The following is a 288,358-nucleotide window of genomic DNA, read 5'->3' on the forward strand; positions in this document are numbered from 1 at the left end:
CTCTAGCAAGTCCAATCTTTACACTTTGGGGGGCCCAAAATTTTGGAGTCATCCGTGATTTCTGTCTTTTTCTCACATCCATGACAATGTTCCAGGAAATCTGATGACTCCAGAATCTGACTACTTCTCATCACCTGCACTCCTGTCGTCTTGATCTGAACAACCACTGTGCTATTTTTGCCTGTTATCCCATGGTCTGTTCTGAACACATAAGAAAGAATCGTTTTCTAAAATAAAGTTAAATTTCATGTTAATTCAGTGTTATGGTTATGGTTATGGTTAGGGGTTAGGGGTTAGGGTTAAGTTTAAGGGTTACGGTTAAGTTTACGTGTTAGGTGTTAGGGTTAGGGTCAGGATTTATGGAAGGTTTATGGGAATGCTATTAATATCTAGTGGATATAAACCAAGGATGTTGCTAAATATCTTAATATTGCAATGTAGGCTCTGGCTATTCGTGTATAAAGAAATAATGGGTCTAGGATGAGCATTTGAGAAATGTAGATGTAGATCCTCATTTCCAAGTGTTCTTCTCTTTTTTAAATCCAACCCTGGCATTTAGCTAACTTCTGGAGACATAAGTTTTGGAAAACCTCACAGCCCTTTCACTTTCTGGAACATCTACCTCCTAGAAATTTGCATGGATTGTTCCTATGCTCCACCTTATTTCTGTTCAAATGTTGTACCTCACTGAGACTCTCTCTGATCACCCAGTACAAACTCCAATGCCCAGATACTTCTTCTTCCCTAAGCAATTTGTATAGGACTGATTACCATCTGACGTTGTCTAAATTATATTTTTGTCTACTGTGTGTTTCTCCTCACTAGAATGTAAACTCCAATTGGGTAGGTATTTTGTCTGTTTTGTTTGCTGCTTTTCCCTTTAGAGGAGTGACTGGCACAGAGAAGAAAACTTAATAAATATTTGTAGAAATATAAGATAGCACATGAAAGCCGATGACGTCAGCAGGGTCTTCTGATAATGAAAGATGAGCACTAAATCCAGTCATTGTCTGAAGCAATCTGAGAACAGAAGAATCAGTCTGAGCTGTCTGGTGAAAAGGGTTGTGCTTTTCTCTTGTGTATTTCAGACAGCACAACATGCTCAGAGGCCATGGAGTTAGAAGAAATGTGTTCCCTTGGAGAAATCACAGGAATAAATCCTCAGAGGGCATACTGTGAAATAATGACAAAGACATAATGACTGTGAAAGAAATCAAGTGGGAGAGTTAAGTAGGAAAAGGAACATGCCGGGCATCCAAGCTACTGAAGTCTGGGCATTCATTGCATGCAGTGGGAATAAGGGAATCAGCCAAGCAAACATTTTAAGCCAAGGAGTAGCCTTATCACATATAAAGTTTTGAGTGACCAGAAATGCTGTGCAATCAAAGATGATGTGGAGGAGAGGCAGGTTTGAAAGGAAGATCTTCTAGGGACCAGCTCTTGTACTTAGGAGAAGGGATGATCATGTTTTTAAATATTTTATTTCTATACAAATTCACGTTTTTAAAAGTTTTCTTAAATAGACCTATATAACTTGTGATAAGAAAATAGAATGCTTTATGGGGCAACTGGGTGGCTCAGTCAGTTAAGCATCCAACTCTTGATCTTGGCTCAGGTCATGATCTCATGGGTCGTGAGCTCTGTGCTGGGCTCACATGGGGCTCTGTGCTGACAGCACAGATCCTGTTTGGGATTCTCTCTCGCTGCCTCTTCCCCGATCATGCTCTCTCTTTCTCTCTCTCAAAATAAATAAATAAACATTTAAAAAAAAGAAAATAGATACTTTAGTTTTAAATAATGCACAGGTTTAAATTTTAAAAAAATTCCTAGAAATAAGGAAAACATGAAAATGGTGCTATATAAGTAAATATCTTGGAGGGATAATACTAAAATAGTAAAACATTTTCTTGAAATGAGATATTCTCATTAGTCTCAGATTAATGACAATAAAGGCTTCTTATAGCATTTCTTGTGGGTTGAGTTTCTTCACGTTACATTTACTTCCCTTTACTTGTTTGCTGATTGATGTGTGTGTGCAAGAGACAAGAGAGACAGAAAGGGAGAGTAAGCAAGAGGGAATGTTCTGCTTTAAGTTAAGGTTATTTTTCTCCTGTTCTTATTTCATTGGCTCCTATGCTGCTGGTAACACTTTGGTGCTTAAAAAAATGAACTCACCAATCTGTGCTACCAGGGAAGAGTCCATAAATTGTTGTCCTGAATTCCCGTGGTAACTTACAGGAAAATTTTTCATGTCCAGTGCCCTTGATGTCCTGCAAATGATGGAAAAGAATATTTTCAAATCACCTGCATCAGGAATCCATTTAGATGGTACCTACTCTACAAAAGGAAAATTGATAGCATCTACATGACAAATCTGAAGAGAACCTGGGAGAAGCTTCTGCGGGGAGGCAACATTGTTGCCATTGAAACCCCAGCTGATGTCAGGGTCATATGCTTTAGGGATACTGGTTGGTGAGCTGTGCTGCATTTGGCTGCTGCCCTGTGGCCGCTCCTATTGCTGGAACCTTCTCTAGCTCGATCTAGGCAGTTCACTTCTGGAACCTTCAGTACCCTCATCCAGGGAGCCTTCAGAGAGCCGAGACTTCCGGTGGTTACTGATCCCAGGGCTGACCACTAGCCTCTCCTAAATTAACCAGCCTGTCATTGCTCTGTGTGATACAAACTCTCCTCTGCGCTGCGTGGTCATTGCCATTGCCACCCCCTGCAACTTGTTAGCAAAGGAAGCTCACTCAGTGGCCTTGATGAGGGGCAGCCGGGCAGGGAGTTTCTGCACCTGCGTGCTCCAGATCTCGCGGGAACACCGACGGGAGATCACACCTGATCCCTATTTCTGCAGACGTCTTGGGGAGATTGAGAAGCAAGAACCAGCTGCTGCTGCAAAGACTGTGACCGAGGAGGAAGGTCGGGTGGGTGGACTGCTCCAGTTCCCGAGGTTCCTGCTGCTCAACCTTAGGTTGCAGACTGGCCTGAAGGTAGGCGGTTCCCGTCTGTGCCCAGGAAGCAGTGCCCTGCTCCGGCCCGGGGCCGGTGAGGGGCGGGGGGGATGTTTGCAGCTCCCCCTGCGGGGGCCTCTGCACGGGTAGGGACGGCCGGCTAGTATCTTATGCTGTTTTTCCACTGACTCTTAAAACAGAAAATAGAAATGAGGTTGAAGAAAAGTACACGATTTCTAAAACAAACAAACAAACAAAAAACAATGACAAAACACCCCACAAAACACAACATACACACACACACACACACACACACAGTCTCTCTCTCTCTCTCTCTCTCTCTCAAACCATATGGCCCCTCTAGCAATTTTCAGTGGTCAGTATGAATTGTTAGAGAAATCCCCCTTCCCCAAACTCCCTGTTTATCGGGCCACTTCTCAGCGAAGCGTTTTATAGCTGTGAAATCATTCCGATTAGAAAAAAGTCTCCCTCAACATTTGGGTTTAGAATTTTAGGCCCAGCATGTATGAGTACTTGAAATGATTGTGTGTATTTATTCGCTCTGTTGCTTGGCGGTTAGGTTTCAGGTCATCCCGTCTCCCTTTTCTAGAATAGGGGATGCTTTCAGGCTTTGTTTTACCCTTGTCCATAGAAGAGCGCCTGGTATGAAGTACCTGTTCCCGTGAGTAGGTTTTGGCTGCCTGCATTACTATTTTGATATTGGAAAATGGCCTTTGAAAATAGTTGTTTTGAAACAAAGCTATGAGTTTATTATGTGGGCCTCAAAGTGTAGAAAAGTAATAGTAACTGCCAGAAAAGAGAATCCTCAAGGAATACAGATTAAGGCAGTGCTTTCTCCTTACGTGTGGAAGCTTAGAAAGCATTTCCAGGGTTTCAGCTCTTCTATTTGACAAACTTCGTGAATAACCTTCCCCCATTAAGCAAACCTGGTAACCATTGTAATCCCGTTGTGCTCATCTATACAATAAAGGGATTGAATTAAATCATCTTTCTGTGCTTGTAGGACCAGCTGGACAATAATGTGAGCTTGCAGTCATGTATTTATATTCTGGTTAAAATTTTCTTTTTGGGTCTATAACTTGGGGCCCAGTCTTTACCTTTTGGGGGTCTTTAGTTCCCTCATGGAGAAAGTGAGGGTATTTAAATACATGATGCAGTTCAGATATCTATGAAATTCTGTAACATTTATACTTCTTGAGTTATAGCAGTGTTTAAAGCCTTGAAAATGAATTAGTTGCACTGTCTTGCGTTTCAGTTTTTGTGGGATGAAAAAGGGAGCTAAACAATTTTGCAGTGCACATGTTCTCAGATCGTTGTAAATTTGGTTCATAATTCAAGAAACAGGGTGGTTTATGAGGTAAGAGGATGGTTTGAGGACAGTGAAAATTCAGAAGCCCTAAGAGGTTGGAAACTAAAAATTAGTACTGTTAAACCTTGGGTTCTTGTGTTTCTAATCCAGATACCCTGGTTTTCTCATTTTGAGACTATTAACAAAAGCACCTGTATTGATTTTTACTTGTCATTTAAATTGCAGGAGTCAAGACTTGAGAAGTTTTGCTGTGAAAGTCAGGAATTTAATCCATTGTAAAACCCCACTGATAAACTGTTTAGAAAAGAAGGTGATAGACACCAGGACTACTTTATTATAAGTCACAGATGGTTAATTTGATCTTGATTAACATTATAGTACAACCAAAACCCACAACTTTTTATTAGAGAACCTCTGGGATTATGAGAAGCTATGAGTCACAAATGCTTGTGAAAATTCCTAAACCCAAGGTTAGCAGGTATTTATTTCCCAGTTACAACAAATTATCTCCCCGTAGTATTGAAGAAAAATTTATACTTCTGTCTTTTTAAAGGTGAGTTTCTGGTTAAATCTCTTCACCAAAATGGACAGTGTACCTTTCTCTTACATTCAAAGGTTTGTTTAGTGATGACTGTGGAATTATAAACTGGATGATGTGAACATTTATTATTGGAAACAGCATTTTAAAATAATGGTTTTTATAGGAAACTTTGTTTACATATTTTTGTATATCATGCCTGCCATTGAGACTTTTTATAATCACAAAAATTTGAGGTAACTCACTGTCATTTTGCTATCATAGTTCTAATAATTTAGTATTGGACTGTGCAGAGTCCTTAAAATTAGGAATAAATAAAGGTATCTCTCTTTATATAAAGCTATCATAGAAGTAAGACAAGTAGTTCTTGATTAAATTTAAAATACAATGCAGAATTTTGATTATATCTGTAACAACCAGTTTTAGGAACAGATTTTTGCATCAAAACACAGTGAATGTAGATATAAAAACTTGAAAGAAAAAGTTGAACATTTGAAAAAAAGAGAAACTTAAATCTGAATATGGTGTCAAGACATTTTTTTGCTCGTTAGGGTCCCCCAATTTCTTTCTAAGAGTTGGAATAGTATTTATTTCTTTAGAAATATTTCAAAATTTATTGGAATTAGAAATTCATTTTATTACTTTCATTTTACCAGTGCTAAATAATATTTTCTTACATTATAACAATTATAATCAGCTAATCGTTTATTAATGGATGTCTCTATAGCATAATGGCAAAATACTATGGTAACTAAAACATTGATCCAAATAATTCATTCCAGATATATAAGGGTTACATGTTGACATCAATAGTTTAACTGAACTATATTATTTAAGTTTATAAATGGTGTATTTGTAATGCCTTCCTCAGGTCAACATGTTCTTGGCTCCCAAAAAATCTTCTGTGGTGTCTGTAAAGAATAGAGGTGCTTTATGTGAAGAAAACAAGTAACGATTACAGTAAATTCTTGTTTTATTGCCCTCACCAGAGGCCATTAGAAAAATTACCAGCTATAGCTGCCCCCCTTTGCTCAGAGGGTTCTTCCAGCCTGTACCTCTCACCTTCAAATTTACAAATTTATTTTTCATTCCTCACTCCTTTTCAATACCTTTGTTGGCTGATGTTCTATTCTCTTTAACCCCTTTAGATTGCCTTGGGTATTGGATTTTCTGCCTGGCTTTGATTTCTTCATAGGATGCTGTTCCTCAAATTAGTCCTTTGCACAAATGCTCTGATAGGTGACACCTAAGTCTGCCCCACACTCTCTGGATACTTCACCCCTGTTGATGACATTCATTTTTCTGGGAGTGAGCACCATGCATTATTATGAATTAGGCTTGCCATCGGTGATAAATTTAACCCTGAGTAACATTTAATAGAAAGAAAGCTCTTAGGCAAAAGAATATATTTTAAAGAAAGGGTGAATTTTGTGCATTATTTTCTCCTTAAATAAATGTATCAGAAAAAGAAGGTAAAGTCAGTATATTTTTAATGGTCGATGAAATATTAAACCATTACTTGCTACATACAGCTTGTTTTATTTTCTTCATTTCATAATCACAAAGTTAAATCAAAAGAGTAGAGTCTTTTGAGTGATATGTATAGAAAATATTTATTTAAGAAATTGACCTTATGCATTTGTGGCAGCTGGTTAAACAGTCTTTATGAAGCTGTTTTGTGTCTGGTATAAGGCCAACAGGGCTGGCAGTCAGAAAGAGAAGATGATAGTAAATAGGGTAGAGAACGGACAAACCGGGACCCATGAGGACAAAGTAAAACCTTACTCTGTTTCTAGGCCTACAACTTTGGTGATGAGAAGATCTTCTAGGAGCCCATGGTGTTCTTCACAGGACTAAAAACCACACGGCCCAGTGAGGATCCTACAGGACCTGGAGAAAGCCACAGGAGCTGTGGACTCGCTGGTGCCTCACAGTACCCTGGTGAGTCGGCAGATAGTGACAGTGTGTGCAAACTGCATCAGTGCTGGGTATTCTGAACTTTCAAGCATGAAGAACATAGCTACTGCTTTACCTCTGTCCACTGGTCTTGCATAAATTAGCTCTCGTGGCCTGCGTTAACTTGCAACCGTGCGTGGAGGCAATGTTGCGAAACATAATCCAGTTTAGCTAAGTTGACAGTCCACATCCACCCACTGTATGCACAGTTTGCTGTATAAATTTACATGGCCACAGACTGTGTGTGATCGTTTCTAGTGCGCTCCCCATTCTTGCCAATATTTGGTATTGTTCATTGGTTTTATCTATTTAGTGTAAAATTGTATCTCATTATTCATTGTGGTTTTAACTTGTATTTCCCCGATTAATGAGAAGTGAACATACATGCATACGCTTACTGACCACTTGTGTTTCCTCTTCTGTGGAAATGCCCATTCTTATCTCTTGGCTCATCTTTTATTAGATAATCTTCTGTTCACTGATAGGGTAAAAAACTTCATGTAATCCTATTATTAACTCTTTGTTGATATTTTATTTGCGAGTATCTTTTCCTAATTTGTGGTTTGTCTTTTCATTTTTAAAAGGTGTCCTTTAATGGATGTATGTCTTTCTTGATTTTGCAGTGGTGAATTTTTTGAGTTATTAATATCATTATTTTCTGTGTTTTGTTTAGGGAATCCTTCCCTATACCAAGGCTATAAAACATTCTAAAAGTTTCACACATTTATGTCATATTTCTTGTTTAACTACTTGCTGAGAGAATTCAATTACCATTGCCGTTGTTTCTCCTGTATGGATAACCAGTTGTCCTAACACTAAATATTGAAAAGTTGTTCCCTTCTCACTAATCTACAAATGTTATATATTAAGTTTCCATATAGGTTAGATCTGTTTGGAGAGCTTTATGTAAATTACTCTTAGCTTTATAGTAAGCCTTGATAATACTTCTTTGGGAGTACTTTGGTTATTAGTGGATGTGAGGTCTTTCAAATAAATTTTCAAGTTATGAGTAACTAAAGGATTGTATTATATTGTTTTATTCAAGTTACAGTAAATGTGTAAGTCGGTTTGAGTTGAACAAATATATTTTTTACAGTGTCTGATTTTCACACATGAAATTTCTTCTCCAGTTTTAATCTTCTAATATCTTATGCAAAATTTTATAATCTGTTGGTAGAAAGTTCTTGTCTAATTTTCTTAGGGTTATTTCTAGGTAGCAAATAGACTTTTTTTATTAAAGACGACTGCATCAAATAATTAAAGAATTTATCAAGTATTTTTTTAATATTTTTTCTCTAGATTATGTTTGGTTTATAACAGAATTATGTATCTCAAATAATGATAGATATTTTTTTATTTCCATTTATTATGTCTTTTTTTCTGGCCTAATTATACTGTCTCGGGCCTTTACTACAATTTTTAAAATTATTTTTTTGTGGTAAAACACATAAAATTTATCATCTTAACCATTTTTAAGTATAAAGTACACTAGTGTTAATTATGCCCATTGTTGTGTAGCAAATCTCTATAAATTTGTCATCTTGTAAAACTGAAATTCTATATGTATATAGCAACTTTCTGTTTTTTTTCTTTCCCCTACAGTCCCTGGCAAACACCGTTCTACTTTTCTGTTTCTAAGGGTTTGACTCCTTTAAATATTTCATATAAGTGGAATCATGTAGTGTTAGTCTTCTTGGAATTGGTTGCTTTTACTCGGCAAGTGTCCTCAAGGTTTATCCATGTTGTAACATATAAGATTTCCTTCTGTTTAAAGGCTGAATAATATTTCATTGGATGTACGTACTACATCTTATTATTCATTTGTTGATGGACATTTGGTTTGGTTCTACGTCTTGGCTGTTGTGGATAAGGTTGCAATAAACGTGGGTGTGCAAATATCTCAGATCCTGTTTTTAATTGAGGAATGGAGTTGCTAGATCATATGATAGTTCCATTTTTAATATTTTGGGGATCCTCCGTACTATTTTCCATAAGAGTTGCACAGTATTACACCCCCATCAACAGTAATTCTAAATTCCCCACTACCTTGCCAATGGTTGTTAATTAATTAATTAATTTATTTATTTATTGACAGCAGCCATCCTATTGGGTGTTAGGTGATACGTAATTGTGGTTGTGTTTTCCTGGTGATCAGGGATACCAAACATCTTTTCATATGCGTGGTGGTCATTTTGATACCTTCTTTGGAAAAATGTCTGTTCAAGTCCTTTGCCTATTTTCAAATTGGATAATTTGTGGGTTTATGTTAATTGATATGAATTTTTTATATATTCTAGATATAAAACAGCATATGAACATATGATTGCAAATATTTTCTATAGTTCCACAGGTTATTTTTCATTCTGCTGATTATTTCTTTTGTTGCACAGAAGTTAAGTTTGATCTATTCCATTTATGTATTTTTCTTTTGTGGCCTGTGTTTTTGGTGTCGTTTACAAGAAATTGTTGCCAAATTCAGTGTCCTGCAGGTGTTTCTCTGTTTTCTTATAGAAGTTTTGTAGTGTCAGGTCTTATGTTTAAGTCTATAAATGATTTTGAGTTAATTTTTTTATATGGTGTAAGACAAGGGTCCAATTTCATTCTTTTGCATGTAGATATCTAAGTTCTCCATCACCATTTGTAGAATAGACTATCCTTTTTCCATGTATAGTTTGTCACACTTCTCAATGATCGTTTAACCATAAATGTGAGAATTTATTTGTGGACTTTCTATTCTGTTCTATTGATCAATGTGGGTTTTTTTAATGCTAGTACCGTTCTGTTTGGATAACCATAGCTGTATAGTACATTTTGAAATTAGGATGTGTGAGGTTTCCAGTTTTGTTTTTCTTAAGAGTTTTTTTTTTAATTTTCTTGGCTATTCATGGTCTTTTGTGGTTCCATATGAATTTTAGAATTTTTTCAGTTTCTGCAAAAAGATGCCATAAAGTTTTGATAGTTGCATTGAATGTGTAGATCATTTTAGGTAGTGTGGATAATTTAACAATATTAAGTGTTCTGATCCATAATATGGAATATCTTTCCATTTATTTGTGTATTTAATGACTTTCAGTAATGTTTTTTTTTAGTTTTCAACATACTGGTCTTTCATCTTCTTGGTTAAGTTCATTCTTAAGTATTGTATTGGCACTACTAATGGAATTTAAACAAAAAATTCTTCCATAAATTGTTTGTTGTTAGTGTGTAGAAATGCCATTAATTTTTGCTTGAGTTAATTAGTTTTAACTGTGTGTGTGTGTGTGTGTGTGTGTGTAATCTTTAGGATATTCTACATACACAATATCATGTCCTCTGTGAACACAAATAATTTTACTTCTTCCTTTCTGTTTTAGATCCATTTATTCGTTTTATTGCCTAATTATTTGGGCTAGGACTTCCATCACTATGTTGAAGAGAAGTGGTAATTTATTCAAGAAATAAATTCCTCTTGTTTACGGTGATTAATACTTTCGATGTGTGGTTGATTGAGTTTTCTAGTATTTTATTGAAGATTTTTGTGTCATTATTCATCAGGGATATTGTAGTTATCTTTTTCTTATAATATCTTTGTTTGACTTTGGTATCAGGGTAATGTTGGCCTAGTAAAATGATTTTTGAAGTGTTATATTCCCTTTAAGTTTTTCAAGGATTGATGTTAATTCCTTTTTAAATGTTTTGTAGAATTCTCTAGGGAAGCCATCTGGTCCTGGGCTTTTCATTAATTTTTCCTCTCCCATTTGATTTATATGGACATCCATAACTGGAAAAAAAAAGTGCCTCTGTACGGCCTCCCGAGACACCTGAGAGATTCATCCATCTGTGCACTTACTAGAGAGTGGACTGGACTGTGGAGGAGGTGGTGGAATTAGGAGCAGCAGAGGCAGTGATGACAGAAAAGGCAGTGAACCAACGCAACTACACAAGGAGGTGTAGAGGAAAGGCACTGAGTAGGGGTCTGCCTGACTGTAGGTGCTGCAGTTGCAGCTGGAGACCATAGTGAGGAGGGGGAAGGAAAGGAAAGGGAAGTAGACAGACAGAGAAGACTGCAGAAGGGCATCTCCTGCTGTCTGCTCTGGGAGGCAAAAGGATGAGCCATAGTTCTTAGGGACCCCCTTTCCCACCTGAGGGTACCCGCTAATGGGCCTTGGGAACAGCCAATGCCTCAAGCCATTGGTACACATACCTCCCCCACTCTGCCATCATGTCCCCCCCCTTTTTTTTCTTTTAAATGTGTGTATGTACTCAGTAAGAGGAAGCAGAGACTTCTGTGACAGGTCACCTTCTGGAAAACAAAAGGAAGGCTCTTCACTACCAACTTGTTGAACTGTTAGAATCAAAGTAAACAAAAAGTTGACTAAGTAAGAAAGGTGTTTGCTTCTTGAAATGCAGTGGCAGAGGCACTTCTCATCAAATACCATGAAAAATCATAATACGGATCACAAAAATAAAATTTCCAGCAGTTGAACCCAAAGGCGCAGAATATTATGCTCTAACATAAAAAAATTTTAAATTGTTGTTAAGAAAAAAATTAACGAGACACAAGGAAAGTCCTAAAGGCAATACAGTGATCTCAGGAATAAAACTGATGAACAGAAGGAGTATTTTACCAGAGAGATTAAAATCCTAAGAAAGAACTAAACAAACTTGACAGCTGAAGAACTTGATAAATGAGGTAAAGAATGTGTTAGAATGCATTGGAAATAGAGCAGATCATATGGAAGAAAGATAGCAAGCTCAAGCATAGAAACAGAAAAATAGTTGAAGTGAAAAAGGAGAGAACTAAGATTTAAAAAAAATATTTTTAAATGTTTCTTTTTCAGAGAGAGACAGAATACAAGTGGGGGAGGGGCAGAGAGAGAGGGGGACACAGAATCTGAAACAGGCTCCAGGCTATGAGCTGTCAGCACAGAGCCTGACGTGGGGCTCAAACTCACAGGCGATGAGACCATGACTTGAGCTGAAGTTGGACACTCAACCGACTGAGCCACCCAGGCACCCTGAGAACTAAGATTTTTTAAAAGTGAAGGAACATTAGAATTGTCTGGCTCCATTAGAAAAGCCAATATAGGAGTAATGGGTATCCCAGAAGAAGATGGGAGGGCAAAGGGAGCAGAGATCATATTTAAAGAAATAATGGTTGAGAACTTCCCAAACCTGGAGAAGATATGTAAGTCCATGAGGCTAATGGAACACCTTATTGTCTCAATGTAAAAAGACTTTTACACTATAACTGCCAAAATTCAAAGATAAATAATTTTAAAATCAGCCTAGGAAAAAAAGACAGTAACCTACAAAGGTGTGCCTATTAGCAGGTTTCTCGACCAAAACTCTAGAGGCCAGGAGGGAATAGAATGATATCTTAAAAGTATTAAAAGTATTAAAAGATCAAAACTGCTAGCCAAGAATATTCTATTTGGCAAAGTTATCCTTCATATATGAAGGAGAAATAAAGGCTTTACCAGACAAAAAAACAAAAACAAAAACAAAAACAAGCTGAGGAGTTCACCATTACTAGACCTGCCTTTGAACAAATGTTGAAAGGAGCTCTGTAAGCTGAAATATGACGGAAGTACACAAAACTTTGATTAAAGTGATTAGTAGTCAGAATTAGAATATTTTGACTCTTTAACTCTTTTTTAAAAATAGTATATTAGCGGCGGGGCACCTGAGTGGCTCAGTTGGTTAAGCCTCTGGTTTGGGCTCAGGTCATGATCTTGTGGTTGGTGGATTAGAACCCTACATGGGGCTCTGTGTTGACAGCTCAGAGCCTGGAGCCTGCTTTGGATTCTGTATCTCTCTCTCTGCCCCTCCCCCGCTCGCAATCTGTCTCTTGGTCTCCCTCTCTCTCAAAAATAAATAATAAACATTACAAATATTTAAAAAAAATTAAAAATAAAGGAGGGGCACCTGGGTGGCTCAGTCGTTGAGTATCTGACTCTTGATTTTAGCTTAGATCATGATCTCACAGTGCCATCTGACTGAGCCCTGTGTCAGGATCCACACTTGCATGGAGCCTGCTTGGTGTTGTCTCTGTCCCTCTACCCCCTCCCCCTCCCCCTCCCCCTCCCCCTCCCCCTCCCCCTCCCCCTCCCCCTCCCCCTCCCCCCTCCCCCCTCCCCCCTCCCCCTCCCCCTCCCCCCTCCCCCTCCCCCTCCCCTCCCCTCCCCCTCCCCCTCCCCCTCCCCCCCCCCCCCCTCTGCCTCTTCTCCACTCATGCACACACACACACACACATACACACTGTCTCACAAAATAAATAAACATAAATACATAAATATTAAAAAATAAAAGACATCAGAAATAACTACAACTTCCTTACAGAATCACAGCATAAAAGAGGTAACTTGTGACATCAAAAATATGAAAAGAGAAGAGTAGAAGGATAGGATCTTTATAGGTGAGTGAAGATTAAATTTCTATCAGAATAAAAAAGACTTTTATCTATAAGATGTTTTATGTAAAATTCAGGGTAACCATGAAGCAAAAATCTAGAGGAGAGACAGGAGACTTTTTTTTTTTTTTGGTGCAAAAGTGATATTATTGAAGCACAGGGACAGGACCTGTGGGTAAAAAGAGCTGTATTGGAGTTGTGAAGATTGTTTATATACTGTGGGGTAGGGGGAGGTGAAGGCCAAAGGGAGGCCTCTGAAAGGACTTTCATATGCTAAGGAAGATTCATAAAATACTGGAGGCCTTATTATTCTCAAGGTAAGGTTGTTTTCTCTCTAGAGAGCTTTAACAGTAAGACCTTAAAAAAAAAAAAAAGCCTGAGCAAATCACCACGGAAAACCTCCAACGTACACAAGCTAGGCTAAGATAGAGGGGAAATGACAATGGAACAAAATAGCCAAAGGAAAAAGATAAAATGGCACTAGTAAACCCTTACATATTAATAATCACTATAAATGTAAAAAGATTGAACTCACCAATCAAAAGGCACAGAGAGCCTGGATGGATTAAAACAACAACAACAAAACAACCCTAAACAACCAAAAAACAAACAAAAAAAAACAAGACCCAAATATATGCTGCCTACAGGAGACTCATTTCATTTCTAAAGACTCACATATGCTGAAAGTAAAAGGATGGACGATGAATTTCCAAGCAAACAGAAATGGAAAGAACGCGGCCAAAGCTACTTACATTAGACAAAAGAGACTTCAAGCCAAGAAGTGTAAAAAGAGACAAAGAAGGTCATTATATAAAGATGAAAGGAGTCAGTATATCAGGAAAATATAACAATTATAAATACTCCCAACACCCAAGTACCAAAATGTATTAAGCAGTTAATAACAGGTCTTAAGGGAGAAGTGGACAACAATACAAGAGATTTCAATACCCTACTATCAGTAATGGATAGATTGTCCAGACCAAAAATCAACAAGTAAAGTTTGGAATTGAGCCACATTTTAGAAAATGGACACACACTTCTAAACCACCATTGACTCAATAATTCAAAAGGGAAATAAAAAAAGTATCTCAAATGAAAATGAAAGTGCAATATATCAAATACTGTGGTGCAGCAGAAGCAGTTCTGAGAGGAAAGTTTATGGCAATAAACATATGTTAGGAAATTAGAAAGATCTCAAAGAATTTAACTTTACCTTTCAAGGAACTAGAAAAAGCAGAATAAGTACAAAGTTAGCAGAAGGAAGGAAATAATAAGGCCAAGAACAGGAATAAATAAGACAGAGACCAGAAAACCAATATAAAGGATCAAAAAACTAAACTCTGGTTCTTTGAACAAATAAACAAAATGGGTAAACCTTTAATTAGAAAAAGAAAAACGAAGACTTAAATAAAATTAGAAATGAAAAAGGAGACATTACAACTGATACTGTAGAAATACATAAAGCCATAAGAGATTACTATGAACATTTACATGCCAACAAATTACATAACTTAGAAGAAATGGATACGTTCTAGAAACATACAACCTACCAAGACTGAATCAGGAAGAAATAGAAAAACCAAACAGACCAGTAATGGTTGAACCAGTGATCAGTAAAAGATTGAATCAGTGTTTAAAAAAAAAACCTCCCAACACAGACACTCTGAGACCAGCTTCACTGAAGAATTCTACCAAATACATTTGAAGGATTAACACCAGTTCATTCTCAAACTCTTCCAAAATACTGAGGAGGAAAGAATACTCTCAAACTCATTTTGTGAAGCTAGGATTGCTTTGCTCCCCAAACCAGATAAGAGCACCACAAGAAAAGAAAACTGTAGATTAATATCCCTGGTGAATATAGATGCAAACTGAACTCAGGAACATGTTAAAAGGATTATATACCATGACCAAGTGGGTTTTATCCCTGGGATGCAAACATTGTTCAACATATGCAAATCAATGAATTTAATACACCACATCAATAAAATGAAAGATCAAAATCACATGATCATTTCAATAGTTACAGGAAAAGCATTTCACAAAATACCTTTCCCTGATAGAAACCCTTAATAGAGTGGTTATAGGGGGAATGCCCCTCAACATAATAAAGTACATTTGTGACAAAGCCATAGATAACATTAAACTTAACAGAGAGAAATTGAAAGTATTTTCTCTCAGATCAGTAACAAAGCAAGAATGCCCACTCTCACTATTCCTATTCAACATAGTGCTGAAAGTCCTAGCTAGAGCAGTTTGGCAAGATAAAGATATAAAAGGCATCCAAATCAGAAAGAAGCAAAATTGTCCTTATTTGCTGATATGATCCAATATTCAGAAAATCTCAAAAGAATCAGGCAAAAAACTATTGTAATTAATCAATTTCTGTAAAGTGTCAGGATACAAAACCAATATACAGAAATCGATTGCATTCCTTTACACCAATAATGAAGCATCTGTAAAAGAAAGAAAACCACCCCATTCATGATAGCATCAAAAACAATAAAATACATATGAATGAATTTAACAAAATAAGTGAAAGATTAGTACAAGGAAAAGTATAAAACTTTGCTGAAAGAAATTGAAGACCTAAATAAATGGAAAAACATCCCATGTTTATGGATCATAAGAATGCATATAATTAAAGTGGCTATATTACTCAAAACTGTCTACATATTTAGTTCAGTCCCCATCAAAATACCAAAGATATTCTTCACCAAACTGGAAGCAATCCAAAGATTTGTATGGAACCACAAAAGACCCCAAATAGCCCAAGCAATTCTGAGAAAAAAGAACAAAGCTAGAGGTATTACACTTCCAGATTTCAAACTGTACTATAAAGCCATAGTACCAAACACAGTGTGATGCTGGCACAAAAGTAGACACATTTACCAGTGGAACAGAAGAGGGAACCTAGGATTAAAGCCCAGCATATACAGTCAGCTATTTGACAAGGGAGTCAAGAGCATCCAATGGGGAAAGCATAGTCTCTTCAGTAAATGCATTGAGAAAACTGGAGAAACACATGTAGAACGTGAAATTGGACCCTTATCTCATACCACTCACAAAAATTAAAATGGATCAAAGATTTAAACTTACGACCCGATACCATAAAACTAAAAAATATAAGAAAGAAGTTCATTCATATACTGATTTTGGCAATAATTTTTTGGGGCATGATGCTAAAAGCACAAACAACAAAAGAAAAAATCAATAAATGGGACTACAGTAAATTTAAAACTTTTGCACAGCAAATTAAACACCACCATGAAAAGACAACCTATAGAATAGGAGAAAATGTTTGCAAATCTTGTATTAGAAAAGGGACTAACATCCAAAATATATAAAGGATTCATGTAACTCAAAAACAATAAACAATCGAAATAAAAATTGGGCAGAAGAACTAAATAGACATTTCTCCAAAGAGGACATCAAAATGGCCAACTTAAGGAGTGAGATAGTGCTTAGTGATCAGGACTAAGCCTTCTGTTGGCATAGATTGAATGTGTGGAATTAATTTAACAGACGACTTTGAAGAGTTTCTTTGTAGCAGACTGTGCTGAGAGTTGGAAATACCGCAGTAGCTGCAATTGACAAAAACCTGCCTGATAACTCAGAGATCTGGCCCACTCAGTGCTGGGTTTGGGGATTGTCAAGGATTAGCTTTCTAATCAGAAAGAAAACACGTTTTCACATTGTACTTCCTTTTAAATATCATCTTGGCAATGTTATGGACATCATGTAGAACATAATATTCTAAAAGTTTATTCTGATTGTAAAAACAATGCATACTGGCTGAAGAAGTATGGTCAAAAGAAAGTAAATATGACCAAATAATGTAACTTTCTAATATTAACTTTTATAGGCTAACATTTTGCCCCCCAAATTAACATAATTTTGAACATGTTGTCTTGCTGTCTGCTTTTTCTATTTTATATTTGAATAAATACAAAATTATTAGAACACCTACTGTGGAAATACTTAAAATATCCACAAGTATAAAAGATCCATTGGTTACAAGGTTACCATTCAAAGTTTAGCACTATTAATGTCTTATATATATTTTTTTGGTAACATTTATACACATAGTGTTTTAAAATTTGCCATATCTAGAAGTTAATGTCTTTATTTTCTCATTTAAGTTTCCATCCTTTGGTTATTCACTTATGCATTTCCCTAATTGAGGCTGGTATAATTTATAAAGTTGATTGTATAGATCTTGCTCTATAGTTCTGTTTTTCAAATGATAGATTTGTTGAACTGGAATATATTTGGGTGAATGAATCTGAGTTTTCGGTGCGTAAGTACACAATGTCTAACGGCTTTTCATAATATTCTTAAATTCTCAAAAGTAGTTTCTTGAGAAATTTGCATGCCTATGTTGTGCTAATAGTGGGTTGTAAAATCTTTTAGAATAATATTTCAGGCAAAATGGTTCTCTTTTTCTTATACTGAATGTCCTGTTTCTATTCGTAGTCTAAGTTTTTTCCAGTCTCTTAAGTAGCTATTAGAATTCTTCACTAGGATGAGGCTTTAAGGGAGCATTCTTTTCCCAGTATAAATGTCTAGCTTTGGGGTTGGCCAGTGCAGGTTATGGAATCAAAGCAAACCTGATAGTAGACTCTGATGTGCACTCAGGTTGACGGGATGGGTAGACCATGAGTTCTACCCACATTCGAATTTTGGCGTTACGTCCTACCAGATGTGTAACCTTGGCTCTCTGTGTATCAGTTTTCTCATAGGATATTACACTTATTGTACTTTTCACCTATAAAATTTCTATTTGATTCTTTTTTATATTTTTTTCTTTCTTCAGATTGTCTATTTTTTGAGACGTCGTTCTCCTGGTTTCCTTCAGTTGTTTGTCTATGGTGTCCTTTGGCTCTTTGAGCATCTTCATAGGTCATGAGGAGATGTTTTACAGATGATGTTAAGAGAAAAAAATGATAATATATGTGAAGCATTTACAGTAATTCTTGGCTCATCTATAGTAAGCTCTCAGTAAATACCAGCTTATTATTATGTAGGTTGCTCTGACCCACTCTTGGCTTCGGTAACATAAAAATTTTTTAAGTAATAACCTGAGGAATGTTCTTGCAAAATTCCTGTCAATGAGGTTACCATTGTTATGTTTAGTTTTATGTTTTTCTGTCACTGATGCTTATAAAATGAATCAGTAGCATATAAAACTCCTTACAGAAACCAGTAAAAACTCTTCTCATAATGGTGCGGCAAGGCTAGTCTTTTTACAATGCCATGGTAAAGGAAATTGATACTGGCACAAGATGAGAGATGGAACAACAAAAACAAACTTAGAATCACTCAAAGAGTCATAAATCAATGGAGAAGAGAATCCTTCTTCTGTCATTCTCTGGAATACTTGTTAACCAAATGACAAAGCTTCCTACCCAGTCAAAACAATTTAAATTCTTACCTTGAAGGGGAGGGAGTTAAGATGACAGAGAAGTAGTGGGACCCTGGGCTCTCCTCACCCCTCAAACACAGCTGTATTGAGGTCAGATCACTTGAAATTCCCAGGAAACTGATGGGAGGACTGGCAGAATGATCTTCATGTTGTCAGGTGACCGCATAACAGGTATGAGAGGTTCTATTCTGGAGGAATGGAGCAAGTCCAAGTGGTGCTAGATGATTTAAAATTTTGAGTTTTAAATCCTAGTCATGTGCCAAAGATAAAATGCAGGAGGACTGTGGCATAGGGCATGCTGACTGCTCTCACCATTCTTTGAGGGCTTCCTGAAGAGTAGGGGGTAAGAGATGCCCTGTCTGGGGGGGGGCGGTGCCTTTTCCCCCCAGTACCAATATGGTGGGACTTCAGAGAGCAACACAGTGGCCCCCAGTGGAGGCAGGACCCGCCTACACCAAACCCACCCCACTGTGCCTGGCAACTGCATGTTTACTGGGCCGGGTCTGACTGACGATGAGTCAGTGCAGTGGGCCTGTCCTCCAGAAGACCAGCCCAGGCAGCACCCCACGTGCACCAAGTGTACTGGTAATCGAGTTCTTCAGAACAACATCTGCAGTTCTGATGGAAATAGGACCAGGCTTACTTGTTCTTTTTTTCCTCCTTTGGAATCAAGCTTATGGTTTTTTGTTGGTTTGATAATTTGCTTTTTCATTTCCTTTTCTCTTGTTTTTTGGATCAGGCTTCTTCTTTTCCTTTTTAGATTTTATCTTTTCTTTTTCTTTGGATTCAGGCTTACAGTTTTTTTATTGTTTTGGTTTTTTTTTTTTTGTTGTTCCTTTTCCGTTTCTCTCTCTTTTTTTTTTCTTTTGATCAGGCTTTTTTGTCTCTTTTTCTTTCCTCCCCCCACCCACCTTTATTTCCAGGCTTATTTTAACAAATAAATCAAAGCACACCTAATTAAAGATCCAAACGCTCCCCACTGAAAGCAAGGAGGAGCTCTGCAGAAGACTGACCAGTGGAAAAGAGTAGCCAAAATGCAACAGCAGAGGGCACACAACATATACTAGAAACATTTATGGAAATACCAGACCCTGGACAGTGTATGATCCCTTTTTACTGTAGCAGTACTCTCAAGTGCAGGAAACATGACAAGCTTTCAAAACATGCAAAAGAAAGAAACTTAGCCAAAATGACAAGATGAAGGATTTCTCCACCAAAAGAAAGGTCAGGAAGAAATCACTGCCAGGGACTAATTCAAAACAGATAGAAGCAATATATCTGAACAAGAATTTAGAACAACAGTCATAAGACTACTAGCTGAGCTTGAAAAGAGCATAGAAGACACCAGATAAATCCTTTCTGCAGAGATCAAAGGCCTAAAAACTAGTCAGGCTGAAATAAAAAATGCTACAAATGAGATGTAAAACCACCCGGATATAGTTACAACAAGGATTGAAGAAACAGAGAGAATAGGTGATACAGAAAATAAAATTCCATAAAATAATGAAGCTGAAAACAAGAGAGAAAGAAAACTATCAGATCATGAAGGTAGACTTAGGGAACTCAGTGATTCTATAAAACAAAACAATATCCATATATAGGAATCCCAGGAGAAAAAGGCTGGGGAAAAGGGGCAGAGGGTTTATTTGCACAAATTATAGCTGAGAACTTTCCTAATGTAGGGAAAGGAACAGGCATTCAAGTCCAAGAGGCACAAAGAACTCCCCTCAAAATCAACAAAAACAGGTCAACACCACAACATATCGTATTGAAACTTGCAAAATACAAAGATAAAGAATTCTGAAAGCAGCTAGGGACAAATGGGGCTTAACCTACAAGGGTACACACATAAGGTTAGCAGCAGATCTGTCCACTGAAACCTAGCAGGCCAGAAGGGAGTTGCAGAAAATATTTCACGTGCTAAATGGGAAAAATATGCAGCTAAGAATTCTTTATCCAGCAAGACCGTCATTCAGAATAGAAGGAGAGATAAAGAGTTTCCCAGACAAAAACGAAAGGAGTTCATGAGCACTAAACCACTAAAGAAATTTTAATCAGCGCTCTTTGAGTGGAGGAAACAAAGAAGTAAAAGCAACAAAGACTAGAAGGGACCAGAGAACATCCCCAGAAATACCAATTCTACAGGTAACGTTAATTTTCAGATCACAAGGCTATGATACTTGAAGTCAACCACAAGAAAAAATTTGGAAAGATCTCAAATGTTAAAGAACATCCTACCAAAGAGTGAATGAGTTAACCAGGAAATTAAAGAAGATATTTACAAAATACATGGAAATGAAAACACGACAGTCCAAAACCTTTGGGATGCAGCAAAGGCAGTCCTAAGGGGGAAGTTTATTGTAATTCAGGCCTATTTCAAGAAGTAAGAAAGCTCCCAAATACATAACTTAACCTTACACCTAAAGGACCTAGAAAAGGAACAGCAAGTAAAGCCTAATGCTAGCAGAAGAAGGGATATAATAAAGATGAGAGAAGAAATAAATGATATAGAAACAAAAAAACCCAAGAGAACAGATCAATAAAACTAAGAACTGGTTCTTTGAAAGAATTAACAAATTGATAACCCCTAGCCATACTTAGCAAAAAGAAAAGAAAAGAGAAAGGACCCAAATAGATAAATTAACAAAGGAAAGAGGAGAGATCACAACCAGCACCATAGAGATACAAACAATTACAAGAGAATACTATGAAAAATTATATGCCAACAAACTGGGTAATGTGGAAGAAATGGACAAATTCAAAGATACTCATGAAACAGGAAGAAATAGAAAATTTGAACAGACCCATAACCAGGAAAGAAATTGAATGAATAATCAAATATCTCCCAACAAATAGGAGTCCTGGGCCAGATAGCTTCCCAGGGGAATTCTACCAGACATTTGAAGAAGAGTTAGTACCTATTGTGTTGAAGCTGTTCCAAAAAATAGATATGGAAGGAAAACTTCCAGGCCAATATCCCTAATGAACATGGATGCAGAAATTCTCAGCAAGGCACTAGTAAATCGAATTCAACAGTACATTGAAAGAATTATTCACCATGATCAAGTGTGACTTATTCCTGGGCTGCAGGGCCCATTCAGTATTTACAAACCATTGTGACACAGTACTTTAATAAAAGAAAGCATAAGAATCATAGGGTCTTGTCAATAGATGCAGAACAAGCATTTGACAAAATACAGCATCCATTCTTGATAAAAACCTTTAATGAAGTAGGGATAGATGGGACATACCTCAATTTTGTAAAGGCCATATATGAAAGACCCACAGCTAATATCATCCTCAGGAAAAACTGAGAGCCTTTCCCCTACAGTCAGGGACAAGACAAGGATGTCCATTCTCACAATTACTATTTACCATAGTATTGGAAGTCTTAGCCTTAGGAATCCGAAAACAAAAAATAAAGAGCATACAAATTGGCAAGGGAAAAGTGAAACTTTCACTATTTGCAGATGATGTGATACTCTATGTAGAGAACCCAAAAAACTCCATCAAAAATTTGCTAGAACTAATACATGAATTCATCAAAGTCACAGGATAGAAATGTGCAGAAATCTGTTGCATTTGTATACACCAGTCATGAAGAAGCAGACAAAGAAATCAAAGAATCAATATTATTTGCAGTGGCACCAAAAAGAATAAGATACCTAGGAATAAACCTAACTAAAGAGCTAAAAGATCTGTACCCTGAAAACTATAGAATGTCTATGAAAGAAAGTGAACACAGAGAAATGGAAAAATATTCCATGCTCATGGATTAGAAGAACGGACATTGTTAAAATGTCTGTACTACCCAAAGCAATCTACACATTTAATGTAATCCCTCTCAAAATACCACTTCACTTTTCTCAGAGCTATGACAAACAATCCTAAAATCTGTACTGAACCACAAAAGACCCTGGATAGCCAAAGCAATCCTGGAAAAGAAAACGAAACTGGAGGCATCACGATTCCACATTTCAAGATATATTACCAAGCTGTAGTCATCAAGACAGTATGGTATTAGCACAGCAATAGATACATATATCAATGGAACAGAATAGAAAACCCAGAAATGGACCCACGGTCAAATGGTCAACTAATCTTTGACAAAGCAGGAAAGAATATCGAATGGAAAAAAGACAGTCTCTTAAACAAATGGCATTGGGAAAACTGAAGAGTGACATGAAGAAGAATGAAACTGGACCGCTTTTTTACACTATACACAAAAATAAACTCACAATGGATGAAAGACCTAAATGTGAGATAGGAAACCATCAAAATCCTACAAGAGAAAACTGGCAGCAACCTCTTTGACCTTTTTGAGAAGGTGACTTCTTGACATGTTGCTGAAGGCAAGGGAAACAAAAACAAACATGAACTGTTGGGACTTCAAGACCACAAGCTTCTGCATAGTGAAGGAAACAGTCAACAGAACTAAAAGGAAGGCTAAGGAATGGGAGAAGATATTTGCAAACAGCATATCTGATAAAGGGATAGTATCCAAAATCTTTGAAGAACTTATCAAGCTCAACTTCCAAAAAACAAAGAACCTAGTTAAGAAACAGGCAGAAGACATGAATAGAGGCTTTTCTAAAGAAGACATCCAAATGGCTAACAGACACATGAAAAGATGTTCAACATCACTTATCATCAGGGAAGTACAAATCAGAACCACATTGAGATGTTTCCTCATCCCTGTCAGAATGGCTAAAATTAATAACATGAGAAACAGGTTTCTTGTGGCGAGGATGCAAAAAACAGGGGAACCCCCTTGCACTGTTGATGGGAATGCAAACTAGTATAGCCACTCTGGAGAACATTATGGAGGTTCCTCAAAAAAACTAAAAATAGAACTACTCTATGACCCTGCAATTGCACTATTAGGTATTTACCCAAAGGATACAAAGATAGAGATTTGAAGGGGTACATGCACCCCAGTGTTTATAGCAGCATTATCAACAATAGCCAAACTATGGAGAGAGCCCGAATGTCCATTGACTGATGAATGGATAAAGAAGAGGTCGTGTGTGTGTAGATACACACACACACACACACACACACACACACACACAGGAATATTACTCAGCCATCAAGAAGAATGAAATCTTGCCAGTTTCAGTGACATGGATGGAGCTAGAATGTATTATGCTAAGTGAAAAAGTCAATCAGAGAAAGAAAAATATTGTATAAGCTCATTAATAAGTAGAGTTTAATAAACAGAACAGATCAGGGTGCCTGGGTGGCTCTGTCGGTTAAACATCTGACTTTGGCTCAGGTCATGATCTCACGGTTCGTGAGTTTGAGACCCACATAGGGCTCTGTGCTGTAAGCTCAGAGCCTGGAGCCTGCTTTGGAGTCTGTGTTTCCCTTTGTCTCTGCCCCTCCCCTGCTTGCTCTCTGTCTCTCAAAAAGAAAGAAAGGGAGAGAGAGAAAGAAGGAGAAAGAGAAAGAAAGAAACAAACAAACAGATGAATATATGGGAAGGGGTGGTGTAAAAAAGAGGAGAGAGGGAAACAGACCACAAGAGATTCTTCACAATAGAAAACAAATTGATGGGTGATAGAGGCAGTGGAAGATGCGTTAGATGGTTGATGGGTATTAAGGAAGGTACTTGTGATGACTACTGGGTTTTGAATGTAAGTGATGAATCACTGAATTCTGCTCTTGAAACCAATATTGTACTGTATGTTAACTTACTAAAATTTAAATAAAAAAAATAATTTTTTACTTGAATTTATAAAGTTATTTAAATTTCTTAATGATCAAAGGGTTATATTTTTAAGTCTGCCAACATTTAGAATAAAGTTAAGCAAATTTTATCAAAATTTTCAAATGGATATTTTCTCAAGGTATAAAAAAATGTATTTTAAACTGTTTACATTTAACATAAACATAAAAAGTTTAACATTGAAAAACATTCGCTACAGATAAGACCATAATTAATGTCATTATTATATGCAAAACTCATAGAAATACATAAAGTATTTCTCTGTGATCAGCCAATTCTCAAAGAGAACTCACTCTAAATGGAAATAGTAGGTTAAACAGGAGATGAATTAGTTTCCAGATGTTGGGGTTTGCACATAGTCTAATTTAAGCTTCACAAAAACCATGCGAAGTACAAATAGGTTTCCATCGAATTGGTGAAGAGACTGAAACTAAGAGAGGTTCAGTACCTTGCCCACATCTACACTTTGGTAATAATAGCTAAGGCCACAGCCCTTCCCTATAAACGTATGTCAAATTCAGTCTCATTAATAATCTTATTAACACAAAGTTAAATAATTGTATGATACTTCTGTCTATTATAGAGTGTCAGCTTAAAAATATCAAAACTTGTATAGGTATGATAATGTCATTTATGAGTTAAAAAAGGAATACAAATATACATAAACATGAGATATACTTTTGAGTCCTTTTGTGCTATTAATGATTGTGAAGTTGACAACATGAAAAATTCTTCGATATAAATGTTAAGTTAAAAATAAGATATTAGGGGTTCCTGGGTGGCTCAGTTGGTTAAACGCCTTCCTCTTGATTTCATTTCAGGTCATGATCTCATGGTTTGTGGGTTCAAGCCCTTTTTTGGGCTTTGCTTGGGATTCTCTGTGTCTCTGTCTCTGCTCTTCCCCCACTTTCTTGCTGTCTGAAAACTAAATAAACATTAAAAAATAAGATATATAGAATTTATCCTGTAATCCCATCTAGCTTCAAAAAGAGTAGTGAACAAAAAATATTATAAAACAAACCATGTAGACGGTTATTCTTCATTCGTCTAATTCTCCAATTTCCCTGTCAGGCATTTGTTTTTTCCAAAGTGAAACTCTAAGTGTCAGTTTGAAAAAAGAATGTAAAAGCATGGGATGTATTTCTTAGATTAAAAAATAAATCTGTTAGTATTAATTTCTTTCCATCCCTTCCTTACCAAGGCAACGGGCTCTCTTTTCCAACTTGAAGTGTAATAAAGGCCACCTGGGTTATTTTCATATTCTCTGCCAACTGGCACAACAAGAATGTAGATTCGTATTTTCACTGGGGAATTGGGGGCAAGTGGTGACAATACTCCTTTATACCAGAGACAGTTTGCTGCTGTAACTCATGATTGTTTAAATTACTTCAACAGTGTAAATGTTGAAGTTACAAATTTTGACAACTCAGAATCCTTTGATATATAATTTGAATGTCATCAAGACTTACTAGCCAGTGAGTATAAATGACATATTAATAAGATCCTCAGTTTTATTGGTTTACTCACACCTATATTAAGCGGAAACTTAGTCTTCAGATGATTCTGAACGTGTCCAAGGAGTGCTCAGTAGTAACATGTGTGACCCAATTAAAGTGCTCTTGGAAAATTATATGGGAATTAAATATTTGCAGATTCATATAGAATACTAATGTTATTCTTTATAGGGTCCTAAATATGACTGCCTCATCCTTTTCATCCCTCATTTATTAAAACAGCCAGTATGGAAATATAAATTCTTCTTAGACAATTCTGTAATGTATAATTATCTTCTCTTTTTTTGCTAGCTATTTTTTCTTGGAGGAATTGCCCTTTTTAAAAGGTGTTTTCATCTACAGTGTTATGTTGTCAGATTGCCAGTTGTCATCTTTTATGAATGCTGTTCTATGACAACATACTTGTTTTTAAAAATGAATATGTCTTTCTGGACGCATACTTTGCCATTGAATTTTGATTATCTAAGTTTATAACACAACGGTGAAATTTGCTGCTAAGAGAAGTCCAAAGATTTATATAAAGAAAAAGTTGAGACTCATTTTATTGCAAAAAAGATTTAGACCATAATCAACTCTACATATTGAATACGTGAAAATAAGTGCCAATCCAAAGAAAAGAAATGCAATTATTTTAAAAGAACAGACAAAAATAGTGCCTTAGTATTTAAAAAAAAAAAAAAAAAAAAACTTGACCCTCCAGTTATACCCTACTCACCAAAAATGTGACCACTTATAGGTGGATTTTGATGCTCTTATCATTTTTTCTAAAAAAGAGATATTCAACCATATAGGAATGGGGACCATTTTAGAGTCTATTTATCATGGTTTTTATTGTAAGAACTACCATATGGATAATAAACAGCTGTATTTATGTAATTATACAAGTGAAAAGGACACATGATTAATTATCTTTTTTAAAATTGCTTTTTGGTTACCTGCTATTTATTCAATGGGAAATGTGGGGATTTTAATTAATAATTACAGTAATAACTAAGTATTGAAGGTATATCATAGGACAGACTTTTTAAGATAGAGTACTTCTAATTTTAATGAAAATATTATGAATAAGGAAATTGAAGCTTAGGATTAAAAAAAATTGACCGTGGAAAAAACGCAAATACTGTATTTCATCCAACTTAAGATGCATTGATTAGAAGACCTACCATTTTCTCACATACCACTAAAAATGTTGATAGTAGTTATTTTGTGACATAATACTCTTTTCTGACTTGAAATTTCATACATACTGAAGGATCTCCTTTACGCCTAATTTGGCATATATATCTTCATATAAATATGTTTTACATATTTAAAAGGAAAATATAGGTCAATGGATTAGGTAAGATATTCTTAATATTTGTTCATATTCAGAGCCTGATTTTTCTGAATCAACATTTTGATGCTAATAAACCACGTTTTTTGCACACATAGTCCTCTGCGACTCTGTCATACCAGAAAGAAAGTTAGTGGAACAGCATTTTTTGAAGGAATCCATAAAATAATTTAAATCTTTTTGCATCAAAATTAAATCCGGCTTTGCAAGTAGGTAGAACTGTTCTACTCCATTATCACCACTAACTCACAATCACTTGCTTCTAGAATTAAAATGTATTTTACTACTGTGTCCAAGTTTGTTTTCCCAGTCACAGACACACGTTTTGCTACTTTGCCCCAAACCTCTGGTGTTTACTCATATACAGGCAATGACAACTGCATCATGACTGGCTGAATGTTTCTTGTCTTCAAGAATTGTGAAATGTGAAAAACAAATGTGCTTCACAGAAAAATGAAGTGCAGTAATGGTTAGACCCACAATTTAGACTCTGATCCATATTATTTCAAAGCATATTTTTCCTTCATCTTACTGACTCTTTAAAAATGGCAGTCTACATAATTAAAGACTGCTAGATTAGACTGTGGGCCTCTTTAGATATGTTTAGCTATTTTTTTCCCCTTGTGACAGCAAAAACAACTGAAAATATGTTATTTCTTGTATTTTGCAAATGGTCTAAGGGACGTGTTCTTTCTCAAAACAAACTTATTTTTATAGGTTATATTTAGGAGACTGTACAGGTATTCTGAACTCAATACTATCTTCTCTCCAAAGTGGCTTTGATTGCAGATTTCTGTCAAGATATAGGATTTAATAAAAAACAACCAAAACAAATACAAAGCTGCTATTTATGAGAAAATCAGTTCAGAATATTAAAGCTATTTGTTTTTAAGACCTCTCCTAAATTTGAGTTTCTAACTTAAAAACAAGTCTTACTCTTGTTACTTTGTATTTTATTCATAGATTATAAATGATGGATTGCTACCATAAAAAGTTCTGGACTTAATATAATAAAATTAATATATTGCAATAAATTAACACTTGGAGTCATTTAATATTTACATGGTTATCTGCTGTAAAAAATAAGCTGAAGTACCTGTGTTATCTTAAAAGAGAATGTAGATAGTGGAAGAAAAATGTGGACTTTTCAAAATGAAATATTTCACTTACACAGGGAAATATGCTGGTATGGAATATACAAGCTGGTTTTCATGACTCTATAACATGAAGTTACCTTTTTTTCTGGATATTCCTTTTCTGGAACTTTGTGACTAGTAATCACACTTCTCTGGGTCCATTAGTAGCTAGACTTAGAGTACATACTGGCTAACTTGGCCTTATATTGGCTCCCAATGACTATAGATACTGAGACTGTGTGTCTTCTGTCGTGTGATAGTCTAGTGACTCAAGTCCAGGTTGCTGCTAGGGAACCACTCAAGTTGCTTTGACAGAGCCCACGGGTGGCCTACTGGCTCATCAAATAATTCATTGCATCACAGGACACTGAACAGCTAACCTCCAGTGCCTGACTCACTGCACATGACCACACTGGGTTACCTAGTTTATTTGATGTAGGCATGCTTCTTAGTGGTAACACAGTAAAATCTGTCCTTGTTGCTGTCCTCAGTTTATTTAATGTACTCCCTTGCTGTATGAGCTCAACTGTAAAAAAGAGAAGTAGGGAGTTACATGTATAGATAGCTCTCGTACTTTGATATCATGTTTCTGTGATCACATTTATCTGAAAATATAAAAAGTTCCCTACCTCATATTAAATTTTTCTCCTTCTTTCCAACTCTAATATCTGTTTAAGCCTTACTGGAAAAAAAAAAAAGACCTACTGTAATTAAACAATAAATGAAGCTATGAGCTATCAAACTCCATTATGATAGAATTTGGAAGTATTTTTTCAGTAGAGTAACTTGGCTTATAAAGCTATATAATCCTATTTTTGTGAATGACTGAATCTGAATTTACACTTTTGTTTATCTTGGTCTACTGAATTCCTTTCTCCTGTGCCTATGGTTGTCAAGGATTTTGTAACCACATCACCAGATACAAAGAAACCACGTTACAAAAGCTTATGTTTCCTTTTATGGAGATATGATTAAATGCTAACAGCATTCATAGTACCCATGTACTCTGGCAAAGCATTGAGCTGGAGTAGGTCTTTTCCCAATGAAATTTTAAGCTCTTGATAGTCCTGCCTTCAGAGAGGTATAAGAATAGGAGTAAACATCTGCTTCTGGGCATGGTGGTACAAAGCAAGGAACATCTAAGGTCTATCAGTATACTTGCTGGTTCTAATAATAGAGCAGCAGTATTTTGTTCCCTGTTAGTATGGATCAATCACTTCTAACACCAAAATATCTTTTTCTGTATACTTACTTGGTTTCAATCTAAGTGTTCACGCTGCTGGAAACATTTATTGTGTTGCTTGGTAGAGATTGTTTTCTTGAATACCAAAATATCTAAACAATATGATCCAGGGTCATGGGAATTAGAAGCAAATAATGGAGAACAAACTGAGGCTTACTGGAAGGGTTTTGGGAGGGGGGAATGGGCTAAATGGGTAAGGGGCACTAAGGAATCTACTCCTGAAATCATTGTTGCACTACATGCTAACTAATTTGGATATAAATTTTAAAAAATAAAAAAATAAAATTAAAAAACAAATATTTTGCTACTGAGTCATGAACTGCCCTTCCATTGAGTTCTAGACTATGAGAGAAACAATAACACATCTGGGATGCTTATCCTGCAACCAGGACCTGCCAGGAATCTTTATTGTTTTAGATCCCACTAATGCTTTTTTCTGGCCATCTTGGTATGTCAGTAGAAGCACAAAAAAGAAATTGGTATAGGTTGCTTTAAAAATGGAAACGATTCACTAAATATGGTACTTCTCTCTCAAGAGTATAAGGTGCAGCAAGTCTCTTCTTACTTTATCAGTTGAAACTTGATTGATGAGGCCGTCTTCTATTTTCAGATAATGTATATATGTACATTGTATATATGGACCATATTTATTCATTCATCAGTGGGCACTTAGGTGGTATCCATGTCTTGGTGGTTGTCATTAGTGCTGCAGTGAAAATGGAGGTGCAGATATCTCTAGTAGTGGGAATGCTGGATTGTATGGTATTGATTGCTCTTTTTAATTTTTTGAGGAATTTCTATACTGTTTTCCACACTGGCTACAGCAGTTTACATTCCCACCAACATTACATAAGGACTTCCTTTTCTCCACATTCATGGCAGCATTTGTAATCTTTTTTTTTCTTTTTGAGTATGACCATTCTCACAGGTGTGAGGTGAAGTCTCATTGTGATTTTTGATTTGTGTTTCCCTGATGATCAGTGATGTTGAACATCTTCTCATACACCACTTGGCCATTTGTATGTCTTCTTATGAAAAAAAATGTTGCATTAGTTTTTTATGTGTTTTGGAAATTAATCTCTTATCAGATAAATGACTTGCAAACATTTTTCCTATTCTGTAGGTTTTCCCTTTCATTTTATTGATTATTTGTTTTGACAGGCAGATGGTTTTTAGTTTAATATGGTCCCGCTTGTTTATTTTGTTTTCAATGCCTGTGCTTTTGTTTAAGCCTTACTGAAATATTTTGGTGTCATATGCAAAAAAAATATTGCCAAGACCAATGTCTAGGAGCTTCTTCCATACATTTTTTCCTAGGTGTTTTATTGTTTCAGGTCTTGCATCTAAGTCTTTAATTCATTTTGTGTTAATTTTTGTGAGTACTGTAATATAGGGGTCCAATTTCTTTTACATACGAACATCCATTTCCCTAGCAACATTTCTTAAAGACTATCCTTTCCCCTTTAAGTATTCACGGCACCCTTCTTGAAAATTACTTGACCATATATGTGTAGGTATATTTCTGGGTTGTCAATTCTGTTTCTTTTGCCTATATGTTTATTTTTATGCCAGTACTTTACGATTTGGATTATTACAGCTTTGTAACATAGTTGGAAATTCAGAAGTGTGGTGCTTCCAATTTGGTTTTCTTTTGCAAGATTGCTTTGGCTATTCAGGGTTAAGTGCCATATAAATTTTCGGATTATTCTATTTCTGTGAGAAATGTCATTGGAATTTTGATTGGAATTGCATTAAATCTATAGATGGCTTTGAATCGTATGGACATTTTAGCAATAATGATTCTCTGATCCATGAACACTGGATATCTTTGCATTTATTTGTTTCTTCTTCTGTTTGTCTCATCAGCGTCTTACATTTTTCATTGTACAAGCCTTCCACATCCTGGTTAAATTTAATCCTAAATATTTGATTGTTTTTGATGCTATTGTAAATGGGATTGTTTATTTTGTTTTTAGATAGTTTTTTGTTAGTTTATAGAAATGCAACTGAAGTTTGTATGTTGATTTTGTATTCTGCAACTTTACTGAATTTATTAGTTGTAACAATTTTTGGTGGAGTATTTGTGAGTTTCTATATATAAGATCATATCATCTGCAAACAGATAATTTTACGTTTTTCTTTCTGATTTGGATGCCTTTTGTTTCTTTTTCTTGCCTAATTGCTTGCTAGGACTTCCACTTTCACGTTGAACAGGAGTGAACAGTAGGCACCATTGCCTTATTCCAGGTCTTACAAGAAAATCTTTCACCCCTTTACCAATGAGTATAATGTTAACTGTGGACCTGTCCTATATTGCCTCTGTTCTGTTGATATATGTTCCTTATATAATTACTTTTTTGAGAGTTAACATAAAAGGATGCTAAATTTTGTAAAAGAGTTTTTCGTTTTTAGTGTTTATTTTGAGAGAGAGAGAGAGAGAGAGAGAGAGAGAGAGAGAGAGAGAACAAGTGCACATGAGTGGAGGAGGTGCAGAGAGAGAGGGGGATGGAGAGAGAATCCCAAGAGGCTCTGCTGTCAGAACTGACAGCACAGAGCCTGATGCGGGGCTTGATCTCACGAACCATGAGATCATGACCTGAGCAGAAATCAAGAGTTGGATGCTCAGATGACTGGGCCACCCAGATGCCCCTGTCAAACACCTTTTCTGCATGTATTGACATAATCATATGATTTTTATCCTTTATTCTACTAATGTGGTGTGTCACATTCATTCATTTGTGTCTGTTGAACCATTCAGCATCTCAGGAATAAACCCCACTTTACCATGCTGTATGATTTTTTTTAATTATCTGTTGAGTTTAGTTGGCTAGTATTTTGTTGAGAATTTTTTCGTCTCTATTCATCAGGGATATTGGCCAGTAGTATCAGGAAACACTGGTATCATAAAATGATTTTGAAAGTGCTTCTTTCTTCGTAATTCTTTGGAAGAGTCTAAGAAGTATTGGTGTTCATTCTTTAAATATTTAATAGAATTCACCTATAAAACCATCTGGTCCTGGGCTTTTCTTTGTTGGGAGCTTTTTGATTAATAGTTTAATTTCATTCTTTATTGGTCTGTTCAGATTTCCTATTTCTTCATGCTTCACTCTTTAGTACCTTATATATGTGGAAAACTTTATACATTTCTTCTAAGTTATCCATTTTTCGCATATAATTGTTCATAGTGGTCTCTTATCATCCTTTGATTTTTTTTTGATTTAATAAAGTTTTATTTTCCAAAACGTACAGTTGGTGGGATCTGTTCATGCATATTCACCAGCAACTGGGGCATCTCCATCCTTGGTGTTTCTGGTATAACTTACTTGAATTCTCTGCTTTGAAACCAGTTTAGTAAGTCTTTTACTGAGGTGTTCCTGAAGGGCTGCCCTGGCCAGGGAACCTCAAATCTTCAGTCTCTCAGAGACAATAGCTGTAGTTATAAGCTTACAGTTCGAAGTTTCCTTACAGAGTTTGTCATGTGTTACTTTGTCAAACAAGATCAAGTTGTTGAGCCTGTCTCGAAATTTGCCTTTGGATCACTTCTTTTTGGCCTTGTCCCAAGATTTGTTCACTGGGTCTTTATCTTCTTTAGCCGACCATCCAGCATCTTTCTTCTTCTTGTAGTCCTTGGGTGGCATGTAAAACTTGGAGATTAGCAGCTACCTCTGCAGCCTTGCTAAAATGTTGGATGAAAAACCATCCTTTGAATTTTTGTAATATCAATTGTAATATCTTCTCTTTTAGGTCTCATTTTATATATTTGAAACTTCTCCTTTTTTTTCTAACTAAAGGTTTGCCAGTATTTAAGTTTTTAAAAAAATCAGGTTGTAGTTTGATATTTTCTGTTGGTTTTCTGGTCTCTGTTTCATTTATTTCTGCTTTAATCATTTAAAGCATTTTATCATTTATCATTTATCATTTAATCAATCCTTCCTTTTGCTAAATTTGACTTAGTTCTGTTTCTCTTGTCCTTGATGTGTAAAGTTAGGTTGTCTTTGTTTTTTTTTAATTCCCTCTTAAACTACTTTTTGCTGCATTCCATAGGCATGTTATGTTACACTTTGTTTCAAGATGTTTTTCCCTTTTCATTTCTTCTTTGACCTGTTGGTCAGAATGTATCGTTTAATTTGTATATATTTGTGCATTTTTCAATTTTCCTCCAGTTACTGATGTCTAGTCATACTTTGTGGTCAGTAAAGATACTTGTTCTTAAAGTTGCTATGACTCGTTTTGTGACATAATGTATCATCTATTTTGGACAGTATTTCATGTACACGTAAGAGGAATGTATATTCTGTTGCTATTGGGTGGAATTTCTTTATATATCTCTTAGGTCCATTTGATTTAATTATAATTTAAGTCCACTGTTTCCTTATTTATTTTATGTCTGGGTTACTTACCTTTTGTTGAAAGTGCTGTATTGACATTGTCCGCTATTATTGTGTTGTCTATTTCTCCCTTTAGATTTCTCAGTATTTGCTTTTAAAATATTTAGGTGCTTCAAAGTTGTGTGCATGTGTATTTGTGATTGTATATCCTCTTGATGAATTGTTCCCTTTATCTTACATAATGACCTTCTTTCTCTCATTACAGCTTTGTATTGAAGTCTCTTTTGTCTAATATAAATGTAGCTTCCTCTGCTCTCTTGGTTTTTCCTTGCACAGAGTATCTTTTCTAACCCATTCCTTTTAGTCCTTATGTATCCTTAAAGCTGAAGTGAGTCTTTTGTAGGCAACATATAGTTGGTCTTTTTTTTTTTCATACACTAACCCACTGCATGACTTTAAATGGAGAATTTAGTCTATTTACATTCTAAGTAATTACTTATAGGTAAGGACTTACTAACGATATCTTACTGGTTTTTTTTTTTTTTTTGCTGTTTTAAAGTTTCATTGTTCTGTCTTCCTCTCCTAGTGCCTTGCTTTGTGAATTAATAATTTCCCACAATGATATTGATTCTCTTCTTTTTATCTTTTGCATATCTACTGTAGGTTTTTGCTTTGTGGTTGCTATGAGTCTTACATAAAACATCCTACAGATATAACAGTCTATTTTATGCTACTTTCAATTGCATACAAAACCTTTAATCCTTCACATTTTATATTTTTGATGTCACAATTTACTACTACTTACATTAGGTATCCTTTAACAAATTATTATAGCTCTTTTTAATACTTTTGCTTTTTAACTTTTATACTTGAGTTAAGTGGTTAACACACCACCTTATTACAATATTAGAGTCTTCTGAATGTGACTACATGCTTACCTTTACCAGTGTATTGTGTATCTTCATATGCTTTAATGTTACGAATTAACATCCTTTGGTTTCTTCTTGAAGAATTCCTTATAGCTTTTCTTGTAAGGCAGGTTACTGATGCCAGTCCCTGTGCTTTAAATTTTTTGGGATTATCTTTATCTCACCTTAATTTCTAAGGGACTTTACCAGGTAAAGTACTGTTAGGCAGTTTTTCTTTCCAGAACTTTGATTATATTATCCATATCCACTGATAGCCTTCTAGGGATTCCCTTGTATGTGAGAATTTCTTTTTTCTTTTGTTACTTTTAAAATTCTTGATTTTAGACAGTCTTATTATAAATTTGGAAAAGATACTTTTCTGTTTTAGTTTTTGTGTGACCTGTTAGTTTTATGAACTTGTGTCCAAATCTCTCCACTAATTTTAGGAAATTCTCAGCCTTTTTTTTTTTTTCTTTAAATAGGCTTTCTGTTCCCTTCTCTCTCTCTCCTGATTCTGAGACTACAGTAATACATAGATTGTTTCTCTAAATGATACAATTCATGTAGGCTTTCCTTTGTTCTCCTATGACTGGATGATTTCACAACTCCTGCCTTCCACTTGATGTTCTTTCTTCTGTTTGATGCATCTGTTGTCGATGCTGTCTTACATTTCATTTCATTCATTGTATCCTTCAGCTCTAGAATTTCTGTTGGGCTCTTTTACATGATTTATGTCTCTGGTAAACTCATTTTGTTATGTATTGTGTCTCTAATTTAATGAAATTGGCTTTGTGTGTTTTTCTGTAGCTCACTGAGCTTCTTTGAAACAGTTACTTTGAATTCTTAATCAGGCAAATTGTAGATTTCCGTATCTTTGAGTTCAGTTACTGGGAAATTATGGTGGTCCTGTGAGTACCCATTAGCTCCCTGTCACCGTTCACTCCCCCTGCCATGAAGAGTTCACACAGGGAGCTGGCCGCAGGGTGGGGTAAGTGTATAAGGTGCCCGAAGCACTAGTGGTGCATGTGGCCATTTGGGGGCTCTCTATGTGAGGCATTCCTAGGGGCTTGTGAGTGGGCTTTTTAACGGAGTCTGCAGGAGAGCTGATAGGATCCATGTCTCTTTAATGGCACTCCCCCAGATGTTTCACATTCCGCAATCTTGCAGCATACCTCAGTATTCTAGATGAGGCAAGAAAGAAGTGGGTGTCTTTGCCAGAATCCCACAGAACTGGCAAGGCCTGGAGCTCATTCACGTGCTCTCAGCTCTCTTCCCTGTGGAAAAAATAACTGGCCAGAAAAGTCTCTTTAGGCACGGAGTTGTGCCGCATTGGGGAGGGATGATGTGAGTAACATGAAACTGTTCCACTTACCCTCTTTATTATGTCAAATTTCAGACTTTCTTTGCTCCAGCAGTGTGCTAGAACTTCTCCACTGGATTCCTGGACTTCCATAAAGGATCTCTTATCCATGGATAATTGTTTAAACTGGAGTTCTTTTAAGGGAGAACAGTAGAAAATTCTTATTCTCTCGTGATGATGCCATCCCCATTCATTCATTCATTTTATTCATTCATTCGTATTGTGTATCTGTATGTATAGGTATGTGTGTGTGTATGTGTTTGTGTGTTTTTTTTCTTACTACATAAATCATTTTTGCAAACAAGGAATTGTTTGGGAATTATCTTTGAGATGATCTCCCTCACAATCCAAATACATATTTCTACTGAGTCCAATAAATTTTACCTCTCAAATATTGCTTTACTCTATCACTACCCTGGTCAAATTCTATATTCCATCTTGCCTGTGGTAGAGCATCATTTGTCTCCTGGACTACAGCAGGTGTCTTTGCAATGTCTAGTATTATTGAATTTGTCATATCCTGTTATCTCTAGACAGATTAACCATTTCAAAATAAAAATAACATGCCATTTTCTCTGCTCCAAACTCTGTAGTTGACCTTAAATAAATATCTTTACCTAACTTACAAGGAGCCACAAGGATTGGTCTCTTCCTGCTTTTTTAGCTTTATCTCCTATAATATTCTCCTTCATTCTTTCCAACTTGCCTTATAAAAACTTGCACTCCCTGTCACCCCAGTGCTTTGCACGGGATCATCTCTCTGCTTTTAATGTTCTTCTGACACATATTCACTTGATTTTCTCTCATTTCTTCTTCAATTTTGAGCTCAAACATACTCTTCCCTCTTACTGGATCATAGATTATAACACAAGTATTGTTTTCTTTATAACACTTATTATAGCAACAATTGTAATTTTACAACTGTGAAATTATTATTTGTCTGCAAGATTGTTGTATGTTTGTACAGTTTACTCAACTGTATGTTCCATGTGGGCTGAAATTGTATCTGGCTTATTCATAATTGTATCCATTGCGGTTAATGCTGTGCTAAGTAGCATCTCTAATTTCAGAATTTTTCTTATCTTGGAACCAATTAGAATTTTCTCTTTGCCAAATATCTGAGTTCAAAATTTAGTCAGTAGCTCCCTTTGAGATGGTATAATAAATTCTTTTTTAATTGAAGGATATGCATAAACTATAAGATGATCTTCCAGGGGCACGTGGGTGACTCAGTAGATTAAGTGCCCAACTTTGGCCCAGGTTATGGTCCTGCAGTTTAGAGTTTGAGCCCAGCGTGGAGCTGTGTGCTGACAGCTCAGAGCCTAGAGCCTGCTTGGGATTCCATCTCTCTCTCTCTCTCTCTCTCTCTCTCTCTCTCTCTCTCTCTCTCTCAGTCTCTCTCAACTAAATAAACATAAAACAACATGACTTGCAAAGAGTGTTCTGCTGAACATCAGTTCATCCACATACCTGAGACCAAATGGTTAAATAATTTTGATAACATCACATAATAGAGCACCTCCTAAAGAATTTTGCCATGTTCATCCATAAGGTCTTGTCCTGCATACTTCATTGAAAAAGACTATTTAACTTCATTTATTTAACTGCAGAATTCTGTCTGCTAAACTCACATGTGAATATTACAGGTAATATTTGATGCACATCTGGGAAAGGTGCCAATAAGAATTAAATCAAAATTGGGGCTCTTGGGTGCCTGGGTAGGTTGAGTGTCTGACTCTTGATCTTGGCTCAGGTCATGATCTCATGGTTCATAAGCTCGAGCCCTGCATCAGACTCTGTGCTCACTGTCCACAGATTCTCTCTTGGGATTCTCTCTCTTCCTCTCTCTATGCCCTTCTCTTTCTCTCTCTCAAAATAAACAAACTTAAAAATAATTAAATCAAAATCTGTCTGGAGAAAGTGAATACCAGAAGATCAGTTAGGAAGATTTTCGAGTCTGGTCAGGCAGTCTGGATTTAAGACTTACCAATGATAACCGCTTTCCGTGTGAACTCAGGCAAATTGTCCATGGGCCACTTCTGTCCACTATCATAAGACCCTTGAAGATCTCCTTACAAATCTAGGAGCTGTGAAAACTGCCGAAACTACCTGAGATTTTCCTTTTATCATGGGCAAAGATATAGTACATTATTCTTATATATAGGGGGTAGGAGTTTGTTGAAGAAAAACATTGTCTTATTGCAGAATGATAATAGGGTCAGTAATCATGTGGGAATTGATTTTTTCCTAGTTCAAGTTCAATTAAAAAACTCTATTTCTGTCTTATATAAATCTATTTCAGTGAACTATATTAAAGCTACAAAAATTAATTATTTTTTGTTATCAAAACTATTATTATCTATCTCTACTTGTTCTTTTATCCTTTTTGCTTAATTTACAGAATATGAATGGTGTTACTTGAAGATCTTTCTAAAACAGTAACTTGAATCCTCTGTATTTCTTCCTCCCCTCCTGTTCACTATATTCTTTGCTTTTTTTTTTTTTCTCCCTAAGAATTAATGAGCTCATTTTTACATCCTGGTAGAATTTTCTCGTGATCTAAAGTACTCTTCTAATTTTTAATCTCTCTCATTATTTCAGTGCCATACTGAAAAGCCTCCATTTTAACATTTCCATGTAATGTGAGAGGAAAGAGGTAGAAGAAATACATTTTACATGACCTTTCTCAAGTACTATAGAAATAGCCATAGGAATTTATTTTATTTTTTAATATGAAATGTATTGTCAAATTGGTTTCCATACAACACCCAGTGCTCATCTCAATACGTGCCCTCCTCAGTGCCCATCACCCACTTGCCCCTCCCACCCCCCATCAACAGGAATTTAAACATCAGGATAATCTTGGGGCATGTATATCAGCTTAAAGGCTATCCAAAGGGGAGCATTGAAAAAAATTTCTGTTAGGTATAATGCTATGATGTGAATATTTATGTCCCCCCAAATTCATAAGGGTGATGGTAATAGGAGGTGGCACTTTTAGGAGCTGCTAGGTAATGAGGATGGAACCCTTATGAATGGGATTAGTGCTCCAGAGATCCCTTATCACTCCTGCGAGGATACAACTAGAAGTCTGATACCTGAAACATGGTTCTCATCTGATCATGCTGGCACCCTTATCTTAAACCTCCAGCCACCAGAACTGAGGGCAATATGTATCTGTTCTTTATGAACTACCCAGTGTTTATACGTACTTAGAAGTTGATTTTCTTTGCAATGGCAGAAGTGCTAGATTCCAAGGGAAAAGTAGGAATTCCAAATTAGAAGGTATGGCAGAAACCCTTTAATTCGTCAAAATCTGGAAGAATGAGAGCTATATAGAACAGGCTTTGGAAAAATTGGGAACCCACCAGATAGACTGTGTTTGTCATCGTAGAAGAGTATTTAAGAGCAACAGCACTGAGGGCCCAGGAGAGGTGCAGCAGCTATACTTAGGGATCTGGTGATGGAGTGACATTGCTCTTTGACACAAAACAGCAGATTTTGGAGGGGGACAGAGTTACGCTTAGAATGGAGGTTAAACTTTTGATGGAATAAAAACTTAAATGAAACATATCCCCCTCTTCCCAAGCACACCTGATAACTACAAGTAAACATACAAATTTACTTGTATATAAGTATACAACTGTAAATATAAAACTGTATATTTACATTTTAACAAATTGGGAAGATTTTTTAAAGTCAGAGAATAAAATCACGTGTCATAACTAAATTTATGTATTCATTTAACTACGTAACTATGTATCATAACTACGTAACTACATAACTACGTAACTACGTAACCATGTATCACGCAAGTAAACATACAGATAACTATATATTTACATTTTAGCAAACTGAGAACATTTTGTTAAAGTCAGTTAACAAAATCAAAAATTATAACTAAAATTATACATTTATGCAAAATTAAGTATTTAAGTACCTCACAAATATAAATAAATATCTATTTAGATGGAAGATAAATGGAAAGTCAGCAAACATTTACAACCTATATAAAAATATAATATTCTTCAAATATTAAAGATTAAAAAAGATGAATAACAAAAGGAAATGGGTAAAGGGTTTGAGAAGATCATTCACAAAATACAGATAACAAAATAAAACAGTTCAACTGCTTTAGTAATGAAAGAACTGGCTCATTTCAATAGTTTTCTCTGATATATACATACATTGAATCCTGTGATGTCATGAGTATTATAGACTAGTAGTTCTAATAAGGAAAGATAAAAATAGATGTTCTAACAATATTTTCATTTTATTTTATTTTTGAGAGACAAAATACATGGGTAGGAAAAAGTCTGTAAGTATATGTAGCAATGTGTTTCTTGAGGAATTTAGAGGGTGTTAACTCCAGATGGGATGGTTATGGCTGGTTTCTTTTTTTTTTTTTTTTGCTTAATATTTAAGTTTTCAAAATATGATGTATGTGAACCAGTGTACTATACAAATTTATAAATTTGAAACTAATATATACTTTTAGATGGATTTAGTAAGAAATATAAATCAGAGTAGACATATGAGAATACATTGCCTTAACAAAAGTCATCTGAGATTATATCACAAAAAATGATCGAGACTAGATAGCTTTCCAAATTTATCTTCTTCAAAGATGAAGAAAAAACCACCCAAATGGCAATTGGCAAGCAACTGAATAAATATATTTCAGTATGCTCACACAATTGAATATTATACAGCAGTCAAATTGAATGAAGAGGACTATAGTAAAGAATAAAGATAAATATTTTCATTATACTACTGACTGAAGAAAGTAAATTATAGAAAGAGCCAAATCAAACATGAAACTTCTTGTAACGAGAAAATTAAAGCTAAGCAGTCAGTTTTTAGAAATACAATGACATGATTTTAAAAACTAATATAGAAGAAGCACATCACGAATAATGCAGAAGAGTGGGTATCTTGTGTGTGGGGGTATGTGTTTCTAGGTTGAGGGAGGAACAATGAAATGGATGTAATTTCTTGCTAACTCTGACCTCAGGTGGTGGGTACAAGGAAGTTTGTCAATTGTTGGTCATCAAACAAAAAGGAGACCTATATTTTATCAATTTGAGATTGTGTCATGAAACAGTTATCTCATAAGTTTAAGTTTGTGCATAAGAAGACCACTTAAAGTAAAAATTTAAATAAAGAATAATTTCCAAAATGAATATTTATTCATTATAGTATATATTATTGGATATTTGTTGGACATTAGAAAAATGAGAAAATATTTTTACTTCATTTTACAAAGGTATCATCATTCTATCAATATAGGTTAAAATAGAAAAGGAAAAACACAATAATTATTGTCACTTAATCTAGCTGTATATGGAATGACTATGGCAGATTTACCAAGAATTTAAACATAATGATTTGAGGATAGTCAAATTTTAGGAAGTCTAAAATATAGTTAAAAGACAAAGAAAGGGACTAAATCATCATCTTGTTGGCTACCAGAGACATTTGATACACTTTACTGTACATTTTAGGAAAACAAATTATTTTTAAGCCAAAAAAATTAAATGTTTGTACTTAAGGAAAAATACCAATGTACTCACTGATTTAAAAATTAGAAATATTTACTTTTATTTTATATATACGTATAAAAATATATATGTTAAATATGTACCTATATATATATTATATATACCTTATATATGTAATATATACCTTATATATATAATATATATACGTTATATATAATATACAGATACCTTATCTATATAATATATATACACCTTATGTATATAATATATATATACTTTATGTAAAGTATTCTATGATATATAAAAATACAAAAGAGAAAGACTAGCATAACTTGTACAATGTCTATACCCACTGTATAATTCAAGAAATAACATGTTACCAGCATTCTGGAGGCCCAGGTACCACCCCCCAGATTGCATTGCTCCCTCTGTCATGAATTTGATGTTCAGTATTTCCATGTATTTATTTACTCTTTTATTACATAGATATATACCTGAATCATAATAGTGTCTGTTTGAATCTTATATTTCAATCTTATGTAAATGATGGACATGACACCAAAAGTATCTTAAATGATTAGAAAAACAACACATGTATTTCTATAAATATTTCTCTCCATGTATCTGTCTCTCTATATTTCAGCAACTTGATTTTTTTCTACTCAACATTATTTTTCTGGCAGTAATTCATGCTGATAACTAAATGTTCATTATTTTTCACTGTCCAGTGGAACTTCATTACATATTCAGTTAATTTTCCTTTTGTTGAACTATTACAAATAAAGCTGCTATTCTTGAAAATGTTTTTGGAGTATAGTATATGTGTTTAACGTATAGTTTTATAACACATGTATCTCAGTACAAGTCCTAGGTTATACGATAAATACAACTTCAACTCTATATGTTTTTTTCTTCCAAGTGGTTAGTATAATTTACACGTAAATCATTACTTTGTAAGAGTTCCTGTTCTGGATTTTTTTTGTCAGTACTTACTGTGAGAATTTATATCTTTTAATAGTTTGATAAGGTTAAATTGTATCTCAATATGGTTGTAATCGACATTGAGTGATTAAACAAAAGTTTGTGTTCATACACTTTTGAAAACTATAAATCTTCCTCTAAACTCTGTTTCAGCTGCACTCCACAAGTTATGTGTTATGTATTCATTCAGCTTAAATTATATCTAATTTCCATTTAACATAAGACTTATTTAGAGGTACATGGCTTACTTTCAAAATAATTTCTTGAAGATCTAGTTACCTTCCTATTTATGATTTCTTATTTAATTCCACTGTGGTCACACTAAATAACCTGTATGATTTTAGTTCTTTGAAATTTGTTGAAACTTTGTTTATGGCATAGCATATTATATGTACTGATGAATGGTTAATTTCGTAAATGGTCTATTTTGTCAAATGTTCCATGTGCACTTATAAAGAATGTTCATTGTGTGAAGGTTGGGCCGAGGGTTCTATAGGTGTATATCTGGCCAAGTTGATTAATTGTATTTTTAAGTCTCCTGTACCCTTACTTCTCATTACTTGTTTTATTAGTTACCAACAGTGAGGTATTAAAATACACAGGTATAGCCCTGAACTTACCTATTTCTCCTTTTAGTTTTGTAAACTTCATACAACTTGAGGTTATGGTGTTAGGTGTATACAGTGTTAGTATGGATGGTCTTCAATTTACGATGGTTTCACTTAACAGTTTTTCAACTTTACACTGGTGTGAAAGTGATGCACATTCACTAGAAACTGTACTTCACACTGTATTTTGATCTTTCCCCCGGGATAGTGACATGTGGCACAGTACTCTGTCTTGATGCTGGCCAGCGACACAAGCCTCCACTCCGTGTAGAACTGTTCCTTCCCCATACACCCAGTCCATTTTTTACTTTGAGTACGGTATTTAGTGAATTACATGAGATGTTCAATACTTTATTATGAAATAGGCTTTGTGTTAGATAGTTTTGCCCAAATGTAGGTTAATCTAAGTGTTCCGAGGACATTTAAGGTAGGCTAGGTTAAGCTATGATGTTTGGTAGGTTAGATGTATTAAATGCATTTTCTTTTTTTTAAGATTTTTATTTATTTATTTATTTATTTATTTTAAATATATGAAATTTATTGTCAAATTGGTTTCCATACAACACCTAGTGCTCGTCCCAGAAGATGCCCTCTTCAAAACCCATCATCCACCCTCCCACCCCCCATCAACCCTCAGTTTGTTCTCAGTTTTTAAGAGTCTCTCAGGCTTTGGCTCTCTCCAACTCTAACCTCTATTTTTTTTCCTTCCCCTCCCCCGTGGGTTCCTGTTAAGTTTCTTAGGACCCACATAAGAGTGAAAACATATGGTATCTGTCTTTCTCTGTGTGGCTTATTTTGCTTAGCATCACACTCTCCAGTTCCCTCCACGTTGCTACAAAGGGCCATATTTCATTCTTTCTCGTTGCCACATAGTACTCCATTGTGTATATAAACCACAATTTCTTTATCCATTCATCATCTGATGGACATTTAGGCTCTTTCCGTAATTTGGCTATTGTTCAGAGTGCTGCTATAAGCATTGGGGTACAGGTGCCCCTATGCATCAGTACTCCTGTATCCCTTGGGTAAATTCCTAGCAGTGCTACTGCTGGGTCATAGGGTAGGTCTATTTTTAATTTTTTGAGGACCCTCCACACTGTTTTCCAGAGCGGCTGCACCAGTTTGCATTCCCACCAACAGTGCAAGAGGGTTCCCGTTTCTCCACATCCACTCCAGCATCTATAGTCTCCTGATTTGTTCATTTTGGCCACTCTGACTGGCGTGAGGTGATACCTGAGTGTGGTTTTGATTTGTTATTTCCCTGATGAGGCGCGACGTTGAGCATCTTTTCATGTGCCTGTTGGCCATCTGGATGTCTTCTTTAGAGAAGTGTCTATTCATGTTTTCTGCCCATTTCTTCACTGGATTATTTGTTTTTTGGGTGTGGAGTTTGGTGAGCTCTTTATAGATTTTGGATACTAGCCCTTTGTTCGATATGTCATTTGCAAATATCTTTTCCCATTCCGCTGGTTGCTTTTTAGTTTTGTTGATTGTTTCCTTTGCTGTGCAGAAGCTTTTTATCTTTATGAGGTCCTAATAGTTCATTTTTGCTTTTAATTCCCTTGCCTTTTAAGATTTTTAAATTTTAAGAAATCTCTCCACCCATCGTGGGGCTCGAACTCATGATCCTCTACTGACTGAGCCAGCCAGGCACCCCTTAAATGCATTTTAATTGACAACATTTCAATTTAAGATGGGATTATAGGGATATAATGCTGTTAATAATACGTATTAATTAATACGTGAACATGCCTATTTAATCACCATCAAATACCAAGAGAAAACATCACCAGCCCTTCAGAAACATTCTTCGTTCCCTCCCAGTTATTAATCCTAAACGTAACCATATTAAATTTCTATCACTATTGATTACCTATGCCTGTTTTGAATTTTTTACAAATGGAATGAAACTATGTGTTTTGCTTCTTTCACTCAACATCTTGTTTGTGAAATTCATCCGTTTTGTTGCTTTGAGCAATAGTTGTATTTTTTTTTCATTTTCATAGAATGTTTCACAGTATGAGTAACGCAATTTATTCTGTTCTTTAAAGACTTTGGGGTAGTTTGCTTTTTTTGCCAATAATAAATAGTACTGCTCTGAAATTCTTGCATTTATCTTTTTATGACTTCTCTTTGCACTTCATTCTGTTATATACTTAGGAAATGCTAGTTCATTGGCTATGTATGTGTTTAGATTAGTAGATATTTGAAAATAATTTCCCAAAGTGGTTTGGGAACTAATAAATATTTACTCTTATTAACAAAGATAAAATTTCCATCTCTTCCTTTTTTTAAAAAAAAAATTCTGCATGCTACAATGAAATTTTATTCCTGGAATTTCCCACCAAATGAAAAACTAGATAAGTCCTAGTCACTGTAACAACCAAAAGTTGTTCCACACATTTCTAAACTCACTTTTGGAGAAAGTAAGTTTAACTTTGATAACTGCCTGACTATGTTTATGTTGGAAGGTCAAGTAAAACGAAGTAGGTATCCAGGAAATTTGCCAGAGTTTAAGGCAGTAGTGTAGGGGCTCCTAATATATGCCAGCCTTTTTTGCTATTTGATTGTACTCATCATAATGTTTTGTTATTATTTGTTTAGGTCTGTCTCCACATTTGACTCTAAGCTTCTTGAGTTGGCTTTATTTGCCTCTGTGGCTTGAACAAAGTGACACTCAATAAATATTTGTGGACTGAAAGAATTTTTGAATGCTTAATGCTATAATTAATCAGAACCCTGGCCTGGTTGAGAAAGGGAGAGATTGACAATAGGTATCCTGATGGGAAAATGAGGAGGTTAAAACTTTTGGGATCAGGAAAATATATGAAAGTTTGCATGGAAAGAGAAACCAACCTCAGAAATAGAAGTTTAGTTCAGAGGCCCCAAGTAACCAAAATGTTATGTCTTGAATAGAATGTACTGAATGGAAAGGTCTCTTTTACTTTCCTTGAAGCCAGTCTTGTGATGCTGTTTCCAAGATTAACGTGTTTTCAAAAAGAGTTCATATTGGTTTCCACATTACCAATTTTGAACAGCAATGACACAATAAACAATGAAACAATCTTATAGATTCTGATAGGTAATTATTCTTCTCAGCACCCCTATGTGATAAGTTATATAATTCCCATTTTATGGATGATGAAAATCATTTCTTGAGCTAGCACATTTTTGTGGATGTTTTGAAAACGTACTTATTTATTTATCTCTATTTTTTGTAATTCTTTTTTGTTTATTTCAAGTTTTTATTTAAATTCCAGCTAGTTAACATATAGTGTAATATTAGTTTCAGGAGTAAAATTCAGTGGTTCATCACTTACAAATAAAGCCCAGTGCTCATCACAAGTGCCCTCCTTAATCCCCACTAGCCATTTAACCCATCTCCCAGTCCACCTCCCCTCCAGCAACCCTCATTTTGTTCTCTGTGGGTAAGAGTCTGTCTTTTGGTTTGTCTCTTTCCCTTTTTTCCCCCTGTGTAAATCTTTTTCGTTTGTTAAATTCCACATATGAGTGAAAGCATATGGTATTTGTCTTTCTCTGGCTGACTTATTTCGCTTCGCATAATACACTCTAACTCCATCCACTCAGTCGTGTGACAACCTAATATATCCCCATGACACTATATCCCCATGAAATTTATGTTTCATTGTTCTATCTTTACCTATGAGTTAACCAGTCACTGAGGTTACTTGACCCCGACAGGACCCTAAATCAGGTTCACTAAACGGTTTGACCTTTATTCTGGTGGGGAAGAAAATAGTTTATCTACCCCCGCTGCCAAAAGCATCTTGGTACATCAGTGTTTTGTGATAGCAATTTTAGAAAAGTAAAATGCCAAGTCATTTGGAAATAACCATATGCCAAAATATAGCAGTCTTTATTTATTACTATAGAGGCAGCTAAAGTTTTGATTAAGTTTGTTTTGATCTATTATACTGCACTTCTCTACTAAATCAAGAAATTTGTATAAAACCTCAAGCTTCGCTCTTCAGATAACTTTGATACCTGACTAGTGGTGTTAATCTCATTCGTACGCTTGATGGTCCTTTTGCACAGTTCTCACTTGGATTATTTTAGTTGTGTTTAGCGTACCAAATTTACTTCTTCTATTTTCTTCTTTTTTTTTGAAACATTTCTAACATTAATATCTTAAATGGCTATAGGACTTCGTGATGTTGAAAATTTATATATCATTGTTATCTTGTTATACTAGTTGATGGACTTGGTGTAATTATTTTATGATAAAACACATCGTGAGTTTTGAAATCATTGTATTTGGAACACAATTATGTAATTACAAGACATTCACACAAAGCCTTGGTCACATACCATATATTTTATTTTAATTTATTAAATTTTTATAATGTTTATTTTTGAGCGAGCAAGAGAGTGGCAGGGAGGAGCAGAGAGAGAGGGAGACACAGAATCTGAAGCAGGCTCCAGGCTCTGAGCTGTCAGCACCAGAGCCTGGCGCAAGGCTTGAACTCAAGAGCCATGAGATCATGACCTGAACCGAAGTTGGATGCTTAACTGACTGAGCCACCCAGGCACCCCGATATTTTATATGAAAAGTACAGTAGTTTGTATTTTAAAGCTCTACTCAAACAGGAAAAGTCAAATTTAGGATCTCATTGATAGGGGATATGGCACAATTATTTCTCATCCATCATATACTGGCTGTGTTTTGCAAGGATTTGGCTACCTTAGAGACAGTTTTGAAATCAGGAAAAAAAAAAAAGTCCTGTAACTGTAACATATGACGTCCCCAAAATTCCAAGGAAATAGAGTATTGTCTGCACATAATTTTTTAGAGTGAATCTTGGATTTTGAAATTGCTACGTCCAGATATAATGCTGTGTGGAGGTAGGCTTGTATGGACTCCTCTGGACACTTATTTAATGAACTGTGTAAATGGACTGTATACTTGTGACATAAAAACATATGAACAATCAAGAAAAAGTCAACAAATACTATAGTGACTCATTTGCTTTCAATATTATATTACAAACCTCTTGAAAATGCATATAAGTATTTCATAGTTTTAATCATAGTGTAGATAGAGTTTAGCGTGATGGCCTTTTCAATTAACATGTAATCAGCATCATAATACTGTTTATGTTTTAAGTGAAACGTGATATTGTCAACTCTTTCTCCTATATTTCTTCTCCAAGAAGAAATGTATACGGTATACACATTTTTCAAGTAGGAACTTTTGTTTTAATTTTATTCTGTATTACTCAGTCATTTGTACACTTTATATTATCCTCATTAATGTGGATGGAAAAAGAAATATAGTAATGAGAATCCAGCAGACCATCATTGTATGAACCACGTGTAACACGGAATGATAAATGTAGGAGACAGAAAAAAGTTGGCCCTGATGTATTGAAATATGCAATTTAATGGCAAAGAAATATAAACCATATTGCAAAGAAAAAATCAATATGCTAAAAAAGAAGCTCAGTTAAAAAAAATTAAGTGTATAGTGGGTGGAGCCTCTAAAATCAGGGAAAATGGAGGAAGAAATAAAGAGGTAGTATTTGAGTTGAATCTTGAAAAAAAAATTGATAGAATTTCCAACAGGAGAGATGAGAAAATGGGCTATCCAGAATGGCTGAAGAAAACATTCTTTTTTTCATTTTCTTAGATTACGTTTATTACTATATATAAATAAAATTAAGTAGTCAGATTCCCCAGGTTCATTGCATTGTCTTAGATAGTCATATCTCTGGATAGGACGATATTTGAATACTTAAAGCAAAAAAGGAATTAGGATTTTGAAGCACACTATACATAAAAAACAAGAAAATACATTATTACTCTGTAATTAATACTATTTATTTCCCATAATTTAAAATCATCTATGAATTACATTGCCAGAAAAGTAATTAAGCATGAAAAATTTGCTTTTTACTGACACAGTAAAAACTAAATGGAAAATTTTTCTTAATATTCCATCTAGCTATAGTTTTTATTACTTTCAAAATACATTAACTATGCATTTAATCTGCATTTTACTTTGTCCTTTAGAGAGTTTCATAAGTTTTAAGTTTTCCTTCTAATATTATTTCCACATTTATTGTTTAGAAGTAATGTATGCATGAACTACATAATGCATAATTCTGTTACATATATTTATAAATATAGTTAGACTTATATGTAAAATTAAAAGTTTCATATTTGCTTTATGACATTATAATGAGACTCATTAATAATTACTCTAGGAACAAATTACTGGAATAAGAAATTATGCCTTGAGCAAAGAAATGCAGTGGGAGAAGAAGGAGAAAATACTCTTTGTTCACACCAATAAGGAAATGCCATATGGTAAAAAAATATACTAAATTATGGAAGTATATATTTGAATAATTCATACACAGTGTATCTTAAACACTGACAAATGACTCCATTGAAGATTCTTCGATAATTAGGAACACTCTTCCTGAAACTTTAAAAATAGTTCTATATATCTGTAAATTTTGAGATTCCTTATACCTGCAGCTTACTTTTATTTAATTATATTTGTGTTTATTTATTCATTTTTAGGCCTGAAAACAATATTCTCAAATTGATCAGGTTTAGATTAACCCTAATTTTTTTTATTAAAACAATTTTTTTTACATTTATTTATTTTTGGTAAAGACAGAGCACAATCGGGGTAGGGGCAGAGAGAGAAAGAGGCACAGAATCCAAAGCAGGCTCCAGGCTCCGAGCTGTCAGCATAGAGCCCAACGCAGGGCTCAAACTCACAAACCGTGAGATCATGACCTGAGCCAAAGTCGGACGCTTAACTGACTGAGCCACCCAGGCGCCCCAACCCTAGTTTTGTTAGTAGATGATTTGTGAATCTTTTAAATTCTACATGTGACTGTGATTTGATGGCATAGAGTTGCAATTAAGCAACAATGCAAAAACTTTGTTATCACAGTCATATTTATGTAATCCCAATGTGGAAATATTTAATAGTTACAGGATCTCTCTCCTTCAGTTATATATATTTGCATTGATTATATTAGATCTAAATCTAAATGTTTATTTTGAAAATAACGTTAGCAGATAGAAGAATATTACCAATTATGGAAAGGATAATATGTATAAAGAGTATAAATTTACAAATAAATACTTATCTATAAATGTTATTTGTGCCTGTATTCTAAGGCATTTATTTATGCATTCATTTAGCAGAAATGTTGGGTGTCTGTATATGGAAGTGATCAGCTGTCAGCAATAGAAGAATAAATGAGATACAATCTGTACCTGAGAGTTTGCAGTCTCTTACCTGAGATAAACATATACACAAATATTTAGGGTAAAAATGTACCAGTATTATTATAGAGATGTAACTAAAACATTGAGCATACAGAGAAGGAACATTCAAAATGTGTGCTATTAAAACACTACTACTGGAGGAGTGTTTTTTGTGTGGATGAAATGCAAGTCGCTTCTCTAGTGTGGGATCAACAGTCTAAACCTGGAGGGGAATCCTAGGGTTTCTTGAATCCCATAAAGGGAAACCAATGGGTTGTTTTCATTGCTGCATGGTCTCTGTCAGAGTTTTGTGGTCTTACTGCTGAGAATCCCCAGGCTGGGCCTATTCTCCTGCAGAAACTAAGCCGCCTTTACCTTAGAATCCTAATGTACTACCTGTTTCCAAGCAAGGCCAATGCAATGCATTTGACTCACCAGGGGACTAGGGGTTTCCTCTCGAGATGGAGATCCAAGCAGAGTATTTGTCCTTTCTCTCCCACACTCGTCTGTTGCTCATCCTCATGCTTTCCATGCCAGCTCTGCCTTCCCTGGAAGTTGGAGAGGGTTCACCTGCAGGGATGCTATTCAGGAACAGACCTCGAGTCCAGCAGGCACATTGCCTTTACCTCAGACGTAGCTGAATAAATTCATTTTCAAGCCACTTTGAAGGACAGGGACAAATGCGTATCTTTCCTACTTGAACTGCACACACATACATATATTTTTGTGAGTGTGTGAGAGAGTTCATAATCCTTTTTGTCAAATAGTTTATTCAAGAATGTAAGATCCTCACTTAATCTTGGTAAATGATATTTCAAGTAACATTAGAGGAGTATGCAATGCAAGGTGCTTATTAATTAATTGTTTCGTTGCTGCCCCGTGTACTCTTTCCTATTTGCCTTAATGTCAATTTCAGTATTCCCTATTGAGAATGAAATTGTTGTAAATTGTAAGATTCATGATTTAATTTTTATAACCTAATTGCTGAATTGGAAGGCACTTGGCATTTATAATGTGCCAATTTTAAAAATAGGCAGAACATGGTTTTTTTGTCATATCAATTATTCTTAGTAAAAATGTATATGCTTACACTACTTAACCCTTCATTTGTGAAGAACACGTTGTTGCTCTGAGATACAATGCAGAAAGAGTGGGAGGAGGCACACACTCTTGTGCAAGGTAATTTTTGGAAATGTGCAGGTTCAGTGCCTGTGGGAAGCTAGGAATCAAAATCGCTACGTAGTAATAAGGACAGTCAGCTGGTCTTGAGGAGTGGCTAAGCAGGTAAAGGCAACGTTTCTCAGGACAGCCGTGGGCCAGTAATAACAAGATTGGGTACGGTGGTTAGACAATCTGTGCAGCTGATAGAAAAGATACAAGGCATTGGTTAATCTATAGGCCCAGGCATTTGGGATAGTGAAGGATCACAGATGGCCCAGACTGTATACGAAATGGCTTCCAATTATGTGCAGAGAAAATACAAGTTGATGTCTCTAAAAGAAGGCTCGGTGAGAGAGTAAATGTTTTTGCCAGGAATCACATAGTTGTTTAAAAAGAAAACAGGAATAGAAAATGAAGACAGAAGAAGTACATGCAGTGTCAGAGTAAAGGGAGAAATAAATTTAAAGGATTGATCAGAAGGAACTCTGCAAATGGACCTATGTACAGTAAAATGATTCAGGAATTGTGTGTGTCGTCAAGAATTTATAAGTTAATGAATGATACACATAAATACAGATAGAAGTATCGTAGTCTCTTTGGGCTGTTGTAACAAAAGTATTATAGACTAAATGGCTTCAACTACAGAAATTTATTTCCCACAGTTCTGGAGGCTGGGAAGTCCAGGGTCAGGGTGCTAACAGATTGGCTTTCTGGTAAGGGCTTGTTTCCTGGTTTACAGACACCTGTCTTCTCATTGTATCCTCATAGGGTGGAGAGACAGGAGGGAGGAAGCAAGATCTCTCGTGTATCTTTTTATAAGGGCACCAATTCCATTGTGAGTGCTCCAGCCTCATCACCTAATTACCCCTCACAGGGTGCTTCACACACACATCACACTGGAGATGAAGCTTTCACCATAGGAATTTTGGGAGAAAACAAACATTGAGTCCATAGCAATAAGTATCCACAAAACAAAAATGTTAGGAATGGTACAATAGAGTTTAGAAATGTGTGTGAGTACTGAGAAATGATCGCTTTTTGTGTGTGTGCAGGGGTGGGGAGGTTAAAAAAAGTTCTATAAAGCGTGTAACATTTGTCTACATCTTGAAAATTGAGAAGGATTTGGAGACAGAATACAGGCATAAAGTTGGAAACCGTGAAACTGGTTGCCCAGAACTGATCAGAGGGGGACAAGACGTGAGAATGACTCAGTGTGAAGACTGAAGGCAAAGAACAGGATTCAAAACAGCTTGCTTTCCTGGGGTCAGGTCTGATGCCACATAGAGTCTTATGTAGGAAAAAGTGTGTATGTTGGTCATTTAAAGCCTTGTTGCTAAAAGTACTAAGGGGATGATGATAAGAGCCAGGCAGACCATTGCAGTTTTGGTGATTGACAAAGCAGCACACTTCACAGCAAATACACATCCTTGGGGGACAGGAAAGTACCTCTGAAAGGACCTGAGCTTCTCTGACTCATTTTTTATGGACTAGAATAGCCAGCCACCCAATATGGTAATTAACATTCATCTTTATTTTTTCTATATTTTTTCATCATTTTTGATCAAATGATTAGGAAAAGAAAGCCAAGATAGAAGTTCTTAACTTATTTTCCAGGTATGTATTTCATATATCCAATTATGAGAAACCACACCAATTCTCAAAAAAAAAAGCCTCTCTCTGCATATTTATAACAAATTAGCCCAAGACATTATTGATAGGATACAAAAATAAGATTGCTGTAAAATTGAGTAGCTAAACTCTCAGTTAAAGCAAATGAGCCAAGACTTACAAAGAAAAAGAAAGAAAGAAAGAGAAAGAAGAAAGTAATCAGCTTTAAATGCCACGTTCTCTCTGTCTCTTACGTACGAAAATAGACATTGGCATTTGATATCATCACCTAGAAACCTCATATCTTATGCAAGTGATTTAATGAGAACAAAGGCATATTATTTATCTGTTGCTGTGTTATAAATTACTACCAATCTTAGCAACTTAAAAAAATAAACACTTTTTTTTTCACAATTTCTGTGGGTGAGAACCTGTATATTGCTTAGTTGTGCGCCTCCAGCTCAGTTTCTGTCACAAGGCTGGGTATGTCCTTTTCTCCCCGTAAGACTATGATCTGTGTATTTAAGTTGTGGAGGTTTTGCGATGTGCTGTATTAGTTTAAATTGCAATTTCAAACACACATTTGTCACATTCCTAATTTTCTTCTATCCTATTATTTCATATAAATGCATTTTCTTGCATATGTATTTGAATTTATTATGAGTAAACAAACTTGAAAAATTACATCACTAGTAAATTATTGAAAGTGCTGAGAACAAAGTTATTCTATATTCAGTAAATTTTTTAAAAAGCACCATTACAACTTATCTAAAATCCATTTCTGGAGATAATTCTGATTATTATGCTCATAAGTAATGATTCCATCATTTAAAGTGAAATACTATAAAAGTTTTAAATGGTATATTAAAGCAGTATGTCATCTACTATGGTTCTAGAATTCTTAATAAATGCTACAGGATTAAAATGCAGTTATAATATAGTTTGTATCTAGAACAGCATTATATCTAACATTTCAATAACACAGTGTTTGCTTTATAATATCATAGCTATATAGGCAGTTTATCTACAATATTTTCTGTAATAAAAATACAGTTATATAATAGCATTTTGACAGTTTGTTTATATTACAGATTTTTACAGGAGGGTATTATTCTCAGTAGTTTTTCTTAAATGGGAAAGAGCAAGGAGTTAAGATAAAGACATTATGTTCAGGAACTGGAGGTCGAGGATGCTTTCTTCTTCCCTACGTAAGCAGTTTCTCATTCTGTCATTTCTTTAAATGCATGCATATATGTATATTTCTGTATTCTGTTATGATTTCTTTTAAGGGATATTATCCCCTGACATTAAGGAAAGAGAAAATGGGGTGAAAATCCTGAAAGCTCTTGATACAGATTCATTTTTGCATTTCTTAATTAAAGATTATGTATTGACTTCCAGAAATGAGAGGGGTGAAAAAAAAGGAGACATGAGTAAGGACAATGCTTTAGATAAGTTTGAGCTTGATGGGGCAGTGGGTTGGAGAAAGCAATTTTTTAAATTTTTTATGAAGGAAGAATAGATATGAATAGAAATGAGAAATAGCCACTAAAGACAAATAGATTGATGGTAGAGGGCAAGAAGTCCATCCACAGTGAGTGATATTTCTAAAAAGTCAGGGGCAGATGGGACCCAAAGGCAGCCGGGCAGAGGATGTGTGGGATGCAGGTACATTAATAGGAAGTTAAAGGAATTACCATCTGGTGAAAGATCTTATTTTAATATAAAGGAAAAATAAAGTCGTCAACTGAGTTAGCCGGCTGGTAGGAAGGTCGGAGTTTGGGAGTTCAGAAAAGAGTTTATTGAAGACATTTAAAAGAGATGCCAGCTGAACTCAGAGGTGTTGTGTAAGGCTTCAGTGGGACCGTGGGTGTATTGCTCAGTAAACTAAAACATACTGAAATGGTACTTCCATCTACCATGTTTCTGTAATTCTTAGAGGAAAACAAATGATGCAGAGTTAAAATGCAGTTATAAACTGTCATGAAATCTTTTATGAAGTTTTCCAAAAGTTAACGTTGTATGTTTAACCGGTAGATTTGATCAGTTTGTAAAATAATCAAAAGAAGCTAGCCTTTTTGAAGTTTAATTTTTACATGAACGAAAGGAGTTAGACAAAATCTCTTGTTCAGATTCCTAGCTGGCACATAATAAAAATGGAACTTAGAAATTTTTAGTTTCCAGCCCGCTGATTCAGTTACACTGATGAGGAAAAAACAATTCTGTCTGGTAAACCTACTTTAAACAGGGCAATAAATCAATCCAAAAGCAACTTAATGGTTCCTTTATTTCTTTTTCTGACAGATTCAGCTATTGGCCTGATAACATTTCTGAGTAACGAGAAACTATTTTGTACGTTCTGTCATGTCAGCCTTGCTCGAAAATTTTAAATTGTTCCCAAGTCCAAATTCTTAAGTAAAGCTTTAAATGAAGGAAGAACGTAGTGAAGTAAACTAGATCCTTCAAAGTGATTTTGTTTCAATTTCCCATTTCACTTTTATTTCCTGTTACCCTACGTCAAACATACAACTTCCTCCACCCCCAAATTCTACCACTAGCCATTTCACAAACCCCATTCCATGAAGACTTAGCAAACATGTGTCCTCTAACTGGTATACATTTTTCCAAAAACCTTGTGTCTATGAAACTTCTAACCATTCTAGGGCCAACTCAATTGCTGGCTCTTCCAAGAAACATTTCTGATTATTTTTATGAACTGTTCTTTTTATGATGGGTGTACATATTTGCATACATATATGTATGTATATAATATAGTGTAATATACAAATATATAATATAATATATACAATATAGTATAAAATAAGCATTCCATCCACTTCTGGGAAATCTCCTACCTGCTTTAGTGATTTGAATGTGATATTCTATATTTTATAAAACTTTCTCAATAGTGATGAGATTAGTAGTTGGCATTTTATGGAAATTGAGCCAAAACAGTAACCTCTACCTTCCGCTGCAGTTGACTGGGTTGGGTATTAGCATCCGACTGAGCATAGACTAAGCGTATACCTTTCCCTGTAATGACCACCTGGATGTCTGTCTTGCAGGTGTTGAAACACATCTGTAAAGCATGATCACACTGATACCATAGGTCATTGCATTTCAGGTGATAATTATTGTCTCCCAAGTTGTATTGCCTTGTTTTTTTATGATAAAAATAATACTTCAAAAAGTCAGAGAAAAAAACTATTCAAATTTGGAAAACAAAGAACACTCAAAATCGTGTGTGTGTGTGTGTGTGTGTTACAGAATGTATAGCAACATTAAAGCCTCATAGGTTAAATTCCTGTGAAATCTGCCTCAGATTAATCTTATAGCCTCTGGAGCAAGACAGACTCACTTTTTTTTTTAAGTTTCTTTATTTATTTGAGGTGGGGAGGGGCAGAGAGAGAGGGCGAGAGATAATCCTAAACAGACCCTGTGCTGCTAGCACAGAGCCCCAACCAGAGCTCCAGTGAACAAAATGTGAGATCGTGACTTGAGCGGCAGCCACGAGTTGGACACTTAATTGAGCCACCCAGATGCCCCAAGACCAACTCATCTTTAGTTCAACTCTAGGTTTACCTTGGGTAAGTTCCTTAACATCTCTCTATGCCTACTTATTCATCTGTATAGTGGGGATTATAATAGTAGATTCTCCTGACAAGATTACTTTGAAGATTAAAAGAGAACATATGTAAAAAGTTCAGTAAAGAGACCACAAAACTTCAGCAGATTTTAGCTGTTACTTCTACAGGAGAAGCTTTCTGAACCTACCTTTGTAATACCCCACCTTGAATGTGCTTTATTTTTCTGTTAAAACATGCTAATGACCAACTCATCCTAAAAACTTAAATTGAGTTGATATTCTTTAGTACACCTGTATGCTTCTGCTCTCACAAAATGAGTCTTTTCTTCCCAAGGGCCAGTTATGTTTGTTCTCAGCCATGTTATTTCTAAGTACACTTTTTAGTATAATTTTGCATTTTAATAAAATTTAATAAAATACTTTAAAATATGACTAGGAAAAGAAATGCTAATCATTGAAAAATATTTCAGAAATCACATTTAGGCAAAACAACTATGAAACTTTAGAGAAAGGGAAAAATTTTAAAGGTTTTACCCTTAATGTAACCCTGTGAATGACTTTAATTACTTCTGAACTAGAACAGGAGACCACAGGTTATAATTTCTGTGGCGTAGGGAAAAAAGACAACATAGTACTAAAAAGTTAAGGCCTTGCCTCTTCATGTAAAATGTAAGTTTAAAGTTACATGTTTATCGTTCAAATGAAATATTTATAGTATATATGCATTATTTATGTGTATATATTTACTCATGTATCTAATATACATATATATGTTACCTTTCATGACTTTATATTTAGCGAAATTTTCTCATTAACCCATCAATTATAGGTCTCGATAGAACCAGATAAGTTTCTACTGTATTTGCTTCTGGTTGGTATCATATTCATTTAGAGCAGTTGTACTTTTTTTTATTAGTTATTTTTTAATTTTATTTAAATCCAAGTTAATTTATAGTGAAGGTTTCGGGAGTAGAATTTAGTGATTCATCACTTACACATAACATCCAGTGCTCATCCCAACAAGTGCCCTCCTTAATGTCCATCACCCATTTAGCCCATCTCCCCTCCCAACACCTATCTAGCAACCCTCAGTTTGTGCTCTGTATGTAAGAGTCTCTTATGGTTTGCCTCCCTCTCTGTTTTTATCTTACTTTTCTTTCCTTTCCCCTATGTTCATCTGTTGTGTTTCTTAAATTCCACATTTGAGTGAAATCATCCATTTGCCTTTCTCTGACTTACTTCACTTAGCATAATATACTGTAGTTCCATTCATGTTGACGGAAATGACATTTCATTCTTTGCCGAGTAATATATATTATATATGTATACATATGTATACACACACACACACACATACACATACAGCACATCTTCTTTATCCATTCATCGGTCAATGGACATTTGGGCTGTCTCCATAATTTGGCTATTGTTGATTGTGCTGCTATAAACAGTGGGGTGCATGTGCCCCTTCAAGTCAGCATTTTTGTGTCTTCTGGATAAAGACCTAGTAGTTCATTTGCTGGGCAAAGGATAGCTCTATTTTTAATATTTTGAGGAACCTCCCCATACTGTTCTCTACAGTGGATGAGCCAATTTGCATTCCTACGAACAGTGCAAACAGTTCCCCTTTCTCCACATCCTTGAAAACATCTGTTGTTGCCTGAGTTATTAATGTTAGCCATTCTAACAGGTGTGAGATTGGATCTCATTATGGTTTTGATTTGTATTTCCATGATGATGAGTGATGTTAACCATCTTTTCATGTGTCTGTTGGCCATCTGGATGTCTTCTTTGGAGAAATGTCTGTTCATGTCTTTTGCCCATTTCTTCACTGGATTATTTGTTTTTTGAGTGTTGGGTTTGGTAAGTTCTTTATAGATTTTGGATACCAACCCTTTATCAGATATGTCACTTGCAAGTATCTTGTCCCATTCTATCAGTTGCCTTTTAGTTTTGTTGATTGTTTCCTTTGCTATGCAGAAGCTTCTTATCTTGAAGTCCAAATAGTTCATGTTTGCTTTTGTTTCCCTTGCCCCCAGAAACATGTCCAGTAAGAAGTTGCTGTGGCCTAGATCAAAGAGATTGTTGCCTGTTTTCTCCTCTAGGAATTTTATAGTTTCTTGTCTTACATTTAGGTCTTTCATCCATTTTCAGTTTATTTTTGTGTATGGTATAAGAAAATGGTCCAGTTTCATTCTTTGGCATGTTGCTGTCCAGTTTTCCCAATACTATTTGCTAAGAGACTTTTTTCTGTTGGATATTCTTTCATGCTTTGTTGAAGATTAGTTGACTGTGCATTTGTGGGTCCATTTCTGGGTTCTTTATTCTGTTCCATTGATTTATGTGTCTGTTCTTGTGCCAGTACCATACTGCCTTGATGATTACAGCTTTGTAATATAGCTTGGAGGTTGGAATTGTGATGCCTACAGTTTTGGTTTTCTTTTCCAATATTACTTTGGCTTTTCTGGTTCCCTGCAAATTTTAGAATTGTTTGTTGTAGCTCTGTGAAGAATATTGGTGTTATTTTGATAGGGATGGAATAGAGTGGTTGTAGTTTTTATTTCCTTCTAATATCCTCAGATTGAACAATCTGGTATAATATCTGATTAATTTTGAGAGTAGAAAAAACTAAATTATTACCTGATAACTTCGTTTGTTCACTAGATAATACTCAAGCACAAGTGAGATGACTTTTGAGAAATTAAGATCATGATCCTTGGTGAAGTAAATATGGGCCTGATTATTTTTAGGCACATTCTACTTAAAGACTTTGTAGACACTCTGGGGTCAGACAGCCTTGTTTTAGTTATTTATTCTGCCACTGTCTCAGTCTTAATTCTTGCCCAAGCTCCAATTAAAATATAGTTGTCCTAACTGAGCAATCAACCCTCATCCTTGGCAGATATTCATACCTCCACAAACTCTTGAGGATGTACTAATTATCTGGACTCTCCAGGTTCTATATCACTTGTTCCTACACTTTAGAGAACCTTGAAATAGCTTGAGCAGCTTGCTAAAAATGGGGATTCACCAGTACTCTCCCTAAAATTCTCTGTATCAGAACCTCCAGTTTGCTTTCTAGTTTGATTCAGATACACACCACATTTTTAGCAGAATTGTAGCATGTATTATGTAACACTACATAGATATAAATGAAAAACTTGTATTCCTTATTTTCTGTATTCTTTCCCCCTTAGCTTGGTAAGGGTCATTTTTTAATAGTAGAGTTTACATTTTTATTCATAAATCTTTTACTTTAATAACTGGGAAGGAGGAAAGAATCGAACTATATAGCATTTTTAACATTCACATGAAGCATATCTTTTCCATATGTCCTGTAGATCATAGAGAAACTGCATGCTATTTGGATGGAAAGGTTACTGAACCCCCGTTATCTAGAGATAATTAGTACAGATCCATAATTGCATTTTCTTTGTAACTTTAAAAGGGTAGTTATTAGTCCTCATGTCATTGCCATTCAGTTGCACTATTTAAGAGAAAATGCCTATCTTGAATGCATACTCAGCTGTCATGGGTGGAGGGGGCAGGAAACAAGTTGTGGACAAGAAAACATTAATGCACAAATCTATACTTGCAGACCCTGAGGTCTCTGACTAGCTTTTTATTTTTTTATTTTTTTAATGTTTATTTATTTTTGAGAGAAAGTGCGAGTGGGGGAGGGGTCCAGAGAGAGGAAGACACAGAAGCTGAAGCAGGTTCCAGGCTCCCAGCTGTCAGCCCAGGGTCCAAGTAGGGATTCAAACCGCAAAATCATGACCTGAGCCAAAATCAGACACTTAACCGGCTGAGTCACCCATGTGCCCCCTCTGACTAGCTTTTTGAAACCTTTTTTTGACACAGGTGATTACAGGAGACATTTCTGGAAAACCAGAAGCCAACAGAGGGTCTTGAATGGTTCAGAGCTGGAATTTTCACGATTGTTTTATTGGGTTTAAAGAACTGCTGTAGAAGTTCATACAGGCTAAAGGCTTAGGATCCACTTAATTAAATGGTCAAGTATGAATAGATTGGTGGTAAGTCATTAAGCATAGACAGGACTCTTTGGGAAAGAACCTGGGCAGACATGACACCTGGTCCATCACTAGATTTAGCATGTGGCATGAGCAAAAGACAAAGGATCGGGGATCACTGAAAATAAGGAAGTACAACACCCTTTTTAGGTTTTTAATACTGCTGTTTACATAAATACTCACATTTTGATAACTTCCTTAGGATATATTGTGTTTAAAAAAAATTTAGTATTTATTATTTTTGAGAGACAGATCACGAGCAGGAGAGGGGCAGAGAGAGAGGAAGACAGAGAATCCGAAGCAAGCTCCAGGTTCCAAGCTGTCAGCACAGAGCCCATCGCCAGGTTTGAACTCACAAACCATGAGATCATGACCTGAGCCGAAGTGAGATGCTTTACCGACTGAGCCACCCAGTGGCCACAGGATACCTTGTATTTTAAATGGTTCCTGTCGTTTAATGCTAGACTGTAAATAGTATATCAAATTACCCCAGTTTGCAACATTTTTGTTTTAGTTTTTGTCACTACTCTTCCAATAATTCTTCCATCAACACTGGTACCGTATTCTTAATTGTTAGCACATTATGTTATTTTAATTTATAAGGCAGGATTCCTTTTGTTATTCTCTATTAAAATTTGTCTCCATTTTCTTCATCTTTATATTTTAAATCAGAACTTCTCAAACTTGGTGCTATTGATATTTGGAACTGGAGAATTCCATGTTGTTGGCCCTGTTCTGTGCATTATAGGATGTTAGCAGCATCTTTGGCCTCCCCCAACTGGACACCAGTAGCAACCCAAAAAACCTGTCTCCAGACATGATTAGTTTTCTGGTGGAGGTGGGAATGGTGGTGGTAAAGTAGTCCCTGGTCGAAAAGCACTGTTGTAAATAAATTGTGACCTAATTTTTCTAATTAAAAATAATCCCATAAACAAGTGTAATTGGCATTGAATCAGTCCTATAAAGAATAGTTCTGACAATATTCATTATCCTTAACTTTTCTTGGTACCAACAATTCATTTTCCACTCTACTTTCTTAGAGGTTCATAGATTAGCTCTCCTCTACTGCAAAATATATGTTGTCTACTAATATTATTTCCACTTTCCATGATATGAAAAATTTATTCTGGGACCTGGTGAAAGTAAAGTTAGAAAGGTTAGCAGTCTTAATTTGTGAAGTATCTTGTGAAAGCATATGAGTGTGTGTGTTTCTGTGTCTGTGTCTCAGTGAGTATAAGACTGTCAATATTTTTGTGGGCATTTACGAAAGACTAAATTAGACTCCATTTGTAACACAAAAACTCATGCTTCTGAAAACTGTGAATAATAGGACAGAGAGTCAGTTAGCTATGTAAAGTAGATTGTTGATACTGGAACTCGTAAAACCTAAAAGTGGTCCTGATGGTTTTGTGGCCTCCAGGCATGATCAACACTGGTAGCCATTTTTCTTCTTGAATAGCCGTTTGGCAAAACAACACATGTCTCCTTTGTCCCATTCTGCTGGACCACACATGAGGAAAGAATTCTGTAGAGACTACTTAATTTCCCACTTTTCACTTTTACTATTGACCTTCGGTTGTTGAAAAGTTGAATTAGCTATCAGAAAGAAAGTATATTTTATTTTTTATTAAAAAAATTTTTATGTGTATTTTTCAGAGAGACACACAGAGAGCATGAGCGGGGGATGGATAGAGAGTGAGGGAGACACAGAATCCAAAGCAGGCTCCAGGGTCTGAGCTGTCAGCACAGAGCCTGACAGAGGGCTCAAACTCAGGAAACGTGAGGTCATGACCTGGGCCGAAGGTGGACACTTAACTGACTGAGCCATCCAGGTGCCCCAAGAAAGTATATCTTAAGAAAAGAAAGCAGGATTGATATAAAATTTCCATGTGTATTCCCATTCAAAAATGTATTATGTTTTGCATTTTGTAGACCTATTATTAATCCGGTAGATTATATGAATTTAAATGTACTATTGTTGGGGATCTATCCTTGACTACTAAAACTGCATGTATGAGTTTGGAATGAGTTTAGAATGTCATTCATACTAAATAGAGGATTACTTTTCACTTTTCCCCAAAACCAGGCAGGACACATTCACCTACAGGATGAATAATATAAATATGTATTCTATTTCAAAGTCCTCAGAATCTTTATTCTTAGGTGCTATCTAATATAAACACCAGGATTTTTCAAACGTTTGACCCGAGTTAAAATACTTAGCAAGATTCACTGAGACAGTGAATTTTAGAACCTGAATACAATGTCTGCATCATCAAAAATCATAAACCTTATAAATTTCTGAAAGCGCGCTTACCTGTAAGTGATTTAACTGAGATCTAGATGAATCCTAAATAACAGAAAGAAAAATGTCTTTAGAGAGGAAATCCACAGTGCTAGATAAGGAGCAAAAAACACACAGACATATCTTTTTAGAAAAGTAATTCTGTTAGCAACGATTTTTCATAGTGATATAAGAATGTTCTTCCTGAAGCAGAAGTCAAGGTTCCTGAGTTTGGAAAATTGGTCCTGATGTAAGACTGGTGAGAGTTACAGATAGCTGGATTCTGCAAACTAGAGTTACCTTCAAGTGTGGGATTTCTAGTTGCATCTTTACTACATTTAGGTTGCTGTCCTATATAAAGCATTGCATGAATCCATAAAACTTACTTTCCCTGCTCTTGAGAGTGAACGGAACACTTCAGTAGCAAAAGCAAATTGGTTTTGAGAGCAAAGCAAAGAAAGAAATCTCTGGGCCACCATTTCACCTCTTGCAAAAGGAATCCATTTGATTTTAGTGAGAGTAAACAACAGACCCATAATTTAAAGAGCAGTTCGTTCAGTCCTGACTTCTGCAACTTCAAAGTTGCTTCAAAGAAATACGACAAATTTTAAACATCTTTTAATAAATGCCCTTGAGACTTCAATAAATTATTACTATTTTTGGTTTGTTTCACAAGAGATGATTATACTTTCTGGAACTATTTCAATGGGAAGGGAAATGTAATTTGGGTTTTTATGTGACCTAAGACAAAATAGGGCAACCACATACCCAAGTTGCATCCAGGTCCTAAGTAGGCGTACATTGGAATAATCTGTCCCAAGGAGTCATGGCAAAGTGCGTCGTCTTTGCTCCGCAAGTGTATCACTCCTTGGAAAGCCCTTGTATGTACCTAAATGGGAGACAGTGAGTGTGCAGTGGCTGTGAAAACTCATATATTGAATAGTAAGCACTGCTCATCAGGTTTCTTTGATTGTATACAATTTCCTGAATTCATGAATGTCGCTAAATTATTTTTCGGGGTGTGTATTCATTGTTTTTAACAAAAGTGCCAACAGCCTTCAGAATGAGACTAAACATTGCGCTGGCCAATAAAAATGCTTTGAGCTGTATTTATCTGCCGGTTTGGATCATGTCTAGAGTACCCTATTTTACGTAAGGTTTTGTCTCCTATAGTTTTAGATACAACTTTTGGTGCTAGAGTCTGACTCTATAGGGTTTTCCCTTAAGCATTGGATGGACAGTTTCAGACATGATATTAGATGACTGATTTCATGATGACTGATTTATAGAGGAATACTAATTGTCCTAAGTGTATATGCAGTATATCATGACACCCCACAAAGCAGAACTGGGAGATCTCTCACTTTTAGTTTACTTCAGTGACTTATTTTGAGGTTCAGAGTCACATAAGTCAGAGTACATCATACATCATTCTTTTATTTTAATGTTATTTATTTTGGGGGGAGAGAGAGAGCGCGCACATGAGTGGGTGAGGGGCAGAGCGAGAGTGGGACAGAGGATCCCAAGTGGGCTCTGTGCTGGCAGTAAAGAGCCCGATGTGGGGCTTGAACTCATGAATCACAAGATCATGAACTGAGCCAAAGTTGGACGCTTAACCAACTGAGCCACCCAGGCACCTTAATTTAACATCATTCTTATTCTGATAAGGAACTATTTGACATTTTGGAAAATGACCTCTGTGTAATCATGATCAGAATATGTAAGGAATTTTTTTAATGGAAAAAAGAAAAAACAATAAATGGCTTTCTACCTAATCTGTTAATTTTTGGTTTTTTTTTTCTAATAAGCCGTTAAATGAGCTACAGCTTTCAGCAGATAAAGTTTAACTCAGTTTGCTCACTGCATTTGTCTTCAGATATTGCTTGGAATCGCATGAATAGGGCAATCAGCCACTCAAAGCTCTTGCCTGCTATCTAATATAATATGAAAAACTCAGATATCACATTAGACGTTGAAAATGATTTCAAGGGTAAATTCAGTTTTATTTTTCTTAGAAGCTAGTGTTTTAAAGAAGCATAATATCGGAGATGACATACAATATTGCAACATAAACTGATGTATGAAAAGTGACCAAAAGCAAAAAACAAATCCAGACAGAAGGAAGATGGACAGTTACTGAAAAGGTAGTAATAACATCAGCCTGTGATCTTCTTTCTTCTGCAACATATGTAGTCCTTACTATACAGGATTAATCATTTCTTTACTTACAAATTCATATTTATTATCTACCAATGAGAAAATACTTTTGTTATATATGAAATCAAAATTAAGATTAAATTTATTACCAAAGGTTTTTCAGTATAATCTGTTATAAGCAGAGTGTCCCCCACCCACCAGTATTTCACAAAGGCATATCTCAACAATAATGAAATGCCTTGGTTTCTAATACTTTTCAAGTTGGCACTTGTTTTAGAAAGTGCTCTGTAGCAGGCAATTTTTGCTTTAAATGTTATATGAAATTATAGGTGGCAGGGATCAAGTGAATTGGTAGTGGGAAAGTGATGACTTAGCTGCAAGGTTATTTACTTGAGGGTAGAAGTAGTAATTATTCAATAACTAGTTAAGTAAACAAAAAGGAAAGGGCATTTAAAAGTATAGAATAAAGCAAAGGAGAGACTCTAAATTCAGTATAACCAGTGTGTGTGTGTATTACATATTTGTGTGTGTGTATATGGACACATGCATATATACGCACAAAAATTTGTTGCATCAGTACATAAATTCTACACATATATTAATGCAACACATTTTTCCCCCTCTTTAGTAGCTTCCATGTTCAAGACGTTCTTTTAGGAGCTGAGGATAAAACAAGGAACAAAAAAGGCCAAAATATCTGTCCTCACTACCCTCATGGAAATTGCATTCTACTAAGGGCACAACAAAAACAATATTAATGAGCAGCATATAAAGTATATTAGCAAGGAACTAATGCAATGGAGAAAATGAAGTGGAGTAAAGGGGTAGGGGATGTTCGGAATGAAGTTAAACTTGACACGGTTGTATTAGTTTTCATTGCTGTTATAACAAATTGCTACAAATATAGTAGCTTCATAGCCTCCAATAGAAATTTATTACCTTACAGTTCTGTAGGGTCATTCAGGGCCATGCAGACCCTGTGTGAAATGGGTTTCACTGGGCTAAAATCAAGGTATTGGCTCAGATGAATTCCTATCTGGGTACTCTAGGAGAAAATTCATTTCTTGCCTTATTTGGCTTCTACAGGTGATTCATATTACTTGACTCCTGGCCCTCTTCCTCTGCCTTCAGAATTAGCTATGTTGCATTTCTCTGTGTCTTTCTCCTGTAGTCACATCTCCTTTTGACTCTCTTCTGCCTTGCTCTTGCACTTTTAAGTACTTTTGTGATTATAATGTCCCCACCAGGACAACCCAGGAGAATCTCCTTATTTTAAAGCCATCTGATTGGCAACCTTAATTCCCCTTTGCTGTGTAATCTAGCATATTCACAAATTATTGGCATTAGGATACGGACATATTTGGAGGGCCATTTTTCTGCCTACCACAAAGGATATCCAAGGAAAGCCTCACTTGCATTTGAGTAAGGATCTAAATGAAATGAAAAAGCAGTCCCTGGAGGAATAAAATGCTAAGCAAAGAGAAAGTAAGTGCAAGGCCTGTGGGGAAGAACATATTTAGCATGTTCCAGGAAGAGTGAGGAGGGTAGTGCGACTAGAGTAGAGAGCTCAAGATGGGAAGATGAGTTGTATGAGAAGAATTCCAAGAATTAATGGCATGGTTTGGAGGTGAAATAGTTGCCTTATAGGTCATAGCCAAAACAAAAACAAAAACAAACTTTTCTACCGAGATTAAAAAAACAACAAACTATAGAAATTTAAGCAAAAAAGTAACATTCTGACATATGTTAAAAAGATTACTTTAGCAACTTGTAGATAGAATCAAAAGGACACCAATCGGTAGGTTATAGCAAGAATTTCTGTAAAAGATGATGGTGTCCTAGTACAAAGTGGTGGCAGAATGAGAAGTAGTTGGATTCTGGCTGTATGTAAAAACCAAAACCAACAGCGTTTGCTGGAGCTTTGTAGGTGGAATGTAAGAAAAGTGGTTAAGGAATTGATGGTAATTTTGCCTTTACCAGTTAGAAAAATTCAGTTAACCTTTATTGAGATGGGCATAATAATGAGAGGAGTTTTTTTGTTTGGTTTTTGTTTGTTCATTGTGATTTTTGCAGGAGGTAATTTTAACAGTCTGGGATTTTTAAAGCTTAAAATGACTGTTAGATATCCAGTTTAAGATAACTGGTAGACAGTTGAACGTATGAGTTTAGAGTATTTATAAACAGTGATCAGTGATAGATTGTGTGTGGTTTTCAAAACACTGGGATACTCCAAATAGAGTTCAGGGGAAGGAATAAGAACCAATAAAGAACACTGATATAGAGACCAAAAGGTTGTTCTTTTTGGGAGAAGAACCCAATGAGTGATAGCCTAGCACAGAAGATGGTTTCAGAAGAGCGAGAACCACCGCGTCATGCTGCCTTACATGGTGAAAGCAGAAGGCTGAGAGAGACCTTTCAATCCAGTGTGTCCAGGGGTTTTATTGAGAAGAACAGTTGCAGTGGGTGGTGGAATTAGGATTGAAATGAATAGACGATGAAGGGATAAAATCAGTCACAAAACCAATGTTTTATATATATGTTGCTATAAAAGAAAAATTGTACAGTAACTGGAAGAGGAACAAAATAAAGTGCACTATTTCCAGGATAAAATAATTTCCTATTTATTTGGGGAGTGAATCACTAGAGAATATTAAGAATATTAATAGTTAAGAAAGTTAAGAAAAGTTAAGAATATTCCTGGTGTAGGTGTGAGGAGGTTGGGATCTAGTGCTCAAGAATACAACTTGGCCTTGGATAGAAGAACTTCTAATTTACCAGAAAGAAGGCAAAATATAGGTGGACAGATGCAGAAGCTGTGAATGGTGGTGGTATCTTTTGGGGGTTTTCTTCTTCCATCTTAATGTTCTCAGTGAAATAAGAAATAACACCAGCCCCCATAGAGAATGGATTTAGTATTGCATCTTTGAAAATAAAAGACAGTGACAGAATAAGTGAATTAAAGAAATACAGTATGACATTGTATCACCATTATGGACCTCTCTGAAGTTAGTAACTGGAGATTTAATGAATGACTAGTCATCAAGGTTCTGTGATTTTTTTTTTCCCCAGCCACATTCAGCTACATGAGAGCAGACAGTATTTGGGAAACTGAATTTAACTAACATTGTGGGTTAACCAATGATGTCTGACAGCGTAATAGGGACAAGGAAACTGGGGTCATTGCTAAGGATTCTCCTATAATATTTAACCATGTGTAAGGAGAGTATCAGGGTATTGTGAGAATGAAGGACTAAAATCATGCTCTTATCAATGGAGTAAACATCTTTGAAGGGTTTGAAAATAGTTGGTGTATAGTTACAAAGGGAGGGATGTAAAAAGATGATGGTGGTTTCAAATGGGGGAATATTTGAAATGGTGCTTATAGCAAGTTCTGTTATTGGTAATGCTTAGGTCTTGAGTGTGACCATAGAAGTGGTGAACGATGTCACTCCAGGCTAAGATCATTGGATAAGAGATGGCTTATTAATTAGGATATGCTAGACCTATGGTAATAAGTAGGGACAAAAAAAAAAGAATTATAGTTTTCAAAAGTTTGCTTCTAGTTTGTTGATAACTGTCTTTGAAGAAATGATTAGAGACTCAGACTCCCTCAATTTTTTCAGTTCACCAGCCTGGTATTTTCATCATATCCGATAGGTAGAAGAGTAAAGATTGTGATAGAGGAAGCCAGCTTGCTTCTTAAAAGCCTTGGTCCTAAGGTGGCACACATTGATTTTGATCACATTTTGTTAGTAAGAACTAGTAACATAGTTCTATTCAAATAAAAATTTGGAGACTGGTACTATGAAGTGTGTCCATATCTCACTGGAAAATTGATACCATGAAAAAGAGAATGAGCTTTTGTTGACATCACTTTGTGATACTGGAGATTATGGGACCAGGAGATCAGGGATGAAAAGAATTATTTACGTTATATAGTGATCTGTAAAAATTATGACACAGATAGCTTTGGAGAAAAAGGCAGTGGCTCAGGAGCCAAAGTGGATGAAGTATATGACCAGGCAAATGGTAGATGAGCATAACAAGAAGAACATAGTAGTTATGTAGTTGAGATCTGATGACTTGCTAACTCGGGTGAATGTCCTGGGAAGTTAACCCCCCCCCCCCCCCCCCCCCGCCCCGGAGAATCATCTGGGAATGAGTATGAGGAACAATGAGGACACACCCGCATCCTCTCAGCCTAGTGGTGTGAATAGTGTGAGAGGGAAAATAGTCACCAACTTAGCTGCAGGGGAAGCAGTGCCATTGGGGTTAATTTGGACTTTCCTTTGAATAAGAAAGCAGAGGGAGATTTCACACACGATATAAAATTGCCATATAAAAGTGGTTTTTCAGCTACAGATTTTGCTCTTGACTGATATGGGATGCCAGAGGACCCACTGGATGAGTCTCAGGAGGCATAGGGTTTGGAAGGACGAATGGAAGACATCATGCACCACTGTATGGGGATTAGGGTCCCAGGAGATCAAGACCAACTGGCAATTCCTGGGGTTCTTGTGGTGATTTAGCACAAACAGAAATTTATCCTAGTGACTCCAGGACCGGTAGTGGTGAAGGGACTGTGGACATCAGGGGAGAAGAGGTTTCCCCAGACTTCTGCTGATGGAGGTATAAAGTCCTCCAAAGGGGCAGGCATTTTTGGTGCCAAAATCCTTGCCAAAGGGACCTGGAGAAGGGTGTATACACTTAACTTTGATGCATGGATTTCCTCTTCACTTGATGGATGCCCCTAGGTTTTCATAAGGGTGGACTCCCTCTGACTCCAAAGCCTCCCTTTTCATTCACACCCTCTCCATCTCATTTGAACTCTGTCCAATGAGGTTTTCATGCTCATTGTATCACTAAACAACCATTTTTTTAATGTTTGTTTATTTTTGTGAGAGAAAGAAAGTGAGTGAGTAGAGCAGGGGCAGAGAGAGAGGGAGACACAGACTCCAAAGTAGGCTCCAGGCTCTGAGCTGTCAGCACAGAGCCTGACGCGGGTCTCGAACTCACAGACTGTGAGATCACCACCTCAGCCCAAGTTTGGATGCTTAGTGGAATGAGCCACCCAGGCACCCTAGGTTTTTTTTTTTTTAATGTTTATTTGTTTTTGAGAGAGACAGAACGTGAGGTTTTTTGTTCTGTTTTGTCTTTTCACGTTTGTTTATTTTTGAGAGAGAGAGAGGTATCACTCAACAACGAACACTTAATGTCTCCAGTGGCTGCCAAATTGCTAAATTCAATGGGCAGGATTCAGTCCTCATGTTAATTCAGCACTCTTTAGCATTTGAAAAACTGATTCTTCCTCCTCTCTTGAAGCATTTTCTCCTCCTGGATTCGTGAACACCATATACGATGGGTTTTTTCCCCCCTATGTCTCTGACTTTTCCTTCTAAGTTTCCTTTCCTGTATGCTATTCGCCTACCTAACCTCTAAATGTTTGGAGGTGCTAGATGTCAGTCCTTGGACCTCTTTTTCTCTCTCATTAAATTCACTAAGTGAGCTCATGCAGGTTCATGGCGTCAAATACCAGCCGCAATCTCTAGTCCAAATCTTTACCCCCTCACCCCAGATGCCTTGATCTACTGGTCTCTTGGACATCTCTGTTGGATAGTATATTCAGAATCTCACACTTAGTATTTCTAAAATGAACATAATTTTCTCTACAATATGCTTTCCTTGTGGCAATTCCTATCTTATTTACCATGGCCAAAAGCTTCAGAGTCCTTGTCCAATTGTCTCTTTCACTCGTACCTCATATTACCAAAGCATATTCCAGATTTAGCCTAGTTTATGATTTCACCTTTACCAATCCCAGCCAAGCCACAACAATTGGTGCTTGAATTTTTGCTATAGCTTTCTAATCTGGTACCACTAATATTTTAAACACATAAATCAGATGATTTCACTCCTTTGGGAAAAGAATGTTTTTTTACAGCGGATACATAAACCTAGATGGACCTCGACTGTCTCTCTGCCCTCATCTCCTGGCACTCCTGATCGCTCAGCTCCCAGTTTCATGGCCTTCCTTTGTTTCACTAACACACTTACTCAGGGCTACTGTGCTTGCTGTCCCATCTGTGGGAAACTTTCTCACATACACATGGCTTGCACTATAGCATTCATTAGAACTCTAATGAATGAGCATGTGCAAGCAGGGTGGAGGGGCAGGGGTCAGAGAGAGAGGGAGTCACAGAATCTGAAGCAGGTCCAGGCTCTGAGCTGTCAGCACAGAGCCTAATGCGGGGCTCAAACCTCAGGAACCATGAGATCATGACCTGAATCAAAGTCGGATGCTTCACCAACTGAGCTACTTAGGCACCCCCTTATTAATGAGGTTTTCTTTGTCAACCTTGTGAAACAGGAGTCCCAAATACATGGCCCTTTTTATTTATATGTTTTCTTTATTATTATTTTTCTTCCTAGCAGTTGCCTCTTCATGACCTGTTTTATATGCTTGTTTGTACATTTAATTGTATAGCTCTCCCCACTAAAATATTATCTTGATGAGTGAGGGCTTTATAATTTGTTCATTTCTGTTAGTCCATCTTCTATAACAATACCTGGTACTTAGTTGTCACTCAAACTTTATGATGAATGGATGAATCAAGCCAGTTGAATACACCAAGGATGATCAAGGTAAAAAACCAAGTTGGTAGATTTTATCAGCTCCAAAGTATAGACATACTTTCAAGGTTTGCACTTTCAACATTAGCTAATGTTGTCCTCTTTTTGTTATATTGATTTACGATAAATCAATTGTCCTATCGATTAGAGTAAGATACAGTAAATCAATTGTCCTATCGATTAGAGTAAGATTTTTCAGGTATTGGCAGGCCTGGAATTTGAAGGGAATGTGGATGGAAAAGCTGATGAAATTTTTCTAATTGGAGAATTCTTCTCCCACCATATCCCTGTGAAGAACATTTTTGAGGATAATTGGTTAAGTTATGTCAAATTGAGCTTTTCATGTGCTGGTTCATTGTAGTTTTGATAGTGTAAAGGTGATTTATCTCAGATTGAGGGGACAGATGTTACAGAATAATATTAGTGAATGGGACATCAAGATTATTAGATAAACAGGAGAATTCTTTTAAATATTGAGTGTGCATTTGAAGTTTTTGGTCATTAAGATTTAAAACCTCAGCCTGTTTGGGTGATTTCTCTCCAACATCTCCCAGGAGTACAGGCATGAAGGAGGGAGCTGCTTGGGTTCATCTAGGGGTGGGGTTTTAACTGGTAAATACCATGGACAGAGAGGGAAGGACAAAAAACATTAGGCTCTGCAAGCAACTTGGTTATATAGATTCAGAGGTGAATCTGAACCATAGATTCAGAGATGAAGAAAGAGGGAAATAAAAATGGATAAAGCTAATATATAGTGAGGATATGAACTTGAATCTGTCTCCAAGACTCATGCTTTTTTGACCATAAATCATAATCTCAAAGAAAATATCTGCTGGTAAATATTGTGTTTCAACCCCTCACAAAATAATTTAAAAATTATTTTTATAAATATGGAAAATTATTTAAAACATCACTCATTAAGTTTCTGATATATCTTATGTTCATTCCTAAGCTCTGGATATGCAAGATAAGTAAGATATGCTCTCAATCATTAATGAGTTCATAGTCTGATGGGAAACACAGATATGTAAAGGAATTATTTAAAATGTTAAATACCTTATAAAAATAGGATAGAATGCAGAGAGAGGAGATTGTCCATAATACCCTCTCTGATCAATAGTCAGCATTATAAATACATAGTTCTGTTAAATGAATGCATGTCTTTAGTAAGGGTATGCATTTAAAAAGTTTGCAAATATTTTTCATTTATTTGATTCAAGAGAGGTTAGAAATAGTTTAAAAAGCACTGACATTTAAAACCTGAAAAGCCCTGTAATCAGTCTGAATGTCTGTTTAGCCTGCCCCTCTGATGTTTTATAAATGTGGAAATTTCTGACTTTGAGAAAGTATAAAAGACTTTAATAGATAGTGCAAATATTTACCAGTGTCTCTGTTTTGTGCCTTTACTGAAACCTAAAGACAATAATATGGAGATTATTGCTTGAAATTGTTTATTTCAGACATTGTTTCCCACTAAATATTTGAGTATACTCTATATCCAGATACCATTATTATAGATATCATGTCTAGGGATTAAATGAAACAATGTATAAAATAGCCTTCCCACAGAGCTGGGAAAAGGAAAGCAATGAATGCAAGTTAGATATACAGCTATACATTGTTGACATCTTGTAACTATTTAACTTATAACTATTTTCTAGGTTTCAGGTACTTTCTCAAATTTCTTTCATCCTCTACTTACTCTACACTCTTCTAGCGTAGTTTTATAAACTTGTATAAATTTAATTACTGTCTATCTGCCAACAATTACCAAATGTATATATATCAAGCTTAACAACGAAGTTCAATCTCAGAAGGAAAGTCTAGGCTTGATATCTACATAGCAGGGGATTGTTAGCAGATAGACAGTATAGAAAGTGATTGTCTTAGCTCAACCTGGCCATCTGATGAGGCCCCTTTTCCTGACCTACAAACAATTGTCTATTTGCTGTGTCCTCACGTGGCAGACGAGGAAGCGCTCCTGTTTCTTCCTTTCCCTAAAAGGGCACTAATTCCATCACGGGGCTCTATGTTTATGAACTCATCCACATCTAATTGCCTCCCAAAGTCCCCACCACCTAGTACCATCACATTGAGGGTTAGGACTTTAACATACAAATTTTGAGGCGACACAAACATTTAATCCTTAATGTTGAATAAGTACATGTTGAACTTGAAATGTCATTGAGATATGTAAGTAGAAATAGCACGTAACCACGTCTTGAATCAAACTATGAAAGTTCTCTATGACCTTCTGATCTTTCACTCCTCCCCATCCAGGCAAATGACTTCACTGTCTACCTAGTCACTCATTCTGGAAACTAGAAGTTATTTTTTACTCCTCTTTGCCTTCTCACACAGGATCTTAGCCAATCATTAATAAAGTCATCTACCAAAAATATATCTAGAACTTATGTACTTCTCACTACTACTGCCTTAATCAAATTTATACTGCTTCTCCTCTTCCCTCTGTATAGTAATAAGATCAGTCTGAGAGTAACTGTTCTCAAAAATCTTGTGCCCTTCAAAAGATTATGGGTTATGTTTATCTATCTTTGCCCAGTGACCAACGTTTTAAGGGTAAATGTATAAATCCCCTTCCCATGACTCTATTCCAATCCATTGTATACAAAGGGGTAGAGAAAAGTGCCATAATAAATGTTTTCATCCATTATTTTATACTCTGTACCTGCTCCTTTGAATAGATCATTCCTCACATGTTTAGATTTAGAATCTGACAGCTGTTGGGTCTCATAGTTGAGAGTTTACTGTGATTTAAGTGAGTCAAACTCCATTTGGTTTTTCTTTGGCCTCCTAGCTCAGATTGGTAAGCCAGGATTCTCTTCCACTTTCTCTCTCTCTAAGCCTTATGCTGACCTGGATAGGATTGTGACTCAAGAGATTGGGGGCTCGTTGGTGCTAAGCTCAGCTCATTTTGGCTCAGCTCTAAAGGCCTGTTGATTCAGAAGCTGGTGGTGAAAGGTTGACCTTCTAGGATGCATTCTGAAAATGGCCGCATCTTCCAGTGTGACTCCTACTGGGCAGTTGCTGTCACAACCCATAAAATTCTCATCCTGGGACTCAGCCTCTTGCTTCTTTCTTGGCTGGTAGAAGATACACCACCATGTCGCTTCATACAATGTTAAAACAGCCGATGGCCTTAGTGTCAGGGGTTTTGGCCATATTTTTTAAATATGTAAAATCCTTCATTGGAAGGTCTGTTCCTTGGAGCTGTTTCCTAATGCCTCCTGCTCGGTAAACACCTTTTCAAGTTTCTCAGGGCCGTAAAATCTTGGCCTTTTCCTGCATTTTCTCTCAGAAAGTGGGCACATGTGTTTTTGAATCATGGCCTTTGAATTACATAAACCTCTGTGAAAGAAAACTACAGCTGGGAAAAGGTGGAGCCTGTTTATACTCTGGTCATAATAACAACACCACAGCCCCCTTAATGGTTAGTCTGAAGAATATGTAGCGGTATCATTAAGTACTCAATAAGTCAGTATCCCAGCAATAATTGAAGTTTGTAAGAAAATAACAGCAGAAATGTGGGAAGATCCAGTAGGGCCTGCACAGTGTGCTGGGGTGGGGGAACAGAAATCTGGGAAGATTGTTTATTCAAGAAATATGTCAGCAACTTTGATCATTGTTCAAAGCAAGTTTGATTCATCTTTGGGATTTAAATATTGCTCCTTCAAAGTATTAGTAGCTTAGCATTGCTAAATTAAGTTCTTATTATTAGTTCTTGGGTCATCAATATCTTCTGTGTGATACATACATCAGGTTAGTTAGTAGTCTTTTTTCAAATAATTGAAATAGGCATATCAGAAATCTAATTTTACATGTGTCTAAATAAGGAGGAAGAAGAAGAGGGGGAGAGGAGGAAATGGAGGAGGAGGAGAGCTAGAGCAACTCTAGAATATGCCAGAAATTTCACACGCATCATTTCTAAGTCTTATTAGTACCTTGCAAGCTAGGTGTATGTGTGGTAGTCTACTTTAAGTATCTCATCCCTGTATTTTTTATCACCCCCACCTTAAATCCATTTGATAGAAGCACATGACCAGATTTGTGATCATTGTTTTGAGTGAGTTTGGGAAAGGATGGATAGCAATGTCTCCTGTGAATCTTCCTAAGCCCTAGAGATGTGAGAATATTGGGACATAGGTAAAATATTTTGATCCTAAATATAAAGAGGAAAAGGTTTCACTAAAACTAGAATGATTTTTTTCCGGCCAAGTATGTAGGAAGATGGTGAGAATGGAAAAGTTTTGGACTCTCAGAGTATAGGGATCATGTCCCTAGTTTCCAGCAGAGAAGCCAGAGGGCCAGCAACATTTCCAGAGAAGGAATGGCTGTAAGACCCATTTGAGCCAGTGCAACCTCTCGCCACCTGAAAAGAGTATCTCAGTGCCCTAGGTAGAACTCTAACTGAGCAGAACGCTTCCAGCTGCTCAAGATCACGCTGATGAGAGGAAGGACAGAACCCGTCAGGGTGGATACCTCCAGGACCTTCTGGCGCCTGTCTCAGAATAACGTAGGATTTTAAAATCGGGACACAGATTCTGAGGAATGGATAGAAATACCCTTTCTCTAAAAGACTGAGTGCCATGAGATCGGGCCAGTCTAGTACAGTAATTCTTCCTTGATTTTCTGTTTCTTGCAGTAACCAAGGGAAATTGTTGAAAATATCAGAGCTGTTTAGAGAATATGTTTAATTGCATTGAATTAAAGAATGAGAGTAATTTAGAGATCTAATCACTTCATTCTCATCAGTACCTTCTAGCTAGCATACATCTGTGTTACATATTTTCTGAGTCTTCTGTGAATCAAACATTTACCTAGTGGAAAGCATATTGGAGTTAGACATTGTAAAGAAGTATAATTTTTCAGGATTCCTTTCTGTCATGAATTTAGTGAATAAAGTTTGTTTTGTATTTTAAGAAATGAAATTGCAGCAGCTGACATGCATTCTAATGCATCCTAAAGCATAAGTTATGGTGTGCCTATTAATTTCCATCCTAATGTATTTTTATTGTTACATTTTTGCTTACAAAGATTTTACTGTCACTTTATTTAATTGAAATCAAATGATGTTATTTACCTTTTGGTGATGCAGAAAAAACTGCATTTGTAAGCTACTATTATTCAAATTGAATATTCTTACAGAATGCTAGAAGTCTTCAGTGCAGAACATTTTACATATAAATTTAAAACTGTGACATCTACTCCACCGGTCCAATAATGGAGATGATATGGTAGCTGAGGTTGTAATTGATTATGTGCAAGGCATTGTTAAAGTCATCAAATGACAGAAGATTCCAGCAAATTATCTGCAAAGTAAAGAGAACGGTATCTCCTATCTAAAGACATTATCATCACTTTTTAGTAAAGTAACTGAGTGAATACTAACATAATACTATCCCATAATCGTCTCTATCTTTAACAGCATTATATGGTTACTTTCAGACCTTTAAAAAATATATTAGTATGTGTATTTTGGAAAATCATTCAGAAAAGTGCCTATAAATTGAGCCCGATTCTAAAAGAGTTATTACTTTTTCATGACTGACTCTGTGAGATACTTGTATCTGTAAAACAGAGTTGGAATTATTTACAATCTAATAGCAATGTCTTATGCCATTCTTAAGTTGTGGAATATGTGGGGACTTTGGTAAACATTCTCTGCCTGCTAGCTGTATGATTATGGTTTTCTTGCATTAATGTTCAAGTGGTTTTGATGTTAGAAGGTTCCTGCAAAACCCAGCGAAACTGAGGAAGTAAATAGGATGTGTGTTCTTTTTTTTTTTTTAATTTTTTTTTCAACGTTTATTTTTATTTTTGGGACAGAGAGAGACAGAGCATGAACGGGGGAGGGGCAGAGAGAGAGGGAGACACAGAATCGGAAACAGGCTCCAGGCTCTGAGCCATCAGCCTAGAGCCTGACGCGGGGCTCGAACTCCCGGACCGCGAGATCGTGACCTGGCTGAAGTCGGATGCTTAACCGACTGCGCCACCCAGGCGCCCCAGGATGTGTGTTCTTATTTCTTAACACTGGAAAAACATTTAAAACTTCAGTAAATTTAGCCTTTAGTTATAGAATATTTTGTTAGATTCCAAAATGACCACAAATGTCTCCCATTCCTGCAAGTACACCCTTTTGCAATGTGACATTGCTGGTTGTCCCATTTGAATGCTAGTCTGGCCAACCAACTTGCTTTCACCAGTGGGAAGTTAGCAGATGTAAATGCAAGTAGAGACCCCCTTGTCACTAACCTTCTCTAGCTGCTAGAAACCCTTCTTCCACTGTGTGATGAAAGAGAATGAGACAGTTGCTGTCACAGCAATCCTTTCCAGTAAGTAAAGTTTTGCTACTCCACTCAGCCCCATTCAGCTAGCCAAGACCAAAAGAATCACCAGATGAAGCCATAGAATATAAGAAACAATCTATGTGTGTTATTTTAGGCCATTGTGTTTTGATATGGTGTGGTATGCATCAAAAACTGATGGGATTATATTTCAAGAGAGCGTGGAGTACTGAAACAATGTAGTATAAATAGCTAATTCCCCATTTGCAAGCCTGTATGCCTCACTTTATGTTTTGACTCCTACTTACTTTAGATTCCTTAAGACTTCAACTCAGATGAATAATTTAAAATCCTGATTCCTTTGTTTTTATTATTTTTGCAGTTCCCAATCCTGACTTTAGTTTAGGTTAATGCTTCGCTTGCTTTGGGTAATTGCCTTTACTGTAGGTTGAAAACAGTCCTTTTTTCTGGCATTCATCTTTTGGTGAGAACACATCTGTATTTGTGGGCGTATTAGTTAAAGCTTCTTTTCCCAGATATGGAACTATGCTCCCCCATGTTTTAAGTCCTTTACGGATCCCCTGGATCCCTGAACCTGAGTCCAAATAGATACACCTCAGACTCTTTCCCATCTTCTTCATTTTGGCCCTTTGTCCTTCCCTGGAAGAATACTGCCCCCAGTGAATTCTTTGGCTCAGGTATCTGACTTACAATGTAATTTGAAGAAACACATATTTGAGGGAAGTGTTACAATTGCCCTGAGGAAGTGGTCCCTCAGACCACTGAGGGAAGTGAAACAGTGGTCTTTGTGTTACAATTTCAAGTATATTCAGTTATTCCTTTCTAAGACTGTCATTCTGCCCAAATTTGTATCATTGAATTTACTCCTTGGAATAAATTTTCTCTGGTTTTCAGCATGCACTAATTCTGCATTAGAAAGAGCCACTAATTAATTTCGTCACAAAGGGAAAGCACAAGAAAATGTAATTCAGAAAGGAATGCTTTGAGGGGAGATGTGTAGACAGGTATAAATTTTTTAAAGAAAATCAATATGCTAGAGTGTTTATAAGCACAGATGACAACCGGGGTTGAAATTTTAGCTTCACTATTTAGTAACTTGACCAGTTACAATCCTTTGAGCTTCTTTTTTTTCCTATTCGTAAATTGAAGTTAATACATAGTTCAAAAATTGTTTTGACACTCACCTGAGCTGTGTATAAGCACTTAGAGCATTTTTCACAAAACTAGAACAACTAGTACTAAAATTTGCATGGAAATACGGAAGACTCCAAATTGCCAAGACAATCCTGAGAAAGAAGAATAAAGATGGGGTTGTCATAATTCCATATTTTAAGATGTATCACAAATCCATAGTAATCCAAACAGTATGGTACTGGCATAAAATAGACACATGGATCAATGGATCAGAGTAGGGACCCCAGAAATAAGCCTCCATTTCTGTTTTAATTAATCTATGACAAAGGAGGCAAGAATATACGATGTGGAAAAGGCCATCTTTTCAATAAATGGTGCTGGGAAAACTGGACAGCTACATATAGAAGAACTATTTGTATTCATACAAGATTTTTGTAATCTATGTTGGGAAATATGAACTGTATTTAAAGACAGCAATAGATATAGTGAAATTAAAAAAAGAAATACTTTCTAACACCATACACGAAAATAAACTCAAAATGGATTAAAGATCTAAACCTGAAATCTGAAATTACAAAAATCCTAAAAGAGAACATAGACAGTAATTTCTCTGATGTGAGCCATACTAACATTTTGGTATATATCTCTTCTAAGGCAATGGAAATAAAAGCAAGGAGAAACTATTGGGATTACATTAAAATAAAAAGCTTTTGCACAGCATAGGAAATCATTTAGAAAACAGAAAACTGACTGAATGGAAGAAGATATTGGTAAATGATATATCTAGTAAGAGGTTAGCAACCAAAATACATAAAGGACTTATTATAACTCAACACCAAAATCACAAACAATCTAGTTAAAAACATGGGCATTGGGCATGAATAGACAGTTTTCCAAAGAAGACATATACGTGGCCAACAGACACATGAGAAGATGCTCAACATCACTCATCATCAGGGTAATGCAAATCAAAGCCACAGGAGATATCGCCTCATAGCTTTCAGAATGGCTAAAATCAAGAAGAAACAGCAAGTGTTAACAAGATGTGGAGGAAAAGGAACCCGTGTGCACTGTTAGTGGGAATGTAAATTGGCACAGATACTGTTGAAAACAATATAGAGGTTCCCCCCAAAATTAAAAATAAATGTGTATTGTAGCTTTATTTATAATAGCCTAGGCATGGAAGTGACCTGAGTGTCCACCAGTAGACAAATGGATAAGGAAAAAGTGACACACACACTATGGAATGTTAAACAGCCATAAAAAAAGATAAGATCATGCCATTTGAGAAACATGGGTGGACCTAGAGGGTGTTAGGCTAAGTGAGTTAAGTGACACTGACAAAGACAAATACTGTATCACACATCAGTGGAATTAAAGAAAAAAAGAATAAATGAAGAAAAAGCAGAATCAGAACTACAAATTCGGAGAACAAACTCAGGTTGCCTGAGGAAAGGGAGTGGGGGTTTGGATAAAATGGAGAAGGGGAGTAGGAGTTACAGGCCTCCAGGTATGGAATGAGTAAGTCATAGGAATAAAAAGAACATAAGGAATACAGTCAGTGATATTGTAATAGTGATGTAAAGGGACAGATGGTAGCAATATTTGTGGCGCACATAGCGTAATGTATAAACTTGTCAGACCACTAAGTTGTAACCGGCAGCTAATGTAGCATTGGGTGTAGCTGTTCCAAAACAAAAAGAGCTCCTTGGAGCTAAGAGGGCCTTAAAGCATGGATGCTGGTTCCTGTTCTTCACATTAGTGGTGGAGGCTGTGAGGAAAAGGCTTTGGGGATTTCTTAGATAGGAGACAAAAAGAGTGAACCGAAAATGAGAAGAGACAAGATGAAAGACAGAATTGGCTTCTTCTGTGGTTCTGTCTACATCTAACTTATGTCTTAATGACTAAAAGATCTATGTTCTTGGGAAATAAGAAGGCAGTACCTGACTTGAAGTGTGCAAATTCTTACCTTGTCATAAGAAACCATAAAATTCTTAACCATCAAAAATTCAGTCTTGGAATGATTTACTGAAGGAGATTATAAAGTCTTTATGTATGCATTTATATGTGCTACGTTTATACATGCATTTGTTATATATGTATGTATCTAATAATCTTTAATGAACAAATATTGTTTGTTCGATTGTCCATCTGTTTCAAAACAAGCTAGTGTTACAGGTTACTGCCTGTCATCTTTCTAATTGATAACATTATATGGATTCAGATAGAATAAGGGAATTCATTATTATCTAGCATGGGGTATTCCCTATGAAAGATTCGCCTCACCCCATCTCCTGGAAGTTTAGCAGAAGGCTAATTGGATATATTCAGACGTGTGAAAGCCGTACCATAGTGGTTCAAAATGAAGAGCACCATATGGGCAGAGTTGAATACTGCTTCCCCTGTTCCAAATGTTTACCTTTACTTGTGTGATATCTCCAGGTTTGTACCTGTTAATTTTAATGCTTCAGTTTTTATTCAGGAATTTTTGACTACATCATTTTCTTTGTCTTTTGGAATATACAAATGGAGATGTTTCTATTAAAAAACTTACAGAATTATTTTCACTCAGTCTTTGAATATCAAATAACAATTAAATTTTTTAATTTGCTTCTTAATTTTTTCTGTATCTTCCAAAATAGGTATTTATTGTTTTAATAATTAGGAAAATTAAATATGACATTTCAAGAGTTTAAGAGCCATAGTAAATCAAAGTGGGAACTTTGATTAAACTTTTAAAATGTATGCTTATAGGGGTGCCTTGGTGGCTCAGTCATTAAGCAACTGACTCTTAATTTGGGCTCAGGTCATGATCTGTGTTTGTGAGTTCGAGCCCCAAGTCAGGCAGGATCTGTGCTGACAGCATGCAACCTGCTTGGGATTCTCTCTCTCTCTCTCTCTCTCTCTCCCTCCCTCCCTCCCTCCCTGTCTTTCTGCCCCTCCCCTGCTCTTGTATGCTCTGTCTCTCTCAAAATAAATAAATAAACTTAAAAAAATAAAATGTGTGCTTATTTAATAACTAATGTTCTCAGCATTTTTTGTGGAAAAAAATCCTTTATTTAAATATATCTTAAATATAATAGTATAGTAAAAAAAAGTGGTATTTATTGCTCTGTGCTAAGACTACAGGTGATACTGCTTTTCATTCATTATAATTTTCTGATATAAACTGGAAAAATATGTATGTCAGAAGATTATAAACTAATACACTTTAAAAGTTTTGTGAAAATACTGCTTTCCATCGCATTATTGTCTAATTTAAAGCAACAGTATAGTAACTTCTAAGTCTCACTGACCCAACTTTAAAAAACTTTATTGTATTTTGTAAGGAAAAGGTAGTGGTGAACAACAAAAATGTAGAAGCTTTACATATATAAGATTTAAAATCTTCAAGTATATATGAAATCTATTCATAGTTTATTACTGTTGACTACTTCCTTACTTGTTTAATTTTTAATTACTTTGAAAATATTACAGTGGTACCACTTTTCATTTGCCAATCAGGCTAAGTGTTATGGTATGTTTTTACATATATTTATAGAATTATATAAAATATTTGTTATAGGAAGGTAAAGTATGAAACTCAGTTGATGTATTGACTATATGGTAAATATATTTTTTATCATTATAAGATGTTGGAAATTTTGCCTACTATGTTTATGACTCAGGGGCACTAATTGCAAGAAAGTAAAATATGTATCATGAGACAATATAATTCTTGTTCTCAGTTTATCATCTGCATGAAGAACATAGGCATAACTACTCCAGTTCATTACCAGTGTATAGACTGCATGGAAATCAGAATGCTTTTGAATGGGATAATATCTGAAGTAGAAGTGAATCATGAGCACTTCTTTAATCACTCTTTGTTCATATTTTTGTACAAAGGTTAATTTCTTTAATAAGGTCTTCTGCTTTAATAGATAGTAATTTCAATGGAAATAATTTTGGATCATTTGTTCTCTAAACTATAAAACTATAATTATAATTATAAGCACTATAAATATAATTGAAAGCATTACAGTGTGGTATAGTCGAGCCTGTTGTATTAACTGAAAATGATCTTTGACAGTGGGACTTGAGAGAAGATCCCCTGCTGTTCCCTTCAGAGCCCTCCAGTAGCTCATCTGTTTCAAAGGACTCTATTTCTCATATCTTCAGGAAGAGTCAACCTGTCTGCAGTTAATGGTGAGTGAAATTGAAACAAAGTTAAAATTCCAATGAGATTTTAGAATTAGGAACTTTCTTTCTTTCTTTCTTTCTTTCTTTCTTTCTTTCTTTCTTTCTTTCTTTCAACTAACGTCAACATGCATTGCTTTTGCTAGAATACTCTTCACTAAGATCCTGAGAGCATGGTGATCAGAATATTTTGGTACTATGTTTCATTTTGCTTTGGTATATTCTAATATATTTTGCATACCTTTATCACCAAAAACAATCTGCATAAGCACAGAAACAATTATGACAGTTCTATACCATCTGCATTAAGTAGTTTGTAACATAAATTTGGTTCAGTCTGGATTTTCTTTTATTGAATACATTAAATACTGATAAAACATTTAATTTTAACACAGGCATATTTGAGAACTCTCTTGGTTGTGTAGTTCCAGTTAAACAGGACAATATATTCAACTATTCATATGTATAATGGATGAGACTCACCCATGACCTATTATGGGTAAATGATCATGGCAGACTTTGAGAAAGCAGAGTAAGGGCAGTTCACTATATGGTTCAAGAAGCAGGCAGACAACCATTAGTAAAAAATATCATGGTAAGTGTTCGCAGATGTAGCAAGTGATGGGAAACACAAAAAGGGACAAGTAATCATGTTTGGGAAGTCAGAGAGAATTTCACATTCTGTGTGTGTGTGTGTGGAGAGGTAATATTTGAGATGTGTGATAAGGCATTCTCCAAGTTACACTGGTGAAGGAGGAGTATAAATTATAGCAATAGAATGTAGCGATCAAGAACTTGTAGTGTAGGAATGGGACACGTTTAATTGAATTCCAGTTTTCTCTTTGAGTGAACCTTTGTGATCTTGACGTTACTTAATTTCCCTGAAAATAAATAGAAATAAAAACAATACCTATCTCATACACGTTTTACGAAGATCAAGAGACCTACTTACAAAATACTTAGCAGTATGACTGGTTGTGATAAATAATAAGTGATAACTAATTACTGGGTTTTATGTAGGGTTGAAAGTCAATAAGTATCATTTATATATTGATGCAAATAGAAAAATAGACAAATGTATTTTTTAACTTGAACACAACTTCCAGAAGAATTAAAAATTGAATGAAGTGCTCCATTAAATAAATTCCATAATACCAGAATAATATAATTCATATGGCTAAAGTAATATATTTAATTACACATGAAAATGTTAAACCATCATAAAATTATGTAAGAGTGAAACACAAGCATAGCGATCGTGGCAGTCAGTGTGAATTCTACTTTCCTACTAAAGACATATATTCACATGGTGCCAAAAATTAAGATCCAATTAATGCTTTATAAAAGAAATCTATGTAAAAAAAAAAAACTCACTAGATTTCTAATGATAAAATGTACATTATTTGAACAGAAATAAAGAAGAACAGTAATATTAGGTGAAATAAAATTGAAGGACAAAAAATAGAACATTTTTTTCTTGTATGCATATTTAACCAGTCATTATTGAGCACACCACATATGAGTGGGCTTCTATGTGGACAGAGTTTGCCTAGGCATTCCAGGGGTAAGCATCCTGAGAGAAAGAGCCAGGTAAATACAAAGCCACTGTTGATGACCTAGTCTTGGAATGTAGGGTCATTTATCCAGTAGTGCATTTGTAGAGATTGTCACATTGTTTCTCTCCTATGTTGAGAAGGTGTGACAAAGTCCTGGAAGAGCACCTGTGTGGGGGATAAGCTTAGGAATCCCCCGGGCTTACACCAGTGGGTTAACAAGGCATAAAGAAATACAAAGCCATAAAATGCTCACAGCCGAGGTTGGGTAAACCAAATTGGCACCCCAAGAATGGGGAGTGCAAAGACACCTCAAGAATAGGGAGGCACAAAGGTGTCAGGAATAGGGAGGTGCAAAGGCACCCCCAAATAGGGAGGGGGTGAAGAGCCCCCCAAAATAGGGAGAGGCAAAGGCCTGAAATAGAAATGGTGCCAAGGTGCCCAATACATAGGAATAACAAAATTAGATATTCAGGGTGAAAGCACCCCCAAATTTAGTACTATAGCAGAAAGCTGCTTTCATAAGAGAATAGGGCCAGGTTAGGTAAATTGGTGAACTGGACTATGGACCACTGTACTGCAGGCAAAGCAGCCTGGAGTGGAGATAGTTAACAAAAGAAAAGGTGCCTTATTAACCGTGAGGTTATGCTCCCTATCTGTCTCATCCTCTAGGCTAGCAAAGATAAATAGGCATGGTGCCTCCTGTCTGCTGTTAACAACCATCTACCCATCTGCCCGGTGCCCAGATTTTGTTTTATATTGACCCAAACCCCAAATACTCTATATCTTCAAAATCCCCTTTTCCCCCGTACATCCCCAAGTTAATGTTCCTAGTTTCTTTTTTCTCTTTGTATACGCCCAACATGTTTGCAAGCCTTCTGGTCTGAAAAAATTAGGGGCAAGGACCCTTATTCAGGACTCTTGTCTCCCCACCCCGCCCCGACATTAGCCATCTCTTATCTTAATCCTGCATCCACTCTTTTGCCAGACAAAAGAGAACTTGAGACTTAGAGTCTATGACACACGTGGAACCAGAAGTATTTCTCTGGCATTTTGAGGGTCCACAGACTATTATAGTCTTACCATCTGATAACAAATAATCACATTCTTCAGGCAAGCAGAATACACTTATTCCATCCCCCAAGAACTCCCCACTGTATCATTTCATTGTGGTACCAGGCTGTATTGGAATTGGTTGATATCAAATAATTGATGCTTGAGAATAGGTAAAGTTTATAGATGCCAAGCCTGCATACCAAGAAATCATGAGAATCCATTCAAATTATTTGAATAAGAAAATGTAGTAAAGTAGCAAGTTACAACATGCAAAAAAAAATTAATACTTTTATTTCCAAGAAATAGCAAGTATGAAAATAAGATAAGGACGCCTGGGTGGTGTCCGACTTTGGCTCAGGTCATGATCTTGCTGTTCATGGTTTGAGCCCCGTGTCAGGCTCTGTGCTTAATGGTTAGAACCTGGAGCCTGCTTTGGATTCTGTTTCCCTCTCCCTCTCTCTCTGCCCCTCCCCTGCTCACACTCTGTCTCTTCCTGTCTCAAAAATAAATAAAAATTTAAAAAAATAAGATAAACAAACTTTTATAACAGCATATAAAATTGGTGTTAAAGGTATGTTAATATTACCTAAATAGAGGGAACGCAAACTGGTGCAGCCAGTCTGGAAAACAGTATGGAGGTTCCTCAAAAAATTAAAAATAGACCTACCATACAACCCTACTACTACTACTAACTATTTCTCCAAGGAATACAGGTATGCTGTTTCAAAGGGGCACATGCACCCCAATATTTATAGCAGCCCTATCATCAATAGCCAAAGTATGGAAAGAGCCCAAATGTCCATTGATGGATGAATGGATAAAGAAGATGTGGTATATATATATACAATGGAGTATAACTTGACAATAAAAAGGAATGAAATCTTGCCATTTGCAACTACATGGATGGAACTAGAGGGTATTATGCTAAGAGAAATTAGAGAAAGACAAATATCATATGACTTCACTCATATGAGGACTTTAAGACACAAGACAGATGAACGCAAGGGAAGGGAAGCAAAAATAATATAAAAACAGGGAGGGGGACAAAACAGAAGAGACTCTAAAATATGGAGAACAAACAGAGGGTTACTGGAGGGGTTGTGGGAGGGGGGATGGGCTAAATGGTTAAGGGGCATTAAGGAATCTATTCCTGAAATCATTGTTGCACTATATGCTAACTAATTTGGATGTAAATTAAAAATAATAAAATTAAAATTAAAAAAATACCTAAATAGATTGTACTGTTAATGTTAGAAGTGGGTCCTATATAATTATTTGCAAAATACAATGAGACAGAAAAGATTAATATCTTTAATACATGATAAACTCCTAAAAAGAAATAAGATGAACACACCGAAAGAAAAAAACAACAAAAGACATGAATAGGCACTGAGAAAATAAATAAATAAATGTTGGACCTACACTGCTGACCAACCTCCTCTGTTCAGTCCTGCTGCCTCCCTTCCTTTCACAGCTATTTATTCCTAGTAAAAATCTTGTACCACCAACTTAATTTTAACATCTGCTTCCGGAGAACCCAGACTGACAGTGGGGATAAATACACTCTCTTTATCCAAACGATTTTACAACTGGTAGGTTATTCTAAAGAAATGATATGAAATGCACTTATGAACATAAATTATATATACAAGAGTGTAATCAGCTTATATTAAAAGTGAAAACTTATAATTGTTCAAATAACTTACCATTTGGCATTAATTAATTTAAATTAATGAATTAATAATGGTTGGCTATGCATATTTATTTATTTTACAGATTGCCCTAGGGGCACCTGGGTGGCTCAGTCAATTGAATGTCTGGCTCTTGATCAGGGCTCAGGTCATGATCTCATGGTTCCAGCCCCACGTCAGGCTCTGTGCTGACAGTGCAGAGCCTGCTTGGGATTCTCTCTCTCCCTCTCTCTCTTCCCCTCCCTCACTCATCTCTCTCTCTCTCTCTCTCAAAATAAATAAATAGAACTTAAACAAAAATTTAAAAGCAGATTAGTTTATAGCTTTAAGTGAAAAATTTAGATTATATTTTCAAATGAATCCAATTATTTTGACATTTATGAATTTATTTAAATTATTTAATATTTATATTGTATGGAATATTTATATATTTGATACTGTTTGTGGGCTTTTGATATATATAATTATTTACATATGTTAATATAGTTCTAAAAGAAATTGTAGAAAGTAAGAGAAAAAGATTTGAGGGATATATCATGAAATATTTTGGTGTTTATTATCTGGTGGGGATATGGACGACTATTATTTTCTGTCTAATTTTCTATACTTCGGAATTTTCCTACAATTGCTATGAATTATTTTTGTTTATAAAAAAACATATACAAACGTGTTTAACCACTCTTTCATTTTCACGTTGATCCACTTATTCTTGCCACATTTGTTCACCCAAATTTGCTTCACTGGTCACAAACAGGAGTATGTGTGTATATAAAAATGAATGCCAGGGGGTGGGGGGCAGGGTGGACTAAGATGCAGCATAGGAATATCTTAAACTCACCTGTCTTCCACAGACACACCAAACCTACAACTGTATATGAGACAATTCCCTCTGAAAAAGACTTAAAAATTGGCTGACCAGCTTCTTTACAATAATTTTAAAAGGCCACACTGAAATAGGTAGGAGAGGCAGAGACATAGTCTCAACAAAAACCCTACCTGAGGCTTGGTGACACACATTGAAAGGTATCTTACAAATCTGAAGGTTCTCCCTGAGGACCAGGGTTTTTTTTTTTTTTTTTTGGTCTCACATCCAGCACCCCAACTCTTGGGATCTGCACTAGAGATGAGTCCTCTAATGTCCAGCTTTGAAAACCAATGGGGCTAAAATTTAGGAGACCCAAAAGGCTGGAGGGAGTGGAGATACTGCCTTCAGAGATTGCACATACTCACTTGAAGTTGGGCCCAGGTCAAAAGCAGCAATTTGAAAGACATCTAGATTATATGTAAAGAAGATTCACATGTTAATCTTGTAGTATCTGCCACAGGGCAGAGACCTGTTGGGACTCTCTCAAGGGACAGAGGTACTAGAGGGTGCCAGTTTTGTGCCTTCTCTCTGCTTTGCTAGTGCCAGCAGGTGCATGTAGAGCCTGTACTCTCCTGCTTACCCACTGTAAAGCTGGCATGCATGCCCTGGACCTCTGCTCTCCCCGTGTCTCACTAAAACCAGTGAGCATGTGCAGTCTACCTAAGGGGTGGTCCTTAATCACCTGGCTCTGTTTGATAGGGAAGCTTCTGCTCCTGGGGCCTATGGGACAGTAACAACTGAAGAGACCGTTCTTGGTAGACTACCACAAGGGCACTGCACAGACAAGACTGAACACATCCCCAGTCTTTATTTAAAGGAGGCCTGTTTTCTTATTCAGGAACTTGGCCTGAGGCTGGCAGGATTCTGGTTTGTCACATACCTAGAGGCTAGAGGGGTGTTCTCAGGGAATGTGGGCTTGGGATTGCATATTTGTACTGTTGTTCAGCCTTTATGGTACCTCCCAGAAAGAAACTATACACTTGTCTAGATCTCTGATATTTCCAACTAACCCAGGGAATACCTCCAGATCACCTGGTCTAGAGGCCAGCAGGATTTACAATTGGGGTCCCACAAGACTGTATATATGTTCATACCTTAAAGCTGCTGCCTGAGGTTTTAGCTTCCAGTCAGCCAAAAATTAGGTGCTGACTGAGACTCCCTCCATTTGGAACATAGACAGAGCTTGGAACAACCTCAACATTTGGAATTTGCCAAGAATAAACCATGATAGACAATCACAAATGTTCAACAAAAAAACAAGAATTAGGGCAAGATTGAGCAATAATTTGTTGTTTATTGTTAAGCAATGCTAAAGCTATATTTTTAAATATCAGAGAATCAAGTAATTTTTTTCTCATAAGATTTTGTGTTTCAATCAAACTTTCTTAATTAAAAAACAGTACGTTGAAATCATGTAATATTTGACAATTTTTTAAAATATGTACTCTATTTTTGCCTTCACTTAGAAATTTAAACTTTTTTCTTCTGAAAACATAGAAATATTTTACATAGTAATCTTTGTTTTCAGGTAACTGTGGAAAGAAATGTAATCATGTCATAGCCCATGAATGATTTTGTGGTTATGTTTCATTTATCATGTTCACTGAAGCATTATATGAATATGCATAATCTTGCTTTCTTTGCTGAGCTTTTACATTGTTATTTCACAAGTAGATGAAAAGTGCTGTATTTTAGATGGTTCGCTGTATTCTCAGTCGTTGTTTTTGTTTTTTTTTTTTTTTTAATTTTGTTTTTCTGAAATTCAAGGGCATTATAGATTGATTTATTTTTTTATACATATGCTCTGCCTTTTATAGTTAATTTAGAATATGCCATTTCTAATGTCTTTAGTGAATAATATAATCATACTCTCAATTCTTTTGCTTTGACTTATCTAGAAAATCCTTCGTACATTACTCTATCAATAAAATTGTTTGATTTTTTGTTATTAATGGCAAAGATAAATCACATATTGTAATCCTTTTTGCTATGCACAATAACTCGTTTACTTGCGTTTACTATAATTCTATACAGCAGTGTTTCTTTTTTCCTTTTTGAACATTAGCAAACTGAAGGCCACACAGATGGTAAATACCGTATCAGGATCCAAACTCAGGAAGTGACTTTAGGGACCTCAAGATGTTAACCTCTAACTTCTACCAAAGAATAAGATGATAATCATATATTGATTTTATCCCTAAATGCCTTTATTCGTTCAAGACATCAAAAAATACTGTGTGCATACCAGTTTTCAAACATCCCTCCCAGGGATTCAGGTGCATAGTAAATGTTAGAAGGCTCCTTCTCTTAGTTCGCTCTTCTAGTAGGAAAAGGCATAATCAACACATGACCAAATATATAACATGGTTTGAGGAAGTGTGAAGTGCATCAAAGAAGATTAAATAGTGTCCTGGGATAGAGGTTGACTGGGGAGTGTTATGTTTGATAGGATAATCAGGGAAGACTTTTCTTTAAAGGAAACATTTATTCACAGATTTGAAAGTTTAGACGGAGCCATCCATATAAAGACCCTGGGAATGAGCATTTCAGGCAGGGTAGACAAATAAGTTTAAAGTCCTTCATGTGAAAACAGGATTGGGTTTTAGAAATACTAACAATTATTATGGCTGACTTGCTACTATTTTAGGTAAGAGATTTAGCATTGCTAGAAATTTAAGCATCCCCTGATATAATACTGTAAAATCATAAAAACAAGCAATATATAATAAATATCAAAAACCAGATAACTATAACTTGAAGTAAAGATAATTCCTTTGACATTATTATCAATGTATAAATTCCTCAAATACTGACAGTGAATTAGATTTGAAAATCTTTTCAAAGGAGACAGAAGGAAAGTCTCTACTGAGAACTCATCTAAAATTCTACCTGATTTTATAGACTGGATTCTGAGAAGCACGAAGACCTAGAAGTTTTGTGGGGAGGGGCTTTTGTCGGGAGAGAGAGATTTTATGGATTTTAATAGTACCCATTGGGTTAACATTCATTTTCTGTTCTACTTGAGAGTTGAGAAATGGATTAATTGATTGATTTTTATTTTTTCAATGTTTTTAAGAGAGAGAGAGAGAGACAGTGCAAGTGGGGGAGGGGCAGAGAGAGAGGAAGACACAGAATCTTAAGCAGGTTCCAGGATCTGAGCTGTCAGCACAGACCCTGACGCAGGGCTCAAACTGCGAGATCATGACCTGAGCCAAAGTTGGACACTCAACCTACTGAAGCACCCAAGCGCCCCGAGAGATGACAAATTTAAATAATTGGAAAGGAAAATATTTCAGTAAGTTTTGTAAGCCCTATATTATAGTTAAGAAAGGCATTTTGCATATATAGCTTTGGTTAGGGTGGTTCCTTTAAGAAGCTCCCCAACAAACAGAATGATGTAACTTTAACCTCATACCTGAGTGCATACATACATGGGGTGCTCATATCTGACTCCACTAACCGCTTTTGTCCTTGCCCTCCTGTTTTCAAATGGTAACATAACTTTATTTTATCCATCCCCTCATTTCCTAAAACTCTGTTAATATTTTCCCCTTTCCTTCATCCTTGATTTCCCTCTTTTCTATTACTAGCAGATAAAATAGCCCTAAATTTGTAAATTTGTTTTTTTATCTTCACTTCTTACTAATACAAATAAAAAAAATACTGCAAAAAAAATCTAAGGAAATCAAACAAAAAGAAACATTGCATAGCATTTTTTTATTTTAATTTTTTTAATGTTTATTTTTGAGAGAGATTATGAGTGGGCAGGGCACAGAGAAAGAGAATCAAAAGCAGACTCTAGGCTCTGAGCTGTCAGCACAGAGCCCAATGCGGAGCTAGAACTCAGGAACCACAATGTCATGGCTTGAGCTGTAATCCAGTGCCTGACTGACTGAGCTACCCAGGCATCTTCAAAAATTTTTTTAATGTTTGTTTATTTTATCACATGGCATTTTTAATGTAATTTGGAGAATATCTGCTATTTCCATACAAAGATACTCATTTATCAAATTCCTGATGATGTTTATATTTGAGGTTTTAAGTTCTTAAACTTACGTGATTAATTTATACAATTATATCCCTTAATATAAATTAATAGAGTGAAATTTCAGTTTCTTAATTTGTTTATTTAACCTTTAAACTCTGTTCTTGTGAAGCAAATTAGCTTTGTCATCTTTTCATTCTGTTGTATATATATTTTTTATGTTTTTCAGCTTCCTCAACTATTTTCGAGTGTTTTTCAAGGAGTAGCTAAGGCCCTTGCATATAGTGTAAGCATGAGACTAAAAGAATGTAAATGTTCATTATCTATGTTTCATGAAAGAAAGAATTGACTTTTCTAATGAGATCTTAAAATATAGTATGAATCTTTTATCGAATTACTTTTAAAATGTCGAGATTTTAAAGTTAAAAATTATAAATAGAGAGGACCAATATATAATTACAGTTCTATTATGTACCCTGAAACATTTTCATGGATAAGATATATGCCATAAAATGGCCAATTAATTATTTTCTCTTAGAGAAACAATTCCTAATTAGAAGGCTACCGAGAAATGAAAAAGAAAAAAATATATATGTACTGTTTTTACTCAGGAAGTGTTTGGTGGAAGTCTGGATACACTACATCTTAGATAAGGAAAGGGTAACAAAGCAATGAAATACCTGGTTTAAAAAAAAGTGTAATTTTCTGAAATAGTTTAATATTAGAGTTTGCAATACAACTTTTAATTTGAGACATACTAATCATTATTTTTTATATTCATGACTTACTAGTTATGTGCCGGGAAGTATATTTGCTGGATGTCGAATTAGATATTTTTCTTTATATTTACTATGTGGCAAGGTTGGTTATAATGATCTATTGTTCTGTTATTAACATTTTGGCCTGCTACTCTCTACCCCTGTAAATATAAATTCTTTTAAGTCACAGGAGAGTATAATACAAACAGAAAAAGAAAGCTATTCAAAAATCCAGAATTGTCAACTGGTACTCAGTTTATTTGTATTGTACAAGTCCATCTTCCTTGCTTTATTTCTAGCCTCTATTCTTTGTAATTATGATTTTTAACTTTGAAAATATTTGGAGCCAAATTGTGATTATTTTAGATGAGATGAATTACACAGGAACAGTCTAGAAAAAATACCTGGTCTGTGTTCGTTCTATGAGGAAAAGACTTAAAGAACATTTATATAAGCAATATGAGCAAAGTATGAGAGCTTCTAAATGTCCTGGAATGTTTTACACACACACACACACACACACACACACACACACACACACACACACACACAGTGTATTATGGATATGTCATACATATTACATACCATATATTATGTGTATATTATGGCTGTGTTCATATTTATATTTACACATTCCAGATGAAGGATGCTAAAAAGTCACAGTTCTTTGAAGGATGTTGGTAAGTTAATATATATTCCGATCAATGGAAATGCAAGCTGGTGCAGCCACTCTGGAAAACGGTTTGGAGGTTCCTCAAAAAAGTAAAAATAGAACTACCCTACGACCCACAAATTGCACTACTAGGCATTTATCCAAGGGATACAGGTGTGCTGTTTCGAAGGGACACATGCACCCCTATGTTTATAGCAGTACTATCAACAATAGCCAAAGTATGGAAAAAGCCCAAATGTCCATTGATGGATGAATGGATAAAGAAGATGTGTGTGTATGTCTGTGTGTATGTCTGTGTGTATATATATTTATCTTATATATATACACATACACACACATACGTACACACACACACACACACACACACACACACAATGGAGTATTCCTTGGCAATCAAAAAGAATGAAATCTTTCCATTTGCAACTATGTGGATGGAACTGGAGGGTATTATGCTAAATAAAATTAGTCAGAGAAAGACAAAAATCATATGACTTCACTCATATGAGGAGTTTAAGAGACAAAACAGATGAACATGAGGGAAGGGAAACAAAAAGAATATAAAAACAGGGAGGGGGACCAAACAGAAGAGACTCATAAATATGGAGAACAAACTGAGTTACAGGAGGGGTTGTGGGAGGGGAGATGGGCTAAATGGTTAAGGGGCACTAAGAAATCTACTCCTGAAATCATTATTGCACTATATGCTAACTAATTTGGGTGTAAATTTAAAAACCTAAAAAATAAAATTAAAAAAAAAAGAATGTATATACCCATGCTTTCCAAAAAAATGTGTGTATGTATGTATGCATGTGTGCATATAAATATATATATGCATATTCATATCAGGAGCACTAGAAAAGAAAGGAAGCTTTGTGGGCTTTTAATGTGTTTCAGGCATTATTCTAGATGCATTTTTATACATCAGCTTACCTAAGCTTTATTAAAATGCTGCAGTGGTGATATTTCAGCACACTTTGCTTCAGAAAACCTAAAATGACTTAATTAATTTGATTTAAATCACATAACCCCATTTGAGTAATTTCTACCAAATACTTCTACAATGAATTCAGATATATTCTGGTAACTTTCATGATTGCTATTGCATATATTTAGCCACTACAATGAGTCCGCAAATCATCAGACCAAACCGGTTGCCCTACCTCTCAGTTTGCTAAACCTACTTGACACATATGAAGTATGGCCTGTTTTCCTGACCCTCATGTTTTCAGGTCTCTCATTATAATTAGAATTACAAACCTGTAAATGGTGGAGTCATCTCTAAGTTTTGATCCAAATCTAAATATTTGGGCTTCTGGAGAACTGAGAAAAACGTAAACTGAGTCTAGAACTGGTAACCTGGGGAGGAATAGCCATTGGAGTATCTTCATTGGCTGAAGAAAGGAAAAGTAGGTGTGAAGGACCTGGGATTCTTGTTCTCACCTGGGGTCTAATTTTCAGTTGCTTTCCTGACCCAGAATTTGTTCCACTCCCTGTAACCAAATATGGCTGTGTGAATTCTACTTTCTGAGAAGATTTCTCATTTTATTTCCCCACACTTATCTGTTTGTTCATTTTTTTTTTTGCTTTTGGTAATTTTATTTTAAAGTTCTGAAGGCTTCACTTGTTCTCTAGTTGCCATTGTTATGGATTATAACTTTCTATAGCTTGTTCTTTCTTCATAGCTGGATAAACTTAAGGAAGGATTTTTTTTTCTCTAAATAGTTTAGTTTAAATTCAATAATTGCTTAATTTTCCTTTTTTTCTACGCTGATTCTATTTCCTCTAGCTTGTCTTCACTGTTAATTTCATGCCTTTGTTTGGTAATAAAGCCATTATTAAAATATTGGGTGATTTTTTAGTGTCTCTTAATATGTAAAATAGAGAAACTACAAATATTTGTGATCTTCAACAGAATTTAGGAAATAGTTATTTTCTTTGTAGTGTGAGTGATGGGTAGCCAGTGATTTTCAGTGCAAAGTTTTCCTTAGACTTTTTAAAATTTATGTTAGTGATTATGGGTTTGATATATTTTGGTCCAGGTTAAAATTTGTTATATCGGTAACATCTCAAGTTTAACTAAGAATGTTTCTCTTTATTTAGGATCCTTTATTATTTCAGGATCTTAACATGGCTTTATTATTTCACTTTTTCAAATTTTACACATCTGAGCAACTGCTTCCACGTCTTAATCTTGGACAAGTCATTACATTTTCGTCTTCTCTTGGATACATTGGAATAGTGTGAAAGTTTTTAAATATGTGTTTTCCCATTTGGGGCACAAGAGCCTTAATTCTAATACCTAGGAATGGTCCATTTGGATTCTAGAGGAGTTCTTTAAATTCTAAAATTAATAAAAAAACAAACTAGGAAACATTTAAAGTGACTTAAACTGATAATGAATCTATGTCTTGGTTACTGTTGAATATTGGATAAAAATATAAAACTTGTAGCCAGTATGCACACACATAAACAGGTGTGTGTATATAATATACTTTTATAAGATATTGGTATTAACACATAAAATTTTGCATTTATGACATTTATGACAATCAGTGAGTTTAAGTTTAAGTAGGTTTGTAATAAACTTCAATTTCCTTTTTACCAAGTAACTGGAAAAAACCATTAAGATAATGGTTTTAATTTGGAGATTTTTATTCAGTTGCTTTTATATGGTAGATAATATTCTGGGATACAAAAATTCATTCGTGAAAATGATAAACCATAGTTTTATACTCTTGGGCTTGTATTTTATGGAGGAAAACAAACACTAAACATATAAATAAGTAATTGCATAATAACAATTCAGAATGTTCAGAAAACCTGTCTTAATTCTGGTCTACACTTATCTTTCCATGTTTGTCAGATTTTCCTGATCATGGGCTGTAATTCTTGATTCTCATTTTCTATGCCAGATTGATTGCTTTTCCTATTGTTTACTAGTGTCATTTTTGTCCACAATTCATTTGTGGTATTAACTCTTGGTCATGTTAAGGATGTTTTATATCCCTAGTATAGTCAGTAAAACAATGAGTGTGTCTGTGCTTAATATCTTTGGGGTTACTTTCTCATGCCTCTTATCTGTCCTGTTTGCTTTAATATTAAAGATTTATAATCTACTTTTTAATATTTTGTTTCTAAGAATCAATATTTTGCACTCTTTGTACATGGAGAGGCTCAAAACTACTTTAAAAATTATTTTTAATGTTTATTTATTATTGAGAGACAGAGAGAAACAGAGAGAGACAGAGAATGAGCATGGGAGGGACAGAGAGGAGGAAACACAGAATCTGAAGCAGGCTCCAGGCTCTGAGCCGTCAGCATAGAGCCCCATGTGGGGCTTGAACCCACAAACCGCGAGATCATGACCTGAGCTGAAGTCGGATGCTTAACCAACTGAACCACCCAGGCGCCCCTCAAAACTACTTTGACTAAAAATTTCACTTGTGATTGCCATATCAGATGAATATTTGTCATTGGATGTAAACCTAGACACCATGACGCTTTCAGTGTCATATCAAACTCCTCCCCGGTTTGCCTGCAGTAGCGTGTAGTGCTTTCTGGTAATCTCACACTTAGCATTGTGTGAACCACATACAAGTCCAAGCACAAATACACTGATACTTTAGCATCCAGGGTTACTTTATCCAGTAGACAGTTGTATTTGATTTAGTTAAAAATGGTTCAGACACTACAAATTCATGTCAGACCTTCCTGTCTCCTGATACTCAGTTCTCCATTGACCCTTATCAGCTCTGTTATCAGTTTATTGCACTGATGATTGCACTGCCTACTCTGCTCTGTACCATATTAAGATACTCCGAAGTAAGCTTCATTAAGGAATCAACCCTGGGGTGTCAGTTTAACTAAATAAACAGTTATTTCTTGATTTCAGTTTATCCCGTCTGTTGTTGACGCGAGGAAGTGGAGAGCCCCAGTGCTCTGCTCTATCCATTTGCTCAGTGACCTGGTCTGACCGTCTTCATCTTTCTCTTTCATACCTACTGGAATACAGGCTCTGTCCTCCACTACGGAGCAGAAGAGTAGGAGAGGAACTCATTCACAAGTGTTTAAAGGCTTCACTTAAGCCATTCAGAGGCATTACGGTGGCCTGTGTCTCTTAGGCTCACAGTCCATGACCTTAAGTAGTCAGATGGTCCTGAAACAGCAAAAGGACTGGGCAATATGGGTTTCCTGAAAAAACGTAGCCTTCACATACCCAGAAGATAACAGAGGTTTAACACTAGTCTACCACTTGCGCCTCAGTCTTTTTTGTTTAAATGTACACACACACACACACACACACACACACACACACGTACATACATATGTATATATTTAAGTATATGTGTCTATCTCTATATATACACACACTTATGAATATGCATGCACACATATTTACATACATATGTTTTGTGTGTGTGTGTGTGTGTGTGTGTGTGTGTGTGTGTAGGTATGTCCTGGAGCTTGTTCTGTGTTAGTAAATATAACTCTGATATTAAAGGCAAAGTAATGTCTCATTGTATGAAAATACCAAATTTTACTTACCTAGTCCTGTAGGTTGTTGTTAGTCTTTTTCCAGTATAAAAATGCTGCATGAATAGCTTTTGTGAATAAGTATAAGCATGTTACTAGGATACATTTTTGGAAATGAAATTTCTGCATCAAATTGTATGTTCATATAAAATTTTGAAACATACATGTCTTAAAACCATTGATATTTCCTTTTACATGTATTGTCTGTGTCTTCGGTATATTTGTCTTTCCTTTTTTGCTCTGTTGGAAGTGATTTACATGTTGTTTTGATTTATGAAAATTCATGTTGAGTTATTTGGTGCATAGATATTAATAACTATTGTATTATCATAACAAAGTACCATTCTTTGTCACGTTTCAAAGGCACAAATTTAATTTGTGTTTAAGAAAGTAACCCTGTTTTCATTTTGTTGGTGTTGTCCTTTTTACTTCTGGAATTGTAACTACTTTGTTTATTTTGTATACAGCATGGTATTAAATTTTGCTTTGGAATTCAATTTATTTTTTTTCTTTTAGTAGACAAATTGAGACAGTTTACAGTAATCATCAAATTCAGTCTTGGTTTTACCATATGTTAGTATTGTTTTCCCCTCTTAAAAAGCCTTTATTTTATTTACTTTGTGTTTCCATTTATTTCTTTTTACAGTTAGGAAGAATATAATTTATTTTATTTTTTTAATGTTTATTTATTTTATAGAGTGGGGAGGGGCAGAGATAGAGGGAGAGAGAATCAAAAGCAAACTCTGCACTCTCATTGGGAGCCCAGTGTTGGGTTTATCCCAGGGACCTGAGCCAAACCAAGAGTCAGATGCTTAACTGACTGAGCCACCAAGGCCCCCCCCAAAGTATGTAATTTTTTAGTACTTTCTTTTTTGTCATCACTTTATAAAACACATACACTTTCATATATTTATATATAGTATTTATTAATTTCCTACTATGACCAGTGATAAAAGTAGTATAATTCATTTTTCTCATCCTTTCCCTTCTTTACACATTTTGGTTAATGATATTTTTTGATTCTTAGTTCTAATAACTGAATTATCTATCATAAGTGATATACTTTGGTATCCTATATATAAAATTAGAGGAAGTTCAGAATTCCTACACTATCTAATACTCTTTTCTAGTCCACATTTGATTTTTACTTATTTTATAAATTTCTACCTTGTCCAGGAACCTTATAAAAAATACATATTGTCTTATCGGTCCATCCCAAATTTGTTTTATGTAAATAAATCATAATTATATTGAAATCCTCTTGCTGTATATTATCTGGTTGTTTATTTTTGTGAGAAATTTATCCCTTAGATTCTAAGACAGTTCAACAAAGAGCGACTCCTGGGAACACCATTCTTAAGTTTTTTCAAGATCTCAACTATCTATTTGCTATTTCCTATGTTCTATGTTTTGTCTAAACTGGAACACTGCAGAGAGTGACGGAGGAATGCTGCCAATAACTATACTAGAATAGTGGGTTTTAACCTCCTGTATCTCAAGCTAATAAGGAAGTATATTGACATTCCACTTGATTGGCAGTGTATGATTTTAATATATACATTACAATATTATCTTTAAACAACCTTCTAAAACAACATTCTTTTATTTTCTAGTAGTTCTTTTTAAATTTTATTTCAGAAATAGGAAGAAACGTTCTGCAAGGTATAAATGGTAAACCTAATAAAATTCTGAGACAAAATTAGTTCTTTTGATTACATTTTAGAAAAGTGTTTCCTTCCACTATTTTATCTTGCCACCTCCAACTTGAAAAATACAATTATATATACATGTTGGATCCCCATTTGCTTTCCTTCATATCTGTTTTTTCCTTAAATTTTTGAAACTATTCATATATTTCCATCTCATTGTTCGTAGGTTTATTATTTTTATTCTCTCTCTTGTATTTTTTCACATCGTCTCATCTTTCTCATAGTACTTCCAGTTTTGCCATCATTTATATAATTTTGTTTTTTTTTTTTCCTTCTGAAACTTTTCCTGAACTCTGGTAGCTCATATTCAGTCTCCTCTGCATATCTCTTTTCAGGACACTTGTGTTTCTGCTTTGTGCTCTCTCTATAAATATATAAATGATTATTTTGTATGTTTTCCCCCCAATTTATGGTCATTTGAATTATTCAGTCACAATTTACAGTAACATTTTTTGTGATAAATGTTCTTCCAATATTAGCCTTTTATATTTCGTTTCTTTTTATTTTGGTAGTATGTTTCAGATCATCTCTTCCTTTTTAAAGTAACACACATTTTTTAGTCTATTGAGTTTTTTTTTTTTTCTAGAGCAGGGATTTGTAGAAGGTCATTATAGAAATCATGCCAAGCCTTGCTCTAGGCTAATTTTTTTTTTCCCTTGTGACTTAGGAATTTATGTGTGAGTTTTTCATTTTTGTGCTTCATTCCAGGCAATGGAGATACATTATAAGAGTACCTATTGTCTTATCCTAAGTTTTGTGTATCTGTGAAATTTCTTCATTTAATCCTTATCTTTGATGGATATTTTCACTGGATATAGAAATCTTGGTTGACAGATTTTTTTTTTAATTTTTTAACGTTTATTTATTTTTGAGGCAGAGAGAGACAGAGCATGAACGGGGGAGGGTCAGAGAGAGGGAGACACAGAATGTGAAACAGGCTCCAGGCTCTGAGCGGTCAGCACAGAGTCTGACGCGGGGCTCGAACTCACGGACCGCGAGATCATGACCTGAGCCGAAGTCAGCCGCTTAACCGACTGAGCCACCCAGGCACCCCTTGACAGATTGTTTTAAAAGCATTTTGTAGATGACATTCCATTTTCCTCTGACCTCATTTTTTTTCTAATGAGAAATTAACAATAATTAATATAATTGTTCCCTTACATGCACTATGTCTTTTGTTGTCTTCTTTCAATATTTTTCTCTTTATCTCTGGTTTTCTTCAGTTTAATTACAGTGTACCCAGTTGAGTTTACTTTGTAATTATCTTGGTTGGCATTCAATATTTACTCATAAAAATCCCTAATTGGGATATTTATTTAATTTTGTTTTTTGAACTGCATTTGGAAAATATTGTGTCATGTCTTTAATATTCTTTCTTTATTTTCTATCCCCTTTTCTACTTAGAGTCCAATTGCATGAATATTATGCTATTTGCATATGAATGGATACAGTATATGAATGGACATAGACAACATGCACAATGTTAGTATTGTACAAAATAGTCTTTCAGATAAAGCACATTAACAGAAAATAATTGGGATTAGTTAATAATGATAACAGTTTTGATTTACCAAGAACTAATAACAATTTTGAACTATAAAACCTAAACCCATAGTCCAGGAATGTGTAAATAAACATTTTCATAACCACAGAAGAGAGAAAAATATCAAAAACACACTGTAAAATCTTTAATATGCTTCATCCAGTGTGTGACAGAAAAATAAGATAACAAGCAAAAACAACATTATGAAACAATCTTGTTAATTTCTGTTAATGCTATTTTTGACTTAACGTCTGTGTTTTCGAATAATAGCATAGCTACATCAACTTTTTTTTTGCTTAGTATTTACACACTATCTCTTTAGTTATCCATTTGCTTTCATTCATTCTATATTCTTATATTTTGTGTTTGTGCCTCATAAGCAACTTACAGTTGAACTTTTAAATCCAGTCTTATAAAATTGCTGTCCTAATAGTGTATTTATTCCATTGACTTAATATCAGTCATGTTATTTGTATATTCACTGATTTAATTTTTGTTTTCTATTTGTTCCACCTGTTCTATTTCAATTTTGTATGTTACCTTTACGATGTTTTACTTGTTTATAATTTTTAAAAAATCTTGAATGTACTCTTTCAATTCATTTAGTTTTCATAGTGTAATAGTGAGATATAATAAGAAATCTATACTTGGTCTTTTGTTCCTTGTTCCAGACACAAGAGCCCCTAAAACCCTTGGAATTTAAGTGATGGGAGTGGTTTTTGTTATGCATAATAACACTCTTTCAGCCATATTGGTGTTTATGCTAATAAAATGACTCTCAGTGGACCCCTAGATGGCTTAAAGATGGGAACTAGTTGTCAGAAGAACCACTCAGGCCCTGATCTCTGAGGAGACTCAGGTAATCACCCATGAACGATAATTTAATCAGTCATGACTATGTAATGGAATTTCCATAAAAACCCTGAAGAGTGGTATTGGAGAGCTTCCCAGTTTGCAAGCATATTGAGATGCACACCTGGAGGAAAGATGGAAATTTAGTGCCTCTTTGGTTATACGTCTGTATGCCTTTTTCTTGTATTTGGCTGTTCTTGAGTTATGTTCTTTATAAAAACCAGTGATCATGAGTAAAGAGTCTTCCTAAGTTCTGTGGGCTCTTATAACAAATTATTGAACCCGAGGAGGGTGTTGTGTGAACACCCACTTTATAGCTGGTCACTAAGAAGGAACAGCAGCCCAGGATTTGTGAATGACATCTGAAGTTGGGACAGTGTTTTGGGTTTGAGTCCCCAATCTGTGGGGTTTGCCTTAACTCCAGTGGTTGGTGTCAGAATTTAATTGAATTGTAGGACACCCCCTTGGTATTCAGAGAGTTGGAGAATTAGTTTTTGGTATGGAAAAAACCCACACACTGGTGTCAAAAGTATTGTGTATAAAAACAGTTCATACACAGAAATTACAAAATGTGTACAAAACTAATAAAAGTCTAAAGTAAACCAAACACTAACGACTCCCCCCTCAGCCAAATAAGAATTGTAAACATTTTATCTTTATTGGATCCCTCCATCCTGCTTACTGTCATTTCGGCATGTTTTCTAATGTTTTCTTGTTTAATAAACCCTAGTGATACACAAGTATGGCTGTCATGTTTAGGGTGTATTAGATTGCTGGCTTCCTTTTGTTTCAGCCTTGCACTATGGGTATCTCAACTTAATTTAGGAAGTCACTTCTAAGGCTGCATGATTTGATCAGGCCCTGGCCTCACACATCTGTTTCCTTCCACCAGACTCGAACAGTGAAGCCAACCTCTCCTGAGTGGATAAATCTTGCACTGCATCTATTTCAGTGTTCCTGTGCTCCACTGGCTTGCATAGGACCTCCTCTCCCTTTCGTTGTGACATATCATTTGCTTTCTTTGCGAATTTTTTATGTTCCTAAAATACATACATTTATAATCCAGCACTGTTGATTGTTTTCAGTAAGAGAGGGACTTAATTTATAACGACTGTCTCCCGTGTCACCAGAATGGAGCCTTAAGAAAGAATGTTTATGATTTTTTCTAAGAAGGTCTCAGTTAATTAGTTTAGTTTAATTTAGTTTTCTTTTTTAAATTTTTGTTGTTTATTTATTTTGAGAGAGAGAGAGAGAGAGAGAGAGAGAGAGAAAGAAATCAGGGAGGGGCAGAGGGAAAGGGAGAGAGAGAGAATCCCAAGCAGGCTCCTTCTTGTCAACACAGAGCAAGCCTAACGTGGGGCTTGATCTCACAAACCATGAAATCATGACCTGAACCCGAATCAAAAGTTGGACGCTTGGGGCACCTGGGTGGCTCAGTCGGTTGAGCGGCCGACTTCACTCAGGTCATGATCTCGCGGTCCGTGAGTTCGAACCCCACGTCGGGCTCTGTGCTGACCGCTCAGAGCCTGGAGCCTGTTTCAGATTCTGTGTCTCCCTCTCTCTGACCCTCCCCCGTTCATGCTCTGTCTCTCTCTGTCTCAAAAATAAATAACGTTAAAAAAAAAATTAAAGAAAAAAGTTGGACGCTTAACTGAGTCACCCAGGCACCCCTGGTTAATAATTTAAATAATAGTTTAATCCATAACTTTCTCACATGTGCATATTAATTCCTACAATTTTAGAAAGCCCTGTCAGGTTCATCCTTCCCAGTCTGCATTTTCAGCTCTTCTGAGGACACTTCTTAAACCACAGTTGTCCACAACGATCACTCTTTCTCTCTTCCCTCTCTCTCTCTTTCCTCTCTCTCTCTCTCTTTCCTCTCTCACCTTTGTGTGTGCTCCTAAGTTGTCGCCACAATTAGGTTAGTAGCATAAAAGTAGGGTTCTTTGTATTCATTTTATTTTATATATTATTTACATGTATTTATTTTGTACATTAGCAACTAGAGGAATGTACAGAATAAAAACATCCCTTCACAATAACATTTTCTACACTAAAACATGGTTATGATGAAAACAAAGTAATATTTTTATATTATATTCAGTTTATGCTATAATTTATACTGATCTTTCCTGAACATTAGAATATTGTACTTCTTTAGAAAAAATGAAAAGAATAGTTGAAAGTCAGCAAAAAACACCTTAATATGGATAAAACTCCAATGTTCATTAGGTTTTCTAAGTAAGAAGACTCATTCTAATTTTGCTGTGAATGTATATGGCACTCAAGTATATTGCATTTAAAGTACTTCACAGTTCGACATAAAAATGTCAAGTTATTGTGGAGTTCACTCATTTTTGAAGAAGAGACAACACTTTCAATCCTTTTGTTTTGGCATTTCTTCTTGTAATAATTTTACGGAGTACCTTTATACTCTTTTCTGTGTGTGAAATAATAGATTATAGTTTGACAAAAGAACATTTTTTTTTCAATCCGGTTTCAGTTCACTTTAAAAGAAAATTGCGTTTATTCCTCCTTACAAAGGAACCTGTGATGTTTGAAGTTAAACAAAATGATCTTGTAGAAAATATATCAGTTTAGGACTACAAGGTTTGTAATTGAAGATGCCATACTGAATTGTCAGAATATGATGGAAACATTGGTTCAGATATCCTCCAAAAATGTCTTACTAAATTCACAAAGAAGCAGTAGTGTTTTTTTTTTTAAACTGGTGAGATATTTACCAAAGGAATTCATGTACATGGTTAAATTGCTTAGTAAAATACAATGTTAATATAACTCAAGGCCCTTTTACTTACTTAAGAAACGAATATATTTGTATAGCTAAAGTGGAGTTAGAAGTTTTGAATTGCAAATCATAAAACAGTAGAGGGTTTAATTTAAACAGAATATAAGAGATCAACTAGTCGGACTCCTGAATTTAAATAAGGGCAAATTGAGGGCCTACTGTAGAGATTAGAATAATAAAATTAATGGCTTAAATAAAAGTTTAGGAATTAACCATCATTCTTGTATTTGTTTTAGTAATAGAAGTATTACAGTGTTATTTACATTTTAAAAACTTCTTGGTTTAGTGTCACACATCCCTGACATTGGTAATAGCTACTTCCTTCCATTGCAGGAACAGTGCATCTACGTGTTGGTTCTTTTATTTAAAAGTTTATACATTGAGCATGTAGAAGAGAATAGAGACCTTTGTATGAACATCTGTGTGCTCAGGTTAAAACTCCTCCCCACTTATTTCAACATCTAAATCTTTGGGGAGTAAAGTACCACAGTTTTACTCCCTAGGGAATATGATTTTTTTCACATCATGGATTGCACAACCCTCACATGCAGTATTTACACTGAAGTCTGGGTGGGATGGTGGCTAATGGATCATGCAGAGCACAACCAGCAGGACCTCAGTCAACTTTTCTTCCAGGAATCAGTTATTGTTCTGTATTTAGATTTATCTAGTATTTAGCCTTGCTTCACATATGCATCCTCAGTTTATCTAACAGGAATTCATTAGGAATATGTAGCAGAATTACTTCAGTTTTCTTGAAGTGCAGTCTTTTGCCACTCTGCAATAAGATTCTCTTCTCCTATTCTCAACCACCCATAATCAAATTTATTTGATATTTATGGATTTATGAAACTGTTTTGGCGAATTGTATCTTTCTAGATAAATCCCACACGTAGGTGACCAATTAACTTACGGCACAGAGTCCAAACGTATACAACGAGGAAAGGACAGTTTCTTCAATAAATGGTGCTGGACAAAGTGACCACATGCAAAAAAATGAAACTAGATCACTAACACCATACACAAACATTAATTCAAATTAAAGACTAGAACATAAGACCTAAAGCCATCAAAACTCCTAGAAAAAAAACATAGGTGGTAATGTCTTTGACATGTCTTGGCAATGATTTTTTTTTTTTAATTTGGCACCAAAAAAAAAAATAAATAAATAAACCACAAGCAAAAATAAACATGTTTAGTTTGCATCAAACCAAAAAGCTTCAGCACAGCAAAGGAAGCCATCAACAAAATGAAAAGGCAGTCAATTGGGAGAAAAATAATTGCAAATCGTGTCCAGTAAGGGACTAATATCCAGAAAATACAAAGAACTCATACAACTTAGTAGCAAAAACAAAATCTGACTTAGAAATGGGGAAAAGATCTGAATAGACATATTTTCAAAGAAGACGTACAGGTGGCCCACAGGTATATGAAAAGATGCTCAACATTATTAATCACCAGAGAAATGCAAATCAAAACTATGAGATATTACTCCCAGGTGTTAGAATGGCTGTTATCAAAAAGACAAGAAATAAGTGTTGGCAATGATGTGGAGAAGAGGGAACCCTTGTGCACTGTTGATGGGATTGTAAACTTGTGTAATACGGAAAACATTATGAGGGTGCTTCTAAAAATTAAAAATAGAACTACTTTATGATCCAGTAATTCCGCTCCTGGGTATTTGTCTGAAGAAAACAAAAACACTAATTCAAAAAGAAAAATACACCCCCGTGTTCCCTGCAACATTATTTACAATAACCAAGAAGGGGGGGGGGGGAAACGCTTTGTTCATCAATGGATGAAGAAATTTAAAAAAATGTGATATATAAATACAATCAAGTGTTAGCCAGAAAAATAATTAAATCTTGCATTTGCAACAGCATGGCACCCTGAGAGCATGATACTGAGCAAAATAAGCCAAACAGAGAAAGACAAATACCGTATGATATCTTTTATATGTGAAATCTAAAATGTAAAAAGCAGAAAAACAAGCTCATTGATGCAAAGAACAGATTGATGGTTGTAAGAGGTAGGAGGTAGGAGAAATGAGTGAACATTTTTTTTTTTAGTTTAAATGAATTGATAAAGCAAAAACAAAAATAATGGATTTTTTTTCTAATTTAATGGTTTAATGATTGATACTATCTTTAATTCAACTTTTAAATGGGGCGCTATGTGTGGTGCTTAGCAAAGTGCTTGGCACATAGTAAGGGCCATGTAAGTCTTACTTATTACCACTTTTTCTATATGATTTTTAAGGGGAGCCTGGGTAGCTCAGTCAGTTAAGCATCTGACTTTGGCTTAGGTCAAGATCTCATGGTTTCTGAATTAGAACCCGGGTCAGGCTCTGTGCTGACAGCTCAGAGTCTGGAGCCTGCTTCAGATTCTATCTGTCTGTCTGTCTGTCTCTCTCTCTCTCTCTCTCTATGCCTCTGCCTCTCCCCTACCCACTCTCTCTTTCTGTCAAAAATAAACATTAAAAAAAAAAAAAACTAGGCATGAACAATTGGTAATTAGGTCCATTTTATTCCAAATAATTTAATGGTGTTTTCTCGGTTTTATTGACTATTATTAGAAAGCGTTTTTCTGTTTCATATTTTCCCCTTTATTATTGAATTCTTAATATTTTATTATCCATACTCTACAAAACTATTTCTGGAACAATTCAGTATCTAACCTGCTTCTCAAGCCCCTAGGTCGTTTAGAATCTGTTCACTCTTCCTTCATTCTTACTACTTTTTTGTACCTTATTATAGGAGTAACTGTTTCAGAAACTCTAAATATAGTCACTATTTGTTTGCATTTCGTAAGATCAGTGTCTACTTGAATTTAACCACTGTTTACAGCATATTTATTCATCCTTCTTTCTTGTGTTCTCAATTATTCCTTGAGGATTGAATTACCTTATTTCTGAAGAATGTCCTTACATGGAAAAATTATTAGTATAATATCTTTTAGAATTTTCAAGTCTTCTTTATTTTTTCCATTCTTACATAGTAACTTAGCTGACTCTAGAATCTCAAACGATGAATTGTTTCCTTTCACAATTTGAAGATGTTTTTCCAGTGCCTTTTGTTTTTTCTTTTTGCCAGTGAGAAGTTTGCTGTCGACATCATTGATTCTCTGTTGGTAGTTTTTCTCTGTTGTGAATAGATCTTTGTTTCTGAAGCTATGCAATTTCATTACATCAAAGTGAGATTTTTAATTATCATATTCAGGAAATACTGTGCTTCTTGAATATGAAGATTCATGTCTTTTCTCAAATCTGAACAAATGTTTGTTATTAACTCTGAATATGGCCTCTGCTATTCTCTTTGTTTCCTTTCAGAATTCCAAGTAAATATTAGTTAGAGGTTTTTATGCTTTTTCTCATGACCTTCTACCTGATTTTTACATTTCTTATTTATTTCCCTTTGCTGCCTTCTTTGTAATATCCTCAGATTAATCTTCTATTACATAAATATTTTTTATGATATTGGCTAGTCTAGCTTAAAAATTACATTTTTTATTTCAAATGTTACCTGTTTTTCTAATATGACTTCCCTTTCTTTTTGTGCCTTTATATTTTCATTTTAAAATGTTGATTAGAATTCCATTAACTGAAATCTTCAGGTGTCTATTCTTGCGTTGATTCTGCAGATTACCTTACCTGGCACATTATTTCCTTGTGTATATATTGTTTTGAAGTTTGAGTTCTTTTTTAGGAGCCTTATAAATAAGAGTTTATATGTGGGAATGAAGCAAAATCTGTTCTTGAATGTTTTCCACTAGAGGAGATACTCTTTTACTTTTGTGGAAGGGAACTAACTGGTTTTGTGTTAATTTCTCCCTTGGAGTTTTCAGAAAGCACTTTTCAGGGGATTCTCTTTTTTTTTTCATCCAGGATCCTTGTCAAGGCAAACCAGCTTCCTTCTGCTCACCCGGAGCTGGTGGAATTTTTTTCTGAGTTCATCCTCTCCTTGCTGGGGTAGCCTTTCCAAGAGCTTTGGCTTTAAACCATATTCTTAGTTAGGAATCCAGCTTTCCAGAGCCCCTAGCTTAGCTCTCACTCTGTTTTTCAGCTTCGTCTTGATTTGGGGGGAGTCAAATGGCTTTCGTTATTTCCAGGAAATTCAGTTCTGTATTTAAAAGGGTGACTTAAAAAAATGAATAAAAGGGTAATTTTTATACTACATCCGTCATTTCAAGATATTCACATTGGGAATGTTCTCAAATGATTTATTTTGTTATCTTGATATAACCATTAGTACATGATGTTTTGTTCACTTGAGAGAATTATCACTTTGTGGTTAGCCTCATTAGAGGGGATTTTTTTTAAGGATTAGAGGATGATAAAACTGTTATCTTCTGAGCCACTAAAAGTATACACACAAATTATTACTGCAAAAGTTTTAATGTAAGTCTAACCATAAAAGCAGGATGAACAGGGAAATGGGATTACAAATATAGAATCATATTTGTTATTTAAATATATATACTTTTTAAATTAGTATACGAAATTAACCAAATGTATTATGTAAAGTTATAAAGTCATTCTCAAGATTTACTTTCAAAATAAAAATACAATATATAATAAGTATTTGAGTAACTATGTATATGTAATGTTTTTTAGGTTGTAACAAATTATTTTTCTTTGGGGGGTAAGTCAAGGTAATGACTCCATAAATTCACATAAAACATGAATTAATAAAACACAGACAACAAAGTAATGAAAACAATATTTTTATTTGAAGTCTAATTACAAATATTGAGAAAATTAAATTTCCAACATTAATAATAAAAACATTAAGGTAAATCTATTTCCTTGAGGAGGTGGCCATGATGAAATGTTAAGTACATCTACAAGTTTCAAATACATAGGGTCTTTATTCTGTAATGTTTCATTTACCAGAATGTTAAGAGTGTATATCTATGGGTCAGGGATTTGAATGTTTAATATTTTAATATTTTGCTACATTTTCTAGATTGCTTAGAGTATGTATTTTTTAATAATAAAAACCATTAACTATTGTAAAGTGACTCTATATGGGCATTTTCCAACTTTTTGACAATGCAGAATATATCTTTTAGTTTGTTTATTTTCTAGAAATAATTTTGTGGCTGTCATGGACTTGTTTATCAACTATCCTAGGTATAATAATATGGTAAATTGATATTCTCACTGAGAGTCATTTATATTTTATTTACAATAACTGGATTTATGTGCTACATCTGAGCAGAGAATTGACATAAAACAGACGTTCATTACTTCCTTGGAGTCCTGTATTTTAGCTTTCTGTCTTTTATTCTATTACTTTATTTTTCCTTTTGAGTTTTGCATATAATGTGAATGCCATGGACATATTTCAGTGTTTAACCATTCCATTCAAATCAGAATGCATCTTATTTAATTGAGGAACATTATAAACAACTTTGAAGGGCAGTGATCATTTGTATTTTGAATCAGCTAATGATACACAGGATAATAATATTATAATGACATTAGGTTTTTAGACACCCAAAATTTAAACATTTGAAAATTTTGCTTATATATTAAATTAGATTATTAAATTAGTTGAATTTTAAAATTTGACTTGAAATTTCATACTTTTGAAGCCACACCTTATCCAAATAATTCTCACATAATCACTGTATCTTTAAGACTACTGCTTTGAAGAGTAGTCCTTTGGTAATTATATTACTTTGATTACAAAAAGAACTAAGGGGAATCTTATAATGAGAATATAAAGGTATGTCCCTATTTCTATCCCTTTTTCCAGCGTCAATTCTCAGAAACACCTGTTTCAATCCTCTTGTACATCTCAACCAAGAAATAGCAAACTCCATCCCTCAGAACTGAATTTAAATGAAATTAATTAAAGAAACAAATTACCAACTTTTTCCCCTAGGCTTCAAATGTGAAACTTTCTGGGGATTCATTTGCTAGCTAAAATTAATATTTCACTGTTAGAACAAATTTCACCTTTGCCATTTCTCGTTCTGAGAAAAATAATAGTACCTTCTTCTTAAAGTTGTGAGGAAGATTACATGACTTAATTTATGAAAATCTTTTATTACTAAGGCAGACTCCAATAAATAGCAATTACTATTATTGTTGTCATTTTTGCTGTTGTCTAAAATGGTATGAAGAAGTTTTAAAGCAAGTATTTTGGGATCATCATTTCTTTTTCTTGAAAAATTGCTATATACCTTGGATAGTATATGAAATAACTTTCTCTATTCCTTTAAGTATTTAAGGGATACCAGGTATATCTACATGAGTGTTTTTTGTTTTTGTTTTTGTTTTTTTTTTTTTTCTGGCTCAAAATGAATGGCAGTGCAAACATTTGAGGAAATGGGAAACACTTACTGTATGGTGTAGTTTTCTGCCTTCTGGTACACAGTGACCTCAGAGTAAATTTGGCATATCAAACAGCATAAGATCAAATATGTTAACAGTCAGGAAAAAATGTGTTATATAATAATTTCACCAACTATAATTCTAACTGAAGGATGACCTTGGACTGATTACACTCTTTAGGACTTTTCAAAAGTACATTCTCTAATTTATCAAGTTGTGAATAAACTTATTTCCTGTTCCTTAACTGCACAACTGTACTCCCACTGAGAGATACTTCTCACTATGTTTTTGAAATTGAAAATATATAGCGCGCAGAAAATATGGTAGTTTGTGTGTTTGGAAATATTTATATCCAAGCATATAAGTGAGGTATACATTTTGGCTAGTGCTTGGTAAGATTATTCATGGCCCAAGAAACAGTTGGATGCCATCAATAATTTGTGTGTGTGTGTTGTTGTTGTTTCCCAACATGGTAGTAACCTTAAAACTTTTCAAAATTATTATTTTTTTAAATCTCATAGTTAAACTGAACACAAATTGAAAATGTACTTGTGTTTGTTCTGGGCTTAGAGGAAATTTCTGTCAATGGGAAGACTTTGGTTAGAGTTAGAAACCTTCCACAGAAATGCATAATAGAGAAGGGGCATGTGTATAAATGTCCCTAACGTGTTTTGTGAAGGTCGAGAAATACAGTTTTAACCATCTTGCATTTTAAGTAACTATATCATGAGATTATAAATATTTGTTTTTAGCATGTAAAGAATAGAAAAGCATTTTTTCTTTAGTCATTTTCTCCTGGCTCTAAAATTAATGTTTTGAGGAACAGTTACTTTGCTAGTATCTGTGTGTGTGTGTGTGTGTGTGTGTGTGTGTGTGTGTGTGTGTGTGTGTGTGTTATTCAACTCTCACAGCATTCCAGGATAAAAATTCCATTATTTACTTTTATAAATTAGGAAACCAAAACACAGAGAGGCTAAGTGAGTGATCCAGGATCAGAGAGCCAGAATTTGCACCTGGTCCAAGATGGCATTTCTAGGGCCAACAAGTGTATTCAGACTCTAAGAGCAGGAAATGGGAAAGGGACAGAGATGTTATATCCTCTCACTCTGAAGACCCACTTCAGAATTTGCAGAAGTCACTTTTGGACCCCATCCCATTACCTGAGGTTAGTGACATGGCCAAACTGAGGTCATCTTTATTCAGGCAGGATATGCTCACCTAAATTTTCTAACTTAAGGAGGAAAAAGCAGATTTTGGTGAACAACTACAAAACAAATGATAAATGTCCTTCAAGTTGTTCCATTTAACAATTATTCTGTTGAATGTCTTTTATAACTTCATCAATGAAATCTGTCATTGAGACTTGTGAATTAATGATTCCACTTGCTAAGTTTTCCTTAAGATTTAATTCCAGGAATGATCTTCTGACTTGGATGAATGAGGATTCACCCAAACATAACAATTCATCCATTGAATATTTGCAAAATGAACTTTATATGAACAAAAAAAAATCCACCCAAAATTAAATTCATTTTCTGTCTTGTACTGGGAAACTGAATAGTTTCATGACTAATTTCAAATGCAGAATTTGAGGAAGTAGAATTTAGGGGGTTTTAAAAGGATAAAAATAGAATATTCTCACTTTCCCACCTATAAACTGTACAGCCTTGAGACTTAGATTTCTTATCTGTAAAGTATACCTAATAATAAAGACATTATAGTGGTTTTAAGAGTATTAAACTTATTAAGGAATATGTGTGGGTGTACATCTATATACATATGGGTATTTTTTGGGATAAGAACTGTTTGGTAGTCATACTTTATATACTACTTGGTAATTTTTTTCATTAAATTACATATTATGAGCATATTTTTCATATATGAAAACATGCATCTACACTGGTATTCTTAATCGATTTGTGGTACTAGGTTCCATGAATCTCTTAATGCATACAGACAAGAACTACTGATAATGTTTCTAAGAATTTGGAAGGGGAAAATAAGCAAAATGTCCATTATTCATGGGTAACATGCCTTTTACATTAAAAATCAAAAAGCATTTGAAATAAATTATTTGAAACAATAAGAAATTTTGGTAGGTTGGATTTTTACATTTATGTAGTAAATATTTAATGAACATATATGTATGCTTGGGATACATCAGTGAATATAATAAACATTCTCATCTTATTGGAGTTTACGTTCTAGCAGGTAATGTGGGAAATAAATATTCAATGTAAAAAGTAAATTATATAATGTGTTGGAAGAAATATGGAAGATATAAAGTCAGAAGATACAGGTATGTTAAGATGAGATAAAGATTTCCATTTTAAATGTGATATTCTGAATTAGCCTCTGTGAGAAAGGGACATTCAGACAAAGTCATGTAAAAAAGATAATAGAGCCAAGCAGATTGCTAGAGGAAGGGCACTGTAGGAGTGGGAATAGTTAGTACAAAGGTCCTGAGGTTGCTGGGTGACTACCTTATTTGAGGAGCAGCAAGGATGCCTATGTAGATGGTGGAAAGGAAAGGAGGGAGAAAGATTCAAGGTATGTGCTTGGGCAGATGAGTTCCCTAAGGAACATTGTTGGGACTTTGGCTTTTCCAATTAAAAGAATGGGGAACCACTAAGGGGTTTGGAGCAGAGGAAGGTTATGATCTGATTTATGCTTCCTCTTTTTTTGTTTATTTATTCTTCCAAAGAATGGCTTCATACTTGTGAATAGATCACAGAGAGTAATGATATATGCTGAGACTGGGTAGGAGACTATGGCAATAACCCAGAGTAAGTATGATGGCTCAGATGATGGTGGTCATGGAGGAGGTTGGAAAAGTTGTCTGATTCTGGGTACATTTTGTAGATAGATACAGTTGGATTACCTGAAGGATTACATGGAATATGTGAATGAAAGAGAGGAGTTGAAGATGTGTCCAGGGTTTCGGGAATAAGTAACAGAAATGGTAGAGTATCATCAAGTGAAGGGAAAATACTGAAAGATGATTAGGGTTAAATTTTGGGTCTTTTAGGGTTGAGATATCCAAGTGTGGAAGTCTAGTGAGAGTTTAGGTGTAAAAGTGTAAATTTCTAGTGTGGGGAGGTAAATTTGAGTTATTAAAATGTAGAGGGCATTTACAGACCCAGTACAGATCTCTCTGGGTGCATATGTAAATAAAGAAGAGAACCATGAGTTCAGCCCTGAGGCCTTCCTATGTTAACAAGTGGAGAAAACGAGAACCCAGTAAAGGAGCTGGAAAAGGAGCTGTTTGAAAGGGAGAAAGAAATTTGACCAGTGTGGTGCATGAGAGATCACATGATGACAGTCAAATGCTGCTGACTAGTCAAGTAAAAATATGGACTGCTAATTTAGCTTGGCCCTAATTCATCTTGGCAAAGTGGAGATGATTAAGAACCTAGACAAGAACAATGGCACCAAGATGGTAAAGTCAAATGCTTGGCTGGTATATTCATTTGCGTAGGCTGCCATAACAAAATACTTCAGACTGAGTGGTTTACGTAACAGAAATTTCCTATCTCGCAATTTTAGAGGCTAAAAATCCAAGATCAAATGGTAGCAGATTTCTTTTTTTAAAAAATTAATTTAATTTATTTATTTAAATACAAGTTAGCTAACATACAATGTAATATTGGTTTCAGGAGTAGCACCCAGTGATTCATCACTTACTTATAACAAACACCCAGTGCTCATCCCAACAGGTGCCCTCCTTAATGCTTATCACCCATTTAGCCCACCCACCCCCACTGATACCCCTCCAGCAACCCCCAGTTTGTGCTCTGTATTCAAGAGTCCGATGATTTGCCTCCCTCTCTGTTTTTATCTTACTTTTCCTTCCCTTCCTTGTATGTTCATTTGTTTTGTTTCTTAAATTCTACATATGAGTGAAATTATATGGTATTTGTCTTTGTCTGACTTATTTCACTCAGCATAATACATTCTAGTTCCATCCATATTTTTGCAAATAGCAAGATTTCATTCTTGTAGATTGCCGAGTAATACTCCATGAGTCTCTCTGAGAAATCAAGGAAGATATTCTGAACATTCCGGCAGTGGGAATCTTTATGTTCATCCTGAAGAAATTCCAGCCCTTCCTGGAGAGAAGCGGAATGAGTGACTTTGAGAAATAAAGTCTATTTATGCTGTTTTTCTCCATTCTGGTTTAATCATAAGGATCCCCTGTCTTGGCAAAAGGCAGTGAGTGTCTCTGTCTGCATCTGATTGAGAGGAAGCCTGTTTCCATGCAAGGGTGGGGACGGGTGAAGTACAGGAAGCCTAGTTCTAGTAAAGGAGTGTGGGGTTATTAAACTAGATGGAGGACCAAGGACTTGATTACTTTTAGTGTCTTTTAGTAGGGGTCAGTGTTTTGAGGACACTTATATCTCAGGAATATGACAGTATGTGCTAATAAAATATTTGTTAAGATTCTTAAAAAAATACATTTTACCAAGAATGTGTTTTCCTCCGAGTAAATATGACAGCAGAAGATAGGCAGGCAGATTGAAATTGTATGCAAGGGAGTGATTACGAGTTTGCCCCCATGAAATGTTTTGCTAGGTTAAGAGAACAGAGGGACGAAGTGTGGGTGAGAGTGTAAAGATGGAGCGTGCATGGGTTGCTAGTCCTAATGTAGAACTAAAGAAAGTACAAATTGACATGGTAGAGAGAATAAACTGGAAAGGTTGGAGTCATGGTCAGTGAGAGACCTGCAATTAACACAGAAGTCACAGATGCTGTTAATAACTAGATCTGGAGTGTGATTTCACAGATGAGTTGCTAGGTTAAGGAAGACATGACAATCACTGGAATAGAGTTCAAGGGACTAAGCATGTTGACTAAGGGATCATTTGGATGTATATTAAAATTGAAGTCAGGAGCTACATCATAGAAACATGAATGACTGATCTGAGAATGGGTGGATAACAGCAGAAATGAGGAGTGAATCACAGAGTCTGTTGACAAAGAGTGCAAATGGAGGTTTTAGGTAAGCGGGAAGGAGGATGACCTGGGACTGGCAAGGAGTGAGCAGCATGGGGATATCACTCATTTACACAGCCTCAGTCAGAAGGAGCATGGGGGTACCACTCACCTAAACACTCAGGGCTACCAGGGTGTGGAAGAGGAACTTTATGGGCTGCAGGGGAAGCCGTGTTCTCAGAAGAGCCAGATCTTTGTTAGATCAAGAAATTGAGCGCAATGTTTGCAGAAGAGATTCAGGGTAATGATGGACCATTAATTCGAGTGCACAGTGGAAGTTTTCAGCAGTTGGAGAAAGGCAGGTAGATAATGGAACAGGAAGGTGGATTTGGAGAGTTGTATGAGTATTCAAGGATATTAGCTTAGGTATGAACTGGAAGTCTGGAGCTTCTCGTGATTACTGCTGAATTAGTTTCCTAGTGCTGTCTTTAAGTACCAAAACAATGAACAAGAAAACAAGAAAAATTTGTTGAATCACAGTTCTGGAGCCAAAAGTCTGAAATCAAAATGTCACCAAAGCTCGCTCTTAAGGTTCCAAGAGGGAATCCTTACTTGCTTCTTCGAGCTTTTGGCGTATGCTGGACTTATGGATACTTCATGCTAGTCACATGGCCGTCTCTTCTCTGTGTCTTTACATTGTCTTTCCTCTCTGTGTCTCTGTGTCTGAATTTCCCCCACTCTGATGATCTCATTTTAACTTGAATATCAATGTAAATATCCTATTTCCAAATCACCTTTTGAGGTAATGGGGGTTAGGACTGTAACATATCCTTTATGGAGGACGCAATTAACGCACACAGTGATCTAAAGAGTAAGGAAGAACTTAAGATTAGGTACAGTGGACTTAAGGTAAATAGAGCTGGCCAGGCTGGGAGGACCCTGGAAAGATGAGGACCAAGGAAGGATGGGTGACTAGAGTTCTTTTTTCACCCATTTGATAAAAGAAAAGAAATTTGGATAGACAAAGCACTTGTGTTCAGCCTGTAGTAGTCCCCTATGCCTGCAACTGAAGAAGCCCTGAGTTATTCCTAGCAAACTATCTTTTAGCAATTTCCAACAAATTTTAAGAAATGTTCCTAATAGAACATTCTCCTTTGAGTTATTTATATGCTAAACAATCACGGATTGACTTTGATCAGCTCTTTAAATTCGCTTTCGCTAAGCTTTAAAATTGAGCTCGACATATAGAATAATTCACCAACAGATTCAAGAGACTCTTTGTTCATCAGTTTCATTAGTTCCGCTATTCATCTAACTCTAAGCAATGACTTCCTTAATTTCATGTGCATAGCTGTTGTTCATTACTGAGCAGCAGATTTCTGCCATGGGGAAAATGGATTCTGGGCAGATGTAACTGATGGAACTGAAGTCCATGTAAGCCAAATGTGGTTCTTTATCTGAGATGAAAAATGCTGTGTTAAATATCCTAACTCTGTAATTCCTAATGCCTTTCATGTAGAACTAGTTTATTTTCTACTGCTTCACACCTGTGCTTATGGATGTTTAGGGTTGAGAGTTGGCATTAAATAAATAAAGTGGACTGGAGGAGGATTCTCTCACACAGTCTTGTGCACAGTTACTGAGGGCATAATTTTTATAGTCAAGAATGAAAGAGGTTTACACACTGATAAACTAATTTCTTCTTAATTATTTTTATATTAATTCTTACACCCATTTAAAAATCTGTAGATTGATAAAGAGGCTGAGGATTTGAATTAAACTGTTAAGAAAACATCATGCTAGAACTATTACTTCAGAGCATCTGGCTGGCTCAGTCAGTAGAGTGTGTGACACTTGACCTCAGGGTCATGAGTTCGAGCCCCATGTTGGGCATGGAGCCTCCTTAAAAGAAAAATAAAATTGAAAGACATGTCCATATTATCACTTTTAAAAGTTATTTTGTAATATAGTTAATGAAATAAAATGTAAAAAAATAAGAATTCAGGGCCAAAGATAGCAGTTTCTTTTCAACTCCTCCCCTTGACTCACATTTAGTTTCTAATACAAAGAGAGCTTTTGTGAGAAATTTGGTATTTATCCTTCCACGTCCTTATTAATAGACTTCTATATAAAAATACCCTCACATAAAATAAAATTCAGATGAAATGTATTTGGTGTGCTGCTTGCTTTCTTTCCTTGACAGTATCTTGGAGAACTCTTCACCTCAGTTCTTATAATTCCTTCGTGTTTTTTTAACTGTTAAATAGCATTTGTTTACGTAGAGGTTTATTTAGCTAACTCCTATTAATGGATATTTCACTAGGGCATATAATATTATAACCTACCTCATTTCTCTGTTTATTTTTATTTCCCAGGGTTTGATAAAGAAAAGTGAACTGGTGGCTCCCTGGGATGTTTACATTTTAATAGATACTGTGGAATTCCCTTCTAAAGACTTTATAAATTTAGACCCTAAGCAACAGCAAATGAGTCAATTTTTGCATGTGTCTTAGCATTCTATTTTATGAAAAATTATTTTAGCAATGCCATAGAATAACATTTGTGGGTTTTGGTTTTTTGTTTTTTTTGTTTTTTTTTTTTTTTGCTTTATCTTAATTTTCCTGTAGGATTGGTAAAGTCGCACATCTTTTCATGCGTTTACTATTTTTTTCTGAATTTATACTCTTTGACCATTTTTGGTAAGGTATGTTGTTTTCTTAATAATATGAAGAATTTCTTTGTAGATTCTGGAAGCGTATCTTTTTATCTCTCTGTTGAAATTACAGTTCCCCAGTCATATGTTAGTCTTTTAAATTTGTTTAAGTCTCCTGTTGTCCTGAAAAAAAATTGCATTTGTGTGTATTAAAATATATAAGTGTTTACCTTTGTAACTTTTTCATTTTTTTAATGGAAGTCTATCTTGATGTAAGATAATGACCACATTTTTCACCCTTATTGATCTCTTTGAGCCATCAGAAATTTATTTTTAGTTTCAGTCTGGGATATTTTTCTAACAGATAAAGAATTCCATTAGATATTCAGTTCCCCAATCACAAGTTTTTGAATTGTTCCTAGTTTTACCAGTAACTTGAAGTACTTCTCTGTGATAACCATTGACACATGTCTGCATAGGTCTGTTTCTAAGCATTCAATTCTGTAGTTTTATTATTTTTTAACAGCATTTTTAGTCACCCTAAATTTGTATTCTTCTTTACTTGTTTAGAGAATTTCCCCTTTTAACACTTTTTTCTCTTTACAATATCTTATAAAATCAGTTGTCAAATTCCATAAAAAACCTTTGTTCAGATTGCACCAAATCTATATATTTATGAGAAGAAAACACTTCTAAAATAGGATATTTTTCAATCTACCACCTTGATAGATGTCTCCATTACTTGATGTTAAATATTATGTTTAAAATTTATATTTAATAAGTTACTAGCCATAAATTATCTCAAGTATAGGTTTGATTATTAGTGTTTTGTGGATGTTGTGTTGCTTTGTGAATAGGATATTTTCTGTTTCATTACATTTTCAGTTGGTTATAAATAGTCTCTAGGAATGCATAAATTTTGTTTTGATGATATATTGAGTAATTTTGCTGAACTTTCTTCTAAGTGATATTTAGTTTGTAGTTATTTGTCTTTATTTTTAAGTAGAATATCATAATTTCTGCAAATAAAAATAGCTTTGTCCTTTCCTTATAAATTCCTTCCTCATTTCTTTTGTATCGGTTGAATTGTCGACTTAATGGGAACACTTGTAACCATTCAACATAAAGTATGAATTAAAAAAAATTAATGTTTACCTTTGAGAGAGACAAAGAAAGAGCACAAGTGGGAGGGGCAGAGAGAGAGGGAGACACAGAATCCAAAGCAGGCTCCAGGCTCTGAGCTGTCAGCACAGAGCCCAACGCGGGGCTCGAACTCAGGGACCACAAGATCATGACCTGAGCCGAAGTTGGATGCTTAATGACTGAGCCACTCAGGCGCCCCTAAAGTATGAATTTTTATATGTTTCTCATAGGTATCCTTTATCAAGTTTTGGAAATCCTACATAGCAAAATTTTTACAAATCTGGAATGGACATTTAATAGTGTATGTAGCCCCCCTTATTAATTGTCATCATTTACATAGTATCTCTTAATTAAAAAATCCCCCTTATAATGATATTTATCATTTCCTTTTTCTATTAATTTTTGCCCTTTCTCTCTTTTCACTTTTACTAGGTTTTCATCAGTGTGCCCATCTTTGTTAGCCTTGTGGTAACCAATTTTTGAAATTTATTATAGATTATCTATGCTCTTTGTTGATTTGCGTTTATATTTATTTTAAAATTAATTAGTTTCCAACACTTTTTATTATTTATTGTTACTTTCCTCGGATTTTTTGGGGTTTTCTCCCCTAATTTTCCTGACTGTGTTAGTGGGGTATTTGTTTGTTTTAGTTTCTTAGAGTTGCTCTCACAAAATACCACAAACTTGATGGCTTAAAACAACAGAATTTATTGTCTCCTAGTTCTGGAGCCTGGAAAGTCTAAAATGAAGTTGTTAGCAGAGTCATAGTTCCTCTGAAACTTGTAGAGAAATCCTTGTCTCTTCCCAACTTCTGGTAGCCACTGGTAATCTTTGGCATTCATTGATTTGGAGAGGTACATAACTCCAATCTTTGCCTTTCTTATCATATTTTGTTCTTTCTGCATGTCTCTCTGTCTTCACATGGTCATTATCTTATAAAACAGCAGTCATGTTGGATTAGAGATCCACCCTACTCCAGTATGACCTAGTGTTAGCTAATTATATTTTCAGTGACACTGTTTCTAAAGAAGGTCACATTCTATGGTGCCAGTGGCAAAGATTCCAACATACCTTCCAAAATTTTGGGGGAGATTCAACCCCTAACAAGAGCTTGGTATTTTTATCCTTAATCTCTTTGTTTTTGTTGGTTAATGCTATAAGTTCTCATCTAAGCATTGTTATAACCTCATCTCCTAAGATTTGATAGTATCTCAGAGAATATTATGCACAACGAAAGAGGTCTATTAACTAATTTTTACAAGATAAACATATTTCTCCTTAGAACTGAAGGAATAATTTTTCTTGATAAAGACATCATCAGAGAAAGATGAGCTAAAAGGATCTCCTGCAGAGAATATTGCCAATAGTTAGGGTAAGAGATTGTATGTGAAGAATACCGTAAATGAAAATGAAGATATTTGGTATTGAAATGTCATAATGGAGATGAAGCAAGAGGCAATTCAGTATCTCAAGGAGCTGATAGAAGATTGCATTGAAGAAAGAGCAGAGTTGTATTATAGAACCGATCACATGAAAAGGTAGGTGAGACTGAAAAATTCTGGAAAATGACAGTGCTTCCCCTGTGACACGAACAATCATTCCCAATAGAAACTCCCACACTGGTACTGGCAGAAGTAAAAGAGTTCGTTTCATAGGAAATCACACAGTAGGAAAGTTCCCAAAGGGAAATCAATGGAGATCCATGCTGAATCTGACACTGTAATGAGTGGTTCAGTAACCAGTGCTGTGTCTGTTGTACATAATAGACCCTTATAAAAGATATCTTAAAATTAAAAAAAAAAAATTCAGTGATCCCTGTTCACAGAGAAGAGTACTACCGGACTTGGAAGGAGGTTGTAAAGTACATATTTCTGACCCAGCAGTATGTCCTAATGGTACATTTGCATATCTCATATTGAATTATATGAAAAGAACAAAACCCATTCAAAATAGAGCAGGTATTTTGAAACCTTGAAAAACACTTTACTCACCTTGCTCATGATTTTTAATGGCTTTTTTATGGTAACCAAATATAGCTCTAAAAATGATAATTTAGACAGGATCGTCATGAATAAATTCCACAGCTTTATGTGTACAATCCTACACCTAGTTGTGCAGAAGGCTTTTAAATCTCAATAAATTAGATGGTTACATAATATCAGGAAAGTTAAAGCAAATGAAACATCAAATGTGAAATGACACTGGTATTTATCACATAAAAGTTAAACAAGTTATTGCAGTGGTTACACTTCAAATTTATATGTATAATTCAGTCCAAACTGCAGGGAAACCCAAGAAAGCATTTATGATAATACACTCTGTGCTTCAAAATTAATAACTTGAGCCTTCTCACTAAAATCCTTTATAATATTTTTGGAGAAAAATATATAATAGAAAAATCGAGTATATAAACATCCTATTTTCAAGGAGTATGATTACTTTATCAAGACTTTGCTTGTAGATTTGATATTCATGAAGTAGAAAAATGGCATTAATATACTCAATTTGTAGTTCACTCTGGATCTTTTAATAAATTCTGTTCAGAGAATTGTTGGAAGAATAAGGGCTATTGCACTGATTTCATTTTTGCAGGATACACTACTACAAACTACAGAAATCTGAGCCCTTAAGAAGTAGCAAAGGGGTCACAGTGAGATATGGATTCATCACCTCTGTTTATAATGTGGTTGTGCTGGGGCACCTGGGTGGCTCAGTAGGTTAAGCGTCTGACTTCATCTCAGGTCATGATCTCATGGTTCGTGGGTTAGAGCCCCACATCGGGTTCTGTGCTGACAGCTCAGAGCCTGGAGCCTGCTTTGGATTCTGTGTCTCCCTTTCTCTGCCCCTCTCCCGCTTACACTCTTGTCTCTCTCTCTCTCTCTCTCAAATATAAATAAACATTAAAAAAATTAAAACAAAATAATATTATAATGTGATGTGTGCTGAGTGAACCCTAAAGCGCAAAGGATTATACTACTGAAACCTTAACCAAAAATGCATTCTCTGGTTTGTGACCTGTTTTTCTACAACCTATATTGTTTATTAAGGAGAGATCTTTCTAAACTTCCCCTAGTGTACTCAGTTTTCAAATAGAAGAAACAGCAGTTTTGGGAGTGATGTTTCCATTACTGTGGTCACCTGAATCATACCGCACAGTTTCACCTGCTTTTCCTACACTGCTCAAGTTAATTCCATTTTGTTTACTTTCTCCTGCACACAATAAACCTCTAATAGAATATCAACATATACATATGCAATACTGGCAATTAGAAGAATTAAACACTCTCCATACTACCAACTCTTGTTCTGGCTCAACCTTGTTTATCCTGTGTTCTAGTTCTCAAGCTAAATGGCATTTCCTCAAATAAAGGTTTCCTGATTAGCTCTTAATCAGGAGGCTAATCTCTATCCTAATCAATTTTTCCTTCCAGTATTTGTACATTTATATTCTTTGTGTCTTCACTATTTTATTGAATATCTATACCAGGACTGTAGATTATCGCCTTCTCTATGGCTTGGTGCATAGTAAGTACAGTAAGCATTTGTTAAATGAATAAATGAATGGACTTTTTACATCTTTAATAAATAAATATTTACTGAGTTATTACAAAGCATGTGAAATAGTGACTGGCTCTAATTTTGTAGGTTTGAGAATTTTTGTAATTCTTTTTCTTAATGTTTATTTTTGAGAGACAGACAGACATAGCCTGAGTGGGGTGGGGGCAAAGAGAAAGAGGGAGACAAAATCTGAAGCAGGCTCCAGGCTCTGAACTGTCAGCACAGAGCCCAGCATGGGGCTTGAACCCACAAACCATGAGATCATGGCTTGAGCTGAAGTCTGATACTTAACCAACTGAGCCACCCAGGTGCCCCTAGGTTGAAAGTTTCTATGTAGGATGTATTCCCAGAAGTGGAATCGGTGGATCACGGGATTTATGTACTTGTTTCTTTCAGTAACTGCAATTAATTGATTAATTAACTTTCTTGAGGTAAAATTTTTATCCCATAAATTCACCTATTTAAGAGTACGATTCAGTGATTTTCTATCCAAATATTTTAATGAATAAAAATAAATTCTGAAATATTCCAGATACATTTATTTCCATATGCCAACAGAAAAATACAGGTTGTATACACCAGGAGTCATTTTTGGTTATTCTTACTTTTTTTTTCTCCTGGATTCTCACTTCAAAGGCAAAATTTGCAAACGCTGGGAAAATAAATAGGTACAATCTCAGTTTTTTCCATGCCTCAAACCACATATCTTAGGGTGAGGGATATTTTCATTGTTCTTTGTACTAAGTAGCAGAATTGCCTGTATAAACCTTGGGTGGGATTAATATTTGTTGATTTGCTTAACTAATGTTTTATATTTTATAAAACAACGATGAGATAAATTGCTCCCCAATATAGGGTAGTTTTCCTAGCCCTAGTGTGGCCACCCTCACTGCTCCTCCATGAAATCCTGGATCCCATGAGATTTAAATTGTATGGTCAAGGAACTGGAAGATATTTCAGATTGTTTGCTTAACTGACTAAAACGTAGTTTCAATGGTATACTGTGATGAATTATCTTGAGGAGCCAGAAATTCCTTAGTATTATTAAAAAAAAAAAAAGACAGAGGTAGATGGGTATTTGGAGTGGATTTATTATATGTGACTTAATCATTTCTTACCACCCTTCCCCTGTTGCCAAACTTGTCCCTAGAGGCTGCCCATCTGCACAAGGTGCTGAAAAATATGTCGGTGTCAGGAGCAACAGCATCCTTTGGTGCAGCTCAGTGTTTATTCTTTGTCACCCGTGATGCAAGGAGGAGGTGATTCCCTGGAATAAGCTGCCTTATTTCAGTGAGGAAGTGGTAGCACAGCAGGCAGGGTAGGCGTGGTTATAGCAGGTAATCAGGGCAGCAGTGCTTAACAGAATCATTAGAACTTTGTTAATCTCTGGTTGAGGACAGTTGATCATATTATCTGTAGAAGCCCAAAGATGGGAAGCTCACTGAGACCCTCCTTTCTCACTGAATAAACTCTAGATATGATTGGGGTGGAGGGAGCTAACAACAACAACAAAACCCGAAACCTGACTAAGTTACCACCCTGGGTGGTAATTTAGAACCTCGCTCATACCCCACATCTGAATCATTTTACAGCCCCAGTCTCCTTGAGTGTATGGGAATATGCATAACTTTGAGAAAGGTTCTTGTGAAACTATCATCAATATATTAGACATTTTCCTCCTGTCTTTCTTTAAAGACACCAATTACTTTAATCAGAATCAATATGCCCGTCTGATATTTGGAGAGATATTGACCTCTGGCTCTGAGAGAATTCTAGTGTTCAGGGTGTAGACTGTCATTCTTGTCTTCCATGGTAAGTTGTACCTTTTGGGCATCAGTTGATAAGTGGAGTTTTGTCTTAATGTCTCACAGTTGGCCCAGAGGCTCATGAAACAATTTTGAGTTAATTTCCCAAGTGTTGCTGAATATAGCTGACACGGCATAGCAAATTATAAGATATTGGCAGGGGTGCCAATTCTGATTATCGTGTTCTGATTATCATTATCTGATTCTGATTATCGTGTCAAATGTAGTGCCTTCCATGCAATGTGGACATGAAGTTGAATCTCCGGAGTCCAGGTCATCTTCTGTCAGTGGATAAAAATTAAGAAAAAAAACAAAAACAAAGAAGTCTGGGTAGGCACACTTCTAAGAGATCAGAAATTTTCTGTGTATATACTGAGAACACTAAAGATCTATTCTTTTAGCAAATTGCAGGTTTACAATACCATTGTATTAACAATAAACTCCATGCTGTACATCAGATCTCTAGAATTTATTCATTCTACATAACTTAAACGTTGTACCTTTTTCAGGATGAATCAAAAATATTATTTTATTTCCTTTTTAAAGTTTTTATTAAGTTCTAGTTAGTTAACATACAGTGTAATTCTAGTTAAAGGTGTAGAATTTAGTGATTCATCAAAACTTTGTGCCTTTTGACCAACATCTCCCCATTCCCCCACCTTGTTTGCTCATCTCTGTCTGACTTAATGACTGTCGTTAGAATCAACTGAGAGTAGATATGAAAATTATTATGAATTTTAAAACCATATACAAAGTATAAAGGTTAACATTGCTTTAGCTAAAAGAGAATAGAGTTGTAATTGGAAATAAGTCTATAATAAGTTGATAAATGGAGGTTGTCAATGACTGAATGCTTCTAGAAAAGTCCCAAGGACATGTGTGTATGAAAAACATCTGGAATGTCAATACTCACTGAATTCTTAAAGATAAAATGTGGCATAAAGAATCAAGATGTATTGAGGGAGAAAATTAAGTGGAGCAATAGAAAGTAATCTTGAAAACGTATTTTATTCCTGTATTTAATTAATACGACTACAGTTAAGAAATAAGACATATTTGGGGCGCCTGGGTGGCTCAGTTGGTTGAGCGTCTGACTTCGGCTCAGGTCATGATCTCACAGCTCGTGAATTCGAGCCCCGCGTCAGGCTCTGTGCTGACAGTTCAGAGCCTGGAGCCTGCTTCCCATTCTGTGTCTCCCTCTCTCTCTGCCCCTAACCCACTCACATTCTGTCTCTGTCTTTCTCAAAAATAAATAAACATTAAAAAAAATTTAAAAAAAAAGAAATAAGACATTCTTAAAACATAAAAGAAAGAACAGAGGCAGCACTTGAAAATATAATTGCCATGAATTTTATACAGACACAATGTTAAAAAATATTTCTGTCAAGGCAGTGCACTTAATTTTGCAGTTTTACTACAATATCAAATTATTAACTGTATTTTAATATAAGAAGAACAGAGTTTGGAATAAGTAACACAAGCTGTGGGGCAGATTCTCCTATATCCGTTCTTTGATGTAGCTTTTGTGCTCAGCATTATGGGTGAATAGTTATTTATAAATAGTGTAATTGTGGACAGCGTTACAGAGAAAGTTATCATAAAGGAGATGATTTAAACTTCCATTTGGAAAAATAAGTTAGGGTTATATTCTTAACCAAAGGCAAAAACTAATTCATAGTTAAGACCGTCATGTAAACAAGGTCACAACACTATAAAACTCAAAGGTAATTTAAAATTATAAAATTATACATCATATTCTGTTAATTATGCATATATTTTACATTTTTACATGATACATATGTTCTTTAAACCATGAAAATTATACATAGCACAAATATACAACTTTCATTCATTATAAATTTGACTTAAATATGATCCCAGTTTCTATGCTTAAAGGGGCATCATAAAACCTATATTTAAATCTGCTTTAGCAATTAGTTTTGACTGTATGGCATTGGAAAACTTCCTCAGTCTCTTACCCATGTACATCTTATTATTCACTTAATTCATTATATTTATTACTTCCATAACTTATTTTAGAAATTTGAGTTCCTCTGTTTTGTTTCCTGACCACTGTTTTTTTATTGTATTATGTTCCTGTTTAAAGTATGCCACATTAACTTAAATCTTGGAAGTGGAACATTTTATTTTTTTTTAAGTTCTCTTTTGTTGCCTGAATTTCCTGTTTTCTAAAACATAGGTCCCTATCTCTTTTTATTTAGTTTTTTTCTCTCTTTATGGTATTTTGGTTTTCCCAAATATCTGTAACTTATATTTAGAAATAAGGTTCTAGGCTGATTATTACATCCTCTGGAAAGGGTTTCTATTTTGAGTGTTTAGATTTGGTTTTTGGTTTTGCAATCATTCATTCTTCTTAATGGGAGGGCTGAACATGAGCTCTGGGTAAGTAGGAGAAATATTTTGCCTGGGACAAGGCTTCTTTCATTCTTGGGTAGAATATATGTATATGTGTATACATATATATATACACACACATAGATACATATATATGTATGCATATATATACGCATATACATATATATGTATATGTATACATATACACACAACTATATGTATACATATACATATATACACACACATATATGTATACATATACATATATATACATACACATATATATGTATATACACATATACATATATATACACATATACGTATACATGTACATATATATGTTTTGTTTTTTTTTTTTACAAAATTCCAGTACATTTTGCAATGTGACCAGAATAGGGAGAGGTTTTAACTAACTTAGTTCTTCTGTGGCTAGTTCTTTAATAAATTACCTGTAGAGGATTATATTTTTCAGATACAAGCACAACAATATCTCCCCTTTAACATGATCTTCTTCCAGGTGACTTTGACTCTCCTCCCAAGGAAAGATAGATTCTATGATTCCTGCCCTTGAATCTGAGTGAGTTTGTATCTATGGCAGATATTGGCTTGTTAGGCTAGGTCCTGAGAAGTTATAATACTTCTGTTTGTTTCTTCTTGGGACGCTTACCCTTCTAACACAACCTCCATGCTGTGAGGAGGCCCAAGCAACAACATGGAGAGGCCATGTGTAAGTGTTGCTGCCAACAGTCACAACTGAGGCCCTCTGACAGCCAGTATCAATCACCAGATGAGTGAGTGAGACTTCAGTTAATGCCAACCCCCAACTGGAATCCCTTCTAGTCTTTGAGTTACCCCAGTCATTGAATTAGCTCCAAATTTTGGGTCTTCCTGGATAAGGCCTCGGTTGTGTGGATAAAGCAATGATTTTCAAGTATTTAATCCAAAGAATCAGGGAGAATAGTAAAATTGGGACTTTTTTTCACTATATTTGTGGTATTTTTCACACAGTAATGGTAATTTGAACACAACTCTCATTTTAATGCTACAAGTCACTCTGTTGTGTGTATTTACTAACTTGACCTTGAGCTTAGAGTCTTACTTGTGCCCCACAGAGGAAAAAGACTCCTGACTCTGAAGTACTTTGTCGCATGTATGCGTTCAGCCCAGTGACTATTGTGCTGGACCTTGTGCGTCAGGTACATGTCATCTACTGTTTGTCTTCCAGAAATTCATCAAAACCTCCATTTACTCGTTGTCACTTGTCCTTTTGTGACAGATGTAAATGTTTTTATCTTTCAGTAGAGATTACATAATTGTATATGTGTGTGATCTCTCTGCCATCTTGTATCAGGAACCCCAAAAAGTCTCATTAACAGGAGCTTCAGAATCTTTGTCACTTAACAAACATGCTCCTTGAAAAAAGCAGGGTCTGATTGTGTCCTTTCATGTTGCTCTTACATTTTTACTATTTTACAGGGATCATTAGCCATAAAAAAAATATGTTACCAATAAAACCTAAATCATAACTAGACATTCTGGAATGATGAACATCGAGACTGAAAGTAAGGAAAGTTAGGAATGCTTGGAAAATGTCTTTAGCCAGATCCTGTGAGCAAACCAGTCATAATTAAGGATTCGACTCTTCAGGAGGTGTATTGATTCTGAAAGTCTACTAGTGTTCCATGAAGTAAACTACAAATTGATTTAGCCTAATGATTTTCAAGCTTACTTGTTGAGTTAAAATATGAGAAAAGCCTAAGCGCAGTGTCTGGAACATAGTTACAGTCAATAAGAAGTTGTTACTTCAATGTTTGAAAATCAAGAGGGTTGTTTGAACTTGGCTGAAATTACCTCTTTACTAGCACCTTCAGGATTTGTGTTGATTTTGATTATCAGCATACAACTAGTAATCAAATATTTTGAGGCTATATTAGGTGTTCCTGTCTAATAATGACAACTCAAAAATGATATATGTACTTATGTAAGATTTGACATTTGCTGTAGATTTTTAATCAGCGGGTGTGGACTAACTTGCATGCATTGCAGAAGGAAAAAAAAATAGATCTGGAACTTTTTTTTTTTTTTTTCTTTGAGAGAGGGCAAACACACACATGCCAGCAGGGGAGGGGCAGAGGGAGAGGGAGAGAGAGTTTTAAGCAGGCTCCAGGGAGCCTAACATAGGGCTTGATCTCCCGACTGTGAGGTCATGACCTGAGCCAAAATCAGGAACCACCCAGGTGCCCTTCGATCTGGGAATTTTTAAGGTAACTTAAAACTCTGAAATATTTCAATGCTATTGAAACATTATGGGAATATTTGTAATTCCATTTTGTTATGCCTAATTGTTTTAATATTACATTTTTTTTAAGTTTATTTATTTTGAGAAAGAGAGAGAGTGTGAGGGAGAGAATCCAAAGCCGGTTCCACGCTGTCACCATTGTGCCGGACATGGGGCTCAGTCCCACAAACCATGAGATCATGACCTGAGCCAAAACCAAGAGTCTAGTCACTCAACCAGCTGAGCCACCCAGGTGATCCAAAGTTAAATTTTAAATATTTTCCTAAAAAGTGAACTTGACTTGCAGTGCCTGGGTGGCTCAGTCCATTAAGTGTCTGATTTTGGCTTAGGTCAAGGTCTTGTGGTTTGTGAGTTCGAGCCCTAATGGGGCTCTCTGCTCTTAGTGTGGAGCCGGCTTGGGATCCTCTCTCTTTGCCCCTCCCCTGTACTCTCTCTCTCTCTCTTAAAAGTAAATAAAACGGGGGCGCCTGGGTGGCGCAGTCGGTTAAGCGTCCGACTTCAGCCAGGTCACGATCTCGCGGTCCGGGAGTCGAGCCCCGCGTCAGGCTCTGGGCTGATGGCTCGGAGCCTGGAGCCTGTTTCCGATTCTGTGTCTCCCTCTCTCTCTGCCCCTTCCCCCGTTCATGCTCTGTCTCTCTCTGTCCCAAAAATAAATACATGTTGAAAAAAATAAATAAATAAAAGTAAATAAAACGGTAAAAAAAAAAAAAAGTAAACTTGACTTACTATGATAGCTTATTCTAGTGTGAACATTTATTTATGAAGCACTAAATTCTTCAATGATAGTGATTCTTCCTTTATATTTCTTACATGAAATCAAGTGATTCAGGTGAATTTCATATTACTTTATTTGAAAACATACTTAAATTTGGAGGTTAATTGGATCAAGAGGAAATTCAGCCATTTTATTAATCTGAGTATGATTTGAATAGCACACATGTATACACATTATATTCTGTATAATAGCTAGTACCTTTATAACTATCAAATATTTTAAGACAAAGGTAAATAAATTAAATTCATAAAAAGTGTCCATTTTTTTAGGAATGACAAAGACTGAATTGTGAATACTATTATTTGAGTAATATCTCGGTGAGGAAGATAATAAATAAGAATAAAAAATACTTTTGTTTGGGGCCACCCTGGGTGGCTCAGTTGGTTAAGCACCCAAATTCAGCTCAGGTCATGATCTCACAGCTCATGGGCTCCAGCCCCATATTGGGCTCTGTGCTGATAGCTCAAAGTCTGGAGCCTGCTTCAGATTCCGTGTCTACCTCTCTCTCTGCCACTCCTCTGCCTGTTCTCTCTCTCTCTCTCTCTCTATCTCTCTCTCTTTCTCTCTCTCAAAAAAATAAAATAAAAAATACTTTGTAAGTGTTGATTTTTTAATATTTTGAATTATGCATTGCTAATAACTATGTTAGTATTTTTGTACACCAACTATTGCAACATATATCCACTATTTTTATTTTGGTTATGTGCATGTTAACATTCTCAAAATTCTCAAATCTTCCAATAAATACAACTTTAAGGGATATAGATTAACAATTTTAATGTGGTATTAAAGAAAAACAGTGTCTAGTTTTATATGTAAACTTTTAAAATTATAGATGTGTTAGTTTTCTATTTCTGCTATAACAAATCACCACAAATTAAATAAACAGCTTAAGGGACACAATTTATCTTATAATTCTGTTAATCAGAGGTTTGACATAGCTCAGGGAGCTTAAAAGGAAGGAGCTAGCAAGACTGTATTCCTTTCTGGATGTTCTAGAAGAAGATCTAGAATAATCTTATCCTAATCACATCTGCAAAATCCCTTTTGCTGTGAGGTAACATATTCGAAGGTTCTGGGGATTAGGAAGTGAATATTTTGTTGGGTAGCGCTCTTCTGCCTAACACAATAAATAGGACAAATCCAATAACTGACGATTGTAGGATTATTAGCCGTATTCATTTCAGTCTTAGGAGAGTACATGTGCTTGCAATCGTTTGTGTATATTCTCAAAATAATATGTATTATAATAATTCAGAGTTTTGACCCTAAAACCAGAAAGTTAAATTTATAGTGCTCAGAGCAGTTATTTTATTACATCCTCCTTCCTAAGACAATGTTTTGTTCTTTTGCCTCTTCTGATTGTTACCCCTTCCTTTCCCTAACTTCTGGTCCCTAACTACCCAAGTGGTATGCACTCATCATAACAATAACAAAACAATAACAGCGACAGTAAAAATGGCAGTTCTTCTTCATGACGAGTCTACTATATGCCAGCACTGTGCGAAAAGTACTATTTCTTTATCTTTAAGATCAGTGCTTCCCTCAAGAAAGCTTCATGAGTTGTCCCACCTGGAAAGCTGAAGATAAAACAGACACAACTGACTCCAACGTGTAGCTTTTCACAAACAATTTTGAATTGTTCACCAGTTAAAAGTGTAATTTCAGTCAGAATATAAAAATTGGAGTTATAAGCAAAAAATTCAAAGATATTTCATGTAAATTGAGTATTTTTGTAGAATTTCCATGTTCCATGATTATTTAAGGCTAGTATTTTATTAAGGGTATGTCTAGTGAATATGACAGAGATAATGAGTATTTATTTTGAACACAATTATACTAAAATGTTAGTTTAAAATATCATTAGAACCTTAAGTTTTAATAATACTTTATAACCTTCCCTTCGAATTATCAAGTCTAACTCACTACAAATTCTTTTTTATATAAATTCTTGAAAAGTAAACAACTCATTTCTTTCCTTCTGTTTTAATGTTACTTCATTTTTAAAAAAGATTTAATTTAATTCAGACAGTAGATTTTCTCATTTCCTAGCTCAATGTATACTTTTATTGATTACTCTTTTCCACATTGTTCTTCTAATGAATGCAAACATTTCGGTTATGTTTAACAATGCATCTGAGTTACATAAACACATTAAATATCAAAAACTAGACTGCAAAATATTGCAAGCTTATAAGATTGCAGTATATTGAGTCTCAATCCCTATGCATGGTACAGAACTTTGAAAGACATTGGCAATTAATAAATTATAAAAAGAAAGAAATTAATAAATGTATTTTAAATTGCAACTGCTAATTGGCTAATGAATCATTGATCATATTCTTCTTTAGTCTCAATCTTGGTGGAAATGTAAGCTATGCATTTCAGATGAGAGCCCTCTATGAATCAATATAAAAACTTTTGCAGAAAGGGCAATGAGTTAGGAAGACTAAGGAAGGAATATATTGACAAATTTCATCATTATGTCAGGGATCAGCTGTATCTCACTAATGACCAACTTGGCCTTCCTATATCAAGCATTCATGGTTGAGAATTCTTGATTCTATCTATTGATAAAACTTATTATCAGACAGCTCATATAATTATATTCTGATTCCTGTTCAGTTCATTTTCCTGTCATGGACCTGTGGTTTACCATTTATATTTGGGTAGAGAACTGTCACATGATTAATCAACTTTTAGACTGTATGATGCCTTAGAACATACGATTCACTTGACCCCAGCTACCTCTATTGAATTTGACCTCATGACATTGGAATCCGTTGACACTTGACCCTTGGTGGGGAGAGAAAATGTGAAGTTGCTCTCAGATAGCATCTTCTCCAATTCTCCTCTCCTATTTTAATGGTTACTTAAATTGCAAGACTCTGCCCTTCATTACTGTCAATAAAGCATGTTTTCCTTTCTGCCTGTGACCATTAGCAGAGGCTTCCTTCCACCATTTCCCCCAATTTCTCCAGCTGTTTAAGTCTGCATGCCTAGTAAGTCACACTTGTAAGTTTCATTATGAAGCAGAGGTTTTACCATGATTGTATGATAGTCATTCTATTCCAGTCACAATCATTCATATCTGCTTTTGATCTGAGCCAAACTTCTAAGCTGTAGAGAGTGCATGCACAATAAACTTAACCTTTCAAACTCACTGGTCTCATCACCATGCTTGCCAAACCTCCCCAACTTATTCCTTTAAAAAGTAGTTTAGTGCTCCTTCTTTGGAGCAAATATGAGCCTTGAGTGAATCACTTGAATTAGAAAGTCTGCATATTACAGTCAGGAAATGTAAGAAATAGAGTTGGTACTGGATTATTGCTACCTATTTTAATTTGAAATTTCCGAATTACTGCTCATAGCTCAGATGGTTACTTGGTTCCCTATTATGCTGAATAAAACCAGATATTTGATTTTGTCTGTCTCCAATTCAGCTGTTGGTGCTAATTTATTTGACTCCCCTTCAAATATTGCCATCCATTCTAGAAAAGACTCAATAGCTTCCTCTAGTCTAGGTGCTTATGGTATCCTTTCCTGCCAAATGACCTTCCTAAGGAAAGTAATTCAATGCATTTACTAAAGAAAATGGAGGGAAGAAAGAAAAGGAGTAAGAGAAGGCTGAGTAAAACAGAAGAATCTGGAGATTCTGTAAGCAGCATATAGTTTTATATACATTTAATATACTGAGATATATGGTGTAGAAAAAACAAATGTGATATAGGCAAAAAATGATATTTTTTTTCAAATAAACTTGAATTTGATATCTAATCAACTCTTTTACGGACACTGAGAAGTATTAGAAGATGAGCTTTTCTCGTGCATAAAATGAAAATATTCCTGCATAATTTTGAGAAATAATATAACAAATTTGGCAAAGAGTCTACTTTTTTTAATTTTCAAATTAAAAAAATTTGAGTATACTTGATGCACAATATTACATTAGTTTCAATTGTTCCTGTTCAAGTTTGACAAGTTTATATGTTATGTACACCACAAGGGTGGCTACTATCTGTCCTATTGCCTTGCTGTTGCAGTATCACTGACTATATTCCTTATAAGCCTTTTATTCCCATGACTTACTCTATAACTGGAAATCTGTATCTCCCTTTGCCCTTCACCCATTTAGCCCATCACCCTGCCCACACTCCTCTGGTAACCATCAGTGTGTTCTCTGTTTTCATATGTCTGATTCTCCTTTTTATTTGTTTATTCATTTTTCTTTTTTCTTTTTTTTTTTTTTGATTCCTCTAATGAATGGAATTACGTGGTATTTGTCTTTATCAGGCTGACTTAGTTTACTTAGTATAATGCCTCTGGGTCCATTCATGTTGTCTCAAATGGCATGCTCATCCTTCCTGTGGCTGCATAATATTCTGTGGCTGCATGTATGTATACCACATCTTCCTTATCAATTTGTCTATTGATGGACACTTAGGTTGCTTCCATATCTTTGGTATTGTAAATAATGCTGTAGTTAATATATGGGTACATATATCTTTTCACATTAGGGTTTTCATTTTCTTTGGTAAATAATAGTAGAATTATTGGATCATATACTATTTCTATTTTTAATTTTTTGAGGAACCTTCCTACTGTTTTCCACAGTGCCTGTAACAATTTAACAGTGCAGAAGCGTTTCTTTTTCTCCACGTCCTCACCAACACTGTTATTTCTTGTCATTTTGATTTTAGCCACTCTAACTGGTCTAAGGTCATAGCTCATTGTGGTTTTGTTTTGCATTTCTCTAGTGATGAGTGATATTGGACATCTTTTCATGCATCTCTTGGCCATCTGTGTGTTCTTTAGAAAAAATGCCCATTCAAGTCCTCTGCCCACTTTATTCTCAAAGTATGTGTGTGTCAGTTTATGTGTTGTGTTGTAGAAGTTATTTATGTACTTGGGATATTAACCCCTTATGAAAGATATCATCTGTAAATATCTTCTCCCATTCGGTAGGTTGTATTTTGGTGATGTTGATGGTTTTCTTTCTGTGCAAAAGCTACTCTAGTACCAGTAGTTTATTTTTGCTTTTATTTCCCTTGCCTGAGGAGACAGATCTAGAAAATGTTACCACATCATTGTCAAGAAATTACTGCCTCTGTTCTCTTTGAGGATTTTTACGGTTTCAGATCTCAAATGTAGGTCATTAATCCATTTTGAGTTTGTTTTTGTGTATGGTGTTAGAAAATTGTCCAGTTTCATTCATTCTTTTATTTTTTTTTTATAATTTTTTAGTGTTTATTTTTGAGAAAGAGACAGCATGAGTGGGGGAGGGGCAGAGAGAGAGGGAGATATAGAAATCTGAAACAGGCTCCGGGCTCTGAGCTGTCAGCACAGACCCCGATGTGGGACTCGAACTCACAAACAGCAAGATCATGATCTGAGTGAAGTCGGACGCTTAACCGACTGAGCCACCCAGGCACCCCTTCATTCATTCTTTCATATGGAGCTTACCAGTTTTCCCAGCAGCAGTTATTGAAGAGAGTGTGTCTTTTCCTTGTTGTATATTCTTGCACCTTTTATCATAGATTAATTGACCATATAATTGTGGGTTTATTTCTGGGCTCTCTATTTGGTCTCATTGATCTATATCTGTTTTTGTGTGTGTGTGCCAGTACTCTATTGTTTTGATTACTACACCTTTGTATTATATCTTGATATTTGGTATCGTAATACCTCCCAGCTTTGTTCTTTCTCAGGATTGCTTTGGCTATTAAGAGTGTTTTGTGGCTCCATTCTAATTTCAGGATAATTTGTTCTAGTTCTGTGAAAAATATTGTTGGTATTTTTGTAGGGATTGCATTGAATCTGTAGATTGCTTTGGGTAATATGGACATTTTAACATATTATTTCTTCCAGTACATGAGCATGGAATATTTTTCCATTTTTTTGTGTTAGCTTTAATTTCATTCATCCCTGTTTTATAGTTTTCAGAGTATAGGTATTTTATCTCTTTGGTTAAGTTTTTTCCTAGGTGTTTTATTCTTTTTTGGTACAATTATATATGGTCGTGTTTTTTTTTTAATTTGTCTTCACTTCATTTTTTTAGTTTAGAGAAACAATACGAATTACTGGGTATTTTTTTTTTTTGTATCCTGCCACTTTACTGAATTCATGTATCAGGTCTAGTAGTTTTTTGACAGAGTTTTTGTGATTTTCTGTGTTTAGTGTTATATCATGTACCAATAGTGACTGTTTAACTTTTTCTTTACCATTTCTTTTTCTTTTGATTACTGTGGCTAGGGTTTTCATTATTATGTTGACTAAAATGTCCACTTGTGAGAGTGGACATCCTTGTCTTGTTCCTGATCTTAGAGGGAATGCTCTCAGTTTTTCACTATAGAATAGGATGTTAGCTGTGGGTTTTTCATAGATGACCTTTATTATGTTGAAGTATGTTCTTTCTAACTCCACTTTGCTGAGAATTTTTATGAGAAATAGATGTTGAATCTTGCCAGGTGTTTTTTCTGCATCTGTTGAGATGATCACATTTTCCTCTTCATTTTGTTGGTATAATACATGACAATGATTGATTTGCAAATATTGAGCCATTCTTGCATGCCCAGAATAAATCTCACCTGCTCGAGGTGAATGAGTTTTTAATGTATTGTTGTATGTAGTTTGCTAATATTTTGTAGAGGATTTTTGCATCTGTGTTCATCGGGAATATTGACCTATCATTTTCTTTGTGTGTGTGTGTGTGTGTGTGTGTGTGTGTGTGTGTGTGTGAGAGAGAGAGAGAGAGAGAGAGAGAGAGAGAGAGAGAGAGAGAGAGGGAGAGAGGGAAGAAGGGATATTTTATCTGGTTTTAGTATCAGGGTAATGCTGACCTCATAAAATGTATTTGGAAGCTTTCCTTTCATTTCTATTTTTAGGAGTAGATGGAAGAGAAGAGGTATTAATTCTCCTTGAAATGTCTGATAAAATTTACCTGTGAAGTCCTGGAATTTATTGTTTGGTAGTTTTTAGATTACCAATTCAATTTGATGACTTATAATTGGTTTGTTCAGATTTTCTATTTCTTATTCAATTCTGGAAGATTGTGTGTTTCTAGGAATTCATCCATTTCTTCTAGGTTGTCCAGTTTTTTGGCATATAACTTTTCAGAGTATTCTCTTATAATCTTTGTATTTCTTTGGTGTCAGTTGTTACCTCTTTTGTTTTTTGATTTTATTTATTTGTGTCCTTTTTCTTTTTTTCTTTATTTTTTGTGTGTGAACCTTTTATAGTGTTTGTTTTCTACTTACCTGAAGTTAATGTAACATTCTATGGATATAGTGGTCTATATTAAGTTGATAGTCATTTAAGTTTGAACATATTCTGAAAGCACTATATTTTTAATCCCCCTCCATGATTTATGTATGTGTTGTCATATTTTATATCTTTTTATTTTGTGTGTCCCTTCACAAATTCTTGCAGATGTAATTATTTTTGCTCCTCTTGTCTTTCAACCTTCTTAGTATCTTTATAAGTGATTGATCTACTACCTTTACTGTATGTCTGCTTTTGCCAGTGAAGTTTTCTCTTTTCATCATTTTCTAGTTATAGCCTCTTATTTTCCACCTGAAGAAGTCCCTTTAACATTTCTTGTAAGGCTTGTTTACTGGTGACATACTCCTTTAGCTTTTGTTTGGGAAATTTTTTTAAGTTTCTGTTTAAATTCCAGTTAACATACAGTATAATATTATTTTTAGGTGTACAATATAGTGATTCAGCATTTCCATACAACACCTGCGCTCATCCAAATGTACTCCTTCATCCCCATCAACCGTTTAAACCATCCTTCCACCCACCACCTCCCCTTTGGTAACAATCATTTTGCTCTTGATTGTCAAGAGTCTGTTTCTTGGTTTGCCTCTCTCCCTTTGCTTGCTCGTTTGTTTGTTTCTTAAATTCCACATATGAGTGAAATAATATGGTATCTGTCTTTCTCTGATTTATTTCACTTAGCATAATACTCTAGCTCCATGCCATTGCAGATAGCAAGATTTCATTTTTTTTTAACTTTTTGAAGAAACTCCATCCTGTTTTCCAGGGTGGCTGCACCAGTTTGCATTTCCACCATCAGTGCAAGAGGAGGGTTCCTCTTTCTCTACCTTCTTGCCAACACTTGTTGTTGGTTCTTGTGTTGTTGATTCTAGCCATTCTGACATGTGTGAGGTGATACTATCGCTCATTGCAGTTTTGATTTGTATTTCTTTGATGATGAATGATGCTGAGCATCTTTTTATGTGTCTTTGGAAAAAATGTCTATTCATGTCTTCTGCCCATTTTTTAAATTGGATTATTTGTCTTTGAGTGTTGAATTTTATAAGTTCTTTATAGATTTTGGATACTACCCCTTTATCGGATATATCATTTGCAAATATCCCATTCCATTAGTTGCCTTTTAGTCGTGTTGATTGTTTCCTTCACTGTGTAGAAGATTTTTATTTTGATGAAATCCCCATAGTTTATTTTTGCTTTTGTTTCCCTTGCCTCAGGAGACATATCTAGAAAGAAGTTACTATGGCTGATGTCAAAGTGGTTATTGCCAGGATATGCTCAAAGTGCTGAATGGCAAAAATCTGCAGCCAAGAATCCTCTATCCAGCAAAACTATCATTTAGAGTAGAAGGAAAGATAGAGGGTTTCCTGGACAAACAAAAACCAAAGGAGTTTGTCACCACTAAACCAGCTTAACAAGAAATAATAAAGGGGACTCTGAGTGCAAAGGAGAGGCCAAAAGTGATAAAGACAAGAAAGGGTCAGAGAAGTATCCAGAAACAATGGCAAAACACATAAAATGACAACATGTAAAATGGCAGTAAACACCTATCTATCAATAATTACTTTGAATGTAAATGGATGAAGTGCTCCAGTCAAAAGACACAGGGTGTCAGAATGGGTTAAAAAACACAAAAAACAAAAAACAAGACCATCTATATGCTACCTACAAGAAATCCATCTTAGACCTAACAACACCTGCAGATTGAAAGTGAGGGGGTAGAGACACATTTTTCACACAAACAAATAGAGGTCTGGGAAACTTTTAATCTCTCCTTCAATTCTGAATAATAACCTTGCCATTAGCATATTTTTGGTTGACTGTATTTTGTACCCTTTCTGACATCTCCTTCATTGTACGCCTTTAATTGGGTATGATCTCTTCTGCCAGTCTTAGGGTCTTTTTCAGAATGGGCTGCATTTTAAATGTTGCCTTAATATGTCCCTGAGAGGAGGGAGGTTCAGGATCCTTCTACTCCATTTCCCTTCTCCTCCATCTTCCTCATGCTCTGCCTGTACAGATGCCAGTACAGTTGCTCAGCTTCCCCTCCAAGGGCAGAACAGATTATTTACAAATTAGTATTTGCTTCTTTTGTGAAGACTTCCATCTAAGTTTTGAATGCAGAGTTTATTTTATGTTGCCCATATTTTTAAAGTATTTACATTTATTTTATTTATATATTAACTGAAATGCTCTTTTGTGCTTCATTTGGAAGCTAATTTAGACTTCAAGTTTGTCTTTCAGCAGAATGGGCAAGCTCTTCCTATTTTCTCCTCATTCTCCTCTTGGTTTCTGTTGGAACCCTTCTTCGTAATAACTGGAGGGCGCATTGCTGTGTTAACACCCTAGACCAATTTTGAGAATCTGACATATTTTTGTTTTGTCTGTGTACTGACCTGAGAAGGTGTCTCCAGACCTTACAGCCCATTTGCCAATGCCTAAAGAGGGGGGTCTGTCCTTGTCATCTTTAGCAATTTTTTGCTCCCTTCCCCTCATCAGAAATAGTTTACAGTGAAGGCTGTGCAGTGTTAGTGTCCCTGGGGCTATTGGATGAAATAAATGGCCATAAAATCCCCTGTGGTCATTGCTGGATGTCGGTCTGAAGGAAAGAAGAAGTGAGAAGGTCACAGCTTCCTAGTCCGTAACCTTCCTAATATTCTGTCTCAGGATTCTTACTAGACACACCTTGTCATCTTCCTTCATTTTAATGAGAACTTCAGCAAGGAATTAGGTGCCACTAACTAACTTTACTTTAGGCTAGTAGTTATACTGTTTTCATTGCTTTGCTACTTTGGGCCTAGTTATCTAATGATGAAAGAGAAACAGAGGAAGAAGGTGAGAGAGAGGGAGAGGATGAGAGAGAGGGAGAGGGGAAATTAATTGATTCATTAGAGCCACCAGACTGTCCCCACAGCCACTTGAGTTGAATGTGTTTACATAAACCATTTTGGTCTTGCTACAAAAGCAGTTTATCATGAAATCAAATTGCTGCCATTTGATATATTTCCTTTCTACGGGCAACATTTTATTTTCAGGGGTTTCAGAACGGCCACCTTTTTGGATATACAGGTGTTTCCAGAAAACCTTTGAAAAACAGTATAGAACCTCATTTTCATTTTATTTAATCGTAATGTGGCTTATAACACATTTCTACATGTTTCCTACTTCAAAAATGGCAGTTTTATAAAAGCTATCCCTCATAGTACACAGGGACTCAATCCACTCTGGAAGAAACCTTCTGAGTTCTGAGTTGATTCTACCAAATCTATGTCCATTACATGTGCTTTATCTACTGAAAAAGACTCCTGGGAGCTTTCTCCTAACTACTTTTTGATATACCCTCCTTATGGTCTTAGTCTTCATCATTTTATTTGCTTTGTCTAAAAGTTGTATTGGGCCAGTCATTTCATTTTTTTTTTTAGTAAGTGAGTTCAAACTCAGGATCCTTTTCTCTTTAAATTTCTAACAAATTCACTGTATAGTTTTAAGATACACGTAATAGTTTTACCAAAAGCCATTTCCTATTTTAGACTACCACAGCTATATTTCCTTTCCTTTGTATGACCCTTTAACATTTTACTTATCTTGCTAGTATAACCTGAGGTCAAATTTATAAAGCCTCCAACAAGAAATTTCTGTGGAAATTGAATCAATAAATAAAGGGACATTTAGCAACATTATCCTCTCAGGCTTTTTGTGCATTTATTATTATTCATAATTTAACATTTATTGAGCACTAAGAACCATACTGTATTTGGAACAGAAATGTAGATGCTATCTCTGTCAATAGATTTCTGTTCTCAGGGAGAATTCAATTTGTGCAATGTCTCAGAAGTTAATACTCACTGTTAGATAAATAAAGGGGGGAAATACATTATAAAGTTTGAAAGGACTTTGATGAAAATTTATTTTTCCCATAAAGCCATGACTCATGTTTGCATGGAGATAAAATTTTTGTTAAAAGTATGATTGACATGCAAGAGTATTAAGTAAAAGGTGTGACCTTGATATCTGTAGTTTAACATTAGAAGTTTGAACTTTAAGTGAATTCGGTTAAAACTGGATTGAACAAAATAACTATGTGCCCCAGATACAAAATCATTTGTATCTCAGAGAATCCCAGGCAAAATAGGAGCACCTGGGTGGCTCAGTCAGTTAAGCATCAGACTTTTGATTTCTGCTTAGGTCATGATCCCTGGGTCATAAGATCGTGCCCTATGTCAGGCTGCATGCTGAGCATGGGGCCTGCTTAAGATTCTCTCCCTCTCCCCTCCCCTGCTTGTTTTCGTTCTCTCCCTCTCTCTCTCTCAAAAAAAGAATAAATAAAAATGAAAAAAAAAAAAAGAATTCCAGGCAATCTGGAGTGTCTGTTTCACTGTTGCTGCGAACATTCAGTTTTAGTCTCAAATAGGTTTTGGTATCCATTTTAGTTGAAAATAGTAGCTTCATTAGTTTATTTTTATTTTTAAAATTTATTTATTTTGAGAGAGAGCATGAGGGAAGGACGGGCAGAGAGAGAGGGAGAGAGAGAGATTTCCAAGCACGCTCCTGGCTATCAGCCTGGCGCCCACCTGGGGGCTCGATCCCATGAACCTTGAGATCATGACCTAAGCCCAAATCACAAGTCCAATGCTTAACTGACTGAGTTACCCAGGCGCCCCTTCACTAGTTTATTTAGAGAAAGTTCACTGCTGATTCTGCAATATGTATGTCTACCTTTAGTTTTATGATTAGGTACAACTTGATCAAAGATGAGGACTGACAAAAACTGCAAAGAATGTTTATTATCCAAAAGCAAGCACTGCCTCTCTGTGCCCCATTTTTTCCCCCAGTCCAACTTGGAACTCGACTGATTCTGACCAAATAAGAAAATGAAACCGTGCTAATTAAGTAGCAGGCAGGTAGCTGTCAGTGGCTTACCTTTTTCTTCTGATACTCTGTCTTCTACGGACACTAATGAATTGATCTCCTGTCTTCAGCACTGGGAGAGAAAACAGTTAAAACAGTCCCCTAAATTCTGGACCTTCAAACAAACCGTAATTGATCCAGTTAGTTTAATTGATCTTTTCTCAGTCTCCTAGTTACTGACAGAGAAGGACTAGCACCCATAAATAGCAATACTTCTTATAATAAATAGGTCTGTAAACTGGAGGGGTGAATGGCAACTCATCCAGAAGCAAAGATATCATTTGAGGTGGCTTCAGCTTCAAGTAATAGGAATGTTTAATTCATAGGAGCATTTGAATTATCTCTTTCTACAAAAAGTATAAACTTTTTGAAACTCTGGCTGTCTTGGTTGTTATGATTCTCTTAGTTTCACCTACTTCCATTGCTTAGCTTTAATACCAGGTTGATGGATATATATTCAGTTTTAGCAATTCACATAAGAAATGTCGGCGTCCTGAAAAAATAGGAAATCGACTGTTCTTTGTGTCTCTTACACAGAGGTGAGGAATGTTTCCGAGGAGACCTTTTGCAGCAGACTTTCCTCATTCCCTGTTAGCTAGGTCTGAGTTATTTGACCTCTCCTAAATTATTCACTGTAAAGGGAAATGAGATTTCATTTGTCATTGATGGGTATTGAAAATGACCATTATAAACGTCATCTGTGTACGGTAACAACACATGTAGAAAAAAAGTATCTTGAACTTTATAGAAGTGGAATGATAAATATAAGCTCTCCCTTTTTTAAAAGTAACATAATTCTAAATGGCTTGCTTCTACTTTCCAGTTTGGGGGTCTTAAAAACAAACTTCTTTCACATATAATTTCCTTCTACTTTTGTCTGATAAAGTTTCTATAGACCTTATACCCCTTTGCTTTATATTTTTACTTAAAATTGTTTCTTTAAGCATAAATGTTGATAATGCATCTTTTCCTTTAAACTGGAAAACTAAAAAACTGCTTTTGAAATGCCAGTACTTAAGACATTGCTTCTTACAGTATTTAAGGAATAAATCCGGACTTGTTTGATCAAATTTCTTGGATTATTTTATATTCTTTTAAATTATTTAGAACAACTTATTATTATGGTTTAACATGCATAGTCTTTTATAATATAATTTTGAAATTCTACATAATTTTTATTGAGATAGAGTTGATATACATTATATTAGTTTCAGATGTACAACATAATGATTTCATATTTGTATATATTATGTAGTGATCACCATAGTGAGTCTAGATAACATCACTATACCTAGTTACAAAATTTTTGTTCATTTGGTGAGAAATTTTAAGATTCTCTTAGCAACTTTCATATATGCAGTACAGTCCTATTAGCTCCGGTCACCATGCTATGCGTTCCATGCCCGTGACTTACTTTTTTTTACAATTGGAAGTTTGTACTTTGACTCCATTTACGAGTTTCATCTACCCCATCATCCCTGCTTCTGGCAAACACTGGTCTGTTCTCTGTACCTGTGAGCTTGGTTCTATTGTTTGTTTGTTTGATATTATACGTAACTGGTGAGATCATATGCTGTTCATCTTCTCTCTCTGACTTATTTCACTTAGCATTATGTTGTATGTCTGAAACTAGAATAATGATCCCTTAAGGTTCATCCATGATGTCACAAGTGGCCAATTTTTTTTTATTTTTATGGGTCATTAATATTCCATTATACATAGATACCACATTTTTAAAATCCATTCATCTACTAGTGGGCACTTAAGTTGTTTTCATATCTTGGCTATTAGAGATAATAGTGCAGTGAACATGGATGTCCATGCACCTTTTTGAGTAAGTGGTTTTGTTTTCTTCAAATACCAAGAAATGGAATTGCTAGATCATATAGCAGTTCTTATTTTAATATTTTTTAGGAAACCCCACAGTGCTTTCTGCAGTGAGTGTAATAATTTATATTCCCACCCAAGGGATCCTTTTTCTCCACATCTTTGCCAAACACTTATTATTTCTTGTTGATAGTAGCCATTCTGCCAGGTATTAGCTGGTATCTCATTGTGGTTTTGATTTGTATTGCCCTCATGATTAGCATTGTTGAGCTTCTTTTCACGTGTCTGTTGGCCATCTCTGTGTCTTCTTTGGAAAAATGTCTGTTATGATTTTGTGCCTGTCTTAAAATCCGTTCCTTTTTTGCTATTCAGTTGTGTGAATTTTTGGTATATTCTGGATATTCACTTCTTATGAGATAGATTACTTAAAATATTATCTTCACTTCAGTAGGTTGCCTTTTCATTTTGCTGACGGTTTTCTTTGCTGTGCAGAAATTTTTAGTTTGATGTAATCTCACTTGTTAATTTACTTTTGTTGCTTTTGTTTTTGCTGTCAAATCCAAAAAATCATTGCTGGAGACCAGTGTCAAGTTGCCTACTGCCTGTTTTTGTCTAGAAGTTTTGTGGTTTCTGGTCCTCCATTTAAGCCTGAAAGCCATTTTGAATTAGTGATACAATTTCGTTCTTATGCATCTAATTTTTCCAACATTTATTCAAGAGACTGTCCTTATTGCATATTCTTGGCTCCTTTGTGATAAATTAATTGATCATATATGCATGGGTTTATTTCTGGGCTCACTATTCTGTCCCATTGATCTATGTATCCATTTTTATGCCAGTATCACACTATTTTGATTACTATGGCTATGTAATATAGCTTGAAATCAGGGAGCTTGGTGCCTCTGGCTTCATTTTTCTTTTTCGAGGTTGCTTTGCTGTTTGTGGTCTTTTATAGTCTGATCAAAATGTTGGGATTGTCTGTTCTGTATGTGAAAAGTGCCATTGTAATTTTAGTAGGGATTGCACTGATTCTGCAGATTGTAATATGGACATTTTGCCAACGTTTATTCCATCCATGAGCATGCAGTGTCTTTCCACTTATTTGTGTCTTCTTCATTTTCTTTCCTCAGTGTCTGAGAATTTTAGTGTCCAGGTCTTTAACCTCCTTGGTTAAATTCCTTCCTATTATTATTTTATACTTTCAGAGGCAATTGTAAATGGAGTGTTTTGTTTTTATTTTCTCTTTTTGATAGTTTGTTATTTGTGTACAGAAATGCAACAGATTCTGTATGTTGACCTTTTCCTATTGATTCTGCAACTTTACTAAATTCCTTATTAGCTCTAACATTTTTTATGGTTTTCTATATATAATAGCATGCCACCTGCCAATGGTCATATTTTTACTTTTCTCTAAATACTTTGGATGCCTTTTATTTTTTGTGTGCTGATTTGCTCTGCATAGGAATTCTAATACTATTTTGAGTAAAGATGGTGAGAGTAGACATTCTTATCTTGTTCCTAAGTTTAGAGGAAACGTTTTCATCTTTTCACCATTGATTATAATGTTAGTTGTGGGCTTGCTGTAAATGGTCTTTATTATGTTGAAGTACATTTTCTCTCTATACCCACTTTGTTGACAGTTTTTATCATAAAGGGATATTCAATTTTGTCAGATGTTTTTTTCTGCAACCATTGAGATGTTCATATTATTTTTATTTTTCATTTTGTTAATGGAGTGTATCACATTGATTGTTTTACATATGTTTAACCATCCTTGTATCCCTGGAATAAATCCCACTTGAATGTGGTGTGTGATCGTTTTAATGAATGTATTGTTGAATTCAATTTGCTTATATTTTGTGAGAATTTTTGCTTCTATGTTCAACAAGAATATTGACATGTAATTTATTTTTTTTCTTTCCTTTTTCTTTCTTCTTTCTTCTTTTTTTTTTTTTCATGGCATATTTGTATGGCTTTGGTATCAGGATAATGCTAGTTTATCAAATGAGTTGGGAAGCGGGGCACCTGGGTGGCTCAGTCGGTTAAGAGTCCGACTTAGGCTCGGGTCAGGATCTGGCAGTCCGTGAGTTCGAGCCCCGCGTCAGGCTCTGTGCTGACAGCTTGGAGCCTGGAGCCTGTTTCAGATTCTGTGTCTCCCTCTCTCTGACCCTCTCCCATTCATGCTCTGTCTCTCTCTGTCTCTGTCTCTCTCTCTCAAAAATAAATAAATGTTCAAAAAAAATTTTTAAAAAATGAGTTGGGAAGCATTCCCTACTCTTTTCTTTTTGGAAAAGTTTCAATTCTTCTTTGAATGTTTGGTACAACTTACCAAGGAAGCTGCCTGTTCCTGGACTTTTGTTTGTGTGGAGGTGTTTGATTACTAATTCGGTGTCCATACTACTAACTATTCTATTTAGATTTTTATCTATTTCTTCATGGTTCAGTTTTGGTGGAATGTATGTTTCCAGGAACTTATCCATTTCTTTTTGGTTGTCCAACTTCTTATAATTGTCCTTAGTAGCCTCTTTTGATCCTTTAAAGTTCTGTGGTATCATTTGTAACATCTCTTCTTTCTGATTTTATTTATTTGAGGCCTCTTTTTGGGGGTGGGTCATGTCTAGCTTAGTGTTTGTCAGTTTTGTTTATCTTTTTGGAAAATCAGTTTTTTGTTTCATTCTTCTTTTTTACCTTCTTTTTTGTCTCTATTTTATTTATTTTTGCTCCAGTCTTTGTTATAAACATTCTTCTACTCAGTTGGGGGTTTATCTGTTCTTTTTCTAGCTCCTTGAGGTGTAAAGTTAATTTATTTGAAATTTTTCTAAGTTTCTTTAGGACCTATCCCGCAGAATGTTCCATGTGCACTTGAGAAGAATGTGTATTATATTGCCTTTGCATGGAATGTTCTATATATATCTGTTAAGTTCATCTGGTCTAATGTGTCATTTAAGGTTGATGTTCCCTTATTGTTTTTCTTGGGGTATTAAAGTCCCTATTATTATTGTAATGCTTTTTGTCCCTTTATGAAATCTCACATAATCTGATGGCAAATCTTTCTTGTACTCTTCCTTTACAGGATCACTGGCACTTCAGAGTACCTATTTTTCCTGTTTAAGAAATCTAAAATTTGAAGCAGCTTGAATTCTGATTCATTTCTTATACCCAGGAAATGAAAGTTAGCCCATAAGATTTGGTCTGCCTAAATTATAGAAGATAATGGGGCGCCTGGGTGGCTTGGTCAGATAAGCGTCCAACTTCGGCTCAGGTCAAGATCTCACGGTCCATGAGTTCGAGCCCCGCATCGGGCTCTGTGCTGACAGCTCAGAGTCTGGAGCCTGTTTCAGATTCTGTGTCTGCCTCTCTCTCTGCTCCTCCCCTGTTCATGCTGTCTCTCTCTGTCTCAAAAATAAATAAACGTTAAAAAAATAAATAAATGTGCAATTTATTTAAAAAAATAAATTATAGAAGATAAGAAGAGCATTTCAGTATGCTATGCAAACTTTGTGCTATGGATTGAATTTTTGTGACATGCCCCCCCTTCCCACCACCAACACACACACACAAACACACACACACACACACACACACACACACACACACACACAAATTCATATGCTGAAGTTCTAATTCCAAAATTTGATAGGATTTGGAAGTAGGGTCTTTGGAGGTAATTAGACTTAATGAGGTCATGAGGCAATAAATGTTTATTGTTTAGCACCCCTCCCCCCATCTATGGCATTTTGTTATAGCAGCCTGGACTAAGACGCTGTTCTACAGGCAATGCTGTTAGTATGTTGTTTGTTACTTTCATGGGATAAGATAAATGTTGAACCTAAAATAGGTATTTATTTTACTACATTTGTTGAACAGAGTTTAAGCCCATTTATATATTGTAGGCTTCACAAAGCCAACTGACAGCAAAAGAGCTGTATTCTCCATGATATATAATGTTTTAATGCAAATTTGTCAGTTGTAATTCAAAAATATATAAAATCCAGAACCTACTTATTTCAACAAAAGATAATTGAAATTTAAGTATAACTTTACAGGGTGAAGTATTTGAGCTAGCTACCGATGAAGAATTGAAAATGAATTTTAGAGTGTAGAATCAATGGCTTCATTTTGGGTAAACATTAAACATGAATATGCTTAGCTTGCCAAAACTGTTTTAAAATCTCTTCTCCTGTTTGCATATCTTAATGAGACTTTGCTTTTATGTTCTGAGTATGATTAAAACAGCTTAGATATACATTTTATCCTAAGAACCAAATTTAATAAGCCAGCAAGGAAGAGACAAAACCATTTGCCACATTAACAAGTGTATTGATAGATAAAGGGGCCAAGTGTGCTTATAGTTATTTCATATGAGGAATCATTATTTCAAGCATAACTTTTTGTACAAGAAAGATGGTGGAACAAAAATGTTAAAACAAATGTAGATTTTATAAGCCTTTTGTTTTTCCTATGATATATTTTTATTTTCATATGATCTGATATATTTTACTAAATTTACAGCTTTTACTTTGTGTGTCTTTATTTCATTGTTCTAGTTATGCATTTTGTGATGTTAATAAAATGTTGATGTATAATAGGAAAAAAAAAACAACAACTCTGATCCTTTACCACAAATATTTTGAGAAGCACTGCCCTAAGGAACAGGCTAATACATCCTAATTTTATATGGGCTTGGTAAATTATTAAAAAAAACCCAGATACCTATTAAAGAAAATTCAACTTAAAGGAAACAAAAAGTAATTGTATAAATTGTATCTGCAAAGATCTCTAGAGAAAATTACCCCTCCCTCTCCAGAAAGTACTAATCGTGAGCCCCAGTATCCCACACTTTTCTTCATAAATCTGCTGGGTTTGAGGAGGGAGAGGCAAATAGGCACATTGTAACAAAGACTTGTGATAAAGATGGGGATGGAATTAGGGACACTGATAAAGAGAGTATATGAGGAGGGTAAGCAAGCCTGTAGTCAAGGCAGAGAGAAACCAGAGGGAAAAGAGAGAAAAAACGGTGAGTGCCAGGAAAAATAATTAACTTTTCCTCCACCCCGTTGAGAAGGTCTTGGCATCCTTTGTATCTTGGATAGGAAGAAGGCTACAGAAGCAGTAAGTACTTCATAGACTATGATTTCCTCAAGGCAGGAAAGTTTTTAAAAACGCATTAAATTAGTTAGGAAAATGGTGCCAGAACGAACAGATAAGATTGAAGAAAGGCCAAGTGGAAAGAATGCTGGCAGCTTTAATGGGTCAGCAATGTGAATGAATCCTGAGGAAGACCAATTCCAATATGGTGAAAATAGTCAGTTAATTTACCATTTGGTAGAGATAATGCATAATATTTAAGGAGAACTCACTTTGTAGTAGACATGTACAAAATTGCTTTATAAAGCTCCACATACCAATCCTATGAGTTGTGATATTACCATCTCCTTTCATTGATGAGGAAACTGAATCTTGGAGGTTTGTGGCTGTCAGATGCTCTTTATTATTCTGCTTCAACAACTCTGGTGTTTCTTTGTATGTCTTTGGGTTGAGTTCTTATTCCATATTCCTGACACCACCACAAGTTTGGCATATAGGAGAGGAGTTTAGCATTAAGACCACATTCTGAAAGTAATTTCCCTAGGACATTACGTAAACAATGTAACAAGTATGAGTTCTATCCCTTTCAAAAGCTAGCAAATGGGTAAAAGTAGGGAACAAATGTAGGCTTAAAAAAATTCCACACCTATGAGAATGATTATTTCCAAACAGTGCTTGAATACGTTTTATCTGATTTCCATATATCTATGAAGGTGTCTGTAAAACCTATTTGCCAGATGAAGGAATTGAAAGCAATGAAAATAGATTAATTGCCTTGAGCTGTGACCCTTTTTGTAGAGGATAATATGCATCAGTGTAATCATGTCCTTTGTTGAACTTACTACAACTGGAAGGCTGCTCTTCTGTTCTGTTCTTGACACACATGACCAATAGATCAGGACCCTCTTTCTTCCTGAGTTCAGATTGGACTTCCAGATTTCAGGAATTGGCATACCAGAGTGCCATTACCTCTCAATGGATTATAGTTGGTACAAGAGATGATCTCTTTTCACCATCCGTGGGTAAAGGGAAATCCCACACAAGCCTATATTCTTGTGTATTTTAAACTTTACTATAAGATTGGTAAAGTTTTATAAATTTGGAGCAGAATATTATTGTAATAAATACAATACTAGTTGCTTTAAATATTTATCAAAGCTACCCCAACCACAGGAAGTCTCCAAACATTTTTTTTAAAACTTCCTCAGTCTTTCAGCACGTTGCTTTCAAATTTCATGAGTCAGTTTTGTGTAGCTTTAGAGCTCTGACAAGAATAAAGCCTCAAGTGCAGCAAGAGGAGGAAAAAGCTTTAGTTAAACAAAATACTGACAAATACTTCTGGCCCCTAAGAAAGAAAGAAAATGAACTGGGAAAAATAGATGTCTTTTTATAGCTTTGCTTCATTTGCAAATTGTAAATCACTCAAATCATTGATATTGAAATCTACATTTTTATTATCTGCCTTTTCTGCTTCAGACCCTTAACTGCAAGTAAATGCTTATGTCTTATGAAAAATAGAGAATATGGATTATATAACAGAGTGTCAGATCCTCAGGGGGAACATGTTATATTGCCAATTTTATAAGGCACTCCTGAATTGCCGAGAAAAGAAAATTACATTTGGATCAGTGTAAACTAATGTTGAATGAATAATTATACCTACAGCTTTTAATATATTGACTAGAGAACATGTGTAACACATTTCTTAAAGCCAGAACCCTTTAGCTTGGCTTCATTGAAAAACAAGCTATTGGACTTGTCATGCTGCTCTGAAGGCTAGTAACTAGCTTTATTGGGAATGGAGTGGAACATTTCTATCCCTGCTGCTAAAGCGTGGTCACTGAAAGGCATTGAGGGAATTAAAAACAAGCACCTCAGACAGGGCACACCACCAGTGTGGACTCTCAATTACTCAGCGCTGGGACGGTCTGGATTCACAGTTTCTCTTTCCTTAAGCTTTTCTGCATGGATATTATCACCCAGAAGGAAGGCAGTACATCAGATTTTGTTGTGTAGTCCGAGGTAGTGTTTTAGGAGGTAGTAGTTTGCAAATGTGATACAAATAAGATTTCTCATTATTTGTGCAGTCTCCTTGCCCCAAACTCATATGAGATTGCTGTACTCTGTTTCTGGTATTCAGAGTAGTGTCCTTTGCAGATTTTAAATAAACTTTACAGTGAAGAAAGACGTGTGTATCATGCTGATGTAATTGAGATTTCTGTGACCAGTCCTTTATAAAATGTGTACTCACTGCACACATTAAAAAGCTGAAAGTGTGAGTCATTCCTTATCTGGGATGAAATGAGATTCAAAACCCTTTCTTTCTTCCAACTCAAAAGGTCCAGAACACATGCTGTTTACCTTAAGGCCAATTATGCTCTTCAGAAGATTAAAATTAGTTTTGCATATAAAGCTCTACCATAGTCAGTGTCAGAGTTGTATGAAATTAAGCCTCAATTTTAAGTAAATCACAGTAGTTTTTTGGTCTAATGCTAATCTTATTGTACACACTTTGAATGCATACAGTTTATATTTTGTATGATCTTCTTAAGACTAATTATTGATAAATTTTGGCAATGTTATTCTTCACTAATTCTCTTTAACATTATAATTCAGTCCAATCAAAGCAATTTGATTGGAAATTGGAAATGAACTTCAACAAAATTTACTACAATCAGCTGTTTTATGCTGACACTGCTATGCAACAGGATTGTCAAGCATAGAATGAATTAGCTGTAAGTATGAATAAAATTAGGATGTGTTTGATGCGATTTAGATAAAATTTTCAAAACAGATAATACTTAATTGAAAACAAAAGCCTTATGGTTTTCTTACAAGGGAGAGCAATTTTACCAATCAGTGAGCCTGGTCTCCTTAAATACTTCTGTCCCTATCCCAATATATTTCAAAAGACACTCACATTCAAAGTGAGTTAGTTAAAAAATAGGAATCAAACATGTGCTACGTGTTAGGTACTGCTTACATCAGAGACCAAAACAAACAAAAATCTGCTTTCATGGAGTTTTATTATGGGGGGGGCACACAAGGAGGTATGTATATATATATATGTGTATATATATATATGTACATATACATATATATATATATATACATATATATACATATATATACATATATATACATATATATATACACATATATATACATCTATATATACATATATATACATATATATATATATATACACATATATATACACTTACACAGACACACACACGTACATATATACACACACACATATATACACACCATGATGATAAGCTCTGGGAGTTGAAATAAACTAGGGAGGTGATAGGCTTAGGAGGAAAGGAGTTGCAACTATTCTTAGGGTGGCCAGAGAAGGTCTCACTGAAAAGGTTCCTTCTGAAAGAGGCTTCGGAGAGAACAATGAATACATCTGGAAGAAAAGCCTCCAGGCAGAGGAAACAGCAGCAACAAAGGAAACGGAGATGGTTTCATATCAAGGAACAGGAAGGTGATCAACCTTTCTGGGTGGAGCAGAGGAAATATCAGAGGTCAGTGTGAAAGTTATGAGGTGAGCGCAGAGAAGAAACAGTGTCTGATCGCATAGGGTGTGGACAGTGCCATGAAAATTTTGACTTTTACTCTGAAAGATACTGAACTCCAGAGTGAAGTGATCCTATATTTTTATAGTATCCCTCTCACTGAGAAACAGGTTAGGAAGTTATTGTAATAATTTAGGGGAGGGAAGATGGTATATTGGACTAAGAAGGTGAGTTGAAGGTAATGAGAAATAATCTGACTCTTGGTATACTTTTTTACAAAATTGAGGTAAAATTTGTGTAACACAAAATTAACCATTTTGAAGTGTGAAATGTGAAATTCAGTGCCATTTAGTACATTCACCTCTGCCTAGTTCTAAGGCATTTTCAAAACTCTAAAAGGAAATTCCATATGCATTAAAAGATCACTTCTCATAATCTCCTTCCTCTCCAGACCCTAACACCACTAATCTTCTTTCTGCCTCTATGAATCTCCCTTTTCTGGGCTTTTGATATAAATGGAATAATACAATATATGTGGGGTTTTTTTGGGCCTGGATTCTTTGACATACTGTTTTGAGGTTCACCCATGTTGTAGTATTTATCAGTACATCATTCATTTTTATAGCTGAATAACATTCCATGGTATGGATAGACCACATTTTGTTTAACCATTTTTCACTTGATGGACAATGCATTATTTCCACCTTTTAGCTATTGTTTATAGTGTTCTGGATACGTTTTAAAAACTAGAGCAAACAGGACCTGCTAAAACCCTGGATAAACCTCTATAATATTTAAGTGATATTTAAAGTAGTTTAATAGTCAGTACTCTACAAAATCTATTAAACCTAGTGATAAATGTTAAAATACTCTTTTGAGATTTCTTCCTCAAGAGCAAAGAAGCAGAATGCAGCTTTAGGTAACATATTTTTCCTACTAATGTATCATATAGAACACTATATGATGAAAAACTAACATTTTATTAGCAAATATATTGTTAAAGATTTGAAGAAACGAGCACTAAAACAAATCACATGGACTACATTATTTGCTACTGAACAAAAACCGCAGCTTTGCTAACAAGTTTAAATTAATGGGGAATTGGTAGATTCTGTTTCAGTAATGAAATACACTAGGAAGTCCTTTTTTTTCCAACCCCTAAAGCGAAGGTGTTTGGAGGAAAATGTGATCTCCAGAGTAAATAACTTGTTAATCAATGGGGGGAAAAACCCAACAGTGTTTTAGGCAAAACACTTGTGTACACAAAATCACTCTTTGAACAGCTTGCTTTGAATAGAATTTTTAAAAAAGATATTCTGCAGAGGTAGCGGCACAAATGAATTTCAATCACTGCATCAGTCACAAGCAAGTAATTGGAGCAAAGAAGTAGAAGTCAGAAATGCTATTACTATGTGTCACTACTATTTTTTAATTTATTTTTTAAAAGCAGTTCTTCAACCTCTCGTAGGATATTTGTAACAGTTTTAACCAGCTGGGAAATATGAAAGTGTCACTGCTTTTTGCCTGTAAAGTACTTATATAGGTTCTATTGCTACTGATAAAATGTAGTTTATTTTTATATATTGATTTTGTGTCCAGAACCCTGATATTGTAAAAGTTATTGGGAGATTTTACGTTGTATTTTTGCCGTAATCATCATATGAAAATAGTGAAAACTACATTTGTTTCTTTCCAGCTGTTGAAAAACTGTACTTGTTTTTCTTTCCTAACTGAGCTGAATAGAACATTTAGTATGATGTCTAATAAATGGGTGACACCCGTCTGCCTTGTCCTGTCCCTGCTATTAGAGCGAGTGTTTTTGTCTTTACTATTTTGTCTGCTGTAGATCAAATTATGGAGGTTTCTTTTGGTTCATAATTTAAATTTTTTCCATGAATGAGAGATTTTTTTTTCATATTTGAGGTGATCATACTGTCTTTAACTTAATGTGGTGAATATCATTTTTTTCTATTGTTAAAATCAGGGGCACCTGGGTGGGTCGTCGGTTGAGTGTCCAACTCCTGGTTTCGGCTCAGGTCATGATCTCAGGGTTCCTGGGATCTGACCCTGCATTGGTTGGGGTCAGCACTGACAGTGCAGAGCCTGCTTGGGACTCTCTCTCTCCCTCCCCGACTTGCACCCTCTCACTTTCTCTCCCTTTCTCTCAAAATAAATAAACGTTAAAAATAAGCCTCTTATTTCTGGGATAGATTTACAAATATTTTATGCACAGCTGAGTATTTTTGCTTATATTTGGTTTAGTGAGGTTTGCATCTCTATTTATGAGTGAGATTGACATGCCATTTTCCATTTTTTATACTGTCTTCGTCAGATGGGGATATCAAGTCAAACTTACTAGTCCTCTGAAAGGACACTGGGAGTGTTTCTCTCTTTGTATATTTAGAAGTACATACTTAAAGTTAAAATTGTTCCTTACATGTTCAGTAAAAGTCACCTGTAGGAGTGGGTTGGTCATCTTCTATATTCATGATTAAATTTTAAATGCCTGCTTACTTCATCAAGTTCCCATCTTGCGGGGTTTTATTTTAAATTACTGTTTTTTAAGGGCACCTGGGTGGCTCAGTCGGTTAAGCATCTGACTTTGGCTCAGGTCATGATCTTGAGGTCTGTGAATTTGAGCCCCGCATTGGGCTCTGTGCTGACAGCTCAGAGCCTGGAGCCTGCTTCAGATTCTGTGTCTCCCTAGCTCTCTGCCCCTCTCCTACCCGCACTCTGTCTCTCTTTCATTCTGTCTCTCTCTGTCTCTCTCAAAAATAAATAAACATTAATAAAATTAAGAGGTGCCTGGGTGGCTCAATTGGTTAAGCGTCCAGCTTCGGCTCAGGTCATGACCTCGCGGTTCGTGGGTTCAAGCCCGCGTTGAGCTCTGTGCCGACAGCTCGGAGCCTGGAGCCTGTTTCAGAATCTGTGTCTCCCTCTCTCTCTGCCCCTCCCCAACTTGTGTTCTGTCTGTCTGTCTGTCTCTCGCAAAAACAAATAAACATTAAAAAAATTTAAATTATTCTTTTTAAATATGTTTATGTGGCATTTTTAGATTATTTTCAGTGGGAGAGTATGTCAGAGTATTTAGCCTGTCATACTGCCAGAAATGGAAGGTCTCCTTCCTCCATGTTAATAATCTCTGTTCTTACTCTCATCTTATATGGAGATCTCTGCTTTGAAGGTGTTGGAAAGTTTCCTATATGGGGAGACTTTTTTCTTTTATTCCTATTTGATCTTCCTTTTGAATGAAGAAAGAAAAGAATGTATTCAAGGTGAAATGATAGCATATTCAAGAGTCCAGAAGTGAGAGAACACTTGGCATAATTGGGGAATTGAAAGTAACTCACCATGACTGGGCTTGGCAGAAGATATTATCTGAGTTGTCCTTGAGATGTAAGGATGCACAAAATTTTGGAAGGCATTCAAAGAAAGCTAAAAATTTTGGATTTAATCCTGAGAATAATAGAGATAAATTAATTATGACAGTTATGTAAATATATACTATTTATTGAATTATTGCCATTTATTATGTCCTGTGCTATAAACTATATAGTAGTTTTGTAATACTCAAATCTGTGAAGTAATTTTTGAGGATTTTAAAAAATGTATAAGCAAACATTAATTCACTATGTAAAGGATGCTTTGGGTACTTGAGGTATGATCACACTTCAAAAAGAGATGGATAGAATCTGTGAGTGTGTAATATTAATAGTAACAGTAATAGTAATATGAAGCATAAGAAGTATCTTTTTATTTTGTGATCTTTCTGCTTGTATAGTGCCAATATTTTTCTCATATCCCATATTTAGTTGCTGAGGTTTTATTTTTCTTTTATCATCAGAACTGACTTTTAAAAAATGATGTTTTAATCTAATTCAAAATTAGCTAAAATTTTATTTGTCCCAAGGGAATTTACATTTTATTTTGAATAAGGAAGACTCAAGATATAATTAATTGTACCATTGTGGCCACCATAAAAACAGTAAAAAGAAATGTGAGAGACATACCAGATTTCTTTTCATCATTCTTTTGAAGAACAAGAGAGTACTCATTTCATCCAACTATATAGAAAGATAATTCAAATTTCAGATTGATTTCTTACGTCATTTATGCATAAGAAGTGTTTAGTTGAACTGAAAACTTTCTAGTTTTCTAGGGGCTGTATATAATGTTTATGTAATTATTCACTTTTATGCATCCAACATGTATTGATAACCTATTATATGCCAGGAGTTAAGACCTGTAATGATGAATTGTAAATAATTCAAGTCTGCATAAACTTTTAGCAAAATGGGGAAAATACCAATATTAAATGGTGAAGTGAGAATTCCAGGTTGAAATTGTAGTATAAAGCTGCCACACATAATTTTCCATTCTAGTATCTAAAACTGGCAACAATTACAACAATAATGAAGTAATAACAATACTACACACACACACACACACACACACACACACACACACACACACACACTACCTAGTAAGAACCTTAGTATGCTAAACATGCATAGGAAGAATCTCAGGGACATTTGGACTGAGACAAGGGTCTAACCTTGTCTGTATCCCTAGGAGCTAGACTAGGGAGTCAAAAAATTCTGAAAATTTTCAGCAATATTCCCAAATGTAAAACATAAAACATGCCATAGAAAAGAAAAAAGAACTTAGATTCGAAAAGATGAAAGAAGATGTTTATAGCAGTATTATCAACAATAGTCAAAATATGGAATGAGCCCAAATGTCCATTAACTGATGAATGGTTACAGAGATAAATATAATGGACTATATTACTTGGTGATCTAAAAGAATGTAATCTTGCCATTTGCATCAATAAGGATGGAACTAGAATGTGTTATGCTAAGGGGAATAAGTCAGAGAAAGGCAAATATATGATTTCACTCATATGTAGAATTTAAGAAACACGACAGATGGACATGGGGAAGGGAAGGAAAAATAAGATGAAAACAGAGGGAGGCAAACCATAAGAGACTCTTAAATACAGAGAACAAACTGAGGGTTGCTGGAGAGGTGTTGGCTAAATGGGAGTTAAGGAGAGCACTTGTTGGGATGAGCACTAGGTATTATATGTAAGTATTATATGTAAGTAAATTCTTTTTCTGAAATCACAATGACACTATGTTAATTAACTTGGATTTAAATTAAAAAAAGATGAATGAAGTCCTCAGAGTGGGACTACAGGGAACAAAAGGAAATTCCCATAAATATTATGAGCTATATGACAAGGTTAAAAACATTGAATATAATGACACAAGAGCTCAAACACAAATTATAAACTTAGAAATGAGACAAGGAGCTCTCACAAACCTCAGGAAATAGCTAAAGTATCTTCTCAAAACTAATCAATAAATTATAAACAGCAAGGAACAGATTAGATAGAACAACAACAACAACAACAACAAAAATCCCTGAATTTCTGCCATAGAGAAAGGATTTGAAATACTCAGGGAAAAGTAAAGGATTAGAGTGGAGGAATGGGGGAAATAATTGATGGGGATTAAGGAGTGCACTTGTCATGGTGAGTATCAGTTGTAGGGCAGTGCTGAGTCTCTGCTTTGTACACTAATATTACACTGTATGTTAACTAACTGGAATTTGAATAAAAACTTTTTAAAATGCCAAGGTAATTAAAGAAGTAGATGATTCTAATCAGTATAAGAATTTTTAAAGACAATTCGGCATAGAGAATAAGTATGGTCCATATGATTCAAAGAATTCAATCAATGAAAAATTTACTTGTACTTATAATTAAAACAAATTTCTTTTAATTATAGAATCTATATACTAAAGCACGCTGTGCATGTGTGCATGCGTGCACTTGTGGCTTGAGAGAGATTCAGAGAGAAAATAAACTGCAAAAAAGAAAAGCTTTAGACTGTCATTAGCCTTTCTATAGCAACATCCAGTGCCAGAAGTCAATAGGTCAAATTCTACAGTGTTTAACAGGAAAGAGAATGTTACTAAAGAGTGTCATAGCTAACCAAATACTGTTTTATGGATAGAAGCACTAGGCAGGCCTTCTCAAATACGAGAGAACTTGAGCAGTACATCACCAACTAACTTCTGTTAAGGAAAAAAACAAACTACATGTTGAAATTTAATTGATGAAATAATTCAACAAATTACATAATGAGTTCTTACAGATTACTCAGAGTGGCAGAAACCTTTATCCAGAAGATTATTAGTGACTCTGCTTAAATCTAGAACTTCCGTAAGAAAATGTGTGCAACAAGTGATAGCCATAAATCGCGTATGTTCTGTTTCCAAAAATAAGGAAGTTATCAGAGTGGAAGTGAGAACTTTGAGATTTCCAAGTCTTTTAATCTGTGAATCAGGTAATGTCTAAAATTAAAATACATAACTGAAAAGTAATAATTGGAACCAGCAACAACAAACTTGTGAGCACAAGAACAGATTAAAATGAAAATAATATAATATTAAGATATAAATTATTGTACTGTATTTTCTAAAGTTTTTGCAATAAGCTTGTGTGACTTTCACGATTGGAATAAAAACAAAAAAGATTTAAAAAAATAATAATGACTCAAGTCCCTTGTTTAAATTACTATTTGTTGCTAACCTGGGAGGAATCCTTTAAGAGAATAATATGTCTTAGGATAAATAAATGTATATTTGAATTATAGCTTGTTTTAGTGAGGTGTTCAGTTTCACTTGAGATTTTCTTGTATTAAATTTAAATAAATTCAATGCAATAGTTATTAAAATCGCATACATTATATGATCACATTTTAAAATTGTCTTTTTATCCTCTGATTGATCAATCCTTCCACTTATATATATTGTGTCTGAGTCAGGATCTAGTCTGAGAGATAGAACTCATGTCATGTAGACCAATTGAAGGGCGTGACTATTGGGGACAAATTGCAAAGATTTTCGGAGAACTGTAAAACAAGTAAAGGGCCATTAAGGAAATCCATAGATGAGCAATACCGAGAAGCCAGTACCACCTTATGGCTGGAGATGAGAGAAGTGATGGTACCTCAGCCCCAAAGCTAAGGTTTCCAGAAATGGAGTGGGGTTGCTGAATGTACATGAAAGTAGCCAGAGCCACAAATGGAGGGGCTGTCTAAGGTGAGCTGGGACTATAGAGAAATTAAGTGACTGCCAGAGAAGTCGCTCAAAGCAGGAAAAAAAAAAAAAAACTACCTCTGCTTCTGCTTCCCAGATTTTAGAATCCTAAGTATAAAATCTAGCCAGAACCCAGTGACCAGGAGTGACCAGGAATACATAGAGGAAGGACAAGAGTAGAGCTGAGAATAAACATGTAAGTGGCTGGTACAACTGCCTAGAAAGATACTTGGGTTGATGGTTATCTTTTTCTTAAAATGTTTATTTCTAAATGTTGGACGTTGGATGATTTTTAATTTTTCTTATTTTGATTGTTGCTGAGTTAAAAGAAACTGCCCTATAATAGTTCTTGAGCTACTTATTTGAACTTAGTTTGGTAAATGAGGAAAAAGACATATTTAAAGAGAAGTGTACCACAGTGCAAAGATCATTAGACTATTTGGAGAAAAGGAACACATCTGGTATTACTACCAGTTTGCAGTTTACGGTCAGGAGAGCTTGGTAAGTGGATAGTGACATACATATGGAGATTTTCCTTCCAAGAGGTTTGAGCTTTTCAGTTTACATTGGACCCTTCTAAAAAGTTTGTAAATTAGATACAAACACAATTGTAGCCCCGATGGCAGCTAAGGGATATAGTGGAGGAAAACAACATTTCACAAAATGTTGCCCGAGTCTTAGAAAAAAACATTTATATTGTGTTTAGGTTAATACTCTGTCTCTTTGATCTAACAAAGATACCACCAGAGTACAGACCTGTGAAGAATTTTGGGAATTTGATAGTTCATTACTGTTGGCAAAAAATCTCATATATAAATTGGTAAATAAATTGACCCAGGTCTGAAACTAATTGGCCAGTATTTCCTTGTTGACTTGTATAAAATTTAACAGCTCAATTTTCAAGTATTGTTTAAGGTCTAGTGTGTACATTTAGTAATAGGTACTGAAAGAAAACATAAATGAAGTACATATAATATATTTACCTTAATAAGTTTACAAGTTAAGGGGAAGGCATAACATGCGTTTAATATTAGGTTTGATGATAATGTCATACTGTATAAAACAAGCAAATTTTGAGTGGTTGGATCACAGGTGTCATGAAAGGTCAAATAATTGTGAAACCAATTGGAAATGGCGTAGTTGAAGAAAACTTGTGAAGTCAAAAAATCTTAGGATCTTCCTAGAGTTTTCTGTCGTTTTATTTTTTTCATAATTATCACTATTTCATTACTGCCTATAGTATTTCTCCATCCTGTTGATATGGAATTATTTATTAAATGCAATTCTTGTGTTTGATTTTCTTTAGTTCTTAAAGAGTAGAAATAATTATGATCAAAATGTAATCCAAGTGCCTACATTTGTTGTTTGGATTACTTTCTTTGATTTTTCTTTCAATGAAACTATATTCATTAGCACATTAAAGCACTAATACCTAAAATTAGTTTTATTAACCCCCCTGGGTATGCATATCCTTGAAATATTTCAAAGCCATTCAAACTATTAATTGATGAAATACCATATCAGTGTCATGGCAGATAATGATTTGGTTTTTAAAGGAACTGTTTAGCATAGTAGATGATATATTTGTTCATTTTTCAGTGTATGTGGAGAAGGGTCTCAAGAATATAAAGTAATGGGTCTGTAATACCATAAAATATTAACCATTTTGATCTGAGGTGTTAAAAAGAAAATGGGATCCAGTAGGTGTGTTTTGCCTACACTGTAATGACATGTTATATTCAGTTTTAATTTAAGAAACTTAAATCTTGAAATGTGAAAAAAATGTTCACTGCTGCATAGTTTTGTCAGGGTGATTGATGAACACTGTATATGTATTTCTTTTTCTTAGTTAATCATCCTCTGGTGCTCATTTGATTTTTTATCCATTAGTTTAAATCAGCCTTCCTTAGGGTACTCTTCCTCCTCTGGTTCAATTATGAGGTTATGTTGGAGCTAGAAATTAACACACCCTGCTACACGACCCACAGTTGGGCACATGATGAAGACCTCATCCCCGTTCCATGACCAATAAAAGCGATCCAGGAATTAATATGTGAACCCAGCAAAGTAATTGAATATTTTATCCAGTACATTTCTATATGGAGCTGGCAAAGAAAGAGGCCTTCTTCTTTTCTGACAGAAGTATCAGAGTTAAGAGCTCCCAAAGGCCTTGTCCCTCTTCATGTAGAGAAGCCTGAGAAAAAGTAGTCAACAATTAGTTCTGACTGCCTAAATTCCCTGACTGAAATTATATGAAACTGAAACTACCATAATTTTACGTATTTCTCTACTCCTATGTGTAATTGAAATATTCTCCTCTGAATCCCCTTTTCAACTTAAATCAGTCTGAGCTGTTTCTTTATAACTTGAAACCTAAGAATATCATCTGTAGCATATCTTATTCATGGCAGTATGTGAAAAATAATTACTGGTTCACAGTATTTTATTCTAAGTTCTTGGGCCTGGTATAGTTCAGAATTTAGATATATCATGTGGAATCCCAGGAGACATTGGGCAGCACTCTGGAGACAAACTCATTAAGACTTTGCTGGTGATATGAATGAATGTTCACACTAAATGGAATTAAAAGGGTTGTAAATGTCCTGATTTCCGTTCAGGTCAGTTTTATTTCCAAATAAGGTTTGACACCAGACCTAAGAAACAACTTTTTTTTTAAGAACTCTTTAGATTTTGGAATTCCAAGAAAGGAGTAGGAGCTATGCTCTAGTGTAAACTGTTATTAAAGAATAAATCTCCTAATCTTACACATAAAATTTACAGAGCCATGTTTGATGAAAATCAGTAGTAATTGTTTCATACGTTGCTTCTAGCTGTTCCTGTTCCCACCAAGAAACTACTCCTCAGTGAGGCAGTGTGCCCACCTAGAAGCTACTCCCCAGCAAGGAAATATGCCCACCTAGAAGCTAGTCCCCAGTGAGGCAGTTTGATTTGTGGGAATGAAATGGGAAGGAATGTGAGCATTTAAGGATGAAATGTAACCAGCAAATTTTATCCAGTATAAAATATCCTTTGAAATAATAGCAGAAAGTCTGTACTGTTTTAGGTAGTAGATTTTATATACTCACTGCTTATGACAATGATGTCATGGGCCCATCTTAATTTTGTTTCAAAAAGACATTTTATTTGCTAGTGACAAACTTAACAATCTGTTGCTCCATTTTTTGATTTGCTCTTGTTTTCAGGAAATAAAGTTTCAAGCAACTTTAGAGAAAAAAGCAGAGCCAGATCAAAAACTTAAATTCCAATTATGTCAAAGGAATGGAAGAGTTTTATTTTTTTTTATGAATAGTAGGTAAGTTGCCATAAATTTTTTTTCTAAATGAACACCACCGTAAATATAAAACTCATGTTAATAGTTAATATTTATTGAGAACTTATTTATTCTGAGATATTCACTCTACTTATTGTCAAAATAATTGACTAAAGTCAAATTACTAAAATGTCAAATAATTGTCTAAAGTAGCATGATGAATGGCTGCCTCACCCCGATTTCGAGGTTCAGGCAAAACTTTTTGTAGGAGGTAAAACGTAAGTTGAGATCTGAAATAAGAGTTAACCGAATGAGAAAAAATGAAGAATAAAAAGAAAACTACTTGCAAAATCCCAAAGATGAAAGAATAGAAAATAATCTGATTTGGTTCTAGAACAGAGTACAGGTGTTACAAAAGAGATGAGAAGAGATACTGGAGGGGTAAAAATAATCCAATTCATGGGGTGCCTGGGTGGTGCAGTCGGTTAAGCGTCCAACTTCAGCCAGGTCACGATCTCGCGGTCCGTGAGTTCCAGCCCCGCGTCGGGCTCTGGGCTGATGGCTCAGAGCTTGGAGCCTGTTTCCGATTCTGTGTCTCCCTCTCTCTCTGCCCCTCCCCCGTTCATGCTCTGTCTCTCTCTGTCCCAAAAACAATAAATAAACGTTGAAAAAAAAAATTTAAAATAAAAAAAAATAATAATCCAATTCATGCAGATACCTTAAGCCTTAGGAAGGAGTATAAATATTATACTAAAGACCACGAATCAATTGAAATATTTATACTAAACAGAAAAATGTTGAAATTTATATTTAACTTATCTTTCTGTTGCATTGTAAAGAATGAATTAGAAAGGAGCAAAAAAGGACAAGAAACTCATTTGGAAGGCTATTGTAGTAACCTGGGTGAGAGATTAGTGGTATAAAGTAGAACAAAGAAATGATGGTAAGAGGTAATATTGGTAGGATTTTAGAAATCTTTAGATTGTAGAATCTATAGGAACTGATGGTTTATTGGTTGTACAGGGTGAGATAGAAGTTAAGGTCTTTGCTGAGGATTCAGTTGTGAGCTCCACTGTAGGTGCTGGAGTGCATTTATGGCACTGCCATTTACTGAGTTGGGCACATGATGTAAATGGCAGTGCCATTGACTTAGCTAGAGAATATGAAGTATGGGTTGAGATTGGGATTAGTATAAAAAAAGCCATTTTTCTACAAGACACATTTCAACTACCTTTGGGATCCAATGAAGAAATGCAATTTTTGATATACAAATGCACAGTTCAGGAGAGAATTTTTGATTTGGGAAACATCAACAAAGCTGTAGGTATAAATGGCATCAGATCATGTGTGCTGTGGTTATCCATCCAGAAGAGAAACTCCTGAAAACTAAACTCTGAAATTCTGGAACTCTAAGGGTAGAACATTGAGCCCCAGAGAAGTTAATGGGCAAAAAAAAAATGTCGAGGAGGATGGTAACAAGAAATTAAAGGTGAGACTGGTGAAAGAGTATTATGAAAAGTGTCTGTTGGTAAAAGCAATCTCAGCAGAACTGGAAGGACAGAGCCCGGAAATCAGCTGGTCCCAGAGAGAATAAGACATAAGTCTGGTTGAAAAACTTTGGTGGCCCTATATCTCAGAACAATAAAGGAGCCACTACCATGCCCATATGAAAGTCAACATAAAATGTTACCTTCAAAATAATGGAAATAAATCCATTCCATAAATTGAAATAGCTGCTTTTTACAGTCTCTATTATAAAATTGTGGATAAAGTAAGTGGAGGTGGGCTTTCATCTTTTATTTTTATAATTTCAAGTGCCTGTTTTGGTACCTCAAACATAGGGTTCAGTACCGGGAGTGGGGAGGACCAGAGAGCAAGGGCAGTCAATGATCTCAAGAAACGTGGCTGCAGGAAGAAGAGAGATACTGGACAAAGGAGAAGGGGCTGCCAGAAGGAAGGGGGTTTGTGTTTGTTCATTCATTTTGTTTGTGTGATAGGAGAGGGCTGAACACATTTAGATTTTGTAAAAAGTTACAAAACGTGAGAAGAAATTTAAAAAGAGAGAAAAGATGACGAACAGCATAACCACATGAACAAGGTATAAGGAATTGTATCAGAACACCACTGGGAAAGAGGCAAGTTGTTTCCTTTCCTGTTTTAACATAAACAAATGAAATCATGGATTAATTTAGAGACTAAAAGGTTGAGTGGCTTCTTAATACATGGCAGGGCATTTGCATGGCATTTGTTTTATCTACATGATAGGAGGCTGTTGAAAGTGAAGGAAAGAAGTGGGAGAAGACTTAAGAATTGTTGAAAAAAATCCAGTAGTTATTGTGAAGAATAGTTCAGGTTACTGACAAGACTAGAAAGGCATAAAGTATTACCAGGGCCATGAGGAGGGGTGAGGGGTGGCGAAGAACATGATTTTCAGAAGTGTGTTAGTCAAGGTTCTCCAGAGAGATCAATTACTAGATCTCTCTTTGTATCTTTATCTCTATCTCTCTATCTTCCCTATCTATCCATCTATCTAGACAGATATTTATTATAAGCAGTTGGCTCAAGTGATTTGGGAAGCTGGCCATTCCAAAATCTATACAGCCCATTTCAAGTCCAAAGTTGGAACTCATGAACCATGAGATCATGACCTGAGCTGAAACTAAGAGTCAGACACTTAACCAACTGAGCCACTCAGGCTCCCCTCAGTAATTTAGGAATTTAATATATTTCATGATCTTTCATCTACATTGATACTTTCTTCTGGTTCCTTTTTGAGTTCTCAGTATTCCTCTTAAAAGGGAAGATGACGGAAATATTGCCTAAGAGTTTCCTCTTAGGAGGAAATATTGCCTAAGAGAAATAATAACTTATTTCTGTGAACTCCAGAAGCTTACAGATGGGCATATTAAACATTGATCACAGTTTGATCATTAAGGAATTCTGAAAAAGTCATTTTTGAGGTTTTGTCTTTCTCTTACAAATTTAAAGTAAAAATTAGTTTAATTTTGTAATTAACTTCTGTTACCCAGCAGTGATTTGATCATATTTATGTCATGTTGTATGTTACTCGTGTGAGGAAACCTACTTCCCTGCCCTGTTTAGTTGAATGTAGATTTGACCATAAAATATTTTTTTAAGTAATTGAATATAGTGCATCAGAAACTGCCCTAAGCTTCACAATTTCAGTTATTTTGGCTTATAATTTTATTACAAGTCATGGCAAAATACTCTCCCCCCCTGCAAAACAAAAAAACAAAAAAACTCAGCAGAATACATGCAAATAGCCTGTGGCAGACAAACATTCTTTCTTCCAGAACAGTTGATTTTTAATATGCAACAGTTTCTAGTTCTAGAAGGGGATATATCGTGAATCACGTACAGTATTTTTCACTAACCAATAATAGAATTATTGGTTAATCGTATACCAGCTTCCTCAAAAATAAGTAAGATGAATTGCCAGTGGTATCATTTCTTATAAATAAAGATCATAAATGTACGATTTAAGTAAATCAAAAAGCACGGTAGAGTCATCTGCTAGTTAATTCAACATAAATAGAAGCATCAAATATAAGACCTTTGTGTCATTCAAGGTACAAAAGTTGAACATGCTTAATGGAGTCTCTACCACACATCAGATGTAAATTGCGGAACATTATGGTTGGTGTGTAAGGAGCCATGAGTTTGGCTTTCCAGTATGATCTGGGCCCTGGAGCTTCCTTTGGTTAGTGCTATTTTTTTGTCGGATCGCTGTTTCCTCATCAATTTTAAGGGAAATGTTTCTTTAGGACTACTTCAAACATTGAAAATCCAATGTTTTTTAAATTGGGAAATTAGTTTACATTTATGGAAAAGGAATATAAATAAATACATAGCATATTACAAAATTTCAGAACAGCATTTACTTTCTTTTACAGTATCTTTTTGCCCTTCACACATATAGGTAGTGCAATTTTTAAAATCGCTGTTGCTGTCTGGTAAGCGATGCTTTTGAGATGAAGGAATAAAAATATTACAAGAAACTTAAAACAATTTTAGTTGCAAAACATTAAGGCAGCAGCCAAGTTAATTCTCTCCTGTTGGGACGCAAGCTGATTAAAGATGATTCCCAGATGCAAACAGGAAGCAAAAATGTATAGATTACATAATGTCTTAGCAGGAACTGAAAGTCAGCGCTAAGTCAGCAGTGCAGCCAAGAAATACTTCATGGAAGGGTAGATCGGTGTCTAAAGACGCAGATTTGAATTCTTGGGTCCACCTCTCTGGTTCTTCAAGTTGGAGTGCCCTCATGCCTCTCATACTCATGGATAGTTTGGCAAGTGCAAACAGTGAGAATACACTCCAGCTACCGAGGTTGTTGCAGCCAGTTGGGAATCTGAACAGTGGGACTCAGTTCAGGTTTTTACATCTGACTACTCAGTTACTTCTCGAAGCGTCCCATAGAGTCCAAAATACCTATACTAGATCTTCAAAGTTAGGCATGTTCTCAGATTCTAACAACATAAGCATATGTTTGTCTTCTTGAACAGAGCAGAGTAGAAGCTGAAGAAAACAGAGAAAACTAATATGAAGCTAAATCTGAATTGAAATTCTCTTCAGTGAGTTTACCAGTGGGCACTTCCCCCCGCCCATTGAAATATAACACATATGAATATTCATGTTTACTATAAAATGTAGTTTGCTTCCTCAAAGAAAGTACAGCTAACAGCTATAATTTGCAGTTATCCAGTTAAAATTTTCTATCTCATGTTCCATTTGAAAATTGAAAGAATTTCAATTATCAGTACTAATCAGACTGAGGAATCATACATACAAAGTTTACAGTTAGTCTGAAAAAGAAGTTGCAAGTCATACATTTGGTTTGAATGACCTGAGGTAGTTTTTCCCAAGAAACTTTTCTCTGTCTGCCAATTAATAATCGTTATGGACCACTCACGGTGAACTTAAAGTCAGTCTAGACTCTGTCAGAGAAATTTATACATCATGATTATCCCCTAAATGTGCTTATAGTCTGCTTGGAGAAATGATTTGCTACAAATATGTAGTACTCAGTACAAGGCAGCATTTAACTTTTCAAGTGCATGATGTGAGCTGTTCAATTTGCACTAGGTGGGCAACTTTTTTCCCCAACTAATTCAAGAGAAACAAATCATGGTTCTTCAGCCTTTTTGTGCCCCAGCTTTTTACATCTGAGCCCATGAGATGCCCTGCTCCAGAAGGCTCTCAGCTCACTTCCAGTACTTGACTTGTCTGTACTTTTTTTTTTTTTCTTGTGACCTGTTTTCCACCTGTTTCCTGGAAAATACCTGTTGATCATGCTGCAAGCTCAGCCAGGATGCCAGCCTCTCCAGGAGGCCCCACTGGGCCTTCCAGACGGAGTCATTGTCTCCCTCTCCGTGCTTGTATTAGCCCCTCAAGGTGCTTACTCTGTTGTACTGTAATCACAGACTCCTTTGCTGTCCTTCCTGATTTGGACACAGAGAAATGTCCAAACACTTGATAAAATACCTGGTTCATGAAAGCAAATGGGACAAATGAGTTCAGTACAAAGAAGGAAGTAGAGGGTACATTTACTGTCCTTGCAACCCAAACAGAGGAGTAAGAATTGCATTGCTTTCTCTGAAGCGAAGATCGAGGGTCACATACAGGCTGGTGGGCACCCATCTGTGGCTGCATCATTAGCCGCCAAACCTGGGACCATTCTTCCCACAACTGTATCAGCCATTTCAGGATATTCTCTCTAACGTCCTCATATATAATCTGGTCCTGATTTCATTCTGAATGTTTCTCCAGGGCACTTACTTTTCCTATAAGTTATATACCATTGCTGTTCAAACTACTGTCTGTCATTTCTGACTTGGACAAAGGAATATTACTGAAAATAATTTCCCCAGCTTTGCTTTTACTCCTTTCCATGCTTTGCTTTTCATTGAAGCCAAAGTTACATTTTGAAGATATGCATCAGGTCAGAGAAATTTGCCTCCCATGATCTCACTGCTCTGAGAAGAAAGACCACAGTCTTTTTTTTTTAATTTTTTTAATGTTTTATTTATTTTTGAGACAGAGAGAGAACATGAGCAGGGGAGGGGCAGAGAGAGAGGGAGACACAGAATCTGAAATAGGCTCCAGGCTCTGACCTGTCAGCACAGAGCCCGATGTGGGGCTCAAACTCACGGACTGTGAGATCATGACCTGAGCCGAAGCCAGATGCTTAACCGACTGAGCCACCCAGGCGCCCCCAAGACCACAGTCTTGTAAGATTACCTCTAATGTGGCGTGTGGCTCTGCCCCAGCAGTGCCCCCAGCCTCTCAAGTCATACCGATTTCCCCTTTGCTCCATTCACTGTGTTCTCTCATTCCTTCATGATCCTAAAGTTTTTTTTTTTCTTTTCTAACTCAGGGACTTCCTAATCTGCATTTTTTTTTCTACCTGGGATTCTCTGTTTCTCTGCAACATCCCCACTTCCTGGCATGCATCTCCCTTAGTCCATTCATTCTCGGAGAACAGCTCAAATATTCTTCCAGGGAAAAGTTTCCTCTGTCCTCTCAGTTAAGTCTGGTCTTGCTACTCCCTCAACACTTGACTTTTCCTTTATTATTACGCGCTACACCTTGTAACCATATAGCAGTATATATGATTATCTAATTAATCCCTGTTTCCCCTCCTAGACGAAAAGTGCCAGGAGGATTAGGATGTTTTGCTAATAAACATATCCCTAATGACCATTGTAGCATCTGCCATATAATAGGTACTCCCAAAATATTTGTTGAACAAATTGATGAATTAAAACTGCAACGATAAAACAAAACAGCAATAAATTGAAGAATCATCAGTACAGCAAACAGTAAAAATATGAGCTTTTGGTAATGACAGGGACAAGGGACACAAGTTACTAAGTCATCATGCTGAAAACTGAAACTAAAGCGCCCCCTCCATATGATTTCCTTTTCCCCAAACATGTTTGGAATGGTCAAAACCAACTTTGTTCTAAAAGAAACTGTCAAATGAGCAGCAGACATAGCAGGTGTATCATTAACATAAGAATCGATTGGGTGCCCTTAGGGCTCAGTCTTCTGCTATAAACTTTGCCAAGAGCGCAAATAGGGCAAAACTTGAGAATTCCCCATGGGCTAACATTATGCGGATATGGAAAAGGAGGCACCAAAATGGAACAGCCAAGTAGGAAAATCAAGCTGTTTCCCCTTCATTAATACATACTAGTGTAAATGAAATAAAGTAAAAGATAAGGAACAGAAATGTATGAAATCATCTAAAATTAGTTTGGTTATGAATATTCTTGTGAGTAGGAGAAACAGTTGGGTCAATCAGGGAAGCTTACATGACAAACATTGATCTTGATTATAGAGTGGGGTTCTTCCATGTGTCAGAAATAACTTGGACAGAGACTGTGATGATAGTATTTATTATACAATGTTCCTATTCTTAAAAGCTTAGAGAATTAGAAAATTAGAAGCATGTTGGTCACGTCATTTGACACCTGTAACATAGACCTAGCCAAATACAGATGACCAGGGCTAAGTTAACTGGCTACTCCCAGGAGAACTAGGCATTTTAAACTCAATAATTTTCCTAAAATATAAAAGGAGAGTATGTTGTGTGTGAAGTAGTGAATAAAGGAGAAGGGGACCAGTTTGAAAGATTGAATATTTTATATGAAGATTTCACAATCTCTTGCCTACAGCATATCTAATGTTGAAGGCTTATATCTTATCTTTCCTATCTTTAGATTGGTTTTATGTGAATGATAAATTATAATGTTGATTGGTTTACCTCTTTTCTTTCTCTGATTGCAATCGGTATTTGTAATATTTGTTTTAACTTTGAGGGTTTGTGTTGTTTTGCAGTTACTTCTTCTACTTAAAAATTCGTTATAGCACCAAGACAAAGAGGTTGGTAATTTGAGGCCAAATTCTTATTCTATTCCAAATTTGCAAAAAATGAAGCAAAGACAACATTTGTCAGCTTTCTGGCAGAGATATTTATGTTGGACAATCATTTGTGTTGTTTTTGGAAAAGGAGGGCTAAAAATCTTCCTTTCTCATCCCTACATGAAACAAATTTTGGACCGTATGATAGCCCTTCATGCCAACTTCAATGTGTAGAATTCCAGCACTTGGATTTTTTTTTTCTGAAATGACTTCAGTATTCTGTGTGCCTGTGGCTTTATAAAAAGCACCCGTCTCTTTATTGAACACCACAAACATTCTCCAGGTTATCTGCTCTGTCTTCAAGCCAACTATATTTGTTTTGAAATTGTTAGGATCAGTGTGGCTTGAAAAGACAGATTGTGGGCTTTGGTAGCTGTCTGCTGAATGAATCTGTTTCTTTTGTCCTTCCTCTTCCTCTCCCCATGCCCCACTGAGGTGCCTTCTGTTTCATTTTTTCCCACCCAACAAATGATTCCCTCTGTATATTGATTAGAATTAAACAAACAAACAAACACAAGAGCTCAAAATATACTTTGAACACCCTAAGACAAGTTTGAAAAGTGACTTGGACGTGATGGTTTAGTATCTCAACTTTTTTTGGAACTTGGCCTTTGAAATGAAAAAAATGGGAGAACTATGGGCTCATCCCTTCCGTTATGAAATGACTCTTCAGAAGCAGTAAGTTCTAGCACTTTATAGTAGTAAGCTTCTACATTTTCTCTATAATGTAGCTCCTTTGGTGCTGATAGAATAGAGTCTCAGTAGGGCACACAGTTTGGGTTCCTAGACAAATACACGTCCAAAGCAAGAACCTAGAATCTATTTCCTCCTGTACTGCCCTGACCAAGCTGCTTTCTCCAGTGATTACGTCTGCTGGACTCTTCACTTGCTTATTTCTAACATTCCAGGTGATGACGTGATGTTACATTGCGCTATTTATGTGGAAGAAATTCAGGAGTACATGCAGGAAGAACAAGGATGAATTCATGTTAGATCTAAAGAATGGCCACATATTAAAACTCTTTTTAAAGAGACACTGTTTTGTTTTCTATAACTTCAAAGCATTGTTGCAGCTGTACTTTCCATAATTTTATTTTAAAGAGTCTGCACTTGTTTCATTTCTATGAAATTAATATTTTTGTGGTTAAATGGACTTCAAGTACTTTTTTCAAACTCATACAGTCTGCTTCCAGGTTGAAGCAATTTTCAAAATATGGTTAAGTGGCCAGAGTAAGAAAGTTGCATCTCTGTTAGTGATAAATCAACAAACCCAATCAGGAAAATGTGTAACTCCGAAACTTTGACAAGACTATATAGTCAGCTTTCATTCTCCTAGGATCAGCAACTTAAGACAGGTATACACAAAACTAGGTCAAATATATTATTCAAGAAATGGGCCATAAAGTCCCGTTGTTTAATCAGCAGAAGGGTTTGTCGAGGGGATGAATTGTTATGTGAACCCTTCCGGTTTAATCTAAACCTGAATGTTGGTTTGTAGTGCACATGACAGCTTATCTCGATGCCTGAAAGGATGAGCTTCCCAAGGACCATAAATAAGTGAACACCTCTCTTACAGGATTGACTGCACCTGCCGTTGTCCTTTCACAGAATAATACACAATTAGCTAATGATTTTTTCAGAGAGAATTTTGATTTTACTATTAACAGAATATTTTTCTCTTGAGGTAACATATATGTTTATAAAATACAGTGACATGCATAATCGAACTAATGGAAAATTTTCTCTTTCAGAAACTTTATAATTGTATATTTTATAATACTTTAGAAACAAATATAACTTCAGACTTGGAGAATGTTGACTTATAGTTGATAAAAAAACAAAAATGCTAATGTCAAATATGAGAGTCTAGAAAAAAAAAGTTAACAGATTTCAGATTTTAACAAAATTTTATTAAATAATAGGTTAGCATTCTGAGAGGAGCTCTGTAAAGAACATTAAAAATATATGACCCAGTCAAAAAATTTTGCTAAATTAATACATATGGTAATTTTTTAATGTGTGGCTACTCTGTAGTCCTTAACCTTTATGAATGATTATTTCAGAGGAGGATACATTTTTAAAGTTTGTAGCTTAAAATTTATAAAACACAAATTAAGAGGAGATAGTGGATGAAACTAGGGAGGGCTGATATTATCTCTTTCTCCCTTTCTTTTGAGATCATCTCCATTCAGTTCATTAGTCAAAGAAAGATAATTTTGAGAATTGCCTCCAAAGAAGTAATTTGATGGTGACAAATTTCATAGAGAGGTCAGAGTTTCATAGGGTCAGAGTTTCATAGAGAGGCATATTACTTAAGCAGATGTCTGATGGGTGGTGGAAGGCTCCTCTCTCCAATTATGTATGCCCCATTGGCCATTTGAGAATTCCCCAGAACTTCTTTGGAGATGAAAATGCAAATGTTACCTGAATGTTTAAGAATGATATTGGCTAATGGAAATAGATCCAAAGGCAGGTAATCTTTGTAATGTTATTGGTAAGTTTCATGAGGGCCTAAGAAACATATGAGAAATAATCAAAAGAACCGTGATATTAATGATGTGCAAAATAGAGAAGTTTGGAGGGAACAAGCTGTTTCTCTCTTGATCTAGGAAAGGCTAGATTTCCTTTGAGGTGCACTAATTCTAGGTAGCTTCAAGAGCAGGAATAGCAACAATAGCTAGAAATCATGGGGTATCCAATATGAATAAATATATTAAAAAGACTACAATTTCAGTGGTCCAAAATAAAATGAATAAGAGATAATGGTACCTGTCAAAATGGGGTACTTATGAGTTAGTTAGGAACCATATGCTGAGGACAGTGGAGAAAATAAAGTTAACACATACAATGTTGTGTGTGTCAGACCCTGTTTTAGGTATTTCACATATTGTCATTGCATTTAATCCTGACAACAATCTAGCGATGTAAATTCTACATCACTACCTTGTACAGAGGAAGCAAAGAGAAGTTTGAATAACATATCCAGGGTCACACAAATCTAGAGTTTGTTTTGAATTTATGCAGTTTGGTCTTCAACATCAGTTCCCTTAACCATGATGCTGTATTGACTCCAAGAGTTGTCTATGTTAACTTCTGCTGATATTAATATTATACAGCTATTTTTCTGTTACCTACTATGATCGAATTGGAAGAGAAGAATATGTATGGAGGGGAAAGAAGTCAGAAAAAGTTAAGAGCATTGAATGTTGCTGCAAATACAACTTTGATACCCCAAGCAACATTTAGAAGACTTCCCAAACTTCCCAATATATTTTACACTGAGCATCACTTATAGATGGGTGTGGAGAATAGAATTTCGGCCTTTCTCACTTGGCCGACGGTCAAGTAAAATCTAACAAAGTAAATTTCAGAGAAACTTATGTTCATCATGTTTCCTCACTGCCCTGTAGTTTTCCACAACTTTGAGTATAAGTTTAGGTCCTTCATAATCTGACCCCACTCTTACATTTAAACCCTTTGGTGAGACTGGTTCTTCTCACTTTGCTCTTTCCACTTTCCTCGTATACATGTTACCTCAGGTTGGTTGCTTTTGCTGATGTTATCATATTAATCTAAAATAACCAAATTCTAACTAACCTACAAGGGCATGTTGAGTTTGATCTCCTTCTGAAGGCTTTTCAGAGTTTCCCACATCAATCTTTCTTTATTGTAAATTATGGTCATAGATGTAGTTGGGAAGGTTAGCATTTCTTAATTCTCTAGTTTAGTTCTATCCTTGTATAATTATAAACACATATATTATACATACTTTGAAAGCTGTAGTTTAATAGTATTTTTTGATACTATGGGTACTGCTTATAATTTACCTCATCTAAATTTCCTTGTTTGTCATATAGGATTTTCTTGGAGGTTTAATAGTGAGTAGTTTTTATCTTGTAACACATTTCTGTTACATCTTTAAAAACCTTGTTAAGTAATAAATACATTATCTCATGTTCCGTATACTTGTGTACTGTCTTTCAGCTTCACTCCAACTTTTCTTTGTTCTCCTTTGTATGAAAGGTGAAAGTATGCAAAGTAATCTTCCCATGCTCCCTTGCCAGTGGGTTTCCAGTATGATTTGACCAATTGGAAGCACTGGCCAGAGATTGCAGAGGGAGGAAGAAAGAAGCATTTTTTTTTCTTTTTTTTTTAAATTTTCTTCTTCTCTGGTGTCCTTGGTGGCAGCATTGGCAGCATGGGGAAGTGACTGTGGGCTCCAGGAGCAACTTTAGGTGAAAAGGTCACAAGCATATTAGTGGGAGTTGCAGCAAAAATCAGTGGAATCCAGGTTCCTGGATTTTTGCTCAGCACCAGTCAAAACAACCATTGCATCGATGCTTCTACATCGTCTGAAGGGCTCGTTCCAGTGTTCAGACCAGGGATAGAAAGAAGTTTCTGATTTCCAAGTAACATTCCTTCTCCCTGTTACTCCTTCAGTATTTTCCCCCTCTTGGTTTTGCTCCTTTTGCCGTTCCAAAAGTTGTGTAGGCATTAAATCCTTCTCTCCTTGAAATGTCAGGAGTGGTTCCTGCTTTCATAACTAGACGCTGACGGATACATCTAGACCAGTTCTGCATTTGGCCCTGGGATCATCTCTACAACATCCTCTCAATTAAGTATATATTATCTGTTAAAATTTTTCATTGAGCTTGGATACACTCAAGACAACATATCCTATTTTTAAATAGCCCTCATTAAAAAAAAAAAGTATTCTGTTATGGTGATTTGAACTCTGTATCATTATATTTTCCTTTCAATTCTATTTTATGGGTTTTAGGACACCCTACAAATAATAGTCATTATCCCTGTCTGAATTCTAAGCCTATTAGAGTTGGATCAAAGACAGTGAAATGGGTATAACATTATTTACTTGAATACTAACAAAGTCTGTGTAGAATATGGGTTTATATCTTAGACCAAATGAGCATGTGAATATTTGAGCGATGGCATGCAATTTACATAGCATATGCTCTTTATTTAACAAATCCTTACTGAGCTCATCCTATAATCTAAGTGAATTTCTAAATTGAGGGGCTAATAACAGTGAACCAAACAGTTTAGATCTGTAAAATAGAGAGGAGGAAAGGCTGAGATAAGTATATCTGCCTCTTCGTCCTAGCCCTCCAGTTAGAGGAGTAAGTTCTTCTCCAAGAAAGGTGAACAGCAATCAGAGAAACAGAGACAGCCAAAGGCAAGTGGGAGTCCCTTTTCCAAAACTTGAAGCAGAGAGATTGAGACTTCCTTTGGCTTAACTGAGCCATGGTCTGTATGAAAATTCAAATATCATGAGAGACAAAACAGATTAAACTTTATCTTTTATTTAGATATCAGTGATTTTTCTGTGAACAGCTTTTTAAATGGGCATCAGAGAAGGGGCGCCTGGGTGGCTCAGTCGGTTAAGCATCCGTCTTCGGCTCAGGTCATGATCTCACAGTTCGTGGGTTCAAGCACCATGTTGGGCTCTGTGCTGACAGCTCGGAGCCTGGAGCCTGCTTCTGACTCTGTGTCTCCCTCTCTCTCTCTCCCTCTCTCCCTCTCTCTTAAAAATAAATAAATGTAAAAAAAAAGAAAACAATAAATGGGCATCAGAGAAGGCTCTAGGAACACTGAAAGTAGTGATACACAAAATATTTAATGATTTTTAACAGTTTGATATGGATATTGACAAGTTTGAGTGGATACTGGCTGTAAACTACCCTATGGCCATACCAAGGGGTACTGGTGAATCTTGTCCCTGGGCACTGAGGAGCTGAGGAAAGATCAAGGTGGAGGATGATGAGGAATCTGGAGATACTAAGGATAAAATTACCTGTTTGTGCTTACTGACACCTGGCCCAAGCATAACTCTGATTGTAATTTCAGTAAATTAAATCATCAAGAATCACTTTTACTCTAAAATTTAAAAGATTGCATTCAACTTTTAAATTATTTGGAAACATAGTCACCTTCCCATACACTCTAGAAATAGTTTTTTATTTGATAATGTATTAAATGTTTATTTAGCTCCTTCACTGATGAGAGTTTTGAGCAGGTGTCTAACTGTGCAAGTAATCTTCAATGTATATGCTTATTCCTAAGTTATTTTTAATTCTTTACATTTTTTATTTGTATATTTTTATTTGGTATTATTTAAACAATGTTAAGAAAGTACTCAATACAATTTAAATAACGTCTGTTGATTTGTCAGTATCATCAATGCTGGTACCTACTAAGTCTTTTTTTTGGTTTTTGTTTTTTTTGGGTTTTTTTGGGGGGGAGGGGTTTGAGCAGCAGGTAAAGGTTTATTAGAGTATAATATTAGAAAGAAAGAATAGTATGAAAGCTTTCTTTACAGAGAGGGGACATTCAAAAGTGAATGCCCGCGACAATAGGCAAGGGTCCTTGTTTTATAAGGTTCTGGTGGCCCCTCCCTCCCCTTCCTCCTTGCTCCTACCCTCATTGGCTTGATAGCTCTATGTGCTGGTTTTCCTTCCCTGATTGGCTCATTTCCATTGTATGAGTGGTGGTCTATGGCTGTATCATTACTGTGGGTCATACGTTTTATGGTCTACTGCTTATTTTTAGTTAGGTCTTTTGTCAGATTCCTGAGGGAAAGCTGAGGGGGAGTAGATGGTGTCTATTACATTCTTAAGAGGAATCTTATGCCTGGGGGTGCGAGGGGAGGGGTTGCTGTGGTCAGACACTCCCAGCATTGGTCCAAAATATGTCTTTCCCCACCTAGGGACCTCAGGGCCTATCCTTTCCCTGCCGATTGTATCCTATCCTTTCCTATCTTATTACTCCCTCTGAACACATGACTCCTAACTGCCCTTAAGAATTGGGAGGATGACCTATCATAACTGCCTCCTGCTGAAGGGGGGCTATGACCTACTAAGTCAGATTTAACTGAGAGCCAATTCATTAAATTTATGCGTAGTCAACTTTTCATTTTATAGTGTAAGATATTGTGGCTATATAAAACTTTTTTTTCTAAAATGGATTTTTTGGTGTTATTTATAATTTTATTTTTTCAAGAGCTGTCAAAATATGATTTCCTTTCATAATTAGAGGAAAATTTGCATCATTTAAATCCTTTGTGCACATAATCTTAATACATTGGATTAGCTTTTTTTTTTTAAGTCTGACACATTTTTTACTAAAATAAAAGTAGAGAATTTGATAGTTAACATGCTTTTATTTGGTTGCATTATTTTAAGAAATAATACAGGTACATTCTCAGCTGTTGTTAAATATGTTTCAGCAAAGTATTTACATTTATTGTGAAGTCAATAACAAAAACACAATTCGTTTCTAACCTGCTGTTAACTGGAGCTTGCTAAGGTGCGTTGATCTAGTTTAGTATTGTAGTTTCATGCCCAGGAATCTCAACAAAGTGAGTAAAAAGGCAACTGCTAGATTTTTAATTAGAAAAATATGTAATAATGGCATGATAACCTCATTTACATACAACATGCGCATACCAAAATATTTCAGTTTTATAACCAAAGACTCACAACTTTGAAATTCATAGCTCATTTAGTATTTATCGATTTGAATTTCAGTATCTGATGATTAATCAAAATTTTATATCATGATTTATTTAATAAAGAGATGTTAATTTTTGTAGCCTAAATTTTTAATGCTTCAAATTGTGATTTTTTTTTATATTTAAAAAATCAAATTTGCCAAAATCTAAGAACGGGAGCTATAATATAACAAGGAACCAACTCCACTTTTTAGAGGTTTCATAAATTACTTCACATTATCACCTGATATTTAACTGCCCAATTTACAAGGGGAAGGGTTAGTTCAGTTCACCTCAGACAATATACTCATACTTCCAAGAAGACGGTTTTCAAGGATAACATTGTTACATAGCCTGCCCATGGGTTAATTGTTTACTCTGATTTGAGTGGATAAGGTCAAGCCATACATTAGTGTCGTAAGATGAAAATTACTGGTTATGTGTAGTGTAAATTAAGTTTTCAACCTTTAGCATTGAAACAAGTAGTTTATATTTTTGGGTTTTCCTCAGTTTGGGACCTTGCCAATCCTTCCAGGTATCTACTGCCATCATGTTCCATTTTTCTTTCATTAAATGAGAAAGAAAGAAAAGGAAGTGGGTCAGAAGGACATTGGAGATTCCTGGCATTTATGTGGGTATGTGTCCAAAGCATGTGACTCTACTCGCACCGGTTTACAGAACCCCTATAAAGGATGTGTAATTATGTAAGAATTTCATTCGTAGCTATTGAAGCCAATATGCTATAGTGTTTAAGAATATAAGCTCTGGCATCACATATAAATTTAAATCCTCCCACCGCCTCTTAGAATCTACAGAATACAAATAGGTTTATTAAGTCACCTCTGCATCAGTTTTCTTGATTTAAAATGGGAATTTTAATGGTCTCCAAGTATAGGTGGTGATACCCATAAAAGCCTGTCACAGTAAGCATATGAGAGTCATTACTGTTACTTCTCAAATGTTGGATAACAGAATGTGAAATTTAGAAATGATCATTGTTTTGAGTTTATTCATCGTTATAAATGAGTTCAGCTTCCTACTGATCATCTTGGTTTTTTTACCAATGCAGACCGACCATAACCGCCTTTGTGATTGTTAAAATATGATTTGAGTTTATGCATTTAAAACATGGAATGACACCTTATTTACTGAATGAAGTTAAGTAAAATTGGCCTCAAATTTTCCTCTTTTCCTACTTTCAAGAAATAAATTGAGAGACTAAATTTAATATTAAGCAATGTTTCTCCATTTAAAATTGTATAAATCGTGTCCTGGATTAGAATGAGTGTTAGAAATAAATATTATATATGCCTTGCTGGTCATATATAAATATAAATATATAAATATTTTTCTATTTATATGCCATGTTGGATGGAGATGTCACATCTCTTTGAAACTGAATGTAAGTTAGTCTTTTATGGTATTGAGATTGTGGCATTCTTGGATCCTACTTTTTCTGAATCCAAATTGCAACAATTTAGGTTGAAGTATGTCCCCCTCCGAAAGGTATGTTGGAGTCCTAATCCCCAGTATCTCAGAATGTGATCTTATTTGAAATCAGTCTTAAAGAGGTAATCACATTACTATGAGATCATTAGGGTGGGCCCTAATTCAATATAACCTGTGTCTATATAAAAAGGTTATACGTGGACATAGAGACAAACACACACAGAAAGTAAATGTGAAGGTGCAAGGAGATGTGATTCATCTACAAGCCAAAGTGTGCCTGGGGCTATCAGGAGCTAGGAGAGAGGCCTGGAACAGATTCTTCCCTAGAGCCTACAGTGGGAGCATGGCCTTGCAGAGACACCTTGATTTTGCACTTCTAGACTCCAAACTTGTGAGACAGTAAGTATCTGCTGTTCTAAGCAGCTTAGTTTATGGTACTTTGTTACTGCAGCCCTAGAAAACTACTAGAGGGCCTCTCATAAAATTTGGACCAAGAGAGATTTATATATTTTTCTAGCTTGATCAGAGGCAACAGGATTCTTTAGGCTTTTACTGTATTTCTGGCCAATATCCAGCTAGCATTTAATCTAAAATTGCCAGAAAGAAAATACACTGTATGTAGACTTCATGAAGATTACTTTCTCAAACTGTTCTTTTTTTAAAAAACCCAGAACTTTAATAAAATAATCCTATGAAGAAAGCCTTGAAAATATCTCCTATAATCAATAACTACCACTAGTTTATCAATTGTATTGCGTTCCTGTAACTGCTCTAACAAATGACCACAATCTTAGTGGCTGACAGCAACATGTTCATTATTTTACAGTCTGGAGGTTAGAACTCCAAGATGAGTCTAAAGTGAGAATGTCCGAGAACTGATTACTTCTGGAGGTTCTAGGGGAGAATCAGTTTCCTTGCCTTTGCCAACTTCTGGAGACCACCCACCTTTGGGGAGAATTCGCTTCCTTACATCTTCGAGTCCAACAGCAGAGCACCTTCTCATCTTCTTCTCTTTCTCTTTGCTCCTGTTGCCTCATCACTTTTACTGTCTTCCAACCCTCCTGCCCTGTTGTATCTGAGTCCTTGTGATTACATTGGATCCACCTAGGTAATCCAGAATAATCTCTCCATGTCAAGATTCTCAACTCAATCATATCTTCAAAATTCTTTTTGCCAGCTTAGATAACATATTCACAGATTCTGGGGATTAGGATATAGGTATCTTAGCAGGGCCATTATTCAGTCTGCCACACCAGTAAATACTGTCTTTGCAAAATATGTTGCTGTAAATATCAACTAAATCTTAAGAGAAATTTTTTTTAATGTTTATTTTTGAGAGAGAGAGAGACAGAGAAAGAGTGCGAGTAGAGGAGGGGCAGAGAGAGAGGGAGACACAAAATCTGAGACAGGCTCCAGGCTGAGAATTTTTTCTTTAAAGCTGATCTTCTAAAACTATTCCTGTAGGAATAAAAAATTAAAAAAAAAAAAAAAAGAAATTGCAGATTTAATGTGACTTTTATCTTTTCTGTTATTCCATTCATTTATTCTGGAAATATTTATCAAACATCTGTGTCCTGAGAAGTTTTTAGGTTTTTTCCTCATGAAGCTTTTATCCTAGTAGTGGAGGGAGGCTCTACTAAGTAAATAAATAAATGGTATAGTTTCAGATCCTGAGAAGGGCTGTAAGAGAGAAGGTTGAGTGAAGGAACCTATAATGATGGGTTATTACTTGGATTGTCCTTTCTCTGCAGAAAGTGACATTTGTACAGTCTTGAATTAAGTGAGAGAAGAAGCACAGTGAATACTTGGGTGTAATTTTGGGAGAGGAAATTTATATTTGGTAGCTGTTTGTATCAAAAACATATTATTCTTCAGTGAATGAGAGTCCATCCTATCTTTAAAAAAATAAGAAATTTCTCTTAATCAGTTGTCATGCCAAATATAACCTAAGGGATCCTGATGCTCTCCAACATGTACTGTGTGGCAATAGATTCACTTAAGGTATATGACTTTAGATGAAATATGGCTCCACACTTCTCAAAATGGGTGGAGCTTAGAGTCATTAAATTCCTTCCTTGTTGAGGTGACGGTCAGATTCAGAAGCATGTGGCCAAGAGTAAAAAATTCTCTGTGTCTCAAATTAGGTAGGTAGGTAGGTAGGTAAGTAGAGAGAGAGAGAGAGAGAGAAAGAGAGAGAGGGAGGGAGATAGGCAGGCAATATATAGACAGATATAATTTATTTAGAAGGGCAGTTTGTTGACTTATTCTTCTACATGGAGAAGGAATGTTAATAATATATAACATTTCATTTTTTTATTCAACTATTGGTTGATATATTGCTGTAGCATATTCTATACTACAAAAGTTAGTGTATATCTGGTTTGATATAGAGGCACTCACATAAACCAAGACTTTAAATTACATTGTAGGGGGTGCCAGGCTGTCTGAGTCAGTACAGTGTGCAAGTCTTGATATCGGAGTCATTGAGTTCAAGCCCCCCATTGGGCATGAAACCTACTTACAAGTAAAATAAAAATAAATAAAAATAAATAGAATAAAATAACAAAATAAAATAAAATAATAAAATACATTCTCCATCATTTTGGAAAATAAGGATTAGCAAGGATCTCTTCCTTTGTAGAGATTATCCCAGGAAATAAAAAGAAAAATGCAACCTGTTCAAATTACCTGGCAGTATACTAATGGTATTTGCTTTGAAATGATGTTAGCAGGATGCATTTGATCTGTCTAGGTCTGTTCGTGGGAAACAAACTTCATACTGTGGATTTATTTAATGCATTTTCCATTATGTTAGTATCAAAACATAAAATGGAGGTAGTTGACATACACAGAATAATGAACCATCCCCAGCCCCACCAAGGAGATGTCCATGTATTAGTCCCCTGCTGGAACCTGTGAAAATATTATCTTAGATGGCTACAGGGGAGTCAAGGTTCTAGATAGCATTAAAATTCCTCATCAGCTGACCCCAAAATAAAGACATTAACCTGGATTATCTGTCTACCCAATGTAATTACAGGAAGGATAATCATAAAGAAACAGGAAAGAGGGAGACACAAAAGGGAAAGCGATACAATGTGAGAAGGACTCAACTCTGTTTAGGCATTTGAACTTGGAGGAAGGAGGTCACAAGCCCAAAACTACTTAGAGCCTCTTGAAAGGAATGCAGCCCTGCCAGAACCTTGGTTTTAACCCCGTGAGACCCGCACTGGACTTCTCATATACAGAACTGTAAGAGAATAAAGTTGGGCTCTTTTAAGCTACCAAGTCTGTGGCGAATCGTTACAGCATTCCTAGGAAGGAACATATTTCGTGATGAAAGTGACTTATTTTGTGTAAGTGATGATGCATATGCTCCTTAGACAACTCATTTGCTAAGTCAAATTTAGCCAGGCTATATCCCAAAGCAGCACAGGAATCCCCTGAGAGCTGTACTGGGGATCCAATACTTTTTCCTTCCTCTCTGTCTCATGGTTTCTTGTATCTTTGAAAACAGGAGTAAAATTTGATACCTTATAAAATCTCTTATTTCTTTGTGTCTGATGTGACATACCAATTCTTTGTATTTTCTTATTGGCTCTTTTTTTTTTTCCTAAATAAGAATCGTAAATGATATATTATTATCCAATTTATTTTGTTATTTCACAGATAACATGTCCCAGTACAGAATTAGATAGTATTTAAATGCATAATAAATGAATGAAATAATTACTATATCAAGGAACTTACAACCTATGTGAATTATTTCAGTTTACAGATGCAAAGATATCGAAACACCATTTGAATAAGCTTGTTTTCCCTCTGTACAAGGTAAGAGTCACTAACAAAAATTTCCATAGCTATACAACAATGTTGGGAAAATTTGAATCCTATTACTGAAAAAACATCAGCTCTGGAAAGTGGTCCAAACAAGAAAAAACAATGCTGAGATAATGGTTACACTGTTCTTCTATGAGCCTATGAGAATTTTACATATAGTACATCTTCAGTAACTTTTTATTGAGAATAATTGAATCATCATTGAAGCCAGCCAGAGGAAAGAATTAAGTCTGATTCATTATATTGTGCTTCTGTCCCCTCTATCAATGTAGCAAGAAGAAAGGCAACTCAACAAGGTGACAAATCTACTTCCTGGTCAAGAAAAAATAAATATAAGATCTAGATCATTTCTATAACAGGAGAAAAATAAGAAAATCTGGTTTAGACATTGCTGTTACACTTTAGTATATGACTGTAGTTTCAATTTTGTGCAATAGATTTTACTTTGTGAGACTACAAACGCAATCATTATAAAAGTATAGGTCGAAATAGCAAGGAGAACAAATATAAACATTAAAATCTCCAAACTGAGGAAACTGAACTTAGAACACTGACAATGATCAGGGATTAATATTTGATTAAACTTTACAGACTAAAACTGAAAACAAGTTAAATAATTAATGTATCATTGGTGCATATAATATAATTATTACTTAATATAAGTAATAATTACCTAAAAATAAACCTATTTCAAAAATGTACCAAATTGTATTTTATCAACTCAGAGATCTATTATTTTAATGTCTGTTATTCTTATTGTTACAATTTCACTTGAAAAATAAAAGAAATCCTTTGGTGGAAATGCCCACACCAAAAGGAACTTTGATGTGAGAATGATAATAAATATAATAATAGCTAATACTTATCAAGTGCTTACTATATGTCAGGCACCACATGCTTTATGACTGTATTCATTATGTCATTTATGTTTCTCAACAACCTGATGAGGTCAGTCTTTTATAGCCGTTCTTTAATATATGAGGAAATTAAAGTCACAGAAGATTATGTTACTCGCCTTGATGATATATGCAGTACCTAGGAAACCTCCATTTGGAATTCTTGCCTGTGACATAGTGCATGCTTTTAACAACAACCTAGATAGCTTCTCACTTTTGCTTCTTCCCTTATTTACCTGTTCTGTTCATGTAAACAATGCCAGTTCACTTAAGAACCACCCTTAGATCAAAGGTCATTACCTATCAGAATGGTTCTCTATTTCAAGCATAGTCTGGTGCAACATACTTTTGGTCATCTATAGAGAACAAAAAGAATGGTGTTTAACTCTAAGTTTGTCATAGCTGACATTATTTTATAGCAGAAGGACCTTCGTGAACTGATAAGTATAGGATTACTGTTAAAAGGCAATTTACAACCAGAGTGGAAATAACCAAATATTACTTAATGAAAGAACATTGAACACCTTTAACAATTTCAAGGAGTTTTCCAGGCACCAAAATGGATGTAGAAATAAAAGAAATACCTAGCTAGCTAGGCTTCATTGCTGTACTTGCTCATTGTTCCAACTTTTTTGAGAATTTTACAGTTTACACATCCTCACTCTTTCTTCTTCACTTGTAATATGCTAACTCTAAGAGCTACCTGTCCCCCCACCCCCTTCCTTTCTCTCTCTCTCTCTCTCCCACCACCCCTGTCTCTTCCTTTCTCTCTTTATACTTCTCCCTGTCCCAGAGGTCACCAAAAATTTGCTTTCGTAAGCAAATTGTTAGAAGATTAAATTTGTCTTCAGCTTATTCTTCTCCCATAACCCACACTAAGTAACATATTGCCCTTGCAGTTCACTCCAGCTGCTAGTGAAATGTCAAGGTTGAAAGTATAAACTAATTGATGTAATTAACTTATAGGTGTCCTAAGAGTACTAAGAAATCACTTTGATCACAATTGATGATTCCCAGTGATGGCCAACAGTGAGCCACCCTAGCAAACTTTGGTGAGTATGCCTGGCTCAAAGATCCATTTCACACAGGAAATTTTAAACTTGTGAAGTTACATTAATATGTGAAATGGTACAATGCTAATTCAGGTAAAATGAATATATTGCCTGTTCTAGCGTGACATTCTCATGAATAAGTAGGAAGGTGACACATCATCCTTGAAGGGCTGTACTTCCCTGACATGTGGTTATTCAGATGTATGCCCTGGGATCTTTAGAACATGGACTATGTCTGGTTGCTAAGGTCACATCCAAACTGTGAATGGTTAGACCCATAGCAGTCCACGAAAGTATAACCAGTTTCTAATGTACTGTAAGCATTTCCGGCCAGAATGTTCATTATTGGAGGTGTGCTCAAATACCTCAGGATCTCTTCACTGATAACTTCTTCTCTGCCTCCTGTATCCTCGCTTGATATAATGACCTTAGGGAGTGCTCATTTTTCTTTAGATTATGATGTGATGGCAAAGGCAGAATGTGATATCCTCAGGAGGATATCTCATACATTTGAAATAACTAACATTATGTGATATTTCAATACGTTACTGAGGATATAAATAATGCCTGAGAGATGTCTTGGGGTGCCTGGGTGACTCAGTCCGTTAAGAGCCTGACTTCCGTTGAGGTCATGATCTCACAGTTCGTCAGTTGCAGCTCCGTATTGGGCTCTGTGCTGACAGCTCAGAGCCTGGGGCCTGCTTTGGGTCTGTGTTTCCTTCTCTGTCTGCCCCTTCCTTGGTCATGCTGTCTCTCTCTCTGTCTCTCTCTCTGTGTCTCTCTCTAAGATAAATAAACATTAAAAACAAATAATTCTTTTTAAAAAGAAATGTGTTTAACAAGTTATTCATCATTATTAAAAATTATGTACAACTTTCCTAAACTTGATTTTTAATTAAATCACTCTCATTGCTTCCCTCAAAACCCTTTGACCTAATCACCAGGGCCATTAACATGCCCACCTAGAAAGTTATGACATCAGTATAACTGAAAATCAGAGCAGAGTTTGAGGGTACGAAATGCCTCTTATTAATATTATGCTGTAACTCTGTCACCCAGTGTAGTAACCGCAAGGACATTGTTGCTTAGAACTGGAACAAATACTCAGTTGTCCTGCTGGAATTTAGCTCCTTAAACCCAGGCTGCAATTTGCAGTTGCTTAGACTGACTTTAGATCTAACTTCCTTCAAAGGTATATATTTATGTAAAGTTGGATACTTCATCTTAGCATAATGCTTGTAATAATAGACATGTACTGTTATGCCCAGAATTCGTGATCCCCAAAGACCACCAGGGAGCCGAGCCCGATGCAAAAGCAAAGAGCCTTTATTCGAGCTAGCTAGAGCTCAATCCCCTACCTGCAGGATGCAGCAGTGAGATGCTGGGGAGAGAGAGCGAGTTTCAAAACCACAAAGCTTTTATTGGGGTCTAGGGGCAGTTGGTGACTTAATGGCTGTGGCCTCAGCTGATTGGCTGGGGAAGGGTCATGGCCTTGGCCGATTGGCTGGGGAAGGGTCGGAGTCCTGTTACTCAAGGGGAGGAGGCGTGGTCGGCTGGCATAGGTCCGCCCCTTCATTACAATAATATAAAATAGTAATAACATGGCAACTGTGGCTTTGGAAACCAATCACATATAAACATACAAAATAGATCATCATATGTATAGAATACATAGTATCAAGTCGTATAACTGAACATGTCAAGAAAATATCAAAAAATGAAAAAATATCAAAATTTATTTTTGAAGGTGTTGGGTTATATTAGTTTTGTAGAGTTGCCATAACGAAGAACCACAGAGTGGCTTAGAATAACAGAAATTTATCTCCTTACTTTTCGGGGGCCTAGAATTCTGAAATCAAGTTGTCGGCAGGCTGTGTTCCCTCTGAAACCTGTAGGGGAACTTATGTCTTCCTTATGCTGCTGGTCTCTGGTGTTCCCTGGCTAGTGGCAGTGTATCTCCAGACTTCATAGGACATTCTCCCTGTGTCTCTTCACATAGTCTTCCCTTTGTGCATGTCTGTCTCTCTTTCCAAATTTCTGCTTTTTACAAGGATACCAGTCCTACAGGATTACGATCCACTCTACCTCATTTTAACTTCACTGTCTCTATAAAGACCCTATTTCCAAATAGGGTCACATTCTAAGGTACTGGGAATTACGATTTCAACATACCTATTTTTTGGAGAGGCACAGTGTTGTAAACTCTGGGTGTAGAGTTCTTTCTTGTCTAGCAAGAAAGTGGGACTCAGGATTAAAATGCGAGAGATGGCTAATGCCCAGGAGAAGACAAGAGCCCCATTAAGGGTCCTTGCTCAGTTTTTATTAGGATCAGAAGGGTTATAAATGTGGTGATGAATGTGCACAAAGGGACAGTGAAACTGTGAACATTCACTCAAGGACATGAGGGAAAGAGGGTTTTGAAGATATGAGGAGTTAGGGGTTTGAGTTTACAAAACAAAATCCTGGCCCCAGGCAGCCTGCGGGCCAGGCCCAGGCGGAAGGTTGTTTATAGCAGACATGAGGCACCACCTCCTTTTACCTAAACTGGTCTAGGGGACAGGAAAGACAGGACATGCTACCTCAGGGTCATTAAGGCACCTTTCTTTTGCTAATTAGCTCCACTCTAGGCAACTTTGCACAGCAGTCTATAGCCCTGTTTACCTTTTTACTTCATTTGGTCCTTCCTTCCTTTGAAAGCAGTTTTCTGCTATTGTACTAAGTTGGCTGGTGTTTCCACCCTGAATACCTAATCTCCTTTATGCATGCACCTTTGTTTTATATTGGGGCCTTTGCCCCGCCCTCTCTATACCTATTTGCCTTATCTTGTTTACCCAAACTTGTGTGTGAGCATCCTATGGCTTTCTAATTCTTTATGCCTTGTTAACCCATCGATGCAGGCCCAGGGAATTCCTAAGCTTGTTCCCCACAATACAGTTCACTCTGTAACAGGCTACAAATATTTTTACTTTAACTTAGAAAATTCCCAGGATTCCCCCTTAAAAGCCTATACATTTTACCTTTTTGTGACACAAAAAAATGACATTCCTCCTTTGGGGAACTATTGGAATTCTCTTAATTGTACCTAAAAGATCTGTTATACCTAGCATTGTTCCATAGATAAGGCTTGAGGAAAAATAGAAGTATATGATAATGATTTATTAAAACTACAGTGTAACAGTTGTTTTATAGAAGTCCCTGTATAAAAGAAGGCTAATAAATTGCTTTTGCCTAGAAATTTGCTCAACATACATTTCTATTTTCCACATTACATTGGTTTTCAAATACTTCTACAAACCATTGTTTTCCTTTCACTTTCAGGATCTACTGTGCTATTCTAGCGATATTTCTGGATAGCTGTAAAGATTCCAAGGAATAAGTATAGCATATTTAATGTACCGATGTTTAGTTGCTTGTGGAAAATTATCATTGTCCTTTCTTTGCCAGTGAAGCGTAGTACTGAATATGGGGATTAGCAGTAGGTCCTGTGTCATTTTCTAAGCACTACTGCAGGATCACCAAGCAGGGCAGTTCCATATTGGGAATTTCAAAATAGCAACCTGACCTTTATATTGCAGTGAACTTAACGCACAGCTCTTATTGAGAAATAAATGAGGAAAGGTTTTTTTTTTTCTCTCTCTTTTTTTTGTTTTAATCGATGTCTTCTGAGTTTTGTCATGAAAGAAAATGTGGTCGTTTAGGTACCTGGGAAGCAGAATTTATGATGGCATTATGCATACCATGCAGTATGGTTACTAAGGAGTCCCCTTGAGATCAGCACTTGAAAAAAAAAATGGAAGAGAATTCAGGATTGGGCAGAGGAAGTGGCTGAATTGTGATGCAGACCTGAGACAATCTTGGTTAACCCCATGAAAAGGTAGAATGGCCCATCAGTGCTGTCCTTAGTTGGGCTACACTGGCCAAACCAATATAACCTCTAAGATCAGTCATTGGATGTGAGCCCTCAGGACAAAGGGTGCCATCTTGGGGATATGATGGCACCTTCTCCAGCTGAGGTGATTTTAAAGGAACTGATAGCTGACAGAAATCTGCCCACAACCCACTTAACAACTGGGGCAACAAGTCCTTCCTTCTTTGCTGGAGCATCCAGACAGCACACCAAAGTGTGCACCACCAGGGAAAAGAAACATAATTTTTTTTTTTTAATTTGATGTTTATTATTTTTTTTTGAGAGAGACAGAGCATGAGTAGGGGAGGGTAGAGAGAGGGGACACAGAGTCAGAAGTGGGCTCCAGACTCTAAGCTGTCAGCACAGAGCCCGACATGGGTCTCCAACCCACAAACTGTGAGATCATGACCTGACCCGAAGTCAAATGCTTCACCCACTGAGCCACCCAGGCCCCAAGAATCATAGTTTAAGATGTGCTTTCAACCATGCTTTCACTGGCTACGCACCAATAATGTGGGTCCATACATTTATGAAAAAAAACTACAGGTATGTTCATTGCATTACAATTATAAAAACTAAGCTTATTTTCATTTCTGCTTCACTTATTCATCCTTTTGGGATACCATACAACTGAACATTGCTTCACCTCTGTTGTGACTTGAATTAGAGAATGTGAACATGGGGTTATCTCAATTTAAAATTACTAAATCTTGTAAATGATGCCATCATCCTGATCTGATTTTTTTTTTTTAATGTGAAGAAATATATATGCATGTGTGTGAGGGAGACAGAGACAGAGGGACATGCACGTAGTCCTGTTTCCACTGGGATATTCATGTAATCCTAAGAATAACATCACTATGCTACCAAGCATCTTACATTTGTCTTCACTATTGTCAGAGAAAATATGATGGACAAGTGTAGGTGCTGTTCCCATGTTTCTAATAGTGTCCTTGAATTCTCCATAAGCCAAATAATATTTTGGGGTCAGAAAGTCCAAATCTATTTTATTTGTTGAGAGTACCATTTTGAGCATGCATAATGCCATTTTAAAAAATCGAATAGAGAAATAGTAAACTCAGTTTTGTCAGCAGAATCATTCTGAATTGTGATAGGAGACTGGAAGAACACAACTTGTTTTCTAATGACAAGGGAAATTATTTCTAGGGAAAATACGTGCTTTTAACTTAGAAATCACCAGCCTTGATGGGAGAGTTTTAAAGAGATTGCAAAAATGTAACCCTCTTGCCATCTATCATTTTCCCTGTCACATTTGTCTCTAAACACGTAAGAGTGAATCTGGTCATTCGTAACTACATACTGCTAATTTATGATGTCAGCTTTGCATTGATCTTTTTCTATTCTGAAGTTCACTTAAATTAACTTTATAACATCTCCTGAAATATTACAAAATTTTCCATTCCAATCAAGTCCGTTAAAACGCCTGTTTGGATTATTGAAATAGATATCGATCTGGTTTCCCTATACCTCTCCTACTCATAATCAAAACAGTCAGTTTGATTTTCCCAATACGCAGATGTGTTTGAATCATATACCCACTCTAAACACTTGATGCACCTCAGTGCATATAAAATTATGTAGAACCTCATCTTGAATTCAGGATCATTCATAAAATTATTTCCATCCATATTTATGCTCTGAATTTACACTACTCTTACTGATGTCCCCTATTGACTCCCAACCTGAATGAGACAAGTTAAATGAAACGTAATTGAACTCCAGGATCTTAATTACAGGTCCATGTAATGGAGGTATACCTTCTTCCCCTCTCCCATGTTGACAATTGACTAAATTTTAATATTGCTCTTAACCCTAGTGTTCTAAAATTTTTACAGAAATAATAACATATTTTATTGAGCCTTCCGAATCATTCATTTTCTTCTTTCCTGCCTTCCTTTCTCACCTTTTCTTTTCATTATACATCTCAGTCTCCTAAGGACTTGTTTTGAGTTTACAATTTATCCTGAGAATGTGGTGAACAGTATTTAGTAAAGTATTCCAAGATGAGTTTGACTTGTAAACACCACAGTTATAAGATGACTTTATGCATTCAACATGCTTTTCACTCTTGTATAAATTATTTTATTTTGCTTACTTTTAAAAATGATACAGTAACTTTCTGAATTGGTGTTCAAGTACACACACATATTTATCTCACAATTTAAATTTTAGGCTTTTAAAAATGTCTTATTCAGTATGCCAGTCTGGTGATAATCACTCTCTTTCACCCATTCCATTGTTTGAGCAGACCATTTGAACTTTATGCATAAATACAATCTTCCAGTGTGCTTGTGTTTGAAAATTCTATTTTTTTAAATTCATTGTTTCCAACAATGAGCTTAATTGGTGTTTTAGGCAACTGAACTGATAATTAGGGGAAAAAATATATGTATTTATATTTATATATATATATATATATATATATATATATATATATATATATATATATGCCAGATTTCAATGATGCAACATAAAAAATACATGAGAACAATTATGAAATTTATTTTAAATAAATATGATAGAAAATCAACTTTCAACATAATTGCAAAGAAGACTACAGAACAAATGTAATAGAAACATTAAAAATTATGAAACTTTCCAAAAAAAACAGAAAGAAGGATAAGGAAACAACCTATAACTATCCAGGCAGGAAGAAAGAATAACTTACCTGTTAAAAATACAGAATTAAGCTGATGGCAGACTTCTCAGCAACTCTCAATGTTAGAAGGCAGTGGAGAAACATATGCAATATCTTAAAAGGAAAAATGTTATAAAGGATTTTTCACTCATCTAAGATTTCTTTCTTAGGTAAAGACATTAGAAAGACATTTTCACTTATACAGGAATTTAAAAATATACATAACTCTTCTTTTAAAAGTAGTTAAATTTGATGACCAGCAAACTGAAATATTGAATACAACTAAGAGCCCAAGAACACAAAAGTTATACATAAAATATCTGACTATAAGCACCCAAACAAACCACATAGCATAATACAGATATCTATGGTATTATTGCTTATCTAGTTACAAAAGTTGAATGTTAATGTTAAAAATCAGTTATTTAAACAGAAGAATCTAATTTTAAAAGTAGCTCTCTAGTTTCTAGATACTATTAATACATATTGGAAGTAGAGGACCAAGAGAAATGAGTATATATTTTCCCTCTTTTTATACATACATGTTTGTGTGTGTGTGTGTGCACATACTATCAAAACAAGCTATCTAAGAAATTGAAGTCTACATGAGAAATAAGACAAACAATGGAACAAAAAGAAGAAAGAAAGCAAAATATAAGTGTTAAAGATAAGAGCACAAATATAACTTGTAACAATAAATTTGAAGGACAGTGACTCTTTGAAAAGGAAGCCAGTGAGAAGACAATGCAGGAGATTGGTTGCGAAGGAGCTTACCACAGCTGGAGTGAATGGGCAGCAAGGACACCAGCCAAGAAGTCTTCCTGACTCTAAACACACAGTAGAACTTTCCCCCGAGGGCACAGCAGGAATCCAAAAGGATTGGCAAAGGTCAACGTCATGAGAGCCAGCACTCAGCAAATGGGGAAAACTCTAATGGAAGAAATAGAGATAATAGTGGACATTGAAGCAAGTGTATGTAATACCCTAGGGGAGGTCAGGGGGTGAATCACATCCATTATATGACAAGAACACGTTTTAGTGCAACCAGAAACAAATTAATGGTAAAGTATTAAAAATTTAGGAATATAAAACTATTAAGGTTTTAAAATTAAATTACCTTTTAAGATGGTCTAAATAACAGACTAGTATTAGATCAAGAGAAAACAAAGTAGGTGGAAACGTTTCTGAAGGCAGCCCACTGGGAGATAGAGAGATGGCCAATGTGAAAGAGAAGTTAAGAGGTAAGGAATATGAAGACACTCATTCCAACAGGTTTTTATAGAAGTTCTAGAAGGAAGACATAGAGAAAATACAAGATTTTGTTAGAACTGCTGTTAGAACTGTAAGATAATAAGAAATAGTACCAAAACATAGTACCAAAATGGTGGGTGAGGTGATAGCAACCAAAATAGTGTGGTCGGCCCAGAAGAATGTAACTCTGATAACCAAAGTTTATGATTCTGCACAAAAACTTTCTATTAGAGAAAGCCTTAATAAAAATAAGAATCCATATAAGTAAAAGTTGGTAAATAAGCTGATGAGTCAGAGATTATTAGGGAAAGAGAAATTTCTGAGCTAAGGAACATACCGACACTAGAGTTCACATTATTAATGGTCACATAAGTAACTTAGAATGAATAAAAATGGACTCGTTTTTGACATTGCTGAAAAATGAACCACAAGCATGATAAAAATGCTTGAGAGAGAGAGAAAGGCTGGTGACATGCAATTAAAGTACTTACAGAGAAGCTGTTAGATCTGAGGGACAGAAATAATGCATCTGCCACAAAAGTAAATATTTATCCCTAACGTACAGTTTAAGAAATGAAACAAAAAATATTGTCCTATAAATTTGGGTGACAAAAACTTCAGAGAACTTTCTCTACAGAATGAGAGGATAAATTGTACTAGAGGAATAGTATTTAGAGGACACTACGGTAAAATGTGACACTAAGACGCTAGTTTATTATTGATATATAAGGGTCAAGAATCCCTCGAGTAACCAGGCGGAAATAGAAAAAGTGATATACACAAGAGAAAAAAGTCAAGCTTACTTGATTTTTCATAGTAACTTGCTAGTGGACACATAGTATGTAGAAATTCTGAGAGAAAGAAATTACTACCAAAAGCTATTAAATAGGTTTCTTTGTAATCCAGTTTAAAATTATGAAGTAGACATTCTCAAACATTTCTTCTTCCCCTGCTCCTTTCTTCCTTCTTTTCTTCCTTCTACCAGTGTTTATTCACACCTTTTGTATGCCATGAACCATTCTAGTGACTAGAGATTAAATGGTGAACAGACAAAACATTGCCCTCCTGAAAAAATTCATTTCTGTGTGAGCAACATACAGTGAACAAGTAATATATAATAGACATTGTAATTTTATATAATATCAAGTGTCTAATTTCATACTGTATTGTGTTTTGAAGAAAATGAAGTCAAGTATAGGACCAAGAGCTGGTGGCTGGTTGTTATTTTCAGTTGAGTGGTTCAGCAGATCATTTTTTAAAAATGATATGTAAAATGAGTCTTAAATGTTGGGCAACCTTGCAAAGATCTGGCAAAAGTGACTTTCAGGAAAAAATATCAATAAGTATATTGTCCCATTGATGGATATCAGCTTGGCGAGTTGAAAGATTTTTATGGCGCCAGGATAGCTATGGCATGGTGTGGAAGGATCAATGTAGGAGATAAATGTTGGTGAAGAAACCGTCAGCCAACTGTTCATGGCAGTGACATACTTGATGACCACTTCCAGCATAGAGGATTGGAAATAGCCTAACAATGTCTTCCACCAGGAGCAGCAGAACAAGGAGGTCAATTTACTCCATGGTTCTGGGTCTCCAAGAAAGGCATGACTCACACAGGCCCTGGACGGAATGAACTTTACTCACATAGTAAAGAAACAGAATTAAGATCCCCATCAATATAGGTCGTCGATCCCCTGTGGCCATTGCATCTTGTCCCACAGCCTACACAGGCAGTGATCTGCATGCACCTCCTTTGTGCTGAAGGCTAAGGGCTCCTTTCCCAACTAGCTGGAATGGAGATAGTGTATATGAGACATGCCTAAGCAAACAAGCACGCATTGAGTCCAGAACAGAGAAATATGTTCCTACACCAGGTGGTCAGCCCAGAACAGACTGTGAGAGCTCTTTAATCTCTCTGTAAGAAAGTATTCCAGGCCCCAGGCCCATTCTTGTGCAATCAAGAGAAGTAGAAAGATTGCATGCATATGACTGCCTTTCTCAACACTGTCAAGTTTTTCTAGGACTTGGTAAGAAATTTTCACTTTAAGTGTAATGGGCAGATTTGGGAAGGTTTTAAGCTGAAGAGTGGTATATTTTCATTAACATTTTAAATAATCTCCCCAGATAATTCAAATGCAAGAAAATATCTCAGGAAGATGGAAGTACAGGTAAGTGGCTTGGACAGTGTCTAGACTACTAAAAAAAAATATTTACCGAATGAATTAATAAATATGGAAATCCTTATGGAGGAAATCATAAAATTTTCATGAGAGATGATAGACAAAAATGCTTTCCTAAAATCTCCGTCTCCTAAGTTCATGCCATCAAACTGTATGAACCACTCAGACTCTTGTTACAGTGTTCTCCAGTTTCCATTACTCCTTAAGATTTTAGCACTTAAACATCTTCCTCCTGTCATATGTTTGTTGGTGATTTTTTCAATACCCTGACCTGTCCATTATTTGATCTCCTCTCCTCATATCTGCTCATTTACTTTGGTTGCCCAACCCACTGATACCCTATACCTTGTCGTTACTATTAAATCACCATCTCCATAACCTCAATTTCAGTTATCCCACTCTTCAACTGTCATGCCCTCCTTTCAGCTGAAATGACTCTAAGAACTTCTGTACACAACTAGATGTAATTTCCGTGGATATTGTCTTCTGATTACTGTCCAACATTGCTTTGTATCCTTAATTTTATCCCTGTTAGCTTAAATTCCATACAGCGTCATTTAATCGCTCCCCTTCCACACACCCTCAACTCTTGCTCATTTCTGCTTCCACCATATTCCCTCAGTAAAGCACTAACCCTAGTTAAATGTATGTCTTCATTTATGCCGTTACTGATCGAAATAGATGAACATGGTTAGAAATAAATACCTACCATAATGATGGCATTGAATTTAAATTCATGATTAGTCATTCTGAGTAACAGCCTTACAGGCATACTTCTCTGTCACTTCTTCGAGGATTGCATCACATCTCCTGTTTACTTCTATCGGTCGTTACTCTATGACTCCAGGGGGAAAAACCTTGAGAACACAGCAAATGTGAGGTGAAAGCCCATGAAGATAGCAATGACCTGATGTTGTCTAAATGTGCCAAGTAAACCAAGGGTGTACCTGGGGAGGAAAAAAAAAAATACGTTGTTTACAAGAGACACACTTTAAATATAGCAACACAAAACACTTAACTAGGAGGAGAATATGTATAATACAAACACTAACCCACAGATGGACAAAATAGAGTTTAAGTCAGGAAATGTTTGTAGAGACGAGAAGAAAAATTTCCTAATGATGAGTGAATTCACAAGGAAGATACCACAGTTTTAAATCTTCATGTACTAAAAGGTGTCACTTCAAACTATCTACATAAAAAGTATACAGAACTAAAAAAGGGAAGTCATGGGAGAGGGGCGATTTTATAGATGATAGAATAAAGATATAAAGACTGTAGAAAATCTGATCAACAAACATCAGAATAATGGCCCATGTATAGAATGGTGCAAAAACCAAGGTGGTAACTAAGAATTTCTTCATACATGGGAAACATAGATGCCAAAAGTGACTCTATGCTCTGAAGAAATTTCCACAGAGACTCCAAAGAATTATAGAATATGTTCTCTGAAAACAAAATTAATCTAGACATTAATTCAAAAGACAAGAAAAAAGAAACTAGAAAATTCTCAATTGTCTAGAAATTGAATGAATTATTCTAATAATTCCAGAGTCAAAAAAGTTCCTGGAAAATTAGAAAATATTTTGAAAATAAAATAGAAATATGTCATAACAAAATTTGTGGGGAACAACTAGGGTGTATATATTAAAATATTGAAATTTTGCATGTATAAATATTAAAACCAAATGAACTAATTTCAATGTCAAGAATCTAGAAGAATTTACAATATACCAAGTCTAAAGAAAAGGAAAGGAATAATAAAGATGAGAACAAAAACTAATCTAAAACATAATAAAACTTATAATAAAAAGGTAAATTAAAATAATGATACTATGGAAAACTTAACAGTTACTAAAATCTTAGCCAGACTTATACAAAAAATAGATTGCTAATATGAGAACTAAAAATTGGATATCCAAACATGCTGCAGACAGCAAAAGTGAGAGAGATATTCTGGCTTTCACTTAAGAGATAGAGCCTATTGTTAACATTAACAACTCAGGCAACAACAGATGTTGGCGAGGATGCGGAGAAAGAGGATCTCTTTTGCATTGTTGGTGGCAGTGCAAGCTGGTACAGCCACTCTGGAAAACACTATGGAGGTTCCTCAAAAATCTAAAAATAGAACTACCCTATGACCCAGCAATTGCACTACTAAGCATTTATCCACAGGATACAGGTGTGCTGTTTCGAAGGGACACATGCACCCCCATGTTTATAGCAGCACTAGCAACAATAGCCAAAGTATGGAAACAGCCCAAATGTCCATCGAGGGATGAATGGAAAAAGATGTGGTATATATATACAATGGAGTGTTACTCGGCAATCAAAAAGAATGAAATCTTGCTATTTGCAACTACGTGGATGGAACTGGAGGGTATTATGCTAAGTGAAATTAGTCAGAGAAAGACAATTATCATCTGACTTCACTCATCTGAGGACTTTAAGAGACAAAACAGATGAACATAAGGGACAGGAAACAAAAATAATATAAAAACAGGGAGGGGGACAAAACAGAAGAGACTCATAAATATAGAGAACAAACTGAGGGTTGCTGGAGGGGTTGTGGGAGGGGGGATGGGCTAAATGGGTAAGGGGTATTAAGGAATCTACTCCTGAAATCATTATTTCAGTAAATGCTAAATAATTTGGATGTAATTTTAAAAAATAAAGAATAAAATAAAATTTAAAAATAAATCAAGTGATGAAAAAATAAGAGAGCCTATTGAAACATCTGTCTTGATTCAACATAAAGAACTTTTAATATGCACTTATAAACTTCTACAAAGAGTGCTGATAAAAACTATATAATAGAAAATTCATAAAATGTGTTATTACATATTTCTTAAAAATAAAAATTTTACAAAAATTCATATGTGATCACTGCTTTAGAGTACTAGTTGATAGTAATTTCTATTAATTGATTTAATGTCGTAAACAGTTTTATTTTTATAAGCTGAAATATGCAGATAATATTATCAGGCAAAAGCAAAGGATTTGTATGTTTTGCTAACAGACAGTGTTATTTTGGAACAAACATATAAAATAATAGCTTCTTGGGGAGCCTGGGTGGCTCAGTCAGTTGGGGCATCTGACTTTGGCTCAGGTCACGATCTCATGGTTTGTGAGTTCAAGACCTGCATCAGGCTTTGTGCTGACAGGTCAGAGCCCGGAGCCTGCCTCAGATTCTGTGTTTCCCTGTCTCTCTGCCCCTACCCTGCTTGCATTTTCTCTCTTTCTCTCTCTCTCTCTCTCCCTCCCTCCCTCCCTCCAAAATAAACAAACACTAAAAAAGAAAAATAATAGGTCATTTTCTTGTAAAATATTCCATGCTTATAAAGCAAGTATAAAGATGATGATATATTCTGATCATATAAGAAATTATCTGTTGATTCATACTTAATAGTTTAACAAAATAAGTTATTTCAACATAGAGTACAATGACAGGCATAGAAAAGATAATCAAGGGGCGCCTGTGTGGCTCAGTCAGTTGAACGTCCAACTCTTGATTTTGGCTCAGGTCATGATCCCAGGGTCATGGGATCAACGCCTGCATCAGGGTCCATTTTGAGCATGGAGCCTGCTTGAGATTCTCTCTCTGTCCCTCTGCCCCTATCCCCTTCTTGCTCTCTCAAATAAAAAAGAAAATGAAATGAAATGAAATGAAATGAAATGAAATGAAATGAAATGAAATGAAATGAAATGAAATGAAATGAAATAATAAAAAGATGCTCAAAACCCATTGTAGGGAGCCTGGGTGACTCAGTTGGTTAAGCATTCAACTCTTGATTTCGACTCAGGTCATGATCTCACTGTTCATGAGGTGAAGTCCTGTATCAGGCTCTGTGCTGACAGTAGGGAGTCTGTTTAGGGTTCTCTCTCCCTCTCTCTCTCTGCCCCCCACCCCATTCACATCCTCTTTCTCCCTTTCTCTCTCTCTCTCTCTCTCAAAATAAGTAAATAAACCTAAAAAAAAATACCTTTGTGAATGATCAACTATAGTTTGGTAGAGATGTATCTCAATTTCACAAATGAAACTTTATTAAATTATTCATTCCAATTATATTCAAATTTAATCTATTGTTATTTTCATCTTACACATTAAAGTGTTAATGTGTCATAGTAATAGTGCAATCCCTTTGCTTGCTTTGATGTATTTCTTGGAAAGTTGTTCAAAGGGCTTTTTTTTAATAAAATATTTGTAACATCAACTTATAATGTTAGCTGTGCTTGACATCATAGGAGGTCCTGGAGCTACAAAAAGAAATAAAGTAGCTTCATAAGGAATGAAACACTTGGGAGTAACTTAACAAAGGAGATAAAAGACTTGTATAATGAAAGCCACAAAACATTGCTGAAAGAAATTGAAGAAGACATTGCTAAATGGAAAGACATTCCATGTTCATGGATTAGAAGACTTAATGTTGTTAAGATGTTGGTACTTTGCAAAGTGATGTACAGATTCAATGCAATCCCTATTAAAATCTCAATGACATTTTTGTAAAAATAATTTTAGGGACATCTGGTTGGCTCAATCGGTTAAGCATCTGACTTTGGCTTAGGTCATGAACTTGTGGTTCATGGGTTCATGCCCCATGTTGGGCTCTGTGCTGACAGCTCAGAGCCTGGATCCTGCTTCAGATTCGGTGTCTCCCTCTCTCTCTGCCCCTCCCTCATGCATGCTCTATCTCTCTCTCTCTGTCAACAATAAATTTTAAAAAACATAAGAAAAATATTAAAAAATAATAATGATTTTTTAAATCCAAAAATTCAAATGGAATCTCAAGAAATTCTGAGTAACCAAAACAGTTTGAAAAGGAAAAACAAAGTGAGAGGACTCGTAGTTCCTAATTGCAAAACTTACTCAAAAGTACAGTAATCAAAACTGTGGTACCACCATAAAGACAGATATATAGACCAATGGAATAGAATACAGAACCCAAATATAAACTTTCATATATACAGTCAAAAGAATTTCAGCAAGTATGGCAAGATCATTCAATGGGAAAGCATCATCTTTTCAACAAGTTGCTCTGGGAAAACTGGATATCCACATGCAAAAGAATGAAATTGGATCCTACTTTATACCATACATAAGAATTAACTCAAAATGGATTAAAAATCTAAATGTAAGAGCTAAAATTATAAAACTCTTAGAGGAAACACAGAGCAAATCTTCATGGCAATAGATGTGACAATGATATGTCTTGGATATGATACTGAAAACAGGCCACAAAAGAAAAAAAAAAATTGGACTTCATCAAAATACATTTTTTGCATCAAAGGACACTATCAAGACACTTAGAAGACAACCTACAGAATAGGAGAAAACATTTGTAAATCATACATCTGATAAAGGATTAACCTTTAGAACGGATTAAAAACTCCAGCAGCAGCAAATAACCAACCCAAATAAAAATAGGCAAAGGATTTGAATATACGTTTCTCCAAAGGAGATATACAAATGACTAATAAGCACAAGAAATAATGGTCAGCATAACTAATAATTAGGAAAATGCAAATGAAAACCACAATTACATCTTACTTCACATACATTAGAATGGCTATTATTTTTTTTAAGGCAGAAATAACAAATGTTAGCAAGGATGCGGAGAAGTTAGAACTTTTCTGAAGTGCTGGTGATAATGTGAAATGGTATGGCGTCTGTGGAAGACAGTAAGGTGGTACTTCAAAAACGTAAACACAGAATCACCATATGACTCCGTAATTCCATTTCTAAGTGTATACCCAAAAGTATTGAAAGCAAGACCTTGAAGAGATATTTGTATGCCGATGTTTATGGCAACATTATTTACAATAACCAAAATATAGAAATAACTCAAATGTTCATTAACAGAAAAATGGATAAAGAAAATGCAGTAAGTACACATTAGGTAATTTATTCAGCTTACAAAGGAAGGAGATTATTACGTATGTTACAATTTGAGAATATGATGCTAAGTAAAGTCAGCCTCACACAAAAAGGCAAATATTGTATTATTCCATTTATATGAGGTACCTAGACAGTTAAATTCCTAGAGACAAAAAGTAGAATAGTGGTTTTTAGGAACTGAGGGAAGGACAGAATGAGAAGTTGTTGTTTAAATGGTACAGAGTTTCAGTTTGAGATAATGAAAATTTCTAGAGATGAATAGTGGTGATGATTTATACTATAGAGAACATAGCACAATGTCTGGCAAGTTATGGGAACCAAAATTTTTTTAATGAAATTTATTATTTGGCAGTAGATCAGATATTTATTATTTCATATTTTGCTTCAGTGTAGATTTCTAAAATGTACTATCGTTACTATTAAATATAAAAAAATTACCCATTTTTATCATAATTTTAAATATTTATTTGCTTTTTGTTCTGTTGTCTCCCACTGAAAGAGAAAATCCCTGTGTTTGGAAACTACCAACACTTTTAGTGCTCATGAAAAATGTTTGAATTTATTTATATCTTCACAAGTAATTTGCTTTCATTACATTGAATAAAATGTTTATAAAATGATTTTAATAAGAAAATTAAATATCAGAGCTGAAATTCTAGGTATGTATTCTCCATTCTATTTTTAATGATTTAAAAATGGATGACATGGTTTTGATTTTATAATACACGTCTGAAAAACAGACAAAGCATAGAATTAAGTTAAAATGTAGAGACAATGAGGCTATGATGTAGTTATGTTTAAACGTCAAGAATAGTAACTAACATATATTAGTTTAATAAGGAAAACGACTTAACAAAAGTGCAGTTTCTTGATATTGTATACTACATTCCAATGATGATATGCAGTCATGTATCAGAGTTTCTAATATCAGCCTGCACTAAGTTCAGGATCATCATCCAAAATAATCAGGCCACTGTGAACTAGCCAATGAAAGATTTACTAAACTCTGCTCTTTCATTTCTACTATGTGCTCAGCATTATATTATTTTATATATAACGGCTCTGATCTTGAGAGAGTCCTTAGAGCCAGATATAAGAGACAAAGTTTAGTTTATATAATATACTTACATTCCACAAATAATGGCATATAAGGATTTCAATCCATAATTATTTCCTTTTTTACATCATTAGGGCTTTGCATTGATGTTCTTGTCTGCTGTGCAGTGCACAGTTATTTTTATCTTATTTCGACCCAGAAACTTGGCAAAGCAGGTAAATCTCTCTAAATTTCTAGCACTGAATTACTATTCAAAATAAAGTCCTAGATCACTCCATAATATAATTCAGAGTTAATTTATTAAGTTTCATAAGAACCCATTACAGAATGTTCTCTTTTCTTTGATGTTTCAATTTCATTTGTATTTTATGTTTTTATATTAATCACCGAGTGCTCATCGCAGGCACACTCCTTAACCTCCGTCACATATTTCACCCATCCTCCAATCCATCTGCTTTCTGGTAATCATCAGTTTGTTCTACATAGTCAGAGTCTGTTCGTTGATTTCTCTTTCTCTCTCTTCTTTCCCCTTTACTTGTTTGTTTTGTTTCTTAAATTGTACATTTGAGTGAAACCATCTTGTACCTGTTTTTCTCTGACTTATTTCCCTTAACATTATACTCTCTAAATCCATCCATGTCACTACAAATGGAAAGATTTCATCCTTTGTTGTGGCTGAATAGTATTTCATTGTATGTATACACCACATCTTCTTTATCCATCAATCAGTAGACGCTGGGCTGCTTCCATATCTTGGCTGTTGTAAATAATGCTGCTATAAACATAGAGGTGTAGGTATCGTTTTGAATTAGTGTTTTGTATTCTTTGGGTAAATACCCAGTAGTGCAATTGCTGAATAGTAAGTAATAGTAAGTTCTATTTTTAACTTTTTGAGGAACCTGCACTCTCTTTTCCAGTGTGGCTGCACCAGTTTGTATTCCCATCAGTAGTGCAAAGGTTTCCTTTTTCTCCACATCCTTGCCAATATCTCATTTCTGATGTTTTTGATTTTAGCCGTTCTCTCAGGTGTGAGGTGGTATCTCATTATAGTTTTGATTTTCATTTTCCTGATGGTAAGTGATGATTAACATCTTTTCATGTCTGTTGGCCGTCTGTATGTTTTCCTTGGAGAAATGTCTATTCTCTTCTGCCTATTTTTTTTACTGTATTATTTGTTTTTTGGATGTTGAGCTGTATCAGTTCTTTATATATTTTGGACATTACCCCTTTATTTGATAGCCAATTGCAAATATCCTCTCCCATTCCACAGGTTGCCTTTCAGTTTTGTTACGCTGTGCAGAAGATTTTTGTTTTGATGTCATTCCAGTAGTTTAGTTTGCTTTTGTTTCCCTTGCATCAGAAGACCTATCTAGAAAAAAGTTGCTACAGCCAATGTCAGAGAAGTTACTGCCTGTGTTCGCTTCTAGGATTTTTATGGTTTCAGGTCTCACATTTAGATCTTTAATCCATTTTGAATTTATTTTTGTGTATGGTATAAGAAAATGGTGCTCTTTCTTTGTGTTGCATGTTGCTGTCCAGTTTTCCCACCACCATTTGTTAGAGACTGTCCTTTCCTCATTGATATTCTTTCCTGCTTTGTCAAAGATTAACTAACCATATAGTTGTTGGTTTATTTCTGGATTTTCTATTGTGTTCCATTGATCTATTTTTGTGCCAGTACCGTACTGTTTTGTTTATACAGTTTTGTAATAATGCTTGAAGTTCAGAATTGCGATGCCTCCAACTTTGCTTTTCTTTTTCAGGGTTGCTTTAGCTATTCAGGGTCTTTTGTGTTTCTATACAAATTTTAGGATAGTTTGTTCTAGTTCTGTGAAAAATACTCTCAGTACTTAGATAGGGAAAGCAATGTGTAGATTGCTTTGGGTAGTGTAGAAAAAATAATTTGTTTTTCCAGTACATGAGCATGGAATGTTTTTCCATTTATTTGTGGTATCTTCAATTTCCTTCATTAGTTACTTATAGTTATCAGAGTACAGGTCTTTCACCCCATTAGTTAGGTTTATTCCTAGGTATCTGATTATTTTTTTTAATTATTGTATACTTTTATTTTTTTCTCAGTATACGAAGTATATTGTCAAACTGGTTTCCATACAACACCCAGTGCTCATCCCAAAAGGTGCCCTCCTCAATACCCATCACCCACCCTCCCCTCCCTCCCACCCCCCATCAACATGTATCTGATTATTTTTGATGCCATTTTAAATGGGATTGTTTTCTTAATTTCTCTTTCTACTGCCTCATTTTTAGTGTGCAGAAACGCAACACATATCTGTATAGTGATTTTGTATCAAACTCTTTACTGAATTTGATGATCAGTTTTAGCAGGTTTTTGGTGGGGTCTTTAGGGTTTTCTATATAGAGTATCATGTCATCTGCCAACAGCGAAAGTTTTACTTCTTCCTACTGATTGGGATTACTTTATTTTTTGTTGTTGTTGTTGTTGTTGTCTGGTTGCTGCGCCTAGGACTTCTAGTATTACGTTAAATAGAAGTGGTGAGAGTGGACGTCCCTGTCTTCTTCCTGACCATAAACAAAAAGCTCTCAGTTTTTCCCCATTGAGGATGATGTTCACTGTGGGTTTTTCATATATGGCCTTTATGATTTGGAAGTATGTTCTCTCTGCACCTACTTTGTTGAGGGTTTTTTATCATAAATGGATGTTTTCCTTTGTCACATGCTTTCTCTGCATCTATTGAAATGATTATATGGTTCTTATCCTTTCTCTTATTGATGTAATGTATCAGGTTGATTGATTTGGAAATATTGAACCACACTTGCAACCCAGGAATAAATCCCTCTTGATTGTGGTAAATATTTTTTTAATATATTGTTGGATTCAGTTTGCTAGTATTTTACTGAGATTTTTGCATCTATATATATCAGAGATACTGAACTGTAGCTCTCTTTTTGTAGAGTCTTTTTCTGGTTTTAGTATCAGGGTAATGCTGGCCTGATGGAATGAATTTCCTTCCTCATATATTTTTTGGAATAGTTTGAGAAGATATGAATTCCTTTTTAAATGTTTGGTAGAATTTGCCTGTGAAGCCATCTGGTCCTGGACATTTGTTTGTAGGGACTTTTTGATTACTAATTCAATTACTTTGCTGGTAATTGGTCTGTTCAAATTTTCTTCTTGTTTCAGTTTTGGTAGGTTATGTGTTTCTAAGAATCCATCCATTTCTTCTAGGTTGTCCAATTTATTGGCACATAGTTCTTCGTAATATTCTCTTATTATCCTTTGTATTTCTGTGGTATTGGTTGTTATTTTTCCCTTATTTGTAATTTTATTTAGTTAGGATTTTTCTCTTTTTTCTTGATAAGTCTGGGTAGATTTTTATCAATTTTATTGCTTTTTCTTAAGGAACCAGCTAATGATTTTATTGAGCAGTTCTTTTTTTTTTATATTCTATATCATTTATTTCTGCTCAATCTTTCTTATTTTATCTGCTGGTGTCAGGTTTGTTTGTTGTTTTCTCTAGCTCCTTTAGATACAAGGTCATTTATTTGGGATCTTTCTTGCTTCTTGAAATAAGCCTGTATTGCTGTAAACTTCCCTCTTACAAGCACTTTTGCTCCATCCCAAAGGTTGTGAACTGTTGTGTTTTCATTTCATTTGTTTCCATGTGCTTTTTAATTTCTTCTTTTATTTTCTGATTTACTTATTCCTTGTTTAGTAGCATGCTATTTAACCTCCATGTATTTGTGGTCTTTCAAGTTTTTCTCTTGTACTTTACTTCTAGTTTCATAGCATTGTGATCAGAAAAGATCCATCATATGACTTTGATCTTGTGGAATTTGTTGTGATTTGTTTGTGGCCTAATATGTTGATCTGTTTTGGAGAATACCCCATGTTCTCTAGAAAAGAATGTGTATTCTGCTGTTTTAGGAAGGAATGTTCTGAGTATATCTGTAAAATCCATCTGGTCCTGTGTGTCATTCAAAGCCATTATTTCCTTGTTGATTTTTTGTTCAGATGATCTGTCCATTGATGGAAATGGGGTGTTAAAGTCCCCTACTATTTTGTAGTATTATTGATTAGTTTCTTTATGTTTGTTATGAACTGTTTTATGTATTTAGGTGCTTCATTGTTGAATGTATAAATATTTATAATTATTACACCTACTTGTTGGGTCATCCCCTTTATTTTTATATGGTGTCCTTCTTTATCTCTTGTTACAGTCTTTGTTTTAAAGTCTGTTTTGTCTGATATAAGTAACGCTACTTTGGCTTTCTTTTGACATACATTTTGATGATAAATATTTCTTCATCCCCTCACTTTGAATCTGCAGGTGACTTTAGGTCTAAAATGAGTCTTTGCAGGCAACAGATAGATAGGTCTTATTTTTGTATCCATTCTGTTACCCTGTGTCTTCTAACTGGAGATTTTAGTCCACTTACATTCAAAGTAATTATTGATAGATATATACTTACTGCCATTTTATTACTTATTTTCTGGTTGTTTCTGAAGATCTTCTCTGATCCTTTTTGATCTTTCTTATAGTTTGCTGGTTTTCTTTGGTGATGTATTTGGATTTCTTCCTCTTTACCCTTTGCATATTTATTAGTGGTTTCTGATTTGTGATTACCTTTAGGTTTATATATAATATCTTTAGCATATAGCAGTTTATATTAAGTTGATGATTATTTAAGTTTGAACCCATTCTTTACTCTTCTCCTCTCCACTATTTAAGTATGTATTATTTTACATTCTTTTATTTTGTGAGTTCCTTGGATGATTTTTTTTAACAATAATATTCATGTTTACTATTTTGTAAAGGTGTTTCCTACCACCATACTACCATTTTGGTAGTACCATTTTCTCTCTACTCAGACTCCCCTTTACTATTTCTTGCAGGGTTGGTTTAGTGGTCATGAACTAGTTTAGTTTTTCATTTGTCAGAGAAACTCTTCACCTCTCCTTCTATTCTGAATGATTGCCATGTTAGATACACTATTCTTGGCTGCAGAATTTTCCCATTCAGCGCTATGATTATATCATGCCACTCCTATCTGGCTTGGAAAGTTTCTGCTGAAAAATATGCTGTAGCCTAATGGATTTCCTTTGTATATAACAGTCTTTTTTTTGTCATGCTACTTTAAAATTTTTTCCTTATCACTTTATTGTGCTATTTTAATTACAGTGTGTCTTAGTGTGGATATGTGTTTGTTGTTTTTATTGGGGGTCCTCTGAGTCTGCTGAATCTGGATATCTGTTTCTTTCTCCAGATGATAGAAGTTTTAAGTTATTATTTCTTCAAGTAAATTCTCTGCCCCTTTTCTCTCTTTTTCTTCAAAGACTCTTATAATATGAATGTTGCTACGTTTGATAGTCAGTGAGTTTTCTAAGTCTCTTCTTGTTTCGCATAATTATTTTTTCTTTCTTTTGTTCAGCTTGATTACTTTCCATCACCCTTTCTTCTAGGTTGTTGATTCATTCTTCTGCTTCTTCCAGCCTGCTGTTCATTGCATCTAGCATGTTTCTAATCTTGTTTATTGCACTCTTCATTTCTGATTTTTTTTTTATCTCTGTGTTAAGGGTCTCACTAATGTCTTCCACTCTTTTCTCAATTCCAGTGAGTATCCTTATGACCATTGCTTTAAATGCTCCATCATGTATATCTCTTTTGCTTAGATCTCTAGCTATGGCCTTTTCCTGTTCTTTCATTTGTGGCAAATTTCTCTCTCTTCTCATTTTGTCTAAGTCTCTGCCTGTTTCTCTGTGTTAGGAAAGTCAGCTATGTCTCCTATTCATGAGGGTAATGACACTTTAGGAAGTGTCTCCTGTGTGTGCTGCATGCACTCTGCTTTTGTGTTCTGACCCCTTTATCCTTCAGCTCTGTCATCTACAGAGGCTATCTTTGTCTGTTGTGGGCAATATTTGGTCCCTAGCCTGAATGTGGTGAGTTTTAACTAGTGTATCCTAGTGTGCTTATGAAGTGAAACATCTAACTACCATTGCCAGAACTGAGGTTCCACAAAATTACCACTTGGGAAATGCAATCTTGCAGGATTTGGGCCAATTTGAGAGAGGGGTTCCACTGTGCTGGGACTGAGGCAAGAATGACTGAGCTGGTGGAGCTTTGTATAAACTAACTTAGGTAGTGAGTGTCAGTGATGTGCTGGTTTCTGCAGGTGGCTCTCTGTTTGTGTTGAGGAATGTGGGAGGGAAGTGGCCCTTCTCAGTTCCTGTGTCCCCAGAGGGGTCTTCTATGAATGCTGCCTCTCTAGAACATGCTCCAAGATGAATAAATAATCTCCCCACTAGGTGTTCAGGTACTCGTCAGATTGCTCTTTCCACTCTGTATGTCCATGGGCTGTTTGCCCTGCCTTCCGTCCAAGACCAGCCCCAGTTCCCTCTGGGGTCTATTCAAGCCAAACTTGCTGACCCTTAAAACTCTAGGCATTATGCCCTTCGGGTTGCTAGAGCTCATGAAATTTGGCATTTCTGCTTTCTAAGCCAACTGATATGGGAATTCTTTTTCCCCTTATGCTCCTCTGTGTGCTAGTCTCTCTCTTGCCCTTCTCCAAGACTGTGGCTCCCTTTCCATTGTAGTGGCCAAGATCGATTTCTCTCCCAAACTGCATCTCCACCCTTCCTACCTTCTTCAGTGTGGCCTCTTCTCTACCTTTAGTTGTAGAGTTTGTTTACCAGTCTTGAGGTCGATTTTTGCAGTACTTAGGATGACTTTATAGTTATCTAGTAGTATCTAGTTGTATTCATGGGATAAGGAAAGTCTAGGGTCGTTCAACTCTGCCATCATTTCCTTCGCTCACTGGAATATTCTGAATTAGAAATTCTCTGTACCTTTTCTAAGATATTAACTATCCAATTTCAGACTAAGCCTAAAAATCCTGAGTAAGTAATTTAACTTTGACTTTCACCAGAAGCACCAAACCTGTGCTTTTCAGAATATTTCATGCCATCCATGTACCAGATTATTTAGAAACTCCCCCCTCCCCTCCCTAGATTCTACCCATAGTCTTTGCCTATCATTAGCATGCTGTTATACGTAGGAAACCTTTCATGAAAACCTCACAAATTGTTTTTCAAAGAGATTCCATTGTTCTGTTAATAAAAAGTGTATAGTTAAGATGTCCATAAAAATCTTATCAGATATTTAAATGAGGTTTGCATATCTAAATACAAAACAGTTTTTTATCACCTACAGGTTAGTTAGGGTTCCTAGTCACGTGCAGGATATTCACATGCAGGTTATTTTTAAAGAAACTTTGTGTTCCCAATCTTCATTCTTTGAGTTACAAACAAAAAAATTATAAGAAGCTGAAAATTACCTATAGAATTAAACAGACTTAACTTAATCTTATATTATTTTTATATTGCATGATAATCAATTTTGTTTTCTGATTGGGGAGATGAGTTAAAACTGTTTTGTAGCCTTTGCAACACTAAAAAGGACAGTTGCAGCAAAATTTTTCTAATTAAATAAGATTCTTAGAAACAGATTTGCTGAGTCAGAACACTACTTTTCTCAGCTCTGCTTATTCCTTAGAAAATTACACATTTAAAGCATAAAATAAAATAACAGCAATATTTTCCTGTGAAAGAAATAACTATGTGATAAGTGTAAGTATGCAATGATATGTATATAAAGGGTTTCATGTTTTATGTGAAATACCCAGCTCTTTGTAGAACCAACAATCAAGTATTGCTGAAATATATGTCATCACTTTTACACATTGTTAGATTGAGGTATTTTTCACATTGTCACAATGCATCAGTTCAATTCTATAAATGTACTTGGTATTATTTTTCTTAATATTTCTTCAGCAGTAAAATAAGCCAAAAAGCTCCTCTGTGCAAGTAATTCAGCAGGCAGTGACTGGGTATATAACGATCCCAGGAAAGATGCACATGGACACTATTCTAACCAGCAGTTTTATTGGACCAGAGATGTTACGCACTTTTAGATAACATTATTCCACGATGAGATGGTATCTTGCAAGCTATCTCTCTTAAATTTAAATACTTTCTGTCTGCATTTGGGGAAATTTTTAAATACTGCGTTCTTCATAGAAAAATATTCAGAGTATTTTATCGAAGCATGTTTTTCTAAGATTATCAGAAAGAAAGATGGAATACTGAAAAACAGTATGTCTGAGAATGGTTTTAATTAAGTAGAAATTATTAAGGTTGTCAGCAAATAAAGCATATATATAGATAACATATATCTCATGACTTTATTTCTAATGATATCCTAATCCATTGTATTTAAAGTTGTTTTTTAATCTTATAAATGAGAGACTTATAAATCTTATAAATCAGAGACTATCTGATTGCATATTTTGCTTCTAGTAATAATGTAAATTCACCGAAAAAATATACTCATCCCCTGACATCCAAAGTAAGCCAAATAAACCACAAAATCATTTTTTTTATTTGTCTGTTTGTTTGCTCATTTGTTTTACCGTCAAGACCTGAAAGTCAATAAAAGTTAATCAACCAAATTTCAGATAGTGACATTACTTTCTAGGAAATCAGGGAATCAAGGCCGATCTCATCACTTCACCTCTGGTGAGTAGTGATAATACTAAAAGCTTACCATAGAAACAGTAAAGAGGAAGCACAACTATTATAAATGCAATGAACATCTTATGACTGCACATGGACTATTATAACTGGTTAGGATGCTGAGGCACCACAGCCGTCACATGAGTCTACACCTGGCTGCCAATTATGTCTCGTATGTTTTCACATATGCATGGAGATTCTTTATCAAAGACTAAGGTCAGGGCATCATAAATTAACTAAAGGCACTTCAGACTTTCAGCAACTGAAATCTGGGATTGGCACTGGAGAACTCAGAGAAAATTTCCAAGACATGGTTGGCTTTCAACTCTGGAAAGATAAAGGCAGAAAACTTGAAAGAAATTCTTCCTGACTATTCTCAGCCTTCACACAAGGTAAATCATCTGTATCTTCTCCAAAGACTAGAATCATGGCCTGAGGCCACAGCCAAGAGTAAGCCAAGGGCAGGACTAGAAAACAAATAGATTTCTCTATTAACCCAAAACCTAGAAGCCTGTCTGTGAAGCAAAGATACCTTAAGATTCCTGAAGATTGGGCTTGGCTGTAAAGAACAAATGGTTTATCAGAATAATACCAGGGATGGGCGCCTGGGTGGCTCAGTCAGTTGAGCGTCCGACTTCAGCTCAGGTCACGGTCTCACGGTTCATGAGTTCGAGCCCCGCGTCAGGCTCTGGGCTGATGGCTCCGAGCCTGGAGCCTGCTTCGGATTCTGTGTCTCCCTCTCTCTCTGCCCCTCCCCCGTTCATGCTGTGTCTCTCTCTGTCTCAAAAATAAATAAACATTAAAAGAATAATACCAGTGCTTAAATACCAGATTCTACTGAAGGAAAATTTCTAATTTTGCACTTAGAATAATGAAAAGCCATTGAGGAATTGAATCAAATAAAATTTGCAACAAAACCCAGACCTATTTCCACAATAGATACTACTGATTCAGCTTATTGACTCTAGCAGTTTAGCAGTATGAGCCAGTATTTTGGGCAGATTTTGTTTTCAACATCATAACATGTTTCTAATTTCATACAAAATATCTGGTACACCTAAAAAAACAAAATAAAAATGGAAAAAGAACATGTGACTGAAAATAAGACAGTCAATATAAATAGATAAGAGATGGCCCAAGAATAGGAAATGTCACAAAAGGGTCTTTAAAATAATATGCTGAAAATGAAGTATCTGGTGAGAAAGGTGGCCAACATGTCCAACGAGATGGGAAATGAAAAAAAAAAAAAGAAAGAAGCTATAAGAGAATCAAGTGGACATAACTAGAAATCAAATAGAAAACAGAAAAAAAGATAGGCTTTATAACAGAGTAGAAGCAATAAAGGTAAGAATGAGTGACATAATGGGGTACCTGGATGGCTCAGTCAGTGAAGCATCTAACAGCTCAGAGCCTGGAGCTTGCTTCAGATTCTGTGTCTCCTTCTCTCTCTGCCCCTCTCATACTAATGCTCTGTCTCTCTCTCAATAATGAATAAATGTTAAAAATCTTTTTTAATAAAAAAATGGGGATATAATGAAGCAACAGAAAGAGAAATCAAGGAATAGATCCCTTTTACAAGTGCATCAAAACCCATAAAATACCTAGGAATAAATCTAACCAAAGAGGTGAAAAATCTATACAATGAAAACTATAGAAAGCTTATGAAAGAAATTGAAAAAGAAACAAAAAAAAATGGGAAAAGATTCCATGCTCCTGGATAGGAAGAACAAATATTGTTAAAAAGTCGATAGTACCCAAAGCAATCTACATATTCAATGTAATCCCTATCAAAATAATACCAGCATTCTTCACAGAGCTGGAACAAATAATCCTAAAATTTGTATAGAACCAGAAAAGACCCCGAATAGCCAAAGTAATCTTGAAAAAGAAAACCAAAGCAGGAGGCATCACAGTCCCAGACTTCAAGCTATACTACAAAGCTGTCATCATCAAGACAGTATGGTACTGGTATGAAAACAGGCACTCAGATCAATGGAACAGAATAGAGAACCCAGAAATGGACCCACAAATATATGGCCAACTAATCTTTGACAAAGCAGGAAAGAATATCCAGTGGAAAAAAGACAGTCTCTTCAGCAAATGGTCCTGCAAAAACTGGACAGCGACATGCAGAAGAATGAACCTGGACCGCTTTCTTACACCATACAGAAAAATAAATTCAAAATGGATGAAAGACCTAAACGTAAGACAGGAGGTCATAAAATCCTCGAGGAGAAAGCAGGCAAAAACCTCTATGATCTTGGCTGCAGCAACTTCTTACTCAACACATCTCTAGAGGCAAGGAAAACAAAAGCAAAAATGAACTACTGGGACCTCATCAAAATAAAAAGCTTTTGGGGTGCCTGGGTGGCTCAGTTGGTTAAGCGTCCAACTTCAGCTCAGGTCATGATCTCATGGTCCGTGGGTTCGAGCCCTGCGTCGGGCTCTGTGCTGACAGCTCAGAGCCTGGAGCCTGTTTCAGATTCTGTGTCTCCCTCTCTCTCTGACCCTCCCCCATTCATGCTCTGTCTCTCTCTGTCTCAAAAATAAATAAATGTTAAAACAAATATATATATATTTTTTTAAATAAAAAGCTTCTGCACAGCAAAGGAAACAGCAAAACTAAAAGGCAACCGACAGAATGGGAGAAGACGTTTGCAAACAACATATTAGATAAAGGGTTAGTATCTAAAATCTATAAACAACTTATCAAACTCAACACCCAAACAACAACTCATCCAGTGAAGAAATGGGCAAAAGACACGAAAAGACACTTCTCCAAAGAAGACATCCAGATGACCAACTGACACATGAAAAAATGCTCCACATCACTCATCATCAAGGAAATACAAATCAAAACCACAATGAGATATCACCTCACACCTATCAGAATGGCTAAAATTAACAACTTAGGAAACAACAGATGTTGGTGAGGATGCGGAGAAGGAGGGCTATTTTGCATTGCTGATGGGAATACAAGCTGATGCAGCCATTCTGGAACCAGAGAAATTGGAAGAGTGTAAATAACTAAATAACAATAGACAAAGAATAGCTTGTGGAAAATTAATAGCTTGAAGAAGAAATTATAAGGAAAACCAGAAACATTTATTTTTGAATGAAAAAATTGTAGGATCATGCCAAGACTTAGAAAGTCATAGCTTCATGCCTATTTTAAAAAAGAAGAAAATAGTAAAAATAATCTAAACCTTAAAAACTTTAAAAATATATAAAAGAGGAAATTAAATAAGAAGTAGGAATGAAAATCATTAAAAATTATAAATAATTAACAGAACTGAGCAATAGTCTATGGCAGGTGTGTGTTGAACACAAAAGGGCATAAAGAACCTTCCTAGGATGATGGAATTGCTCGAATTTTCTTTGTGTGGTTATTACCTGAGCACATATAATTGACAAAGAAATTATGCAGGTAATCATTTGAGATCCATATACTTTATTATATATAAATTACGTCTCAAAATCCATTGACAAAAAAAATTTGACCTTTATTTCTTAAATGTAATGAATCTCTTTAAACACATTTGAATCCCTGTCCTGTGTTGATTCCAAAGTTTTATCTTAGCAGCTTATCTGCTTGTGGGATAGATGCTACCTTCCATAGCAATTGTGTTCTGTGTTTTTAAACTAATAGCGCCTCATGTCATAGCACTAAAAGTGTGTAGACTCCAGAAGCTGTTCACCCACTTGATGTTAATAAAGTCTTTCCATCTTTCAGACTTACACTTGCAGAACTAACTTAATTAAATTATATATTTTTTATCTTTATGTTCATTTGCACAAATATGAATTTGAAGTTAATTTTAATAATGCTTAATTTTTATAAATGCTTAATTTAATAATGCTGAATGCTTAAATGCCTCTGGTGGTACAACCTTGACATGAATTTCAATTTTGAAATAACTATAAATTGAGAGTGAGAAATGTAGGACTGAGTTAAAAGAGATCCATAACACATGATGGAAGTGAGATAGGACAAAATCAATTCTCCAAAAGACAATGTCTGTAATAACTTTGTATTCTTCAGCGAACCCTTGTTCACATCACTGACCTTTAGAAATAACTGTTGATACGATACAATACAATGCAATACAATACATCAAATAAATTATAAACACAAAGCACTTACCACGTTGTTGTTCTGTCTTTGTGTTCTGTTATTGTGATAAAGACATTCAACACAATCAATATCTACCGGCTTAGTAATGACTAATCAGTCTTAACTTTCTGAACTTCATTTCCCCACGTTTAAGATAGGAATAATTTAATTACCTTACATACATTATTTTGAAGGTTAAGTAGTAAGGTATAATAAATGTATCTATTCCACAGTAGCTAGATAATTCATTTTGATCTTTGTCTCACCTTTTTTAAAAAATTTAAGTGCCTTTCAATTTGTTGGTAATTAATATTCTACCAGCATTTTCTGTTTTATCATTTATTTAAAGCAAATTTTAATAATAAAGACAATGTCTTTATACTTAGGGCAGCATAAGTTTTTGATATTTTTTCCCTAAGATTTGATATTTTGATCATGGCAAACAGGTGATCTTTCTGGCACATTTACATACTGATTAAGAGCTGTTGCTAGAACATTTAATGTTATCCTCAAAATGAAACATTATTTTTAATATTAGTTTTTCCCCTAATTTATTCTTGTTAATATTGGAATTGAAACAAAAGCAGGATTCAAAAGAATATGTCTTTTAAAATTTAATGTAGTCATTTTAATATTTAGGAAGTACACTGATGATTGATCATTTAATTTCAAGTAGCAAATATGCAAATACATGTTATGTTTATTCTCATATTGAATTCAATTTTAGAAGAATAAGGATTTTTTTTCCTTCCCTCGGAATGAATGATGACACAGACTGGTTGAAAAATCACCCAATATTACCCAAATGAAAGGTTATCAAAGGAAATTGTAATCAAGTTTGTCTTCAGCTCTGAAAGGTTGGAAATTGGTTAAGAGTAGAAGAAGTTCAGATAATTTCTGGGTACAGAGTAAATGGGACTGCACTGACTTAGAATGCGGTGACAATGAGTAAACTAAGATTAGCTATGAAATTGAATGAATTATTTAAGACCCAGATGAAATATAATCTCCTCTAAAGATTAATCCGTTTCTAAACATTGAACAAGATAAATAACACAGAGTAGGTGTAACAAAAAAAGACCTTGTTTGCCTTGGAGAACCTGAAAGAGAATAAGAAATATTTTAGAGGTAAGCTAATTGAGGAACGTGGGACCACAGCTAGGAACTTACCAACTGTGTGTCTAATTTATGTTACAAAATTTCTTCACTAACTGTAAAAATAGTCTTCCTAAAATAACCATTTTACTTTACATTTTCCATTGCACTATAACTGTTTTCCACTGTATTATAAGATATATAACTATTAAGGTTCATACCCATGGATATTCTCCCAGTCCTTGCTTGTGTATTTAACTAACACTTGCAGTATTTTGGTGAATGGCCTGTCCTTCTAGAGCTGGAAAATAACTTACCAGTCGTGGGAAGTCACTTAGAAGCAGTGAGAGAAGTTATGAGCAGATCTTGAGGAAGACAACGTCAAGGCCATCAGCCTAAGATGAGGCATTCTCTTGGTCTCTACAAAGACCATTGTTCTGGGAAAGGGAATGGGATCACTTCTCCCGGCCCAGAGGATTTAGGGCACTTTTGTACCCCGACTTTATCATAGGAGCCTTGTCACATATGCTAATTTGGCTTTCTGTGGAACTCTTTTACTCTTACAATTAGATCCTGGACTCAATATTCAGTCTGTTCCCTGCTGCTGGAAACAAAAGGCCCTTTAGATATTGACATGGAGACTTTCTGGCTTTCACACCATGCCCTGAATTAATAATTGATTAACATGAGCCTGCCATTTCCTTCCTTAAAGATTTCAGCTCCAAGAGGAGCTGATTTCATAATTCTTACAGGTTTACCAATTTATGCATGTCTTTCATGATTGATATGTTGCATAAGATCGTCTATCCTTTTCACCAATCCCTATCCCAGTTCACCTTACGTTATTGGGCAGATAGGCATCATACTCATTGTTAATCACACTGCTAGTAATAGAGCCCATGTTGCCATCTGGTATATGAGTAAACCAATTCTAAATTTTTTTTTAATTTCATTATCATGAAATTTATTTCAGAAAGAAAATTGTTGTTACATTCTTTACTCTTTATGTCTGCCGTATCTAGATCTGGGTCCTAGAACTCTTTTTATTTATTTATTTATTTATTTATTTATTTATTTATTTATTTTTAATTTACATCCAAGTTAGTTAGCATGTAGTGCATCATTGATTTCAGGAGTACATTCCTTAATGCCCCTTACCCATTTAGCCCATCCCCCCTCCTACAACCTGTCCAGGAACCTTCTATTTGTTCTCCACATATAAGGGCATCTTATGTTTTGTCCCTCTTCCTATTTTTATATTATTTTTGTTTCCCTTCCCTCATGTTCATCTGTTTTGTATCTTAAAGTCCTCATATTTGTGAAGTCATATTTGTCTCTCTCTGACTAATTTCACTTAGCATAATACCCTCTAGTTATTATGCTAATAATAGTTGCAAATGGCAAGACTTCATTCTTTTTGATTGCCAAGTAATACTCCATTGTGTGTGTGTGTATGTATATGTTTATATATATGTGTATATATATACACGTACCACATCTTTATCCATTCATCCATCAATGGACATTTGGGCTCTTTCTATACTTTGGCTATTGTTGATAGTGCAGCTATAAACATTGGGGTACATGTGCCTCTTCGAAAAAGCATACCCATATCCCTTGGATAAGTACCTAGTAGTGCAATTGCTGGGTCATAGGGTAGTTCTATTTTTAATTTTTTGAGGAACCTCCATACTGTTTTCCAGAGTAGCTGCCCCAGCTTGCATTCCCATCCGCAGTGCAAAAGAGATCCTCTTTCTCTCCATCCTTGCCAACATCTATTGTTGCCTGAGTTGTTAATGTTAGCCATTATGATAGATGTCAGGTGGTATCTCATTGTGGTTTTGATTTGTATTTGCCTGATGATGAGTGATGTGGAGCATTTTTTAATGTGTCGGTTGACCATCTGAATGTCTTTGGAGAAGTGTCTATTCATGTCTTTTGCCCATTTCTTCACTGGATTATTTGTTCTTGAGGTGTTGATCAGTTTGATCAACACTGATCAACTGTTTGATCAACTGATCAACTGTTTGATCAGTTCTTGATAGATTTTGGATACTAACCCTTTATCTGGTACGTCGTTTGCAAATGTCTTCTCCCATTCTGTCGATTGCCTTTTAGTTTTGCTGATTGACCAATTCTAAAATTATACCCTGAGAGATCTATTTTCCAGGACCACTTCTGAGACCAGACTTTTGATTTGAGTTCCCACCGAAGCAATCTTTCAGACAAATATTTAAATATAAGTAGTTTATTTGGAAAGAGAAGTCAGAAAACAACAGGAGGGAAGTGGGGAAGTGAGAGAGGAAAGACATGAAATCTAGTCATATGGTCTTATCAGGTAAATTATCCCTGTGGGTAACTGCAGCTCAGACCTGTTGGGGAAATCTGGGAAGTCACGGAACAAGGCTCAGAATCTCAGAAAGGTGAAAGATCTGGGAAATTTTCCAGCTAACATTCAGTGTTATTAAACAGTTGAACCATATATAATGCTATTCAAGGAAAGAAATTCTGAGCCAAGGATTTTTTTAATTAACTAGCCTTTCTTTCAAATCAAAATCCTACAGAGAAACAATGTTGAACACACAGTACCTCGGAAATGTTGACTTCCTGATGATTCTACTACTAAAGGCTATGCTTCATTTCAACAACAGATTATTGTGGAAACCACATCAGACAGAAACAGATTGGTGGTGAGTATTGAACATTTTTATTATAAAATTATGAACAAAGAAAAGCTGACCTAAAATGACAAAATATTATATTTATTATATAAGTATTATATTCTCTAATAATGATGAAATGGCCCAACTAACAAAAACTGGAAAAAGAATTATTACAAAATGAGCCAATTTATTGCCTCATAGATTACATCTTAAAGTAAAAACATATTGCTAGCGTTGACACATTAAATAACAGCCTAAGCATACAGCCTACGAACACAAGGATATATGCCCCAAAAAGATAACACTATTGACTAAAATAGTATAATGGGAGAGAAGAAGAGAAGGAGAAGGACAAGAAATTTTCTTTTTATTCATAAAAGAAATAACTACATACGTATTATATACATAAATGTATATACACATACATATGTACGTGTATACATGTACATATACGTATATATACATATGTACATAAAATACTATTAGATTTTTCTTAAAATTTTTAAAGTATTTTACCTCAAATTATTTAGACTGGCAGGTACAAAGTTGCAGATGGAGAAATCGTTTATATGATATGAAGTACCAAATTCGTTTTGTTACTTAAAATTTATTTCCCATTTTCCCTCAGCGTTTTCAAATGGCAAATGCCTTTTCTGGGAAAGTATCCAGGTTTACATGGATTTTATTTCTTTGGCCAATGATTTCAGCCTTTTATGATGCAAAGTCTAAATATGTTTTTCAGTGACATTTCAAAAACTTGTATGCAGCTTAGCCTTTGAAAATTTGACATGTTCTCTTACGCACTCTCTTTGCCCAGAAGAGGGCATTAGATAGAAGCGTATTTTATCTTCAGAATCTTCATATTAAACTGAGGCTTTAGGGTGTGTTTAAAAACCTAAAATTGAATTCATCGTCTCAGTCTTAACTGTCCCAAACCGATTGTGCTTTCTGATGTTCTTTTTTTCTAACGGCATCATGCATTTCCAAGTGCATCAAATTCACAACCTTGGAACTTCCTATTATGGCACACGTTTGTCACCACTTGCCTTAGTCATTTTATTTTCACAATGCTTCCTTGCATTTCTTACCCTGTCTTTCCATTCTGGAGTCGAGTGCCAGATAATTTTCATGAGAGTGTGAGCCACCTAACTGGCAGGGTCTCTCTAACACACTGTGTGTACTGCCAGCTTATGTGTTTCACACTCTACTCTTATTATATCACTTCTCGACTTGGAAAATTTCAATAATCTCACACCAATCCAGACTCTTTGACCTAGCACCTAATACCACACAAACTCTCTAAATCTTTTTTTTTTTCCTCATGGATGATTCTTTATGTATTAGAATTGGTTTTATTAAATTTGTATTGAGGTGTAATTGACACGTGATAGTAGTTTCAGGTGTACAAAAGAATGATTCAGTATTTATATATTTTGTGAAATGATCACCACAAAACATCTAGTTAATATCCAATGCCACACACAGTTACGATTTTTTTCTTGTGATGAAAACTTTTAAGATTTATTCTCATAGCAACTTTGAGAGGTACAATACAGTATTATTAGCTGTAGTCCCCATGCTGTACATGATACCCCTGTGACTTAGTTATTTTATAACTGGGAGTTTATACTTTTTGATTCCTTTCACTCATTTTGCTCATCTCCCACCCCTGCCTCTGGCAACCACCAGTCTGTTCTCTGTAACTCTGAGCTTGGCTTTTTTTTTTCTTTTCAGTTTCCACATAGAAATGAGAGTATATGGCATTTGATTTCTATGTCTGACTTATTTCACTCAGCATAATACCTTCAAAGTCCATTCATGTTATTTCAGATTGCAAGATTTGATTTTATTTTTATCAATGAATAATATTCCATTGTATATTCACAACTTCTTTATTCATTCATCCAATGATAGAGACTTAGGCTGTTTTCAGATGTTAGATATTGCAAATAATGCTGCAGTAAACATTGGAGTGCATATATTTTTTTCAAGTTAGTGGTTTTTTTTCTTTGGATAAATACCCAGAAGTGAAATTGCTGGATCTTTTGGTAGACCTAATTTTTTTTTTCTTGAGGAACCTTCATAATGTTTTGCATTGTGACTATACCAGTTTGCGTTCCCATGAACAGTGCAAGAGAGTTCCCCTTTCTCCACATCCTGACCATTACCTATTGTTTCTTGGGTTGTTGATTTTAGCCATTCTGACAGGTAAGGTGATATCTCATTGTAGTCTTGATTTGTATTTCCCTGATGATGAGTGATGTTGAGCCTCTTTTCATGTGTCTGTTGACCATTTGTACCTTCTATGGAAAAATGTCTATTCAGTTCCATTGCCCATTTTTTTTATTGTATTATTTGCTCTTTTGGTGTTTGGCTGTGTGTGGTTTTTATATATTTATATCAAACCTTTATCAGATACATGACTTTTAAATATTTTCTCCGTTTCAGTAGGTTGCCTTTTCATTTGTTGGTGAAGAATTTTTTTAGTTTGATATAGTCCCACTTGTTTATTTCTTGCTTTTGTTACCTTTGATTTGGTTTCAAATCCAAAAAATCAGCCCCAAGACCAATGTCAAGGAACTTGCTGCATGTGTTTTCTTCTAGAAGTGTGATGGTCTCAGGTCTTACACTCAAGTCTTTAACCCATTTTCAGTTAATTTGTGGGTATGGCGTAAGAGAGTGGTTCAGTTTCATTCTTTTGCAGGTGGCTGTCCAGTTTCTTCAACATCACCATCATTTATTGCAGAAACTGTCCTTTCCCCATTATATCTTCTTAGCTATTTTGTCATAAAGTAATTGACCATATATGTGTGGGTTTATTTTGGGGCTCTCTATTCTGGTTCATTGATCTATGTGTTTCTCATGTCAATACCGTACTGTTTTAATGACTATAGCTTTGTAATACAGCTTGCATTCAAGGTACAAAGGCCCCCGGCTTTGTTCTGTCTCAAGATTTCATTGGCTCTTCAAGGTCTTTTGTGGTTCCATGAAAAGTTTAGAATTTTTGTTCTATCGCTGTGAAAAAATGCCTTTGGTGTTTAGATAGGTATTGCATCAAATCTGTAGATTTCTTAGGATGTTATGAACATTTCAGCAATATTAATTCTTTCAGTATCATTTCTTTCAAAAGAGCCTGGAATATCTTTACATTTATTTGTCTCATCTTTAATTTCTGTCCTCATTGTCTTATGGTTCTCAGTGTATGAATTTCACTGTCTTGTCTAAATTTATTCCTAGTTTTTATTCTTTTTGATACAGCTATAAATGGGATTGATTTCTAATTGTTTTGGCTAGGACTTCCAAAACTATGTTGAATAAATGTTACAAAAGTGAATATATCCTTATCTTATTCCTGTTCCTAACGAAAAATAATTCAGCTCTTCACCACTGAGTATGGTACTAGCTGTGGGCTTATCATAAATGATGTTTATTATGTTGATGTATATTACCTCTTAACCCGTTTTGTTGAGTTTTATCGTAAATGGTTATTCAATTTTAACAAATGCTTTTTCTGTATCTACTGAGATAATCCTATCATTTTATTCTACATTTGTTAATGTGCTATGTCATATTAATTGATTTGTGGATTCTGAACTATCTCTGTATTCCTAGAATAAACCCCACTTCCAATGAACAGAAATTGCAAACACTTGGGCTCCACATGAATGTGCAAGCGCTTTTTTTGGAGACAGTGGTGAGCTGTAGTGAGGCAGAGGCAGACCGCAAAGATGGTGTCCTCCAGCCGGCACTCCCTGAGAGCAGCTCTGTAGCCTTTAGATGTGTGCCAAACCGGAAGCCAACACTGAAGGCCAAAGGTCCAGGCCCAACAAGCAGTACTCTTCCATGAAAAGGCCTAGAGTGTGTTTCGGTGTCTGCTCTTTGTACAGTACCCTGGAGTCACAGCCTGCCAAGAACTGTGTTTCTGATCATTTGGCCCACGGGACCCAGAAATACGAGCCCTGCTGTCTACCAGAGCCAGGCAATCCAGAGGTGTCCTCTGGATAGCAGCCACAAAAACCAGGGTGTCAGAAGTGGAAACTGGGGTGTCAGACACGTATAAGAGCTCCCTCTGAGAAATGTTCGCACTCTGGAGTGCTCAGAAAGGGAGCACAAAGGTAATATCTGCCTCCTGAGATTCCAGGAAAGGTTAACATTCAGCCCTATAGAGATGTGTTGAATCACAATCCTCCTCCTCTGGCTGTTGCTATGATGATAATCTAATAGGGCTTTTTCTAGAAGACTGAGCTTCCGGATTGTTGATTCTTGCCATGCCCTGGGGATGGTAGTTTAAGAACTCTCTGTTGGTCGTAGTCCTGTGGGATCCATGAGGTAAGCCCTGCTGGCCACCAGAGCCAGATAATGTGGATTGGTGGTTCGACAGCAGCCCCAAGAGCAGGGCACCAGGTAAGGGTAAAAGCTCCTTTCCGTAAGTTACCAGTGAGCTGGAGCAAGACAGAAAGGAGACTGCAGAAGGTTAGGGTCACCACTCCCATTCCCTGTGAGCACCTCCTTAGGCTCCTGTGGGACAACCCAGAAGTCTGCCTCAAGGCAAAGCTGCTGGATAACCACATAGGCCTCCTTCTCAGAAACACTGGAAATGTGTTTCAGTCTTCTGTCTGTGCAGTGCCCTGGTGGTGGCAGTCTGCCAAGAGCAGTCTCTCTGATTGTTGCAGTCTCATGAGATCCAGGATCACAAGACCCTCCGGCCTTCGCATCCAGGTTTTCAGGGAGTGTCGCCTCAGCGGCAGCCACAAAACTGGGGCACCGGACGTGCACAGACATTGTCCCCTGGGAGATCCTGGCACTCTGGAACACAGGAGAAGGAGGGCATGAAGACGGTGCCCCCTGGCTGGAGTGGGGTGGAGAAGGAGTGCACAGATGGCACTTGCCATAAAGGGAGGGAGAGAAAAAGTAAAGGAAAATAAGAAAGAAAATAGAAAAAAGAGGGGAAAGGGAGAAAGAAAAGATGGTGCCCATGGACATTAGCCAGGAAAAGGGAGAATAGAGAAGACGGTGCCCACCAGCTAGAGCATAAAGATGACACCCGGGAGAAAGGAGTGAAAGAGGGAGAGCAGGAAAATGGCACGCACCAGCCTCCGTCCACAGGGAGTGTGCAGCAAGCCCCTGCCCCTTAGACCAGTACTTGAAAATTAAGAAATAAGTCTGTTTCCCAAAAGTCTGGGAGTTTTTTAAAGGGCTGCTTTGTGCTGGGCCCTGGGGGCAGGTGAGTCTGCTTATGGGCTCTTAAAGAGATGTTTCCCAGTTTGCCATAGACCCAGGGGTTTCATGGGCATGAGCCCCATTGGTCTTCAGAGTCAGATGTTGTGGGAGCTCATCTCTCAGGTGCATGGCTTTTTTTTTTAAATATAATTTATTGTCAAATTGGTTTCCATATAACACCCAGGGCTTATCCCAGCAGGTGCTTTCCTCAATGCCCATCACCCCCTTTCTCCTCTCCCCCACCCCCCATGTCTTCCACGCTTATTTATTTTTTGGGACAGAGAGAGACAGAGCATGAACGGGGGAGGGGCAGAGAGAGAGGGAGACACAGAATCGGAAACAGGCTCCAGGCTCTGAGCCATCAGCCCAGAGCCTGACGCGGGGCTCGAACTCCCGGACCGCGAGATCGTGACCTGGCTGAAGTCGGACGCTTAACCGACTGCGCCACCCAGGCGCCCCATCCCATGTCTTAAAAGTTACAATGGGGAACAGATCCTTTACTCCTCAGGGAGAAACTCTTGCTTTTGATCTCCTTCTCTGGTCACTGTGCCCCCGGGGTGTGTTTTACGGCCCTGTGGCTCAGCCTTTCATTTCCAGTTCATTGGGCTCTTGTTTGCTTGATTTGAAGGGGTTGCTTTGACAGTTTTAACTCCCCTCCCCCCCCCCCCCCAGAGGAAATATCTGCAGATTTGATGTGGGAGAAGGTGAGTTCAGGAACTTCCTACGTGGCCATTTGAACCAGATTATCCAAATGCTAGTTTTCACCACCATCTCATATTTTCACCACCATCTCATATTTTCCTGTAGTTGAGTCATACTGACCTACCTGTTGCTTCCCAAACTACACAACATGTGTCAGGAAGCTGTGGTGTGCCGGAGTTCAGCTCCAGCAGGTCGAGGGGTGCCCGAAGGATGCACAGCGTCGGCGAAAATAACAAATGGACAGGGACAGCAACAGTGTGTTAGACTGGCCGCTTTATTGCGGCAAACGCGGCATTAGATTTGCTAGCAATTTCCTTGTAGCGTGCGTCATCTATGTTTCTCGGCATTACCTAATTCTAAAAACGTTCCTTTGTGTAATTGCCCATTCAGGGACATCATGGTTATTTTCTTGTAACGTTCCCTCCTGCCCTTTTGCTTATTGATTAATTTCTTTCTATTATTTTCATTATGTATCTACGTTTGTCTGTAAAGCATTTGCTTTGCTGTTTTCATGAAAGGCCCTCTATCTCTCCACGCCTCAAGTGGAACGTTTACAGGGATATGACTTCTAAATTGTTCTTTTGAACCATTTGCGGTACAAGGAACAAAGGTATTCGCTTTGGTCTGGGCTGCCGGGAGGGAGCCAAGAGGGCCCTGGGAACTGACGCCTTATGAGCTCCCAGAGAGACAACGTATACCTAGGAACTAATGAACCGCTCTGTACCTTAACCCACCAGGTCCAGTTATCATCTGGAATGCCTCCTGGGGGCCCAGTGGTCTTAGGGGTTGGAGTAACTTGTCTCCATAGATACATTCCTTTGTTGCCGGAGTGGGGATTTCGAACCCATTTGTCCCCTCCTTGGCTGGGAAACATATGGGGCTGTCCTTCCTTTAAGTAAAGGAGTCTTTATAGGGGATGGCAAGGGCTGGATGCAGGGCCACACGATTTCCCTGCGGAATCTTATTTCTTTCCCCAATGGTTCTTTTCCCGGGGGGGCCTGTCATGGGTGATACCCCAACCAACAGATCCCCAGGTACTTTCATTGGTAGGGGGGCTGCCCTGACCAACACTAAGGCCAAATTACATAAAAGCAGGAGTACAAGAAGCTTCACTGTCGGGCCGCCCTGCAGTCCCGATCCGTCCACCACCCGGGCCCTGCCATCAGGCTGGTTGGATAGCTTGGCTTCCAGCAGTAGTGTGAGAAAGCATAGACTCTGGAACTGGAATTCCTCGCTTCATATTCTACCTCTACTGCTTGGTAGCTGGGTGAGCGTGAGCATCTGTGAAGTCCTCTGTGGCTTGATATCATCTGTGTACATGTCACAGTGGTAATGTCTCCCTCTTGAGCTGTGAGAATTTAAGGAACAAGTAAATATCAGCCACTTAAAATGGCGTCTGATGTGAGGTGTTCATCACGTGTGAGCTGGTACCGAGTGTTTCTTGAAGCTCCTGATTTTTGCATTTCAACCTGTTTTTACATTGGCTTGTTAATTTTTCTTTACAGTCACCTTCTGAATAAACACATTTTAATTGATTAATTTTGAGCTTGTGTAAATGATGACAGAAATGACTGATTTAAACATGCTAGTGGACATTCCTAACTGATCTTATTTATTTAAGCTAAATATGTCTGTTACATAAAACTTGGTACAGGGGCTATTTGCTTGGCTTTAGGTTTTACAATTTAAAAGACCATTATCCTTTGCTTTATTTATGAGTTTAGGATTGCCAATATTGGCTTCCATAAAGACATGTTTTTATGAAAATTGGCTAGAATTCTGATAGTTTTGTAATTGAATTATTTGAAGATTTGAAAGTACTTACAAACATTAACAGTGTGTAATATTTTTTACAACCTCTTTAATTGGTTTTTACAATCTATCAGGTAAATACCATTTTATCTTACAACTGAAGGAAAGATGGAATTCACAGGATTCAGAGATTTCAGCTTAGAGGGAATGAAAAGATAATTTCATCTAGTTCTGTTATTTCTCAGGAGACAAAATTTGACTTGCACAGGATCTCAGAATTCAAGTCTCAAATCGAAGATGAAAACCTGGCTTTGTTAAGTCTGTGTCTTTTGCTGATCCACATATGCATATGAGTTTGTAATCTTGCGTTACACACATACAGAGATTCAGGATTTTCATTTATTAGGCAGCATTTCTTAAATATTGTATGTGTGTGTTTTTTTTTTTTTGAGTGTATTTATTTTGAGAGAGATGGAGAGAGAGAGACAGAGAGGGTGAATAGGGGAGGGGGAGAAGGAGAGAGAGAATCCCAAGCAGTCTCCATGTTGTCAGCATGGAGCCCGATGCAGGGCTCAACCCATGAATCATGAGATCATGACCTGGGTTGAAACCAAGAGTCAAACGTTTAACCAACTGAGCCTCCCAGGTGTCCTTGTATGTGTGTATTTTCAATGTTAGTTCATTGTATTTTGTGCTGTTTTTTAGCATTAGTAGAATAACATTTCAAAATGTTCGGTCTCTTCTGTGTTGAACATTCTGTTATTGGAGCTACAATGTGGGAGGTGATTCAGTATATTCCAAATAGTTACCCCTGGTTCCTGGCTTATAGAATTTTCTGGTTGTATGTCTAGATTTCTTCATAAAGTGAGATTATGTGATTTACTGAATATTGAGGCCTTACTACAAGGTACAGTTCTACTTCTTACACTAGTGTAAATTTTCATTCTATTGTTTTTAAAAAAAAAATCCTTAACAATTATAGTGGCACTTACATTCCACTAAAATTATAATTCCAATCTCTCTTTTTAGTGTGTTTCCAAACGCATGCGTTCTTAATGTGTGATGTGTGATCAGTGGATTTCAACATTAAAACCTTATTCCATGTGATTTGCTGTAGGGTTTTTGTGCCATCTGTATCAAGACTTCCAGCAAAGCAAGGTGTTGTTTTTCATCCTTTAGGAATAATTATTGTCTACTCAAACGTGTTTGGTTAATATGGATGTCTTCATTTTGCTGTGTTAGAGCAAATGGTTACCTTTTATTCTGTATCCCGATGAGAGAAATAGGCTGTGATGAGTAGTATGTTCCTGGAAAACATAACTGCTGAAGCTGCATGGTCAGTCCTTAATTCGAAGTGGAAAGTAGTTGAATTTTTTTTTTCTCATTTTGCAAACCATTAAATCAAATGTATTATTTCTGAGGACATTTATAAAACATTTTAATTACCAAGTAACTTTGGCTTATTTCTTTTTAAATATGTTTCTTAGAGCAGCAGTAAGCGGATTATAGATTTCCCCCAATTAATTTTCATATCATTCCTGTTAAGTAGATACTGATGGTGGAACAGAAGAACTCATTACACACATGAGCAAGTTGAGGCAGTGGGAAGTTTGATGTTAATTCTGAACAGCATGTCAGCAATGAGGCCACAAGCAGCAGAAGAAAAGCTTTTCTAATTCCCAGCAGTGTTCTTGCCCCTAAAACACATGATTTCCTCTGTAAGAATGCAAAACTGTTTTTGTGAGTTTACGTGTGATGTCATTTTTATCCTATAAAGAAATAAGGCATTCATTTGCTAGTCACAGTAGCATTTGCAATCACACACATTCATGCACACCTGGTGGAATTTGATGTTTTATGATAGAGTTAGAGCCAAGATCATGGTCTATGGGCAGTCATGGTTTCAAACTTCTGAGCGGTTTGGAAACAGAGGCTATGGAAACAGAGGAACAGTGATAGGATATTTAATAGAAAATGTGTGGGTAATGACTTTTATGTAATTGTGATTGTGTCCTTGCGTATTAATATTACAGAAATGTAGGGACACCTGGGTGGCTCAGTCAGTTAAATGTCTGACTTCAGGTAAGGTCATGATCTCACAGGTTGTGAGTTTGAGCCCATCAAGCTCCATGCTGACAGCTCAGAGCCTGGAGCCTGCTTCGGATCCTTTGTCTCCCTCTCTCTCTCTCTGCCCCTGCCCCGCTCAGGCTCTATCTCTCTTTCAAAAATAAATAAATATTTTTAAAAATTTTAAAAATATTGCAGAAATGTAGATTGACACCTGGTAATCCTACCTGGTTTTGAGCTAATCACTTAGGAATGCTGTTTTAAAAACTGTCTCCTCTTTTTAATTCAGATGGTACTGTGGAGAACTATAAAAAACAATGTATTGTAGCTTATTTAAGGAACATGCCTTAAATCTCAAGTGCCTTTTTTCTTCCAATCAAAAGTCAAGATGTAGCCATGTGTTGTCACAACCCAGTCAGTTTTGTTTCCTATGTGTTTTTATCCTTGTACAAAAGTGACCAATTGTTTATGATTGGAGAAGGGAAGGCGATATCACTCCATATATAACTAATTTTAGGTTTTGTGTCACAGCAGCATTGAGAATCAATTTCAAATGATTTCTCCAAAGTGATACAAGTGGCTCATAACAGAGTTGTAAATAGAAACCAGATACATGTATTCCCATGCCAGCATTTCACTAGAAATGCTGTACAGAAACATTGCAGAGAATGAGAAAAGCTTTAAATAGATCAGTGATCCAAATTAGATGATTAAATGATACAAGATATATGACTTCTAACACAGTGTTTGCGTATAGTTAGCATTCATTACAGATTTGTTTATTTAGGATGTTTTTTCAATTAGAACTTTTTGGCTGGAAAACAGAGTTTAAGTCAGGCACATAGAGGCAAAATGAAACACACATTCTTTTTAATTTACCCATTACTGTGATAAAATACTTAATATTCAGAAGCAAGAACACATGCTACAAAAACAATACCTTTAAATCATCAACCTTTGGACATCCACATTTTTCAGCTAGTCCCCTTTAATGCACTTAATCAAATCTACTCATGAAAATCACTATGTCATTTGCTCTAAGATGGCACTATCCAACATGGCCGCTAGCTCCAAGTAATTATTCAGTACGTGAAGGGTAGCTAGTGTGACCAAGGAACTGAATTTTAGATTTCTGGAGAAGATGGCAGATTAGGAGGATCCTAGGCTCACCCTGTCCCTAAGTAAGTAATGCCAACATCTGTATAAATAACCCAGAAAATGACCTGACAACTGGCAGAACAGACTCTCCATAGCCAAATATAAAGAAGAGGCCACATTGAAGAGAATAAAGGTGGAGACATGGTTGAGAGCAGGAGAGAGGGATGGTGCAGGTGCAGAGAAGGGAAAGGAGCAGACCCCACACGAGGCATCTCAGGCATGAGGGACCCACACTAAGGAAGACAAACCCCCATTACATTTGGCTTTGAAAACTAGAGGGGCCTAACCTCACAAGTTCTTACAATCAATGGGGCTTAACATTTGGGACTTCAGTGGTCTTGGCTCTGGGAGAGCTGGCAGGTAACAGGAAACTGAGACCCCACCCTTAAAGAGACAACACAACAAACAGCATAGAAATAGAAGTTTGAAAAATGCCTGAGGTATACAGAAAAAAATAAAAGAGTTATTTAGTAATCTCAGATCATGTCCTAGAGGGGCAGGAATCTTTTTTCTTTAATAATTTTTAATGTTTATTTATTTTTGAGAGAGAGGGAGACAGAACACGAGCTGGGGAGGGGCAGAGAGAGAGAGAGGGAGACACAGAAGCTGAAACAGGCTCCAGTCCCTGAGCTGTCAGCACAGAGACCAATGTGGGGCTCAAACTCAGGAACGGTGAGATCCTGACCTGAGCTGAAGTCAGACACTTAACTGATTGAGCCACGCAGGCACCCCAAGACGGGCAGGAAACTTAGTAAGACTTCTTCAGGAACACAAGAGCTGGCAGGTACCATTTTCCTCTCCCATCCCCAAGCCTAGATACAAAGACTCCTATTCACCATAAATACTATCTACCTAGCTTGCTGATAAAGTGCCCCACTCATATACTTTTCTACAGACCTGCCTGCTCAATCCTGGTCTTGGAAGGAGTTTCTTGGGTGGCTCCAGATCCTCTCCTGCAGCAGATCGAGTACACCCTTTGCTGGCACCACATTCCCCACCCCCATGTTCTCCTGTGGACCTAGCCTCTGCAACCCTTGGCAGTAATCCATCCAAAATGCTGCAACAAGCCTAGCAGTATGCAAGCAGTCCAAGAAAGGCCGACACCTCTCCAAAGTGACTCCTGCAATGGGAAAGGAGAAGATAACTACCTATACCAGTCAGACTAAGTCTCCAACAGTGAGCTTGGGGCAGACAAGTATCAACAAATTCAAAAAAATTGAAGTCATACCATGCATCTTTCCCAACCACACACTTTGCAACTAGAAATCAATGATAGTAAAAAATCTGGAAAGACCACAAATACATGGAGGTTAAATGACATGCTACTAAATAATGAATGGACCAAGCAAGACATAAAAGTAGAAATTTAAAAGTACATGGAAACACCAGGGGTGCATGGGTGGCCCAACTGGTTGAGCATCCAACTCGGCCCAGGTTATGATCTAACAGTTCATGGGTTTGAGCCCTACATTGGGCTTTCAGCTGACAATGCAGAGCCTGCTTGGGGTTCTCTGTCTCCCTTTCTCTCAGCCCCTCCCCTGCTGTCTCACTCGTGTTCTCAAAAATAAATAAAATATTTAAAAAAATTAAAAATTTGGGGTGCCTGGGTGGCTCACTTGGTTAGGCATCCAACTTCAGTTCAGGTCATGATCTCACAGTTCATGGATTTGAGCCCTGTGTCAGGCTCTGTGCTGACAGCTCAGAGCCTGGAGCCTGTTTCAGATTCTGTGTCTCCCTCTCTCTCTGCCCTTCCCTGCTCACGCTCTCTCTCTCTCTCCCCTCAAAAATAAATAAACACTAAAAAAAACTTTAAGAAGCAAAACAGAACTGAACAATACAAGGTTCAAAACCTTTGGGATGCAGCAAAAGCTGTCCTAAGGGGGAAGTTTATAGCACTACAGGCCTACATCAAGCAGCAAAAAAAAAAAAAAAAAAAAAAAAAAAAAAATCTCAAAGAGCCCAACCTTACATCTAGAAGAGTTAGAAAAAGAAAACCAAACAAAACCCAAAACCTGTAGGAGGAAGGAAATAATAATGGTTAGAGAAGAAATAAATGAAATAGAAACCAAAAACAACATTAGCTGGTTCTTGGAAAAAGTCAATAAAATTGATAAACCTTTAGCTGGACTCATGAACAGAGACAGAGAGAGAGAGAAGACTCAAAATCACAAGTGAGAGAGAAATAACAACCAGCACCACAGAAATACAAAGGATAATAAGAAAATATTATGAAAAATTATATGCCAACAAATTGGACAACCTAGAAGAAATGAATGTATTCCTAGAATCATATAACCTCCCAAATTGAATCAGAAGAAATAGAAAATTTGATCAGACCTGTTACTAGCAATATAAAGGAATCAGTAATGAAAAAACTCCCAGCAAACAAAAGCCCGGGACCAGATGGCTTCACAGGTGATTTCTAACAAACATTTAAAGGAGAGTTATTAAATTCCTTAAAAAAAAAAAAAATCTCTGGGGCATGTGGGTGTCTCATTCGATTGAGTGGCCAACTCTTGATTTCAGATCAGGTCATGATCCCACAGTTTCTGAGTTCAAGCCTTATATTGGACTCTGTGCTGATGGTGGAGCCTGCTTGGGATTCTCTCTCCCTCTTTCCCTGTCCCTCCCCAGCTCATACACATGCTCTCTCAAAATAAATTTTTAAAAATAATAAAAACTTTTAAAAATAGTAAAAAAAATTCATCACAATCAAGTAGAAGTTATTCCAGTGTTTGCAAATCAGTGTGGTACATTGCATCAAGAGAAACGATAAAGACCATATAATCATTTCAATAGATGCAGAGCAAGCGTTTGACAAAGTACAGTATCCATTGATAATAAAAACTTTCGACAAAGTAGGTTTAGAGGGAACATGCCTCGACATGATAAAGCCCATCATGAGTAGTTAACATCATATACTCAATGGTGAGAAACTGAGAGCTTTCCCCCTAAGACAGGAACAAGACAAAGGTATCCTTTCTCACCAGTTTTATTCAACGTAGTATTGGAGACCCTAGACACAGCAATCAGATAGCAAAAAGAAATAAAAAGCATCCAAATTGGTAAGGAAGAAGTAAAACTTCCACTATTCACAGATTACCTCATACTGTATATCTACAAAACCCGAAAGACTCCACCAAAAAACTGCTACTACCGATAAATGAATTAAGTATAGGAACAGGGTACAAAATCCTTATATAGAAATCTGTTGCTTTCTATACACCAATAATGAAGTAGCAGAAAGAGAAATTAAGAAAACAGTCCCATTTACAATTGTATCCAAAAATAATAAAATACCTAGGAACAAAATAGCAAGGAGGTGAAAGATCTGTACTCTGAAACTATGAAACATCAATGAAAGAAATGGAAAAATATTCCATGCTCATGTATTGGGGGAACAAATATTATTAAAATGACCATATGACCCAAAGTAATCTACAGATTTAACATGATCCCTGTCATAAACCATAAAGTTATTATACAACTAGAACTAGAACAGATAATCCTAACATTTTTTTGGAAACGGGAAAACCAGAATAGCCAAAGCAATCCTGAAACAGAAAAGCAACTGGGAGTATCACAATTCCAGACTTTAAGTTATGTTACAAAGCCGTAGTAATCAAAAAGTATGGTGTTGGCATAAAAAAAAATAGATCATTGGAATGATTAGAGAGTCCAGAAATAAACCCACAATTATATTGTCATTTAATCTTTGATGAAGAAGGAAAGAATATCCAACGGGGGGGGGGGGGGCGGGGAAACAGTCTCTTTGACAAATGCTGTCAGGAAAACTGGACAGCAGCATGCAAAAGAAAGCAACTGGACCACCTTCTTATACCGTACACATAAAAAAACCTCAGAATGGATTAAAGATGTAAATGTAGGATGTGTAACCATAAAAAAAAAATCCTAGAGGAGAGCACAGGCAGTAATTTCTCTGACATTGGCCATAATAGCGTCTTTCTAAATATGTGTCCTGAGGCAAGGGGAACAAAAGCAGAAATAAACCATAGGGACTACATCAAAATAAAAAGCTTCTTCACACCAAAGGAAACAATCAGCGAAATTATAAGACAACCCACTGAATGGGAGAAAATATTTGCAAATGATATATCCAATAAAGTGTTAGTTTCTAGAGTGTTTAAGGAACCCATACAACTCAACATCCCAAAAAACAAGCAATCTAATTAAAAATAGACAGAAGGCATGAACAGACATTTCTCCAAAGGAGATACACAGACATTAAAAGATGCTCAACATCACTAATCAGAGAAATGCAAAAAAAAAAAAAAAAACAAAAAAAAACCCCCAAAAAACAAAAAACCAATAGCAAAAAACCCCAAAACAAAAACACACAATGCCATAAAACTCACACCTATCAGAATGGCTAAAATAATAAGCATAAGAAACAGCAAGTGTTGGCGAGGATGTGTAGTAAAAAGAATCTTCTTGCATTGTTGGTGGAAATGCAAACTGGTGCAGCCACTCTGGAAAAAAGTATGGAGGCTCTTCAGAACGTTAAAAGTAGAACTACCATATAATCCAGCAATTGCACTACTAGGTATTTACCCAAAGAATACAAGAGCACTATTTTAAAGGGATACATGCACCTTGATGTTTATAGCAGCACTATCTACAAAAGCCAAACTATGAAAAGAACCCAAGGGTCCAGTGACTGATGAATGGATAAAGAAGTTTTGGTATTTATATACAATGGAATATTAGTCAACCATAACAAAGAATGGAATCTTGCCATTTGTTTGCACTGATGTAGATGGAGGTGGAGAGTTTTATGCTAAGCGAAAGAAGTTAGAGAAAGACAAATTACCATATGATTTCACTCATAGGTGGAATTAAGCAACAACTAAAAACTAATATTACACTGTATGTTAACATATTGGAATTTCAAAACTTTTTTAAAGAAATTTCGAAGGGAGAATGTCCTTATTATAATAGTGTTTTAGGAAAATTACTCCAGCATTAATGTGCTAGGTAGACTAAATTGGAAAAACCCAAAATGGAAAAGGTTAGTCCAAGTATCAACTGGTAAGTAAGTGGATTATAAAGTTGATAATGCACAAAGAAGTAGATGTAAGAATTTAAGTGTGCCTTAGTGACTAAGACACAAGAGAATAAAACGTAGGGACTGGCGAAAGATGAGTAATATTTCCAATGTAGTTGACCAGAGGCAATTGAATTTTAGAAAAAAAATATATTTTAAGAGTACAGGAAGTGTTAGTAGGTGGCTGAAAATATGGCTTAATACAGAAAATAGGTCAATATCAGAAATATACATTGGGGATTCTTCCTTATTGAGATGAGAGTTGAAATAGTAAGGACAAAACTGTCTCCATGAGAGAAACTAAAGGCAAGCCACAGAGAGCAGATTGCTTTTTAGTAATGCATTTGTTTTACAGCCAGACCAATAAAAAGCATCATTTAATTAGACTTAGTCTATTGAAACACGAGGAAGAGATAAAGGAAGATGGAGTACACAGAGGTAGATAGAATGAAAACTTTTAGGAAAGAGAATGTACTATGAAATGTTGACAAATCTTGAGATAAAATATCTAAGAACAAAAAAGAACAATGGGATGGTAAATCATAAAGTTATTCTAAAAATTATTATTCTCGGGGAACCTGGGTGGCTCATTTGGTTAGGTATCCGACTCTTGATTTCGGCTCAGATTGTGATCTCATGGTTCGTGAATGTGAGTCCCTTGTTGGTCTCTGTGCTGGTAGGGCAGAACCTACTTGAGATTCTCTCTCTCACTCTCTCTCTCTCTTTCTCTTTCTCTCTCTCTCTCTCTCTCTCCTCCTCTCTCCCTGCCCCTCCCTGTGCTCTCTTTATCTCAAAATATAAACTTAAAAATTATTATTCTTTATGCTTAACCTAAGACGCATTGTTTATTCTTACATGTCTTATAAAAAATGAGAATACTGAATTCTCCCAGAAGAAATGAGTAAGAAAAGAGCATTTGATGCTTGGTGCATTCTCTAAATTTGAAGTTTATTCTATACAAACTCAGTTGGCAATTTGTTGATCTGACCTGCTTGGGGTTCCCTCTCTCCCTTTGGGTCTGCTCCTTCCCAACATCTGCGCTCTCTCTGTCTCTGTGTTGCTCAAAAATAAATAAATGGAAAAAACAAGACACATCTTTATGTTGCCTACAAAAGACTCATTTTAGACCTAAAGATACCTGCAGATTGAAAGTGAAGGGATAGAGAACCATGTATAATGCTAATGCACATAACAAAAAAGAGAGCCGGACTAGCCATACTTCTATCAGACAAACTGAACTTTAAAACAAAGACTGTAACAAGAGATGAAGAAAGGCACTCTATCATAATTAAGATGTTTATCCACCAAGAAGATCTAACAACAAGGTGGTTATAAGAAGGAGGTATATAACAATCCATACCTTCCTAAAGAAAGAAGAAAGGTCTCAAATACACAACCTAACCTGACACCTAAAGGATCTGGGAAAAGAACAGCAAAGAAAGCCCAAAACCAGCAGAAGAAGGGAAAAAATAAAGATGAGAGCAGAAATCAATGATATTGAAAACAAAACAAAACAAAACAGTAGTACAGATCAATGAAACCGGGAGCAGGTTCTTTGAAAGAATTAGCAAAATTGATAAAGCCCTAACCAGGCTGATAAAAAAGAAAAAGGAAAGGAACCAAATAAATAAAATCACAAGTGAAAGGGGAGAGATCACAACCAACACTGCAGATATACAAATAATAATAAGAGAATATTATGAGCAATTAATATGCCAGCAAATTGGGCAATCTGGAAGAAATGGTCAAATTCTTAGAAATATCCTAACTACCAAAACTGAAACAGGAAGAAATAGAAATGTTGAACAGATCCATAACCAGTTAGGAAATGGAGCCAGTAATAAAAAAGCTCCCAACAGAGTCTAGGGCCAGATGACTTACCAGAGGAATTCTACCAAACATTTAAAGAAGAGTTAACACCTCTTATTTTGAAGCTGTTCCAAAAAATAGATATGGAAGGAAAAATTCCACACTGATTCTACGAGGCCAACATTACATTGAGCCCCAAACCAAATATCCCACTAAAAAGGAGAACTACAGACCAATTTCTGTGATGAACATGGATGCAAAAAATCTCAACAAGTATTAGCAAACTGAATCCAACAATACATTAATAGAATCACTCAACATGATCATATGGCATTTATTCCTGAGCTGCAGGGCTGGTTCAATATCCACAAAATCAATATGATACATCACATTAATAAAAATAAGGATAAGAACCATATAACCTCTCAATAGATGCAGAAAAAGTATTTGAAAAAATTCAGCATTCCTTCTTGATAAAAACCCTCAAGAAAGTAGGGATAGAGGAACCATACCTCAAGATTACAAAGGCCGTATATGAAAGACCCACAGCTAATATCTTCCTTGATGGGGAAAAACTGAGAACTTTCCCCCTAAGGTCAGGAACATGACAAGGATGCCCACTATCACCACTATTATTCAACATAGTGTTGGAAGTCCTAGAGTCAGCAATCAGACAACAAAAAGAAATAAAAGTCATCCAAATTGGCAAGGAAGAAGTCAAATTTTCACTCTTCACAGATGACACAATACTGTGTGTGGAAAACACAAAAGACTCCACCCCCCCAAAAAAAAAACTGTTAGAACTGATCCATGAATTCAGCAAAGTCGCAGGATATAAAATCAACATACAGAAATCGGTTGCATTTTTATACACCAATAGTGAAGCAGCAGAAAGAGAAATCAAGGAATCAATCCCATTTACAATTACACTGAGAACCATAAAATACCTAGGAATAAACCTAACCAAGAGGTAAAAGATATGTATGCTGAAAACTATAGAATAGTTACAAAAGAAATTTGAAGTAGACACAAAGAAATGAAAAAACATTCCATGCTCATGGATTACAAAAAGAATATTGTTAAAACATTAATGCTACCCAAAACAATTGACACATTTAATGAACTCTCTATTAAAATAACACCAGCATTCTTCACAGAATAGAACAAACAATTCTAAAATTTGTGGGGGACCAGAAATGACCCTGAATAGCTAAAGTAGTGTTGAAAAATAAAGCCAAAGCTGGGGGCATCATAATTCCAGTCTTCAAGTTATATTACAAAGCTGTAATCATCAAGACAGTATGGTACCGGCACAAAAACAGACACAGATCAGATTAATGGAACAAAATAGAGAACCCAATAATGGACCCACAAATATATGGCCAACTAATCTTTGACAGAGCAAGAAAGAATATCCAGTGGAAAAAAGAGAGTTTCTTCAGCAAATGGTCCTGCAAAAACTGGACAGCGACATGCAGAAGAATGAACCTGGACCACTTTCTTATACCATACACAAAAATAAACTCAAAACGGATGAAAGACCTCAATGTAAGACGGGAAGCCATCAAAATCCTAGAGGAGACAATAAGTAGCAACCTCTTTGACCTTGGCTGCAGCAACTTTTTACTAGATAGGTCTCCACAGGCAAGGGAAATATAAACAAAAATGAACTATTGGGACATGTCGGATAAGGTTAGTATCCAAAATCTATGAAGAACTTATCAAACTCAACACCAAAAAAAGTAAATAATCCAGTTGAAGAGATGGGCAAAAGATAAGAACACACATTTCTTCAAAGAAGGCATCCAGGTGACTAATAGACAAAAATCAAAACCACAATGAGATACCACCTCACACCTGTCAGAATGGCTAACGTTAACAACTCAAGCAACAACAGATGTTGGCGAGGATGCGGAGAAAGAGGATCTCTTTTGCATTGTTGGTGGGAATGCAAGGTGGTGCAGCCACTCTGGAAAACAGTTTGGAGGTTCTTCAAAAAATTAAAAATAGAACTGCCCTATGACCCAGCAATTGCACTACTAGGTATTTATCCAAAGGATACAAAAATGATGAATCAAAGGGGCACATGGGAGGAGCACTGGGTGTTGTTGTATGTTAAGAGATAAATCATTAATTTCTACTCCTGAAATCATTATTACATTATATGTTAACTAGGTTGGATTTAAATAAAATAAAATAAGTTCATGAATCTTCTATGTACTAATCTATTTTAGTCTGAATAAAGGCATATGTAATGTATTTTTTAAATATAATTTATTGTCAAATTGGCTAATATACAGTGTGTACAGTGTGCTCTTGGTTTTGGGGTTAGATTCCCATGATTCATTGCTTACATACAACACCTAGTGCTCATCCCAAGAGCCCTCCTCAATGCCCATCACCCATTTTCCCCTCTCCACCGCCCCCGCCATGAACCCTCAATTTGTCCTCTGTATTTAAAAGTCTCTTATGGTTTGTCTTCCTCCATCTCTGTAACTATTTTTCCCCTTCCCTTCCCCCGTGGTTTTCTGTTAAGTTTCTCCAGTTCTACGTATGAGTGAAAACATATGATATCTGTCTTTCTCTGACTGACATATTTCACTTAGCGTAATACACTCCAGTTCCATCTATGTTGCTGCAAATGGCGGGATTTCATTCTTTCTCATTGCCAAGTAGTATTCCATTGTATATACAAACCACATCTTCTTCCATCGTATATATAAACTGTCCATTCATCAGTTGATGGACATTTAGGCTCTTTCCATAATTTGGCTATTGTTTAAAGCACTGCTATAAACATTGGGGTACATATGCCCCTATGATTCAGCACTCCTATATCCTTTGAATAAATTGCTAGTAGTGCTATTGCTGGGTCATAGGGTAATCCTATTTTTAATTTTTGAGGAACGTCCTCACTGTTTTCCAGAGCGGCTGCATCAGTTTGCATTCCCACCAACAGTTGAAGAGGGTTCCCCTTTCTCCACATTCTTGCCAACATCTGTTGTTTCCTGAGTTGTTCATTTTAGGCACTGTGATCGGTGTGAGGTGGTATCTCAGTGTAGTTTGATTTGTATTTCCCTGAGGATGAGTGACGTTGAGCATCTTTTCATGTGTTTGTTGGCCATCTGGACATCTTCTTTGGAAAAGTGTCTGTTCTTAGCTTCTGCCCATTGCTTTGCTTGATTATTTGTTTTTTGGGTGTTGAGTTTCTTAGTTTATAGATTTTGGATATTAACCCTTTATTCAATACGTCATTTGCAAATATCATTTCCCATTCCTTCGGTTGCCTTTTAATTTTGTTCATTGTTTCCTTTGCAGTTCAGAAGCTTTTTATCTTCATGCTGTCCCAGTAGTTCATTTTTGCTTTTAATTCCCTTGCCTTTGTAGATGTGTTGATCAAGACATTGCCATGGCCAAGGTTGAAGTGGTTGTTGCCTGTTTTCTCCTCTAGGGTTTTGATGGTTTCCTGTCTCACATTTAGGTCTTTCATCCATTTTGAGTTTATTTTTGTGAATGTTGTAAGAAAGTGGTCTAGTTTCACTCTTCTGCATGTTGCTGTCCAGTTCTCCCAGCATCATTTGCTAAAGAGACTGTCTTTTTTCCATTGGATACTCTTTCCTGCTTTGTCAAAGATTAGTTGGCCATTCATTTGTGGGTCCAATTCTGGGTTCTCTATTCTATTCCATTGGTATATGTGTCTGTTTTTGTGTCACTACCTTACTTTCTTGATGATTACAACTTTTTAGTAGAGGCTAAAGTCTGGGATTGTGGTGCCTCCCTCTTTGGTTTTCTTTTTCAACATTACTTTGGCTATTCGGGGTCATTTGTGGTACCATACAAACTTTAGGATTGTTTGTTCTAGCTTTGAGAAGAATGCCAGTGCAATTTTGACGGGATTGCATTGAATGTGTAGATTGCTTTAGGTAGTATTGAAGCTTTAACAATATTTATTCTTCCCTTCCACGAGCATGGAATGTTTTTCTCTTTGTGTCTTCACTTTCCTTCATAAGGTTTCTATAGTTTTCAGCATACAGATCTTTTACATCTTTGGTTAGGTTTATTCCTAGGTATTTTATGGTTTTAAATGGAATCGATTTCTTTATTTCTCTTTCTGTTGTTTCATTATTGGTGTATAGAAATTCAACTGACTTCTGTATGCTGATTTTGTATCCTGCAACTTTGCTGAATTCATGCATTTGACAAGATACAGCATCCTTTCTTAATAAAAACCTTCAAGAAATTCTGGATAGAAGGAACATACCTAAACATCCTAAAAGCCATTATATGTAAAGCCCACAGGTACTATCATCCTCAGGGAGATCATCCTCAGGGAGAGCTTTCCCCCTGAGATCAGGAACATGACAGGGATGTCCACTCTCATCACTGTTGTTTAACATAGTGTTGGGAGTCCTAGCATCAGCAATCATACAACAAAATAAATAAAAGGTATCAAAATTGGCAAAGAAAAAGTCAAATATACTATGTTTTCTTGTATCTATATTTTAGATAAATGGAATTCACTTAAAGATGTATAAAGTTATACTACTTTTCTGAGTCATTCACCACTACCCCTTTTCTGTAAAATTTTTTACCCTGTTAATTGTCATGTGTTTGTTATCTATTGTCATGGTAATTCCATAGTAATGTAACAAAATGGCACAAAGCTTAATGACATAAGACAAGAATCTTTTTTCATTATTCACGAGTTTATTAGTTTATGAGGTTTCTACTCATGTCCATACTTAGTTGGTCTTGGCTAGGATCATTAATGCATTTGTAGTAAACTGAGAAGCAGGCTGTGGCTGACCTGTCTAGGATTACCTCAGTTGGGTGAACTGTCTCTTCTCAGGATATGACAGGGATCCAGAAGAAGACAGTTAAACTGTGAAAGGCTCTTAAGATCTCTGTTCAGAAGTGGAATACCAGCACTTATATCACAATCTGTCATCTGGAGTCAATCACAAGGCCAAGGCCCCTTTAAAGAGTGGTGCAATCATCTCCATATCTTGAAGGGAGAATCTAGAAAGTCACATTCTAAGGATTGTGGATATAGGTAGTTCAGTGATTTCCAATATGTACACAGGCGATCTACCATACCATGTGTTTTAGACTGCCTTTTGGGGGGGGAGGAGAATATTTTCATATCCTATTGTCCGTTTTGGCCATATGATTTACTTTGGCCAATATAGAGTGAATAGAAATGTTGAAAATCTCTTCCTCTTAACAGTCATTGCATGCTTGACCCATCCTGTTGATTGTTTCTCTCTGCCACAGGAACTGCTTGTCTCTGACAGGGTCTGCTTTAGCAACTGAGATGCTCACATTAGAAAACACACAGGGTAATTTTGTAACCAAACCATAGCTGCCAATCTTTAACATGAGTGAGAACTTAGATATATAGATACAGATGTATAGATACAGGTTATTTTTTTTAACCACAGCACAACTCACCATGAACTATTATAAAAGTGTTACTGGAAGATTTCTGTTACTAAGCACCTCTCAACCAACAGATGTTAAAAGAACAATTATTTTCAAGTGTCTGTCAATACACCCTTTTTCATATTATAGAATTTCTGCATATAGTAAATATTAGAAATTTGTGTCCCAAGGTAGTTTGTCCCGCAAGGAGTGAAAGTAGAATATGATGTGACTCATTCATCTGGCTTTTTCCACAGACATATAAATAATCTGTTTGTGAGTTTCTTGTTTCTTTCTAATTGTACCTTCAGGACTTTTGAACTGTTGAAGGCTTGTTGAACAAGGAGCCTTCTGACCTAGGAGTCAGAGTGATAAATTCTACTTTCAAGAATAAAAAGTGAAAGTGGGGCGGGGGATCTGGGTGGGTATGAAACCAAGAAATATTTATAAAAGGGTGTTGACAATGTAGAATGAAACTGCTCTGTAAACAATGACATATGTCTTACAAACTGAAACTCTGAAAATTCCAATCTGTTTTCTTATATCACATGTAGAAAGTCCTCTCTTTGTTTTCCAAAGAAGGAAATAGTCGAAGTTGATAAGCAACAAACACTAATCTTGAATTCACAGAGCACATACCCTCAAGAAATGATTATTAGTGATAGCTTTTAGAAAGAAAAAAATGCAGACAATTTCTGGAGCAGTTTGAAAAATAGTAAGGGACTCATAGGAATCTAGCCTTGTTTGAATATTGAATCTGGAGGCTTCAATATCTTAAAAACACTTTTTCTTATGTTTCTGTAATTTTTATTCATTTTTCCTCAATTGTTTTAAGACATAGCCTTATGAGGTTAGAAAGGAACCAGAGAGAGACAGAAATGTTATAACAAATAAAGATGATGACAAGAACAGATTCACACAACTCTCCTCTCACACACCCATACGTTGGTATATTATCCTGATTTGCTGTAGAGAAAAACCTGTAGTACATACGAGCCAGAAATCCATTATAGGTTCAATTTAAAGTAAAATGAGCCGCTGAAGGAGAGCATGTTGAGATATGTCTATTTTATAGTTTTTGGAAAGTTTGATTTAAAAATCTCTAGCAGAAAGCTGATGGTTCTATCTAATTCCGGACAAAAACTCATGAGGACAATACATATCTGGTTCAGGATTGCTACAGATTCATTTATTTGTGAACTTCAGGACATTTGCAAAACCCCAATGATGCGAGGTTTTTCTTAAGAAGAATGTATTGAACATCTGTTACGTACAAGCCTTCTCCCCTGAAGTTTTTTTTTTCAGTATCTGCTGTAATCAAATCATTTTTTTTAGTATCCATCCTACATAGAACAATGGGTACTTTGAAGAGCAAATGGTTCCTTATTTATATATGACACATTAAGACTATTGATTTTTTTTCCATTTGAACAACTCCTCACTAAGAAAAAAGAAACGAGGAGAAATGTTAAGATTTATACAAACACTAGGGGTTTTTTTAATCCCTTAAGATTAAAGGTATGAGTTTGTTATGATCAAATGTGCTTTATTGCAGTGACCCAGGCTCCAAAACATCTTTGTGGCTTCAGAAGAAAAACAAATGTTGTGCTCAACTGTATATCCACTGAAGGTTTTTACAGGGCTCTGCTCCACACAGACATTTAGGGAGTCAGGCCACCAGAAGATGTTTCATCTTTTAGCTACACCATCAGGACCATGTCACCTCTGTTATTCTGCATGAAAAGAGACAATAGAGAAATGTGTTCTGGAATTAAATGCTTAGGACCAAGAAATGCTTACTACCTACCGGCCTGTACTAGTTATACAGTCCCAGCTCAGTGAAACCTCAGAAGTAGGGCTATCATCTGCCTACCTAGATGGGAAAATAAAACACAAAGGTAAATATGGGTGAGAAAAAAAACAGTATCTTAGATGATTAGTTTATTTAAACTTAAAAAGATTACCAAAGGCCCTCTCTGAGGAAAACAATGGATCAGATATTACGATATATATAGAAATGAGCACAATGCAGTTACAGACTAGAAAGTAAAGCATTCATCTGAATTGAGCTAACATATTTACACAATAGTAACAATAAAGATAGAATATACTAGCATATTAAATTTGACGTTGACCGCCAAATGTTAGGTATGGGATCAAAAGGTCCGATTGTAAGGTAAAGTGTAGGATGTGTTAAATAATTATTCCACTTAATTTCTTTGGAATTAAAACCCTTATTCCTAAAATATATCCATTTAGCAATAAAAGACTGATTTAGTCATTTTTTTGAAGATTTTACTGTGGTGAAGAGGTGTGCTTATAAATTAAAAAGATAAGTGTAGAAAGAATAACTGTCAAGTCACTCAAGACTATACAGTTTCTTATATACCACAATGATCTTTATAAATTGCTTTATTTGTATATGATCTCTCTGCCCTGTTTAACATATCTATCTAAAGTATATGAATACTGATAATTCTAAAAATTTCTTTATGAGTTTCTCATTCAGTCTTTCATTGCCGAGTCTCTAAAGAAGATTTGAAACAATGGCTTTAAAGACAGCGAAATGAATATATATGTCTGCTAGTTCTGTACCAGTTCTGGAGGATAGAAATGAAATCACCAAGAGATAATTCAATAAAATAAACATTTTCTTGGAATAATCTCCTCCTGTCATGGTATGGGGATACTTCTAGTAAAACGATTAACTGCTCATAAATTAGAATGCTACAATGGCTGTCCACCTAATAACTGTACTTTTTAAAAATGTTTTTACAATGTCATTAATGTCACATTCTTGCTCTAGGTTTTATATAGCATATGAAAAATTTTATATCTCGTCTAATACACCATCTCCCAGGTCTTCAAGTAGGTAAAACAAATCCCATCAGCCAATAGTATTAACAACTTAGGCAATTCCCTACTTTAGTTTTTAAATCCCCCCACACACCCCGCCCACCCACTGACCGTTTTCTTCTCCATTCTTCCCAAATACTCCATTCTTTGTGCATACTGCCCTTTTGGTAAAATGTCCATTTACCTGGGTGTTTTCAGGTCTGATCTACTTCAAATTCTCACTACAAATCTCTTCTCTTATTTGCTTATTTGCTTATTATCTAATTTATTTAGTGGATGCTAAATTTTTGTGAAGAAATAGACCTTATGTGTTTAATATCTTACACACTCAAAACTGAGGATAATTCTTGGTATAGAATATTTAATAATTTTTAATAAATAATCGAATAAGGAAATGAGGCATTAAAGGGTGGTGACACCGTTACATGAAATGTTGGACAGAAGTAGGACCAGTGAATCTTTAACAAGAAAGTAAAATTTGAGAATAGTCTTGAAAGATGCACGGGAATGTGTTGGATGGATAAGGAAGAGAGTACGGGTTATCAAGAAGAATAACAACAACAAAGAGAATGACCATATTGCATAAAGTCACACGTTAGGGTGACATCGTTCTGTCATTGGGAGTTCACACTTAGTGTCACCATCATAAGACTTTGAATTTAAAGTCAATGAGGCTTTTTGGTGGCTCATTCAGTTAAGTGTCCTACTCTTGATTTCTGCTCAGGTCATAATCTCACAGTTGGTGGGTTCAAGCCCTGTGTCCGGCTCTGTGCTGACAGTGTGGAGCCTGCTTGGGATTCTTTTTCTCTCCCTATTTGCCTCTCACTCTCTTTCTCCCACTCTCTCTCTCTCATAAATAATTTTTTAAAACATAATCAAGTCAATAATATTCCAAGGTTAAGATATTTAATAGGGCTCTACCATCTTACAAATTAGATAAAATGGAAGAACTACTTAAAAGACATGAATTGCTGGAGATGTAAAAAGCCTGAAATATTTTAAACAACTTGAATTTTAATTAAGAATTGTCCCATAAAGAAAGTTTCAGGCCTGAAGATTTTTATCTTAATAGCACCAAACATTTAAGGTAGAAATAATACTGATTCTGTGCAAACTCTTTTAGAAAATAGTGAAAAAGAAAACACTTAGTAACACATTAGACCAGTATCGTTTGGATACCAAAACTGGGAAACAAAATTGTAAGAAAAATAAACTACATTCTAATATCCCTCATAAGAAACAGAAACAAAAACTACTCAGAAAATATTAGCAAAGTGAATTCAATAAACACAAAAGAGATGCCACACATAGCCATATGTGGTTTATCCCAGAAAATTAAGTTTAGTTTAGTATTCAGAAATTAAAATTTACCATTTTAATAAAATAAAGAAGAAAACTATATGATCACGTCTTTAGGTGAAGAAAAAGCATTTGAAAAATTCAAATCACCAGGAAGATGAGTAATACCATATATTATAATCACCTAAAAGAGTAATTTACAATGGTGAAAATTAAGGCATTAGCCCTTCCATAGTTAGCATGACTAAATCACAAAAACATGCTATTATAAATATGGTATGGTACCATGTATATAAAGTCTATAAACCTACAAATTAAGCTGTATATATTTCATGGACATATATATGAAGCAGATATGTGATGAAAACCATGAGAATGAGTAACAGGAAATTTAAATTGTATTAACACTTTTATGGGAGAAGAAGGAATTACTGAGGTACGAAAAGAAGCTTCAAGGTTATATTAAATACTTAATTGCTAAATATGGGGCGTAGTTAACATAGTTAACTTTGTTATTCTTTATACTTTAAATTTACATTAATATATTTTTTTTTCTTGTGTGAAATACTAAATAATAAAAACAATTTAAAAAAAAGCAGAGTTGTAAGACTAGCAGTGTGGTTGTTGTGGGGCAGTGCAAAGGAATACATTGTAAACTATGGCCCCAGGCAGATTCAGGGAACAGAAGTAGCAAATGCCAAGAAATGGGGGGTAAAAACATGTATCTTATTTTAGGGTATTCCTTCCCCTCTGACTAGAATTATTCCTCAGAAAATGAATATTTTACGTTTGTGTCTTTATAAAATCTTCCATACGGTAGAGTATTCCCTTAGTTCTGTATTTTGAACAAAAAAGTACTTTTGGAGGAAAAAATAGAGTAGCCTCAAAGGACATCAGCCTGGGATAGTTTTAAATAGCGGCAGAGCTCACCTGATGAAATTATAGGAAGCCAAGGAGGGAAGAGTAATCACAATCCTACTTTGGAGATCTCCTGTAAATATACCTCTTCCCACCCTTCTTCATTCTAACAAATTATCTGAATGGGTCCTAAGACAGTAATAAAATTCTAGGAGCCACAGATGCCTATTTAAAAGGTAAAAGGTTTTGAAACTATTTAAAAATATAGCCTCTTGCATTGATTTTAATGAAAGAATGCACAAATGCACATTTTCGTAACCATTACAAATTATTGTTTTATGTGGTCTAAACATTAACTGGGAGATTTAAATGGCATAATAAATTTAAATTTAAGTAAATTTAAATTTGCTGATTATTCCTTGGTAATTGTCTCTGCTGTCTATAGCTTTATTTCATTTTTTTAACCAAGAAATGAAGAGAAGTGTCCGAGTCTTTGGTAAAGCTCTTTGGGTTTTATGCTTGGCAATACTTTGAAAAGACAGTAAAACATTGCCTGAAAAAATTTTTTGTCTCTACTATAAATGGATGCCAGCCACTACATGGAGCTTATAAGTAGGCCATAAAGGCTTTGCAATATACATGTTTTAAAAGAATATAAAAGCCTTAACTTATGTGTGCTAATTTTCTCCCAGATTATAGCATTAAACCAGGCTTGTGTCAGTGTTAGGGGCCATATGACTTCCTTATTGCTATAGCCGTTGTCCAGGCCAGTCCTTATAAATCCCAAAGAATAAATATTTCTCACTCTAAATCCTCAGCTGGAACAGAGGTTTTTGAATCATCAGAAAAGCTTTGGTTTTGCATCTTCCTCTACTTGAATGTTTCTTTTAAGCTTTCCCCAGATATTCATGCTTTCCAAGCCTTTTCAGAAAAGTACTTGAGCATTCCTGGACTCCTGGTGAACAAACAGAGCCTCATTCCCTGTAATCATATAAAATAGACGCTTTCATTTGCTGAACAGCATGATGTAGGGTTGTATCAACCATTTTGCCTCTTACCGAAAGGTAGGTGTGGTTGCTGCTAAATTAACCTTTCCTTAGAAAAAAACTAAATTGTGTTTTCTGGTGGCTGATCACAAAATGAGTAAATTCCATGGCTTGGGATAAATCCCACCTGCTGATAATTGTTCTTTCCTTATTTTGAATTTTAATTAATTATATTGTCAAACTGTTTTACCAAACTCTCAAAAACTGTACCACAAATAATACTCATAAGTTAAATAAATAAAGGAGTTTACATTTCAGTATTAAAACCCAAAAGCTATAATCATACTACTATATGTATCGTTTGATAAAACGTGATGGCCATAAATAGAATTTGCCGAAATACACTTTATGTTGGAATATGCTTTCCACAGATATTAAACTAAAGACATAACTAAGAAGTAACAAAAACAAGGGATTTTAATCCAATTTTAAAATATTCAGTTTTGTAAGTCAAAAAGTATTGAACATTTCTAGCTAGAAACAATAATTAGTATTTTGCTGATCTACCACTTATGCATACAAAGTAGATTGCTTTAGACATTCAGATGGAAATAATCACGTTTGGTAAAAGTTCGTGACCATGTTCTTGAAATTTACAGAGCAAAAGATAATATATTTCATGATATGAAAATGTATTATTAAGATAATGTTTATTTCCTTTCTTCAAACCTCTTCTCATAAAATACTAGTAGTTAATTTTGGAGGTTAAATATTTATGGTCTCTTATTAATATTTATAAGACATTTGTCTTCTTTATTATCATGTGCCCCTGCTAAAATTGTTAAGATATATTTAGCCAATATAACAATTCTGTAGAGGTATTTTTCAGAAAGGAGAAAAATTAAGATGGTTATAATAAAATCCCATTGTTAAGACATGATTAGTTCAAAGTACCCTGTGTTGTATATACATCAAAAGAAGAGGAATGAAAACTTTGGGAAGCCAGTTTTGAAAGTTAGGTTTGAAGTAAAACCTGGAAACATCAGTGCTTTGGAAAAGTGGAGAAAAACTCGAAAGGATATCCTCTTCTGTCAAGAGGTAAGAGTATCTCCCACCCTGGGTTCCGTAATCCCCTAGTCTGGATTGGTTGAGTGATATATTTGCCATATTTTCATCTTCTCCCCAGCAAGAATATTTTATATTTTATGTGTTCGTGGCAAAAGCTTCCATAACATAGAGCAGGGGGAATATACACTCTTTAAGTCAAAATACACTCATTCATGTACTTCATGTTTATCATTGTTGCCAGGAAACGGGTTACCCATCAACCCAGCTCTTCTTCCACTAATCGTCATTACGGCGGAATAAGAAACAGAAATGTTGTATCATAGGCACTTGCTAAGTATTCCTTGAATTAAATAAGGCCTGTATTATCGGTGTCCTCCCATATCTAATTTGTCACATGGTGTGCACACTGAATGTCAATGAAATTTAAAAATTCTTTCTTGTGATTTTTGGAGATCCCTTGAAGGAAGTTGGTCTTATCGAATATCTCTTCTACTTGTGAATTGCCAAAAAAGTCACTCTGAAGAGTGCCGAACATAGGACTATAAAAGCCACAACACAGAGAAAAAGAGGACTGAGGAGATTTTTAGCACTTTTGTTGCTGGATTTTTCCCCCCAGATTTTTAGATATTTCTCTTTGTCATGGACTTATTAGAGTGTGGCAGGAAGCCTTTCTGTATTCTTTTCATTTTTTTCACTTCCTGTTTTGTGTTGTCAAAACTTTATTGATGAGACAGTTTTTATTTAAGAAGTAGTTGTCTTACGTTGAGAAGTTCCATTCAAAAAATTATTATGAGGACCTTACAGTTTTGTATGTAACATTTTTACTGAATGGTGTGGTATTTGACAATAATTTCAGGGTAAAGAACATGGATTTGAAGTTAAAGAGTTCATTTTGAATCCCAGAGTTGAAAGTTTGACAATTAATTCAATCCTTCTAGGTGTCTTGATTCTTACTTATAAGTGGAATTGTGAGCTTAGACCGTTGTAAATGTTATAATATGTTCTAAGAATTTAACACAGTACCTGGCATATAATAAGCTCTCAATAAATATTAGTTGTTATTACACCTGTGAAATTTAGTGAGAAGACAAAATGTCCCTAATGAAATGCATGATACAGGAGGCAATAACAAATTTTACATGAAGCTACTGTAGGAACACTGAGCTTTTATTTGACAACATGGTAAATATTTCCCTTAGAAGTAATCATGATTGTTTTGGGTTTTATATTTTTTTGTATATAAGACATGATTCTAAGTCATGCTGTTGAAAGACTAAATTTTAATTTTTTTTTACATTTTTTTTTTGAGAGATAGAGTGAGACAAAGCGTGAGCGAGGGAGGGGCAGAGAGAGAAGGAGACAGAATCTGAAGCAGGCCCCAGGCTCTGAGCAAGCAGTCAGCACAGAGCCTGATGCGGGGCTCGAACCCACGAACCGTGAGATCATGACCTGAGCCGAAGTCGGATGCTCAACTGACTGAGCCACCCAGGCGCCCCAAAAGACTAAATTTTAACTGGACATTAAAGAAGCAGAGAGATTTCACCAGATAGAGACAGTGAGGGGAGACATTTCAGAGCAAAGGAAGGGAAGAACATGAGTAAACATGTATATAGGGGACGCAAGCTATGTGTCTGTGGGAATACATGTCCTGAAGTCCATGGGATGCATGAAGATGAAGGATGTGATGGCGGATGAGGGTGGAATAATCAACAGCAGAGTGCAAAGGGCGTCTGTCTCCCTCCCTATTGATTTCCAGGGTAAGTTCAATGGTTTGGGCTATTTCTCGTCCATCATTTCACGTGCATCTTTACTTAATAATACCCCGTTGGAAAGAGAAAATCTGTTCCAAATAGACAAGGGAGATTCGTGCATTGGTAACTTACTAGTAGTTGCACTGCCCCACTGGAACCATTAAACAAGGTCTAAAGATTCATTTATGGAGAAAAATATTATCATCTGTCTCCTGCTTCAGTGGCGGTACATCATGGCCTACATGGTGTGAGTGGTTCTGGGACTCTGTTGAAGAGGAGTACATTCCTGGAGGCCTCTTATCAGCAAGTAATACAAATTGTGTCCGAGGAGTGGAGTCAAGGAAAGTAGTTTTGGCAAAAGAAGCTTCTGATAATGAGAATGGAATAACAAGGGATCACCAGTGAATGCACAAAGTTCAAGTGGTTCATCAATTCCTTATACTATAGTATTTTTATTCATAGCCTGTGATGCCTTGAGAGAGATCTCGAAAAGTCTTAAGGGACCAGAATGAAAAATTATCGTTTGAAACATACTGTATTTTTTGAATGAGATGCAAAACACCATTCCAAGCTCTCCAGAGCTCAAGGTTCAGATAAAGTCACATTAACAGCTAACTTAACTCTCACTTATCTTTGTTGTCCCCACTTTCTGAAACAAGGTCAGAAGCACAGAGCTCAATGCAGGGCTTGGAACTCACAAACTGCGAGATCATCACCTGAGCCAAAGTTGGATGCTTAACCCACTGAGCCACCCAGGCGCCCCTAATCAATTTCTTCAAAAATCTCCTAGACTGACATTTCTCTCAAGGAATCTTTGAGTGGCCCGTATCAAAAGACTTCCGTCAGCCCATCTCATTACTTTTAAGACACAATTTCAAATGTCTAGACCCCAATAATGGGTGCATATCCAAGAGAATCTTTCCCTCTTTCTGAGTAGGATTCTACCAGGCTGGTTTTATCAGATTTTCAAATATGTTTGTGAGTACCTACAATTTTAGCAGTGCACAGATGAAGCTAAGTTTAAAATGAGATTCCTATTACATTAAAAATTTTGGATGTGACCCAGTTTAAATTATCTCGCTCATACCAAAGTTATCCTGTTAATTTCTCATGTCCTTCTATTTTTGGACCACATTGAGGCAGCAATGCTTAAGCCCACTTCATCTGCCAAAGAATGATCTGAATCTTTGAATAGTACTCTATATATCATCAGCCAGCTGCATTTGAAATAATTGTGGAGTATTAAAATATGGCATTCAGGGTAGTAAAGTATCATCAGTTATTAAATAATATATTCAAAATATGAGGGTTTTATTTGTCATTTTCTCTGAAAGTGAAATAGATTTGTTGTCTGGAGTCCATTTTTGATAGAACTATTTTTTTTCAGGGTTTATGAGAACTTAGTAAAGTAGGATAAGAAGGCAAGGATGTTTTTGACGTTGGTGAGAACAAAGAATGACAAACTTCCCAGGGAATAGGGTCAGTGGCATGTCGGCAGGAGACAGCACAAATGCCTTGAATACTTTGGGTTTGTGAACACAGAGGACAGTGAGAATTCCAGTGCTGCATAGGGCACCTTAGTAATTACCTCACTTGTAATAACCATGTATTGGATAACATATTACTGGTAAAACTGTCTTAAAGCAGGAATATTATTGAGGTGAGTCAAGTTGTAGTTACTATTTCTATAAATAATGTTTTAGAAAGAAAGCCATGCCATGGGGTCATGATGAAAGTACTCTTCAACAATCTTTGATTTCCTTTTTACCTTACTGTAAAGAATGATAAAATCTAGAATCCTTTGTTAGGGTAACTCAGCCTTCCATATCTTGACATTCTGGATCCAAGTTACCTTTAAGAACTCATTCTTTTTGCCCTTAATCCCGATCAGACCATTCTCCTTATTGTTCCTAGAAAAATATTCTGCTCACTTCTATGAACGGGTCTACATGTTCTTCATTCTTTGATGCTGTCTCCTGTCTGTCCAGTTCCAAAAACGTTCCAGCACAATTCTTACCAGTTCCTTGAATAACAATAAAGACATCTATAATAACATTTTTCTCCTTTAAAATTTTCCCACCATTCTAGTCACTACCACTGCATCAGCGGCAAATAATATGTTTCTTTGTCACCTTTTGTATATTAGTATTTACCATTCCATAACTTGTAAAAACTATCTCTTTGTATTATAATTAGATTGGAAAAGCCAGAAAGGCAGGATCTCAGTATGCTTTCTGTTATAAACCACCTTTGAACATAAAAGCCCTAAATAGTCATTTATGTTTTAAATGAATATGTTGCTTTCCAGCTGACCAAAATATGCATGCCATTCTCCAAAGCTAATTGTGTAACTTGGATCATTATTGGTACTCTCAGAAAGAGAAGAATGCAGGATTGAAGCACAGTAAATGTTCCCCACAGAGTTTCTCTTGGGAAGATAAACTTCAAGTAACCATAGGGCTTATATCCATAAAAAAGCAGTCAACAACTCTAAAAGTATGGAATTAAAGCCAGAAAAAATTTAACAGGAATTCATTGATTAATTATTTAGACCAGTGATGTGTAATTGAATCATGAGCCTGTGAGACCAGGCCATGTATATCTTCATGTTTTTTGTTTTGTTTTTTTTTTTTTTTTCTGCCTTGAATGCAAGGCATGGGAGAACATTTCAAACTAAGGAACATAAAATTCTGTCCTTGAATGCCTCCTGCATTCTTAGCACTGAGTGAACACAGTAGAGGACACAACGGCAAAATGTAATCCAGTACTTGCTTCCTTCAGGGAGCCTGTGATCAGAACTCTCACTTTGAACTGATTAACCGAACAAATAGAATGGGGTAACTTCTAGTCAGATTCCAACTGAACTGAATAAAAGTTGCAAAGATGTATATTAGAGCACATCCATAGCCAGGCAGTTCCTCCCTGCCACTGTACTTTTGTGTGGAACACCTTCACTTCTAATTTTTACAAGAGCCAAGTTTAAGTACCACTTGACCCTGAGTCCCATGTTGTAGTTGATTGCACTGGCAGTGTATATTGGACTCAGGAAGAAAGAATCAGATTCTCTGTCTCTGTCTCTCTCTCTCTCTCTCTCTCTCTCTCTCTCTCTCTCTCTCTCTCTGTCTCTCTCAGACACTTGAAATTGATGCAGTGAAAGTCTGGTTTTTTCCCCTCAATGATTGGGTATATAAGGTCGTGTAAATTTGAATGTGGACACAAACATTTTAAGGTAGCTATGATGATCTGTGCACAAGCAGTTGGATGGTCTGAAGAAGACTGTTTGGAAAAGAGGGAACAATTAAAAAAGCCACACCCTGAGAAGGGCAATGAGTACCACATTGGTTACAAGGGCCTGCCTACATTTCCCCTTTGACTCAATGAGTCCTCCCTATATCCTTCCAATAATTTCAACTATTCTACTTAAGCTTAAGTTTTTTAAAAAAATTTTAGTGTTTTTATTTATTTTTGAGAAGGAAACAGAGACAGATTGTGAGTGTGGTAGGGGCAGAGAGAGGGAGACACAGAATCTGAAGCAGGCTTCAGGCTCTGAGCTGTCAGCACAGAGCCTGATGCGGGGCTCAAACCCATGAACCGTGAGATCATGACCTGAGTCGGCTTAACGGACTGAACCACCCAGGCCCCCTTAAGCTTAAGTTTTAATGTTTACCCTAATTTAATTACTGACTTGTAAAAATGTTACATCATATGAGACCACCATTATGCTATCACAGTAAAGTTGTGATTCACGTTTTCTGTACTTCAAGTAATTGATAGTGATAAATTAAAATGTTTTGATATTTAAACTTTAATTCCATTAGAGAATCATAATGGTATTAACATTCAAAATGTTGTACTGGTTAAAAATTTTTATTCAAAATAATTGTAAGATGAATAACCTCTCTTGCTCAAAGGTGGAATAATCTAGTAAATACTCAGAATCAGTAAGGATTCCTGGTTCTAAGCTACAGATAGAATAGATAGATTCTATAGATAGAATCCAACTCTAGATGATTATGCCAAAAAAAAAGTTTAAGGTATATTGGCCAGCAATTCTGCTCCTAGGTATTTTCTCAAAAGAAATGAAAGCCCATGTCTATAAAAAGACATATATATGAATGTTCACAGTGGATTAATTTGTAACAGCCCCTAAATGGAAATCAGTAAAATGTACATCAGGCGGGAAATGGAAAAAAATGAATTATAGCATATTCATACAAAATGGTCCCTCTCAGTAATTAAATAGGTATGAATTACTGCTCCTTGTCGTAACATGGATATTAATTATAATCTCTCAAAAATATTAGGGGCGCCTGGGTGGCTTAGTTGGTTGAGTGACGAACTCTGGATTTTGGCTCAGGTCATGATCCCAGGGCTGTGAGATCAAGCCCTGTGTCAGACCCTGCACTGAGCGTGGAGCCTGTTTGAGATTTTCTCCCTCTCCGTCTCCCTCTCCCCCATCCACACTTATATAACAATATATATATATATATTATATATATATATTATATTATATATATGTATATATATAAATATGTGTGTGTTATATAAATATGTATTTGTTATAAATATATATTTGTTATATATATATACGTATTTATTATATATATATGAGTATATTAGATTGGGCAAAAGAAGACAGACACAAAATTATATATATCTTATGTTTCTATCCATATGAAGTTTAAGTCACCAAGACTAACCTGTAAGGACAAAAGTAGAACAGCTTTCCTCAAGGCAGGGAGTACTGAAGACAGAAGAGCATGGGAATCTTCCAGCAGTTATGAAAATATTCTGTATGTTAGCGGGTGATGATTAAATTGGTGTTACTTTTTTCTTCCAAAATTCACCAAACCATACGTACAAGTTCTGTACATTTCAATATTTGAAAAATGTATCTCAATAATATATACATGTGTGTGCATGTGTATATATATGTACACATAATTTTTTATCAAGTAGTTGAAAGAATCACTGATACCTGCTGTCAATGTGTTCCCCCAAAACCATATGTTGAAATGTAATCCTCAATGTGACGGTGTTTGGAGGTGGGGATTTGGAGGGGTTATCAGGCCATGAGGGCACAGCCCTCATGAATCAGATTAGTGCCCTTATAAAAGAGACCCCAGAGGGCTCCCTTTGCCATGTACAAGAACACCGTGAAGAGACAACCATCTGTGAATCAGGAAGCAGATTCTCCTGGACAGTGAATCTGCTGACACCTTGATCGTAGACCTTCCAGCCTCCAGACTGTGGGAAGGAAATTGTTGTTGTTTATAAGCTACCCAAACTATGGTATCTTGTCAGAGCAGCCTGAATGGGTTAAGATAGGAGCCTGCCAGAACGAGGGACAAAACCACCACAGACCTTGTTTAATGAGCACGTGGAAACATTTGTTGTCACCTCTGTGCTCTAAAACTTAGCACACACCCGGAGGTGTGTTGTGTGCGTGTGCGTGTGTTTTTATGCCTTACGCATCTGCTCTTACTGAAGTCTCTGATTGTCAGAGCTCAGCTCGGCGGCCCAGAGCTCCACGTTGCAGCTGCCACTATTGTTCGTGCCACCAAATTGTGCTCCTTTGTCCAGCTCTCTGTGTCAAATAGCCACTGAGTCAAGTCTGGCACTGGTGTGTCTGATTAGTAAAGTCTGGGTTGAGTACCTGTGTCCTTGAGGCAATGGAATCGGGTACCTAGTAGCTCAAGTTTTGTCCCTACCGAGATTAATAAGGTGGGAATTTGCCGTGCTGGTTTTCTACAGTGGGTGCTACTCATTGTCCGTGAAATCTGTTTCCTCCTCTGTCTTGCGTGTGTAGCCACACTTGTTTTTTTTTTTTTTTTCTTTTTGCAGTTAGGGGTAGCATGTGTCTGAGTCAGCTAGAAACCAGAGCAGCTTCATTGGGACCATATGATGACAGCAGTGCCCCAGGGGACTGTGGAGCGACAGGACAAAAAAGACTTTGTTCTTCACTGGCTGTGTAGAGAAGAGCCACTTGGCAGTTGGAGCTCCATTTCAGCTGATTACGTACGAGGAACATAAATTTCCTCCTTCTTTAATCTATTTATCTGGCCAGTAGCCAATCACGTTACCTTACACAGCCTCCCGCCCAATGACTGAAAGCTAGTCTAGTGTTCTGTTTAGTTGCAGTGATATCACCTATATAAGCCTCTGTTATTGGTGAAAAAGAGACCATAGGACTCTAGTGCTGACTTTTTTTTTCAATTTTTTAATTTAAATTGTAGCTAACATGCGGTGCAATATTGGTTTCAGGAGTAGAATTTAGTGATTCATCACTTACGTATAACCCTCAGTGCTTAAAACAGTTGCCCTCCTTAATACCCATCACCCATCTAGCCCATCTCCCACCCACCTCCCCTCCACCGACCGTCTTAGTTGCCACTTATATTCTGTTTGTTCTTTGGTGATTGTTTGGTTCAAATATGCATTTAAAAGTAACCTGGTTCTTGACAAACTTGTTTTTGAAATTCTCAACATTTTTTCAAACATACACATTGTGGACTGTCTCTGTCATAAACTCATGGTCTTAAAATTATAAAATATTTTCTAGTCCGTACCGGTGTTTTAGAAGATATGATTTTAGATTCTAGGCTGTTTGATTGTCCTACATTCTTGTCCATATTATTTCTTCTGCCCCAAATAATCTTCCCATTCTACTTGTCTAATTGGTAAATTCTTGGGGCACCTGCACGGCTCAGTCGGTTAGAAGTCCATCTCTTGATTTCGGCTCAGGTCATGATCTCACTCTCATGGGATCGAGCCCTGAATCAGGCTCAGCCCAGAGCCTGCTTGGGATTCTCTCTCCATGTCCCTTACCCCAACTTGTGCTCTCTCTCTCGCAAAATAAATAAAATTTAATTGGCAAAATCTTATTTATCATTCAAAGCCCAGGTCAGATTTGTGATCTCCGCTATAACAAATAGCGGTCCCTGAAGCAGTTTTCTGTATTCTCTCTGCCCTTTGTCTATATTTATACGTTATTCTATTTTCACAAGCCCTCCATATTTTTAATTGTGTCTTTACCTCTCTGCCTCTCATGTCGAATTGTGAGTGTTAGTGAACAAGCTCCATTAAGCCTATCTTTTTTTGATATCCTCTATTTCTGACACAAATTACACATGTTTTCTAGTTCAGTTTCATTATATTGCAGTGAAGTCATTAGTACACTTTAGCAGTAAGCACATTTTTCACTTGAGCGTTTGGCCTGAAATAGTGTATTTCTTAGTATTTCTCACCATTTCGGATGCTATTTAAAATGTACGTGATTCTGATCCAGTCCCCTCCACAACTCAGCATGGAACAAAGGAAGATAGCAAAGGTTTTTATGCAGAACACTCAATATCCAGAAACTAAAATTTTAATATTTGACCGTGTCATTAAAAGCTTCAAGTCCTTCCAGTTTTCCTGGCATCTCCCAGCCCTTCCCACTTTGCTTTTGTCATTTCTCTCATTACCTCACCCTTGGTACTTTTTCCCCCAGTTTGTTAGTTGCATCCTACTCTCACTGACTTTCCCTTCCACTCTGATGGACCGTTCTTTAACAGCCAGTAGTATGCTGCTCTGTGAAACCAAAAAATTCCTCAACCTGGATACATTCTAAAATCTGTCTTTTTCATACCTGACGTGGGACACTGTAGTATTAATGGGAGAAGAACATGTTTAAAAATGAGCGTGCCATTTCAGATTAATCATTTTTATTCTCTAAAATTTCATGAAAATTATCACCATTATTTCATCAGTTTTACCATAAAATATAGGTGCCACCATCCCCCAAATATCCTTCACTCTCTCCGAAGAAATCTCTTAAATTCTTTCAGACTTGGCACCTGACATGATTTTAATACCTTTAATTAGTTATAATGGATATAGAATAAACTGGCCATAAACTATATAATTGGATACACTTTGAAACGTGTGTATAACAATGAAACCATCTCCACATTCAAGGAAATAAACATCTCCATCACCCTAAATTTTTTGCATGGCAGTTGTAATCTCTCTCTCTTGCCTCTCCTGACTCTTTCCCCTTGTCCCCTTTCCTGTACATTAATTTACATTTTGTATAAGTGGAACCATTCAGTATACAATCGTTTTTTTTCTCTAGAAGGCTTCCTGCATGCAGCGTAATTGTTTTGAGATTCACAAGTGCTACATGTGGGAATAGTTCATCTCTTTTTATTGCTGAGATCAATCCCATTGTATTAATATACCACAATATTTTTACCCATTCACCTGTTGATGGACATTTGGGTTGTTTTCAGTAGGCGCTATTAGAAACGAGCTGCAAAGGACATTGGTGTATAAGTCTTTGAAAGGATATATGCTTTCATTCTTTTGGGTAGGATATATACAGTAGGTGTACATTTAACTTACTACTAACAAATTGTTTTCCAAGTGATTTTATCACTTTCTATTACTATTATAACAGTTTTTAGAGTTCCAGTTGCTCAAATTGTTGCCAACACATGGTATGGTCATTTTTTATGTTTATCCATTCTGATAGATATGAAGTGATCTCTCACTGGGTTTTAATTTTCATTGCCGTGATGGTTAGTGATGTTGATTATCTTTTAATGTACAACCCTTTTGTTTAATCCATAAATCTGTTGTGATGAAGTGTTCAAGTTTTTGTTTTTTTTTTTTACCATTTTCACTGGGTTTTTAATTTTCTTTTCTTTTTTTTTTATAAATGTTTATGTATTTTTCAGAGAGAGAGAGAGAGAGCGCAAGTGGGGGAGGCCCAGAGAAAGAGAAGGAGACAGAATATCCAAAGCGGGCTCTGTGCTGACAGCAGCAAGCCCAAAGGGGGACTCGAACTCACAAACTGTGAGATCATGACCTGAGCCAAAGTCAGACGCTCAACAAACTGAGCCATAGCAGTGCCCCTGGGTTTTTAATTTTCTTATTGAGTGTAGAGACTTCCTTATGTATTCTGGTAGTAATATTAATTCAGTTTTTTTCTTTCTAAAGTTCTTTGCCGACTCTAGATCCTTTGTATTTCTATATAAATTTTAAAACCAGTTTATCAGTTTCTTCAAAGAGCCTTCTTTGACTGTCATTGGATTGTATTAAATCTATAGATCAATTTGGAGAGAACTAATGTCTTTAAAATGTTGAGTCTTCAAATCTGTTAACAAGGTTTATGTGGTGGGGCGCCTGGGTGGCTCAGTCAGTTGAGTGTCAGACTCTTGATTTCAGCTGAGGTCATGATCCCAGAGTCATGGGATCCAGCCCCACATCAAACTCCACACTAAGTGTGGAGCTGCTTAAGATTCTCTCCCTCTCTCTCTCTCTCTCTCTCTCTCTCCCCCTACTCTGGCCCTCTCCCCTCTCCCCCACTTGTACGTGCAATGTCTCTCTCTCTCTCTCTCTTTCAAAATAAAACCAAATAAAACAAGGTATATGTGGCATGTTCCAGGCCTGTCTTCCTAACTTATAGATGGCTATCTTCTCCCTGTGTCTCTTAACATCATATTTGCTCTGATTGTGTCTGTGCTCAAATTTCCCCTTTTTATAAGGACATGAGTCATATTAGATTAGGGCCTACCCTAAAGAACTCAGGTTAGCTTGATTACTTCTATTAGGATCTTTTCTCCAAATGAGGTCATATTCTGAGTACTAAGGTGTGGGACTTCACCATATAAATTTGGGAGGGGACACAATTCAACTCATAACTTGTAACTAGTAGGTAACACAATGTGCAGTCTAGCTAGAATATCTGTCACCAGCAAATTAAAATATGTGGTCTTCACTTCACTGGCCAGAACTTGTCACATGGCTTGCTTCACATGGCTTACTTTTTATGGAAAAGTAAAATCAGGGAGGTGTCAGGAAAACAGGGAACCAAAAATTTTTCATGAATAGCACTAGTGATTACTTGTTCTATTCATTGATTTTCAATATTTTTATAATAAGCAAAGAAGAAATTAACAATGAAGGCAAGATACTGGTAATCACATTCTTTCTCCACATAATGGTCATTTTTCATATATATTAAAATGTTCTGTTATTTCTTTTCAGTTTCCTCTGGTTGTAGAAAAATGCATGCGTGTAACAGTGGTATTTGGATGGTTCTATTCGTGGAATTTATATTGTTGGAAATGTGTTAAAGTTTCTATACATAGGTAAATGTTTTCTTGGAATATTAATCCACATGAATTTTCATTGATGAAAAGGTTTGAAGAAATCATGGCAAACTAAATCTTATTAGAGTTTAAAAGGGTATTAAAAAGATGATTTCTTGAAGAATGGGATCAGCTACATTATAACATTTGCTATTTAATTTTTTTTAAGTTTATTTCTGAGAGAGAGAGACTACGTGCACATATATGAGAGGGGCAGAGAGTGAAAGAGAGGAAGGGAGAGAGAGAGAGGGAGAGAGAGTATTCCAAGCAGGCTCTGCACCGTCAGCGCAGGGCCCAATGTGGAGGTCGAACTCACAAATCATGAGATAAGGACCTGAGCCGAAATCAAGGGTCAGATGTTTAACCGACTGAACCACCCAGGCGCCTTCATATTTAATTTTCAAATAAAACAAGAACTTCTGTCTCCATGACATGACAAGATAGATACTATACTAGCTGGAAAACACCTTTTAGTACCTAATTCAGGCTATAAGATTAAGTGGAAACTTACCTCTCTTAATAATACTGAATTTCATTTTCTTATATATCTAATATTAAATTTCAGGACAAAAATTATTTACTTGATACTTCTTGTTTTTGTCACTACCATAATATCAGCACATAATTCATTGGCCTAAGGTAATCCTCTGTTATTTTTCTTTCTTTTAATATTATAAGCAACAAATATGTACCTTTTTATTTTTTGATAGCATCTGTCTTAAAGTTTATTTTCTGCAGGTGTATGTGTTCCTTTGTTTGGTGACCTTAGCTTATTGTTACCAAAACATTTATTAAATGTGATTCCTTGTCTATGTAAACGACCTTCACTTTCTCAGTTTAATAAGGAGACCCACAATGGTAGGACGCCTTCACATATTATAGTACTTTCCTGAGGGTGTCTGTACACACGTATAAAGGAATGCTCTGGGAAATAAATAAGTAAATATTAGGACTGAATAAAGGAAATAGGAAATAATTTTCACCGTGTAAAATACCTAAAATAAATTTAAACTCACTGTAAAGTTTAGTACTAAGTTTTAGAAGAGGAAACAATAGCTGTATTGTTTCCTAACAAATCCAAAAACATAGAAATGTATGGAAATACATACATTTAAAACTCTACTTGGAGCACCCGGGTGGCCCAGTAGGTAAAGCATGTGACTTCACCTCAGGTCATGATCTCGCATTTTTTGAGTTCAGGCCCTACATTGGGCTCTGTGCTGCCAGCTCAGAGCCTGGAGGCTACTTCTCATTCTGTGTCTCCCTCTCTCTCTCTTCCCCTCCACCGCTCGCTTACTCTCTCTCTCTCTCTCTCTCTCTCAAAAATAAACAAACATTAAAAATGTTTCAAGAAAATCTACAGAAATATTTTAAATATGTAGAACTACATAGAGGATATTGCTTTCGCCATAGCACATACCATATCTGAGACCTGTTTAAGTTTATACCTCATAATTATAGATCAAAATAAGAAAACTGTAAAGAGAATGACCTTTATCCAACTAATAACACATGCACACCTCAGCACCTCAATGTTTGAGGAATCATGTAGTTAGTTCTCTGGTTCATTTTATTGTTAACCAGTTCGCTAAACAACAGTGTGCTCATTCAACTGCAACTACATTACCCGCTGAGAAGCACCCTTGAGCGGTGGTTGACAGGGAGAAAGGCCGGGGCCCACACTGCAGGCGCTGTCCTCTCAGCTGGCATTGGTGGAAAACCATTCGGTAATGAAATTCGATGACGGTTGAGGAAGGACTTGGAAGTTCCTGGGGGAGTTCAGAGGGATAATGGTGTGAGCTCTCAGTGCAAGTAGATGGGCGAAAGTTGCGTTCTCTTGTTTCCCTCTCGTCAGAGTCCTGCTCTCAGTCTACATTCCTCTGGATAAATTGCCTTCCTTCCAGAATATAGTTGTCTTCCACTTCCTGCCTGCTATAAGATCACCAGAGAATTCCAAACGTGACCTGTGGACGAATGTAGATGGGTAAAAAGTAAAGGAGGTTTTCACATATTTGTTAGTCTCTTTCTAAAAGTTACTTACATGGTGCATGGAAGATGTTTTTCTTGGACTCCTGCATCGGTTTCTTTGACTTTCTGAATTCTTGATTGCTTTATTTATTTATGCTTCTTTTATTAGTAGGTAGAACTACACACACACACACACACACACATACGCACACAAAACAAAACAAATATCAGGTTTGCAATTAATACTTAAGGACAAATTGAAATTGTTTGAAGTAATAATTAGGATAATAATCATTTTGCAGATTTGCAGTGTAATTTATTGGTAAGTGATTGTCATAATGTTGACATAAATCATGTTGATCAGTATGGAACTTTAGAAATTAAAAAAACAAACAAATAAAAAAAAGTAACCAGACCAAAACTCCTATGCCTGAAAAATACCTGAGAAAAATTCTAAGCTGTTTTATGAAGGCACAGAGACTGAAGGAATGCATTTGTGGTGGGGTTGGATATAATAATCAAAACTTGCTTTTATTTTCTGATCAGGTTACTTAAAAATAAATCAGTAAATACTGATGAGAATGCATGGTGAACTTTAATCTGTTATTCAAATTAACTGGCATAATATGTATATATTAGCATGGTTAATGAACCATAAAACACATTATTTGTTGTTTTATTCAGAGATGCGGCTGCTAAAAATCTTGTTATCTATACCTGCAGCTATAACTAAAGCCAGGAATGTAAAACTGACATTGCTTTCTAAATCATATGGACTAAAAGTAATTCTGCAGTTAAAGAAAATCAGACCTCTTTGGCACCTGCCCTTTGGTTTTATACATGTATTACATCATCTCAGAAATTCTATAATAGTCTGGTATTGTGATGTTCTTAAAAATCACCATTTTTTCAGGACCTCTTGATGTGCTGCAGTGTAGTTTTGTAGAATACTGCTGTCCTTCAGTATTTCATCATACCGTGAATAGCTAATTAATATCTTGTCATTTACTCCTGAATTTCAGTCTTCATCAGAATTTCTGGGGTCTGCTTTCATTGCCCTTTTCCAATTCGTTTTCTCTGCTACAAATAGATTTGCATTCCCCATGAAGCTTCCTTCTTTGCCTCTGGTTCTTCCTATGTTATTAACAAGTCTTATTCTAAGACAACCGTATGTGGGCCTGGCATTGTGACCAGTTCACACGTGGTGACCAGTGGTTCTGGTTTGCTTGAGACTGAACAGTGCCCTGGACACAGGACTCTCAGTGTTAAAACCAGGAAAGAAAACACAATAAAACCAGGCAAATTAGTTAGATTTGGTCCCTTCAAACATGAAGGTGAAATTCTCTTACCCGCATCTTTTTCAGTATTTCTTAATTTAAATGAACCAAAAATACCCTCCTTCCATTCTTGAATTACCTGAAGGATTTGTGTTTATGAAATTCTATAGAGGGGGTTTAATCTTATAAAAATGACCGTGATTGGGGCGTGTTGGCGGCCCAGCCGGTGAAGTGACTGGCTCTTAGCCCCAAGTCAAACTCTGCTGACATCACGGAGCCTGCTTGGGATACTTTCTCTGCTTCTCCTTCTGACCCTCGCCATCTTGAGCTTTCTCTTTGTCTCTCTCAAAATAAATAAATAAACTTTTTTTTTAAAGGACAGTGATTGCTACAATGTTCCCTGATATTAGCCATTAAGTTGGTCCTGAGCATTTATACGTAGCTGTAAGTGATACTACTGTTACATAAGGACTTGTTAACCCAGCTAGAGTGATGATGTAAAAACAACCCCATCTTATATTTGAATATTTAAATATATTAATATATGTAAAAGAACATCTTCATAACTCAGCCGTGGGGATCAAGTGAGGTAAAACTCCTAATAAAGTCAAAGGCATTAAACTCAATTATTATGGTGAGATAATTTATTCAGATTATCTTTTTTTTCTGTTTTTTTCCCCCCATTCTATGACTCAAGAATGTTGCCTGGATGTTTTGTGTTCCCTTAGGTTTTGTGAGATTACAAAGTTCAAAAATAACACGGTTTCTAGATTGGTTTCTGAAGCCTTGCTAGAGGCACGGGGTAGAAAGAGCAAGAAAAGAAAGAAACTGTGCAGTGGGTTGGAGCAAGCCCTGCTACGTAATTTGTGAGGCCCACTGCAAACTAAAAAAGGCCTTAATGCTTCTTCCCTTTTTTTGCGATGTCTTTCTTTACCAGTCATGGACTTTGACAGTTTGCTGTGAATGCCATGTATGTCTCCTCAGCACAGGAATACTCATGGGAAATGCGGACCCTCATAGGTGCCTGGGGCCCACTCTCTAACCAAGACCCTCCCCATGGCCAGCCTAGACCTCCACTGGGGGTGGAAGGAGGCTACAGTCACTGGGTGGAGACTGCAAAGAGGCAAGGTGGCCCCAAGACAAGGCCAGGTGTGAGTCCATATTCCAGGCTGCCAGTGCATCCTGCATTCTCCCATCAAATGTCAATGACCAAATACAAAATCAAAAATGAAATTATTGAGGATGCTAAGACTGCAACCAGAAAGCTTTAAATGCCAAGCATGGGAGTGAGGGGTCCTGTGGTACAGCACTGGACACACACCCATGAAGTACCCCCTGGGATGGGCAGATTCCCCATAAGTAAGGAAGGTGGATGGGTATCTGTGAATCCCATAGCTGAAAGGGGAGTAAAGAGCATCCCAGCCTGATAGCTGGAAATAATCCTCCCAAGTGAAACAAGTTCCCAGGAGTTGATATGGTGTGTTCTTAGAAAATCAGTTAACTGGTCTTTGTGAATTTAAAAAAATGTTAATTCTCTTGGGTAAATTTGACCTTAAATGTCAGGTGGTCTTTAATAATATAGGTATCAATGACAATATCAACCTGGATACAAAAGACTCTTTTTCAAATTTTGGACAACCCATAATGATCTCAGATTCTTGCCCAATATTGGGATCCACTTACTAAATATCACAGAATCATACATTTTGATCTGAAATTGACTTCCATGTTTTCATGTTTTAATCTACAACTTTGCTAGGTGTACTACCCTCCCTTCCTTTCAGTATTTTTTTTTTTTAGTTTTGATAATATTTCCAGTTAGTTAAAAGACAGTGTTATGTTAGTTTTAAGTGTATAATAGTGATTCAACAATTCCTTTCATCACCCGTGCTCATCATAAGTGCCCACCTCCACCCACTTCCCCTCTGCTAACCATCAGTTTGTTCTCAATAGCTAAGAGTCTCTTTCCTCCTTTGTCTCTCTCCCTTTGCTCCTTTGTTTTATTTCTTAAATCCACATATGAGTGAAATCATAGGGTATCTTTCTCTGACTTACTTCGCTTATCATTACACTCTCCAGCTCCATCTGTGTCATTGCAAATGACAAAATTTCCTTTTTTATGGCTGAATAATATTCCATTGTATATAAATACCACATCTCGTTTTTTCATTCATCGATCGATGGCCATGTGGGCTGTTTCCATACCTGGCTACTGTAAATAATGATGCTGTAAACATAGGGGTGCATACATCCCATTTAATTAGTGTCCTTGTATTCTTTTGGTAAATACTTTGTAGGGCACTTTCTGGACCACAGGGTAGTTCTATTGTTAATCTTTTGAGGAACATCTATGCAGTTTTCCAGAGTGGCTGCACCACTTTGCATTCCCACCAACAGTGCACAAGGGTTCCTTTATCTCTTCTTAGACTTGCACTTTATTTTTTCTTTCCATATGTTTCTAAACACATTTACAATGCCTTGTATCTTTTTTTATTCCAAATTTTCATTTAAATTCCACTTATTTAATATACAGGGTAATAATAGTTTCACGTGTAAGATTTAGTGATTCATCTCTATGAGGTTCCTTTTTTATAGCATCCTCACCAGCATCTGTTGTTTTGAGTGCTATTGATTTTAGCCATTATGACAGGTATGAGGTGAAATCTCATAGTAGTTTTGATTTGCATTTCCCTGATAATCAGTTACATTGAGCATCTTTTCATTGGTCTTTTGACAGTCTATGTGTTTTCTTCAGAAAAATAAAATGTCCATCCATGTCTTCTGCCCATTTTTAATTGGTTTATTTGCTTTGGGGGTCTTGTATCAGTTTTTTTATATATTTTGGATAATAATTCTGTATCACATATGTCATTGGCAACTATCTTTTCCCATTCTGTAGGTTGCCGTTTAGTTTTGTAATGATTTCCTTCATTGTGCAGAAGCTTTTTGTTTTGATGAAGTTCCAATAGTTTATTTTTGCTTTTGTTTCCCTGCCTTAGGAGACATATCTAGAAAAAAGTTGCTTTGGCCAATGTCAGAGAAGTTAGGCCTGTATTCTCTTCTAGGATTCTTATGGTTTAAGGTCTCACATTTAGGTCTTTAATCCTTTTTGAATTGTTTTTGTGAATGGTGTAAGAAAGTGGTCCAGTTTCTTTTTCTATTGCATGTTGCTGTCCAGTTTCTCCAACCATTTGTTGAAGAGACTCTCCTTTCCCTGTTAGATATTTTTTCCTGCTTTGTCAAAGATTAATTAACCATATAGTTGTGGGTTTATTTCTGGATTATCTATTGTGTTCCATTGATCTATGTGTGTATTTTTTGTTCCAGTACTATACTGTTTTGATTACTGAAACTTTGTAATATAATTTGAAGTCCAGAACTGTGATGCCTCCAACTTTACTTTTCTTTTTCAAAATTGCTTTGGCTCTTCTGGGTCTTTTGTGGTTCCATACAAATTTAAGATTATTCTAGTTCTGTGAAAAATGCTCTTGGTATTTTAATAGGGATTGCATTAAATGTGTCAATTGCTTTAAGTAGTATAGACCTTCTAGCAATATTTCTTCTTGCAATGCATTAGCATAGATTATCTTTCCATTTCTTTCTTTGGTCTTCAATTACATTCATCACTGTTTTATAGTTTTCAGGGTACAAGTCTTTGGCCCCTTTGATTAGGTTTATTACTAGGTATCTTATTATTTTTGGCAAAATTATAAATTAGATTGTTTTCTTAATTTATCTTTCTGCTGCTTTTTTATTGGTGTATAGAAATGCAACAGATTTCTATACATTGATTTCATATCCTGTGACATTGCTGAATTCATGTATCAGTTCTAGCAATTTTTTGGTGGAGTCTTTCAAGTTTCCTATATAGAATATCATGTCATCTCTGAATAATGGAAGTTTGACTCTTTCTTGCCAATTTGGATTCCTTTTACTTCTTTTTGTTGTCTGATTGGTGAGTTACAACTTCTGGTATTATGTTAAATAGCAATGATGAGAGTGGACATTCTTGTCTTGTTCTGACCATAGTGGAAAAGCTCTCAGTTTTTCCCCATTGAGGATGATATTAGCAGCGGGTCTATTGTAAATAGCCTTTATGATGTTAAGGTATGTTCCCTCTATCCCTACTTTGTTGAGGGTTTTTATCAAAAATTGGTGCTGTACTTTGTCAAATGCTTTTTCTGTATCTATTAAGAAGATCCTATGGTTCTTATCCTTTCTTTTATTAATGTGGTGTATCCCATTGATTGATTTGCCAATATTGAACTTGCAGCCCAGGAATAATTCTCACTTGATGGCGGTGAATAATTCTTTTAGTGTACTGTTAGCTTTGATTTGCTAGTATTTTGTTGAGAATTTTTGCATCCATATTCATCATATTGGCCTGTAATTATCCTTTTAAGTGGGGAATCAAAGTAATAGTTTTACTATTGGTTCTACAATCAGAGTAATAATGACCTTCCTTGAGTTTGGAAGTTTTCCTTCCATTTCTATGTTTTGGAATAGTTTGAGAAGAATAGGTATTAACTCTTTTTTGCATGTTTGGTAGAATTCCCCTGGGAAGTCATCTGACACTGGACATTTGTTTGTTGGAAAATTTTTTATTACGGATTCAATACCTTTGCTATTTTGGGGTCTGTTTAAAATTTATATTTCTTCCTGTTTCAGTTTTGGTAGTTTGTATGTTTCTGGGAATCCACCCATTTCTTCTAGGTTGTCGAATTTGTTGACATATAATTTTTCATAATATTCTTTTATAATTGTATTTCTGTGGTATTGGTTGTTATTTCTTCTCTTTCATTTGTAATTTTATTTATTTGAGTTCTTTCTTTTTTTTTCCCTTGATAAGTCTGGCTAGAGGCTTGTCTATCAATTTTACTGATTTTTTTTTTCAAAGAACTAGCTCCTGGTTTCATTGATCTGTTCTATTGTTTTGTTTTTAGTTTCTATATTATTTATTCCTGCTGTCATCTTTATTATTTTCTTCCTTATGTTGATTTTAGGTTTTGTTTATTGTTCTTTTTCTAGCTCCTTTAGGCTCAAGATTAGGTTGTTTATTTGGAATTTTTCTTGCTTCTTGAAATGGACCTTTTTTGCTATAAACTTCCCTCTTAGAGCCACTTTTGCTGTGTCCCAAAAGTTTTAGACCACTGTGTTTCATATTCACTTCTTTCCATGTATTTTTTTCTATTTTTTCTTTTATTGCCACATTCCCATTCATTATTTAATAGCATGTTATTTCACCTTATGTATTTATGTTTTTTTCCAGATTTTTTTTTTTTGTGGTTGACTTCTATTTCATAGAACTGTGTTCAGAAAAGGTATATGATATGACTTCATTCTCCTTGAATTTGTCAAGGCTTGTTTTGTGACCTCATATGTGATCTATCTATAGAATGTTCCATGGGCACTTGAAAAAAAAGTTTATTTTGCTTTTTTAGGATGAAATGTTCTGAATATATCTGTTAAGCCCATCTGGCCCAGTGTGTCACTCAAAGATATTGTTGCCTTGTTGATTTTTTTTGCTTAGATGATCTGTCCATTGATGTAAATGGGCTGTTAAAGTCCTCTACTATCATTGTAGTATTATTGATTAGTTCCTTCATGTTTGTTATTAACTGTTTTATGTATTTGGGTGCTTTCATGTTGGGTGCATCAGTATTACATTTGTTGTATCTTTTTGTTGGATTGTACCCTTTATTATTATAGAGCGTCCTTCTTTATCTTTTGTTACAGTCTTTATTTTAAAATCCATTTTGTCTAGTATAAGGAATGCTACTTTGACACCCATTTTCATGAGAGATGTTTTTCTGTCCCTCACTTTCTATATTCTGGTGTCTTTAGGTCTAATGTGAGTCTACTTTAGGCAGCATACAGATGGGTCTTATGTATTTATCTATTCCGTAACCCTGTGTCTTTTGATTGGAGCATTTATTCCATTTACATTCAAAATAATTTTTGATAGGTATGTACTTATTGCCATTTTATTACTTGTTTTCTGGTTGTTTAAGATTTCATCCTCTCTTGTCTTTCTCTCCTTCATGGTTTTCTGGTTTTCTTTCATAAATTTTTGGATTTCTTTCTATTTATTCTCTGCATGTTTATTAGTGCTTGTTGATATATGGTAACCATTAGGCTTGTATATAACCTTTTCTGCAAATAGTAGTCTGTATTAAATTGATGATCATTTAAGTTTGAACCCATTCTTTACTCTTTTCCTCAAGTTTTTGGTATGTGTTATCTTATTTTACATTCTTTTATTTTATGAGTTCCTTGACTGTTTTTCTTTTTATAGAAATATTCATTTTTTTCCTGCTTTTGTGTTTCCTACCCTGATACTGTCACTTGGGTTTTTCCTTTGCACTCAAAGAGTCCCCTTTAATATTTATTACAGAGCCAGTTTAGTGATCATGAACTCTTTTAGTGGTCATTTTTCTGGGGAACTCTTTACCTCTTCTATTCTTAATTATGGCATTGCTGGGTAGAGTATTCTTGACTGAAGATTTTCCCCATTCAGCATCTTTAATACATCATGCCACTCATTTCAGGCTTGGAAAGTTTCTGCTGAAAAATTCCCTGAGAGTTCTATGGGGTTACTCTTGTATTTACTGTCTCCTTTTATATTGGTGCTTTTAAGTTTTTTTTTCTTTATCATTATATTTTGCCAATTTAATTAGTGTGTCTTGGTGTGGATTTCCTCTTGTTGATTTTCTTGGGGGTTGTCTGTGCCTCTGGAATCTGGATACCTGTTTCCTTCTCCACATTAGGGAAGTTTTCAGTTATTTCTTCAAATAAATTTTCTGACCCTTTTTCTCTTCTTCTTTTGGGAGGCTTATAGTATGCTATTATGTTTGGTGTAGTTGCTGAGTTTTCTAAGTGTCTTCTTATTTTGTGTAATTCTTTTTTATCTCTTTTGTTCAGCTTGATGACTTTCCATTACTCTTTTTTCTAGGTCATTAATTCGTTCCTCTCCTTCTTCCAGCCTGCTGTTTATTGCATCAAGCATGTTTCTAATCTTGTTTATTGCACTCTTCATATCTGATTGGTTCTTTTTTTTTATCTCTGTGTTAAGGTTCTCACTGATGTCTTCCACTCTTTTCTCAATTCTAGTGAGTATACTTAGGATCATTGCTTTAAATGCTCCATCAAGTATATCTGGTTTTTTTTAACGTTTTATTTATTTTTGAGACAGGGAGAGACAGAGCATGAACAGGGAAGGGTCAGAGAGAGAGAGACACAGAATCTGAAACAGGCTCCAGGCTCTGAGCTGTCAGCACAGAGCCCGACGCGGGGCTTGAACTCACGGACCACAAGATCATGACCTGAGCCGAAGTTGGCCGCTTAACCGACTGAGCCACCCAGGCGCCCCAAGTATATCTGTTTTGCTTAGATTTCCAGCTGTGGCCTTGTCCTGTTTTTTCATTTGGCACAAATTCCTTTGTCTCCTCGTTTTGTCTAAGTTCTGTCTGTACCTATTTCTGTGTGTTAAGAAAGTCAACTATGTCTCCTTTTCTTTGGATAATGGCCCTCATGAATAAGGTCCTGTAGTGCCCTTTTGTGTTCCCCATGGTCTGATGCTTCAGGGATGTTTCCAGTGTGTGTTGAGTGTGATCTGCTTGTGTGTCCTGGCTGCTTTATCCTTCAGGCTAGTTGTCTACAGAGGTTCTCTTTGTCTTTTGTGGGCAGTGTTTGGTCCCTGGCCTGAATGTGGCAAGTTTTAACTAGATATGCTCTGGTCTTCTTGTAAAATGAGAATTGTCACCACCATTGCTGGAACCAAGGTTCTGCAAAACCTTGGGGTCAAGGGATGCAGAGTTTCAGGAGTTTGGGCCAGTCTTCTGGGAGGAGGGGTGCTGTTTCACTGTGACTGAGGCAAGCATGACTGGGGTGGGAGGTGGGGCTTGGCGTATACAACTTAGGTAGTGAGTGTCAGCACTGTGCTGGTTCCCACAGGTAACTCTTTGTTTATGCTGAGGGGCAGGGAAGGGAATTGGTACCAGCGAGTTCCTTTGTTCCCAGAGAGGTCTCTCCATGAATGCTGACTCTCTGGGATGCACTCTGAGATGAGCAAATAGCCTCCCCACTGTGAGCCCCAGGCGCTCTTCAGATTGCTGTTTCCATGCTGTATGTAACAGGTTGTTTACACTGCCTTCTCTCCTTCCAGCCGCAATGCCCTCCAGGTCCTATCCAAGCCAAGCCTACTGACTCGTAAAACTCCAGGCTTCAAGCTCCACTGATTTCAAGAACTTATGAAATTGAGCCCTCTTGCTTTCCAAGCCAATTGATATGGGGATATGCGTTTTTTCTGAGTGCTCCCCTGTATGCTAGTCTGTTTTTTGTCCTTTTCCATAACCATGTCTGTCTCCCCACCTTAATGGCCAAGATCCATTTCTCTCCCAAGCGTCATCTCTGCACTCCCTATGTCCTTCACTGTGGCCTCTTCCCTACCTTTAGTTACAGAGTTTGTTCTGCCAGTCTTTAGGATGATTTGATAGTTATCTAGTTGTATTCATGGGACAAGGCTAGCCTAGGGTCCTCCTATTCTTCCACCATCTTCTCCTTGATCATCCCTTTGAGGTAATTATTAATTACCTTTTTTAGAACCTTAAAAGAATATAACCTGAAAGCTTGGGGGTTATATAACAAATTATATTAAAGAATTTCAATATATATTAAATCATGCAACTCTAAATTTACAAAAAGCTAAGAGTAAATATCAAAGCATTCAAATATTAAGTTATTATAAAGAGATAAGTATACACTTATTTAATATGAAGTGTTTATAACCAGAGTAATTGTCCATTAGTGGTGGGTGGTATGTTATATATTGAAAAGCTCACAATATCTATGATTTTTATTGGAATGGAGCCAGATGAAAATATGTCTTAAATATAGCAGAACATTTTCTGTTCCAGTTACTATCATAGCATAAAAAATTATACTGCATTATTTGCAGGAAATTGAGAAGGGACTTTATGGGTGGTTCTTTTTTTGGAGTCAGTTCTATAGTTTCAGTCAGTCAGCAGTATGCTGTAAAGTTCAGTGTAAATGAATAAATAATGAAAATCCATTTGGAAAGAGGCCCTGAAGGACAAGAGACTCTCATTAGAAATCATCTGCAATGCCCCATCTTTAATCATTATATAGTCATGGTACACTAGGTAAAACTTAGAAACAAAGACTTCCGCTTTTGCATAATTCTTTTAACTTATTTCCTGAATCCAAATATATTTTCCCCCATCACTGGGAAGATGGCTTGGCTTCATCCTTTTGGCTAAAATTCCATTTTGTGTATGTGTATGTGTGTGTGTGTAAGAGGGAATGGAAAGGTAATTAGAATGTTGTTCTTGAAAGGACTTCCTTATGCTCATTGGAGATACTCTTAATCTCATTTAGATCTGAGGTATTTTGCCACCAGATGGCTTCCCCAAAGCCAATCTCTAACGCAGGAGCTGGTGATGCCATAAAATGTTAAAAAATATCTGGCAAATTTTACTTTGTTTAGAATACTGTTCCATCAATTCAGATAAAGACAAATTTAATTATTTTAATTCTTATTTTTCTATAAGAAGACTTACAGAAAAATTACAATTTCTGAATTGTATTTTAAGCAGTTCCAAATCCTTAGATTTACATCATCTAATATTTTTCTTTTTTCTTAGATTTGTTTTTGGGACCTTATATTTGCTATAGTCAAAGGATAATTATTGGTCAAATATGCAAATGTGTTTTATGGATTTCAATATAATGCAAATGAGGCATAAAGAAGAGTTTTGCAATGTAGATTTTTTGTAAAGAGTTTTTAGTCAATGTAGATACTTCTTTTTTTTAATATTTATTTATTTTGACAGAGACAGAGCATGAGTGGGGGAAGGACAGAGAGAGAGGGAGACACAGAATCCAAAGCAGGCTCCAGGGTCTGAGTTGTCAGCACAGAGCCTGACGCGGGGCTCGAACCCACTGACAGTGAGATCATGACCTGAGCCAAAGTCGGACGTTCAACCGACTGAGCCACCCAGGTGCCCCTAGTCAATGTAGATAATTCTTAATAAAGCAATAACTAAATCTCCCTTTGATAAAACCATGTGGTCAGTTAGATTATCCTTATACTGACCAAAGTGTCTTTTGTCTCTCACTTTCGTTGTCTCTGATTATGGTTTAAAAAATTATATTTTAACCAATTTGCAGTGTCTTCATATACCTTTGTCTATTTAAGTGAGTTTATATCAGACAATGTGCACAATAGCTTAATAAGAAAATTAAATAAATTATAAAATTTATTTTTTGGCAACAAAAATGCAGCATTCCTTTTCATTGTCTTCACTGTGATTTTAATACTTTTTTTCTATAAAAAATCACCTTTCTCTGAAACTATTTTAGGAAAAATACTGCCAATAAAATTATGAAAAGTGTTCTTTATAAGCTTATTAAATTTATAGTACTTGTCTTTGAAACCTTATTTCATTATCATGGGGTGCCTGGGTGGCTCAATCGGTTAAGCATCTGACTTCAGCTCAGGTCACGATCTCGCCCGCGGTCCGTGAGTTCGAGCCCCACGTCGGGCTCTGTGCTGACAGCTCAGAGCCTGGAGCCTGTTTCAGGTTCTGTGTCTCTCTCTCTCTCAGACCTTACCTCATTCATGCTCTGTCTCTCTGTCTCAAAAATAAATAAATGTTAAAAAAAATGCTTTTAAAAAGAATAAATTTTAAACCTTATTCATTATCAGCAGAGGATTAAACTAAAGACATATGTGCATATCATATACATGTATGAATAGACATACATATTTATGCATGTGTATGTGTTTATGCATAGGAAGTCCTGAATATTAAAAAAAAGTTCTGGAGGTTATTAGTAAATCCAATGCTATTATTCAATATATGTATTCACAGAGGAAAAAAATTATCTGAGGCGAGACCTGAAAAGAACTAATATATAGTTCAAATAATATCATTTCAATGCACTAAATGATCAGTAAGCCATTGCTATTACTTTTGAACTATACTTTGATCTACAACTTGAAAAATGAGGAATAAATCTCCCTTCCTCAACTGCAGAGAGTGACAAACAAGTTGACTTCAGAGCTCTGGCAGCAGTCACAAATACACTGTCTCAAGTACACGTGGAAAAAGGATTTCAAGAACAGGAACTGTGGTAGTAATGTGGTCAACTTCTAGACAAGAGTGCTGCGTTAAATTTGCCAGTGTTTTAAATTGGAGAACATGTGGGTAGATTCCTCTACAAAGGTGGAAAGTAATAATATAAATGAATATATCTATATATGTAGGTATTCATGTTTTCAGACAACTGTATCACTGTAGATAGTAACACACAAGAAAACTCCAACTATGTTTGTTTAAGAATAGAGAAGAGCTGGCTATGATTTCAGCTATTAATGTCAAAATGACAAGGTGAAAATCATGACTCCACAGCATACTAGCTCTGTAACCTTGGGCAAGTTAAGTGAACTTCTTAAGATCACTTTGTGATCTTCTGTAAACTGAGGGTAAACAATTTTATTTCAGAGATCAGAATGAGGGTAATGATAAGGTAACCTACTTTATTTGCCTGGACTAATACTGCCTGACACAAAGTAAAAGCCCAATGAATATTAACCACTCTACTGGTTATTTATTGGTGCACAGTGAACTACCCTAAATATTTGTTGCTTCAAACAAGCAGCATTTATTTAGCTCACAATTCTGTGAGTTGACAAATGGGGTCAGGGCTTACCTGGATAGTTTATCTCGTTTCCTCACTGGGCTCATTCATGTGTCTACAGGTTACTTTGAGGCTTGGCTGGCTGTCTCTTAATATCTAGCAAACTAACTGGCTTGTTGACCGTTGACTTGGCTTGTAACTTTGGCTTGGCAGTTCAGGGTTCCAAGAGAGCAAGAGTGAAATTGCAAGGCTTCTGGAGGCCTAGTCTCAGAACTGGCACAGTGTCACCATTATAATAATAGGTCAAGCATATATTACAAAGCCAGCCCAGATGGAGAAATCAATCAAAGCAGTGGAGAAGTCAACTCTATCAGTTGATGTAGAGTTGCAAAGTTTTGTGCTAATTTTTGCAGAATTTCCACATCTAGAATTATTATTCTCTTTATAGTTTTTTTCATTTAATAGGTACTCAATAAAAAAATAATAAATTGATACCTTTATTCTGAATTTACATATGCTTATGCCTAAAATTTAGCTGTGAAAACATAAACATTCTTTGTCCACTAAGCATAATGAACTTATAGCATTATGGAACATCTGAACTAGAAGGGACTTCTGAAACAGATACCTTGATTACATTTTTGGTAAACCACTAAAGAAAGGCCTATTGAAATTGAATACAGTTGACCTTTGAACAATGCAGGGGCTAGGGACACCAGCCTCCCCACCATGCAGTGATGAAAATCTACATATAAATTTTGACTCCTCAAAAAACTTTACTAATAGCCTACTATTGACCAGAAGTCTTACTGATAATATAAATACTAGTGTAACCCATATTTTGTACGTCATGTATATTATACACTGTATTGTTACCTGAAAGGAAACTGGAGAATAGAGAATGTTATTAAGAAAATGAGGAATAGTTGTATTTACAGTATTGTACTATATTTATCAAGAAAACATCAATGTGTAAGTGGGCGTGCACAGTTTAAACCTGCATTAAGGTTAACTCTATCTCATTTACAGTGATAAAAGTGACTTAGTTGATCCGGGATAAAAACACTAGGTCTCTTGAACCTGGTGTGATGTTCTTTACACTTTAATGAAGTCATTATGAACCTAGGTGTTTAGCAATTTCAGATTCTGCAAAAACGAACATTAACGGAATGAATTAACCCACCAGTTAGTGACAGTTTACTTCTATATTGTAGAAAAAGCTATTAATTGAAGTTCAATATTTATTCTTTAACTCTCCACATTACCCGTCCATTACCTAATTTACCTGGAAACTAAACAAACATTAATTTTTCAAAGGGATATTATATATCTTTGTAAGAGATTTGTAATAAAAATGTACAGTATGATTTAATAGGGAAATAACTGTCTTTTTAGAAAAACTGAAAATGAAATCAAAATTACTATACAAGCAACATCAAAATACCTCAAGATGATGGATAAAGATGACATTTACAAGGTTTGGTAATGTGGAATAGTAAATTTTACAGGAAATTAATCTAATATTGGAGACATATCATTTTTCACAGGAGTTGAATCATAATTCAAATGTCTTTCCCTGACAAGGTCAGAATTTACCACTATGCAACTCAGATGCTGTGGTTGGAGCAGTTTCATCACATCCTAAATCAGTTTCTGAATAATTGCACATATAAAATCAAATTCTATGGAAAGTATCTGTCCTTAATATCTTAAGAAATAAAACAAGAAAAACCTTGGAAACTTTGTGTTTAACCATTACAGAAAAAAAAATAAAACTGCAGTTTGATACATAATTAATCGGAATTATCAGCAGCTGGGTTTCATCCATATTGCTGGGAATTATAACACAAAACAAAGCCAGCTGTTTCTTTCAGCATATCAACTCCATTACTGTCTCAAGAGCTATTCTGATTAAGCCTAACATGATGTGATCACTTTCATCACTTTGCAGCTGCTCTTACAGTGTTTAGATAGAAAAATCAGCATATGCTGTATATTCAAAACCTAAGTAAACTAAATTCATATCTGTGTGATTTAGATGGTTCCAAAATTAATTGGCATGCTTTTACCAATATGGTAGGTACTTTTCTTTTTCCTCCTGTTAATGTATGCTCTTTGAAGAGGTAGATGTATTTTGAATAGGACTTGGGTTCATTCTTTAGAGGTTTGTGGAATAATGTAGAACACCTTGTAAAGTGCATGGCCCTTAGAAAATATAAAATACGAGTATAAGACCCATGATGCACTGGGCTTGAGGAGAAAATAAATGTAATAAAAACACAACATTAGTGTTTACATTCCTTTTACAGTTGACCCTTGAACAACGTGGAGCTAGGAGCACACATCCTCCCACACTTGCAGTAAAAACTCTGTGTATAACTTCTGCCTCCCTAAAAACTTAGTCACTAATAGCCTCCTGTTGGCAGAAGCCTTACGGATAACATCAACAGTCGATTAACACATATTTTGAATGTTATTTGTATTGCACACTGCATTGTTACAATAAAGTCAGCTAGAGAAAATAAAATATTGAGAAAATAATAAGGAAGATAAAATACATCTACAATGCTATACTGTATTTATCGAAAAAAAAAAAACAAAAGAAACTCTGCTGATAAGCAGACCCAGGCAGTTCCAACCCATATCGTTCAAGTGTCAACTGTATTTGGAAATGACATCAAATGATGGTGACTAAGTCACAATTGTGTCACTGGGTTTATTATAACTCCCCTTTTCTTTTTAATTAAAAAATATTTTAATGTTTATTTTTGAGAGAGAGACAGTGTTGAGTGGGGGAGGGCAGAGAGAGAGGGAGACACAGAATCCGAAGAAGGCTCCAGGCTCTGAGCTGTCAGCCCAGAGCCCAATGCAGGGCTCAGACTCAGGAACCATGAGATCATGACCTGAACTGAAGTCGGATGCTTCCCGGACAGAGCCATATGGGCGCCTCACAACTCCCCTGTTCTTAAAGCAGACTTATTAATTTATTAATTCCAGTTAGTAACCACTCTGCCATTTCTTTCAAACCTTTTCTTTGTTATAGTGAAGAAAACTTTTTGTTGTTAACAACCAGTGTGTTCAGTATCCTTTCCACCGTTCTCCCAGATATACTTTAAGTAGCGCCTCAGTCAACGAGTTACTTTTACTTCTTTTAATAACCCATTTCACTCATAGCTTTTTCTAAGAAGTTTATTATAGTAAATTAAAGGAAAGATAGGTTAAGAAGGCATCTTGCCCTTCAAAAATCACTCTACCACTTATGTTGAAGACCCCTTCCATTTCTCCCTGCCTGGGAAACTCTTAAGTATTCAATTGTTCTCTTTCTACTGGATACTCAGTCTATGGACAAGCTCAGTTTCATAAAACCTGCTTTTAAACACAAGATTGAACATAACATCTTCTTATTTTGCCAAGTGATTCTCAAAATATAGGCATACCTGAAATCCACATTACCAGATTGTGTCTCAGAAACTTAGTTTTTGTCTGTGATATGTAAGAAAAACGCATTTAAACAAGTAACACCAGATGACGCAATTTACACACTCGGAAAACATTGTTTCTCTCTATACTTTGTACTTTTTTGAAATATCTAATATATTCTACTCTGCTGCTCATCCATACTCATAATTTTTTCTAGGAAATTGCTGGTGGGAATGTAAAATTGTGCAGCCAGTATGGAAAACAGCATGATTGTTCCTCATAAAATTAAAAATAGAATTACTATAAGATCCAGAAATTCCACTTCTTGGTGTATGTCCAAAAGTTTTCAATGCAGATACTCAAACAGATAGTTGCATACCCATATTCGTGGTAGCATTACTCACAATAGCTGAAAGATGGAAATAACCCGTGTCCAACACAAGTGAATAGATAAATAGATAAATAGATAAATAGATAAATAAAAAGTAAATGGAAATTCTGGCACGTTTTAAAATAGAAATAAACCTTATAGATATTATAGTAAGTAATATCAGCCATTCACTAAAGGTCAAATACTGTATAATTCCACTCATATGAGTACTAGATGATCAAATCACAGAGACAAAGAGTGGAATGGCAGTTTCCTGATGCAACAGACAGGAGTGGGGAGTTACTGTTTAATGGCTTTAGTTTCTGTTTGGCAAGATAAAAACAGTTCTGTAGATGGGTGGTAGTCATGGTTGCACAACAATGTAAATGTACAAATGGCTAAAAATGGTTAAAATGGTAAATTTTGTTTCACATGTACATATATGCATATATATTATTAATGTATATAATATATATTATATTTATTTCATATATATTATATATAATATATATGTGTGTGTGTGTGTGTGTGTGTGTGTGTGTGTGTGTATATATGTTGGGGGCACCTAGGTAGCTCAGTCAGTTAAGTGTCTGACTTCAGCTCAGGTCATGATCTCATGATCCGTGGGTTTGAGCCCCATATCGGGGGGCCTTGGGATATTCCCTCTCTCTCTCTCTCTCTCTCTCTCTGCCCCTGCCCCACTTGCGCTTTCTCTCCCTCTCAAAATAACAAACTTAAAAAAATATATATGATGGGAACATTTACTTGATTATCCGGAGGGTATACTTAGAATTAAAGTGAGGTGAGGTAAGATGTGAGTGGTAAAATTGATTAAATGTGCATGATAATATTTCAAGGGAAAGATTACAGGACAGATATAAAGGCCTTAACTTCTAAACCAGTACAAAAAAATACAATAAAATAATAACAAAAGCTTAAATCAATCTAGGAAAAGGAATACAGGAAGAAAAACAAGACAAACAAATACAAATACAAAGAATTAAAAAAAGTAAGGTAGCAAAGCAAGTCCAAATATGTCAATAGTTACATAAATGAAGTTAATTCACACTTGGTAGTTAATAGAGATGATCACATTAGAGTAAAAAAGTAAGAAAATTATTATATGATGTTTTAAAAACATGTTTAAAACATAAATATATGACAATTTTGAAACAGAAAGAGACGTACCAGGAAAATACCAACCCAAGGAAACCTAGAAAGGGTAAATTAATATCAGACAAAACAGACTTTAGTATAAAATCATTGTTGTGGATAAAGAGGTTACCATGTTATAAGTTGTAATTCACCTGGAAGATCTAAATGTGTGTAAATATTAGAAAACAGTCTCATTCTATATAGCGCAAATCTGAAAGAATTTATTAACCTATCATTAAATTAAGGCAGATCAAAGGACCAATAAAAGCTAAGAAGCTCCTGCAGCATGATAAAATAGAGGTATATTTGCTTTGAATTATCAATATTTAGTGTATAGATTTTAATCAAAATACAGTAGTGGGCACAGAGAGACAATGACCTTTAAAGTGTATCAGAGTTTATACATGCAAAGGAGATATATAACACAAATGACATTGCTGATCAGTAAGGACAGAGGGGGACTATCAATAGGGCTAAGACCCTAGGATACTTATATTTTAGAAAAATAAATCACCTTAGGTAAAAGTTTCCTACCTCATACAATTCCAAAATGCAATACTAGATGAATAAGGAATTAAAGAGAAAAAGCAATACAAGCAGCCTTTGCTTGTTTGGAAGTGCAGGACCATAAAGATGCCAGAACAAGCTAAAACTGCAAAATGATCTTGTAATCAGTGTTTTACATTATGATTGTTCCATGACCTTTAAGCTTTTCTTTTTCTTTCAAAACAATAAAACTCTTGCTGTTGCTTATAAATCTATGTGTAGAAAAAATACAGTAAAACTAAATTTTTTTTAGTGCAATATTAATGTAAAACATTAGGAATGTTGAGGATTACAGTGTTTCATTTCTTTGCAGAAGAAACAACATTAGTAACTTGAACGGTCTTTCCTTTCTTCCCATTGAGCATATCCAGTGATACGGAGCATGTATCTTTCCTATGCCTTGATAAATTGCCAAAAATTTGGAGTAGCTTCCAACATTTTATCCTTTGAGCTATGAAGGTTGTGAAATATCCCCTTTATTGTGGGGATTTATTCCTTTAATGTGATTTTTTTTCTAGTGTCATTTCCTCTGGGACGTCATCTTTGTCGTCCCCCACCACTGTCCCCGTTAATGTTGATAAATTCGTTGTCCCTGACTTCCTCTGGCCGCATAGCTAGAGTCTCTCAAGTGGCAGCATGTCAATGTTCCCGTGACAGCTATTTCATCTATACTCTATTTCTGTTCAATTTTAATTTCGTTTCTAGTGTCATCATTTTTCCTTCCTTTATTGCATTTGTGTCATTTTTGGTCAATTCCCTCTTTTGATTATTCATTCTTTTAAATGCCATCTGGGTATATCACCAGGAGACAACACACCCACATGCTTTGCTGTCTGTGCCTAAACTGAACAAGAGATGAGCAGTGACCAATCATCAAAAGACTTTGAAAAGAAATGTCATGATTTGTCACTGATCATGGTATGCATTTTTTATTTATGTAGCAATTTGTGGCTTGAAGGGCTATAATGAAGTTGTTACTTTGCACTTATTCACGGTTAAAATACCCTGATAACTAAAATTTGAACCATGTTATTGTGGGATGAGTGTTATTTAATTGAACCATGATAACTGAAATTTGTGCACATCAGAACTGTGCAAAGCAAGGGATGTCTGTATTTTAAGATGTTTAGAAAAAAATTACTCCCTCTCTCTCTGGCCCTCTCCCACTCATGCTCTGTCTCTCTCTCTGTGTCAAAAAATAAATAAACATTAAAAAAAATTTTTAAGAGGCGCCTGGGTGGCTCAGTTTGTTGAGGATCTGACTTCGGCTCAGGTCATGATATTGCAGTCTGTGAGTGTGAGCCCTGGATCAGGCTCTGTGCTGACAGCTCAGAGCCTGGAGCCTGCTTCAAATTCTGTGTCTCCCTCTCTCTCTGTCCCTCCCCCACTCATGCTCTGTCTCTCTCTCTCTCTCTCTCTGTTAAAAATAAACATTTTTTAAAAATTTAAAAATTAAAAAAAAATTTTTTTAAATGTTCAGGAAGAAATTATATATAAAGGGTATTTTTATGCTATTGGGTTGGAAAATTAATTTATTATAAAGACTCCAGCATACCATGAAATAAAATGTCAGCAAATTTTTCTACACTAAAATAAAAAATATTACTCAATAGACATCATAAAACAGAGATAATAGCTATATATATTACAGAAAAAAGCTAGTTTTATGCAATACAAATCAAACAAAAAAATGTCAAAAAATGTGCAAGTAATATGAATGTTTTTTGTCAAACGAAAAAATGTGCAAGTAATATGAATGGGCAATAGATAAACCAATAAAAGATATTTGCACAGTCGTAAATTGTCAAGACTCTGGGTCTAGAGTTCTTTCTTGTCCAGCAAGAAAGCAGGACACAGGATTATAATGCAAGAGATGGCTAATGTCCGGGAGAAGACAAGAGCCCTGATTAAGGGTCCTTCCTCCATATTTATTAAGATCACAAGGCTACAAGCATGATGGATGTGGACAAAGAGACCATGAATCTGTGAACATTAATTTATGGGTGTGAGAGAAAGGGGATTTTGAAGATACATGGTGTTAGGGGGTTGGGCCAATATAAAATAAAATCCTGCTGCCAGGCAGATGGTTGTTAACAGCAGATAGGCGACACAGTGTCTGTTTATCTTAGCCAGCTTAGGGGATAAGACAGGCAGAGCATGCTACCTCAGGGTCAACAAGGCACCTTTCTTTTGCTAATTAGCTCTGCTCTGGGCAACTTCACCCCTTAGCAGTCTAAAGCCCTATTTACCTGTTTGCCTCATTTGGTCCTTCCTTCCTGTGAAAGCAGCTTTCTGCTATTGTACTAAGCTGGGGCAGTGTTTCAGTCCTGAATACCTACTCTTGTTTACCTCATATACCTTTGTTCTATATTGGGGCCTTTGCCCCACCCTCTCTATACTGGGGCCTTTGCCCCACCCTCTCGAGACCTATTTACCTAATCTTGCTTACCCAAACTTGGGTGTGAGCATCCTATGGCTTTCTAATTCTTTATGCCTTGTTAACCCACCAGTGCAAGCTCAGGGAATTCCTAAGCTTATTCCCCACATTAAATGTATATTAAGATCACAATTAGACCTGCTAAATCAGTAAAACTTAAGAAGTCTAATTATAGGAAGATTTTGAAAGAATAATTTTGGTAAGAAAAGTTGAATTTTGCATACTCAATTTTTGTGCATCTGAGAAAGTATTTTTATTGGCATTGTGGAAGATATTTTTGCAGGATAAAAAATTCTAGGATGACAGGTTTTTTTTTTTTTCTTTTCAGTACTCTAAAGATGCTCCATTGTCTTCTAACACTCATTTCTGATGAGAAAACAACAAACATCCTTGTAAGTTTTCCTCTGTACAAAAGTTTACTTTTTTCCTCTCATTGCTTCTAACATAGTCTCTTTACCACTGGTATTAAACTTTTGATTATGCTGTGCTTTGGTGTAGTTTTCTTCATGTTTCTTTTGTCTGGGGTTCACTGATCCTCTTAAAACTGAGGTTTTATAGTTTTAATCAAATTTGGAAATTTTTAGCCACCATTCTTCAAATATTTTTTCCATCCCCCTTGTCTTTTTGGGGTTTCAAATTACACATATAACTAACCACTTTAAATTGTCTCACAACTCACTCATGGTCTGTTTTTGTTATTGTTTTTCTTTTGTGTTTTGATAAACTTTCCCTACTCTCTTTCCTTTTGGATAGTTTCTATTTTTATGTGTTCAAATCCACTAATCATTTTTTCTGCCTTGTCCAATCTGCTATTAAACACATTAGTGTCTTTTAAAAAATCTCAGACATTGTAGTTTCCACCTCCAAAAGTTAGGCTGTTTTTTATATCTTCCATCTATGTATATAGCATGCTCAGTTTTCCCTCTAGCGTCTTGATGTGATGATAGGTTGTACTAATAACTGTTTTAATGCTATTAACTATTAATTCTATTACATCTGACATTTCTGAGGCACTTCGTAATGATTTATTTTTCTCCTCGTTATGGCTCATATTTTCTGCTTTTTTACCTGATAATTTTTTATTAGATGCCACATGGTGCTGGATATTTTTGTTCCCTAAAAATATTTTGCAGCTTTGCTATGAGAGGCAGTCAAGTTTCTTGAATTCAGTTTGATTCTTCATGTCCTACTTTTAAGCTTTGTTAGGTCATACCAAAAGAGTACTTGTTCTAGGGCTAAAATTTTACCTGCTGTTAAGGCAAGATCCTTCTTCATACTCTAATACTAGTATTAAATACTGTTACAGTATTAGATACTGGTGTCCCCTGAATTACTAAATTTTCCACTCTGCTTAGGAAATGGGAATTGTTTCTGATCTTGGGTAATCCATGAGTACTATTTCCTATAATCTTTTGAGTAGTGTACCCTTCAGCCTCAAATAGCTTCTTCACATACATGTTGATCCATCAGTACTCAACTGAATATTTGAGAGGGACACTGTGTGTCTCGAGTCCTCCTGCTGTGGAGCTCACCCATTTATAGTACTCTAGCCTGGGAACAACAGTGGATTGGCTTCTTCAGATTTCTGGCTCTTTACCTTCTGGTGCTATAATCTAGATACTCTCGCCAGCAAGTAAGATGGGCATTCATATGTCACATTTGTGTCACCTCATTTAATTTCTGTTGCTCACAAATGTTTTTCTTGTCCAGTGACAAATGCTCCCAATGACAATGTTACATACATATTTTTTTAATTACTTCTTTCACGTGAGAGTGTAAATCCAGTTTCTGTTATTCCAACTTGAATCAATGTGTAAGCTATTTATTATAGATGTTTAGTCTATCCTAACTATAGAAAACAGAAAACATATAACTCAAAATATGTTTCAATGTCTTAGCAGTCAAGCAGGTTGCACCAAATATACAAATATTGCAGGTTAGATAGCTGTATACTCTGTTGTGTCAGAGAAAATATTTTCTGAAATTGTTACCTTTGACAACTTGGACAGCAGACAATATGCCCACTAAGTTCACTGGTCTGCAGGAGGCATTCATAAAGAGTCAGATGTCAATATGTATCAGTGGTTCCTTGGGGATTATAGGAAGGTACTATAAAAATATAGATGAGCTTGGACAAAAGCTGGATGCTTTACAAGCAAGCAATGGAAAGAGTTCATAAATTCAAGGCTTTTAGGGTTGGAAAGTGAACTAGAATTGCATTTCCTTCCAAGACGAGGATTTTAGACAGTTTCAAGATACACACCATTAAGTGTGTGTGTGTTGTGTGTGTGTGTGTGTGTGTGTGTGTGTTTGTCTATGAGAGAGAGACAGATACATAGAAAGCAGAGCATAAATGTAAATAAATATAGCATGAATAAATACACTGTCTAGAAAAGATTGTGATGTGATTAGTAACACATAGATCTCATTGTAATCAAATTTTTACAGAAACTTATTCTATTTTTGAGAGAATTATATTACTGATGACACCTCAGTCTTGGCCAGAAAAAAACTATGCCTAATTAACACTTAATATAACTCTGGATCTCACACTCAAACATTTGAAAGTAAGCTATAAAAGATTCTCATTCCAAAGAAGGGCATACTCTTCTATATCAGCTAATTTGGGATATTAGAAGATTATTTCCAAGTAAAGAATATGTCAGAAGGTAAAGTCAAAGCCAAGAAAAGCAATGGATGTAGTGTTTTCATTGTTCAAGGTGCTATCCCCATTGATAAGGAAGAATGTCTTCCCAATACTTCTCCAACATAATTCCATCATTGTTATGATTCAGTTACTATCTCCTTTCACATTTTTCCTTTTCTACAGGGAAGACTGCATTG

General features: G+C 35.7%; 1 long non-coding RNA gene and 1 pseudogene across 2 annotated transcripts; one reads left to right on the forward strand and one right to left on the reverse strand.

The window, feature by feature from the left end:
* The first annotated feature begins 2,299 nt into the window (after positions 1–2,299).
* On the forward strand, positions 2,300–221,471 carry LOC113604705 (uncharacterized). 2 transcript variants are annotated; one of them, XR_008295881.1, is made up of 8 exons: positions 2,300–2,993; positions 6,619–6,763; positions 83,472–83,587; positions 164,401–164,510; positions 185,143–185,202; positions 187,074–187,159; positions 197,101–197,144; positions 220,521–221,471. It is a non-coding gene; the product is annotated as an uncharacterized LOC113604705 (long non-coding RNA). The 2 variants fall into 2 exon arrangements; XR_008295882.1 differs by lacking the exon at positions 164,401–164,510.
* Positions 32,812–33,186, reverse strand: LOC106972635 (40S ribosomal protein S25-like; annotated as a pseudogene).
* Positions 221,472–288,358: the final 66,887 nt, after the last annotated feature.

This window comes from Acinonyx jubatus, chromosome B1 (assembly GCF_027475565.1).
Source record: "Acinonyx jubatus isolate Ajub_Pintada_27869175 chromosome B1, VMU_Ajub_asm_v1.0, whole genome shotgun sequence".
NCBI lineage: Eukaryota > Metazoa > Chordata > Mammalia > Carnivora > Felidae > Acinonyx > Acinonyx jubatus.